This window comes from Mustelus asterias, chromosome 18 (assembly GCF_964213995.1).
Source record: "Mustelus asterias chromosome 18, sMusAst1.hap1.1, whole genome shotgun sequence".
Classification (NCBI taxonomy): Eukaryota; Metazoa; Chordata; class Chondrichthyes; order Carcharhiniformes; family Triakidae; genus Mustelus; species Mustelus asterias.
Genome location: NC_135818.1, coordinates 51593928 through 51882285, shown reverse-complemented (window position 1 = coordinate 51882285; position 288358 = coordinate 51593928). Strand labels below are relative to the sequence as shown.

Genomic DNA, 288358 nt, shown 5'->3' with positions numbered 1-288358 from the left:
CACTCCATCTGATGAAGGAGCAGTGCTCCGAAAGCTTATGGTATTTGCTACCAAATAAACCTGTTGGACTTTAACCTGGTGTTGTGAGACTTCTTACTGTGTTCTCTCCAGAAACACAGCCACATTTTTAGACCAGAGTTTCTGGCACATAGTGCACATATGATGCACAGAAAACCTGGGGGCATGGTTTACGTCACCTCTCTCACCCCCAGTACACATAAGGGGAACTCCACCCCACCCCATGGAGGAGGGTTTATTCCCCGTCCCCCACAGCCAACTTGCACTGCTGGGGCACTACCAGTAGGGCAGGAGGCAACACCCAGTCTTGGCCCTTAACCCCCCGGGGCTTCCAGGCACCTCCACAGCTCATTGTGGTTGGTTTTCGCTTTTGAAAATCAACAGTGATTCACGCCGGCCTGATGTTATATTACCTGGAGGGGATGCTGGAATCCATTGTAGGTCGATGCTATAGTGTAAAGCAGTTTAATTACATTTAAATGCATGGTCGCGTCACTGTCAGGGTGCAGGGAAGATCTCAAACTAAGATCTTGTGGTGCAAATCCTGTTTTGGTCCTCTCGTGAGATTTAGCAGCAATAACAGGATTTGTGCCTGCGACGAGTGGGGCCACTAGATCTCACTCACTGGTTTAACACACTGTTAGAGTACACCAATTTCATAGCAGTTCATTTGGAATGAAGTACAATAAGGTATTTGGGAGAAAATGTTTATTGTAGGTCGTGATGGAAGGCTGTGGACAATGGTGGCAATGGCAGCCAGGGCAGTTCAATGTGCAGAAGACTGTTGTGCATTAGATATACTGACATTTAACTGAGGATGTTTAGCTGATGTTTCTTGCAGGTGTTCTCCTAATTTATTGCCATAACTTTGGAAAATTGATGGAACCCTAAAAGAAGCAACATAAACGGCAAACAAATGAGTGTTTATCCAGCATCTCGAGGGATTACGCCGAAATTAGGAAATCAGGAGTACCCCACACATATCACTCTTCCTTGTCTTTTGCAACCTGTCTTAAAGTTCATCCTAAACAGTTAGTGGTTTAGATATTTCATTGAGCACCTGCCAAAAGTTATTTTTTGTCAAGTTGTTGAGGTTTGCTCTCTCCACCTTGTCCATGGCATAGTCACTTTTCAGGATAAGCAGATTATAATATTCTTGGATACCTTGTAACAAAAGGTTCCCCTGATCAACTAATACTGTAACATCCCAATGGTCTACGCCATTAAGACCTGGATCACTGTTTGCGCTTCCTTGTAATTTTCAGCAGGTTTTGTCTGTGTGTACCGTTGAAAGTTAATAAACCATGGTTCTGAGGGTAGGTAAGTCGGCCCTGCAATCATTCACTCCATTTTCTTGCAGCTTAAAATAATTAGAATATTATCCTCTTTTACAAACTTTATTGTTAATCTTTATCTGCACCCTCACCAGTCCCTCACCAGTCTGTTGGTACAGGCAGGATGGGCTGAAGGGCTTCTTTCCGTGCTGTAAAACTCTATCTATTTTGTTAAGCAGTGAACACAACTACACAGACAGAGGTCTTGTGGTGCAGTGGGTAACGTCCCAGCCTCTGAGCCAGAAGCTCTGGGCTCAAGTCCCACTCCGGGGCTTGGTGGCTTGAAGGAAGATGCATTTGTAAAGTGGCCAAAAAGGTCGAGTATCAAATTGTAAGTCTTTCCAACGACAGGCGATAAGAGGTAGAGAGATTCCTGGTCAGCCATGTAATGGAAAGAATGTTGTTGGAGGCTCGACCATCACTATCCAAAGCTCCAAACAACAACATGCATGTCTCCGCAGCATGTTGTCATTTCACCTTCCATGTTCCTGGCCGCATTCTGCAAGAACTACTCACCTAGGCCCACTTCCCCGTTCTTTCCCCATTGACCTCTAATTTTTTTCTCTTCAGATAATTATCCAACTCTTTTTTGAAGACTTAATTTGAGTCTGTCTCCACCGCATGTTAGCCACTCACTGCGGGAAAAAACCTTTGTCATGTTGTCATTACTTTTTGCCAATCACCTTAAATAAGTGTCCTCTAGTTCTCAATCATTGGGAACAATTTATCCCTATCTACAACCCTCCGGTATCCAAACACCTCTTAATCTTCTCTTCTTCAAGGAGAATAGCCCAAACTTCTCCAATCTATCCACATAACTAAAATCCCTCATGCCTGGGACCATTCCCTTGAAACTTTTCTCCACCCTGCTTAATGTCTTTACATCCTTCTTAAAGTGTGGTGCCCAGGCTTGGATGCAATACTCCTGTTGAGGCTGAATCAGTGTTTTATATTGGTTTATCATAACTTCCTTGCTTTTGTCTTCTATGTCCCAATTTATAAAGACAATGCCGGCAATTCTCCCAACCCGCTGCATGATCATGTAATGCAACGGGCCAGAAGACATCAGCGGAGGCCGTTTCGCCAGCTTCCTGCTGGACGTCCTGGTCTCCGTAAGCCTCCCACACTATGGGCCCGATTTTACCATTGCGTCGCACCCGAAAACGTGATAAAGTCGGGCGTGAGGCCATTAACGCGATCCGCGCCCGCGCAGATGCCCACTTTACCAAGGCCCGAAAATGGCCATGATCCGATTCGTGCCCGAAATGGATGCAATGGCGATTTAAATGCATAAGGAGGAGGGAGGCGGGTCAGATCATTCTCTGGTGATTGGGGGGGGGGGGGGGGGGGGGGGGCGGAGAAAGGAGGCCCAATCATTTCCTGGTGGGAGGGGAGGAGAGGGGGCAGGTCAGATGTATCTCTGATGGATGGGAGGGAGGCCCGATCGTTGTCTGGTGGAGGGAGGGGGGGCCTGAACTTTCTTTTGGGCGGGGTGGGGTGGGGGAGGCCCGAGCATTCTCTGGTGGGGGGAGGAGTTAATTCTATCCCATCACATTTTTAATTCTGATCATTCCTGTTATGAATGCTACTTAGATTATATTTCACTTGCCATGAATGTTGTTTTTTTCCTCTACACCAGCAAGTTCAGAAGAAGTAGAAATGATCTTATTACCATTTCCCAAATTATCTTCTAAACCTGGAAATACAGCTCTTAGAATTTACTGCAAGTTGGCTGTTGCTAAACACAATTCCAAAGGTTGTTGAATCAAGCAATGGTTATTTGTACACGCACCAATATGTTTCATTACACAGCCTCAATAAAGGCCTGGATATGTTCCTCGGTGGAATTTGCAAGTACAGGCAGCAGAGAGAAGGGATTCCACAGCTATAATAGTGCACGTGCACTTAATTAGTGAATCTGTCTGGGTAGCGGGGGGGTGGGGGTGGGGGCTGGGTGGATAAGGGGGAAAGTTATGTTGTAGGGGCGGGGGTGATGTCTGTGGGGGCCATCGCTCCCGGGCCGCTTTATCTGCTTTTTGCGGTCCGGGAGCGATGTGATAGCGGCGCGATTTTCAAATTTTTTCCTCACTGCGCATGCGCAGTTCAGAGCTCCGATCGTTTCAGGCGCGCTAAGCCCCGCCCACAGTGCGATTCAGACTCACGATTTTTTTTCAGGCTAAGTGCGTATGGGGGCGCCTGAGAGCAGATTTCCAAGTCGGATCTGAATTGCGCCCAGATTCAGCACTTAGAATTAAAATGGTAAAATCGGGCCCTATGACTCCCAGCGTAATCAGCTGCACGCCAGAAATCGGAGCTGACGAAGGGTTACCTAGACTCGAAACGTTGGCTCTATTCTCTCCCCACAGATGCTGTCAAACCTGCTGAGATTTCCCAGCATTTTGTTTGAGATTCCAGCATCTGCAGTATTTTGCTTTTATCAGAGGTCAAGTCTGGTTTTCTCTGCAATATTATATCTAATCCAAAGTTACCAAAGATCCCCACATCAGATGTTGCTCAATCAACAACACTCAAAGTAAATCTTCCCATTTTGTTTATTTTGTCAACCAGAGAAAAATCTCCCACGGTATGTCTAAATAGTAGCACTGAACAGTAACCATTTCCTTGCTTTCAGCAGATGATGTTTGTTTAGAAGGAACATGATACAATTTTGCAATACATTGTGGACGATGAATCATATGGAGTTGCTGAAAGGAGTTAATTTGCGGATTATAAGGTGCTACTATGAGAACAGAAAGAGTAGTTTGTGCTCTTAGCCGGAAGACAATATGACAAATTATTTGCTTAAGTTTAGAAATTCCAGAAAGATCTAGGGGCTAAACATTCCCCACCCCCCCTTCCCCCCACCCCGGAAGTGGGTTTAATGGCGGATGGGGGGGGGAAAACACAGCGGGAGTCAGAAAGTCCTTGTAAAATGATTAGGGGAACGTGCTCCCGCCTATCATTCCCACCACAGGCTGGTGTGAAAGCATTTTGCAACCCATTAACTGGATACCGATGAGGGCTCCAACAGAATCGGTGATCCGTACCCAATCATCCGCGCACCAGGCTGCTATGCACTCCAGTCCCCAACACATCTGGAACAACTTGGCGTGCAAGTACCAAACTTGCCTGCAAGAAAGTCTGGGCCAGTGCATGGAGATTGGAAGGGAAGACATAGGCCTGGAGCGACCAGAGCCTGGGGCAACACTGCAGCAGTGGGTGCAGCATCAAGCATATGGATCTCCACACTGCAGCAGCCACTTCTCGGAGGTGGGTGTCCTTGCGTCAGCCCCTTTCAGTGAACTGAGAGGTGGGTGCTTCAGGGGTTGCTAAGCAGTTGTGAATGGGCAGGGGGAGTGTGCAGGTGTGAATTGCTGTGGGGGAGTGTGTGCAGCTGCGGATAGGCATGGGGGAGTGTGTAGGTGTGTATGGACAGTGGGGACAGTGCAGGTGTGAATGGACAAGGCGAGTGTGCAGGTGTCATTTGGTGTGGGGGAGTGTGTGCAGGTGTGAATGGGCAAGAGGTGTGTGCAGTTGTGAATGGGCTGGGGGGAGCGTGCAGGTGTGAATTGTTGTGGGGGAGTGTGCAGGTGAGAATGGGCAGGGGGTGTGTGCAGATGTGAATGGGCAGGGGGTGTGTGTGTAGGTGTGAATGGACAGGGGGTGTGTGCAGGTGAGAATGGGCAGGGGGTGTGTGCAGATGTGAATGGGCAGGGGGGAGTGTGCAGGTGAGAATGGGCAGGGGGTGTGTGCAGATGTGAATGGGCAGGGGGGAGTGTGCAGGTGTGAGTTGGTGTGGGGGAGTGTGCAGGTTTGAATGGGCAGGGGGGAGTGTGCAGGTGTGAATGGGCTGGGGGGAGTGTGCAGGTGTGAATGGACAGGGGGTGTGTGTGGATGTGAATTGGTGTGGGGGAGTGTGTGCAGGTGTGAATGGGCAGGGGGGAGTGTGCAGGTGTGAATGGGCAGGGGGAGTGTGCAGGTGTGAATGGACAGGGGGAGTGTGCAGGTGTGTTTTGGTGTGAGGGAGTGTGTGTGCAGATGTGAATGGGCAGTGGGGAGTGGGCAGGTGTGAATTGTTGTGGGGGAGTGTGCAGGTGTGAATGGGCATGGGGGGATGTGTGCTGGTGTGAGGGAATGAGTGTGCAGGTGAGAATGGATAGGGGGCGTGTGCAGATGTGAATGGGCAGTGGGGAGTGTGTGGGTGTGAATGGGCAGGGGGAGTGTGCAGGTGTGAGTGGGCAAGGGGAGTGTGCAGGTGTGAATGGGTAGGGAGTGTGTGTGGGTGTGAGTGGGCAGGGGGTGTGTTCAGGTGTGAATGGGCAGGGGGAGTGTGCAGGTGTGAATGGGCAGGGAGTGTGTGTGGGTGTGAATGGGCAGGGAGTGTGTGTGGGTGTGAATGGGCAGGGGGAGTGTGGAGGTGTGAATGGGCAGGGGGAGTGTGCGGGTGTGAATGGGCAGGGGGAGTGTGCAGGTGTGAATGGGCAGGGGGGAGTGTGCAGGTGTGAATGGGCAGGGGGGAGTGTGTGGGTGTGAATGGGCAGGAGGGAGTGTGCGGGTGTGAATGGGCAGGGGGGAGTGTGCGGGTGTGAATAGGCAGGGGGGAGTGTGCGGGTGTGAATGGGCAGGGGGAGTGTGGAGGTGTGAATGGGCAGGGGGAGTGTGCGGGTGTGAATGGGCAGGGGGAGTGTGCGGGTGTGAATGGGCAGGGGGGAGTGTGCAGGTGTGAATGGGCAGGGGGGAGTGTGTGGGTGTGAATGGGCAGGGGGGAGTGTGTGGGTGTGAATGGGCAGGGGGGAGTGTGTGGGTGTGAATTGGTGTGGGGGTGTTTGCAGGTGTGAATGGGCAGGGGGGAGTGTGCGGGTGTGAATGGGCAGGGGGGAATGTGCGGGTGTGAATAGGCAGGGGGGAGTGTGCGGGTGTGAATGGGCAGGGGGAGTGTGCGGGTGTGAATGGGCAGGGGGGAGTGTGCGGGTGTGAATGGGCAGGGGGGAGTGTGCGGGTGTGAATGGGCAGGGGGGAGTGTGCGGGTGTGAATGGGCAGGGGGGAGTGTGCAAGTGTGAATCTGTATGGGGTAATGTCCAGCTGCTGGCTGTAACGTCCAAGCTCCCCAGCATCTGATTTGGGGGTACCCCAAAGCTGTGCCTGGGAATCCCTCTCAGAGGTTGCCAGGTAAGTGTTTGCCTCTCAATTGCCCAGAGGTATTTACTTTCTCTGGGCCACTGTTCTGCCCTGGGAACCATCCAAAAATGCAAATTAAATTGCAAACTTCAGATGTTTCCAGCTGGCTTACACCAACAACTGGCCAGAAAATGCTTGAATCAACACATCCTCTTATAACTTTTGTAAACTATTGTAAACACCAAGACCAACAGACAATGGACTCTCCCCACATCACCCACCCTCTCCACACAAAGTCACGCGTGCACATGCTCCCACGCAGTCACCCCATGTCTATTCACAACCTGAACACCCTCCATGTCCATTCATACCTGACCCATCCCCTCCCCATGTCCATTCACACCTGCATACGTCCCTGTGCCCATTCACATTGTACACTCCTCCATGCCCATTCACAACCGCATATTCCCCTGTGCCCACTCACACCTGCACACTGTCCCATGCCCAAACACCTTAAAGTTTCCTTTGAAATTCAAATTCAAGTAAGGACAGTATGAAACTATTTGTCCGCATTGTCTGAACAGGGTGCCGCCTCATTGAGGTAAAGAGGTATTATACAAGTTCTACAGTATCATCGCTTCTCTCCACTTTCTGCAGAGTTCTGCAGTGTTCCAGTAAGTACATATGCTGCTTTTCAATATGTTCCTGTAACTGAAGTTAATTGCTTTCTCATGAATTAAAGACTTTGTTCAATGATTTGCAACCTACTGGCAAGCCTTTAGTTCTGCAAGCCTGTGGTGATACGCATTGAAACTTTCACAATCCTCTTATTGGGAAATGTGATGAAGGCAGCCCTTCCTGTCCTGCATGTTTGAATACGCAATTCAATAGGCAAGTACCATCTTCACACTGAAATAGAAAGAGTCCTGAATAATCAGTAAAGATCAGTGCAATTCAGCCTGGTTGTAGATCGTTAATTATAATTTTCTCCTTGAAACATGGTATTATTCAGTCTGTACAAGTATAATGTATATACAATATAATCCTATACAGAATACAGCAGGAAATTAATTTGGTTCTGGTGCTAAGTAGGTTTTTTCTTTTTTCTCATTGAAGCGTAGGAAGTAATTTCTGAATCACCAGGAAACGAAATACTGAGTGGTTATAATCTGCTTTGAATTACTATTTATTTGAGGGGACAAGTTAAAACCTCAATTTCTGTTTGGAACATTAATGTAATTTCAGGCGAGACTGGTGGGACGGACGTCATGTATGCCTGCTTGCTAGAAGATTTCAGTTCAGACTTGGCAGGGACTGTTTTGGAAATGAAAAGACATCATACTGATGGAGCGGGGTGACATTTATGATGTTATCAGCGGGTTTCTTTTGGGTGAGGTGGAGTAGAGATGTCTTTACCTCTCACCACACTGTTCCATACCTCGAGCAGAAGTGCTTGATAGGGTAGTTGGTGTGTGTGGGTCATCTGAGAGTGGCTGGGGGATTGGCGGGGTGACTGGGTGTCAGGCTGGCGGAGGCGGTGGGGGGGGGGGGGGGTGGGGAATAGTCTGGCAGACCCTGGGGGTGTCAAGAGGGGAGTTCAGGGGTCGGGTGGTAGTCAGGTGCCGGCACAGTAGATTGGGGAGCATGGTCTGTGGGGGGGGGGGTCCCATGCAGGATTGACAGGGATGTCAGGGTGGGTGGGACGTAGTCGGATGTAAGGTGGGGGTTGTCCAGTAGGTCCTGTTGAGGGTGAGGGGATCGGGAGAATGCTCCGGAGGTTTGAGGGTAGTCGGGGGCTCGGAAGGTTGGGGAGGGGGGTGGGGTCCAGTCCTGGTGTTGGGGGTGGGTTTGTAGTTGAGTGTGTCTGGTGGGAGCTCAGTACTACCGTTACCCAGGAGTGAGAAGTGATTTTAATTCTTCTAACTTTTTCTGGTAACTATTCCTATAAGACAGTCAGAACCATCTGAAGTCTGCAATTGAAACCGGAATATCAGATGTTTCCCAGTGCAGGGTAATTGCCCAACGGAAGTTTGAACTTTAGGGACAATTTCCATGCAGTCCTTGCTTGGGTAATTCTGGGAGGCGGGGGAGGAATTCCCCATCACATCTTTGCAATACGGTCTGGTGGTAGCACACCCTGGTGATCTGAAGTTATGAGCCAACATTGCAAACTTGGTAAGTGAGGTTAGTGATGATGTTAAAAAGATTAGGTAACTTGGGGAGTCATTTTAAAGATGCAGAAACAACAGAAACTGTTCCCACCTGAAATACTTCACCAAAACAAGATCTCTGTGTTGTTCCTGCACAGTGAGTAGACTGAACACAGCGAGAAACTTCACTATCTTACCTGAATATCCATGAGTCTGTTTCTGTTTGAACCTATCTGGGGAAATGGCTTGATAATACCCTGAGGCAAACAACTTATTGCAATTTTATTGTTTGTTCCCATTCAGGTCACAAGATCAGCAGTGTTAGCAGCCACAGACAAGGAAGAAGGAATTATGCTACAAAGTGAATAAACATCAGTGCAATCACTTATCCATTCAAATAACCCCAGCTGAGGCAGACAGAACTGACACAAAACAAGCAGAACAATCCGACATGGTGCCAGTATAATTCAGACTGACAATCCAGGTCAGCACTGAGAGGTGCTGTCTCACCATGCTGCCTTCCATCACCTGTGTCTGCTCAGTTGGACATAAAAGACCCCTGGCACAATTTAAAGAGAGTAAGAAGTCTCACAGCATCAGGTTAAAGTCCAACAGGTTTATTTGGCAGCACAAGCTTTCAGAGTCTCAGGCTCCTTCTTCAGGTGAGTGAGGAGTTGTGTTCACAAACAGGGCATATACAGACACAAACTCAATTTACAAGATAATGGTTGGAATGCGAGTCTTTACAGGTAATCAAGCCTTAAAGGTGCAGACAATGTGAGTGGAGAGAGGGTTAAGCACAGGTTAAAGAGATGTGTATTGTCTCCAGCCAGGACAGTTAGTGTGATTTTGCAAGCGCAGGCAAGTCGTGGGGGTTACAGATAGTGTGACATGAACCCAAGATCCCGGTTGAGGATGTCTTCATGTGTGCAAAACATGGCTATCAGTTTCTGCTCAGCGATTCTGCATTGTCATGTGTCGTGAAGGCCACCTTGGAGAACGCTTACCCGAAGATCAGACGCTGAATGCCCGTGACTGCTGAAATGTTCCCCAACAGGAAGAGAACAGTCTTGCCTGGTGATTGTTGAGCGGTGTTCATTCATCCATTATCGTAGCGTCTGCATGATCTCGCCAATGTACCATGCCTCGGGACATCCTTTTCTGCAGCGCATCAGGTAGACAACATTGGTCGAGTCACAAGAGTATGTACCGTGTATCTGGTGGATGGTGTTCTCACGTGAGATGATGGCATCCATGTCGATGATCTGGCACACCTTGCAGAGGTTGCTGTGGCAGGGTTGTGTGGTGCTGTGGTCACTGTTCTCCTGAAGGCTGGGTAGTTTGCTGCGGACAATGGTCTGGTTGAGGTTGTGCGGTTGTTTGAAGGCAAGAAGTGGGAGTGTGGGGATGGCCTAGGCGAGATGTTCGTCTTCATCGATGTGCTGTATCGTCTTCAAGACGTGCCGGATCATCGACACGGATGCCATCATCTCACGTGAGAACACCATCCACCAGGTATACGGTACATACTCTTGCAACTCAGCCAACGTTGTCTACCTGATACGCTGCAGGAAAGGATGTCCCGAGACATGGTACATTGGGGAGACCATGCAGACACTACGACAACGGATGAATGAACACTGCTCAACAATCACCAGGCAGGAGTGTTCCCTTCCTGTCGGGGAACACTTCAGCAGTCGTGGGCATTCAGTGTCTGATCTTCAGGTAAGCGTTCTCCAAGGCAGCCTTCACGACACACGACAACGCACAATCGTTGAGCAGAAACTGATAGCTAAGTTCCACACACATGAGGATGGCCTTAACCAGGATCTTGGGTTCATGTCACACTATCTGTAACCTCTACGACTTGCCTGGGCTTGCAAAATCTCACTAACTGTCCTGGCTGGAGACAATACACATCTCTTTAACCTGTGCTTGGCCCTCTCTCCATTCACATTGTCTGTACCTTTAAGACTCGATTACCTGTAAGACTCGCATTCCAACCATTATCTTGTAAATTGAGTTTGTGTCTGTATATGCCCTGTTTGTGAACCCAACTCTTCACTCACCTGAAGCAGGGGCGAGACTCCGAAAGCTTGTGCTGCCAAGTAAACCTGTTGGACTTTAACCTGGTGTTGTGAGACTTCTTACTTTGCCCATCCCAGTCCAACGCCGGCATCTCCACATCACAATTTAAAGAGAGCAGGGGATTCTCAAGGGAATTGAGGAAAAGGTGGGGGGGTGGGGTGGGGGGGCAGGGAGGGGGGTCGATTGTTCATTTTTGTTGAGAGTCTAAATAGGCAAGGAGGGGGAAAGAGTGTGGGAGGGGGAGCGGGGGTAACCCATCTCACCATCAACTCTGTCATGTCTTCTTGCAAGCACCAGCCCAGAGATATGTAGCTCGAAAGGACTGGTTAGAATGGTAAAGCACTGAGTAGCAGTGAGAATACAGGATCTTAGACTGGAAGAAAAGGGAAGGCCACTTCTTCACGGGCCAATTAGAGATGACCACCTTTGGCTGAAGATCCGTGGAAGCCAATTTTGTTCTACTGCTCAACCTGATTTCAATGTTGATGACATTTATTGGCCTTCAGCTGGGTAGAAGAGGCCAGAACAGGGAGTTACCAGACTAGGGAAGGAAAAGGAATGGAAACACAACTTCTAACAGTCAGTTTAGTACCAGTTGGTGTGAGGGACACTAAATGAATTGGTGATTGACATATCAACTCTCCATAGTGCCTATTTCCAGTTGCATGAGTAGACCAGTGCTGGAGCTTCACCTATAGTGGCGCCTTCGTTCCATGTTCTTAGCTGCCTCCCACTAACCTCACAAACATCAATGCTGTCTTGTACAAGTGCTCATGATTCCTAAGTAACAGCTGGTACGCCAACCCACAGATTTTCAGGGCCAATATGTATAGGAACTTATGATAATTCTGGGGGTAGTATTTTCTGGCCTCTCTATGCCTGGTGACTGGACAGATTGTTCAATACTTGTCTAGGCTTCAATGCATGCACACTTAGTGCACCAATTTCATGGTCTAATTGTGGACCAAATACAGAAATGCTCCCGAACTCCCCCAGCAGGGCTTTGGGCTTGGAAGGGGGCAGGAAAGAAGGCTATAACCCATGGAATCTGACATTGGACAGCAGGTCCAATTTCTGGCCTGTAGAATTGTTAATTTCCACTCTCTGATCTTCCAACTTAAATGGGCCTGGGGTTAGGCTTCTTCTGGGAATTCCTCCAAGACATATATAACTGGTTAAATGATAGAGAAGCAAGATGTGGTGCAAATTCACCAGCTGTGTCGACACTCTATCCCATCCCAGGTGAAGCCCTGCAATCTGTAAAGATGCACTTTCACACGCTTCATTAGTGAACACAAAAGGTATTTATGAATAAGAACTGTTACAACCACCTCATGACTGCAGCTAGCTCCAAAATGTCTCTGCCTAGGAACTCTCTCACAATCGAGTAATTCCACACTCTGAGTCCTGATTGGTCACACAAGCCATGTGAAAGGGTTGAGAGCTTCTAGATTTTAGGTGTCCAGATCACCGACAACCTGTCCTGGTCCCCCCATGCCGACATATAGTTAAGAAAGCCCACCAACCCCTCTACTTTCTCAGAAGACTAAGGAAATTTGGCATGTCAGCTACAACTCTCACCAACTTTTATAGATGCACCATAGAAAGCATTCTTTCTGGTTGTATCACAGCTTGGTATGGCTCCTGCTCTGCCCAAGACCGCAAGAAACTACAAAAGGTCGTGAATGTAGCCCAATCCATCACGCAAACCAGCCTCCCATCCATTGACTGTGTCTACCCTTCCTGCTGCCTCGGAAAAGCAGCCAGCATAATTAAGGACCTCATGCACCCCGGACATTCTCTCTTCCATTTCATTCCGTCGGAAAAAACACACAAAAGTCTGAGGTCATGTACCAACTGACTCAAGAACAGCTTCCTCCCTGCTGTCATCAGACTTTTGAATGGACTTACCTTGCATTAAGTTGATCTTTCTCTATACTTTAGTTATAACTGTAACACTACATTCTGCACCCTTTCGTTTCCTTCTCTATCAACGGGATGCTTTGTGTGTATAGCGCACAAGAAACAATATTTTTCACTGTTGGCTAATACATGTGACAATAATAAATCAAATCAAATCAAAATCAAATCTTGCTGTGTTGCCGTTAAAGGGATAGTCACCACAATCCTGAGCCTTTATAAATGAGGGGGAGGGCTGGCATTCCATCTCCACTTCTGTCATGCAAGCCCAGCAACTAAGAGCTTCCAAATAATAATAACAGCAATATTGGCCCATAATCTTTGCTCTGTATTATAAAAGCCAAAACTTAATGGATATAGGAAAATTAATCCCAAATTCCAGACAGTTGAAAAAACAGACTGAGTCAGTGTTTGTTGAATGATGCAGAGGATGTGTTGGACTTGATGCAGTAACTTTTGAAATTAGTGAAATAGTAACTTATGGAGTAGCCCAAGTACAGGCAATCTTGATTAGCACTTAACCATCCTTCAAATCATTCCACTATTATGGAGCTCAGCTATTAAAAACTTCAAAATTCCCACTGGAATATAACAACGCTGCTGAGAGTTGGAACAAAATTGATTTTTACTCCTTACTTACGCGTTTGTTCCAAGACAGATAATATTGCTTGACAAAACTTATTGAATTGTTTGAGGAGATTCCAGAGCAAGTCGACGATGGTAATGCAAAAGATGTAACTTACCTGGATTTTCAAAAGACCTTTTGATCAGGTGCCCACAATAGAGGAACGACTAAAGACAGAGAATGTGGAATCGGGAGCAGAATGGATTGCTAGCTGGCTTCAAGGCAGAAAGCAGAGAGAGGGGGTAAAGGGTACTTATTCAGAGTGGCAGAAAGTGGGAAGTGGTGGTCCACAAGGATCAATGCTGGGATCAGTGCTGTTCACTATTGATGATTTGGACTTTGGAATCAAAAATACAATTTCTAAATTTGCAGATGACAGTAACTCGGGGAATAGTCAATACTGAATGGCACTGTAACAAATTACAGGAGGATATTAATAAACTGGCTGAATGGGGAAATAATCTGGTGAGCACCACACCACTGCTGATGCATATCAGGTGCAGGTGGGAATGTCCGAGGGATCAGACAGGCAGAGGTCTGCCGGATCCAAGGACACAGCTGGCCCCCAGCCAGATGCTGAACCGCTGGGAACAGTTCTCACACAGCTGCTGGGATAGCAGAGGCAGAGCCGGGGACTGCAGAAGCGGCTGTCGGAGACCTTCCAGCAGCTGTGAGGCTGTTTGGAGGAATCCTACAGCCTTCAGGTGAAGGAGATTGTGCCAGCATTGTGTGGCACCCAAGCCAACACTGCAAGGGTGGCGACCGCAGTTGGAAACCTGGGGTAGGAAATGGTAGTCAAGGGTAGCAGAGTCCAAGGCATGGCCGAGTCGCTGAGGGCCATGGCTGAGTGCCTCGGGAGCATGCTTGAAACACAGCGGGCAATTGCAGAGGGGCCCCAGAGCTTGGACCAGTCTCTGTCATGTTTGGGAGTGTGGACAAGGGTTCTGGAAGGGGGGGGCACCACGCCTCCTAAATGGTGAACCTAACGGTGATGAGGGCTTTCCTGGTCCTCAGCCCTGCCGGACCATTGTTGCCGGTCCTGCCTCCTTCGGGTCATCCTCAGCCTCGTCCTCCACACCCTCCTGGTCCACCTCATCCTCAGGGGCATGCGCCTGGTCCTCCTCCTGCAGGAAGTTTGCCCTGCTGCTGCACCAGGTTGTGGAGCGCACAGCAGACCACCACAGTGCAGGAGATACTCAGGGGGCTGTACTGCAGAGCACTGCCAGAGCGGTCCAGGCAGCAGAACCGCATCTTTAGCAGGCCGAAGCACTGCTCGAGGATGGACTGGGTGGTCGCCGCCTCTGCACTGGCGTCATCAGCCATGACTTCAGCGGGTAGACCTTATCCCCCATGAGATATCCCAGCAGCCTGGGTTGGTCTTTGAAGAGCCTGGGGATATCCAAGTGCCCCAGGATATAATTGTCCTGCACACTCCCCAGGAAGCGTGCGCACACCTCCAGGATATTGGCAAGATCCTGTTTATAAAGGGCACTCCCTGGTTCCATGGGGCCCACAGGACAATGTGCATGGCATCTATAGCCACCTGAATCTGCGGCATCCCAGCGATGTTGGCAAAACCTTCAGCCCAGGCATCCTGTTGGACATGACTTAAGTCAAAATGGGCGTACTTCCCTGCTCAGCTGTACAGGGCATCTGTGCCCACCTGGATGCACCCTTGGGCTGATGACTGTAAGGTACCGCTCAAGCCCTGGAGTGACCTGGTGGCATAGAAGTTAAGGACTTCCATCACCTTCACTGCCACCGGGAGCGGGTATCTTCCACCCCCATGAAGTGCCAGGTTCTCAAGGACCCGTCACATACAGGTCACACTGTCTCCGCACTCAGGTGAAGCCTTCGATGGCTCATGGCGTCTGGCAGATCACAGCAGGACACGAGTGTCCTGTACAGCCGGGATCTCTGCCGCTGTCTTCTGCCCTCCCCCTCAGGCTGTCCCTCATGCCATTACGCAGCCCCCTGATATCCTGATGCAAACCCTGGCCTTGGACTCTTTCTGGGCGCGAACTGGTTCACACCATTAGAAAGGGGCCGGGAGAATTGCAAACAGTTTGGCACTGGGCGCAAAAATGATTTTTAGGCTGACACGCTATTCTCTGGCATCAGTGCGATCTATTAATGGCGTGGCAAGGTTGGAGAATCACCCCCTATGTTTCCTGTTGTGGGGAAGAGCATAATTAGAGGTCATCAATCTAAAGCAGTCACCAAGAAATTCAATGGGGAATTCAGAAAAACTTTCTTTCCTCACAAGGTTTTGAGAATGTGGAACTTGCTACCATAGGAAGTGGTTGAAGCAAATAATATGGATAAGCATACGAGGGTGAAGGAAAGAGATAATCTTGATGGTAGATTTAGATAGAAAAGATGGAAGGAGGCTCAACTGGAACATAAACATTGGTATGGACTGTTTAGACCACACAGTCTGTTCCTGTGCCATTTATCCTACGTAATCCTAGTTTATATTAAGCACTATAAAAATTGAATGTAAATTTTTAGTCTTGTTCCTGAATGATAATGGTGAGTTTCAGCTGTGTTTAATATTTAGCTGAGGAGTTTCACAAGGAAATAGGAAACAGGCGATGAAATACGGTTGCGTAAGGGCCCACATTAGCTGGATCCGGACATGATATTTATGCTGTGCAGGCCAGCAGGGAGTGGCAGGGGCACTGCCACGCACATAGCAGGGGAAGGCCCAAAATCCCCTCATTGAGCCCAGTCAGGCATTCATGCTGCTCCAGCTCCCCAAAAAATAAACCGTTAGCAGAATCTTCTGGAAAACCTTGCTGGAACTCGACAGGCCCTTGATTTGTTTGTCCATAGCTTCCGCCAGCGTTGGGTCTGAGTTGCACAGCCTGGTACTAAAGTCACATTGGCGTCCAAAATTACATCATTAGATCACAACACAACTTCAGATGATTTATAAGATGTTCACTGGCTTCCGTGGGAAGGAAAATGGGGTGAAGTGTGCAATGTTCAGTCAGCACAATAAAAGTTAAAATTACACCAAAATTATCCCAAACTCTCATGACAATTTTGGATGTGGTAAAACAGGCCCTCAGGTTATTTCCTCCTCCTCCCCCCTACAAAACGGTAAAAAAAAAGCTGTGAAATCAGAATACTGGTCTGAACTGTTTTTCTACCAGTGACACCACCTGTGGGTATCAAAAAATGAATGAACCTCTTGTGCTTTTTCAGTTCCGCGGAAAACCTCCAACCTCGTCCACAGCTGGAATTCTCCAGTGCCGCTGCAGTGAATGGAGTTTTGGGCTAAGCCAATTTCTCCATTCTCGCTGGCAGTGGGTGGGTAAGGAAGAGATTGGAGAATCCTGCCCTTGATTTAGATAAAGTCACCTTCCTTTATTGGGCCCCCTATTTTCTGATATACATTAGTGAACTCTAATTAGTATCTTTACATTTTACGGAGAAGCTTATTGCCCACAGCACTTTCCAGGACGTTCTATGGAGCTGGAATTGTGTGGCTTTTAACATTTTTTCTAGTCCTAACTTCAATTGCTTTCATCTGTGGTTTACATGAATACCGGCTGCTATTGCAATACTGAGTGAGTCAGCTCCTTGAGAAAAGTCTACTCCCTCTTCCGGCATGGTTATTTTCTTTGGCATTTAGGAATGAAACAAATTGGACTCATGTCAGTCAAATGCTGGTTCTGTTACAGCTTTCTCTACTGCATTCAGGCTGTTCCTGGAATTACATCCATAAATTCCATTTCTGTTTGCTAATTTCTCATGAGAGGTCCGCCAGGAAAATGACAGAGAGACTCTGTTACACCATTTCTTCAACGTTCCCTGGGGGCAAAACTTTCATCCACATTTTACAAGGATAACGTTCCCACCACATGTGTTCATGTCCTCAGCAAAATAAAATCTGCCGCGGCGGGCACCAGAAGTGCATGCATCGCCATGGTCACCATTTTGGCAAGAAAACGCCAAAAACGATGCACACAATGGAGCCACAGATTCACCAGTGCGGTGCCACTCGATGTTGTTGTTGTATGTTTCCTCCTGAAGATGTCTCAAGGCTTGTATGGTTGAACATTAACTGTTTATTAATAACACAAAACTGTGTGTATATCTATAAGATACAGTCCCGGCTCGGTGCTATCTTCATGCCAACTTCTGCCAGACTCACTGTTGCCTCCACTGCTCCCATGTGACTCTCTATATAATAACGTGGACTGTTTCCCCAGTCCCTTTCAGTGCTGGACACCCTAATACTACATCAATGGATGAAACCCAGGACCCTGAATTAGCTGCTCTTGCTGTTGATGATGTCACTTTCTTTCATTGGTGAAATAAAGCATTGTCATTGGCATTCCTTTCGTACAATATTTTGGGAGCAGAAATGTGGAAAGTACAGTATTTGGATAAGTAAAACAATTTTTATGACTGTTTTTGATGCTTTACATTGCAGATATAAACATTCACTTTAGACATATAACAGTGTTTTCTGATTCACACACGTGTCATCGACTTCAGGAAGCATAAAGGAGAACATACCCCGGTCTACGTCAATTTAGAACAGAACAATCTCATTAGTGACAGACAGCATGGTTTTGTAAGAGGGAGGTCGTGCCTTACAAATTTGGTGGAGTTTTTTGAGGAAGTGACAAAAATGGTTGACGAAGGAAGGACCGTAGATGTCGTCTATATGGATTTCAGTAAGGCCATTTGACAAAGTCCCTCATGGCAGGTTGGTTAAGAAGGTTAAGGCTCATGGGATACAAGGAGAGGTGGCTAGATGGGTAGAAAACTGGCTTGGCCATAGGAGACAGATGGTAGCAGTCGAAGGGTCTTTTTCCAGCTGGAGGTCTGTGACCAGTGGTGTTCCGCAGGGCTCTGTACTGGGACCTCTGCTATTTGTGATATATATAAATGATTTGGAAGAAGGTGTAACTGGTGTTATCAGCAAGTTTGCGGATGACGCGAAGATGGCTGGACTTGCGGATAGCAATGAACATTGTCGGACAATACAGCAGGATATAGATAGGCTGGAAAATTGGGCGGAGAAATGGCAGATGGAATTTAATCCAGATAAATGCGAAGTGATGCATTTTGGAAGAACTAATGTAGGGGGGAGTTATACAATAAATGGCAGAGCCATCAAGAGTATAGAAACACAGAGGGACCTCGGTGTGCAAGTCCACAAATCCTTGAAGGTGGCAGCACAGGTGGAGAAGGTGGTGAAGAAGGCATATGGTATGTGATGCACTATCAATCGAGCCGAGACTAGTTGTGAGCAAGACAAATAGGCTTTTATTGGCAAGAACTTGGAGCCATCCCTGTCGGTGATCTGGTCTGAACTGATAGCAAGGGGGGAGGAGCCACCGCCGTTATACCCAGACCAGGGGGAGGAGACTTGGGCGGAACTGACCGGGATGTGCCACATATACAGGTAACAGATAGCAGATAACAGTGGTTTACCACAGTATGCTTGCCTTTATAGGACGGGGTATAGAGTATAAAAGCTGGAGTCTGATGATGCAGCTGTATAGAATGCTGGTTAGGCCACATTTGGAGTACTGCGTCCACTTCTGGTCGCTGCACTACCAGGAGGTCGTGGAGGCTTTAGAGAGAGTGCAGAGAAGGTTTACCAGGATGTTGCCTGGCATAGAGGGTCTTAGCTATGAGGAGAGATTGGGTAAACTGGGCTTGTTCTCCCTGAAAAGATGGAGAATGAGGGGAGACCTAATAGAGGTGTACAAAATTATGAAGGGTATAGATAGGGTGAATAGTGGGAAGCTTTTTCCCAGGTCGGAGGTGACGATCACGAGGGGTCACGGGCTCAAGGTGAGAGGGGTGAGGTATAACTCAGATATCAGAGGGACGTTTTTTACACAGAGATTGGTGGGGGCCTGGAATGCGCTGCCAAGTAGGGTGGTGGAGGCAGACATGCTGGCATCGTTTCAGACTTACCTGGATAGTCACATGAGCAGTCTGGGAATGGAGGGATACAAACGAATGGTCTAGTTGGACCAATGAGCGGCACAGGCTTGGAGGACCAAAGGGCCTGTTTCCTGTGCTGTACTGTTCTTTGTTCTTTGTTCAATGGGGACGAAGTAGAAAGGGTCGAGAGCTTCAAATTTTTAGGTGTCCAGATCACCAACAACCTGTCCTGTTCCCCCCATTCCGACACTATAGTTAAGAAAGCCCACCAATGCCTCTACTTTCTCAGAAGACTAAGGAAATTTGGCATGTCAGCTACGACTTTCACCAACTTTTACAGAAGCACCATAGAAAGCATTCTTTGTGTTTGTATCACAGCTTGGTATGGCTCCTGCTCTGCCCAAGACTGCAGGGAACTGCAAAAGGTCGTGAATGTAGCCCAATCCATCACGCAAACCAGCCTCCCATCCATTGACTCTACACTTCCCACTGCCTCGGAAAAGCAGCGAGCATAATTAAGGACCCCATGCACCCCGGACATTCTCTCTTCCACCGTCTTCCTTCGGGAAAAAGATACAATAGTCTGAGGTCATGTACCAACTGACTCAAGAACAGCTTCTTCCCTACTGCTGTCAGACTTTTGAATGGACTTACCTTGCATTAAGATGATCTTTCTTTACACCCTAGCTATGACTGGAACACTACATTCTGCACCCTCTCGTTTCCTTCTCTATGAACAATATGCTTTGTCTGTATAGCACGCAAGAAACAATACTTTTCACTGTATGTTAATACATGTGACAATAATAAATCAAATCAAATCAAAATCAAAAGTGGTTAGGCATTCGAATGTCATTCTATTATCTAAAAAATTCTAATATCCAGAAATGACTCAGTCCCAAACATTCTGGACTGGGGAGGTTATCGTACAATATGGCAAACTGTCAGGAGTCTCACAACACCAGGTTAAAGTCCAACAGGTTTATTTGGTAGCAAATACCATAAGCTTTCGGAGCACTGCTCCTTCGTCAGATGGGGTGGAGATGTGCTCTCAAACAGTGCAAATAGACAAAATCAAGTTGCAGAATACTGATTAGAATGCAAATCTCTACAGCCAGCCAGGTCTTAAAGGTACAGACAATGTGGGTGGAGGGAACATTAAACACAGGTTAAAGAGATGTGTATTGCCTCAGCCGAGGGCTCAACTTTTGTCCCACTACCAAAATAGACCCCATCAGTCTCGCAGTGGACACAGAGGAATTCATCAGGCGAATGAGGCTGCGGGAGTTCTTCCACAAACCCCAAGAGGCCAACAGTGAACACAATGAGACAGCCAATCTGTCTGGAGACAATACACATCTCTCTAACCTGTGTTTAATGTTCCCTCCACCCACATTGTCTGTACCTTTAAGACCTGGCTGGCTGTAGATTCGCATTCTAATCAGTATTCTGCAACTTGATTTTGTCTCTGTGCACTGTTTGAGAGCACATCTCCACTCCATCTGACGAAGGAGCAGTGGTCCGAAAGCTTATGGTATTTGCTACCAAATAAACCTGTTGGACTTTAACCTGGTGTTGTGAGACTTCTTACTGTGTTCACCCCAGTCCAACGCCAGCATCTCCACATCAAAACTGTCAGGAGGGCAGGGGTAGTCTTCACAAAGACAAACAGGCTGATGGCATGGCCAGACAGGTGGCAGATAAAATTTAAGGCAGAGAAGTGTGAAGTGATAAATTTTGGTAATAAGAATGGGGATACAAAATAAATAACACACAATAAGGGTCCAATTCTAAATGAGATACAGGAACAGCGAGACCAAACTGTTGAAGATGGCAGGGCAAGTTGAGAAAGTGGTTAAAAGGCAGACAAAATCTTGGGTTTAATAAATGGAAAAAAAGAGGGTAAATATTTTCAAGCTGGCCTACCAGACTCACTACTACCTCTACTACTCCCATGTGACTCTCCACATCATAATGGGTGCTATTTCCCCAATCCCACATTAACCCTTACATTTAACCCTTACAGTCCCAAACACTCGAGTACTATAGTTGTCACCAGACGTGTGGGACCAGTTTCTGATGATGTCACTGAGGAGCAAGCAGCATTGAGATGAGAAAGAGTAGGGGCTCAAGGATAGACCCTTGGGGAACTTCAGAGATAAGGTTGCAGGAATGGGAAGAATAGCCAGCATTCAACTCGATAGATAAGAATACAACCTGGAGAAGGCATTCCCACCCAGCCTGGATGATGGAAGAGATGGGTAAGAACTGGAAAGGGTGCAGTCGGCATAGTAACCAATTTTACTGTCCTCCATCTGTTGTTTTGCCCCTGTTAAGATGCCGAGATCATAAAATTCTGCTCAGTGTTTCCCTGTAGGTTCTTTAATATTTCTGATGGAATGGGACCAGTCTGTGGAATAACACCAACAGCATAGGTTCGGTCCTGTTCCAGTTGGGGTAGACTTGGGAACTGCCTGAGTGGAAAGGCCCTGGCAAGCCCCCCACTGGCAAAAGCTGCCAAGAGAACAGCTCAGAGTGAAACATCAGCAGAGGAGGAGCCAAGGACCTTCCTCCATGCAGAGCAACTATGATGATGATGATGATGATAACCAGCCTAAATAGAGGGACTTTGTTTCTAATACAACTGAGAATGAGCCTGGATCTGTTTTGAGAAAGCAATGCAACTCAGGAATGGAAACTCTGTATCATTCATCACTTGTAGTTTAACTATGTTTCACCGGTGACTAATTTACAAACCACTAGACATAGATATCGGTCATGAATTATCCAGTACAAACAAACCATTTGAAACGAGTTGTTTTCTTTCACACCTCCCTGTTCATCTAGGAGATCTGACCCTCCCTGATTTGTAATTGGAGAAACATACTGCAAAAAGCCCATGAGTCTCATATTTGCTTTGTAAAGGAGATTAGGTTAAAGATCCAAAGGTTCTCCCTGAGTTTCTGAATGACCCCGAGCTGCAATTATATCCTGCATATTTGCCAAGACAAATAGAGGTCAGACATTCTTTGGAATAAAGTTTTAATTTTGTCTCTTTCATATTCAAGGAAACACCGACATTTCTTTATTAAATCCAGACATTCACACTCAGAACAAGTTCCATTCACTAACTAGTGGAGGAATTCTTTGAGCAAACAGGGTTATTTTTAACACATAGGGCCCGATTTTACCATTTTTATTCTAAGTGCTGAATCTGAGCGCAATTCAGATCCGACTTGGAAATCTGTTCTCAGGCGCTCCCATACGCACTTAGCCTGAAAAAAAAGTCACGGGTCTGAATCACGCTGTGGGCGGGGCTTATCGCACCCGAACGATTGGAGCTCTGAGCTGTGCATGCTCCCGAGCTGCAAAAAGCGGATAAAGCGGCCCGGGAGAGAAAAACAGGAGCGATGGCCCCCACAGATATCACCCCCATCCCTACAACATAACTGTCCCCCTTATCCACCCACCTCCCCCCCCCCCAGCTACCCAGACCAATCACGACCCTCTGCCCTCCCCTCCCCCACACCGATCGCCCACAGAATGGCAGTGGACCCCCCTGTCCCCCCCCCAGTGAGCAATTGGGCCTCCCCCTTCCCTTCCCCCGAGAATGATTTGGCCTTCCCCCCAGAGAATGATCTGGCCTCCCCCCCCCCCGCAGAGAATGATCTGGCCTCCCTCCCCCACCCCCGGGAATGATCTGGCCTTACTCTCCCCCCCCTCCCCCAGAGAATGATTTGGCCTCCTTCTCCCCACGCCCCCTCCCCCCCCCAAGAGAATGATCTGGCCTCCCTCCTCCCCCCCACCCCCCCCAGTGAATGATCTAGCCTCCCTCCCCCCCACAGAGAATGATCTGGCCTCCCTCCCCACCCCCCCCAAGCCCCCAGCGAATGATCTAGCCTCCCTCCCCGCCCACCCCCAGAGAACGATCTGGCCTCCCTCCACCCCCCCCCCCCCCCCCCAGAGAATGATCTGGCCTCCCTTCCCCCCCCCCCCCCCCCCCCCCCCCACAGGTACATCCTCTTTCTCTCTCCCCACCCCTTCACCAGAGAATGATCTAGCCCGCCTACCTCCCAGCCCCCGCCACCACCCCTCCAACACCAAGCTAAGTCAGAGAGCTGTTGGAAGCTCTGAACTTACCAGTTCAGAAGCTGAAATGCCCAAAACAGACTTTTATTTAACATGTCCATTTTGGCCCGATTGTGGATTGGTGAACTCGATGGTAAAGGGGGAAATGCTGATAAAGTTGGGCGGGCAGTTCATTAATTCAATTGAAATGCACGCAAATACATTTAAATCGCCATTGTGCCCGTTTCGGGCGCGAATCGGATCCCGGCCATTCCCGGGCCTCGGTAAAGTGGTCATCTGCGCGGACGCGGGCACGGATCGCGTTAATGGCCTCATGCCCAACTTTACCATGTTTTCGCGCCCGAAAACGGGTGCGCCGCAATGGTAAAATTGGGCCCATAACATCATTTTTCATGTAGGCTGACAGTCCTCTGATCACATCTTTCAATATGTACATAAGAACATAAGAACTCGGAGCAGGAGTAGGCCATCTGGCCCCTCGAGCCTGCTCCGTTATTCAATAAGATCATGGCTGATTTTTTTGTGGACTCAGCTCCACTTACCCGCCCGCTCACCATAACCCTTAATATAGTGAGACAAGCCAGTGGCGGACTGACATTTTGTGAGGCCCCGCATTCACCTTCATTTCTCGGGGCCCCCCTAATGATGCCTTGCCTCCCCCTGTGATGTCAACCATCCCCACCCCTCCGGCATTACCCCACCTTCCACTCCCCCCCCCCCACTGCCCAAGGCTTATAACTGTGTAATGCAATCTGTTCTTAGTAAATTAATAGAATTCACATTTAGCTACAACATAGGCTTTCAGCTTAAATTTATACAGTGATCAATGATGTTGTCTCGGGTGTATACATTCACAGGAGATCAGAGAGAGAGAAAGACGGCTACTGCTGCAGTATTGGACTTTAAGAAGCTAACACCACTCAGACTCTACACAGGTGCTCGCTGACAGGAAAGGCCCTGCCACACAGGCCAGACTCCATCACATTCACACCAAAGCTCACAGGTAGAGCTGCAAGGATCCAGTCGGAAATTGGTTCACTCTGAAATTGTACCTCACTTTCCCCTTTGAAATTAACATATCTCATTTTATTTTTGACATTTGTTTACTTAAACGTTCATTTAGAAAAGATAGGACGCGCGCGAGAGTGAGAGAGAGAGATGGGTGCTGCTTGGGTTGAATGGATCTCCCCACCCCTCACGTACCCAACACCCACACCACCCCACCACCACATGTGCTCGCTGACAAGAAGAGGCCCCAGTCAAAGAGCCAATTCCTTCCACAGCCCACAACAACATGGACACACGGAATTGGAAGTAGAAAGAGGGAGATGGGGTCCAATCCTTCACCCATCTACCAGTACTTAAATTAACAGCCTATATCATTACAGTTTGTCACTCTATTTTAAATTCAACCTTTAAATGCAGAAACAAATAGGGAATCTGGAAGATAGCGATGGACAGAGTGGTGGAGAGAGAGAGAGATAATGGAAGACAGAAGCGAGAGAGAAAAAAACTGAAGTGAGAGGTAGCGATACTTCATTGTTCAATCAGTATCAGCTTACAAAAATATAGTCGAGAAAACATTTATAGGTTTATGGGGAAAGTGTGGAGAGTGGGGCTAATTGGTTAGTTCTTTCAAAGAGGCACAATGGGCCTGAATGGCCTCCTGTGTTGTAAGATTCGGCGTACATCAGATGTTGTGCTTTACAAAGCTACAGACCAATGGAACACTAAATGGTTAAATCTATCATATGTTCATGTTAATCCTTTTAACCTACCATTTTAGTGCAGTAATGCTATTTTACAGCTGCAATTGATGTCCTAAAATATAGCCGATCGCACCATTTGTAAAGCAAAGATTAGCAAAAATGTTTTGGTTTGATTGGATACTTCAAATTCAGTGGAAATAATGATGCTATTCACTGTGATGATCCCCAGTAACAACACACACTGAAGGGGGCACATTTCCTGACAATGACATACACTCTAATGTGTTAAAAATGTATTGCAGTCTGCCCTATTTCATTGGGATGCACTATGCTGATCCATAAATGAGGGCATGAAACTTTGGTGCTCATGACACTGTAATCGGTACCATACACATATACCTGCAATATATTGTACTCCCAGTTCATGCGGGGCACTGTATAAGTCACAGTGGAGAATACTGAATATTCAGTTAGCGAGGTTTGTATTTACATATTCCTGGGTAGCTCCCAGTGTGAGCTGACTTATTAAACTGAATCTTTTACTTTCCATTTGGAAGCTGAAATATTTATTTCTGAGAGTCTTTTCATTTAAAATAATTTAAATGTTGCGTGCAATGCGGTGCTACATATTGTCAACAACCGAAGGCACAATTTGTCAGGACAGCTTTAGACAAGAAATAAGTAGATCAATCTGGGTTAACTCGGTGCTCCCTACAACATAGCAGCTTTGAGGTGTTTTTACACGCATTGGGCCAGCCGCAACATGCTTCCCTTCTCGTCACTAAATTTGTGGAGTGCATGAAACAAATCAAAATCATTTCTCACTCGCATCGAACTGAGCTGCAACTAATTCCAGGCCGGATTAAAACAATGGCACCTCCTGCCTGACTGCTGGAGAACATTTGCCAACAACTCCCACCCAGGTTAATCCAAAAGGAGTTTAACTCTGATTAAGACTGAAGTCAATAGTAAACCAGTCAGTTAAAATGGACTGAGCTGAAAGGCAGTTGGACAATGGAAGACACACAGAGAAAGAGAGAGTGAGAAAAAGAGGAGGATTGTTGGGGGAACTGACAGAGAGAGGGAGAGAACTATTTCCAGGAAATCCAACCCGGAACTTCAAGATATTGCACTAACATGGAAAATGTGTGTCTCATTTAATCAACTCATATGTCATTATGCCCAGGAAAAGCTTTCCTTTTGATTGGTTTTTACAAGCATGTTCATTGCTGTATTTGAAACGCTGCAGGCAATTTATGCAACAAGTTCCCACACAGACTTTTGAAAATATCCACTTCATTTTATTCAGGGCTGTGGTCTGAAGGATATACCTGGACTAGATCAGACTATAAGAGGCTGATGTCACTCAGCCTCTACACAGGCACCTGCTCACAGGAAAACATACTATCCCATTACGGTGGCACATTGGTAAGCCTCACAGTGCCAGGGAGCTGGCTTTGATTCCCAGCTTGGGTCACTGTCACTCCAGAGTCTGCACGTTCTCCTCATGTCTGCGTGGAGCTGCTCCGGTTTCCTCCCACAAATCCGAAAAACATGCTGGTCAGGTGCATTGGCCATGCTAAATTCTCCCTCAATGTTCCTGAACAGGTGCCAGAGTGTGGCGACGACAGGATTTTCACAGTAGCTTCATTGCAGTGTTAATGTAAGCATACTTGTGACACTAATAAATAAACTTTAAACATTATGATCCCACAGCAGCTGTAATAATTCAGAAAGCCTAGACTGGAAAGGAACATAATTTATTATAGAATTCAAAGTAAGGGAATCAAAGATGACGCTGGTGCGAGAGGAAGCATGATCCACAGGTGGCAAGATCCTTCTTGAAATCCGGCATTTTGTTGAGGTCTGGAGAGAGGTTGATATACATCAAGCAAGCTTTAAACATACCTGGAGGGCAACTGCAAAGAGAAAACTTCGAAAGTCTAGCTGGAAAGGGTTATTTTTAGATTCCTTCCTGCCGATTGGAATTTACTGTGTGCGCTCAGCGGGGGCGGGTTTGTGGATTGCAGCGCAATCTTCAAACTCCCTGTTCTTTTTTCACCCAACCAAGGGTGAATTAAAGTGAGGGAAAAGAGTTGCAACTTGCAGCTCGGCTGGGAACCCTTTGTTGCTTTTGTTCGCCAGTTAAGGGTGAAGGAAGGTGAAAAGCAATCTATGAAAGAACTCTGGTAGATCAAACAGTGAGACAGCTTGATACATGGACCAAGCAATAGCGCTCCGGGCTGGAGGAAATGGGTAAGCCCACGGGCGCTGGCACTGGCAAAATGGCAGGAGTGGGACCACAGGGGCAGAGGGGGGGATCCCCACCACGCTCTCCTGGAGGGGCCCCTGAAGAGAGCATTCTGAGCGAAAGGACAGGAGAAGCTATTATGGAGGCCATGCAAAGATTAGACAGTAAGTTGGGCCGGTGGGCCTCTGAGTTGCAGACCAAGATAGACGAGCTGAGAGAGGAGCTTGGATCATCTGTCCAAGGTGTCACCGTCACCATGAGAACCACTGGAAGGAGCTTGAGGACTTGGAGGCATTTAGTGTAAACACTAAAACGAGCTGAAAAGCCAAGTTACTCATTTGACATCGGAGGTTAAATGTGATGAGATGGAAGGACGCCAAAGACAAAATAACATCTGTCTGATAGGCCTCGAGTGCTCCTGCTCCGCCTCCCGCCCCCCCTCTCCAAGCAGCACTGAAGCTGACTGTGAGAGGCAGCCTCGAGTGCTCCCGCTTCCCCTCCCCCCTCCACGCCACTTTGCAATGGCATTGTCTTGCCGTGGGGTGTGATCAAGGACTCCACTAAGGGTTGGTGTTCTGGGGTCGGGGTGGAGTGCACCATGTGCTGACTGAGGCCTAACCAGATGAAGCAGGTGTTGCTCCAGGCCAGGGTGCAGAGGTTCAGACATGGACTGCATGGAATCTGCTGTCACTGGGCACAGATCTGGTGCTGATTTGCAGTCTGTCCCTGCCCTGTGTCATGGACCAGCAACACACGCCTGTAATGGATGCTGCAGTTGCACACACAGCAATGGCTCAAGGGTGCGCATTGCCCATGGCTACACACCGACCTGCATAATCTGTGCCAGCATTTGTCATGATGGGAAACTCACACAATCCTAATCGGGTCACGCATGGCACCATGGATTGTGTGGGATTGCCAGCTCCCACAAGTGGGGATTCTGGCCCAAGTGAGGGATTGGAATGGTGCTGGATCTATGCAGCCAACGAGAATAATCCATCATTCTATGCTCTTTCCAAACCCCACTGTGCAGATGGATCTCGGTTTGCTCGATCTGGAGCTGGCCATGTTGGTGGCAGCAGGGGTGGAGGAGGAGGAGGAGGCGGTGGCTCAGGAGGTGGCAGGCATGGAGAGACCACCGCAGGAGCAGCCACTGCCAGTCCCTCAGGAAGAAGGGCAGGGGGCTGCCGCTGAGGGCCAGGAGGTGGGTGAGCAGGCTCCTGAGAGGGCGCAGAAGGCGGAGGGTGCCGAGGGCAAGGAGGTACAGGCCCCGCAATTCCTTCGAGGCCCTCTTGGAGGAGATGTGCAGTCATCGGCTGCGCTTGTCCAAGACCACAGTGCGTCACATTTGTGAGGTTCTCTCACACCTGGCCCCTTGGGGGAGAGGCGGCCGCCCACTCCCTGTGGACGTGAAGGTGACGGCAGCCCTGAATTTTTATGTCTCCAGCTCATTCCAGGCTCCCAGTGGTGACCTAGCTGGGATCTCCCAGGCCTCCGTGCACAGATCTGTGCGGCAGGTCACAGATGCCCTGTATGCCCGGGCAGGGCAGTTCATTAATTTCGATGTGGGCCGTGCATAGCAGGAGGCCCTGGGCTCTCGGCTTCGCTTCCATTGCTGGGATTCCCAATGTGCATAGGGTATCTGTTTAAGTGGGAGGCTCTGCTGACTGTCATTTATAATCCCCATGGAGATGGACCGAATTGTTAGGTTTTAAAACTGGGACTACTGGCGCAGCCCATTCAGCAATTGTACTGGGCGTATAATGCCAAGTTCCTCGAGACATTCCAATTCGGCCTCTATTTTTGACACGCACGGCATAGGGGACCAGTCGTTCCTTGAAGTATTTAAATCATTTGATTCGATTTTGATTTGATTCAATTTTGATTTGATTTGATTTGATTTATTATTGTCACATGTATTAGCATACAGTGAAAAGTATTGTTTCTTGCGCGCTATACAGAAGAGCATACCATTCATAGAGAAGGAAACAAGAGAGTGCAGAATGTAGTGTTACAGTCATAGTTAGGGTGATGAGAAAGATTAACTTAATATGAGGTAAGTCCATAGAATTAGAAGGTATGCTGGGCACAGCTTGCAAGAAGTCGCCTCACTCCAGCGCCATCTTGAATCAGGTCTCTGGGTCCACGTAGATTTTGGCCCTAACGCCTATAATCTTCCTGAGGTCTCCTTGGAACACTTCTGGATACTTCCCAATGACTTTGTATAAATTGCCAGTGCCCATTTTAAAGCTCTGTTTCCAATCCAGGCAGATTTTCTGTAACCACTCCCTTCCCAAAAGGACCCTGATCCTTGCACAACTATTAGGGGAGTTGGACTGTTTATTGCCCCTGCGTAATTGTGCTTATTGTGATCCCAACAATATGTAAGGGCTCCCCAATGTAAGTGGCCAATCTAACCTTGATGTCCTGCAAGCTTAAAGGCAAGATGCCCAATCAGAGTCACTTAAAGATTTGCTCCCCAATAATAGATACAGCGGCTCCTGTGTCTACCTCCATGTCTAGGAGGAGGCCATTTACCTGGAGCTTAATCTTGATTGGAGCCACTTTGGGTGCGGTAGTGCAACTTAGCTGCATTGTTCCTCATTCTCGGAGTGGTTTGTTTATAAAGTCCTGTCCTAAGGTGGCTTCACCCTTTGGCCTGGGTGGTACGCATTTTGCCTGTTTCAGTAGCCTTGTCTGGGGTGGACCCAATGACTACAAGTGCAGCATAGCTGTGCTCACTCCTCACTGTTCTGGAATCTCGCAGCCTTCGATTCCAATCGCCCTTTCTTGGCAGCAAATAGGAGAGCGTTATCTGCTGGGGACTTAGTTCTGTGGTATGGGGGTCATCCAAGGCTGAGGACAGCACCCTCTATTGGCTCCTAAAACTCCTCGGCCCCCTTTATCCACACTTTCACAGGAAAGGGCCAGTTCTATGGTTTTTTTGAGATCCAGTGTTGGTTCAGTCAGTAGCTTTATTTGGGTTTGCAATGTTATTAATTTCACATACTAAATGATCCCTTAACATTTCCGGAAGTGCTGACCCGTACTCAGTGTTCTGCTAATTTCCTCAGTCTCGCCAAGAATTCAGTGACTGGTTTCCCAGGGAGTCTATTTGCCATGTTAACCTGTAATGTTGCAATTTAACAGACAGTTTAGGGTCGTAGTGGTCTGATACTATATCTACCAATTCATCAAAAGATTTTAAATCCGGAGCTTCAGGGTAGGTTAAACTTTTTATGATGCTAAATGTCAGTGCCCCACAAGTAGTCAGGAGGATGACTTTTTGCTGGTCTTCCCCTTCTCTCCCCGTTGCCTGGAAGAAATGTCTCCTTCTTTCGGCATACTGGGGCCAATCCTCCACACCTACATCGTGAGTGGAATTCACCCAAAAAAGTTCTAAGTGTCGAATTTGCGGGAAAACTGTAGATCACGCTTTTTTTTCAGTGGGAGTTCACACTAGAATCCTCCACACTCTGTGCAACGCAGAGACCTCCAGCGTGAATTCACGCTATTCGCGCTGGAGAGGCTGAAATCAGCGGAAATCTGTGCATGCGCAGTGACCCCAAAGTGTCAGCCTCCCCGTTTGAGCTGGCCAGCCCAGGACCCCTGCAGTGCTGCCCTCCCAACCCTTCCAAGACCCAATTCTGGTCCCCCACGACCATTCCCTGGCCAGCCTTGACCCCTTACTGTCCAGACGGACCCGATCTCCAGCACCAACCCCCCAGCAGTGATGATTCTCCCCACCCCCCCTCTGGCAGACCCCCCCCCCCCCCCCCCCCCCCCCACCCCGGCAGGCACCCCCGCCTGCAGTCCCAACCACCTCCGCCTCCCCCCCCCGGCCCATCCCGATCACTGGCTTCCCTCCTGCCCCCATCAATCCCCATGCAGAGTAAGAAGTCTCATAGCACCCATGCAGAGTGGCAGTGGGACCACCCCCCCACTGATTGCCCCTAAATCCTGCTCCTCCAGGCCCTACCCCCTACAGGCCCCACCCCTTGGCTCTGCCTGATGCCCGGTGGGCAGTGCCAGGGTCACAGGCTGGCACTGCCAGCATGCCCATGCCCAGGGGACACCACCCCCCGGCCACCCGACCCCCTGGGGGTGGGGGGCCTGATTGCCCCTCCTTCAGCGGGGTCAGGCTGCTAGTTCCCCAAATGTGGGGAGCTAGTCTGAAGTGAAATACTCCTGGTGGGGTGGGAGATGATAGTGGGCTCAGAGGATTTAGTCCTGGGCCTGCTAATCACATTAAAATAACATTAAAATAAGATGTAAAGTAATTATCTGATGTTCCCATCCGTTTCCAGTGTGATTCAGACGGTGCCGGAAATCCGGCGGTGGGAGATGCGCGCGCAGCGGGATCGCATGCACGAATCCCGTGCATGCCCAGACGCGAGATTCTCCCACCACATTGCGCTAGAAAATTAGTGTGGTGGGGTGGGAGAATCACCCCCCCATAAGTTTCCAGTTTCCCAAACAGAGGCATTTTCAATATCTCCCCATCACTGTCTTCCCGGGTTCCTTGAAAGGCAAGACTGTCTGAAACTTTTCTTGTTCCTCGTCGCCAATGTAATGACTCACGAAGCCCAACTGGAGAGGAACATAGTTTATTACAGAATACAAAGTCAAACCACTACCGTGGTGTACCCACCCTAGTCCCTGCCTAGGGCTAGAGTTCTGGGCCTGCTTTATAAAAGGCTCAGGTAATGAGTTCCAGCTGGGCAGGCCACTGCCTGTTACCGGGGAAACTCATACTCCACGAGCCCCATGGGGAGATCAAGCAGTGATTTCCCATGGACCTTGTGTGGGTTATCACAACAGTGTTAATCTGTAGTCTGAGATGCTTAACAGGATTGAAATGATCAAGAACAGCATAATGGATACCTCTTCTGGCACACTTCATCACTATTTGCTTCCACAGAAACATCAATGATGTCGATAACAGGTTAATCAGGTACTTAGGTGCTTCCGGGTTCAAAAACATTTCTTGACGACAACACTGACTGCTAGAGCGTCTCTCTAATCCTCAAGTGATCCACGTGTTTACGAACAATCCGTCCCTCTCCCTCTATTCCAATTGGTATGAATCGGGTCTGGTCTTAGAGGCAATAATTCCAGGGATTCAACTTGATCCACTACCAATGTTTCTCCAGGTGCCGTGGCCACACCAGGGGGATCGGAGGCCACTGAAGCCCCAGGTGGTCGAGGGCATGGCCAGGCAGTGCCCTTCTGTCAGTGCCCACTTGACACCCTGACTAAGATGCTCTGTCAGAGAGTTGAGGCAGACTCAATGGGCTGAATGGCCTCCTTCTGCAATGTAGGAGTTATGTAATTCTATGACTTTGGGCAGGAATTTCTGGCCTCAGGGCAGATGTGATCAGAAAATCCTGCCCATTGTCTTTGGCCTTTTTCTCACTTGAAGAATTCACACGACATGCATCATATACCCTCTTTTCTGTCTTTCATCATAATGTCAATCACCCTCGCCTTCCAAGGAACCTTGGTTTTAATTCCCCGGCTTGTTAAAAGTAATCTAGGTTACCAAGACAATTTTTTTGCAACACCTAAGCTAAAAATAATTTCACATGACAAAGAATGACTCACTGTCCCATGGTATTGTTTTAATTTCCTTTTCTATTGCATGCATTTCTTTCTCCTTTGGAAACTATTCAGCATTTCAGAACAAAACTCCTCTCTGCTGCATTTCTTGCCATTTAATTTAACCCTTAATTTATGATTGACGATAATTTACAACAATTTTTTTTTCTTAAAGGCAACAAGTATTATGTATAATTAAGGCTTAATTTATTTTCATATGACATTGGCCAAGCTAAATATTGTAAAACACTTTTAAAATTGACTTCAATTAAACGTATTCTCGAAGCATTTCCTTTGTGGAAGGAAGAAAATACAGAAACACGTCCAAAGATAATTATATTTCTATCTGGATTATCTGGCTTCGTTTCTTATCACCATCATATCATTTCCTGCATTCATAGGTTTGTTGCATCAAAAATTCCCTTATGCTTTTGAAATGTTAACGCTTGTAAGCTCTCTTTGGACATTCAGAGGTTGCTGTCAAAGCACAGTTGCATGAGAATCATTACTAATTTGCAGGAAAATCAAGTGTCACACACCAAACTTGGCCCTGAGGGTGCTATTCACATTCCACTTGAACAATCTGAGAATGCGTGATGCTCCTGAACATGGGAAGAATGACTGTCTAGGGTACATACTGACCCCCCCAGCATAGCTCAGTGCCATTGTGCTGCTGTGGACCTGCCACATGCAGCTTCTTATGTCATTCAGTAATTGGCATTGGTCACAAAAGCCATCAGTGCCTTAACTCTCTCCTTTTTGTCCCGTAAAAGGCTCTTAATGTGCAGAGCAGAGGAGAGAGTTCCCCCTTCACATCATCAGCACCCTGGAGGAGGGAACAATGGAGATAGCCAGGTTGGCTGTGAAGAATTTGGGAAAGGTGAGTGGGTGACTAGAGACTGCAGCGCGGGGATGAAAAGGGTGCAGTGTACTCCTCCTCCACGTGAGTCAGCATACCAATGACATTCAGCTACATTAGGAAGCTTCAGCACTGAGGAGACTTCTGCTCTCCAATGCTAATTGTCATGATGTCTTCTTGTGTCTCCCACAGGTTCAAACATCTCAGGAAAAGGATGGGTTCCTGTGTCTGCACAGAGCAAGTGCAGTCAGCAGAGATATTAGAGCAAGCACCATCACATCTCATAATCACACCCTCCATTAGCTCAGAGCAGATAGAGTGGCACCGGATGTTGATATGACACAAATGAGCAGGACGAGGTGACAAAAGCAGCTGTGGGCAGTTGCCCTTAGAAGATTGATGACCAACACAGCCATGCGCAGTTGGACAAAGAGCAGGGCCTTGAGACTGACTGGAATGGAGGCTCTACCTAAACCAGCCACAACAGTGGAGTTCCCGCATGTCAAAGTACCCTGAGACAGTGAGAATGAAGGGATCCATTCAGCTCACATGCACCATAATAACTTACAGCTTTGAACACATGAACACGTCTACTGCGAGAGTGGCCAACCTCACACAGAGCCAAACACAACAATACTTGGAATGGATGAAAGAACTGTGCACTGACATTCGCAGAATGCATGTCACACTGTGTGGAGTTGATTGGTTAGTACCGCTGGTGGCACAGAGATGTTTGGAGGGGATGTCAGTTGCAGCACAGGTGGTGGTCCTTCCCAGACATCTAGAATCCCAGCCAAGGGCAGAGGCAGCCATTGATGATATCTCTTTGAGGGCTGAATGGATTTATTCTATGCCATATAAGTCCAGGATTTATATCTTTTAAATAAAGGATGTGTTTGGTACTGAAAGGAAATCTGAGGTCACTACACTTCAAATGTGACTGTAAAGCTTGGTTATTTTTTCTCCAAAACCACAGGGAGTAACACAGCCTTGCATACTCTAAAGGGGCATGCTCCCAATAATTTCCCTGCTTTCCGGCTGTGCAATAATCTTTTACAGCTAAAATTCAACTGCATGTGAAAAATGTGTATTGAAAAAACATTGTTACTACACATAAACATGTACAGAACAATATGACCACATATTGAGTCATTCAAACACAGGCAGGCCACAGTGTTCTTAAGAAAGTGAAGAGTAATCTTGCAATTTGCTCCAGTAAGTTGTCTGCAGAGACTGAAAAATAAACTGGGAAAGCCAAATTTAGGACTAATGTTCTGAAGTTTTTTTGTAGTTCAATGGGATACATTCTAATTACCACATCCTGAAATCTGTCCACTCAGGAAGAATATGAAGGAAACCCCCAAAAGACGTTTTGAATGAGAAAGTTCCCAAAACCACACAATTATTTTTTATAAATAGATCTGTAACTCTTGAACATTGAATATATCTTCCCCCACTCCAATTTTCTTCTCTTACCTTTTCTGAAGCTTGAGGAGGAAGATGGTGACACTGAAGCAATTTTTTGACGTCAATGCATTGTTATTTATAACTTACTTACTTTCAAATCTCATTTTCTGTTGCGTTGCTTAGCACTAATTGAACAATATTATTTTTTATAATGTGAGTCCACCTCTCAATGTGACAGTTTGAGAATTTGAATTCAGTTTAATGAAACGAATGAGCTCGCCCCACCAGTGGTGGCAGCCTTTAAGAGATCACGGCGCCATTTTTAGAGGGCACTCTGATCTAAACAAAATTCTGCCTCTGAGATCAGTAAAAGTGAAGTGAGCATGAAGCTGCCAGACTGTTGGTATAAAATCATCATGATCTCTCCTCTATAACATTCCAGTATCCCCACCCAAAAGTCTTTGCTTTTTCCAAAGGCTGAAATGCAGGACGAATCTTATTGTAGAATCTTACACTGGTACAGAACGGGAGTAGTCTATTTGGCAGACTGAGTGTGCCCCGGCTCTATTGGAGAGCCTTTCCCAGACTCCTGCCTCGTTCTATTTTAATTCTGCAATTTTTTCACGTTCATGTATCCAGTTGTCTTTGAAGACGATGACCTAATCAGTTTCCCACATCAGGCTGCACAGTCCAAATTTTAACCACTCATTGGGTAAACATACCCTTCCTCACATGGCCCCTGGTTCTTTTGCCAATCAGCCTAATTCCATATCCTTTGACTGTCAACCCTTCAGTTTCTTGTTACCTAATCTGTCTAAACCTTTCACCATTATTAACAATTCAATCAAATTTCCTCCCAGTCTTCTGTTCCACAGAGAACCCCACTTTTCCAGCCTATTGTTTTGTTTTTTTAGAAAATCCAATGCACAAATCCTTTGTGTGCTTTGGTTAGACTGGAAAATGAATTATTATAAATCAGTCTTTCCGTTTTTAGTCCAAGCTCGCTAAATCGACCTTGACTGGAAAGCCTCATAAAGCCAAAATACAACTTAACCAAGACTTTATTTTATTATTTCTACTGATAACATGGCTTTTCATAGAGAATTTAGAAACAGAAAGTTTCTATTTTGTGGTTAGAAAGACTGGGTGAGATTTTTTCCACTCCCTTCAGTGGTGGGAATTGTGGCAGATGGGGACACAAAATTTGGCAGGATGTCTGAGTGCCCTATAAATCTTGTGGAAGCACCACCGACCCCATGGGGAACCAATAGGGTAGGTGACTTCCGCCCCAGCCTCACCACAAGATTCATGAAGCTCCTCATTAATTAATGAGCTAAGAAGAAATGATTGCACGTGATCAGCTACCCCACTGTCTCCAGAATGGAAAATTCCACCCTGAGTCATTGAAGTCTTGGTTCCTTATTGTGGAAAGTTTCCAAATTATGTCAGGCTTCAATTCTAAGAACAATCCAGCAACAAAAGGCTATTTATGCTGACGCATCATCTCTGGTTCACAAGCCGTCCTCGAGTGTCCCAACTTAGCGAGAAAGTAAGGCTTTGATTTCCAATCACTGAGGGAGAAAAGTTAGCCTCTCGCCTAATATGCTAGATGACCTTTGATCCATTTCCTCATGGTAAAAATGTAGAAAAACCCGAGAAAAAATACTCCAAATCCAATAATTTTCTGAACTGTCACTATTGGACTGGGCTTAGGAAAAATGGACAATTCAAACTACACTGCAAGGAACATTAAAGGAGATTTTCCTCTTTGTTCCATCTGGGTGACATTCAGTGACGAGGAAATGGGTGAAGATGTGTTGAGTCAAGGTCTCTCCTCACAATGCTGCTCAGGATTTCCTGATATTTCTCAACAGAAGTAATGAAATCTGTGCTTGCAGTGTGTGTACGCCTAACATGAGCTTTCTAAAGCATAGGCAACTTGGAGCAGACCACAGCATTGAGCTATTCCCCCTTCCACTACCAGACTGATAGTGCACCCAGGTCATGCTAATAACCTAGGTTAGAACCATAGAGTTATAGGATGGTTACAGAACAGGGGGAGGCCATTCGGTTGGTCATATCCATGTCAGCTTTCTGCAAGTGGAACGTAGCTAGTCCTACTCTCCCACACTTTCCCTGGAGTCCTACACTTTTTTTCTCTTCAGGTAATTATCTAATTCCCTTTGCAAAGCAACAACCCACATCTGCCTCCACCACACTCACAAGCAATACATTTTAAATCGTAACCACTCACTGCATAAAAAGAGTTTCTCCTCAAGTTACCTCTGATTCTTTTATCATTCAGCTTAGATCAATGTCCCCTGGTTCTCAATCCTTCCACCAATGGGAACAATTTCTCCCTGTCCATTCTGTCCAGCCCCTTCATGACTCTGAACACCTCCTATTAAATCTCCTCTCAACCGCCAAGGAAAGCAACCAGTGCCGGATTTATGCAGAAGCTAAGTAAGCCACAACTTAGGGCATCAGCATTATGAGGGACCTCTAAATATGAAAATAAAAGACTACATTTCAGGTTTTACATTGGTGATTGAAAAATAAAGGAGATGGGACGTTGGATGTAGGATGCTTGGGCAGATGAGCACATAGCTGAGGAACTGGTGCAGGGGGCAGGGTTTCCAATTCTTGGATCATTGGGACCTCTTCTGGGGCAGGTTGGACCTGTACAAGAGAGACGGGTTACACCTAAACTACAAGGGGACCAATATACTTGCGGGGAGATTTGCTAGTGTTATTGGGGAGCGTTTAAACTAGATTTGCAGGGGGATGGGAACCAGAGTGCCAGAGCAGATAGTGGAGCAGGGGTAAAAAGACAGGTTAGTTCAAGCAAAATCACAAATGGAAGGGTAGAGTGTGGTGGAAATAATTTTTTGAGGTGTGTCTATTTCAATGCCAGGAGTATTGTGGGGAAGGCAGATGAGCTGAAGGCGTGGATAGACACATGGAAATATGACATTATAGCCATTAGTGAAACTTGGCTACAGGAGGGGCAGGACTGGCAGCTCAATGTTCCAGGGTTCCAATGTTTCAGGCGGGATAGAGGCAGAGGGATAAAAGGTGGGGGGTGGCATTGTTGGTCAGGGAAAATGTTACAGCGCTACTCAGGCAGGATAGATTAGGGAACTTGTCTACAGAGGCCCTATGGGTGGAGCTGAGAAACAGGAAAGGTATGACCACATTAATGGGCTTGTACTAGAGACCACCCAATAGTCAGCGAGAATTGAAGGAGCAAATCAGCGGAGAGATAGCTGACAACTGCAAGAAACACAAAGTTGTGATAGTAGGGGATTTTAATTTTCCACATATAGATTGGGACTCGCATACTGTTAAAGGTTTAGACGGGGTAGAGTTTGTAAAATGTGTTCAGGAGAATTTTCTACATCAGTATATAGAGGTGCCAACTAGAGAGGATGCGATATTGGATCTCCTATTGGGAAATGAGTTAGGGCAGGTGATGGATGTGAGTGTGAGGGAACACTTTGGATCCAGTGATCATAATGCCATTAGTTTCAACCTGATCGTGGATAAGGATAGATCTGGTCCTCGGGTTGAAGTTCTGAACTGGAAAAAGGCCAAATTTGATGAAATGAGAAGGGATCTGGGAAGTGTGGATTGGCACAGGCTGTTCTCTGGTAAGGATGTAAATGGAAAGTGGGAGGCCTTCAAAAGGAGAAATTTTGAGAGTGCAGAGTTTGTATGTTCCTGTCAGGATTAAGGGCAAAGTAAATCGGAATCAGGAACCTTGGTTCTCGAGGGAGATTGTAACACTGATTAAGAGGAAGAGAGAGTTGTATGAAATGTACAGGCTGCAAGGAACACATCAGATGCTCGAGGAGTATAAAAAGTGCAAGAAGCTACTTAAGAGGGAAATCAGGAGGGCTAAAAGAAGACATGAGGTTGCTTTGGCAGACCAAGTGAAGGAAAATCCAAAGAGCTTCTATAGGTATGTTAGGAGCAAAAGGATAGTGAGGGATAAAATTGGTCCTCTTGAAGATCAGAGTGGTAGACTGTGTATGGAACCAAAAGAGATGGGGGAGATACTAAATGGTTTTTTTGCATCCGTATTTACTGAGGAAATGGGCATGGAGTCTACGGAAATAGGGCAAACTGGTAGGGAGGCCATGGAACCTTTACAGATTAAAGGGGAGGAGGTGCTCACTGTCTTGAGGCAAATCAGAGTGGATAAATCCCCAGGACCAGACAGGGTATTCCCACGGACCTTGAGGGAAGCTAGTGTTGAACTTGCAGGGGCCCTGGCAGACATATTTAAAATGTCAGTATTCACGGGGGAGGTGCCGGATGATTGGAGGGTGGCTCATGTTGTTCCGTTGTTTAAAAAAAGTTCCAAAAGAAATCCGGGAAATTATCGGCCAGTAAGTTTGACGTCGGTGGTGGGCAAGTTATTGGAAGGTGTGATAAGGGATAGGATCTACAAATATTTGGATAGACAGGGACTTATTAGGGAGAGTCAACATGGCTTTGTGCGTGGTAGGTCATGTTTGACCAATCTATTAGAGTTTTTCGAGGAGGTTACCAGGAAAGTGGATGAAGGGAAGGCGGTGGATGTTGTCTATCTGGATTTCAGCAAGGCCTTTGACAAGGTCCCTCATGGGAGGTTAGTTAGGAAGGTTCAGTCGCTAGGTATACATGGGGAGGTAGTAAATTGGATTAGACACTGGCTCAATGGAAGAAGCCAGAGAGTGGTTGTGGAGGATTGCTTCTCTGAGTGGAGGCCTGTGACTAGTGGTGTGCCGCAGGGATCGGTGTTGGGTCCATTGTTGTTTGTCATCTATATCAATGATCTGGATGATAATGTGGTCAATTGGATCAGCAAGTTTGCTGATGATACAAAGATTGGAGGTGTAGTGGACAGTGAGGAAGGTTTTCAAAGCTTGCAGAGGGATTTGGACCAACGAGAAAAATGGGCTGAAAAATGGCAAATGGAATTTAACGCAGACAAGTGTGAGATATTGCACTTTGGAAGGACAAACCAAAGAAGAACGTACAGGGTAAATGGTAGGACTCTGAAGAGTGCAGTTGAACAGAGGGATCTGGGAATACAGGTACAGAATTCCCTAAAAGTGACGTCACAGGTGGATAGGGTCATAAAGAGTGCCTTTGGTACATTGGCCTTTATAAATCGGAGTATCGAGTATAAAAGTTGGAGTGTTATGGTAAGGTTATATAAGGCATTGGTGAGGCCGAATTTGGAGTATTGTGTACAGTTTTGGTCACCTAGTTACAGGAAGGATGTAAATAAGATTGAAAGAGTGCAAAGAAGGTTCACAAGGATGTTGCCGGGACTTGAGAAGCTGAGTTACAGAGAGAGATTGAATAGGTTGGGACTTGATTCCCTGGAGCGTAGAAGATTGAGGGGAGATTTGATAGAGGTGTATAAGATTTTGATGGGTATAGATAGAGTGAATGCAAGCAGGCTTTTTCCGCTGAGGCTAGGGGAGAAAAAAACCAGAGGGCATGGGTTAAGGGTGAAAGGAGAAAAATTTAAAGGGAATATTAGGGGGGGTTTCTTCACGAAGAGAGTGGTGGGAGTGTGGAATGAGCTGCCGGATAAAGTGGTAAATGCGGGGTCACTTTTAACATTTAAGAAAAACTTGGATGGATTCATGGATGAGAGGGGTGTGGAGGGATATGGTCCAAGTGCAGGTCAGTGGGACTAGGCATAAAATGGTTCGGCACAGACAAGAAGGGCCAAAAGGCCTGTTTCTGAGCTGTAATTTTCTATGGTTCTATGGGACGAAAAGACTCTAAACATTTTAGAAAAGACTCTCTAAAATGGACATTTTAGTGCTGACATGATTATTGTATATTATTGTATAATTATTTATTATATTATACAGAATTGTCCCTGAAATGCACTGAGGGCAGTAGCAGGCAGGGAAATTCATGCTGGTCGCAAGGGTGGATTTTGCGCCATTTTGTTCCTGTCCCGCCTCATTAATTATGCATTCCCATTAAACACACTTGATCACTGGCAGGAAGCCTCCAGTTCATGGCCTGAATGTGACCTCACTGCTTCTTCAATGCGGACACCATATCTAAAAAGCCAAAGCGAGCACACTTCTCAGGACCTGCAGTGCATGAGCGCTCCACTGAAGAGATTGCCCCAAAGGCAAAGAAAAATACTGCCCCCCCAGTTTGGTGGTGCCTCACTTGAGCACATGCTGGATGCCATGAAGCCCTGCCGTGATGTCCTCTAACCCTGCTCGGGCCTCAGGAAGGGAAGCAACTTGACTAATCCATCTTGAGATTCAGTTGTACCATCAACATGTTAGTGTATCAGCTACAGCATCATGTAGGTTGTCATGGAGAATGGAATACTGCAGAGATGCTTGCGAGTCAGTACCTTCGGCCTTTTACTGGCAAGATGCCTTCCTCCAGATAGTGCCTCATCTCAGTGACTGAAGCTTGCTCCTAAAGCTTCATCAACATTCAGAGGATATTACCAAGCGATGCCTGTTGATTAACTAAAACTCTGATTTTGAAGTGCAGAGTTGAAACAACAGGAATCACAATGCTCCTCTTGGCCTCCCATGCAGGTCACTTTTCCAACAGGATGTTCACTCCATCTCTTCATCCTCATCCTGGAATCTTGCAGCTATGAGGCTCTCCCATACACTCCTGCCTCATCTGCTCTGTGCTGTGGCCTCTTCATTGCAGCAGCAGCTTCCTTGAATTCATCGCTGTCATCTTCTGTGAGGTCCTCCTCATCAGAGGAGATGTGCAGTTAGCTCCTCTATCTTGTCCTTCCTTGGTTGTGCAGCATGCTGTGAGCCACAATAATCTGTGACACCCTCTGGGGAATGTACTGGAGTGCTCTGCCAGATCTGTCTAGACAGTGGATCACATCTTCAGCATCCCTGTGGTGTTCTCGGCTATTGCCTGGGAGCAGCACAAGCCTTGTTATACCTTCTCTCTGCATGAGTCTGAGGCCATCGCAGGGGCATCATCAACCACATCCTTTGCAGGTACCCTTTGTCCCCAAGGGGTCAGCCCTGTATGATCCCTTGTAGATCTCAAGAATCTGTGATCTACTCAAGATACTTGCATCATGGACGCTTCCTGGATATCTGCCAAAAACCTACAGGATTTGCTTCCTATGGTCGCACACCAGCTGTAGACTGAGGGAGTGGAAGCCTTTGTGGTTTCTGTATCATCATGCCTGCAGCCAGGGAGCTGTGACAACCACATGAGTGCAGTCGATGGCACTCTGCACCTGTGGAAACCCAAATATCTCAACAAAGGCTTGTGCTCTGATGTCCTGGCATACTTGATATCTGTCAAAGTTGATGTAATTATGGTCCTTGGCAAAAAGGACATCTATGACCTCACGTATGCATTTCCATGTAGATGCCCCCCACCCCCTCCCACCATCCTCCCCAGGTACCTATTGCAGTCAGCTGGCATCCAAGGCACCTGCAAAGCCCCCAGCAGCAGGGTTTGTTCTCATGACACTTTTCGTCCATGCAATCACAGCTGGTAGCAAGATGGTAGTGATGGTGGCGATAATGGTAGTGAGTTCACACTGTAGACAAGCTTGGGCCTTCCCTGTATGAGAACAGAAACCTTCTTCCCCACTCCATTCCATTAGCCCAGCTTGCAAAACCAATGCTCCCCACTACCATGGCTCTGAACTCACTCACTCTCCTAACCCTTCATTTTCTCTCTGAGCTCACATTGTCCATGACACCCACTTCCTGCCTCCTCCATCCCATTCTTACTAAACTTCAGTGCCTCCTGGTTTCCATGTTAGTTGATGCTCTTAATAGCATCAACGCATATTGTTCCTCTCTCCTTTAAATCACCTTTCTCAAAAAAACCAACCCCTCAGCCCACTGTTCTTGCAAACTACTGTCCCATTTCCAATACCCTTTTTCTCTCCAAAGTCCTTCAACATGTTATGACTTCCCAAATCCATTCCCATCTTTCCTTGAACTCCATGATTGAATCCCTCCAATCAGATTCCCACCCCCACCACAGTACCAAAGAGCTCTTATTAAAGTTACAAATTACATCCTATTTGACTGTGATAAAGGTAAACCTTTCCTCCTCATCCTCCTCAACCTATCTGCGGCCTTTGACACGGGTGACTGCACCATTTTCTTCCAACGCCATTCCACTGTTGTTCAGCTGAGTAGCACTGCTCTCACCATGTTCTATTCTTATTTATCTGATCATAACCAGAGTAACATTTGCAATAACTTCTCTTTCTGTTCCTACACTGTTACCTCTAATGCCTCCCAATCCCTGGTTCCCTCCAAAAATGAACCTATTGGACTTTAACCTGGTGTTGTTAAAACTCTTACTGTGTCCCTCCAAAAACACAGGGTTCGTTACTAGATAGGCAGAAAGTTACTCCAATTAAATATTGGGAAATTTGAAGCCATTGTTTTCAGTTCCCACTCCAAACTTCAGCTACTAACTCCATCCTTCTCCCTTGTAAATCTGAGAGTGAACCAACCTTGGTGTCACATTCAGCACCAGGATGAGTTTCCAGCCTCATATTCATGCCATCACTAAGGTCAACTATTTTCAACTCTGCAATATCGCCTGACTTTATCCCTCTGCTTGAACCCTCATTTATGCATTTGCTATCTTTAGATTTAACTATTCCAACCCGCTCCAAGCTGATCTCCCACATCCTACCCTCTGTAAACTTGAGGTCATCCAAATCTTTGCTGCCCATGTCTTAAGGCACAGCGGTCCCATTCCTGGATCATTCCTGTGCTCACTGAGTTACATCTGGAGTCTGCTCCCAAAGACATGTGGATGACTGCCTGATGGACATTTGATGTCCTCGAGGTTATATTAAAACCCATCCTTGATTTCAAATCCATGTGTGGCGTTATCCCTCTCTATCTCTGTAATCTTCCCCAGCTCCACAATACTCTGAGACATCTGCACTTCTCTAATTCTGGCCTTTTATGTATCTCTGATATCCATCGCTCCACTGTGCGTGACTGCACCTTCTGTTGATTAGACCCTAAGCTCTGGAACATGCTCACTTCTTTTCTTTCCCTCCTACCTCCTTCACCAAACTTTGGTCATTTGACTTTGTAACTCCTTACGTGGCTCTGTGTTATATTTTGTTTGAGAATACTCCTGTGAAGTGTCTTGGCATGTTTCATTACATTAAAGATGCTATAAAAAGCGGTGGTTGCTGCTAAAAGTCATTGTAACTTGGAGGGTCTATTAGATAGGAGTAACTTGCTGCTGCTTTACACAAGGCTATAAACTAATAAGCAGGAGCAAATATATCAATCGTTCCAACAGGCAGCAAACCTGGTGACCCAATCAAATTGGATATCATGTTCGTCACTGAAACTTTTACTTGTTAGGCAGTTTCCATTTTTCTGGCCTCATTTTGTCTCTGAAGATGTTTTTGTGCATGCGCCCTCACTGAGCTTTCCTCTGGGGGATGTGGGAGAAGAGTGCAGCTGGCTGATGTACAACATCTGCATTAGAGAGTCAAAGAATCATAGAATCCTTACAATGCAGAAGCAAGTCATTTGGCCCATCGAGTCTGCACCGACCACAATCCCACCCAGGCCCTATTCCCGTAACCTCACATATTTACCCTGCTAATCCCCCTGACATTAGGGTCAATTTAGCATGGCCAATCAACCTAACCTGCACATCTTTAGACAGTGGGAGGAAACCGGAGCATCCGGAGGAAAGCCACACAGACACGGGGTGAACGTGCAAACCGCACACAGACAGTGAACCGAGGTCAGAATTGAACCCGGGTCTCTGGCGCTGTGAGGCAGCAGTGCTAACCACTGCGCCATCGTGTCCAATGTTTGTCAAAGATTAAGCATGGGATTATGGTGCCCAATTTTGAAGATTTAAGTTATTAGGCAGATATTTGTGGTTTGAAATAAAATACCTCTAGTATGCATTCTGAGCTTTTATCTCTGGTGCTGAAATCTGAAATCAATCAATTAATTGCACCACACACACAGTGATATATCTGAGTTGCAGATTGGTGATGACTGATCTGCTTCATGTCAGACAGTCCAGAATTAAGCTAATTCACATCTCTGAGAAAATGTGTGCTCAATTTGTCCTTTTTTCTGATAATGTTGAAATATGTTGGGGTGGAGAGGGTTGATGTTATATCCTTTGCTTATTATCAATTAATTATCTTTTGCAAATTCAATTTTTCTTGCATACTTTATGAGAGTTAATGTTCCTTAATTTTATAACTGTATTTAAGTCTGTATTGCTTATTTCATTCACGTGATGCTTGAATTGTGTTTTTTTATCTAGAAATCAAGTATTGTTTTTCTCTGTTGCAATTTACAGTAATGTATCTTCAATATGGGAAAAAAATGTACAGCGGAGAATTTTCACTGAGAGTTATCATTTGGGCCATCAACTAACTTCCAGAAGATCTAGCACTTCAGTAAGTTATACACTTGTGGTAACCCCCATAATCTGCATGGGGAATCCCTAATTGACCTTTCTGTTGGGCTGATTGAATATAAGCTCCTAGAGGACTGGTAATTAGCCCACCAGGTGGAGCTTTATACCGAGTCTTATATAAAGCAAGACCATGTGAGGGTCCATTAACCTTTTAGTCCCAGTTGGGGCCTGTTGTGTCCATCACAGGCTTGCGGTTATTGTTTATTTTAATTTATTGCAACAAAAGCATGCTTCCATTACAGCTGACTCCTGGAGTTATTATAACACTATTACCTATGTACAAATTTCAGTTTGCTCTCCAACAGGTTCATCTTTATCCATTTTGTGCACAAAGGCCATGATTCGCCATTTGTTCTCATCCTATCCTGTTGAGGCAGGCAGCAAAAATAAAAATTGATGCTGCCAGTTCATTTGCTTGTTTGTAGTTTATGGTCAAACTTGACCTGTGCTGCTGGCTAGCCCCACTCAACAGGGGGCCTAACAGACTGCAAGGCTAGCAAGTGTTCCAGCTCATCTGCAGCTTTGAGAGGTTGTCAACCCCTCATAAAGGAGGGCTGCACTGATTGAAAGGAAGCTGTTGCTTGACTGCCAGTACGACAATTGGAAACAAGATAAATGGACATGAGGGCAGAGAGAGGGCACCCAGGTTCATGGATACAACACTGGATGCCATCGTCATGGGGGTTTTGACATGTAGAGATAGGCTATGGTTTCCATGGGAGACCACCAAAGAACACTCTTCAAAGGGAATAGGCGCAAGTGGGCAGGGAACACAAAATCTGGCCCCAAAGACATGTGAATGACTGCCTGATGGACATTCAATGTCCTCAAGGTTCTATAGGAAAGGAAAATGTGGATCCCGCTGACCAGACCACAGAGCAGAAAACATCATTTAGCAGCATGTTTCATTGCCAAGACTTTCAAATAAGCACCAAGATGTAACTTGACTGGTGGTGAGAAGGGCTCTCCCTTTCAGATCTTTCTTGCACACCCAGAGTCTCAGCACCATTGCACACTGCCCTACAGATATTAAGATAAACATCAACTGTTGATGGAAGACCATCACTTCAATGAAGGGTACTATTTGGTGTGCCCCAAACATGTTGGCCTTCCTTTGTAAAGAGCTTTCCATGACTGTTGCAGAATGGAACATAACATTCCAAGGTCCAGGACTGTTTGCTGAGAGATGCACTAAATATTGGGTCAGCCAGTGCAAAGATTCAATGGAGAAAGGCCACTGTCAAAGGCCCTCCTGCCATATTACTCCGACCCCTTGGGCTCCATACACCAGCGAATGTTTGGCATAAATGTATATTGTAAATATAACTTAGAAATGTAAGTGTAGTGAGGCGCTTCACATACTATATTGAAAGGAGTGAACTATATTGCACCTTATGTAAAGCCAAATTTGAAATGGTTGGATTGTGTCACAAACCACACTGATGTTACCTGTGAGGGTGTCCCAAATTGAAACAGCATTTTGTGGTGGTCAGTTTTTTTTTAGAATATTGTGGGGAGTCACGTAATATCCCAGTGAGGAACCAGTCCTGTCATCATATAAACAGTTATTAAAGAATATCTATTAACTTAAAAGAAAAGAAAAATACACAATGAAAAGGATTACAATACTCTAAGACACTTAAGTACATGAATAACTAAACACACACAGTTTATGTAGAAATTACCCCTTGTTCCAAAATATATCTACAATCCCTGAACTCCCTAATACTTCCCTTTCCCAAACAACATCGAAATTAAATAACTCTAAGTTAAATCCAGCTTATAGTTACCACACAATACAGGGTTGATAATCAAGTCTGGGAAACCTCTTTTCCTGGTCAAGCAAAGTTATTTAAACTGCCTTTATGAAGGTTTCCTGCAATGTATTGGCTCTAAGACTGAGATGCAATACTATAGCATTTCTGAGAAGTAAAAGGTGTTACAGGACCCCCTCGGCTGCGAAATGGGTTCCAGCCTCCTGGCTGTGAACTACAGACTGACTTCTGGCTGTGGGGTTTGGACTTCCCTGTCTGCTCCTGAGGGGGGTAACAGTTATACTGTTTACACTTTTGTTATTTCAACCTCGGGAGTTGGCTGTCTACATATCTTGAATTCTTTATTTTTGTGGACCATAGCATTTCCCAAGTCCTGAATCACCTGAATCATTTAGTTACATTGTTTCTGCTTGGGGAACTTAACATTTGTATAGCAGTCATCTAAGTAAGCTGTTTTTACTACTAGAGCCATTCACACCTGATCATCTTTAGATGCTCTCATGCCTTTGGAATGGCCTGCTCACTTTTAGAGGCTTGCCTGCCACTAGAAATGCTGGCTGTTACTGTTGCTCAGCAGATTTATATCTCTCAGGCCATTTTAAATGCTTGTAATTGTTGTTGGCCAGATTTCTACCTTTCAGACTTTGAACATTCTTGTTACTGTTACTGCCAGGAAAATCCTTGACAGCATGTTTGTAAAATTTTATGAATAAAATGTATTTTTGAGAAATAAAATGCTTTCAGTGAGGTGGAGGACTGCCTTCCTCTCTCTTCAAAATATTTTCCCTCTCTGAAATCTCTGTTCTCTTTGTTGGTTGTGTTGCAGACACAAAGACACTGCAATAACAGCTTTCATACCTCTTGCAGAGTCTGCTAAATGTACAGATGACTAAATCCATTGCTCCCCTGAATGGGCGCCCCAGCTCACTAAAAGACTTGCAAAACCAAGCCATGATACTTACACAAACACTGTCACAGCAAAAGTTAGAAACACCTGCAAGTTGGATAGCTAGCCCTTTAAATAGCAATACAAAGGGACGGATGTTCCTCATGTAGCTGATATGAGGTACAGCTGAGAAGTATTAGCAGATGTGAACACTGGACCTGCATGGTCCAAGATTTGGAAATTTCCTGATCTTTCCACCGCACACAGCACACACTGCGTTGGCACACTTCCCAGCATGGGGCGCCATGCCAGAATAACACTGTGTGCCATTTTCTTACTTCTTACATTTTTCTTACTTACTGGCATCAGTGGCGTTATGGAATGACATGGCCCATAGGTTGAGTTGTTTCGCTTTAAACACAATTTCAACTACTGGTAAAATAGCACAATTTTAAGTAAGCAATGTAAACGATGATAGTCATAATTCAACTTTAAAAGCAAAAGCTACAGAACTATTTATGTGAGTGTTAGATTTCTATGGATTTATTGTTCAATTTCATGTGTGTCCTTTAAATAATGGTACACAACTCTACCTATTAAAGTAAATGCAAATGTATGCAGCTTTTGACAATATACTCTAATGCAAATTGATCATTGTTTATCATGTGATTTTTGTTAGCAAACTTCAAGCAGCTGCACAGCCACAAACAAATCTAAGCTGACAGCTATGACTGCTAATCATTTAAATTACAACAGGAGTAAAACCTTTTAAATGTTCATGAACTGGGACTAGTCCCAAATTGCTGTTCTCCCAAGCAGTAAGCACAACTACACCTCATCATGACCTCTGAATTAAGGCATTGTGACAGCTGCCAGGAAATTGTGCGGAGACAGGCAGCAAGTTCTTCCTGTGGTCACACACCAGCTGCATGTTGAAGGAATGGTACGCCTTCCTATTGATAAACCTCTCAGGTCTGCCCACAGGAGTCTTGATGGCCACATGGGTGCAACCAATCACGCCTTGCACCTGAAGATAACCGGCTATTGCAGCAAAGCTGTTGCCTCCTGCACTTCTGAGGCTGTGGCTATTGCGAAACTGACGAATCCCACAACCTATACAAAGTGGGCAACCCATGACAGCGAGTGGCAGCCAGATGCCACAGAGGTCAGCAGCAGGATGATCCAACTGCAAATAAATTGAGGGCCAGCATGACTTTCACTGTTGACTAGTGGTACAAGAAGCCAGGTCTTCTTGGATGATGGCACAGAGAACTTCAGTCTGTGAACTTCTTCCTATGCATTCACAGCTTTCTCCTGCACTGGTGCTTGGACATGTCTAGATAAATGTTGCGATAGAACCTGTGCTCCAGATAGTAGTACATCCATCTCCATGGTGATGCCTTCTGCGGCTTGTCCACCTGCTGCCTGGGGACCCTTGCCCAACCTGCACGCTGAGAAGAAGGTACAAGCTGTTTACACTTGAATGACAGAAGCATCTTGCTAAAAGTGGATAGATTGTTAATCTCAAAATTCCAGGAAGATGTTAAGAATATCAGGTTGCAAATAGCTATATCAAAATGGCTATTTGATTCCAAGACAGAATAGAATTGGGGCAGGATTTCCCTTGCTCCCGTGGTGTATTTCAGGGCGGCGGAATCTCCTGTTGCTGTCAATGGGGATTCCGTTGTATGATCCACCCCTCCTGCTGCTGAGAAACCTACAGCAAAGGTTCACTGTTGGCAGGACCAGAAGATCCTATTGGCGGGAATGGCCAGAAAGTTCCAGCCTTGCTGTCTAAAGGAGAGCAAATCATCATATCTGCCTGGTTACAAGGCCCAGATGATTCAGGTTGCAGGAAGATGGGCTTTGAGGGGAAAAGTCTGTAAGAAGTCATTTGCAGTTCATAGGCTTTACAAATAGATATCCCTGAAGCTCATAGACAGGGCCGTCTACCAGGAAACCTGAGAGAAAGAGACAGCAACTAACTAGAGTCAGCTAGTCTCTATGCCAGGAACAGTAATGCAGGTGGGAGCTCATGTTTCCATTAAAAGGAACAAATTTGTGAGGATTCAGCTAGCTTCAACTAGAGGGAGGATCTCCAGGAAAACCCTCACCATGAAAGACAGTTCTAAGATTAAACGTTAGCAGACAGGGATGGGAAAAGAATGGAAGTAAACCCTCAGGAGTTAAGAATTACGTTGGGCTGGATCCTGCAGATTTGAATGTCTACTTAAGAGATAAAGTTAGGCATAACTGTAGTGAGGGATTTTTGGTTGTGGTAATAGGAAAAAAGGGAACGTTTTGTTTTGTAGTTTAAGGTGTTACAATCCTGTTGGGGGCCAACAACTTTTTAAAAAGAAAAGAATAAGATAAATGGACAAGATTTCACTTCTTAATACTTTTACTATAACAAGTCAACTAAGTTCAACATAACGCAAACATTAATTAATAGCTGAAGGATATTTCAAATTTAAAAAATAATTTTGCTTTAAGTTGATACAGCAAAGATACATCTCACGCAGTTACAAGCACTTGCATTACTTACCTTGCAATTGTTGTATCGCATGGAATCTCACAGTCCTTCCAACTCAACCTTCATCTTGTATTCACTTTCCATCCAATTGTGTTGGCTCTCGAATCACATTCACCAGTAGCTGTATTCCATCCGATGTCCATAGACATGGTTACCACTGACAAGGTGCATGTCAACCAACCCTGTCTTGCTGTGTTATTACAGTCCTAATTGGCCCTGGGGTTTTCACTCTGGGTTTTCGCCTCTCCCTGGAGATCACATGGTCTGGAATGGGGGGGGTAGGGGTGAGTAAATAGGTTGTGATGAACAAAGCATCGTAGCTGTGAGGGACAGCTCGGTGGATAGGATATTAGGATGTAGATAGGCTGGAAAATTGGGCGGGGATCCTGGATTCAGGATTCAATCCTGGACCGGGGAGCGGCGCGGGCTTGGAGGGCCGAAGGGCCTGTTCCTGCGCTGTATTGTTCTTTGTTCTTTGTTTGTTTGTTCTAATGGCACAGAATCCTTCCTCCAATCCCTTAAATGGCTGTGAGTTCGAGCACCACTTCAACAGCAGCAACGGGTATTGTCCAACCACAATATCTTGCTCTTCCTATCTTTAATGTTCTGTCATTTTTAGCTATATATTGCACACAGTAATATAGGGCGGGATTTTATGGCCTCACTGGTCCTGAAACAGTAAAATCCCACCTGAGGTCAACGGACCTTTCCATGGTCTGCCCCTCGTGCACTCCAATTCCCCTGGTGGGCGGGATTGTAAAATTCCAGTGGCAGTCTCTATTCTATCCTCAGAGACCTGCTTCAATACCAGATTCTGTTTGAAGACTGACAAACTGAAAACAGATCCATCTGGAGAAAACCTTGTTTATCTTCTCTTTGCTCAAATTCCCAGCCTTCTGAACTACCAAACAAGATAACAGGCTGACCTCTTCCACTGCAATTAACTTCTTATTTACCCATTGCTTCTTTGCCATTCATCTCCATCATCACCCCAGGTCACATCGGTATTCTTGGAATCTAATGATGTCATAATCAGGAAACCAATCAAAAATCTTCTAAAATACTCCCCAGGTCACTTTGTCCTTGAAGGGATAACGCACAGGAGAAAATACAGTTTTTTCCCAGCTAGTGTTTAGTCAAAGGTGCTTTTAGTTTATTTGTTACAGTAAAAGTTTTAAAGTATGAAATCTTGTCACCCTTTCAGCTATTGACCGGAGGTTCAAATTTATTTTTGAAGGTTAACTGCCTCTACAGGGATTGTAAAAAGTCTGTGAGGTAGGTATACCCACAGTGCTGTTAGGGAGGGAATGGCAGGATTTTGAGGCAGTTACAGTGAAGGAACAGCAATATAGTTCCACGTCAGTGTGACGTCTGGAGCTTGGTAGCTGGTGGTGTTCCCAGGTAACTGTTGCTTTTATTTTTCTAGACTGTAGAGGTCATGGATTCATAAAATCATAGAAATTTACAGCACAAAAGAAAGCCATTAGGTCTATTATGCCTGTGCCAGCTGACAAATAACGCCCCAGCCTAAACACACTTTTCATCTTTTGGGCCATAGCTCTGTGAGGATTTATTTATTCAGCGTGTGCATAGTCACAGAGCCAAATGATAACATTGCCAATGGATGGTTGGAGTCAGTCCACAGACACCCTTCAACAATGTGAGTCATTGTTTGGACTGCACCACAGTTGCAGCCTGAAGCTCTTTGTGACTCCACTGATGTTGGGTGGCTGCACAGAGGCCTTGATCAATCTGTAAACGGTTTACAAGGGCCCACTGTTGCCACGTTTGCACTATTGCAAAGCCAGATGGAGAAGCAGTCAGATGTAGGATGAGGAAGAGGTTTCTGTTCAGTTTTTCTCCCTCCAATCCACCTTCCATAGGTCCTTAGCTGTTAGTCCTTGGCATAGTGGGTTTAATTTTGATTTGATTTGATTTGATTTATTATTGTCACATGTACACAGTGAAAAGTATTGTTTCTTGCACGCTATACAGACAAAACATATCGTTCATAAAGAAGGAAACGAGAGGGTGCAGAATGTAGTGTTACAGCCATAGCTAGGGTGTAGAGAAAGATCAACTTAATGCAAGATAAGTCCATTCAAAAGTTTGACAGCAGCAGGGAAGAAGCTGTTCTTGGGTCAGTTGGTACGTGACCTCAGACTTTTGTGTCTTTTTCCCGACGGAAGAAGGTGGAAGAGAGAATGTGCAGGGTACATGGGGTCCTTAATTATGCTGGCTGCTTTTCCGAGGCAGTGGGAAGTGTAGACAGAACCAATGGATGGGAGGCTGGTTTGCATGATGGATTGGGCTATATTCATGACCTTTTGTAGCTCCTTGTGGTCTTGGGCAGAGAAGGAGCCATACCAAGCTGTGATACAACCAGAAAGAATGCTTTCTATGGTGCATCTATAAAAGCTGGTGACGGTCGTAGCTGACATGCCAAATTTCCTTAGTCTTCTGAGAAAGTAGAGGCGTTGGTGGGCTTTCTTAACTATAGTGTCGGCATGGGGGGGACCAGGACAGGTTGTTGGTGATCTGGGCACCTAAACATTTGAAGCTTTCAACTCTTTCTACTTCATCCCCGTTGATGTAGACAAGGACATGTTTTCTTTTATGCTTCCTGAAGTCGATGACAATCTCTTTCGTTTTGTTGACATTGAGGGAGAGATTATTGTTGCCGCACCAGTTCACCAGATTCTCGATCTCATTCCTGTACTCTGTCTCATCATTGTTTGAGATCCCACCTCAGTAGTGTCATCAGCAAACTTGAAAATCGAATTGGAGGGGAATTTGGCCGCACAGTCATAGGTAAATATGGGGGTGATGTGAAAGAAGAAGCCGTTCTGCTAGTGGGTTGAGGGAGGTTATTAAATACGGGATAGGCTTGGATTGGAACAAATCTTTTTCAGTAACCTGCCGGTTGCAATTACTCTCCTGATGGGGTGCGGAGGGAATGTAGTATGACACAGGACAGGAAGCCCGGGAGGTGAGCCGGTTGAGTTGAGTTGCACATTGGTAAGTTTGGTGTGGGCAGATCGGTACGATACTGAGATACAATATTCTGCAGTTCAGTATAAAATTACAAGTTTAGAGGTCCAAAGGGCCATGGCCTATGATCCTGATGAGGTAGTTTATTGTGGAGGTATTGCAGGTTTTATTTTTTTCTGCAGTCTTGATGCGGTGCTGTCTGCATATGAGGGGTTGTCAAGGGTTACACCCAGATAATTAGGGTGAGGGTCTGTGCTTCAGCTACTGGACATCCAGGGTAATGTTCATTTCTCTCCCGGTGTCAGACATGACCTCATCAAGGGGAGGTCACGTCTGACAAATCTGTTGGACTTCTTTGAGGAGGTAACAAGGAAGTTAGATAAAGGAGAACCAGTGGACATGATTTATTTAGATTTCCAGAAGGCCTTTGACAAGATGCCACATAGGAGACTGTTAAATAAGAGTCCATGGTGTTAAGGGTACGATTCTGGCATGGATAGAGGATTGGCTGCCAGGCAGAAGGCAGAGAGTGGGGATAAAGGAGTCTTTTTCAGGATGGCAGCTGGTGACTAGTGGTGTGCCTCAGGGATCAGTGCCGGGACCACAACTTTTCACAATATACATTAACAATTTGATACAAAGATATGTAGAGGGACAGGTAGTATTGAGGAAGCAAGGGGGCCGCAGAAGGACTTGGACAGGTTAAGAGGGTGGGCAAAGAAGTGGCAGATGGAATACAATGTGGAAAAGTGTGAGGTTATGCACTTTGGAAGGAGGAATGGAGGCATAGACTATTTTCTAAATGAGGACATGCTTAGGAAATCAGAAGCACAAAGAGACTTGGGAGTCCTTGTTCAAGATTCTCTTAAGGTTAACGTGCAGGTTCAGTCGGCAGTTTGGAAGACAAATGCAATGTTAGCATTCATGTCGAGAGGACTAGAATACAAGAGCAGGGATGTACTTCTGAGGCTGTATAAGGCTCTGGTCAGACCCCATTTGGAGTATTGTGAGAAATTTTGGGCTCCATATCTAAGGAAGGATGTGCTGGCCTTGGAAAGGGTCCAGAGGAGGTTCACAAGAATGATCCCTGGAATGAAGAGCTTGTCATATGAGGAACGGTTGAGGATTCTGGGTGTGTACTCATTGGAGTTTAGAAAGATGAGGGGGGTTCCTATTGAAACTTACAGGATACTGCGAGGCCTGGATAGAGTGGACGTGGAGAGGATGTTTCCACTAGTTGGAAAAACCAGAACTAGAGGGCACAACCTCAGACTAAAGGGTTTAAAACCGAGATGAGGAGGAATTTCTCCAGCCAGAGAGTGGTGAATCTGTGGAACTCTTTGCCGCAGGAGGCTGTGGAGGCCAGGTCATTGAGTATCTTTAAGACAGAGATAGATAGGTTCTTGTTTAATAATGGGATCAGGGAAAAGGCAGGAGAATAGGGACAAGAAAAATATCATGATTGAATGGCGGAGCAGACTCGATGGGCCGAGTGGCCTAATTCTGTTCCTTTGTCTTACAATCTTACGGTCTTATGGTGTTGGCATTGTGAAGGTCAAAATTTCTAGAGCCTGTTTTGCTAGTGCGCAGTTTTAGACATCAGGTCTTCCAGTAGTCGGCCAGTTCTGCAATATTGTCATTCAATGTGTCTTCAAGCTCAGGGAATGTCTGAGCCTATGTGTCACGGCAGATGTTATCTGTATAGACAAACTTACAGGGCTGGTTTGTGGGTAGGTCACCGGTGTACAGATTGAACAGGGTTATTGCTGAGACAAATCCCTGGGGTAGCCGATTCATCTGCTTCCTCCAGGCACTAGTCTTATCCCCATCCTGAATCATCTGTCCCGGAGCAGAAGTTCAATGGGTCAGTAATCCAGGGAGGGAGAACAATGCGCTATATCATAGACTGCAATGAGGTCAAGGAAAATTGTTTCTGATGTAAGGTTTCAGTGAAAGCGGTTCATCTAAGGACCTGATCACATGTGCTTTTCCCGTGCCAAAATCTTAATGTCACATCCCTGTGTAATTGCTCTACACCCAATTGTTCATGGGAGGAAAACAAATTCTGGTGACTTGCTTTGAGTGCCTTCCTCAATCTTAAAATATTATAACACCTCTTGTGCCAGGACACGGAGAGGTCTGGTTGCCTCCGTCGCTCAACGCTTCGAAACAACATTGCAAGCTCGACAGTTGTTGATGTTCCCTGAGTCAACACAGAAGAGATTTTCTGCTCCATTATCAAGGTTTGGGTCTTTTATCTCCTAGCTTATTGTAACTATCCAGCTGAATATATCTTTGCAAAAAAGGTTACCAGCAGCAAAATAAACCTGAGAATTGACTTGCATGCGACTAACAGGAAACAGCACAATGAGGGTAGTATATCACACACAGCAGCTGGGCATCAGTGATTCTCATCAAACTGAGGAAAGCTGCTTAATGTGATATGTTCCTCTGTAATCAGCTTTGTAAACCACCAGTGAATAGCCTACAATGTGACTAAAATTCAATGGAAAATATGCATTCTTTTCATTATGACCTGCACATTTTAATCCATTAAAATATTTTACTTTGGTTTATTAGACAGTGCCCAAAAACAGGCGTGTGAGGGGGGAGTGTGTGTGGTGGGGGGGGGGTTGTTGGTGAGGTTTGGGGGGGGTCACCTTGTTGGGGGGGGTTGGTGAGGTTTACGGGGGTTACCTTGCAGGATTACCCCAAGCCTGTGGCTTCTCATGCAGTGGAGATGCTGGCGTTGGACTGGGGTAAACACAGTAGGAAGTCTCACAGCACCAGGTTAAATTTAACCTGGTGTTGTGAGACTCCTTACTGTGCTTCTCATGCACGCAGCATGGAAACTTTATGCAGCCTCCTAATTTAAATGATCATAGCCTAGAGCTGGTGCTGAGCACGCAGTCCAATGACAGCACGCCTGAGCAAGGGTCAAAATCACAGACTGCCATGTGTTATAGCCTGTCTGCGCCTCTTCGAGGGAGAGTGGAGGGAATGGGAACACTGTGGCTGTAGCAGGTGCTGGGACTCACTTTCAGAGTCATTTTGACTTGGAGAACACTCGATAATGAAGATGCTGCACTGGAGACTTTGGTGGAGGTGGAGAGGAGGAAAAATGTGATCGAACCAGAGGGTGCCAGGAAGTCCCCCATATGAAGCATTTTGAAGCCACAGGAGTCAGATAGTCGTGCCAATCAATGTTCCAAGGACATTGAGACAATACCAAAAAAAAGTCCAATGATCTCATACAAGTGGTCATAGTTAGTGAATGTATCTTCAAATGGCATATCCCACCAACAGCGCCACTAGCCCCACATTATGCTCAATGAAACCACACCCTCATCATACCATGCGGGTGTCAACCATCTTTGTCAATCACAGTTCATATCTAAAAGTTGTATGCTTCATCTGACCCTCACACACTTGCCACTGCTGCAAGGCACACACCCACTTCTCAAAGCTTGCATGCGCTATTCTACCACAGCAATCTCTTCAGCCAAAGAGATTGAAGCATATTCACAGACACACTTCCCTCTCTTGCAGAACAAGGTGGCACTTAACCAGAGGCAGCAGCCCCTAACCAGCAGGGGACAGAGATGGCTACATGCCTTCATCCCATGGAGGAGGTGGTGCTTGCCATCATCGGATATAATTTATATGGACTTGCAAAAGACATTTATAAAGTCCCTCATAAGAGACAGTTCGCTAAAGTTGAAGCTTGTAGAATTTAGGACAATTATTGACCAATTAGGAAATTAGCTGTGTAGAAGACAGAGAAGTGATAATGGGCAAGTCCTCTAATTGGCAGGCTCGAGGATCTGTGTTGGGGCCTCAGCTATTTATCATATTCATTAACAACTTAGATGATGGGATAGAATCAAAATCCATATATCTAAATTTGTTGACGGCACAAAGATAGGTAATATTGTAAACAACATGACTGGAAGTATAAAATTGCAAAGCAAAGTTTGGAATTACTTAAGAAACAATTGGGTCACCCAGGAGGAGCTAAGATGGGCCAAAGGGCCTTTGACATCTGTATAACCTGGTCGTGCACATTTCTCACGGGTATTGCCAAATACCTTCGTCACCTGTATCTACGTTTATGGTCTTTCAAAATAGTTATGTTTGATGGTGACTTCTGTTGTTCTTTTTTAAAACATGAAGCATAAAAAGACTCATGCAGATGAAAATGTATTTTTCAGCTGGGTGCATTGACTAATCGTTTGTCAATGTTACCCAGGGGTATTACATCAGCCAGACTGATTAATGCATCAGGATGCAGCTTTGAGCTCTTGTGTCCTTAAAAATTTTGCAGATGCTTCTGGCGTTCTCACACACTGCAGCTCTCAACATCTATCAACACCAATTCTAGCTGCCAAATGTTTAAATGTCAAGTAGTCTTGCAGTTACAGTTGCGTAAATGATAAGTATTAACAAATTTTGGAAAGCATCATTGAATTTTTTTATTTTCATAGTATTCCCTGATTAAATTCAAGATTTTGAGGTCCTGGATTACTTTGCTAGAAAGTTTTTGAACTGAAGTTAACAATCCCTGCCAACCTGTGATCCACAATTTGTACTGCACTGTCGACCAACATTCCTTCACAATTTTTAATCACTTAAGCAGCTGGTTAAATAGCTGCGCTTTTCCCAAAGTGTTATTCATAACATAGCAACACAAAAAAGATGTTTCTGCTTTTGTTCCGGTTATTGCTTTGACCGAAAACCAACATTCTCAATGATGAATCCGCCTCAACATTTAGTAACAACACAGTCATTAGGAGTTTTACAATCCCTTCCTGGTGCATTTCAAGGCGGGAGACACATAAAATCCAGTGAGATGCTTTTACTGCTGTTTACCCTCCTGCCCCCAAACTGTCTGAAGTGAAGTGGGTAAGGAGGTGGGTGGCGTGGCTACCGTTGGGCCTTTGGAGCCCTTTAAATGACCAACTAGTAGCAACTTAAGGGCCTTGTTCACCCAGTTTTCGGTATTAGAGGTGGTGGGGGGCCAGGTTCAAAAGACCAGGGGGAGGGTTAAAAAGGGGAATGAACGTTGGGGGATATCTTAGGTGGGACGTTACAGAACTGACTTCATCAGACAATAGTGGTGACCAAATATTATCACAGATTGGAACACTTCCTCTTCCTCCTTCACAACTTCCCAACGTAATACAAATTAGTAATATTCCCCTGAGTTAGCCTGTCTCCTGCTTGCTCCCAAGACTCTCTGACAACTCAATCATCTCAGCATTGAAGTCTGGAGTGCCTGATAACTCAAGATAGGAATGAATGCAAGCGAGACAGACAGAAGACACAGGAAACATGATAGTGTAGTTCCTTTTAATTTTAATTTATGAAGCATGCCTACACACCCTACCAATTGTTTCCTCATTTCCTAATGACACAAATTGCAGAAATGTACAAGCAATGAGGAAGATATTAGTAGGGTTCAGGAAGATACAGAAGGCGTGTGAAATAGGTAGTTGCGTGGTTGCGTTTAACACAGAGAAGTGTGAGGCAGCACATTTTTATGTGTAAAATGAAATGAGGCAATATAAAATATAGTGCACAGTTAAAAGGAGGTGCAGGAATAGAGAAACTTGGGATGTACGCACATAAATCTTTGAAGGTGGCAAGACAAGAAGGCTATTAAAAAAAATATGGTTGAGTTTTATTAATTGCGGCACAGGATGGAACCTGTACTAAAACCTAATAAAACATTCGTTAGACCACAGCTGTGGTACTGTGCTCAACTTTTGGCACCATACTTTAGGAAGGATGTCAGTGCCTTCGAAGATAAAGCGCAGAAGAGATAGGCTAGAAAAGGGATGAGGAACTTCAGTTATGCGGAGAGACTGAAGAAAGCGGGGGTTGTCCTTGTTAGAACAGAAAAGGGTGTGAATAGAAAATGATGTGCAAAATCATGAATGGTCTTGATAGAGTGAAAATGGAGACACTTATTCCCAGCATCCGTAGTATTTTGCTTTCGACACAGATTTTAGGGGCTACATTTTACGCTCCCCTCAAGGTAGTTTCTGAGGCGTGGGGGAGAATAAAATTGAATGATCGGGATTCCCCCCCCCAGGAACCCAGCCACCCAAGCCCAGACACAATTTCATGTTCAGGTGGTCAGAGCCTCGGGGGAGAAACATGCTCATTCACCTTCTAAGGCCTTTGGTGGCCACTTCATGGCCTTAGCACACCCAGCCTAAATTGTTAGGCTGGCGGGAGCGGGGAATGTGGGAAAGTGACATTTAGACTTTTCCCCATCTCAGGTGGCCCCCTCAGAGTTAGGGCACTCTCTCCCACAAGGACATTGGAGCTCCGGGCCCCCTACCAACCAACCTTCCCCCTGACGCTGCAATCTATCCCTCCCAACCTCCCTGGGAGTCCTGGGCTTCAGGTACCCCAGAATGTACCTTATCGAAGGTCTCGGGACATAGTCCCAGACAGGGTGCTGCAGTACCACTTTTGGCCATTGCAGTGCTGTGCCTGGTTGTGTTAGAGAGCTGTCAACTGATCTGACAGGCGTTTGTGAATGTTAAATGGCAATGGGAGTTGGCGAGTTGACGGCTGCACGTTAGGCACTGACCCTTGGGATGGCGAGCATCAATCACTCGCTGTCCTTAAAATTCTACCCTAGGTGATCACAGATGATGTCGCAGGTAAAGATACCTCTGAGTCTATTCATAGGTCAAAATACTTTGGTTTATTTGCACAATTGTGGGAGACCGTCTGATGCCTAACATGGCCTCAGATGTCTCAGCAAATACAGGCTAAACGTATACATTTATACCCCACCTTGCACGTACGCAGTTTCCCAGGCTCACAGGTTCCCAGGCGTTGCACATCTTCCTGTGTGAACCTTGCTGCCTTGGCATTTTCTTCACGGTTATCCCAAGGCCGTGAGTGTTGTTGTTCTCTGTGAGCACAGGTGGGATATCTTACTAACGTACAAAGTTACAGTGTTCGCAGAAACAAGTTAATTGGCATACAAGAATTTATATACGTTTGTAGGTACTTGTATAATGTATAAGGTATCATTATACGTCAGAGAAGGCCTAGATATAGGCTCCCATTGTTACACAGCAATACATAATTAAAGAATACAAAATGGCGGATTAGCCACATTCTTGAACAGAAAAACATACAACAGCTGTGCTCTTATCTGTTCTGGAAACATGAGCATGAAAACACCCTAACGTAAACATGAGTTCTACAGTATTTCTAACACAAGCTCTAAATATCACAGAGGTCACTGTGACACTTCGAGTATTGAAGTTCATTAACCCATTCCCGACTTCAGATGACATGAAAGAAAAAGAAGTGTACACAACATGTTGTTGTGATCCAGAATGCACAGCCTGAAAGCGTGATAGAAGCAGAATCAATTGGAATATCCAAAGGATAATTGGATAAATATATGAAAGAAAGAAAATTATAGGTCTACATGGATAAAGCAAGGGAATGTGAAGAAAAGGATAGCTCTTTCAAGGAGCCAGCGCAAGCATTCAAATGACCTCCTTCTATGCTACATTCCAAGATGCTATGATATTAAGATTTGTAGCAACAGATGTAAAGCCACAAGGAATGGCTTGAGTCATGCTTTGTTAAGGTTGTAATGGTGTCAAAATCAATTCTACAATGGCAGTCATATTGGGAATTGCAGCAAAATCCAAAACTGAATCACCCTGTCACAATCATAACGGATTTCTGAGTGGTTGCTTTTGTCACAAATTGTGAAATTGGTGCTTTTTAAACAATCTAACTATAGACAATTATTGGTTAAATAGGCAAACTGCCTGGAGCTTCATTTTTATGCAATGGAATGGATTCATCTTATCTGTCCATAATTACTTATCTCTCTTTGAAAAGAAAGAACTGTTGCCAGCAATAGGAAATGGAGTATACTGTTACAGCTAACAATTTTGTCTATTGGAGCTTTATTTATAAGAAGATTCTTAGGTGGGTGCATGTTGGACATATGTTTGGCTTCATACAGGCTGAGTGAAGGTTTGAGAGAACAGGTGATATGAGACTGGTGTCCAGATGTGAGATTCCAAACAATCAAAGATGTGCTTTACCTGATCACAAGGAGTTATTCTTATTCTACAGGATGTGGGTGTTGCTGGCTAGGCTAGCATTTATTGCCCATCTGTAGTTGCCCTTGAGAGGCTGGTGGTAAGCTGCCTTCTTGAACCACTGAAACCATGCTGTGTAGGTGCACCCACAGTGTTATTACAAAGGGAATTATAGGATTTTGGCCCCACAACATTAAAAGAATGGCAATATAGTTTGAAGTCATAATGATGTGTGCTTGGCACCATGCCTGGGACAGCACAGTGGCAGTGGTTAGCACTGCTGCCTCACAGTGTCAGGGACCTGGGTTCGAATCCCAGCTTCGGTCACTGTCCTTGTGGAGTTTGCACGTTCTCCTCGTGTCTGTGGGGGTTTCCTCCAGGTGCTCCAGCTTCCCCCTATAATCCAAAAAACGTGCTGGTTAAGTGCATTGGCTGTACTAAATTTTCCTTCAGTGTCCGAACAGAGTGTGGTGACGAAGGGATTTTCACATAACTTCATTGCAGTATTAATGTAAGCCTACTTGCGACTAATAAATAAATAAACTTGGGGAGAACTTCCAGGTAGTGGCATTCCCATGCATCTGGTACCCTTGTCCTTAGGTCACAGGTTTGGAAGGTGCTGTGGAATGAGGTTAGATGATTTACTGAATTGCTTCTTGTCGATGGTGCACACTGATGTCACTGTACGACAGTGGTGGAGGGAATGAGTGTTTAAGGAAGTGTATAAGTGCTTTTCCTGAACGGGGTCAAGCTTCTTGAGTGTTAGGAGCTTTGCTCATCCAAGCAAGTGGAAAGTATTCCATCACACTCCAGATATGTGCCTTGTAGACGGTGGACAGGCTTTAGGCAGTCAGGAGGTGAACTACTTGCCACTCAACTCCCAGCCTCTAACCTGCTCTTGTAGTTATAGTATTTACATGGCTGGTCCAGTTCAGTTTCTGGTCAATGGTAACGCTCTAGGATGTTGATATTGGGAGATTCAATGATGGTAATGTCATTGAATGTCATGGGGAGATGGTTAGATTCTCAATTGGAGATGGCCATTGCTTGATATGTGTATGATGTGGTGATGCTGGTGTTGGACTGGGGTAAACACAGTAAGAAGTCTCACAACACCAGGTTAAAGTCCAACAGGTTTATTTGGTAACACAAGCTTTTGGAGTGTCGCTCCTTCTTTAGGTGAGTGAAGAGTTGGGTTCACAAACAGGGCATACGTAGACACAGACTCAATTTACAAGATAATGGTTGGAATGCGAGTCTTTACAGGTAATCAAGCCTTAAAGGTACAGACAATGTGAGTGGAGAGAGGGTTAAGCACAGGTAAAGAGGTGTGTATTGTCTCCAGCCAGGACAGTTAGTGTGATTTTGCAAGCCCAGGCAAGTCATGGGGGGTTACAGATAGTGTGACATGAACCCAAGATCCCGGTTGAGACCGTCCTCATGTATGCGGAACTTGGCTATCAGTTTCTGCTCAGCGATTTTGTGTTGTCGTGTAGGCCGCCTTGGAGAATGCTTACCCGAAGATCAGAGGCTGAACGCCCATAACTGCTGAAGCATTCCCCGACAGGAAGAGAACACCCCTGCCTGGTGATTGTCGAGCAGTGTTCATTCGTCCATTGTCGTAGCGTCTACATGGTCTTGCCAATGTACCATGCCTCGGGACATTCTTTTCTGCAGCGTATCAGGTAGTCAATGTTGGCCGAGTCGCAAGAGTATGTACCGTGTACCTGGTGGATGGTGTTCTCACGTGAGATGATGGCATGCATGTCGATGATCTGGCACGTCTTGCAGAGGGTTGTGTGGTGTCGTGGTCACTGTTCTCCTGAAGGCTGGTTAGTTTGCTGCGGACAATGGTCTGTTTGAAGGCAAGAAGTGGGGGTGTGGGGCTGGCCTTGGCGAGATGCTCCACTTCTCCAGCTTTCACCCAAAACACATTAAAGAAGCCATCCCCTATGGACAAGCCCTCCATCCTCCCTCCTCTGCCCAGATGAGACAAATCGCAACAGACACCTACAGACGCTGAAAGATGCCCTCAGAAGAACAGAATATGGCGCTCGACTCATCGATCGACAGTTCCGATGCGCCACAGCGAAAAACCGCACCGACCTCCTCAGAAGACAAACACAGGACATCCCCGGAGCGGAGAAGCTACGACATCTTCTCCGGAGCCTTCAACATGTCATCGATGAAGACGGACATCTCGCCAAGGCCATCCCCACACCCCTACTTCTTGCCTTCAAACAACTGCACAACTCCAAACAAATCATTGTCCGCAGCAAACTACCAGCCTTCAGGAGAACAGTGACCATGACACCACACAACCCTGCCACAGCAACCTCTGCAAGATGTGCCAGATCATCGACGTGGATGCCATCATCTCATGTGAGAACACCATCCACCAGGTACACGGTACATACTCTTGCAACTCGGCCAACGTTGTCTACCTGATACGCTGCAGGAAAGAACGTCCTGAGGCATGGTACATTGGCGAGACCATGCAGATGCTATGACAATGGATGAATGAACACCGCTCGACAATCACCAGGCAGTAGTGTTCTCTTTGTGTCGGGGAACACTTCAGCAGTTATGGGCATTCAGCCTCTGATCTTCAGGTAAGCATTCTCCAAGGCAGCCTTCATGACACACGACAACGCAGAATCGCTGAGCAGAAACTGATAGCCAAGTAACGAGGGGTCATAGGTTCAAGGTGAAGGGGGGGAGGTTTAACACAGATATCAGAAGGACATATTTCACACAGAGGGTCATGGGGGCCTGGAATGTGTTGCCGGGCAAGGTGGTGGAGGCGGACACACTGGGAACGTTTAAGACTTATCTAGACAGCTATATGAACGGAGTGGGAATGGAGGGATACAAAAGAGTGGTCTAGTTTGGACCAGGGAGCGGCGCGGGCTAATTGTTCCTTGTTTCTCGTTTCAAGGCTTCATTCTATGATCATCTTGCTGGTGCCAGTACAGAGCGAGACTGCGGATAGTTGGGAACCTGTCTCGGGGGCAGGGAATTCATATGGTGTTCGTGGAAGTGGAAATGACTATGGTTGGGAAGCGTTTTCCGATCGGGGCCATTGTGATCTCCTGGACTCGTTTCGATCGCCTCAGGGGGTCGGAGAGGAATTTCCCAGATTTTTTTTCCCCATATTGGCCCTGGGGTTTTTCACTCTGGGTTTTCGCCTCTCCCTGGAGATCACATGGTCTGGAATGGGGGGGTGGGGGTGAGTTAATAGGTTGTAATGAACAAAGCATCGTAGCTGTGAGGGACAGCTCGGTGGATAGGATATTGGTATGTAGATAGGCTGGAAAATTGGGCGGGGATCCTGGATTCAGGATTCAATCCTGGACCGGGGAGCGGCGCGGGCTTGGAGGGCCGAAGGGCCTGTTCCTGTGCTGTATTGTTCTTTGTTCTTGTTCTTTGTTTGTTCCGCACACAGGACAGCTTCAACTGGGATCTTGGGTTCATGTCACACTATCTGTAACCTCCACGACTTGCCTAGGCTTGCAAAATCTCACTAACTGTCCTGGCTGGAGACAATACACATCTCTTTAACCTGTGCTTAACCCTCTCTCCACTCACATTGTCTGTATCTTTAAGACTTGATTACCTGTAAAGACTTGCATTCCAACCATTATCTTGTAAATTGAGTCTGTGTTTATGTATGCTCTGTTTGTGAACACAACTCTTCACTCACCTGAAGAAGGAGCGACACCCTGAAAGCTTGTGCTACCAAATAAACCTGTTGGTCTTTAACCTGGTGTTGTGACTTCTTACTGTGATATTTGTGTGACACGAATGTTACTTGCCACTTGTCAGCCCAAGTTTGAATGTTGTCCCGATCTTGCTGCATATGAACACAGACTGCTTCAGTATCTGAGGAGTCGCAAATGGTACTGAACTTTGTGCAATAATCAGCGAATATCTTATGGAGGGAATGTCATTGATAAAGCAGTTGAAGGTGGTTGGGCCTTGGACACTACCCTGAGGAACTCCTGCAGCGATATCCTGGAACTGAGAGGAATGACCTCCAACAACCACAACCATCTTCTGAGGAGTTTTTTCAACCAGTGAAGAGTTTTCCCCCTGATTCCAATTAGCTTCAATTTTTCCAGGGTTCCTTGATGCTACGCTTGGTCAAATGTCACCTTGATGTCAAGGGCAGCCACTCTCACCTCACCTCTTGAGTCCAGCTCTTTGGTCCTTGTTTGGACCAAGACTGTAATGAGGTCAGGAGCAGAGTGGCCCTAATGGAATGCACACTGAGCATCAGTGGGCAGCTTATTGCAATGTAAGTGCTACTTGGTAGCACTGTCAATGACTCCTTCTGTTACTTTGCTGATGATCAAGAATCGACTGATGGGACGTTAACAGGCTGGGCTGGATTTGTCCTGCTTCTTGTGGACAGCAAGTGTGGTCTACTCATAGTTAAACTCGTACAATAGTAATAATGAAAAGAAAATGAAGCAAAAATGCTGGAAATACATAATAGGCCAGTCAGCAAGTGTGAAGAGGGATTAGACAACTTAACGCTAAATTAAAAATGGAAAAATCTAAAATGATAAGTGTTTAAATAGGACAAGAATAAATGGAAAGGAGAGGAATTATGGCTGAAATGACTTGACAGATATTTAAAAGAAAAGCAGGAGCAACAGCAGATGGTAAAGATGATTTTTACTTAAAACAATACATTTTAAAAATTAAAAAATTGAGACAAATAGAGGCATTTTAACCTCCTAAATCTGGTAACTTTGGGTAGGGCAGGAAATAAAAAACCTCGAAGTCGACTCCAACCCACCTGAAACTGGACCACTTCCAGTTTTAATAGTGGCAGGAAGGGGACAGGTGGCCAGCCTGTTTGCGGGGGGCCAGTTCCTTATTTAAATATTTTAATGAAGTTGCCTGCCCCAGACCTTACTTCTATTCATGTTTTAAACATTGGGTTTTCTGGGCCTTGGGAAGACCAGCAGCTAAAAGGTGAGGAATGCTGCATGGAAATGTTTGTGGGCCAGGACAAATTGCAGAGCTTCCTCTAATCCCTCAACAGTACCTAGAAACCTCTCCAAAAATTGAACTCTCTCTTACCTCCGTAGTCTTCTCTCTGATCTTTCTGGCCCTTCCCCCACAATCCCGCCAGGTCCCAAATGATATCTGTTCCTTCCCCAATCTCTCCCATTACCTCATCATTGTTCTTGATCTCTCCATTGATGTACCACCTGACGATGCTTATCATTCCACACATGGCATCAATGCTCCTGATCTCTCCATAGTTGACTCTCCCCCTGATTTTTACGACCCCCTCCACAAATGTTGTCTTCCTCTTCCCATTGATTTGTCCATGCAACACCACCTCCCCACACCCCCCACCACCGTCCCATCAAACCTCTTCAATAACCCTCCTCCCTGACTGCTCCTGCCCCACCTCCCAGTCGTTGCTCCTCCTTCTCCAGTCTCTTCAGGCATTCACTGAGGGGATTCTCCCAAACCCTAATCTCTCCCATTTCCCACTTCTAGTTGGTACTTTAATCTCAATCTCTTCTGCTGGATCACTATAATGTCGATGCCACCTTCTGTCACTTTGTTGATGATCAAGAGTCGACTGATGGGATGCTAACAGGTTGGGCTGGATTTTTTTTGATTTGATTTGATTTATTATTGTCACATGTATTAACATACAATGAAAAGTATTGTTTCTTGCGTGCTATACAGACAAAACATACTGTTCATAGAGAAGGAAACAAGAGAGTGCAGAATGTAGTGTTACAGTCATAGCTAGGGTGTAGAGAAAGATCAACTTAATGCAAGGTAAGTCCATTCAAAAGTCTGACAGCAGCAGGGAAGAAGCTGTTCTTGACAGCTGAGTTTGTAACCTCAGACTTTTGTATCTTTTTCCGAAGGAAGAAGGTGGAAGAGAGAATGTCCAAGGTGCCTGGGGTCCCTAATTATGCTGGCTGCTTTGTCGAGGCAGCGCAAGTGTAGACAGAGTCAATGGATGGGAGGCTGGTTTGCGTGATGGATTGGGCTACATTCATGACCTTTTGTAGTTCCTTGCAATCTTGGGCAGAGCAGGAGCCATACCAAGCTGTGATACAACCAGAAAGAATGCTTTCTATGGTGCATCTGTAAAAGTTGGTGAGAGTTGTAGCTGACATGCCAAATTTCCTTAGTCTTCTGAGAAAGTAGAGGCATTGGTGGGCTTTCTTAACTACAGTGTCGGCATAGGGGGACCAGGACAGGTTGTTGGTGATCTGGACACCTAAAAACTTGAAGCTCTCGACCCTTCTACTTTGTCTCCATTGATCTAGACAGGAGCATGTTCTTCTTTACGCTTCTGAAGTCGATGACAATCTCCTTCATTTTGTTGACATTGAGGGAAGAGATTACTGTTGCCACACCAGTTCACCTGATTTTCTATCTCATTCCTGTACTCTGTCTCGCCATTGTTTGAGATCTGACCCACTATGGTGGTGTCGTCAGCAAATTTGAAAATTGAATTGGAGGGGAATTTGGTCGCAGTCACAGGTGTCCTGCTTTTTGTGGACAGCAAGTGTGGTCTACTCATAGTTAAACTAGTACAATAATAATGTAAAGAAAAATTGAAGCAAAAATGCTGGAAATACATGACAGACCAGTCAGTAAGTGTCCCTGTTCACGTACAGATGGAAAAATGGAGACGCACCCAACTGTTGGCACATAACAATCCATTATATCACCATGGCAACTAGATACATGATCTGCTACTAGACTATCAAAGTCTGAAATCAGGTGCTTCACCAATACCATCATATAGTAGCAGATAGAGATAACTTTGCAAAAACATATTTTAACTCCCATTGTTGCTTTTGGCTGCAGCCACAAAGGAAGTAGTTTATCCATTAGCTGTCGCAATGATGGGACATTTATGATAAACAAAAGAAGACATGTTTGATGTGTGTCAACAACATTTTATATTTTAGTCCAAGTGCTTTGTAATTTTAAACACCAGGTCAACAGATACAAAAATGTATTCATACTGAGCACGGAGAATTTAGGTGTTGGAAAGTTAATTTGAAATGAGCCATTTTGGTTCTGGAATCAGATTCTGACCTCAGTCTTACCAATGAAGGAATGAGAAACAACAGGCCAGATTCTGATGCCAAAATAATGGTGCGGTTATGGCTGCCATGGTAACTTATGTGTAAATGGTACAACTTCTGCTAAGGAGCTGATCTATGGGGCCGTAGTTTTCGGGCTCCCCGGTGTCAGATTTAGGGGGTACCTCATAGATCCACTGGGGAATCCCTCTCGGAACTCTACAGGTAAGAATTTGCATAGCAATTGCCCAGAAGCGCTAACTTTTTCTGAACAATAACACTGCACTGTGAACCATGTGAAACTGCAATTTACATCGCTAACTTTGGATGGATCCGCTAGGGTTATGCTAATAGTTACTCAGAAAAAGGCAAAAGAATTAAAACCTCTTCTAACTTCTGGGTAACTATTTTAAACACGCAGACCAATCCCTGCATGGGGCTACCCCATCCTCCCACCGACTAACCACAGCCCACAGTATTCCCCACACCCCCAAGGAATTACCCCCACCTTCTGGCTGCCCTCATGTGAGGGCCTGTCCCCCCACTCCCCCACCTGTGGGCCTCTCATCCCCAACCCAACCCACCGTCCCAAACCTGCTGGAACCCTCCCAGCCAGACTGACCCCCAAACCAGTTGGACACCCCACTCCCTCGAGCCCTCCCAACCTAGCCAGACACAACCTGGCTCCCCCGACCCTCTCCAACCTGACTTGACCCCCTGACACAGTTGGACAATTCCCTCGACCTGACCCCCATCGATACGGCTGGACCCCCTGACATCACCCAACCAGGTTTGACCACCCTAACCTAACCCGATCCGCCTGACCAACCCACCCACCAATGTTTGACTCCCCACACCACCATATCCAATCCCCCATGTCCCCTTTATGTCCGCAACCCCACCGCTCCTTCTACGTTCAAACTCCCCACCTCCCCGATGTCTGACACCCCACCCCATTCTCGATGTCCGGCTCCCATGATGTCCTACCCCACTGCCCTCCCGATATCCGAATACCCAATCCCTCTAATGTTCAATCCTACCCCCGATGTTTGACCTACACTTCTAATATCCATGATCTATCCCACCCCCTGATGTCTGACCCCCATCTCCCTCCACCAGTGTCTCACACCCCTCCCCCCCCCCCTCCGACCTCCGATTCTCTTGACCCCCCAAATCCTATGCACTTACCTTAAGTCTCTTACTTTCTTCCTGGCCTGTCACTTTCAATCGGACTTTTAAATTTACCTACTTTGTGGCAGCTAGTGCAGTAAAAAAGGGGACATGGCTTTCTTCGCTCCAACTCTCAGTCTTCAACACTGGTCTTCGAAGACAACTGCACTTCCCGAACCTTCTCTGGCCTGAGTAGGAAGGTCCGGCTTGGCAAGCACAGAAGAAATTAGGCATATTGCCCAGAAGCGCTAACTTTTTCTGAACAATAACACTGCACTGTGAACCATGTGAAACTGCAATTTACATCACTAACTTCGGATGGATCCGCTAGGGTTATGCTAATAGTTACTCAGAAAAAGGCAAAAGAATTAAAACCTCTTCTAACTTCTGGGTAACTATTTTAAACACCCAGACCAATCCCTGCATGGGGCTACCCCATCCTCCCACCGACTAACCACAGCCCACAGTATTCCCCACACCTCCAAGGAATTAAGTGGGTACAGAGTGGCAATCCAATGCTCATTGCCATGCCAAGGAAGTTACGGCACATGGTTAATTGCCAATATCTAAAAGTAGCCATCCAAGATTTGGTGTCATTAACTTTGCAAAAGGGCATCTTGCTGTATGTCTCACCATTAACATTGAACGAATGTCCTGAAATTCCCTTATTTGAATGATTAAGCTCACCATAGAAAGTTTAATGTTGTCATGTCAAGTATAAGTACCCTTTTAATATTGGGATAACTGTTAACTATAGTCAATGAACTTCCCTGACACTAAAAATTGACTATTACACGTACAATCATTCAGATTTTAATTTTTGTTGGAGTTATAAAAATGCCAAAGTTTAAAATTATTAAAATGTCTTTAGTTTTTCTATTTATTGTTTTCTCTCTCTTTTAATCCAACCTGCTGTTCCGGTGGCGATGTGCTACATCTTCCACAACTTTATAATTATGAGAAGACAGCACTATTTTCTGAGCTCAGGAGGAAGAGGAGAAGCAATTAGAGGAACTGCATTGTGAGATTTTGCTTCTGGTGAAATGAAGTTCACACCCTAACATGGACCCACCATTACAGACAGTTCATCCATATTAGAAATTCCATCACAAAGACCCTTTGGGCCAAGGCCAACAGCAAATAGCTTCACTCAGCAAATTTTATTCAGCAACCTATTAACATTAACAATCACTTGGTCGTACAGAACCTGCATATTGCTGAAATGAGAGGCGTGTTGCCGAAACTTTTTATTTGGCACTCATCAGGACAAACACAAGAATGACCAATTTCAAATGATCGCACAAATTTATACTACAGGAGAAAAAAGTGCTGATTGGTTGGCATGTTGCCTCTCATTGGCTGAAGCTTTGTCATGAAGAGGGCAATGGGGAACTATAAGCTCCCCAAGATCTGGATATTTCAAAAAAGACATACGGCGTGAACATTTTTTTTTGTTTCCGGTAAACAGGTCCCTGTGTATGAATGAATGCAGCTTCTAGTAAGCTTAAATGAGCCACATTACAAGCTCAACTGATAATCTCATATTACTTGCTGGTGTCGGCATTAATGCACTCAGGATTGTTTGGCAAGTTCTGCACAATCACAGAATTACATGTAACAGCATGTCTTTGTTTTGTGTTTTGAAAGTATGGGCTGGTGAGTACAATCTGTACTTTACCTAATATGAACAATTTAAGAAAAGTGTGTCAGTGTGCTTGAGTGATGTGCCAGCCATTGCTGAACAGACACAGTTTTGCGTAGCTGAAGAGAGGCGAGTAGGTGACTGACATAATTGGAAGTTGCGTGTAGATGATGGTAGCATAAGGATGTTTGGGGTGACTTCTGATGTGCTTTTGGGTGTGTGATGGGGCTGGTAATGCATTAGGAAGTGTGAGAGGTAGTGATTCTGAGATGTGACGTGCTGATGCATTCACTCATTTTGACCATCCTAGTGAGCACTAAATCTTTCCCTACACTGCTGCCATGTCCTCGTGGAATGACACTCTGGGCATTAACCATCCTTGCTATCTGCTCCCATCCCTTTCTGAGGCTCAGTAAAGACTACATCCTGCCCACGACCTGAAACACAACCGCCTTCCTGGCCTTCACATGTCTGATCACTGCATCCAGGGTGGTGTCACTGAGGTGGAGCGCCCATTCTCTGGCACATTGTGACACCTCCTGGTCCCTCAGTGATCCAACTTGATTATTCAGCAGCCTGCAGTGCATTGCTGCAATTTCCCTTTTACAGGGAACCATGCCTTTAAAAAGTGAAGGCTGCCTGGAGCATGTGGTTCCTTCAGAATGTTACTTGGCTTCCTGAGGTGTGCAGAGACCACCGGCAGCAATATGAAGACAGGTACAGCATGGAGGCCACATCGGGAAAGTAGGTGGGTACAGAAACTTTTTTGTGTTGCCCACCTCATTTTCAACCACTGTGAGGACGTGGCAAAGGGTGGCTCCCACACACAAAAATCGGACAAACAAATTTCTAGCCTAAGCTTTTTAAAATGTACATCTAACTCACTGAAGAATTGGTGCAGTATAATTGGTCACTTACAGAGCCGAAGAGATATTTTCAGCTACAGTTCATTTATATTAAAACTAACGTTACTATTTGTATGGCAGTACATTTTAAAGGCTGCTATTATGAGACAACACTCCTTCATTAAAGTGTCAAGTGATTCAGAGTTGAATCAAACAATTTGTCTTCTGCTCGTGGTGGTGAGCAAAATGTTAGGAGGCAAAAAAAATCACAAAACACCACCATAAGTAAAATTCAGTCCAGAATAATCATACCACATTGCTTTGCTTGGCTTACAACCATGACATAAATTACAAAATATATTTTTTTCTGAATTTATCAACAACAATCAAAACTCTTCCTAATTACACACAGTGTGAGAACAGATGTTTCAAACTTCATCAAATCATCCTTCTATAAAACAAATATTTGAACTTTTGCTGGAACATTGGCCCTCATATTAACTTGGGGAAGCAATGGGAGTGGACTGATATTGTGTCAGAAACCCAATATGTCAGCGCATCTGTTAAAGTTTATTCATTAGTGTCACAAGTCGGCTTACATTAACACTGCAATGAAGTTACTGTGAAAATTCCCTAGTCACCACACTCCAACGCCTGTTCGGCTACACTGAGGGAGAATTTAGCATGGCCAACGCACCTAACCAGCACGTCTTTCGGACTGTGGGAGGAAACCTGAGCACCCAGAGGAAACCCACGCAGACACGGAGGGAACATGCAGACTCCGCACAGACAGTATCCCAAGCTGGGAATTGAACCCGGGTCCCTGGTGCTGTGAGGCAGCAGTGCTAACCACTGCGCCACCGTGCCGCCCATAGTTAGCTGGTGCCTTTTAACTCGGTCAGCACATTAGCATCTTGCTTCTGAGTTTGCTGTTTATTGTGTGATAGTGGGTGTTGTGGGAAATTCACCACTTCGGAGTCAGACTTGGAGGTTCAACAAACAGTTTTATTCGGACAAAGCTTTGGGAGAAGCGCTGGCACTCCGCAGTACAGGCAGTCACCTGGTAGTTGACTACACAATGGTAGTTGAGCATCTTTTATTCATTGTTAGATAACAGACAATATGGACATTAGCTGTTAGCACATCGTTACAAGTTGAGTAGACAAGTACGGACATCGACAGTTATCACATCATCGTACATAGAGTAGATACATTTATGCAGTTATGTCCTCTACCAATGGCTGATCTTGTTATATACATTTATGCATTTATGTCCCCCATCAGTGGCTGATCTTGTTATCAAACTCATTGTTTTGGGTCTGCTTTTATCTCAAGTTTAAGGTGCCTCAAGGTCTGACCTGTTTCCTGCAGTAATTTAAACACTACAGGTTTTAACACTTGTAATGTCTGTGCCCAAAGTCAGTGCCTCTTAATGTCCTTTCTCAGAGTCCATCGTGTGTGCCAGGTAACCATTTTGTGTCCTTTACTTCGATTTCATTCCAACATGGGTATGGTGTTGGCCAGCGTGGTCCCAACTCCAGTCTTTAAAGGGTCGATCTAAAGATGGAATTTGAAGGAATTTGGAGTTGGGAGAAGAGAAGAGGAACTGCAAGAATGGACTAAAAGGTTATGCTCCAGTTCAAAGTTTAAACTTTAAGTTTAAAGTTTATTTGTTAGTGTCAGATGTAGGCTTAAATTAACACTGCAATGAAGTTACTGAGAAAAAGACAACGTCCCAGGGTGTGCTGCTGAGGGTACTGAGGAACAGGAGAGAGAAACTCTTCCCCTACAATGGAAGAAGAAACGTACTGTTAACACAAAAAGGCGAGGCTGGAGATGACCCTGGAGGTCAGCAGCAGGAGCATTGTGCCATATTCTTGGATTCAGTGCATCCAACCTATAGCCATTATAGTCACTCATAGGCCTGTCCTCGCCCCCATTGCAAGAGAATAGACTGTGAAACACAAAGAGGGAGAAGATTGGTGGAGGACCTCCACAGATGTGGGAAATCATGCCTGCAGAGAAAAAAGTGCTGGTGATCAGCAGTGTTGCAGTGTCTCTGACCAACATATTGACTTTGATTCCCACAGTGAACAAAATCTTCATAATACTAGGTTCCAATTTTCTTACCTTGTCAGGACTAATTCATGTACATTACCTCCAACAAGACCTTCATGCAGCAGTCATTGTACATTGCAGATGACAGCTCCCATAGCACCTTATTTCTCAGAAAATGTTATTCCTTCTGAGGTTACACTGTCACAGGACCCGAGCACACCATCTGCCAAGTCAGCCAGTTGCACTTCAGTGGGATCAGTTACATAAATAGTCGAGTTTTCATCTGGTGACTCACACTTCACAAGTAAATAAGAAAAGACACTGATAGCTGGGCATAGCCCTGTCCGAGCTCTGCTCAGCTGGACACAGACGGCATACGTCAATGGCCCTTGAGGGAAAGGATAATTATTCTTCTGCGGTTAAAACAGCCAGCTCCAGGAACATTCACCGCAGCAACCAAATTAATCCGTGAACTCTTTGGATATAGCTGTGTTCACACTCGATACCAACATGTTCGCCACATGGCGAACATGGAATGGAATTACAGATACATGGGCTTCACTGAGCACTGATTTGTATCAAGCTGCTTGCCTCCAACAGAGAGGCAACAATGAAGGAAACTTGCTGGTTTCTAAATTTGGAAAGGTGTCAAAGGTTGCTGATATGAAACACCAAAATGTGATTACTTGTTCTACAACAATGACAATGGCTGACAATGGAATCAAATTCCTTTGGAATATACATCCACAGCAGAGCTTTAATATAGAAACATAGAAGATAGGAGCTGGAGAAGGCCATTTGGCCCTTTGAGCCTGCTACGCCATTCATCATGATCATGGCTGATCGTCCAACTCAATAGCCCAATCCTGCTTTCTCCCCATAACCTTTGATCCCATTCGCCCCAAGTGCTATACCTAGCCATCTCTTGAATACATTCAATGTTTTGGCATCAACTACTGTAATGAATTCCACAGGCTCACCACTCTGAGTGAAGAAATGTCTCTTCATCTCCGTCCCAAATGATCTACCCCGAATCCTCAGACTGAGCGCCTTGGTTCTGGACACTCCCACCATCAGGAATATCCTTCCTGCATCTACCCTGTCTAGTCCTGTTATAATTTTATAAGTCTCTATGAGATCCCCCCTCATTCATCTGAACCCAAGCGAAAACAATCCTAATCTAGTCAACCTCTCCTCATATATCAGTCCCGCCATCCCCGGAATCAGCCTGGTAAACCTTCGCTGCACTCCATCGAGAGCAAGAACATCCTTCCTCAGAAAAGGAGACCAAAACTGCACACAATATTCTAGGTGTGGCCTCACCAAGGCCCTGTATAACTGCAATAACAGTAAGAGTTTTAACAACACCGGGTAGTATTTGGTAGCAAATGCCATTAGCTACCAAATAAACTTGTTGGACTTTAACCTGGTGTTGTTAAAACTTTTACTGTGTTTACCCCAGTCCAACGCCGGCAATTGCAATAACACATCCCTGCTCCTGTACTCGAAACCTCTCGCAATGAAGGCCAACATACCATTTGCCTTCTTTACCGCCTGCTGCACCTGCATGCTTACCTTCAGCGACTGGTGCACAAGGACACCCAGGTCCTGCTGCACACTCCCTCTCTCAATTTAAGCCATTCAGGTAGTAATTTGCCGCCTTGTTTTTGCTTCCAAAGTGAATAACCTCACACTTATTCAAATTATACTGCATCTGCCATTGATTTGCCCACTCACCCAACCTGTCCAGATCATACTGAAGGATCTCTGCATCCTCATCAAAGTTCACCCTCCCACCCAACTTGGTGTCATCTGCAAACTTTGAGATGTTACACTTTGTTCCCTCATCCAAATCATTTAAAAACTGAGTTTGCCAAGCAGAAGTAAATGAAGTTGAGAAAGCTGTTATTGGGGTGGGAATCTCTCTCTCTTAAGTTAAGTAAAGCTCTATCCCTACAGTCCAAAAATCCAACACAGAGGTAGTGAATGTACATTGAAAGGAGCCTCAGGGGAAACTCATTTTCCACGGGTGCAAATGGCAATGTGTATCAAAATCCCGCCAGAGTCAAAAAACAAGAATCTTGCTGGCGTTTTCAGATTTCCCCCACACCCCCCCCACCATTCAGAAAGATCAGTGTGTGTCTGTGTGCGTGTGTGTCCCTCAGGTGTAGTAGCTACTAAACTTGCTCTTTCTTTGACTCAAGAAAACCTTTTGATTGGCTTCTTATTGTTCACTGTATAGATAATAAGGAGTTACATTTGGATCTGGAAAAGCCATCCACGTGGAAAAATAAATTTTAAAAATTTTGTTGAGACCAAGCGTAAAGGCTAAGTAGGGGATCCTGTTCAATCCTCCTCATGTGGTCATAAGCAAAAGAAAAATAAGGTTTGTAGTTGCGTAAATGAATGTTCATGGGTGTGTGAGAAAATTGTTGTTGTTGTGAAGTTTCTGTTCTTTAGCTCAATTAAATAAAGTTTGTTCTTTTGTGCCATGTTCCTGTCGTGCCCATTCCTGGTTGCTGGGTGGAACATCATCTTTTAACTTGTTTGTTGATGAAAGGGAAGACAGAAATTACAGGCGAGCAATTGGAGACAGTGCAAAGGGTTGTTTGCGGGACCATTTGTATCAGTGGCATTGGGGAACACAGGGGAAAGGGTGGCAGGAAGAGTTGTATTAGTGCACCAGTGAAACCTAAGGTAACCTTGCGGAGTTTGCACATTCTCCGTGTCTGCATGGGTTTCTCCGGGTGCTCTGGTTTCCTCCCACAGTCCAAAGATGTGCAGGTTAGATGCATTGGCCATGCTAAATTCTCCCTCAATGTACTCGACAGGTGGAGTGTGGCGACTAGGCGATTTACACAGTAATTTAATTGCCGTGTTAATGTAAGCCTACTTGTGACTAATAAATAAACTTTACTTTTTTCATTCTCGTTATATTTACCTTCCTGTTCAGCTTCTGAGTTCTGCAACTTGTTCCTCCTTCAGGTTCAAACTTCACTGCTGTGTAATGTTGTGCAGAGCACAGCACACCATGATCATTCTGGGCAACTATGCCAGTACCTTCTGAAGGACGCCTTCAGAGCTATCTAGATATCTATCACAGAGGGTAGTGAATCTGGGGAATTCTTTATCGTAGAGAGCTGTGGAAGCTAGGTCGTTAAGCATGTTCAAGGCTGAGATAGACAGATATTTAATCAGTAAGGAAATCGAGGGTTATGGGAATGAGGCAGGAAAGTGGAGTTGAGAATTATCACAGCAGATCAGTCATGATCTCATGGAATGGCAGAACAGACTTGATGGGCTGAATGGCCAACTTCTGCTCCTGCATCTTATGGTCTTCACAATAGAAAGTAATACAACTAACTACCCGTTTTCTTGACACTGACCTCACAAAGAAATGTTTGGACTTGGCTTTTATGGCTTCCCCAACAGGATTTATTAAACAGGGTGGTTGTGACAGGTGCCCCTCTCAGTCAGGGAGGTGGAAATGGCATCTTGATAGACTGGGATCCAATGACATCCGAGGACCCTGATTTACATGTATCGAGAGACTTGGTCACTCACAAAAGCATCGCAACTGTCCAAGAAAGTTCAGGTGGTAGGTTAAAATCACCCATAGTACAACATAAAAAGTAATTAATAACATCTAAGAAATTAAAAATGCCAGACTTTTATAATAATGAAATAAGATGAATGTTACTCACTCAGAGAAACAATCTGAACTGGACATTGTTTCCAATATCTGGTACTGGGACAATTGCTCTGTAGGGAAATAGTAAACTTTTTACATGCCTATTGAAATCCCTAATGTGATTCAAGGAACGATATTGTATGACTCACAAAGCCAAAAACAACAAACAATTCTTATCCAGCCATAAAGCAAAGCATAACTTCCCAGACTACAGATTGAGAAAATTAGAAGTTGACAAAACTATAATAGAATACAGATGCACAAGAAAGATTTGTGACTCTGTTTTAAAAGATCACGTTATATAACTGATTGAAAATGTGCTGGCCTGTAAAGCCATCCAGTAAATTGTAACTAACAATTTAGTATGGCTTAGACTCGATAAGTGCATTGTACTCTGCCAGATATGGCAGCAACATGGTCTCATCTTGGTTACCATTTTCCTTTGGACAATAATACTTGGGTACGAAAGGTGACCTCTCATTCTGGCACCAAGTGCATTTGAACAACAAGAAGTGTTACAGGAATAACATCCACAAGCAAACACAACAGAAAGCGATTATGTTGGTTCTGGAAGTAAAGGGCAGAATTTTCCACTTTCTTTTCAAAGTTCTGGCTCAGGCGAGAAAAGCGCTATGTAGTCAGTTGGCTGCACTGCTGGTTTTTCCCACCATATTTTCTAGCACTTTAAAAAAAAAAGTGCTGGTGGCGGGTGCAACGCCGTCACACAGCCCACCCTGCCAGTAACATCAGAGATGAGGGCACCCTAACAAAAATAAAAATAAGACCCAAGATCTCCTCATGGACACGGAGACTCCCCTCCCCCATATAAGCAGGGAACACTGCCCCATCCATGGACAAAGCGAACCCCTATGGACTTCTCCAGAGGAAGCCCAAAGATGATCGCATTGAGGTGCATGAGGTTACCAAGGATATTAAAAAATGTTCATGCAAAATATCAATTCAAAATAAACAGAGTAGAACAGGGATCATGTAAAAAGAAAAGAAATATCATGAACTTGTGTTTCGAAAAGGATCTCCGATTTTGGTAGCAGAAAAAAAGCCAACCTCTGCCGAGGGAGATCATTATGTGTTGGACGGATTGTGATTTGTGGGCAGTGTGTGTAAATGTGCAAGTTTAGTGATTGTTTGAAAAATGTTTAATTTTATATGTTCCTGGTGTTTATAAATTCCAGGGCAAATTCAGGGATCCTCTACTCTCACAGCAGGGAAGCAACACCGAAAAGGAATCTGAATTGGAGTATCGATCTGCAAAATTGTAACTATGTTTTTTCTGAACTGTGCTCCCTTTGAGTGAAATTCAGCTGGGATCACGAAAGTAAATCTAAATTATAAAACATTGCAGACAGCATACAATAGAGTGAGTGGAGAGTCAACATGATGCTCAACTCTATCCCAGGCATCAGCAAGAAATAATCCGCCGCCATCCACCTCATTTCCAGTTGTAGGACCACTGTCTTTTCAAAATACTTACAATCAGTGAAATCATCTCAAAATAGCTCTGAAGAGCAAGTGGAGATGTTTTTCAGGTGACAACAAACAGCAATATGCACATTTATAGCAGATTTTAAGCTGCTTTTCAGAAAGGAAAAAAATGAAAAAGAATAAAGGAGACAACTCAAAGCCAAAATGTGGAAGTTGACAGGATTTTTTAAGTTTAAGTTTAAAGTAGGCTTACATTCATACTGCAATGAAGTTACTGTGAAAATCCCCTAGTCGCCACAATTCGGCGCCTGTTTGCGTACACGGAGGGAGAATTTAGCATGGCCAATGGACCTTACCAGCACATCTTAAGGTTAAAGGTTAAATTACACGGGATCAAGGGTGAACTAGCTAGATGGATTCAGAACTGGCTTGGCTTAGAAGACATAGGGTAGCGGTGGAAGGGTGTTTTTCTGAATGGAGTTCTGTAACTAGTGATGTTCTGCTGGGATCAGTGCTGAATCCTCTGTTGTTTGAAATATGTATAAATGATTTGAAAGAAAAAGTAGGTGGTCTGATTAGCAAGTTTGCGGATGATACTAAGATTGCTGGAGTTGCGGATAGTGATGAAGGTTGTCAGAGAATACAGCAAGATATAGATAGGCTGGAAAATTGGGCAGAGAAATGGCAGATGGAATTTAAGCTGGACAAATGTGAGGTGATGCATTTTGGTAGATCCAATTCAGGTGGGATCTATAAAATAAATGGCAGAACCATCAGGAGCATAGACACACAGAGATCTGGGAGTACAGGTCCACAGATCCTTAAAAGTGGCAGCACAGGTGGAAAAAGGTGGTGAAGCAAGCATATGGTGTACTTGCCTTCATCGGTCGGGGCACCGAGTATAAAAGTTGGCAAATTATGTTAGTTATATAAAATGTTGGCTGGGCCACATTTGGAATAGTGTGTCCAATTCTGGTCGCCACGCAACCAGAAGGACGTGGAGGCTTTGGAGGGAGAACAGAAAAGGTTCACCAGGATGTTGCCTGGTATGGAGGGTATTGGCTATGAAGAGAGAATGAATAAACTGGGATTGTTCTCCCTGGAAAGACGGGGGCTGAGGGCCGACCTGATAGGAGTTTATAAAATTATAGATAGGGTGAACAGTTGGAAGCTTTTTTCCAGGGCAGAAATGACAATTACAAGGGGGCACAAGTCCAAGATATGGAGGGGAAAGGTTCAGTAGAAATGTGCAGAAGTTTTTTTTTTTACACAGAAGATGGTGGGGCCCTGCAATGCGCTACCAAGTGAGGTGGTTGAGGCAAACATGTTAGCGACATTTAAGACTTATCTGGATAGATCAGGCGAGGTATAGAAGGATATAGGCGGTTGGTCTAGAAAGGACAATGTGATCAGTGAAGGCTTGGTGGGCCAAAGGGCCTGTTCCTGTGCTGAATTGTTCTTTGTCTTGCCAGCTGTGGGAGGAAACCAGAGCACCTGGAGAAAACCCACTCAGACATGGAGAGAATGTGCAGACTCTGCACAGACAGTGACCCTAGCCAGGAATTGAACCCAGGCCCCTGGCGCTATGAGGCAGCAGTGCTTGGAAACCTCAAAACGATCAAGTAAAAGAGGTCGGTAACACTCAACAGAGTCAGGGGTAGGAGAGATGAGTGGGAAGTTGGTGGTTAAGTTATTCAAAATTCTTAAATAGAAAAATTCCAGTAATGTAGTTTCATCAATTCCCATACATGTTATGTTTATAAAAGACAATGAGGTTCATGCTATTTCAATACTTCAGTGTCTTTTTTAAAAGCTGGGATTTTAACTCTTTGCTCTCTGCTTTTTCTGCAGTTGATTTGAGGTGCCTTCACCCTGCCTGTATGACACACAATTTTGTTCGACCTTCTGGTTAACAAAAGAAATCGAAAAAAAAATTCAAAGATTAAACAAAGGTTTTAGAAATTTCATTGACTTATAGAAAGGGGAATAATGTGAGAGATTGGTTGTTTCTGCAAATTAACCCACTCATAGTGTCCATCAGTAGAGGTATTTGAGAGTCAGTTTAAGTTGAGGGCTTATGCATTTAATATGGACTGGCACTGTAGAATAGCACTCAGGGAATGTTATATTGTCTTTCAGATGAGGACCAAGCTGGATGGCCGTTTTACAACCCATCCATTAGACTCTCCATTGAAGTCAATGGAGTGTAAAAATGGGCCGGATGCAAAATGTGGGTTGACCTGAACAGGTTACATTCATTGGCTGGATTTAAAATGGATCTATGGTGTTAAGCTAAGGCACGGCATACCTTTAACAGTCGCGACGAAAGAGTCACCTGCAACAGCCTCTCTTCTCGCTCCCAGTTATCTCTGTGTTCAGCAAAGATCTATCCTTGGTCCCCTCCTTTTTCTCATCTACATACATGACCAGTAGAAAGTATATGGAGATCTGACGGAATATCCAGAGGATTTTCGTTGGTCTATATAATGGAGGAGCCCGTGTTTGAGCACTGCAGTCACCCTCTTCTCTGAAAACACAGCATTCTCCATTGAGAGATTAATGATGTTCATGAAGAGCCAGTGACAACAGCTCAGCCAACGAACAGCTCCTGGGGTTGTGTTCAGACCTGTAAAACCCACACAATGGCAGTGACCTCAGCAGGGCATTGCCTGTGTTAGAGATGGATGAAGTACCTGGTGTTTCTGTTAGCTTCTCATCCAACATGTGGCATGTGGTCTAAGCAAACCTCATGTTGGTGGATGAGCAGCAACCACCTGGAACTGGGAGCTCCTCTCAGTGCGCTCTGATGGTGATAGAAACTTCTCCATCCTTCTGCCAATGAAAGGATTGTCTCAGGATTCTGCCACAACTGAGGAGTGTCCTGACACCATACAGACATGTGGCTTGCTCCTGTGGGCGGACACATTGATGCTGTATCTGGCTTGCTGGCATTCTCTCCTCTGCATCTAAGAAAGAGCCTCCACCTGACAGAACAATCCCCATATTTAAATAGTTGAATTGCTGAAGTACAGACTTATTATAGTTATGGCCAGGCTGTTAGTGGGTCCCTAAAGGTAGAAGTCACCATACCTCAAAACATTTTAAACAAAATGGTTCAGAAAACAATCCAGAAAGTCAAAACTGGACAGATTGCTAAAAATTGCAGTGCATTGGCTCGTTGATTAGTTCAATTGTCCCTTTAATTGCTGTTGGGCAGGTTGACAACCTTCAGGCATCATGATGTTGGGATCCTCGCCCTATGTCATCAGTCTATTTTCAGTATGATGGGATTATTGTGCATCCGGCACCACGTCATAAAATTCAGGCCTACATCTTACCATTTGTTTAAAATTTTTTGTAACGGTTGTGGTTCTCTGCATTGTGCAATATGTTGGGAAGCATTGATCTGTCCCCGCACATGTGGGACTGTTATCACAGAATAACATGGAGTTTAACAAAGAACAAAAAAATCCAACTGTAATGTGTTTGTGGTACACACTGGTTGTTAGGCTCAATTTTGGTACAAAAATACTATTCTTCTAATATAATTTGTTAAATTTTATGTCGTTCATTTCTTTTTCTATCCTTAAAGTTTCATTTCATTACTTATTTCCTTGAACATTTTGTTCTCTGAAGAACTGTCACTATGGCATGGTTTCTGGCAGCCTTTCAGTTCAGTTTGAACACTGAAACAGGACACTTGCACTTGAACCCTCACTCCTATTTGACTTTCAAAAAAAGTCTATTTGGAGATGTTTAGTATGGAAAAAAAGAGAATTGAAGGGAAAAATTGTAACTTGTCAGAATCAGCAAGTAAATCTACTAGTGAATAAGCATATCTAGGTTATTTAGGCACTGAAAACATTTTGTTTAAATCACCATTGAAACTCAGGAACTTTCAGATGCTTTAATGCTAGCTTTTAGACATTGTTAATTTCTGAAGCTTGTATTTGGTTTTGCACTGTGCAATGCTTCCTGTGTTAAACTATTGACAACTAACTTGTTCTGTGTATTGGTACTAACGCTATATGAAAAATAGGACATAAGCTCATGCAGTTTAATGTTTTTCCAAAGTATTTGGATGACCTAATAGACATCATTAGAAGATTGGCAGGGTTCTAGACCAACAGGAAAGAGCAGGGGAGTTGGACTAATTGGATAGTTCTTTCAAAGAGCCAGCAGAAGCATGATGAGCTGAATGGTCTCCTTAGGTCCCGTATAATCCTATCATTGATCAGTGGATATACTGAGAGGATGTGCTCCAATACAATAATGCTCGCTCACCTTTGTGAATAATGATTTTGTGCCATCATGTATCTTGGTGTGTAAAATGGATCATTTTTGGATGACAGGCTGTGATCAATGTTTGGAGCTTGGCTATTTACAATCTATGTTAATAACTTAGATGAGGAGTATGGGTAACATTTCCAAGGTTTGCAGGTGACATAGCTAGAGTTAAAAGTAAGCTGTATAGAGGGTGTAATGAGGCTGGAAAAGGATACATATCAGTTCATTTATTGGGCAAGAGGTAACAAGTGGAGTATAATTAAATATTGATCCAAAAGGTATGCAGGATAGGTGCACTGGCCATGCTAAAATTGCCCCTTAGTGTCCAAAACATGTCCAGGTTAGGTGGATTAGCCATGGTAAATGCATGGAGTTACTGGGATAAGGTGGGGGGGGGGGGGGGGGGAGAGGAGAGAGAGAGAGAGAGAGAGAGAGAGAGATCTGAGTAAGATGCTCTTTCGGAGCATTGGTGCAGGCCTAATGGGCTGAATGACCCCCTTCTGCACTGTAGAGATTCTATGTAGTTCACTGCAAGTGATAATAAGATAATCTCCTTGACATTTATGCATGTCTAGGTTTATCACAGACATTGGGAGAGTGCCTTCCACTTTCTCTACTAGTGTTACCTACGATACCAAATGGAAGGGCTCATGTATTTGTTTCTCAGCGAAATAGAGACTATCTACTTAGCTGTCTCAGCCTTCTCCCTAGCTTCTAAACTTCTATTTGCCTCATCCCAGAACATAAAATTGTAAAGTCTTCTCTGTGCTCTTCTCAACCCTCATGAGATTCATCATTATTGAATCCCCTATCCAAATCTTCTTCCAATTTTGGTTCTGATTATTCAGATACTCTTCAATTAAATTTTTATCAATATATCAACAGCTCCTTCTCCTCCCTTTTGTTCAAAACTGTTATCATCTGCTGGCTTAATGACCTACTACCAGTTCTGTGCTCAATGATGAACATCCATTTTTAACCTCACCTTCCTCTCAGGGTCACAAATGAGCATCGTCACCTTGTTGTTAGGATCCCTTAAAACTGGTTCCAATCCCACTCACAACGACAAGGTTGTCTAGGCAGAAGTCACTTTCAATGCAATTGCAACAGTGCTACATGATCACTCTATAGTCACTCCATGGGCTTTGACTCAGTTAAGCAATCCATTCTCACCCACTGGCTTTTCTTTAATGTCCATCTTCATGACGCAATTCATATCGATCCCAACATAGCCATCATATCTGCTGCTTTACTTTTCATTCTAAAGGATCACCCATGACTAATACTAATATTCTATTATCAGCCCCCTTTTCATTCCTATACACATTGCTTCTTGGTTATATTACCTGTTTCATCTGTATGCTGATGACACCCAGCTTTGCTGCTCTGCCATGACTAGAACTACACTGTTATGTCCCTTGGTGAGAAAAAAGTCATGCGTGGTATTGAACTTCCTTCAATTCACCACTGATAAGACTAATAAAATTCAATTGGTCACCACAAGCGTTCCTCTTTTCCAGCTGCTCATTCTGGCAGAACTTGAGGGTGAGCAACCTCAATATCTTATTTGGACCAGAACACAACTTCAAACCATTTAATCAATCATCAAATACATCTACTGTTGCCTCCATAATATTGTTTGCCTCCAATTTCTTCAACGGAAAGCACTGAATGTCCCACTCACTGGGCTGAATTTTATGGCCCCCATCATGGAAAGGGTGGAGATGGAAAATGTGGTGCGCCATTCAAAAATCCATTGACTTCAGCGGAAGTGGAAAATCTCCTGGCGGAAAATTTCATCCACCATATTTTGCTCGTCCAAAAAAAAAAGTCTTTTTGCCCACAGCCTTGTGATTATTGGGAATTTGCCTTGAAAAGAAGGGCAATCGGGGCTGAAACAGGATGATCGGTCAGAAAAGCTCCTTTCTGCAATGTTATTTTTCACTTCATGCATCAAATTTGTAACATGAGAAATTAAATGCAGGGCCTGATCGTTAAAAATTCATTATCTTTATCATGTGATTCTACATAAATAAGTCTAAGAATGGATGAAGCAACTTTAACATTTGTACTGAGTAAATGAATCATGAGAAGATAACCTTATTAAATGTGCTGTGATGAATTGCAAACTGTGCTGATTCATTGCTTGTTACTGTATATACTGTTATATTATACGTACTATCACATTCATGCGCTGTTTATAAAATCGCATTTGTAAAAATCACCCATCTCAAAATTACACATTTCCCCAATTTTGATGTGTTGTGAATTACAATAAGAATTCAGCATTTTTCTGAGTTTTTGAAAAATGTGGGAAAACATAATGGATGGAATTTTACAGCTTCGCTCATCCTGAAACCGTAAAATCCCGTCCGATGACAACAGACCTTCCCACTGTCCGCTTCCTGCCCGCTCCGCTTCTCGTGGCGGGCGGAACAGTAAAATTCTGGCCAGCGAATGTAATTTCATTTCCCATATTGGACAATAAGTTATTTTTTAATATCCAACATTTGGTGAAATCCAGGGAATTTTCATGAACCATTTTTGTTGCGTTTGTATCCACTTGCTTTAAAACAGAATACTTTATTCACTGTAATTTAAATGTGTCAGGTCAAAACAAGTTTGACATAACCAGGGACTTTATTGAGCTGGCAAGAGTAGGAAACGTGGCTTCATTAGGCAAGTTGTAAAATCTTGATTTCCCAAAAGTGGGTTGAGATCCAGAAATAAAGTCAGTGACATGTCAAACCTCACATCAGCCTCTGTCAATTTCATACTTATAATACATTTGCATGCCATCAATACTCACTAGTGCAAAACCTTTCTAAATTATGCCCTACCTTCAAGATAAAGCCAGCAGCGCACAAGAATCTTATGGCACCTGGTTTACATTTGTTTAAAGGTGGCGTGCAGCTGTCAGTTTTGTGCAGTTGTGGGCAAGGTCAGCAATTTTTGTTGTTTAACTCAATGGCACAACAGAGAGTCTGTGTCTGTGTACTGTTGGAGAACAGATAACTACTCCATCTGACGAAGGGGCATCGCTCCGAAAGCTTATGGTATTTGCTACCAAATAAACCTGTTGGACTTTAACCTGGTGTTGTGAGACTTCTTACAACAGAGGGGAACAGGAGAACAGCAGCTTGCATGACTGCTTGGGATCAGCGAGGTGAGTCAGTGGAGGGGGTGGGGGGTAGGAGTGGGACCGGGGTCATGGAGGGGTGGAAAAGGGATCTGGGGAGGTTGAAACGTAGGGTCACGGGTATGGAGGAGTGAAGTGGGAAGGGCCTGACTTCCTGGGTGTGGTGGAGGTGGCTGATGGGAAGAGAATAAGGAGCCTAAAGAGATAGTACTGCCCACGTGTGTCCGTCTCAGGGTTTTGGCTGGTAGAGTGCACATTACTCTTTGCCTGCTGAGAGCAATCTCACAAGAACACAAAAATTAGGAATAGGCTATTCGACCCTTCGGGCCTGCTCCACCATTTTATAAAATCACGGCTGAACTGATTGTAGCCTCAACTCCTCTTGCCTGTCTATCCCCCCATAATCCTTGACTCCTTTGTTGATCAAAAATCTAACTCAGCCCTGAAAATATTCAATGACCCATCTTCCATTGTCTCTTGTGGGGAAAAGAATTTCACAGACTAATAGTCCTCTGAGAGAAATTATTTCTCATCAATCTTGAATAGAAGACCCCTAATTTTTAAACGGTGTTCACTAGTTCTAGACTCTCCCCATGAGGGGAATCATTCTCATTGCATCCACCATGTTAGGTCCCCTCAGAATTTTACATGTTTTGAGAAGATCATCTCTTGTTATTCTAAACTCCAGTAGATATAGACCCAACCTTTCCACATAAGATAACCCCTTCATTGCAGGAATCAGTCCAGTCAACCATCTCTGAACTGCTTATAACGCAATTATTTTTTTTTTGAGACCAAAAATTTACACAGTTCTCCAGATGTGGTCTATCTAAAGCCCTGTACAGCAGCATCAACACTTTCCTGGACTAACTTTTTGTGATTCATGTAACAGGACACCCAGATCCCTCTGTACTGCAGGGTTCTGCAATCTCTGTCCATTTAAATAATATTCTATTCTTTCTGCTGAAATTGATAAGTTTACATTTTCCGATATTATACTCTATCTGCCAAATATTTGCCCACTCACTTAACCTGTGTGTGCGCGCGAGAGGCGAGTGTGTACGAATGAGGGAGAGGTGAGAATGAATGTGTGAGTGAGAGCTAAGAGTGTGAATGTTTGTGAGAGGTGAGTGTGTATGTTTCTGAACGGTGAGGGAGAGTGGGTGCGATTTAATGGGTCGGTTAGCCGTGGTTGCAATTCCTGTAATGGCCACAAAATACCTCAAGAGGCCAAGTAGAGGGATGAACGTGTTCAGAGACACAACATTTGGTTGGGGCACAGCTGTGTGGATGGAATGGGGGGGTTCTGCTCATTGATGGCCGAGGCTCATCGGATTATGTTCTTTCAGGCAAACATGGTTTTAGTACATAGCCTGATCAGGGGTTTGAACAATAAATAACTCACTTGAAACTGGTCAAGTGGATGAAGGTGAAGTGGCTCTTCACTTCTCTGTCCCAGGTCAACCTCGCTCTGTGCAGACCCATTCCTGGTCCTCCCCTGCAAACTCCATGGGCTTTTCCTCAAAGCGTGTTGGGCATACCACTGTCCATTTTCTCTCTCATACATTTGTTATGGGCTATCTTCTCCTGCCAGGACAAAAAAGAGGATATTAAGAAATGGATGCATGGTGAGTTGGAGGTCAAGGACAACTGGCATGTGTGGGCACCGGGCCTAGACAGAGAGGGCTCTGATGAGGAGTGCCAGGGCATTTGAGGATGATGCTGGGAGGTTAAGTGCTGAGAACCAGCAAGGTGGTGGCATGTGGGCTCAAGGTGATATTCCGGGGTGACGGAAGAGTCAAATGCCAAGGGGAGACAGGGGCACCTACCCCTGAAGATCGCAGATCGTCATTCAACTTTTTCCGACATTGAACCCTCATTCTCTTTTTCATGCTGCTGGCACTGACCACTGCTGCCACTGCATCCCAGGCAGGATTCATCACCTTGCTGAGGGGGTCTCCTTCCAAGCAGAGGGTAGATTGTTACCCACCTTTTCTCCACCGCATCAGCTATCAATGGGATTTCCCATTAATTCCATCTCTGCTGCCTTGAAAACCGTGGCAAGGGGATCACCGTTAGTGGAACCAGAAGATCCCACCAACAGGAAGAGCCAGAAAATCACCCCTGGAGAGGTGAGTGTGTGTGTGATAAAGAGAGAGGGATGAGTGTATGCATGCATAGACCGTGCAAGAGTGAAAGAGGTGAGTGCGTGTGTTCGAGAAAGAGAGAGAAAAAAGAGTGCATGTGTGAGAGTGAGTGAGTGAGTGTCTGATACGAGAATCCAGCTCTCCAGCAACACTCCTAATATTAAACAAATTTGTGAACAAAAGGAGAAGCATTACTCCTCCCATTAAAAATGACAAAAAGGTACGGCTCAAGTACTTCATTGCATAAGAAAACTCTAATTATGAAAAAAATGTACAAAAGAAATAGAAGATTTATAAATTTGTTTTGTATGTTTGTACCTATGGCGCAAAAACATTTTTTCTGTGGTTTCAACTCTAATGTAATAAGAATGTTTCTCTAAGCATGTTTCTCAGGGGTTCCACTCTTGGGAGGTCAAAAATGTTCAGTTTAAGAAACCCTAGTTTATGAAATACAAAAGCATGCATGCATTTAGTAAAGCAGTATCGACATGCAAAAAATTGTATTACTGTTTAAAAGTACATAGACAACCTCATATTATTAATAAATGAGAATGGTTTATTAAAAATGCAAGAAGTGCAAAGTTCTGTGAACAGTTAAAATATTGACATCACATTGTTTGGGTGAATAAAGAATAAACTTCATCCTGCCAATGTACTGCAGATTACAGACCCCATTTAACTTTATATTGCACAGGGATCAGACTCTTGACATAATTAGTGAATGTTGAAAGGAGGTCTAATTGGAGTTTTTCACCAAAGCCTGGTACATATAGGAATTCACCCAGTCTGGACACCACAGTAAAAAATGTAAATTCATAATCTCATCAAGTTTACACCAACTCGGACTGGTGGCTTAGTGTAACATATGTTAAATCTTGCTGTAAAACCATACTCCATGACATATAGAAGACTGAAAATTTCAGCCAAGTCTGTCCTTTTAGTGACATATTCATTCCTAATTTTAAACTAAATAACAAAATGCCTGTATATTTTACAAAATTACTGAATCCTTTGATATCCAGGAATGTACTTTATTTCCCATGGAAATTAGCTGTTTCTTTGCCTAATTCATGCAGGAAATGTTAAGCTGCATCACAGGGTTAACTTACAAATGCTCAGTTTCTGTTGTGCAATCAGCTTTTGCTGACGAAGGCCATGTGACATTACATGTAATGTAATTACATAATATCCATGTAACAAGTTCAGTAATACCTCAGCTGCTAAAATCAGTATAGGTGGACAACACTCAGCAAGTGAGTTATTCAGGGTGACATAGTGGCACAGTGATTAGCACTGCTGCCTCACAGCGCCAAGGATCTGGGTTCGATTCTGGCCTTGGATGACTGTGTGGAGTTTGCGCGTTCTCTCCATGTCTGCGTGGGTTTCCTCTGGTATCCTCCCACAGTCCAAAGATGTGTAGGTTAGGTTGATTAGCCATGGTAAATGTACAGGATAGGGTGGAGGGGAGGGCCTGGATGGGATGTTCTTTCGGAGACTCGGTGCAGACTCGATGGGCCAGATGGCCTCTTTCTGCACAGTAGAGATTCTATGGTTTCTGATCACAACTCATTATGAAGCTCATGTTGTGTCTTCGTCTCATTTGAGGTTGTAGGAGTCGCGTGCACTTTTTCAGACTCTGCAACTAGTTTACTCTGATCCTCTTCCTTGTTACTCTCGCTCAAATGTTCAGTCTCATTTTCTCCCTCCTCATACAGATTTTCCTGTTTAGCAGAATTGGGTGTCCTCTGCTTTGCAAACCCAGGATGCATAATATCCATGATTGCCAGAAAGTCGTAAGCTGCTTGAGGGGGTGTCCATTCTTTACCTTGCAGGAGATCTGTGAAAGTAGGTTCATAAAACCTGTCAGCATTTCAAACATGCAGAGCCAAGTTGTGTACCATCAATAATCATACAGACGAAACTCTACAACACAACTTGTTTCCTTCTGGCCCTGACATGTGATCTCTAACAAAATACAGAAATGCCACACACAAAAAAAAACTTGCTGTGTTCAGTTCAGGAATTTCTATGAGAATAATAATCATAAAACAAGGCGATGATTCAATACCCAACCCCCATCTTTCAAGGCCTCTAACATCCCACCATGTGAAAGGACCAAAACAGGACTCAATATTCGAAATAAAGTCTAACCAAAGCACCATACAAAGAAAGAATAGTATTCCTAGTTTAAAGTACATTTATTCACTTTCACAAATAAATCTTGGCGCTCGGTCATAGATCTTCCCATGCTGTATTGCCCCATTCAGCAGTCTTGAACACAAGTCTACATGCTTTAACCTACTCCAATCTAAATGCAGTAAACATTTACTAACACTAAAGACACCTGGCAAATATGGGCCGACTCCCACACCGCATCTGGAGCAACTTCAAATTTATGGTTTGTCTAAAATCATGATACCTGTACAGATACTTATACTTTCCACAAACCTGCATCTCACTTTCCTGATGCTTTCAGCCAGATTATTGTTAAATATGAAGACCAACGGGCCTGACATTGATCCTTGCAGGTCTCCACTCGTGACTGAATCGCGACCATTAATAACTACTTAGTCATTGCAAATGCAGTTCATTCCATGTCCAAGCCCAAATCTGCATGCTAAAGACACAAGTGTCAGCTATTTGTTTTTTCCACCGGAATTATTTGGTTGATCAAATTTTCCATCAGTTGCAAGAGGTGAGACTGTGCTGCTTCTCCCCTTCCTTGTCATGGCTCTCAGTAAGTTAAGCAGTGATTGAATGCTCATCATCCTAATTTGATTAAATTTGTATAATTTTGAATTTGACTCAGCATACACGTTTATCAAAATTCAGAATGTTGATTAATTTTCTTATTTCTGATTTTGCCCATGGAATACTGCAATCTCAGGTAACGAAAACTTACCCTTCACCTAATTTCACACTATTCTGCAGAAGCCAAGAATTCCGATGAAAAATGTGTCATCGAACAAGCTCCAAGATGAGCTCACAGTTTGTAGTGGAAAAACCTTAAAACTAACAAAAACACCTTTCTAACCATTCAAATAGCTTTATTCCAAAACCACAAGGTTTATTGTAAAGTTAAGTTGGATTTGTGTCTACAAGATCATTCTTCCTGCTTGGAACCTTAAAGCAGAGTTATATTTTTTATTTATTTGTTCTCAGGATGTGGAAAACTCTGGCAAGGCTGTAGATAGTGGCTCAGATTTATTTTTAATGTATTCTTTCATGGGATGTGGGTGTCGCTGGCAAGGTCAGCATTTGTCGCCCATCTCTAATTGCCCTTGAACTGAGTGGCTTGCCACACCATTTCAGAGGGCAGTTAAGAGTCAATCACATTGCTGTGGTCTGGATCAGGTAAAGGTGGCAGATTTCCTTCCATAAAAGACATAAGTGAACCAAAGGTTTTTTTGACAGTCGACAATGGTTTCATGGTTACCATTAGTGAGACTAGCTTTTGCTCCCGGAGCAGGAGCGCATTTTCTAGCTCCACCAACCCAACCCAGGAAACAAGAGGCCCAGAGTGGGAATTTTGTTCTGAGGAAGGTGGCTGGATTAGAAGTCAGGCCTGCAGCCCAAGGAACAAGTGCAAAGACTGGGTGCAGTCTGTGGCAACCTGGGTGGAAAGCCTGCCTTTGTGCTCCAGCGCTTTGTTGACTTTATTTAAAAAATGAAGTAAAAAAGCCCTTTAACCCTCACCCCTCATTCACCACCCCCCACATGCTCCCAATCGCCCATCCATGCCACCCTCCCCAATGCCACTCTATGTCCCTCTACCCACTCCCTGCCCCTTCATATCCTCATTCCACCTGACATCTTTTTACCCACCCCGTCTGGCCACTTCTATGCCAATCTTTGCCCTAATTATTCTGATGGCCTTTTATAATCCCTCTGCCAACTCATATACACCCCGCTCACTAACCTTCACCCTTAACCCCTCCATGCCAACTCAGCTCAAATCCACCATGTGCAAACTCAGGAGCCATGCTGAAATAAAATAATGTAAAGTTTACTTATTAGTCACAAATAAGGCTTACATTAACACTGCAATAAAGTTACTGTGAAATTCCCCTAGTCGCCACACTCCAGCGCTTGTTCAGGTCAATGCACCTAATCAGCACGTCTTTCAGACTGTGGGAGGAAACTAGAGCACCCGGAGGAAACCCACACAGACACGGGGAAAACATGCAAACTCTGCATAGGCAGTGACCCAAGATGGGAATCAAACCGGGGTCCCTGGCCCTGTGAGACAGCAGTGCAGCTAATGATGACATCACTATTTTTTTAAAAACTCTGATAAAAAAATTTATATATGGAAATTCTTTCAATTAATCTCTTATGAAAACAAACATTTCAAGTCTAAAACCATTTCAAGTTGTAAATTAAACTGCTCACTATGGTATACTAGGTTGCAAAATCAGTCATGCAGCACAAATCCTATGATGATAACCTTCAGATATATGTCAACAGAAACATTATGTCCTGATTTTTTTCAAACACCACAATTTAAAAAAAAATTTAAAGCCCAACAGAGTTACATCCCTTAAGAGCTTTGGCAGTTCCAATGAGTTTTAACCGTTTCAGTGAGCTCCAGGAATCCCAGGACAGTTCTTTGACCACATGACAGTTCTTTCATAGCTTGATTGAGCCAACAAGTTTATTCAGTTTTTAATGTACAATCATGTCTAATTTTAAAAATCTTAAAGGGAATCCGACCTGTCCTAAATGATGCCTTACCTCTCCCAAAGATGTCCTAGGACCATATCCAAGGGGTACCTTACATCTCCAAAAGAATATAGGGTAACTTGAGTGGAGGCAGGTGCTGATTTATATGGACAGCTGTCCCTGTGAACCAGGAATGTGTTATTTATAATCCACCCCTATCTCAGCAAAAAATGGCGGAGGCAAGGTTCCGGGGCAGAACTTTCAGATTCAGGCCTCTGCATCTATCACTTACTACCAAATCTAAGATGATGCGGTTGAGGGACATCTTGCCCCGTAAAATAGTCTGGTCTAGTGGTATTGTCGCAAGACTATTAATCCAGAAACTCAGCTAATGTTCTGGGGACCCGGGTTTGAATCCCACCATGGCAGATGGAGGAGTTTGAATTCAATAAAAAATATCTAGAATTAGGAAATACTGATGACCATGAAACCATTGTTGTGTGTCAGAAGAAACCATCTGGCTCACTAATGTCCTTTAGGGAAGGAATCTGCCATCCTTACCTGGCCTGGCCTACACGTGACTCCAGAGCCACAACAACGTGGTTGACTCTCAACTGCCCTCTGAACAAGGGCAACAAGGGATGGGCAATAAATGCTGGCCAGCCAACGACGCCCATGTCCCACGAATGAAATTTTTTTTAAAAATCACCAAGACTGTCTGTTTCCACTTCTGTAATAGTGCCTAGTGAAAAGAGTCTTTTGTCTATGGGATTGGTTTGATTGGAACACATTAGATATATTTGTTAAGGGGTATACATTATAGTGGTTGTTCTGTTTCTTGTTTGTAATTGATAAAAGTTCTTGCTAATTTTCTTACTACACATGTTAACTATATTCTTAAATAAAGTTTGTTTGATAAAAGCTCCCTCGTGGGTCATTTGAATCATACCTGAACATCTCATGCTGATCCTAGCCAAATTCAAGGGGCAAAACTTATGATCCAGGTGGCTCCATAAAATACTTTGGAGTTTTTGACCTGAACCATAACACAGGGATTAATGTTAAGGGGACATAGGAAGGTGGCTTGGCCAGGGGCTAATGTGAGGGAACCATGTAGGTGGTGAATGTATATGTGACTGCGTGCTTCATCCTAATATATGCATAAACAAAGATAGAAAAGACTTGGGAAACTGAGGTAGTGGATGCAAGGAATCCTAGCATTGGCTGCTGCTGGAGAGATCGACATGGTGTTTGTAAAACCCTTGTGCAAATTTAAACTTTAATAACTTTGGGTCTGCACATGATAGAAATATGCTATAAATGATGACAGAATAATTCATAATGTTTCAGCACAATTCAAATTACTAGGCTTCAACGTAACTGCCATTTTTTTGATATGTCATTGAGTCCGATTTTCCAACAATTCACCTTTTCTTCTATTTCAACAATTGCATACAGTTTCAGCATTATTAACACATTAGAAACATCATTAAAACAAATTATGAATGATGATTCAAGTGGATTTTAAATCTTTATAGGTCCAGATAGGCCTGATCCATAAAGTCAGCTCCACTTACAAGTAGGATGGCAGATGTGAATCTTTTTCTTAGCATTTCAGTGGATTCTCCAGCTGTGAATGAGGGGAACTTCTGGCCTGGAAGCTGCCCTGCAGCCATATACCCTCCAGGTGGCCTTGGTTCAGGATGGGAAAGTTTTGGGCTCCATGGAAACCAGCAAGAATTCGCAAAACTCACCATACTCATGTCCTGGTCCTTTCCTTACATTCTCACCAGAAACACAGCTGAAATGAACTGCAAAGTCTGTGGATTTTCATCCATCTGGTAACCATTATGTCTATATTGGAAAGGCAGACTGCAGACACAGCTGTTTACATGAAGCTATTGGGAGACATTGATTGTACTTACTTTTGGGATCCTCCTGTCCTGTTTGTACCTTCTTTAACCAATGTAATATACTCGTTCTTGATATAAGCTGCTCTTCTGGAAATGCAAACACCTGCCCACTAGAACTGAGTTTCACTAAAATGAGTGCTGGCAGCTGTGGGAGGTAGTTCAAATATACTTGAAGAATCTCTTTTCCAACATGTGTATTTCGCCTTAATGGATTAAACATAGGAAAACATTATGATCAATAAACAGAATCACGGGTGTAGAAAGGAATTTGATTTATGTTATACATGGACTATTGTGAGTTGCACATTTGAAAGAAACCACTGCTTTTAATTTACCAGACAGCTGAAAAGATTCTTGAAATTATATTGCAGGAATAAAGGAAATGGGTTGCAAGGCGACCTAGTGTACAGTAAGTTCTGGACAAGTCAAATAACAAATCACCAAATTAAATTAATTAGAGGTTACTTCAAAATTTTAGCTGTTCAACTTTCTACCAAATAAAGTCAGAAGGAAGAAATTGCAATATGACAATCAACGGTGCAATGATACAAAAGATATGCAGTTATATACGCAATATGCAGAAAATTAGATCCATTGATTCCAGAAAAAGTTTAGTTAATTTCTAAGCTTATGTCTAAGCAAGGAAATATCGTAATGGTTTTTGCATTTTCGGTCGGATTAGAAAAGAATTGTTTGAGCACATTTTTGTTTTCATCTATATATTAAATATTACTTGGACGGGACATACTTGACAATATGTGATAAGGCTTCACAGGCAGTAATCAGATCAAAAAGTGTTTAACGTTGTTATGGAGATTATCTTATCAGAGTAAATGAAGGTGATGAATTTGTAATATAGGCACCCTATGTGTCAACTTCATTTAACAAGCAACCACACTTAAAACTTAATGTAGTGTAATTATATTTTTTGTTATAGCAATAATTATCTGCCATGATCTATTTTCAGCTGTGAATGACTCGGGTTCAATGATCAAAGATCAGAATTGAAATTTAGTTCAACAAAACCCATCTGATAAAAAGTTTAATCTCTGATACTTTTGATTTACATTACCAGCTGTTTAGAAAAATGTTGTACCCTATGAAAAGCAAGTAATATAACACTTTCAAAAATGCACCAGGAAAGCTGTTCCATGTTTGTTATCTTTTACAAAATTGACAAAACACAATGATCCTGTTTCTTGTAGTGGAGGTTCATGCTACAAGTTATAAAACAGAACTACAGCTGGTACAGTGAAGGAGCTATCATATTAGGAGGGGAAATAAACTGCCTGGAAATCCTTATGATATGAAGATATATCAAGTAAAATACTCTCATATATGCTGTTCAGTCATTAACAGTTTTTAAAGTATGTTAGCGGGGTTTGCGATGCGAGGTGACTGGGTATCGCCGAAACTTCAGCCAATACAAAGACTCATGAAAGCCAGTGTCCCAGTGTAAAGACGTATTTTTTATTTGACCAGCGAGTCGCAGGGAGAGATTATCAAAGAGTCCTGGACCCCTCCAAAGCCTTCCCACCCGCAAAATTGATAAAGGGTTGAGAAGGCAGAGGAAATTTGATTTTCCAACAAATAAAATTTTTTTTTTAGCATTTTGCAAACCAATTTATACCTCTATTGGGAGATGAAGATCCAGCCCCTACTGTCAGAACATGGTAATCATTCTTATGTCAGTTAACTTATTGACAGAATTTTTTTTTAAGTTTAAGAACTGGCATTTTACCAAAACCAATGAATGCTGATCCTGTTAGATTATTGCCAGAGAAATTGCGACTCACAGATCAATCCAGCACATGGTGTAAATCTGCAAGTTTAACTTGGTCAATTCTCCAAGCTCTTCTCTCGCTTTCAAGGTCTTGGTGTCATCATTATCAATAAACAGAATGAGTAATGGTTTCAGAGGATGGAAGTAAGATGGGAAATTTTCCACTGTGACTTCAGGCTAATGTTGAAAAACAGAAAATAGAAAGAATATTTAGTTTATTCAGTTGCCAAGAAATGGTGACATTTAGAAGTCAAAAAACAATTCATAAGTGCAATACAGCAGTCCATGACATGAAATTATTTTATTTTTTAATTTTCACATTGGTTTTCCATTTGCATAATAAAACACATTCAAGTTTAAAATCAACAGCAAAGCACAATAAACCTAATGTGTAAGTTTAGTACACATTCAACAAGATATGGTTTAATTCCCTCTGCTCAGCAGAAATACAGCAATAGCACAGTTAAAACGAAGGTGATGGAGTTAATTCCCCTTTCCCACTGTCATTGCTCCTGGGCCTTCTGCTACATGATCTATAGAGGTATCTGATGCTACGTTAACTACCCCCTGGAAGCCGCATTCATAATAAATGCTCCACCCAGTAAAACCAGGGCTAATGGTGTGGAAGCAGGAAGAGAAGACATTGCAGGTGATATTCTAATGGGAATGGGGCCAGGCAAGGTCCCACCCAACTTCAGGACACTGGAGAGGAGCTGGAGGAGGATTGTGTGGTAAACTATATCAAAGGCTGCAGAGTACTTTGTATTGTCAGCAAACGTTACAATCAATCCCTTCATTAAAGTCAATAACATACATCGTTAAATAGCTGATCCATGTGTTACATTGTTAGCTACAGTCTGCCAGGTAAAGACATTATAGTCCCAGATGACCAAAGACTGCTCTCTCCTTTGAGGAGGGGAGCTGACTGATGGTGATTTAACCTGAGGATCACCACACCCCTGGCGTGGTGCAAGGTTGAGAAGGTGGTGCCTTCATGAATAACCTCAGCCGGTACGGGAATTGTACCCGCACTGTTGGCATCACTCGGCATCACTAACCAGTCGTCCAGACAACTGAGCTAACCGACACCACAGGATGGCTTCTGTCCTCTCTCATGCAGGACAATGTGGTCCCCACTAGAAGGGAGTAGAACAGAATTGGTGAAGGACAAGGATGCCCGCATCTCCTCAGAGGGTGATAGTTCTCCACCACACAAGGCTGGCTGTGACAGAATGCCAAAACAGAAAATGCTGGATAATCTCAGCAGATCTGACAGCATCTGTGGAGAGAGAATAGAGCCAACATTTCCTGACCTGAAACATTGGCTCTATTCTCTCTCCACAGATGCTGACAGACCTGCTGAGATTTCCAACATTTTCTGTTTTTATTTCAAATTTTGCCTTTAATAGAATAAATGCCGTGCGGCATCACTGAACACACTAAGGATAATGGTATAATTCTGCCTTATGCCCCTTCTGACATGAACAGTTGCTGTTGATGTTGTGGCCATAGACTTCTTGCTTCTCACCGCGTCCCCTTACTCTGACCTTCCCTTTCTGAGTTGTTGTTTTCAGACATCAGAGAACTGCTCAATTCATGTTACTTGTTGAGTGACAAGCTAATACTTTGAGTGGACCTGAATGGACCAAGTTTTCAACTTGGACAGCAAATCAGCCGATGGACACTAGTTCAGAGGCTTTTGGCATATAAAAGAAAGTCTACATGACAGCACTTCTCAGCATGGGCCATTCTGCACACTGCATCAGAAGCAACTGAAGGTTGCTATGGATCTTAATTTCACACCCCAATTATTTTCAGGACTTGGTAATCCTAAAACACTTAACTGAGGTCAATTTAATAACACTTGCAAACGATGGACAAATGGCACATGATTATGCTTATGAATAATGTAGCGAGACTGAATGTCATTTTATAAAATGTCACACTGTGAGAATCTGAAACTACTGCCTGCTTCTCTGGGTCATGCTGTAGGAGAAACTGCAGACCACAGAGCGAAGCAGTTATGATACAGTGCTGGGAGATGGCCAGTGTGGATGCCGAGGGCTAAAACTCCTGACATGCTTAGCATTTCAGCGCAAATGCTCTGAGTGAGGCCGGGAACAGGTCACACGGGGAAGATGGCAAAAAGCAGTTTTCATATGTCTAGAAGCATCACATTCCGCATATACAAGTTACAGATAATACAAGCCAGCCTGCATGCCTCAAATGGAGTCCAAGCTCCTATAAACACTCCTAATCTCAACATTTGTCTTCTGTGATTTCTATGAAAAATTGTCTCAAAGTGCTCTGCTTCATTTTATTAGGATGGCAAAAAGAAGCTGCTATAACCTAAGGGCCAGGAATCTCTAAAGTTACAACTGAATGACTGTTAATGTGCCTATACTTTATACCACTGAGATAGACATGTGAGCAATGACATAATCTACATTAGATAACAATGAAAGTGCCATAGCAGCTCTATTCCATTACACCTTACAGAATAATAGCCTAAACTCCTTGCAACTTGCACTGAGGAGACAGCCTAGATTATGCACTCTGCTGGAGTGTGGTTTAAACCCGCAACCTTCAGACTCCTAGGCAAGTCCTGTCATGGAAATAAGACTGACACTTGTACAGTGCTGTGTTGTTGACAATGTATTTTCTCAGTTGGTTTGTTCAACTGAGGTCTTGTCTGAGTGCTCAAGGAGATATAAAAGTTCCTATGGCATTATTTCAGGATAGGACTGGAAGTTCTCTTTGTGCCTTAGCAAACTTTCCTCACTAAACCAACACCATCAGAACAGTTCATTGTCAGGAAGCAGAGGTAGGTTTAAGTGATCTATGATTGGACATTACAAAAATAAGGAATAGATTTTAAGTGAGTTTAATTTAGTGTTTTTGTGTAGGAAAGGGTACAACACTAGTTAGATTTATGTTAAACAAAGGTTTTTGCATGCATGGGGGTTTTTTGTTTCAGTTCAAATTGTGCTGAGAGAATTTACAATCAGAAAAATAAACATGAGCATGGACAAAAGAATGAGATGTTGCTTGGCAAACAAGAGCCACTTTTAGGGAAAAGACCTTTTTGAATTTAGCTCTAACTAGAAGCCAGAATTGAAGCAGTTTAGCTACGAGAGACAAAACATCTCTCACATATAATGAAGGGACAAAAAGGCAAGTGCCAGAAATCTAAAGTTAAGGAAACTAGAGAAATGAAGAGAAGTTTCCAGGAAGTCTGAAGTTAAATGAACAGAGGAAACTGCCACTGGGACAGGGTACTAGTCACTGAGGCTAAAGACAGAACTGGAAGTGCAGACCTGGGTGAAGTTGGCCAGGGAAAAGTCAGACAACCAAGCCATTGTAAGTTTGGTATCCTTATTTCCAACCTTTGGAAACAATTGTATTCAGTTGGAGGCTGAGTGCCAGAGTTTTGTGTAGAAGTTTGGATGCATGTGGAAATCCAAGATAAAAGAATACAGAAAGGAGAGTTGGAAAACCTGGAGGCAGATCATTGCTAAAAGAGATGAGAGAAAGGTTTGTTTGAAATGATAGCTAAAAAAACCTGGAGGTGGACCATTGATGAAAACAACTGATGTAAAGCATTGATTGAATGAAAGAAAATTTCAAAGTATGTCTTTTTGAGAGTGGAATTTGGAAACACTCGTGACAATCATCTGGGGGGAGTTTGAGAAGAAATCAACAGAAGATCGATTGAGTAGCATCTGTCACTTGGGTTTCAGAGTGGGGTGTTGCCACAGTAAAGCCTGTTAGGGACTGTGTGTTTTCTGAGAATATTATAGCATAAGAAATACTTTGTAACCTGTCTGATCTGTAAAATCTGTGTATGTTTGTGACGATAAGTGGGAGTGAAGGAGTTTTGCCTTATAGTCACACTTTGTGTTTAATAAATGCTTTCTATTGTTGATAAAAGCTCATTGGTAACCTTGTGATACTGCTCCTCCATTTCTTAAAAAAATGGAAAGTTAAGGTCTTTTGCGCCAGGATTCCATTCTGGGATCTTCCTGTCCAGTTGTAATGTTAACTGGGATCGTAATGTTATCATGTTATGGATCCATTTGCTGTTTGTGGATTCTGGTTGTCATTCCCTACATAACAATGACTGTACAACACAGTGATTATATGGCACTTTGAGATATCCTGAGGCATTAAATGATTATATTTTTATCCTCAAGATAAAAGCAAAATACTGTGGATGTTGGAATCTGAAATAAAAACAAAAAATGCTGGAAAATCTCAGCAGGTCTGACAATATCTGTGGAGAGAGAATAGAGTCAACGTTTCAAGTCTGGATGACCCTTCATCAGTGTAGATGAAGGGTCATCCAGACTCAAAAGGTTGGCTCTATTCTCTCTCCACAGATACTGTCAGACCTGCTGAGATTTTCCAGCATTTTCTATATTTTTATCCTTGTTCCACAACCTGTTGACCTGAAAGCAAGAATGTACCACTGAACCGAAGCAACATTTCAATTTAATGATAATTTTTAATCATAATTATATTATAAGGATATTATTAAATTAAAAGAGTGCAGAAAAAATTTACTAGGATGCTACCAGGACTTGATGGTTTGAGTTATAAGGAGAGGCTGGCTCGACTGGGACTTTTTCCTCTGGAGCGTTAAAGGCTTAGGGATGATCTTATAGAGGTCTATGAACTAATGAGGGGCTTAGATCAGCTAGATAGTCAATATCTTTTCCCAAAGGTAAGGGCATGTAAAACTAGAGGGCATAGGTTTAAGGTGAGAGGGGAGATACACAAAAGGGTCCAGAGGGGCAATTTTTTCACACAAAGGGTGGTGAGTGTCTGGTGCAAGCTGCCAGAGGTAATAGTAGGGGCGGGTACGATTTTGTCTTTTAAAAAGCATTTAGACAGTCACATGAGTAAGTTGGCTATTGAGGGATATGGGCCAAGCGTAGGCAATTGGAACTAGCTTAGTCGTTAAAAAAAAGGGCAACATGGACAAGTTGGACTGAAGGGCCTGTTTCCATGCTGCAAACCTCTGACTCTATAATCAAAAATTAATAATTCAATGTCAATATGAGTATACATTACAAACTATTTTAAGAAAGCATTAGTAATGAGAATATCAGAAGTGATGTTAATCTGTCTAAATGCCAGCAAGCTACTTACAAACTTTTCCAACATGGCACTCTTGACTGCAGATACAATGTCTTCTGTGCTCGAGCTATCAAGGTGAATACCTTCCACGTGAGATTCTTCCTTCCTAATGAACACCAGAGCTGGTAAAGCCACACCAAATTTTTGGGAGCTGAATGAAAATGCAACATTTGAAATGATGGATTAAAACAAAGAACTACTTGTTAAAACATGTAACAAATTGAAAAAATAACTTCTCCTACTTCAAAATAAAATTAAATCTTTCTGAAAGATTTCACATTCCAGTTTGCATTTAACAGCACAGAAACAGGCACATTTAATCGATACAACATTTTTTGAGAATGTATGTATTGCAGAAATTATACAATCATAAGAAACTTTACTGTAAACTATGGAACAAAAATGTGTTTTATGATACTGTTTAGACAGAATCCATAAAAACATTTTTTTGCAGAGCTTACTACGCTCCATTGGTAAATCATTGGCCAAGTTTCAGAAGAATCACATAACACTAACTTTATTTTGAATAACGTGACGTACTAATTCTTTAGAAGTGCAGGCTGGATAATAAACTGTCGAATTTGCATTTCAAGATGATATTTGCATATTTGATTTTCAAGGAGATATTTGCAGATTATAGCACACTATTCTGTGGTACTGCCATTCTGTGCCAAAGAGCAACAGCAACAGCTTCATTGCAACAAGCACTAAATTCCCTCTGTCTCCCATTCCATTCAGGCAAAGAGAAAAGAGAGTGGTGAGCTCCACCACTGCCTCCCTGCTGCAAGCTGGACTTTCCTCTGCCCAATCTTGTTGGGACTGTTGCTGGTTGCCCTTTCCCACCTGCCACATACAAGTATTAGCAGAAAAGCAGAGCTTGATTTTCCAAAAGATTTTAAGACCATCCCAACCCTGAGTCCACCTTGGATAAGATAAGAGGTCACACAAGTCCAACGGATTTATTTGAAATCACAAGCTTTCAGAGCGCTCCAAAAGCTTGTGATTTGAAATAAACCTGTTGGACTATAACCTGGTGTCGTATGACCTCTCACCTTGTCCATCCCTGTCCAACACCGGCATCTCCACCTCATAACCACTTTGGGTAAGGGAGATGTGCATGGAAAAGAGAGGCAACAGACTACCACAGAACTCAATGTATTCCATCTCTACAACACCAGTGTCAAAAAAGAACTACACATCTACATGGATGACCAGAGACTCAAGTATGATTCCAACCCAACATACTTGGGAGTGAGTCTAGATAGGATTCTGTCCTTTTGGAAACATCTGAAAAAAACAGCAGCAAAGGTAAATTCCAGAAAAAATCTAATTATTAAATTTGCTGGATCAATGTGGGGCGCTGCAATGTGGCAATGCTTTACAGTCCAACTTGTCCATGTTGCCATTGTGCTGGATTTTCAGAGTCAGGCTGACTCCAGAGGAAAAATAGCAGATGGAAACCAATTCCGAAATTCCCACCCCATTACCAGCCATATTTGGGAAAAGGATGCGAATAGCAAGCCTGCACTCCCAACCTGGGTGCCAAGTGACCTCCAGCATTTTCACAATTCATATACAATTCAGAACAGTGTTCCTCAACAGACTATGTGACAATCAAGCCTAATCCTTTACTCAATTGTTTACATGCACATGCATATTTCTAGTCAGGGCCATTGTAAAGTGAACCTTTATAGCCAATGGGTCCTCAGGCCAATGGTCACAAATCTACTACAATCTTGACTGAGATCAGACAGTTCAACAACACAAACCAGCGACTGAAACCTGGATCTTTGAGTCTGTACAGCTCAAATATGCAGTGGATAAATGTTTTAATTAGGCAGGGAGTTCTGTATTTTGTTTTACATGTACAAGAACAAAAAGCACTCAAGTTTAAAAAGGTAATTAAGTGAATCAAAGTTTATCTGTTTGGTACCCTTACTCTCCCATTGTATCAAATTTATATTTCAGCCAACAACTCAAACACTTCCGTCACCATCCTTGAGTACATCTTCACCAGCAGCACAAACCATCACAAGTGGCAGCACAGTGGCATACAGTTTGGTGTACATGTTGAACACCACTTGGAGGAAGCATTGAGGATGGCAAGAGCACAGAATGTACTCTGGGTGAGGGACTTCAATGCACATCACCAAGACGGGCTATGTAGCACCACCAAATCCTGAAGAATATTTCTACCAAACTGGATAGGTGATGAAAGAACCAAAGTAAGGGGAAAAAAGTTAATTTAACCTCATTCTCACCAATCTACATGTTGCAGATGCTTCTGTCTATGACAGTGGCTATTACACAGTCCTTGTGGAGACAAAGTTCTGTCTTCATACTGAGGACATCCTTCATCGTATTGTGTGTCACTACCATTGTGCTAGATGGGACAGATGTGGAACAGTTTAAGCCGTTTAAAACTGGACATCCATGAGGAACTGTGAACCATCAACAACTGTGGAATTATATTCAACCTCATTACCTGGCATATCCCTCACTCTACAATTATCATCAAGCTCAGGGGAGGAATCCTGGTTCAATGAGAAGTGCAGAAGGTCATGCCAGGAACAGCATCAGGCTGAAAAGAGGTACCAAACTGGCGAATCTACAACACAGCTGTACATGTCTACTAAACAGCAGAAGCAGCAGGCCATGGTAAGAGCTAAGCAATCACACAACTAATATTCCCGCTCACCACTTCCCATTCCTGAAACCACACTGCGAATGAGGGCTCTAGAGATGATCAGCGAGACTAGAGGAGCAGCTTTGACAGTTATTTTTTTTAAAATGGATTATAAATGCTCCAGCTAGAAACTTCTGCACAATCAGGACTCGCACTTTCATATCCAGAGCTCTGACACTGAATCCGATATGGATCTAAAACCGGTAAGCAGGTTCAGGAAGTGGTGAGACTGAGAGCCAGGAAGTGGGATGTTCGGTAAGAGGGAGAGTCGGGAACAGGGAGAGGCCGCAATTCAAAGAGTCAGAGAGAAGTCAGAGATCAGGCAGGCCAGGTTTGGGAAGCGGTTAGAGGTCGGGTATGGGGAGAGTTTGCAAGGAGGAGAGTTAGTGCGTGAGAGGCCGCTCCAAAATGGCGCCAATCAGGTCACGCAGAAAGTTACTTTAAAACGAATCTTGTGACACTCAATGAGATTACAGGCCCCGTTAACCTACTGCTGTTAAAGCAACAGTCCATGCCCACTTGCAGTAAGGTCTGGACAAAATTCAGGCTTGGGCTACTTTGTGCGAAGTAACAATCATGCAAATGTACAAAGCAAAGGTCATCTCCCCAAGGGGGAATCTAACCATCTCCCCATCACATTGAACGGCAATACCATCATTGAATTCTTCTCCATTGACATCCTGAGGGTCACCACTGTCCAGTGTTCAACTGTCCTCTTGCCCTTACTCACACTGTTAAGCCACATGCCCCATAATTTCCATTTATTTCAAGCTTCCTTCTGTCTATCTGCAATATTTTCCTCACAATATTCCCTACATCAATGAATGTAAGCTAAAGATGAAATTGACTGCATAGTTAAGCTCAATTCAGTGGTAATCAAGAGTATTGATATATAGTTTCAAGTGAATTGCGATTAATCATTTTCTGTACTAAAAACACAATCTGACTTAACTACAGGAACTAGGAGCCGGTGTCAGTCTTCATCCCTCAAGCCTGCTCTGCCATTCAATCAGATCAGGGTGTCCAGCCTTTTCATTGGTTGGGTGGGGTGGGGGGGGAGGGGGGGGGGGGGCGGCACCTTTCAATTTTTATTCTCACTCAGGAGCCAATGAGCAAATTTCAGAAAAATTAAAGTTTGGCATGACATGAGACATTAATTGCTCAGCAAAAAAAAGTCAAAACAATAAATCAATCATTTCAAAAAATAAGTAATAAATTATGGTGAGTACAAAAGATTGAGAGTGTGTGTCCAGCTCACTCCGAGTTTCGGGTGCTAAGTTACAGGAGAGTGGTTCAGAGTGCATGTTGATCTCACACACATTATAAGAATGGTCAGTCTTGTATTTGGATGGGCAATAACAGTAAACATTAGGTCGGTCAGGTATCTGGATTGAATGTTTTCAATAAAAGTGATTTTAGTAATCCATAGGGTTGAGTGCTCAACACCCCAGTTTTGCTAAGACAAATTGAACTGTGCAGTAACAGGTTCTTCATTGACAATCCACCTATTGTATAGTTTAGGACATTGTCCACGTGTAAACCCTTCCTCCCTCACTCTCCCACCCATAACCTTACACATTCACCATTACTCACCCATTTACTGACGCTCACTCACCCACCCATCTTCACTCACTCGCTAAATCGACAGGAGAGGGGGTGCGATGAGAGAAGAGAAACAGGAGTGGGGTCTGAGCCTTAACTCCGCCCAAACGTGGATGCACTCTAAGGGCCAAAGGATGGCTGTGGGAGCCTGGGGAATGAGGTGCAAGTTAGGGAAAAACAGATAGAAAATGCAGGAATGCAGCAAGAGCCTGGGAAAAATGGTGAGAGCCATGAGAAAGTGGGGAGAGTGTGTAGGGAAAGCAACCAGAGCCTGTGAGCAGCAAACACGGGAGAAAAACAAGCTGTGTTTGGAGAAACAGCCCCTTGCAAAAATCTTCAATTTCACTGACCGGCCTTACTGACATTTAGGTCAGTGGCTCTGGGAGCCACATAAAGGGGCTTCACAGTCCATAATGTGGCCAGTAGGTCACCATTTTGACACCCTGAATTAGATCATGGTTGATCTTCTGCTATTTTGCTGCACTATTCCCATATTCCACGATTGCTTCAACATCTGGAAATTTTGATCTCTATCTTGAATATGACTGTACTTCCACAGCCTCTGGAGTAGAGATTTCCAAGATTCACCATCCTCTGAATGAAGAAATTCTTCCTCATCTCAGTCCTAAATGGTCTTCCTCTTATTCTGAGACTGTCCCCTGGTCCTAGACCTCACCACAGCGAGGGGAAACATTCTCTGTACCTACCCTGTTTAGCCCTGTAAGAATTCTGTATGCTTCAATGAGATCACCCCTCATTCTTCTGAACTCTGGAGTGCATAGGCCCAGTCTCCTCATTGGACAATCAAATGCTACTAATAATGACTTTGATCATTATAAATACCATAAGATCTATTAATATTGTTAAAGGTTTTACGTATAGCACATAATTCCTGTAACATTCTTTTATAATGCCAGTTTCATTGGACTTTTGAATCAGACAGATGGACTGTAATCTCTTCCAACCACTCTATGCTATCTTATTCCTAAGCAATCAGTCATAAGAAAGAAAGACAAAAAGAGAAAATGCAGCCCCTGAAGGTCAGTCCCTCCATGAAACATACAAGTTGGCTTTATCCTGCTTACTCTATTTGCTGGAAAAGATACTTGGTCAATGAAACAAGCTCCAATAAAATAAACTCAATGAAATTTCTCCCTGCCCCCATCAAAACCAATTAACAAAACATGAACATTCCTGCTAGTCAGCGCAAGGACGAATGTGTTCCATAGAGAATGTAATAACATATCTTTATCCTTATCCTTTTAACATCTATATTATTCTTGGACAGATATCTAGCAGTTGTTTTTTTTAAATTCACACAGCGCTAACCACTTTTGCTGAAGTCACAGATCAACTAACTGGGGAAAAGATATTTCTAATATTTTTTGAAGCCTTTTAATCTTACAATCATTTTGTCTAGTTATGCAATCATAGTTCAAAGTTTGTAGAAACTGACTTTCATGTACATTTAACCATGTCTTTCATAATTCTACATATTTGGAGTAAGACCCTTCTCGATTTCCTTTTCTTCAACAAAAACCAGGTCAGTTCTACGAATTTTGCTCCATATTTTAAAGAGTTTTGCTTTGGATACAATTGGTAATTCAGATCAAATTGTACTCAAAATTGTGGTAGTTTTCAAAAATTAAAATTGTAATTCAAGTTTCCATTCAAGTTCATTTACATACAAAACAAAAGTGTTCCTGAACCCCGGAACAGTATTTTTCTTTAAAAACACCCTTGCTATATTAAAGAATGGTAACCTGGTACAGTTTTATTAATACAGCTGAAAATGAGTGATGCGCGATTAATTCACTCGGGAGGCTGGATCGTACCCGGGAAATAAAGGCTTTTATTAGTAACAAGAATGGAGTATACTGCTTAACAATACAATCCCAGACTAAAGGGTCACTAGGCAGTGCAGTGACCTTTATACTCCTACAGGTAGGCGGAGCCAACCGGAGTGTACCACAGAACAATACCAACAGGTAGAACACCCCAACCCTAACCCCAACAGTAACAACAGTAACATATGTACAAGTACCCATAGTGCTAACCATCTATGGTTCAGTATCCATAGTGGTAACCATCTATGGTTCACCACATTCACCCCTCCTTTAAAAACAAAGGCCGGTGGGGCAAAGAAACAGTACGAACTGTCCATATATTCACAAGTTCAGTCGTATCGGAGGGCCACACCATCTCTGCGACCTCCTCAACACTGGCGGTAGCGCCGGTTCTGGTGACCGTGATGACCCTCTCTCCAAGGCGGTGTCCAGTGACTCCTCCAGTTCCTCACGGACGGGTGGACCACGAGGTGGCGACAATTTCCTGGACTCAGGAACACCTCGAGGTGGCGACAATCTCCTGGACTCAGGCAAGCTGTACACGGGAGTAAGAGGATTAAGTGGTGGTCCCGATACTGCCCGCACCGTGTCAGGAGGGGAGATAAAGGGCAAGGGGTCCCTAACCAGGGGTGCGGGTTTCCAGGTCCCCTGCAGGTGCCAGATCTCGAATAGAGACCGTGTCCTCTCGCTCGTCAGGATATGCTACATAAGCATATTGAGGGTTGGCGTGGAGGAGATGGACCTGTTCAACCAAAGGGTCGGACTTGCGGGTCCTAACATGCCGCCGCAGGAGGACAGGTCCTGAGTTCGTCAACCAAGACGGCAGTGAGGTCCCAGAGGAAGACTTCCTAGGGAAGGTAAACATCCGCTCATGTGGGGTAGCGTTGGTTGCCGTACACAGGAGGGACCGGATTGAATGGAGCACATCAGAAAGTACCTCTTGCCAACGGGAGACTGGAAGACCCTTAGACCTCAACGCCAGTAAGACAGCCTTCCAGACTGTAGCGTTTTCTCTTTCGACCTGTCCGTTACCCCTGGGGTTGTAACTCGTAGTCCTAATGGAGGCAATCCCTTTTGAGAGCAGGTATTGCCTCAAGTCGTCACTCATAAACGACGAACCCCTATCACTGTGGATATAACTGGGGTAACCAAACAGGGTGAAAAGATCCCGCAATGCTTTGATAACCGTGGCAGCGGTCATGTCTGAACAGGGAATGGCAAAAGGGAATCGGGAGTACTCGTCAACCACGTTGAGGAAGTACACATTCCGATCTGTCGAAGGAAGGGGGCCCTTGAAATCAACACTCAGTCTTTCAAAAGGTCGAGTGGCTTTAATGAGGTGTGCCCTGTCAGGTCGGTAGAAGTGCGGCTTGCATTCAGCACATACCTGGCAGCTTCGAGTTATCGACCTGACATCCTCTACGGAGTAGGGGAGATTCCGGGCCTTTACAAAATGGAAGAGCCGAGTGATCCCGGATGGCAGAGATCATTGTGGAGGGCCTGTAGCCGGTCCTCCTGCACACTGGCACATGTTCCATGCGACAGGGGCATCTAAGGGCTCATTGAGCTTCCCCGGACGGTACATGATATCATAGTTGTAGGTGGAGAGTTCGATTCTCCACCTCAAGATTTTATCATTTTTGATCTTACCCCTTAACGTGTTGTTGAACATGAACGCCACGGACCGTTGGTCCGTGAGCAGGATGAATCGTTTTCCAGCCAAGTAATGGCGCCAATGCCGGACGGCCTCCACAATGGCCTGAGCCTCTTTTTCCACAGCGGAGTGCCGAATTTCAGGGCCTTGGAGGGTGCGAGAGAAAAAGGCGACGGACCTGCCCGCCTGGTTAAGTGTGGCGGCCAGGGCGAAATCAGATGCATCACTCTCCACCTGGAAGGGGATGGACTCATCGACAGCGTGCATCGTGGCTTTCGCGATGTCAGCTTTTATCCCTTCAAAGGCTAAGCGAGCCTCTGCTGCCAGGGGAAAAGAGATAGACTTTATGAGCGGACGGGCTTTGTCCGCATAATTGGGAACCCACTGTGCGTAATACGAAAAGAAGCCTAAGCATCTTCTCAGTGCTTTGATGCTAGTGGGTAGGGGAAGTTCAAGGAGGGGACGCATACGGTCTGGATCAGGGCCAAGGACCCCGTTTTCCACCACGTATCCGAGAATTGCTAGGCGGTGCTTGCCGAATACACACTTCTCCCTGTTATAGGTCAGATTCAGGCGAGATGCAGTGCGTAAAAACTTTAGGAGGTTGGCATCGTGGTCCTGCTGGTCATGGCCGCAGATAGTGACGTTGTCCAGGTACGGGAAGGTAGCCCGTAGCCCGTTTTGGTCCACCATTCGGTCCATTGCACACTGGAAGACCGAGACCCCATTCGTGACGCCAAAGGGGATCCTTAAGAAGTGGTAGAGACGACCATCCGCCTCAAAGGCCGTATATTTTCGGTCCTCTGGGCGAATGGGGAGCTGGTGATAGGCTGACTTCAAGTCGATGGTGGAGAACACCCGGTACTGTGCAATCTGGTTGACCATGTCAGATATGCGCGGGAGAGGGTACGCGTCCAGCTGCGTGTACCTATTAATGGTCTGACTATAGTCTATGACCATCCGGGGCTTGTCTCCAGTTTTAACCACCACGACTTGTGCTCTCCATGGGCTAGTGCTCGGTTGAATGATCCCTTCCCGGAGGAGCCGCTGAACCTCAGATCGAATAAAGATCCGATCCTCAGCGCTGTAACGCCTGCTCTTAGTTGCGATGGGCTTGCAGCCTGGCACGAGATTCTCAAATAAAGATGGCGGGGTGATTCTGAGTGTCGAGAGACTGCACGTGGAGCGCGCTGGGCAATTTGGAGGCTGCTGTTCTCCCACTGAAAGTGGAGGGAGTGGCCCATCGTACTGCAGAGTCACACTCCTCAGGTGGACCATAAAGTCTAGTCCCAGGAGTATCGGAGCGCAAAGGTGCGGTAACACGAGGAGCCTGAAGTTCTCATAAACTGTGCCCCGCACCGTTAGATTTACCACGCAGCGCCCAAGAACGGTAACAGATCGGGACCTCGACGCCATAGAAATTGTCTGTCTGACAGTCTGTACTCGGAGACCGCACCGCTTCATGGTGTCAGGATGAATGAAACTCTCCGTGCTCCCGCTGTCAAACAGACAATGTATCAGGCGTCCGTTTACCTTTATGTCCATCATGGACTTGTCGAGTCTGTGAGGCTTGGCCTGGTCCAGGATGATTGACGCCACTTGAGTGCAACTGCAGGCAGCTGAGATGGTCGATGATGATGACCCCTGCTGGTCGTTTGCGGTCGGTGTCGACCAAAATGGCTGCGCCCATGGATCGCACGTGGTCGATGGCGTTGAAAGTGGCGGCACTCGCAGGTCGCACGTGTCTTGCGTCGTCGTCCTCAGGAATGGCGGCGCTCGTGAATCGCACGTGGTAGAAGATCTCGACGAAGCCGGAGACAAGGAGACAGATCCTGGAGAGTCACACGCCGCACTGCTTGGCTTCAAAGGTGGTTTAGTTCGGCACACTTTAGCATAGTACCCTTTCTTCCCACACGCGGAGCAAAATACTGTTCTGGCCGGACATCGCTGACGAGGGTGCTTTGCCAATCCACAGAAATAGCACCGCGGGCCACCTGGAGCTTCCGCCGCCGTCAGGTCCGAGGTTGAAAGCACGATCGCGCAGTTCCTAGGAGCCGCTGGGTAGAGTTGAGTCGGTGGCTGTACTTGCCACGATGTTCCCACGTGGTCGGTGGGGTAAGTTTCAAGACTTCTGGAGGCCGTTTCCATCGCATCAGCCAATTCCACCGTCTTAGCTAGGTCTAGGTTACCTTGCTCTAGCAGCCGCAGGCGAATATAGGATGAGCCGATTCCCGCCACGAACGCATCTCGGATCAAATCGTTAATATACTGGGTCGCCGACACTGGCTTGCAATTGCAGGCTCTGGCTAGCTGCTGAAGTTTGCGCAGGTACTGTGCCGTCGTTTCGCCGGGCTGCCGCCGTCGAGTGGCTAGTAGGTGCCGAGCATGAATCTCGTTTGGCGGTTTGTTGTACAGTTTCTTAAGTAGTTCGATGGCCCCTTTGTAGTCTTGGGCATCGCGGATTGTTGTATACAGTGTCGCTTACCCTTGCGTGGAGGACCCGCAATCTATCGGCGTCGTTTTGAATGGCTGTTGAGGCGTCGATATAATCTTGGAAACACTTCAACCAATGGTCGAAAGTGTTCGACGCTCCAGCTGCACGCGGATCTAAGGTAAGCCGATCGGGTTTTAACATTTGCTCCATGGTTTTTTTTTCAACCAAAAATTGTTACTACTGAAATTGATGCGCAATTAATTCACTCGGGAGGCTGGATCGTACCCGGGAAATAAAGGCTTTTATTAGTAACAAGAATGGAGTATACTGCTTAACAATACAATCCCAGACTAAAGGGTCACTAGGCAGTGCAGTGACCTTTATACTCCTACAGGTAGGCGGAGCCAACCGGAGTGTACCACAGAACAATACCAACAGGTAGAACACCCCAACAGTAACAACAGTAACATATGTACAAGTACCCATAGTGCTAACCATCTATGGTTCAGTACCCATAGTGGTAACCATCTATGGTTCACCACAATGAGATCATCACAAAAAATTAGTAGTCTGAATGAGCGTCTAGTTCAGCATCTGTAAGAAGCCTGATTTTAGTAACTGAAAAGGACTTTGAAAGCTATACAGAATCAGTTACAAGTTTCATTGGTGTATAGTAATCAGTTTCTTGCATCAAAATGAAAACTGAATTTTAAGAGCTTGCGCAAAGTTTGCAGAAACGTGCCACAATAATTTATTTGATGGCGGTGTGGCCAGTTTTGTGGATGGGGCACAATGATTTTTGAATCAGTGCAAAACATTGCAGAAACTTGATTTGTACTTGAAGTACTGTAACTTTTTTGTGCTGCTTTGATTGATTTTGGATGAATTGCATTGGAAATATCAGCACAACCCAGTGGAAACTCTACACCCTCAAGTCACAGGATCATCCCTGCCTTGCATCTTTGAAATGGTTTGAAGGTAGGGTGCCCAAAACCTCACATGGTTTTAAATGTGACCTTATCAATGACAGGTACTGAGTTCAAATGATTTATTTTATCAAATACACCACAGGCATGTTCAACCTCATTAACAGATTCATACTGGCTGAGTGTTTAATCTAGCAATCACATTCAATTTTTTCTCCTTTTCATTGATTGCCAATGAATGCCCATCCATTAGGTGCCAAGTTTTCTGTTCTAATATGCAATATTCATTTTTAAACATCTTGTTACATCATTTGGAACCAACAGATTTCCATATTTATCCTTAAAAGAAGCCAGAATAACAGAGACTCAGAATAGATCACTGAGAAAGGTGATTCAGACACAGGTTTTGCCTCCACATCTAAGTCAATTCCCAATGTAGGTTGGTAATTGAAAATTAGTTCCATGAGCCCTAATCTTCAAAAGCCTCATAGAGCTTTATCAAATAACTTGTCAAATCCAGGTGAAGTATAGGGACTGAACACTCCTGATTTAATAATTTTGTTATATCCACAAATACTCTCAGTAAAAAGTGAGACTTTATTATGGTTTCTTAAACCATGTTAACTATTTATAACAAGTCTGCTATTTATATAAACATTGATAACACCCTGTATAATGTCATCTAACAATTTTCACAACACCTTTGTTATTAACTGAACCGTAACTTGCAGATTCAGCTTTAAAGTTTTGAACACAATAATAAATCCACTATCTGCCAGTCCTTATGCAAATCTAGTGAAAAGAAATATTGTAGTAAAGTAGACCTGGTACCCTGCTGCTTTCGCCATGGCAACACCTCAGCTAATCAGAGTTGATTTGCCAACCAATCAGCACTCCTCTTCTCCTTCTAGTACAAATTGTTATGATGAGCACAAGAGAAAATGCTTCAGCAACATGTTTCCCCTTTCAGCAATATTCAGGTTCTGTACTGCTAAACAACCATTCATTATGGTTACAGGACCATCTTTGAATGCCAAACAGTTTAGATTATGAGATAGCCAGTAATCACCCTATCCAAGGCCTCTAACTAAAAAGAGGAGCTGAAAGCTGTGAAATCCATCATCTCATTGCAGATGATCTAAAAGAACACATCACAGAAAATCTCTCTTCATTAGCTAATAAGCTTTAATGAGATTTTTTTTCAGATGAAAGATATAAAGTCTTGGGTGACAGATACAAGGAATTCAACCCACAGCATAAACAAAGCCTACAAAAACACTGTTACTTGGCACCAGTTAATACTGATATAAATATTGAAATCATAAATCCTAAAAGTTCAGTGTTAAAAACTGTGTTTCATCAAAAATCATGGTCACAGAAGGTTAAATAGGAAGTCTATACACACACACACTAAATCTTTTAATAGCAAATGCATACATAGATATAGATCTAACCGAAGACTGTGCAAGAACTGAGCCATGAAAGGCAAGAGGTGTGGCTGCAAGTTAGACTTAAAATATAATATTTGACAAGTTCTTAAAATGCAAAGATATAGGTAAAAAAAGCAAGAGTTTTAGAGAGGAATTTCAAAAGGACCTATAATAGTCGAGGGCCTGCAAAAAATGGTGTGGCAAAGCGATATGGGCAAGTACAAAAAGCCAAAGGATCAGAGGATCTGGCCGGGGAGATGGAGCTGAGGAAGACTGCAAACACATCATGGGACACATATGAATGGGGTTTACAATCACAAGGATAAAGATGTTAAACTTAATTCTTTGGGGGTAAGTGAAGGAAGTTTGTAGGCCAGCTAAAATGGAAAAATTGGCAAGTAGAAGAAGGCAAAACACGTGTGACAGAGTTTTGGACAAATTGTGAAGTTATGCAGGGTGGGAATGCCAGAACATAACACGTGGGATGAGTTGTGTCTGGCGATGACAAATACAACTATGAAGATTTCTGCAGTAATGGAGGTAGGGGTAAAGGTGGGAAATATTGTGGAGTCACTGAAGTCAGACTAATGTCAATAATACTCCTGAAAGAAAAGTCTAAGTATCAAACAGGCATAAGATACAAGGTAGTATTCTCTTAAGGGCTTTACCATAAAACTATAATCAAAGTTCATTGTATTGTGAATATCTCCACATTCTCGACAAATTAGTTTGCAACTGAAGATTATAATTTCATTTTCCTTCAGATTCTGCCTTTCTTTCCTAACAGTGAAACTACTTTACGGATAATTTATACATGTGCTCCAAACCACACTTGCAAAATCAATGAGTTATTTCTGAACTGGTCGAAAGATTTTACAGAGACAGGAGGAAAGAGTGCATAATTTATGTAGTGTGAACATGGGCCAATTTTAACTTTTATCATTAGGCCTGAATTTTCAATCCTGGGTTGTTAGCACAGAAACAGGATATTTCCCGACAACCCAACCTGGGAAAGGAGTCCCAGAAAGTCATATTTTCATTCCGGGGAGGCGACAGGCTCAATCAGAGGCCCCTGGAATGAGTGCTGAGGTTGCTCGGTGCAGAGGTGGGTTGGGCAGAAGGCCTGCCTCTGTGTCCTGGCACTTTGTTGAAGTTATTGATTTTTTTAAATAAAAAGATGCTCTCCAGTACTCACCCCACCCATTCACACTCCCCATGTTCCATCCATGCCAACCCATGCCACCCTATGCCCCACTACCTATCCCATGACCTGCATACACCCAATGCCAACCCTTGTCCATTTATCCTCACCCATAGCTCCTCATACTTACCAGCCACTCTCTACCTCTAGATGATGGGATAGCTACAAGATGAAGGCATGTAGAATCGCCGTTACCAATGCACCCCTCCCTGATGGGCTCAACGCATTCTATGCCTGTTTTGAGCAAGAGGTCAGAGGGAGCATGCTTTCTGCCCCGGAAGCCTTGGCCGAACAGGTATCTGAGGTCACCATCACAGACGTCAGATCAGCCTTCTCAAAAGTCACAGAAAACAACTGGCCTGGATGGGGTAAGCACAGTAAGAAGTCTCACAACACCAGGTTAAAATCCAACAGGTTTCTACAAAGTTCCTACAAAGATGCAAGAAAACCTGTTGGACTTTAACCTGGTGTTGTGAGACTTCTTACTGTATTTACCCCAGTCCAACACCGGCATCTCCACATCCTGGATGGGATACCCAGATCCTGCGCGGACCAGCTGGCAGGAGTTTTCGCAGACATCTTTAACCTCTCCTTACATCGATCTAAGGTTCCTATCTGCTTCAAGAAGATGACCATCATCACTGTACCAAAGAAAAGCCAGGCAGCATGCCTTAATGATTATTGCCTTGTGGCTCTGACATTCATCATTATGAAGTGCTTCGAAAGGTTAGTCATGGCACGAATCATGGCACCAATTCCAGCCTCCCAGATTGCCTGGATCCACTACAGTTTGCCTATCACTGCAACTGATCCACAGCAGACGCCATCTCCCTTGTCCTACACTCAACCCTGAAACACCTGGATAACAAAGACACTTATGTCAGACTCCTATTTATCGACTACAGCTCAGCCTTCAACACCATTATTCCTACAAAACTCATCTCCAAGCTCCGTGGCCTAGGGTTCAGCTCCTTCTTCTGCAGTTGGATCCTAGACTTCCTAATCCACAGACTGCAACCAGTGAGGATACGCAACAACACCTCCTCCATGAATATCCTCAACACTGTTGCCCCACAAGGCAGTGTCCTCAGCTCCTTACTATATTCCTTATACACCAATGACTGTGTGGCCAAATTCCCCTCCAACTCGATTTTCAAGTTTGCTGATGACATCATCGTAGTGGGTTGGATCTCAAACAATGATGAGACGGAGTACACGAAAGAGACAGAGAATCTGGTAAACTGATGCAATGACAATAATCTCTCCCTCAATGTCAGTAAAACGAAGGAGATAGTCATTCACTTCAAGAAATGTAGTGGAGGACATGTCTCTGTCTACGTCATTGGCGATGAAGTGGAAATGGTCGAGAGCTTCAAGTTTCTAGGTTGGACACCAACAACTTGTTCTGGTCCCTCTACACTATAGTTTAGAAACCCACCAACATCTCTACTTTCTTAGGGGGCTAAGGAAATTTAGCATGTCTGCTAGAACTTTCACCAACTTTTACAGATGCACCATAGAAAGCATTCTTTCTGGTTGAATCACTGCTTGGAATGGCTCTAGCTCTGTCTAAGGCCATAAGAAACTACAAAGAATCGTGAACAAAGTCCAGTCCATCATGCAAACCAGCCTCCCATCCACTGACTCTGTCGACACTTCCTGCTGCCTCAGAAAAGCAGCCAGCATAATCAAAGATCCCATGCATCCTGGACATACTCTCTTCCATTTTTTTTCCATCGGGAAAAAGGATGCAACAGTCTTAGGTCACATACCAACTGACTCAAGAACAGCTTCCTCCCTGTTGCCATCAGATTTTTGAATGGACCTACCTCATATTAAGTTGATCTTTCTCCACAACCTAGTTATGAGAGAAACACTACATTCTGCATCCCTCCTTTCTTTCTCTATCTACAGTATGCTTTGTCTGTATAGCACGCAAGGAACAATACTTTTCACTGTATACTAATAGGTGTGACAATAATAAATCAAATCAAAAATCAGAATACATGAGGATAGATGGTAGACCACACCTAGAGTAATTTGCACAGTTCTGGGTGTTATGCCTCAGAAGAGTTTAAAGTTGAAGTTTATTTATTTGTGTCACAAGTAGACTTTAACACTGCAGTGAAGTTACTGTGAAAATCCTCTAATGTCCCGCTCTGGCGCCTGTTCAGGTACACTGAGGGAGAATTTAACAATGCACCTTACAAGCACGTCCTGGGAGGACGTGGGAGGAAACCAGCGCAGCCGGAGGAAACCCATGCAGACATGGGGAGAATGTGCAGATTCCGCACAGACAGTAACCCAAGCCGGGAATCGAACCCAGGCCCCTGGAGCTGTGAGGCAGCAGTGCTAACCACTGTGCCACCATGATGCCCCATATACATATATATATATATTGGCCTTGATGGAGTGAATCTATGCTGCACTATCAAGGGTTAAATTAGGTGGTGAAATTATATAAAGTAGGCGTAGCATTCTCTGGAATTTAGAAGATTAAGGGAAGATTTAACTTAAGTTTTCCAGATATTAAAGGAAACCGATAAGGTAGATAGATAGTAACTATTTCTACTGGTTGAAGTGTTCAAGACTGGGGAACATAGCGTAAAAAATGGAGCTGGACCTTTCAGGAGTAAAATTAGAGAAACCTTTATACACCAGAGATGGCAGAAATTCAGAATGACCTTCCACAAATAGCAGTTGGTGCTGGATCAGTTCTTAACTTTAAATCTGAGATTAATAGTCTTTTATGAACCAAAGGTGCTGAAGGATATGGAATTCCTCTCTCTTCTCTTTTAAGGTACTCCTTAAAATCTATTGCTTTCATCAAGCTTTTGGTCATCTGACCTAATATTTTCTGAAATAAAAACAAAAAATGCTGGAAATGTTCAGCAGGTCTGGCAGCATCTCTAAAGGTTAACTCAGTTTCTCTCTCCACAGATGCTGCCTGACTGCTGAGATTTTTCCAGCATTTTCTATTTATACTTCAAGATTTCTAGCATCTTCAATATTTTGCTTTTATTTTAATATATCCTGATGCGGCTTGGTGCCATACTTTGTTTTATAATTCTGTGTTTTACTACATCGAAGGCACATATAAAAGTAAGTTATTGTTGTTGAAATGGTCTTAGGTTTGAGGGCTAAAGGTTTATCTTGTACCTATAGAAAGCAAAATGTAAGAGACAGTAAAATTCAAGCATCAGAATATTTTTAAGGATTATTAAATTGTAAAAATAGGTGTAGAATGTTCAGAAAACAAAGGATAAAAATGTCTACCAGCCACTAACCCTTACTTCACCTAAAGTGGCTGTAACTGCCTGCGTGCCAAGTCAAAGGAGATTGATTTGTTTTTTAAAAAATAATTGTCAAGGTTATTTGACTATTTGAATTGAACGAGCAACCACAAAAGTGGAACCATTCACCAATCATAATTTACTTCCAGTAACATGCAAATTATACTGACAGTTCAACTTGAGAGTAACACTACATTCTGCATCCCTCCTTTCTTTCTCTACCTACAGTATGCTTTGTCTGTATAGCACGCAAGAAACAATACTTTTCACTGTATACTAATAGGTGTGATAATAATAAATCACATTGCACCAGTAAATTAATCTATTAACTAAAAAGACTTCAACAATTCTTTGTAAAAGCAGATCATACTACCTTTATCAAACATTTGCAAAGTAGAATGAAAGGTCTCACTTCAATTCCAGTCGGTGCTGAATTAGCTAGTTTAGGCTGTGTTAATGGTATGGATGATAAAGTTGACCACCATCATGAGTAAGGGAGAGAAAAAGCCTCACAGGTTCCCGCTTGTCCTGATCAGTACACCCGTTGGAAATGCACGTAAATATCAAATGACAAGAGAATGAGGCTCAATTGGTGCAGCCCCTTCCACCCATATGAACCTTTCAGTCATTTTGTCAAAATTCAATACATTAGCAAGGTCCATACATTAGCAAGGTTTCAAAACCTTCAGTAAAGGAGGCTGGATGAACAGAAAGATTGAAAAAAGTATTGTTTTAAGTTTTTGTTAGATTAAAATAAGGATAGTACTTGAGAAAATAAGATAAAAAGGGCAGGTGTACCATGGTCAAAAAAGGTAAATAAGAGGGCTTGAGTCCATGTCCACAAAATCATTCTTCTACAGTCAGTTAGTATCTTTCCCAATTTAGTCTCATCATTGGCCAGTTGGTCAGTCATGGGTTTTCCACTAGTCTGTTAATTTCACAGTCTGCTCAGTCAGTTTCATGGCAAATCAACGAAAAGAGTTGAGTTGATCTGAGTTGAGCAGTGATCTGAAGTTGCCATTAACAAACTAGCAGTGCAAATTTCGAAGCTATGCAGCCTTACTTCTCAGATGCAGCTCTCTAATTGGTAGTTTAGGAGTGTGAACACAGCACTTCAGTATTCAATTTACATGATTAGATATACTGCTCTTCGCTAATAAACTAATGTCATCAATTTCCTTTACTTATCCCTATTTTCATAGTGCCTCGAGACATTTTTACAATAAGATGTTATAGGAAAGCAAGCTGCTGTCACACAAAATAATAATTATGCACGGTAATGCAAGGCAGACTCTACTGGTCTATGCTAGCACAAAATATGGCAAATAAAATGGAGTCCATGAATCTTCATGGGTTGTGACCCTTTATGAAACATTTGACTACAAAAGTTGAAGATTCAAAAACAAATTTTGAAGTTACATCTGGCTGAAAATTCCTGCTCTTCAGAATTATTTTCATGTAATCACAAAACATAGGCACAGGAAAAGAAGGGAAATATAATAACTTACAGATAGATAGCATCTTTGTGAGAATACAGTCCCAGTACCACTGTGCCCCTCAGGGAATTCACAGCTTCAATAAAAGAATCATTCACTGAAACAAAAGACAGGCATTATGGCACTGAATCTCTAAAGTATAACATATGCAAAAGCTGATTTCAAAATGAGGTCAAAAAGGTGAAAAGTTATAATGAATTAATTAAGCAACTTGACCACCAGAGATTGCTTATGTGTTATGATCCCACACGGACTCTGTATAGTAACAATGAAAACACTACATGGGATTTCCTAGGAGTGGACATTTATTTCTTTCACTGGAAATTTAAGAATGGAAGTAAAAGATTGGTGTTATCATCAGCATTAAATACAATGCACACAACAACAATTATTTATGCAGCATCTTTGACATAATAAAATGTTTTTTGACATTTCACAGGAGTGAAAGAAGTTAGAAGAAGCATGGCCTTTTCAGATACTGCTTTCTAATTGGTAGCTCTGGAAGCAGAGGAAGAATCTGAGAAGACTATCAAAGGGGAAAGAGAGCAACAGAGGGAGCATTTGAAGGCTCTGCCACCAAACGAAGAACAAACATATTTGGGTAACTAAATCAGAGAATCAGAGTGCTTGAACTTATAAGACCATAAGATATAGGAACAGAATTAGGCCACTCGGTCAGTCTACTCTGCCATTCGATCATGGCTATGTTTCTCAACCCCAATCTCCCGCCTTTTCTCCCGTAACCTTTGATCCCCATGCCATTCAAGAACCTACCTATCTTCATCTTAAATACACTCAATGACTTGGCCTCCACAGCCTTCTGTGGCAATGATTTCCACAGATTCACAACCCATTAGCTGAAGAAATTCCTCCTGATCTCGATTCTATAGGGTTGTCCCTTTATTCTGAGGCTGTGCCCTCAGATCCTAGTCTCTCTTACTAATGGAAAGGCCTTCTTCATATCCACTCTATCCAGGCCTTTCAGTATTCTGTAAGCTTCGATGAGAACCCCCTCATCTTTCTAAACTCCATCGAGTACAGACCCAGAGTCCTTAGATGCTCCTCATAGGTCAAGCCTTTCATTCCCAGGATCATTCTCATGAACCTGCTCTGGACTCTCTCTAAGGCCAGTACATCTTTCCTTAGATACAGGGCCCAAAATTGCTCACAATATTCCAAATGTGGGCTGAGCAGAGCCTTATAAAGCCTCAGCTTTTGTATTTGTGAGGAAAGCTCATGGCATGCCGGTCTTCATAGCAAGAGGATTTGAGTATAGGATGTCTTACTACAGTTATATAGGGCCTTTGTGAAGCCACACCTTTAATATTGCGTGCAGTTTTGGCCTCCTAGTCTGAGGAAGGACATTCTTGCCACAGAGAGTCCAGCGAAGGTTCACCAGACTGATTCCTGGAATGGCAGAACTGACACATGAAGAGAGACTGGATCCACTGGGCTTGTACTCACTGGAATTTAGAAGGATGAGAAAGGATCTCATAGAAACATTTAAAATCTTGATGGGACAGGACAGGCTAGATATGGGAAGAATGCTCCTGATGTTGGGGAAATCCAGAACTAGGAGTCACAATCTGAGAATAAGGGGTAAGCCATTCAGGACTGAGATGAGGAAGAACTTCTTCACACAGAGTTGTGAACCTGTGGATTTCTCTACCACAGGAAGCTGTTGGGGCCAGTTCGTTAAATATGTTCAAGAGGGAGCTGGATGTGGCCCTTGTGGCTAAAGGGATCAAGGGGTATGGAGAGAAAGCGGGAGTGGATACTGAAAGTGCATGATCAGCCATGATCATATTGAATGGTGGTGCAGGCTCGAAGGGCCGAATGGCCTGCTCCCGTACTTATTTTCTATGTATTCTAGTCCTCTCGAAATGAATGCTAACATTGCATTTGCCTTCCTAACTACCAACTCAACCTGCAAGTTAATCTTAAGAGAATCCTGAACTAGGACTCCCAAGTCCCTTTGCGATTCCAATTTCTGAATTCTCTCCCCACCCTACCAAAGTGATTAACCTCACACTTTCCCACATTGTATTCCATCTGCCATTTCTTTGCCCACTCTCCTAACCTGTCCAAGTCCTACTGCAGCCTCTCTGCTTCCTCAAAACAACCTGTCCCTCCACCTATCTGTGCATCATCTGCAAACTTCAGTTCCTTCATCTAGATCATTGACGCAGCATGGCTATGGAAGTGCAAGGCTATGAAGGGATTGGTAAACAAATGATAGGCATTTTAAACTCAGTGGGAAATGATGAGCCAAGTAGAGGCTGGCAGGAAATGGGGTTAATAAGAGAGTGGGACTCATTATGGGAGAGGATACAGGCCAGGTTTAGACAAGTTGAAGTATATGTAGGATGAGCACAATATAGGAGATGGTGAGATTTTTGGGGTCAGACAGAGAGGGGATGTGTCCCCTTTACTTCATGCTCTGCCACTTTTCTTTCGGCTCACGTCCAACCCTTGTTGCTCCCCGTGATGCCTTGGCTTGTTATGGTGAGAGTGTAGTTGAGGGTTTTAGCAATTGTGGAGAAACAGATGGAGACATACATGATGGAGAGATGGAAATAGTAAGCCAGATGATGGCTAGAATATGAGGTTTAAAGTTCAATGTCAAGCAGGACACAAATGTTGCACTTTGTTGGATTCAGCTGAGGGGAGTGGAATTTAGGATCAAGTCCATGTGGAATTGTTAAGAAAGATTTGACAGGAGTTATGTAGGATGATATCAGTCTTGTCAATATACCCTAAATCTCTCACATTTACGCTTAGGACTATGTTTCCTCATTCTGTTCCTCTCAGCCACTAGAAATATTTAGTTTTGAATTGGGGATTTGCAACATAGAATTTCTGGTCAATACTGAACTGATGGCTAGTTAACAAAACAATGGCAGTTGTGTAGTTGAAGAGATTAGTGAGAAGTAAAGTTGGTGTCATTGAGATATATCGAAGTTGATTCAGAACTTGCATCTTACAAAAGGAGGGGAAAGTGCAATATTCGTGTACTTCAAAATGTCAAATGCAATATCCATTAATATATCTTTCGGGATTGAGACCTTGCAGAAAGAGTGATCTGTCAGTGATAACAAGCCCCAACTAAGTTTGGAGTTGTTATTGTACCTTTTTTCATTTCTGGGCTGAATAATCCTACAATTGGAAAGCCCCACTGTGGTTCGAGATCACTGTGTAACTCTCCTTTTAGATAGGCTTCAACATCCTCTGTCGATGTTAACAGGAGAGGATTAGGTACTCTGCTCCTAAAATAAAGAACAAATGAGAATCAGCAACTCCCAAGGCAGGCAAAACAGTTACAAATTACGAATAACAGAACTCTTAAAGGGACATGGTGCAACTTAATTGCAAACTACATAGCCAATGTTGCTCAAATTTAGCAACTGCAATTAACCATTGTTAATTGCATTCCTGATTCAAGGAAGTTAGTGATTCTTGTATAGCATTTAGTCTCCAAATAGTTTGTCATCACAAATCAAAGCCCGATGATCATTTTGTTTAATTCAACAGTATACAAAATGCTGCAGTCTAAGCATATGGTGTGCACAGTCATCCTCTAGTGGATGTAATGGGTGTCACAGTGTCAAATATTCATCAGAATGCAGTTTTGCAGCATCCATTCAACAGCAATACCTTGTACTTATATACCATATTTAATACAAGGTGCTTCATAGGAGCACTATCAAGGCAATACTGACATCGAGGTACATAAGGAACTATTGGGGCGGATGTCAAAATGTTTGGTCAGATTTCAAGGAGACATCATAAAGGATGGAAAAAGATAGAAAGGTGGAGGGATTTAGGGTAGGAATTCCACAGCTTAAGACCTTGACAGCTGAGACCATAGACCATGAGACCAATGGTGGAGCAATTAAAATCCAGATTATTCCAAAGGCCATCAAATATCATAGAATCCCTACAGTGCAGAAGGAGGCTATTCAGCCCATCGAGTCTGCACTGACCACAATCCCCATAACCCTACTTATTTACCCAACAAACCACCTGACACGAGGTTCACAGTAACTTTATTGCAGTGTTAATGTAAGCCTACTTGTGTCACTAATAAATAAACTTAAACTTTAGCGTGGCCAATCAACGTATTCTGAGCATCTTTAGAGGGTGGGAGAAAACCAGAGCACTCAGAGGAAACCACCGCAGACACGGGGAGAATGTGCAAACTCCACACAGACAGTAACCGGGAATCGAACCCAGGTTCCTGGTACCGTGAGGCAGCAGTGCTAACCACTGTACCACCCCATGAATGGATGGTTGTAAGAGATTTTAGAGAGATGGGGAGAGATGAGGCCTTGAAGGAATCAGAAAACAAGGATAAAAATTTTATAATTGAGGCATTGTTCATCTCGGAGACAATGCTGGCCTGGGTTTACAGAGCTGATAGGTGAACAAGACTTGGGCAGAACTTACCGGCCCTTCCCAAAGGTGACCCGCCATATGGCAATTTCTCCAGTGGTGGGACAGGCAAACCACGCTAAATGGCATGTTCATCAGCAGAACTAGAAGATCCTATCGGCAGAAAATGGTGAACCGCCTCTGCCACCGGAAAAGGTGCCATGGGAGGATCGGAAAATTCCTCTCTTGGTCCGAGTTAGGGACACACCGCAGGAGGGCTGGAAAATTCCGCTCTTGGTCCAGGTTGGGGACATGCTGCGGGAGGGCCAGGAAATCCCACTCTTGGTTCAGGTTAGGAACACGCCGTGGGAGGGCTGAAAAATCCTGCTCCTGGTTAGGGACACACTGCCCGAGGGCCCAAAAATCCCTTTGTAGAGGGGGTATAAGGCACCTTGAGGTTGTTTGGGAAACAAATCTTGGCACAGGGAACATGAGGAGGACCTTTTGAATGGATTACCTCATGCAGATTATGGTTCATAACACATCTGGGGTACTGTGAATCATGACCCATTAAAAAAATTATGAAAATTGCAGAGGTCGAGGAAATGTCTATTCCCGCAATGGAGCCAGTCAGGTCCAGTTCGCAGGGTAAGTGTTTTTGACCCAAATCAGCCTGCACCCTTAAAAGTTACTCCAGAAAATTGGAAACATCAGGGACAGGGTCTGGAATCGGGTCTTGGATCCCCACTTTAAAGAGTTTCAAGTCACCCTGAATTGATGAAAAGCCAGGCTATTATTTCAAAAATTGATCTAGGTTATTGCCTCAACACATTGTCATGACTGTAATGCATCAGTTAATGATATCTCAAGATTAGTTATCATCTTCTCACAGCTTTCCTTTTTCATTTTAGGCAGGCAACGGGCCATACCATCTCAGAACCCATCTTTAAACCTCGACTGATTGTGTCCAAGATATTTAGAACATTCATTATTCTGGTCCTGCTCAGGCCCACCCCCTTCAACTCTTTTTCCAATGACTGTATGGGTGCTGCCTTCTGCTCTCATCATGAACTCAAAAACTTTATTGACTTTGTTTCCAATTTCCACTGGTTTTTTTTCTTCACATGATCCATCTCCGACTCTTTCCTTTCCTTCACAGTGTATATTAATGATTTAGATAAGGGAACTAAATGTAACGGCCAGAATTCTCTGACCTTGCCCGTGGCTGGAATTCTCCAGTCCCGCTGAAGTGAATGGAGTTTTGGCTGAGCGTCAAATTCTCTGTTTCACTGGCAGCAGTGGCATGGCGTATGACATCAGAGAATTGTGGCCAATATTTCCAAATTTGCAGGTGACACGAAGTTGGATGGGAGGGTGAGCTGTGAGGAGAATGCAGAGATGCTTCAGTGCAATTTGGAAAAGTTGAGTGAATTGGCAAATGAATAGGAGATGCGGTATAATGTGGATAAATGTGATGTTATCCGCTTTGGTAGCGGAAACACAGACAGGTTATTATTTGAATGGCTATAGGTTGAGAGGGGAAATGTGCAACAAAACCTGGGCGTCCTCCTACAACAGCCACTGAAGGTAACCATGCAGGTGTAACAGGCAGTGAAGGCAAATGGTATGTTGGCCTTCATTGTGTGAGGATTTGAGTACAGAAGCAAGGATGTCTCGTTGCAATTATACAAGGCCTTGGTGAGACCACACTTGGAATAGTGTGTGCAGTTTTGGTCTCATTATTTGAGGAAGAATGTTCTTGCTATGGAGGGAGTACAGCAAAGATTTACCAGACTGATTCCTGGGATGATGGGACTGATGTATAAGAGATTGAGTCAGGATTATATTTGCAGGAGATAGAAGAATGAGGGGGGGAATCTCATAGAAACCTATCAAATTCTAACAGACTAAACAGGGTAGATAGAGTCTTAGAGATTTACAGCATGGAAACAGGCCCTTCGGCCCAACTTGTCCATGCTGTCCGTTTTTTTTTAAACCCCTAAGCTAGTCTCAATTGCCTGCATTTGGCCCATATCCCTCTATACCCATCTTACCTACGTAACTGTCTGAACGCTTTTTAAAAGACAAAACTGTACCTACCTCTACTACTACCTCTGGCAGTTTATTCCAGACACTCACCACCCTCTGTGAAAAAATTGCCCCTCTGGACCCTTTTGTATTTCTTCCCTCTCACCTTAAACCTATGCCCTCTAGTTTTAGACTCCCCCACCTTTGGGAAAAGATATTGACTATCTAGCTGATCTATGCGCCTCATTATTGTATAGACCTCTATAAGATCACCCCTCAGCCGTCTATGCTCCAGAGAAAAAAGTCCCAGTCTATTCAGCCTCTCCTTATAACTCAAACCAGCAAGTTCCGGTAGCATCCTAGTAAATCTTTTCTGCACTCTTTCTAGTTTAATAATATCCTTTCTATAAGAGGGCGACCAGAACAGTACACAGTATTCCAAGTGTGGCCTTACTAATGTCTTGTATAACTTCAACAAGACGTCCCAACTCCTGTATTCAATATTCTGACCAATGAAACCAAGCATGCTAAATGCCTTCTTCACCACTCTGTCCACCTGTGACTCCATTTTCAAGGAGCTATGAACCTGTACCCCTAGATCTCTTTGTTCTATAACTGTCCCCAACGCCCTAGCATTAACTGAGTAAGTCCTACCAAAATGCATCACCTCGCATTTATCTAAATTAAACTCCATCTGCCATTCATCAGCCTACTGGCCCAATTGATTAAGATCCCATTGAAATCCAAGATAAACCTTCTTCACTGTCCACTATGCCACCAATCTTGATGTCATCTGCAAACTTACTAACCATGCCTCCTATATTCTCATCCAAATCATTAATATAAATGACAAATAACAGTGGGCCCAGCACTGATCCCTGAGGCACACTGCTGGTCACAGGCCTCCAGTTTGAAAAACAACCCTCTACAACCACCCTCTGACTTCTGTCATCAAGCCAATTTTGTATCCATTTAGCTACCTCACCCTGTATCCTGAGAGATTTAACCATATGCAACAACCTACCATGCGGTACCTTGTCAAAGGCCTTGCTAAAATCCATGTAGACAACATCAGCTGTACTGCCCTCATCTACCTTCTTGGTTACCCCTTGGAGTCCAAAACCTGGGGTCACAGTCAATGGGGTAGATCATTTAGGACTGAAATGAGGAGAAATTTCTTCATCCAGAGAGTTGTGAGCCTGTAGAATTGCTGCACATTCTTTAATTCCTTATAACAGCTTCAACCCTTAATCCAAATTCTTGCTTCCTCCCATGCACATTGTATGCCCAATTACCTCAACCTTGCGTTTCAGCAACTTTGGGGTCACCTCTTTCTAAGTGGTTCAAGAATGTACCTAGAACTTAGTAGATCTTGCCTACCATCTTACTGTGCACTCTGGTCATCCAAAAAATGTAAGAATAAATATTATACATAGGTACGGTAACATAGGTTTTTAAAAGTATATATTTTTATTGAAGATTTTCCCCTATTTTTACAAAAAATGCAACAAACCCTCAAGCCTTGGTTCAGTACAGCGTAACCATTTTTCCACATATACACACAGAAAAGACCAGCAAATATCATTACAATTGGTTTGGAATATGAATTACAAATTATAATTCATTATAAATCATTGAAATCGGTGTCTCCCTTTAGACAGATAATGAAAGGATGTTACACAGAGTGGGGGATAACAGAACGACACTGGTGCACACTCTCACCCACAGGACCGAGCTACATAGCATAAGGGAACTCCCATGAGGTCAAATGCAACCAATAAGAGCCTAAAACAGTGCCCCAAAACCTCCAAACAATGAAAGAATACCATGAAAAAAGGGGAATATCAAGATACAACCCTAAACCCAAGACAGGGCATTTCAGTATGCACTCTCACATACAGGATAAGAGGAGCAGAGCTATACAGTCTCAAAGCAAGACTGCAGATAAAACACGGCCCAGGTATCCAAACTTACCCCAGGACCCCACAAATAATAGGATACCTTCCATTTGGGAGACCATAACCTATCATATAATCTCAACACCTTCTCAGTACGAATTTTAAAAATAGCTGCTACCCTTGCCTTCACAACCAAAGAAAGTAGAGATATTGACACAGATAAAAGAGCCAATGAGCCAAGGATCCTCACATCACGCTTGGGCTCGCCACAAAATAAGCCAGCAAACCAGAGGTCCGGCTCAAGCCCCACCATCAGCTTGAAAACCAAATCAGGATTATAATAACAAGTGGAGTAGTGTAAGATTAATGACGAACTGCAGGATAACATAGCTATCCATGGAGTTTGAGAAGACCAAATCCTTGACAGGATTGTCAAGCAAATCATGGATCCTTTTGTTTCACCGAAGTCTCTGCATCTCTGTTGTATCATTGCCCAGAAGCCCCAGTAGAGAGAGATCTAAACCCTCTCTCCAGCTGCTACCAGCTCTCCTTGACAAATGCCAAGGTCAAGACAAAGTGAGTCCAGCAATCGGAACCTATAATTAATCCCAGATCTTGAAGACCAGATACTCTTTGAACTTGATATGCCCAGCCTTCAAATCAAGATTACGTTAAGTATGGCAGCCAATTCTCAAATTCAGCTGAGACGGTTTCCTTAGCTCCTCTCAGGAGATCGGGCATGCAGGCACACTCCTTCCGGCCCCTTTTCTCTGAATTAGCCAGGATGTCCGACATAACATGCAGCAGGATTTCCAAACACTGAAAGCGAGCCTCCGCTGAGGAAACTGTCCACTTGACTAACAGGGCTCTTTCTTCTGCTTCATCCATTTTTTCCCTAGATATTTTGCAGTTCATCAATAGGAGCGACAATGATTTGTGCCAGGGAGCCAAGACCGTCATCCACAACTTTACCCACAATAGCAGCCCTCATCTCAATGCCTACAACATCTCCAGAGCATGAGCCTGCTCACCACCACTACGAGCAAGTGCCCACCCCAATTGTCTCCAGCCGTTTTGAATAAGTGAGGATTTTCTTGGCTTTACTTGGCTCCCTGTCACCCAAACTTAACTAAGATCTTCCAGGAACATAGCGCATGGAACTTAACTAAGATCTTCCAGGAACATAGCAGAATATACTCCAGCATGAGATAATTAAGGGTTGTGCAACAGGATAAATAAAAGAATTAAAAGATCAGGAGTGCCAAGAGTTTGCAAAAACGCATCCCCCCCCCCCCCCCCCCGGAACATGGATTAATGAATCCGGTGATTTTGTTTTTACAGAAATTGCAAAATCCAATACCTATATAACAGTAAAACCCTTGAATAACATCATGAAAATGCATTTTTATTCAGTCACCTTAAAATTGGTGGCTGCAAAAATTAAATAAAAGCAGAAAATGCTGGAAAATACTTCAGCAGGTCAGACTTCACCTGTGCAAAGAGAATTGGAGTTAATGTTTCAGGTTGTTCTGAGTTCTGATGAAAAGGAAATATTAACTCTTGTTTTTCTGCACAGATGCTGCCTGATCTGCTGAGTACTTCCTGTATTTTATGTTTTTATTTCAGATTTAGACATTTACAATATTTTGCTTTTACTTTTGAAAATTGAACATTTTATGCTACATAATATAACATTCCCATGACCAAAAGAACATCTTAGACTAATGGGAAACAAAGTTATAAGGGATCTGCTAAAATATTGTCAGCTGGTAGCACTTCCACCCGAGTCAGATGGTTCTGGATTCAAATTTCACCCAGAAACTTGAGCTTAAAAACCATAGCTGACAATCAGTGCTGTACTGAGGGAGTGCCATCTTTTGGATTAGACATTAAATCAAGACCCATCTGTCTTGAGAGGAGACGTCAACGTTTGGGTGAGACATTTAATCGTGACCCCATCTGTCCTCTCAATTGGATATAAAATATCCCAGAACTAACAAATGCAGGGGAGTGACCCAGGGGCCTAGTCAGTAGAGATCCCTCAATCAATATCATAAATACAGATTATCAGGTCATTTTCACATTGCTGTTTGTGGAAGTTTGTTGTGTGCAAACTGGCTGCATCCTTTCCTAGTGATTGCACTTGAAAACTTTGACATGTGATAGACACATCCTAGCTGCAAGGCGTTTTCATATATAGAAAGAACCACTTGCATTTACATAGTATAATTCCTCTAGAACATGTGTATCACATCCAGCTTTATATTCAAAACCATTACAAGATGCAAAACAAACAACAACAAAACAACAGAGAAAACCAGTCGTTTCACATAAGGCTTTGTTGATCTGAAGGCTGAATCATTGAAGTAAATACAGCTGCTCTGTAATTGATCTCAGATGCTCAAATGTAACTGTATTGTACTATTTAGTCTATTTCCCTACAGGGACTATTTGAAAAATAGCTTTGAATGGGCAGGGTTGATTAAACACATCTTCACTATGGTACTGAGATATTACAAACGTGCTCCTGCCTCCAGATTACCAGTGAGCATCCGCTTATCTTTTAACACAGGAACTTTCTTCCTCTTTAAATTGTAGGCTAGAGAGGGGACAAGATCAAAATGGGAAATTGGTGGCAGCAATGCAAGCTATGAACTTGAATGGTAAATTGTTAAAAAGCTTGTACGTAAAAGAAAAAAAATCATAGTGCTTGACTTTAAGTCCCAGCTGGGCAGGCTGCAAATATAAAGGTGCGCCTGTGCAGCTGTGGTCGGCAGGCATGATTTTAACAGCTGGACCTCAATACCATGCTGCTCATCAACTTTGCCACTCAAACATCCAGAAAGTTGGAAGAAAGTAGCTGCCTGGTTATTAGAATCAGAGTTGAGGTGACAGTCATGGGGGCCCAGGGAAAGAGTTGCTAGTCCAAGTAAGTACATTGGTGAAGTTCAGCGGGAGAATGGAATTCCAGGGAGATGGTAGAGTGGGCGGGGAGGTGCAGGGTAGGAGTTGTAGGGACTGGGTATGAGAGGGAGGGATTGTCTGGGATGGGAAGCCAGCGACAGCTGGAGACACAAGGTCCCCTTATGACGATCAGAGGAGCACTCCTGCGACAAACAATGTGTTTAAAACTTAGCTTCTGGCCTTGACTGCTATTCCTGACTGGTTTGGCATGGAAGGGCAGGAAAATCATTACTACTCATCCACTCAGAACTCAGGTTAAATTAGCAGATTGTTATAGGAGTCTGATCTACATGTTTCAAGTAGGGCCCTGTCACCTTGGGATGTATATCTTTGCCACCTGCAATTTAAATCTGTCGTTGAAAAGATCATTATGGGAAAGGAATGATCAGACACTTTCCTCACTTAATCTGTTCCCCACTGGTTTCCAGAGTGGCAGGGAATTAAAAATTAATGGTAAAATATCACAATTGGAGCCTATTCTCACATTTGCTCACCACTTTTTGCTCATTTGATTTGCATTGTTATTTGAATATTCTCCAATTTCAGCTTTGCACTCATGCACATTTCTCTCCAAATGTTTGTGGACACACTGATTGGAAATGATTAACTGTACAAACAGATGTCAAAGGGAAATTCTCTCCAACAAAACTTAGATCAAAAACACATTTTCTGATCACAAAGTGCACACAACAAAATATATAACCTAGTTTATAAGAGAGAAGTTCAATCTCAGATCATTTCAATATCAAAAACGGTTGATGAAGGAAGGGCCGTGGATGTCGTCTATATGGATTTCAGTAAGGCATTTGACAAAGTCCCACATGGCAGGTTGGTTAAGAAGGTTAAGGCTCATGGGATACAAGGAGAAGTGACTAGATGGGTGGAGAACTGGCTTGGCCATAGGAGACAGAGGGTAGTGGTCGAAGGGTCTTTTTCCAGCTGGAGGTCTGTGACCAGTGGTGTTCCGCAGGGCTCTGTACTGGGACCTCTGCTATTTGTGATATATATAAATGATTTGGAAGAAGGTGTAACTGGTGTAATCAGCAAGTTTGCGGATGACACGAAGATGGCTGGAATTGCGGATAGCGAAGAGCATTGTCGGACAATACAGCAGGATATAGATAGGCTGGAAAATTGGGCGGAGAGGTGGCAGATGGAGTTTAATCCGGATAAATGCGAAGTGATGCATTTTGGAAGAAATAATGTAGGGAGGAGTTATACAATAAATGGCAGAGTCATCAGGAGTATAGAAACACAGAGGGACCTAGGTGTGCAAGTCCACAAATCCTTGAAGGTGGCAACACAGGTGGAGAAGGTGGTGAAGAAGGCATATGGTATGCTTGCCTTTATAGGACGGGGTATTGAGTATAAAAGCTGGAGTCTGATGATGCAGCTGTATAGAACGCTGGTTAGGCCACATTTGGAGTACTGCGTCCAGTTCTGGTCGCCGCACTACCAGAAGGACGTGGAGGCATTGGAGAGAGTGCAGAGAAGGCTTACCAGGATGTTGCCTGGTATGGAGGGTCTTAGCTATGAGGAGAGATTGGGTAGACTGGGGTTGTTTCTCCTTGGAAAGACGGAGAATGAGGGGAGATCTAATAGAGGTATACAAGATTATGAAGGGTATAGATAGGCTGAACAGTGGGAAGCTTTTTCCCAGGTCGGAGGTGACGATCACGAGGGGTCACGGGCTCAAGATGAGAGGGGCGAAGTATAACTCAGACATCAGAGGGACGTTTTTTTACACAGAGGGTGGTGGGGGCCTGGAATGCGCTGCCAAGTAGGGTGGTGGAGGCAGGCACGCTGACATCGTTTAAGACTTACCTGGATAGTCACATGAGCAACCTGGGAATGGAGGGATACAAACGATTGGTCTAGTTGGACCAAGGAGCGGCACAGGCTTGGAGGGCCGAAGGGCCTGTTTCCTGTGCTGTACTGTTCTTTGTAATAATTAATTGCAAGTCTGACATGCACATTTCAAGGAGTTCCCAAACAGTGCAACTTCCTTTGTTTTAAGATCCTTGAACATTCTTTCATCTACAGCAAGTAAAGTTAAAATTAAAATCATTGCTATCAAACTCAAGTTATACTGACTTGAATTTCTGTTGTTTATTTAATTTTGGTGACTTGGTGGTGCATTGCTGGCCTTGGTAAGAAAAGAACAGATGCTTTGGAGATGTTTACCTTCTGCTGAATATTGCCTTGATCTGAATGACTAAAGAATAAATCTTCAGGGTATAACATTACAAATTTAATTATATTTTGATTTGATTTATTGTCACATGTATTAATATACAGTGAAAAGTATTGTTTCTTGTGCACTATACAGACAAAGAGTACCATACATAGAGAAGGAGAGAATGCAGTTCACCAAATTATCTACCTCTTTCCTATAGTCCATCTCATCATTACATTTCCTGAAGTCATGACTATCTCCTTTGTTTTATTGACATTGAGGGAGCCTTTATTGAGGGAACATTATTGTCATCGCACCAGTTTACCAGATTCTCTCTTTCCTGTACTCCGTCTCATCATTGTTGGAGATTCGACCCCACTACGGTGGTGTCATCAGCAAACTTGAAAATCGAGTTGGAGGGGTATTTGGCCACACAGTCATAGGTGTATAAGGAGTATAGTAAGGGGCTGAGGACACAGCCTTCTGGGGCAACAGTGTCGAGGATAATCATGGAGGAGGTGTTGTTGCCTATCCTTACAGATTGCGGTCTGTGGGTTAGGAAGTTCAGGATCCAGTCGCAGAGGGAGGATGCGAGCCTCAGGCCACGGAGGTTGGAGATGAGTCTCGTAGGAATAATGATGTTGAAGGCTGAGCTGTAGTCAATAAATAGGAGCCTGGCATATTATTGGCTTTATTATCTAGGTGTTCCAGGGTTGAGTGCAGGGCCAGGGAGATGGCGTCTGCTGTGGACCTGTTGGGGCGGTGGGCAAACTGTAGTGGATCCAGGCAATCTGGGAGGCTGGAATTGATTCGTGCCATGACTAACCTTTCAAAGCACTTCATAATGATGGCTGTCAGAGCCATCAGACGACAATCATTAATGCATGGTGCTTGGCTTTTCTTTGGTATCGGGATGATGGTCATCTTCTTGAAGCAGATAGGGACCTCAGATTGTTGTGAAGAGAGATTGAGGATGTCTTTGAATACCCCCAAGCTAGTCTGCGCAGGGTCTGAGTGCTCGTCCGGGTACCTCATCCATGCCAGTTCGCTTTCCGTTATTCTGACAACTGAATGGTGACCTCGGATACAGGTTCATCTGAGGCTTCCGGGGTGGAGGGTGTGTTCTCGTTGACCTTTTGTTCAAAACGAGCATAGAATGTATTAAGCTCATCAGGGAGGGGTTTACATGCCTTCATCTTGTAGCCTGTTATGCCTTGCAGACCTTGCCATAGTTGGCGGGGGTCCATGTGGCTAGCCTGGGACTCTAGCTTGGTCCGGTACTGTCTTTGGCATCTTTGATGGATCTCTTTTGAGCAAATCTGGCTTTTTTGTATAGGTCAGGGTCGCCTGACTTGAACGCCTCAGATCTAGACTTCAGCAAGCAGTGGATATCCCTGTTCACCCATTGTTTCTGGTTGGGAAACACCCAGATTTGCTTCTTTGACACACAGTCTTCTACATACTTACTGATGAGGTCAGTTACTGTAGTGGTATACTCGTTCAGGCTGGTCGCAGAGTTCTCTGATTCTTTGTTCCCTTTTCCTTTTAAAAGTTCAAGAATTCCAAGGCATAACTGTGTGGGTTAAGTGGCGAGTATTATTTGTTCTAATAAATCTATGAGCAAAAGACTTTGCACTTGGATCTCTCATTTGTGGCACAGAGACAACAATTCCAAACTTATCTCTCTACCATACTTAACAGTCAGCAAGAACATATTTCCTTCAGGTTTAGTTGTTACCACTGCCAGTGAATCAGACAGATCTGTACTTAGTTCCAATGGAAGCTGTCATCCACCCATGTACTCTACCAATTCACCATCCTCTCACCCAGAAAATCAAAGCTACTTGGGAACAAAAGCTATTCTCATTACGCCTGACACAAGGCACCTTTACAAAACCCTTTCATCAGCCTATGCTGTGTTACATTTGGTTGAGATTTTATCACCCACTAAATAGATATAACGAGAACCATGGGATTACTATAGTCATTGTGTGCATGCTATTGTTCTGAATAAGCATCATGTTTGTTGTCTGGGGAGATCTGTAGTTTTATGGGGGAAACAGAAACTGGAAGATTGTATAGTTTGAAACTAGTGGAATAGTCTACAGTGATACCCACAGAAGTCTAATGAAAAATAAAGCAATCCGACGAATTAACCGAGAAGCTGGAAAAGTAACCAGGACAAAGGATAGAGGCCTCCATGGTCAATAGACTGTGAATGCAAGTTTTACCTCTGAGAATAGCTGGAGCTGAGAAGTATTCCCCAGAAGACTGTGGCAGACTTATGGTATAGAAATAAATAAGTAAGATTGACATGCTTTAAGAGAATTACTATGGTAAGTAAGAAGTAAACCCAAGTCTATAACATATGGAGTTTGAAGATATAGCATTAATTTAGTCATATTTGCTTCATTTAATTTGTTCTAGTGCAATAAACTTTGTGTTTTATTTTACAAAAGTGAAATCTTGTGACATAGTTCCGTTGGGTTAAAATGAGGAATTCAGATTTCTCTTTAAATGTTAATTGTCCCAAAACAGATCATAACAGTATGCACACTAAACAAGGATAAGAACACCATGTAGTTCTCTTCCCTGTTGGCTTTGCTGATGTTCAGTATATAAAGGATGGGATGTGAAGAACAAATCAAATTAAAATTAACGAACTGTTAGTTCTTTAGCACTGTATAAGTATTTTAGTGTAAATGGTCTAGTGATTATGGCACTGGATCTCAAAGGTACTGGTCTTAGGATTACTACTGGTGCCACATGCTAGTCAGAGTAGAAATGACAGGATATATCGGATAAATACGTGGCTGAAGAAATGGTATCAGGGAGAGGGTTTCAGATTCCTGGGGCATTGGGACCGGTTCTGGGGGAGGTGGAACCTGTACAAATTAGACGGGTTACACCTGGGCAGAACTGGGACTGATGTCCTAGGGGGAGTGTTTGCTAGAGCGGTTGGGGAAGGTTTAAACTAATATGCCAGGGGGATGGGAACCTATGTAAGGAGCCCAAGAAGGAGGGAGCAAGGACAAAATGTGGGGAGAATGTTCCAACTACATCAAAAATCAGGAAAAAAGTTAAAAGGAAGGAGAACTCAGGAGATGCTATTAATGGAAGTGTTAGAATTCAAAAAGAAGGTACAAAAACTAGCATAAGGGGACTTTATCTGAATGCTCGTAGCATTTGAAACAAGGTAAATGAGTTGATGGCACAAATCATTGCGAATGAGTATGATTTGGTGACCATTACAGAGACATGGTTGCAGGATGGTGATGAGTGGGAGTTAAATATCCAGGGGTATCAGACTGTTCGGAGGGACCGACAGGAAGGTAAGGGAGGTGGTGTAGCTCTGATATTTAAGGATGACATCAAGGCGGTAGTGAGAGATGATTTAGGTTCTATGGAAAAAAAGGGTCGAATCCATTTGGGTGGAAATTAGAAATAGTAAGGAGAAAAAGTCACTGATAGGCGTAGTCTATAGGCCACCAAATAATGAAATAATGGTGAGGTAAGAAATAAACAAAGAAATAACTGATGCATGTAAAAATGGTACAGCAATTATCATGGGGGATTTTAATCTACATATCAATTGGTCAAGCCAGGTCAGTCAAGGCAGCCTTGAGGAGGAGTTCATAGAATGTATCCGCAATAGCTTCCTTGAACAGTATGTAATGGAACCGACAAGGGAGCAAACTATCTTAGATCTGGTCCTGTGTAATGAGACAGGAATAATTAATGATCTTGCAGTTAGGGATCCTCTTGGAAGAAGCGATCACAGTATGATTGAATTTAAAATACAGATGGAGTGTGAGAAGGCAAAATCCAATACCAGTGTCGTGTGCTTAAACAAAGGAGACTACAAAGGGATGAGGGAGGCGTTGGCTAAGGTAGACTCGGAGCAAAAACTTTATGGTGGGGCAATTGAGGAACAGTGGAGGACTTTCAAAGCAATCTTTCACAGTGCTCAGCAAACTTATATACCAGTGAGAAGGAAGGACTGTAGAAAAAGAGATAATCAGCCATGGATATCTAAGGAAATAAAGGAAGGTATCAAATTGAAAGAAAATGCATACAAAGTGGCAAAGATTAGTGGAAACCTAGAGGATTGGGAAATCTTTAAAGGTCACCAGAAAGCCACGAAAAAAGCTATAAAGAAAAGTAAGATAGATTATGAGAGCAAACTAGCTCACAATATAAAAACAGATAGCAAAAATTTCTACAAATTTATAAAACAAAAAAGAGTGGCTAAAGTAAACATTGGTCTTTTAGAGGATGAGAAGGAGAATGTAATAACTGGAAATGAGAAAATGGCTGAGGCATTGAACAGGTATTTTGTGTTGGTCTTCACAGTGAAAGACACAAATAACATGCCAAAAATTGATGACAGGAAGGCAATGGAAGGTGAGGACCTGGAAACTATTATCACGAAAGAGGTAGTGTTGGGCAAGTTAATGGGGCTAAAGGTAGACAAGTCTCCTGGTCCTGATGGAATACATCCCAGGGTACTAAAAGAGATGGTGGGAGAAATAGCAAATGCACTAGTGGTAATTTACCAAAATTTGCTGGACTCTGGGATGGTTCCCGCAGATTGGAAAACAGCAAATGTAATGTGACTGTTTAAAAAAGGAGATAGACAAAAGGCAGGTAACTATAGGCCAGTTAGCTTAACTTCTGTAGTGGGGAAAATGCTTGAATTTATCAAGGAAGAAATAGTGAGACATCTGGGTATAAATTGTCCCATTGGCAAGACGCAGCATGGGTTCATGAAGGGAAGGTCATGTTTGACTAATTTGGTGGAATCCTTTGAGAACATTACATGTGCAGTGGACAATGGGAAACCTGTGGATGTGGTGTATCTGGATTTCCAGAAGGCATTTGACAAGGTGCCGCACCAAAGAAAGCTACATAAGATAAAAGTGCATAGTGTTACGGGTAATGTATTAGCATGGATAGAGGATTAATTAACTAACAGAAAGTAAAGAGTGGGGATAGATGGGTGTTTTTTGGTTGGCAATCAGTGACTAATGGTGTGCCTCAAGGATCAGTGTTGGGACCGCAATTGTTTACGATTTACATCGATGATTTGGAGTTGGGGACCAAGTGTAGTGAGTCAAAATTCGCAGATGACACTAAAATGAGTGGCAGAGCGAAGTGTGCAGAGGATGCTGAAAGTCTGCAAAGGGATAGAGATAGTCTAAGTGAGTGGGCGAGGGTCTGGCAGATGGAGTACAATGTTGGTAAATGTGAGGTCATCCATTTTGGTAGGAATAACAGCAAAATGGACTATTATTTAAATGACATGCTGCTGTGCAGAGGGACCTGGGTGTCCTTGTGCAAGAATCACAAGGAGTTGGTTTGCAGGTGCAGCAGGTAATTAAGAAGTCAAATGGAATTTTGTCCTTCATTGCTAGAGGGATGGAGTTTAACAACAGTGAGGTTATGTTGCAGCTGTATAAGGTGCTGGTGAGGCCACATCTGGAATACTGTGTACAGTTTTGGTCTCCTTACTTGAGAAAGGATATACTGGCACTGGAGGGGGTGCAGAGGAGATTCACTAGGTTGATTCAGGAGTTGAGAGGGTTGGCTTATGAGGACAGACTGAGTATACTGGGGCTATACTCATTGGAATTCAGAAGAATGAGGGAAGATCTTATAGAAACATATAAGATTATGAAGGGAATAGATAAGATAGAAACAGGGAAGTTGTTTCCACTGGCTGGTGAAACTAGAAGTAGGGGGTATGGCCTCAAAATAAGGAGAAGCAGATTTAGGACTGAATTGAGGAGGAACTTCTTCACACAAAGGGTTGTGAATCTGTGGAATTCCCTGCCCAATGAAGCAGTTGAGGCTACTTCAATGAATGTTTTTAAGACAAGGATAGATAAATTTTTGAACAGTAAAGGAATTAAGGGTTATGGTGAGCGGGCGGGTAAGTGGAGCTGAATCCACGGAAAGATCAGCCATGATCTTATTGAATGGTGGAGGGGGCCAGATGGCCTACTCCTGCTCCTAGTTCTTATGTTCTCATGTAAACCAGAGATCTGACAAATTGAATAATGAATTTAAAACTCTGATCATTTTCAGGCTTGTGCCTGAAACAAAAATTAGGATAAAACAGCTAGTTTGTTAAAAAATAGAAACCCCAATTTGTTCACTATTGATCTTCAGAATAGGATCCAGCTTACATGCATCTTCAGGGAAACACGATGTTGTTGACTTTCAGTAACATGAGGACAATGAGTCCTGCCTTAATAGAATCACCCACCAAACAAGAGTAAGTAAAAAACAGTATGACAATAAGGCGGCTTGTGTAGTTTACTCACAGCATAATGAACTTCAATAGACTTTGTGTTCCAAGCATCCCAGAGTAGGGTAAAGGATTCTCTCCTTGAATATAAATCTTGACAACAGGAAAATGTGTCACATTTTCTTTCAAGCAAACATCTGTCCAGTCTCCACAGTTAACCCGAGTCAGTACAAGGTCCTTCATATCTGTGTAGCAAAATTATTAGAAGAATTTTATTGCATTCAATTTAAAATTAAAAAAAAAACAGTAAGGCAAAATTTAAAAAGATATCCAACATAAATGGACTACTGGACTCCAATGTTTCTGTTGTGAAAGCAAATGTAGTTTAGGAATTCAGCAGCATTACATATATTTACCAAAAAAAATGAGATTTCTATGATTACCATTTTGAATTGTATACAATGGGCCCGATTTTACCAACAATTTGCGCCCGGTAATCGCGTTAATTTCGGGCGTGAGGCCTTTATCGCGATCTGCACCCGCATCCGAGCAAATCGCGACTTTACCGACACCCGATTCGGGCGCAGATCCGTTCCGCGCCCGAATCGGGCGGCCCAACCATTTAAATGCATTAGCCTCTTTCCACTCGATGACTTCAAACATTTTTCATTCCAAAGATTTTTAGGTCAAGCACTAAATGAGAACTGTGGTTTCCAATGTTTTTGCCAAATGACAGCAATTCTCACCATATTTTGAAATACACTGTGGGAACACAGACATTCTAAGAAGAGTCAACACTTTCAGAGGAACAGAAAAGTAATTGGCACCTACTTACAAATGCATAAAGAAATTGTTGCTTAAACAGGAAAATTAATCAGGATACGCATAAACATGTCAATGGCACAATTCAATACCATTATTCCCACGAAACTCATCTCCAAACTCTCTGGCCTGGGCCTTGGCACTTCCCTCTGCGACTGGATCCTGAATTTCCTAACTCACAGGCCACAATCAGTAAGGATAGGCAACAACACCTCCTCTACGATCATCCTCAACACTGGTGCCCCACAAGGCTGTGTTCTCAGCCCCCTACTATACTGCTTATACATATATGACTGTATGGCCAAATTCTCCTCCAATTCGATTGTCAAGTTTGCTGACTGGAGTGGGTCGAATCTCAAACAATGATGAGACAGAGTACAGGAATGAGATAGAAAATCTGGTGAACTGGCGCAGCAACAATAATCTCTCCCACAATGTCAACAAAATGAAGGAGATTGTCATTGACTTCAGGAAGCATAAAGGAGAACATGCCCCTGTCTACATCAACGGGGACAAAGTAGAAAGGGTCGAGAGCTTCAAGTTTTTAGGTGTCCAGATCGCCAACAACCTGCCCTGGTCCCCCCATGCCAACAGTATAGTTAAGAAAGCCCACCAACGCCTCTACTTTCTCAGAAGACTAAGGAAATTTGGCATGTCAGCTACAACTCTCACTAACTTTTACAGATGCACATTGAAAACATTCTTTCTGGTTGTATCACAACTTGGTATGGCTCCTGCTCTGCCCAAGACTGCAAGGATCTACAAAAGGTCGTAAACGTAGCCCAATCCATCACGTAAACCAGCCTCCCATCCATTGATTCTGGCTATACTTCCCACTATCTCGGCAAAGCAGCCAGAATAATTAAAAACCCCACACACCCCAAACATTCTCTCTTCCACCTTCTTCTGTCGGGAAAAAGATACAAAAGTCTGAGGTCATGTACCAACCAACTCAAGAACAGCTTCTTCCCTGCTGCTGTCAGACTTTTGAATGGACTTGCCTTGCATCAAGTTGATCTTTCTCTATACCCTAGCTATGATTGTAACACTACATTCTGCACTCTCTCGTTTCCTTCTCTATGAATGGTCTGTATAGCACACAAGAAACAATACTTTTCACTATATTAATACATGTGACAATAATAAATCAAATCAAAATCTATTTTCAAAACAATTATCCAATTTTGTTATTGGAAAGCTGGAACTATTGCAACCAGATCAATATAAAATGTCAAAACAATTTGATCGTTTCTCTTGGACAAGAATATCCAGAATTATGGAATCAAGGTGGTAGGTGTAATCAAGATATAGATTAACCATTTTCTAAATAAGTGGCGAAACAGGTTAAGATGCAGAATGATCCAGGAGAAATAAGTCGAGAAATTGTAAAGGAAATCCAGAACAAATGTCAGAATGAAAACAATAACCATCACAGCAATCAATAACTGAACATGTAACAGAAATACCAGCATAGTTTTGACATTTTATATTGATCTGGTTGCAATAGTTCCAGCTTTCCACAATCCTGTGTGCGAACAAATGCTTTCTGCTATCATCCCTGAACAATCTAGTTAATTTTAAGATTATGCCCTATCATTCTAAATTTCATCACCAGAGGAAATACTTTCTCTCTATCTACCATATCAACTCCTCAATTAGATCATCCTTAATTCTCCTATGTTTAAAGGACTGCAATCTCAGTCTATTCAACCCACTCTCACAATCAAACCCTTTTAGCCCTGGTATCATTCTTGTGAATCAGTGCCGCACTCTTCCAAGGCCAACATATCTTTCCTGAGGTACACTATTCTAACTGGATTCTGACCAAAGCTTTGTGCAAGGTCAGAGTTCCACAGTACTTACCCGAGTAGTTACCCAGGGAATGTTAGACAGATTAAATCCTAGTCTAACACCTAGGTAACTCCATAAATCACCCCCCACCCCGACTGCCTGACTACCCCCCACCAACTACCCAACTTCGCCCCCTGACCCTGACTATTCGCCAGATCAGAGCCGACTAATTATCCGACTACCCCCAACCCACCCGACTACCCTACCACTGACCACCCAACTACCCTCCATGACCACTCGACCAACCCAGAATCCCACCCTGACTATCCACTCACCTACTTACACACCTCATCCACATACCACCTCTCCCACTTACTATCCAACCCACTTACTTATCTATCCACCTACCCATACCTACATACCCAGTTCCACAAGCTTACCATCTCCAAATTCACTCACTCACCTGTTCATCATCCATTCACTAATGCTAAGATTGGACCTATAGACTTACCATATGACAGCTATTGCAATAAGAAAGGTAAGTATCCTATTCTCCCCTGATTCTATTGCGCTCCAACAGAGTTTTCTGAGGAACTCCACGCTGTACATTTCTGTGAAAGCCAGGCTCGGAAACCCCTGGAAGAAATGCACAGCAGTGTCGAGACCAAGGCAGGATAGGATTTATGTCTTAGCAGAGAGCAAGGCCAGAGGGGAGACTTAGGTGAAACACAGGAAGCAAAGGGAAATAGAAGGTGCAGACAGGGGCTAGAGGGAGGAAGGGCTGTAGAAAGAGAAGAATGGGAAAGAAGAGGGATGCCAATATCTGGTATACACCTTGATAGGATGTGTGAGCGTGTGGCAGGTTACTTCTCAACTCCATGTAGGGGGGGTGGGGGGGGAATAAATTTGTGCTTCATTGATGGCAGGCTCAGTGCAATTTCACTTCTTAGTTTTCTTTCTCCACTTTGTTTCTGTTTCTACTGTAATTTTTGTCTTTTGTCATGCGGCTTTCTATAGTGGTTTTTTGTTTTGTTTTTCCATTGCTTATTCAGTATTCTTTTTTTAAAACTATTTTGCTGTAAGGGTTTAATTATTTAAAATGCCATAACATTCCCCAATTTGCACTGTGCCGGGTAAAATTATGACTACTGCACCACCTACTGTAGTGCCTTTGGCATCACAATATCACTAGCATTGTCTTTAACGTATACCAGATAAAAAAGGATTGTATGACTAGGAGAAATAGAGAAATCAATCTGGAAACTGTGCAAATGCTGACTTGAAATGGCAATTGACAAGAGTTAATCTGTTCCTTGTTACTCTTATAGCCCGAAGAAATGCGTAAAATATTTGACAGGCCAGTGCCACCATGTTTTTCATTCATTAGTTTCTAATGTCAAGCATTACTCCTATAAATTATACAAGTAATAGCATTTAGAGATCATTCATTACCATTCACTAAACCTACCTTTAAAACTTACAAGTAAGAATAAGGTCAGAATTTTCTGGGCTCTTTCAAGATGGGCTGGGAGACAGGAGGGCTGGCAAAGTGGCAGGGAATGCCATCTAGAGGGTGCCTAACATCTTCCCACTGCTAGCAGCGGGAAAGGTGGCCGATGGGCTGCCCGCACAGTGGTCACTTAATCCATGGAAATAGCCAACTAAAGGCCACTTGCTGCCTCCATGGGCACTTTGCCAGCGACAAGACTATCCAGTGAAATCTGGTGACCTCTCAGAAAGGTTATGGGGTGGGGGTGTCCTATATGGGCACTTCATGACACACAGAGGGCCTCCCCAAAGAAATGGTTACTCCCTTGACACAGATGCTTCCTGCAACCTCCCTGGATTCTCTTTGAACCGACGAATAAGAATCAGGAGTAGACCATTCAACTCCTCGAGCCTGCTCTGCTATTTAATATACTTCTTTGGACACTAAAGGGCAACGTGGCATGGCCAATCCACCTAACCTGCACATCTCTGACCATGGGAAGAAACCGGAGCACCCACGCAGACACCGGGAGAATGTGAAATCTCCACACATTCAGTCAGCCAAGGTTGGAATTGAACCCAAATCCTTGGAGCTGTGAGGCAACAGTGCTAATCACTGTGCCACCACGATCTGAGAGTTACCTCAAATCTCCCTCAATAACATCAATGCCTAGCCTACCGCTGATAACCTATCACCCCCTTGTTTACCAAGAAAAATATACAAAGACTCTGCTTCCACCATCTTGCCAGGAAGAGAGTTCCAAAGATTCTCAGCCCTGAGTGAAACAAATCCATCTCTTCTCCTTTTTAAATGGGTGACCCCCTTATTTTTAAACAGTGACCCCTTCGTTTTAGATTCTCCCACAAGAGGAAACAAACTCTCCACATCCATCCTGTCAAAACCACTCAGGATCTTATATGTTTCGATCAAGTTACCGCTTACTCTTCTAAACTCCATCAGACGATGTAACAAAGGAAAAGAAATGAAAGGAATATGACGGAGGAACATGAGCCAGCATATATCAACCAGAAGTATCTTTTTAAAGACTGACCTCTCGTGTCCAAACATCCCCAGCATAAGATTTATACCAATGGATCCTCTTAAGGGTATGAAAATAAGTTGAACTAAAAAGTTCTGTAGGTATCGGTTCTGCATATCACCACTGGGAACAACACAGAGCTGAGAGATGAAGAGGGAAGAGTTAGGCAAATGAAACAAGATTGGAGGGGGGAAGTGGTGACAAGAGATGGGGTTTTGGGGGCGGGGGGTTGACAAAAGATGGGATGGAGGGGGATCCCTTCTGCGCAACACATACAAAACATTAAAAAAGACAAGGAACAAATCATAAAAAAAGACAAGGAAGAAACAAAAGTGGAAACAAAGATTATCCATTCCTCTCGGAGGAGGAAGATTTGAGAACGGGAACAGAGAAGCAATACAGAAAGAGACAAAGGAAAAAGTAGAACATGGCACGAAGACAGGAAAAGAGAGAAAGGAGTGGAAAGAATGAGAGAAAGACTAAGCAGTAGAGGGAGAGAGAGAGGAAGAACACGAGTATAAGAGAGTGGCCCATAACATAACAGAAAGTGGTGAGAGAGACAATGACGCAGCATTTGTGGTAAGGATAACATTGAGGCTGTCATTATAAATTGGTAAATTGGACAGAAATTTAGTGTGTCCACAAATGCATAATTAAACATGGAAATCAGAAGGCAATTGCTTGGGTTGTTTCTCTGCATGCACTGATTTTTCACCAAGAGATGCATGAAGTGTGTGAATTTGCAGCATTTACTCACAAGACCCACCAAACACAAAGTTAGGGCTGGAGCTTTCAAGTGTGAATGAACTTTAAACAGTATGATGGGTCTTAATGACTAATAGATAATCTTTCAGGTCATGGAAGGAAGAGGGTGGGGAGTTAGTGGGGGTAGGGCTGTCCAGTGCAGGGCTTGACCTGGGTCTTTAAAATAGTTACACTGAAATTAAAAGTACTTATATTTCTTTCCAAGTAACTGAGAGTATTAAACTGGCAGAAATATCTGAAGTTAGCATTTAATTCACTTCGTCGGATGGATCCCAGCGCAGCACAATTGTCCGGGGAAAGTTAGTCCTTCTGGACAATTGCTGGATAGACCCTTACCTGGGAACTTCCAAGAGGAATTACCCAGCACATCTATGGGTTATATTAAGCATTTTCTACTCCACTGGATTAAAAAGCAACTGGTTGTTAGGATGTCTGTTCGGCTTGTCAACTCAAGAACATTCTTTAGCTAATATTGTTCAATCACAAACGTTTGATCAAACATTGTCATTAGTGCTGGTAAATCATCATTCTCTTCCAGAAATCTTTTAATTTTCCCATTTAGTTCAGTGTTAGAAGCCTGTGTTGAACTGTTGGGGGAAATAAGGATAGCCTGGTACTAAACGATTAATAAAATCGGGGTAGACTAATTTAGAAATGAATATAGTACAAAAAAAGAATGACGTACCTGAAATTACAAAGGTACAGTTGCATAAAAACACATATAACCACTGTTAGAGATTTTAAATATGTATTTTTGAAAGTATTCTGTACTTTCAAGACTACCTCAAGGCATAATGGGATGAAAGCTAAGTAAGATGAATCACATTCTTCAAGAACAATACAGCAACAGGGCACAGTTTTTTATTAGTATAGGTATAAGTTCCCAGACACTAAATGAATGAGACAATTCAATTTCTACTGATAAGGAATGCTTAGCAGACAGTGAGAACGGGAATTCTTGAACTCTACAACCTACATAATTGAGAGATAGCGGGAAAGATACCTTTAAACTCTATTACCTACGTAATTGAAGCTGCTAAGAGACAAGTGGGTGGGAGCTTTTGGATTCTACGGAGCAATGAATTCTCATGCTGCCAGAGAGTAGGATGTAATTGGCCAAGGTAAATAATTCATATTAACATCCTATTAAGTTGGACAGAGTAAGTGGGCAGATGATTTATGAAGAAGGATAATTATAGAATATCTTGATAGTTTAGTAGAGTAATTCAAGCTGTCTCGGAATGCTCTCCCTCTATGGTGGAAAACAAGCCTGGGCAATAAAGTACGTCTTCATACCAGAATTACTGTCTCCGTGAGTTCTTTGTATTTGCTGAGCTATATTAATAAAGAGAAATCTCCTGCATGAAGCCAGCAAAATACATAGGTCTCTGGAAAAACTCCTACAGAAATCTTCAGTTAATTACCTCATGATATTCTGAAAACTACACTCCCTTATTTTGCTGTAAAACAGGGCACCCGTGATCAAAAATTGTTTTATAACCTGCACCATGCAAATGATTTCTCATGTCACCCACTATGTATCATTGGACTAGATATTTAACTCCTGGGTAGGAATGGGACTTAGCAAACACATCCAGGTGCAATAACAGAGACCCAGGTGATTTTTAAGAGTCTGGACTCATTTACAATTTATAGGAAGGACTCCTACTAAACTTAACAGAAATAAGGAGGAAACTGGTAGGTAGGAGGCTGTCATCAGAGGGCCTGAGATAACATTTCCAGTATATTGCAAGTGGTCAGGAGGAGCACTATGGGAGTTTAACATATTCATGGGAAACCTTGAGAAACCTCAGAGACCGAAGGTTTCCTTGAGACCCAGAGGCGCATGCCTGTTTCTTCAAATCTACAATGCAGAATTTAGTCTGTATTCATAAAAACACAAGAAATATGAGCAGGCGTAGACCACAAAGCCCACTGAGCCCACTCCGTCATTCAATATGATACTTAGAAACATAGAAACATAGAAAAACTACAGCACAAACAGGCCCTTCGGCCCACAAGTTGTGTCGAACACATCCCTACCTTCTAGACCTACCTATAACCCTCCATCCTATTAAGTCCCATGTACTCATCTAGGAATCTCTTAAAAGACCCTATTGAGTTCGCCTCCACCACCACTGACGGCAGCCGATTCCACTCGCCCACCACCCTCTGTGTGAAAAACTTCTCCCTAACATCTCCCCTGTACCTACCCCCCAGCACCTTAAACCTGTGTCCTCTCGTAGCAGACATTTCCACCCTGGGAAAAAGCCTCTGAGAGTCCACCCGATGTATGCCTCTCAACATCTTATACACCTCTATTAGGTCTCCTCTCATCCTTCGTCTCTCCAAGGAGAAAAGACCGAGCTCCCTCAGCCTACCCTCATAAGGCATGCCACTCAATCCAGGCAACATCCTTGTAAATCTCCTCTGCACCCTTTCAATCTTTTCCACATCCTTCCTACAGTGAGGTGACTAGAACTGAGCACAGTACTCCAAGTGGGGTCTGACGAGGGTCTTATATAGCTGCATCATTATCCCCGGACTCCTAAACTCAATCCCTCGATTGATAAAGGCCAGCACACCATACGTCTTCTTAACCACCTCCTCCACCTGCGGGGCCAATTTTAGAGTCCTATGGACCCAGACCCCAAGGTCCTTCTGATCCTCTACAGTACTAAGAGTCTTTCCCTTTGTATTGTACTCCTTCATCCCATTTGACCTACCAAAATGGACCATGATGCATTTATCTGGGTTGAAGTCCATCTGCCACTTGTCCGCCCAGTCTTGCATCCTATCTATGTCCCTCTGTAACTTCTGACATCCCTCCAGACTATCCACAGCCCCACCAACCTTCGTGTCGTCGGCAAACTTACCAACCCATCCCTCCGTTTCCTCATCCAGGTCATTTATGAAAATGACAAACAGCAAGGGTCCCAGAACAGATCCCTGGTGCACACCACTGGTGACCGACCTCCATTTTGAAAAAGACCCATCTATACCCACTCTCTGCCTCCTTTGGGAAAGCCAGTTTTGGATCCACCGGGCAGCAGCCCCTTGGATCCCATGCCCTCTCACTTTTTCTAGAAGCCTTGCATAGGGGACCTTATCGAACGCCTTGCTAAAATCCATATAAACCACGTCTACCACCTTCCCTTCGTCAATGTGTTTAGTCACATTTTCGAAGAACTCCACCAGGCTCGGAAGGCACGATCTGCCCTTGACAAAGCCGTGCTAAGTATTCTTGAGCATACTAAACCTCTCCAAATGCTCATATATCCTGTCCCTCAGGATCTTCTCCATCAGTTTACCAACCACTGAGGTTAGACTCACCGGTCGGTAATTACCTGGGCTATCCCTATTCCCCTTCTTGAAAATAGGAACCACATCCGCAATCCTCCAATATCTCTCCCGTCTCCATCGACGATGCAAAGATCATCGCCAGAGGCTCTGCAATCTCTTCCCTCGCCTCCCACAGTAACCTGGGGTACATCCCATCTGGACCCGGCGATTTATCTATCTTGATGCCATTCAGAGATTCCAGCACAACCTCTTTCTTAAAATCCACATACTCAATCCTTTCAGTCCACCGCACGCCCGCAGTACATCCAATCCACCCAGGTTCTTCTCCTCTGTGAAAACCGAGGCAAAATACTCATTGAGCACCTCTGCCATTTCTACTGGTTCCATACAGACTTTCCCGCCTTCACCTTTTATAGGCCCTATTCCGTCACGTCTCATCCTTTTACTCTTCACATATTTATAGAATGCCTTAGGGTTCTCCTTAATCCTATCTGCCAGGGCCTTCTCGTGACCCCTTCTGGCTCTCCTAATTTCCTTCTTTAGTCCCTTCCTACAAGCCGTATACTCTTCTAAATCCCTATCTTTGCCAAATTCTCTGAGCCTTTTGTACGCTTTCCTTTTCTTCTCGACTAGGTCCCGCACAGCTTTCGTGCACCACGGTTCCTTTAACCGACCAACACCTCCCTGTCTGCTCGGAACGTTGTCCTGTAGAACTCTAGACAGACATTCCTTGAAAAACTGCCACCTCTCTTCAGTACATTTCCCTGAGAATACCTCCTTCCAATTTACTCCTCTAATTTGCTGTCTACTGTCTTCATGTTTCCCCTTACTCCATATAAACACTTTCCTAGCTTGCTGATCTTGAGTTTTTAACTCCATTTTCCTGTCCACTGCCCATATTCCCCGACAGACCAAAACTCTGTCTACCCCAGCCTTAATTGTATTCAACGATGGGGTGTCTAAAACCCTCAAGATAAAAATTCCCAAGATTTACAACCCTTTGAGAGAAGCAATTTCTCCTCTTCTCATTCCTAAATGATCGGCCCTTATCCTGAAGCTGTGGCCTTGTGTTTTAGATTTCCCAAACAGCAGAAACAATCTCTCAACATCCAACCCATCAGCTCCTTCAGAATGTTGTAGTTTTCAATGAGATTGCCTCTCATTCTTCTAACCACCAGAGAATATAGCTCAATTTACTTGGCCTCTTGACACAGGACAACTCCCTCACCTCAGTGACCAATTTAGTGAACTTTGCTGTCCCGTCTCCAAAGTACATCTTTTCTTAGATGTGGGGGTCAAAACTGCACAAAGTACTCCAGAAGTGGTCTCAGCAAAACCCTGGTACAATAGCAGCAAGACCTCTTTATTCTTGTAGTCTAATCCCCTTGTAATAAAGGCCAATATATGATTTGCCTTCCTAATTGCTTGTTGCACTTGCTAACTAATTTTCTGCATTCCTTGTACAAACAAACCCAAGTCTCTTTGAACATCACCACTTTTAGAAAAAAGCTTTAAAAAAAAAACTGATTTTTATTCTTACAACCAAAGTAAATAACTACACGCATCCCTACATTATGTTCCATCTTGCCCGGATTTTGCAGTGGAACTCATGACAAAACCGTCAGTGTTTACTGCCTTTGTTCCCCCGAAATTGTCAGCAAATTCTGGAGTCTGCAGATGGGCAGAAGAATGTAGAGATCCAAAAAAGTGATTCTATGCTTCTTCAGGCGGTGATGCACTGTTGAAGCACCCTACTACAATCAAATGAGAAATGTGTGACTTGCCAAGAATTTCAACTACTGTGCAGCTGGGTCTTGCTGTAAAAATTCCTGAAAAAGTTACACCTTGCTAATAAATGCCCTCACTGTCCATGAAAAGCTAATTTTATATTTGTGGGCTATCAAACTATGATCATTACGATTAAAAAAAAACATGTTTAGTTTAAAAGTTTATCTTGAATCATAATCATTTATTTCACAATTTGAAAATTTAAATTACAAGTGAAGGCTATGAAATGCTTTTAACTTCCTGATTTGCTGTGCGTGAATACTTCAATGTAAACCCTGCTTACCTGCTGGCTGACATCACGGCTGCTTCATGCAAGAGATCCCCTAGATTTGGCACCGGATTTAAATGGAGAAAGTGGGAGACTACATCACAGAGATTGCTGGATCTTTCAGAACGGCTTTCTTCAAGATCAGCGGCAAGCATCGTTGCTTTACCGCCAACTGCAAAATCCAGTCTATCATGATTGAAGGTTTTCCTATCCTCAGCTGTATATGATAGTTATGTCTATTCTCTTAGAAACTGTTTACTCTGTCCTGTTAAAATATTTCTTCTTTAGTTTAATTCCACTTAGAAAATGAAGTTTACCATTTTGGCTTTATTTTAGCACATGCCCTTTCTTTTCATCTGAAGGGGACACACAGTTTTTTTCTGCATGAGAATGGTTCTAAAAATGTTAAATTATCCATTGGTGGATCAACAATCCTCACTTGGTATCCACCAAAACAACCTCCCAAACCTTCCAATTTAACCGTACTTAGTTCATCTATCCTCTGTAGATTAAGCACCCTATAATCAGATACCAGCACTGCATTTTCAGCATTTGGCTAATCAAGCTGAATTTTATATTATGGCTGCTGTTACAATTCTGCATTTGAGGTCATGACAAATAATTATATGCAGTATACAAATTCCCCATGTATCTTCTCAAACATGTTGCAGAAGTAAGCGATCATTTATAACATTGACAAATATTTCAACCCTCTGCTCTATAAACACCATTGTCTGTTTAGTCAGGGGAGGGTGAGGGACTCAAAATAGAAGTGATAATTCAGTGGTTTTATATGGGTACCATGGAAACGATGGGGGATTTGTACTCAACACTGAGATACATTAGACTTCAGCCATTCCGCTACTTAAATGACTATTAGGAGCATAATTGCTTATGATTAGCGCAAACAGAGCTGACTGCCTTTCTGTTTGATGAAAACCTTGCCTCAGCCTGACAGTACAAGAGCTTACTCTAAGGTAAATCAGAGATTCAAATGTTCAACCTATTTGAAGGGAATAAAATTAAAAGGTTATAGGAAAAGAGTGGGGGAATAGGGCTAGTTGAACTGCTGGCAGAGAACTAGCAAATATTCAATGGGCTGAATAACCTCCTTCTGTGCAATAATCATTCAATAATTCTATATGGTTCTATGCCTCTACAACACAACAAAGGAACGGGAAAGAGGGGGATTAGCTATCATGAAAATGTTTTAAAAAGAGAGCAGATGTTTGTAATCGCAACACTGTCATTTCGAAAATTAGCACCAGTAACTCAAACTATGTAGATTTTGAACAAGATATTCACAATAGCCCATCTACCAGCAACAATTTAATTGGAATAAAATTAATCATAGTACATTACCTGCAAGTCTGGTCGATACTTCCGCGTACGACTGCAAAAATGCCTTGGACACAGCATCCCCTATAATATCAACAATATAAATATTAACACTGCAAAAGTTCAGTGCACTAGACCAGGAGGCTCACCCCAAGTGTTGCTCCAGGTACCTGGACTTCAATACAAAGATTTAACTTAGGAGTAGGCGTTGCCTGTCTATTATCAATAAATTCCATCCTTATTCTTTTTGTAAACTTTTCTATTAAATTATCTTATATGCTATCAATCAAGTGTGCTGCTCGAGATACCCACATTCTCCTATGATACAATGGTCACAAGCAACATTAATTTAGTAATAAAACATTAAATTTAGTTCTTAGTTTGAGATGGGTTGACGTTATATTCTTCATACTTAAAAGTTAATTCAGAGATTTCATGCACCTGAGGTTTAACACGCTTGCACAAACAACTCAATTATTAAAAGGCCCAATGCTATGTAGTATTTGGGTTATCTAAATCCCCACCATGTGCGTTTAATTTTCGAGTACCAGTTAATCATCTGAAGCTTATTTTATGCCAATAAAAGTTGATACAAGCCAAATTCAAATGTCTTGCCCGCAAATGCTGGGGTCATCTGGATTCAGCAAGCAAGCTCTATTAAACTGATCAGAGAGTGGAGTTCCAGAAGACCAGTGACAGTTGTGACCATTATATCATAGGAGCCATGGGTATCTCGAGCAGCATATAAGATAATTTAATGGAAAAGTTTACAAATTCAAATGCGTTGCCCACAAATGCTGGAGTCATCTGGAATTAGCAAGCATTAGCTATGAGGAGAGATTGGGTAAACTGGGGTTGTTCTCCTTGGAAAGACGGAGAATGAGGGGAGATCTAATAGAGGTGTACAAGATTATGAAGGGGATGGATAGGGTGAACAGTGGGAAGCTTTTTCCCAGGTCGGAGGTGACGATCACGAGGGGTCACGGGCTCAAGGTGAGAGGGGCGAAGTATAACTCAGATATCAGAGGGATGTTTTTTACACAGAGGGTGGTGGGGGCCTGGAATGCGCTGCCAAGTAGGGTGGTGGAGGCAGGCACGCTGACATCGTTTAAGACTTACCTGGATAGTCACATGAGCAGCCTGGGAATGGAGGGATACAAACGATTGGTCTAGTTGGACCAAGGAGCGGCACAGGCTTGGAGGGCCGAAGGGCCTGTTTCCTGTGCTGTACTGTTCTTTGTTCTTTGTTCAAGCTCTATTAATCTGATCAGAGAGTGGAGTTCCAGAAGACCAGTGAGCATTTGCTCCCAGCTGACTGACAGATACAAAAGATTCAGTGATAACAAGTGCAACATTGACTCAAGGCATATGGAAAGTAGGACAGGTATATGACTTGCTCTGATAGTGATGCAAACTCTGGTTGAATCCGAGGGGTTTGATCATGCAATTTACAATCTTTACTCCTGTGGTTTTGTGGCAGCAGCTATTCAGATGTGGGTTGTGTAGGAGGGGTAAAGGTATTGGACTGTACTTCCGATGTAACACAAATTTGGTCGTTTGCAATTATGCAGAGCCTCAAGATGCTGGGTGGAAGTTGGCTCATCAGGTATTGACAAAGCAGCAGGTCATCTCAATTGAACAACTGAAAGGGAACTCCAGCATGTAGTACTTAGAATAACAGGACTTTGGAACGGATAAGCATGTGAAGGTCAAGGGCTTAGTGTGTGAGAGAGGCTTTTTACACATGCAAATACTTTGCCTCCCTGCACATGCATGAATCTGGGACATGAATCTCTTTGAAGATGGGGGAATGCACAGGCTTAATGAATAAGAATCGTAGTAAAACCACATCAGACCTGATTAAAGTGAAAGTGTCATATATTTACAAAAGTGTTTGAACATTGAACAATTATAGTGCACCCATGCAACTGCACAAGAAATCAGAATTTCTTAATTCTGCAAAACCTGCCTTGCATCTAGGTGCTGCTGATGTTCACAGCAGGAGTGGAGACAGCCTGTTGACCACTATATCTTGTTGGCCCTGATGACTTTGGTGGTCGTTATAGAATTGTAGAATCCCTAAAGTGCAGAAGGAGGCCATTCAGCTCAAGTCTGCACCGACTCTCCAAAAGAGCCTCCCACCCAGGCCCCCCCTCCGCTCTGCCCTATCCCCATAATCCCACGCATTTACCATGACTAATCTATCTAACCTGTACATCTTTGGACTGTGGGAGGAAACCAGAGCACCCTTTGGAAAACCCATGCAGACATGGGGAGAACGTGCAAACTCCATACAGTCACCCGAGTCCTCCTGGCCTAGCGGGGCCCAGCTTACTTTTAGTCTCCGACTTTGATGCAGCTGCACCCTCCGATTCAGGGGCCAAGGCTAATTGGGTCACAGAGGGGATGCTGAAAGGTCACATTGTCTGAGAGTTCAGAGAAGAGGACCTAGAGGTGTCTGCCTGCCACTCCTCTTTCCTTTAGGTGACTGAGGGTCCTGGATAGAGTTCAAGGGCCTGTTACCCTCTTGCGTAGCTACTAAGAAATCCCACCCGTGGATACAGCGATGGAGTGAAGGTCTGTGCACATCACTGACAGAAACTGGTCGTTCTGCTGGACAAGGGTCACCATGGCATTTGCTACCTTCCCCATGGAGATCTCAATGCACCTACGTGATGGTACTACTTCATCAGACAGCAGGCGGACAGACTCCTACACCTCAAGTGCTACTCCGTTGAGGGCCTTCGACACCTCTGCCTGATGTTCCCCCACTTCCTGCTGCACGTCAAGCATCTTGGATATGACTGCATCCACTGGCTTTTCATCTGACCTGAACTTCAGGGGCCTCTTCCTTAGCAGTCCTCCAAGTTCCAGTGAGCTTGGCTGCCTGTCCCTACCTCCTCCTGCTGCAGAAATATGTCAGTGAGATGACCACCTGAAAGCGAAACCCTGCCTGAGCTAGCTCTTGAACTCACTGAGGCACCTCTCTGGGCTGGTGGAGAGTGCTGTGATAGCTCTACAGGTCTTGTTCATCCTTATCTTCCTCACACCTTTGTGAACTGTTGGATATGGTGGACTTTGTCTCAGAGGTCTGGCTAACCCGCTGGCTACTGTATGTCATGTGAAAGCTCCACTGCACCTAGACCACTACAGTTCTCTGGCAGCACCCTCCAGAAATGTGAGATAATGTACATAGAAGGAATAGGCACAAGGAGGCATAACATCTGCTGTGCTTGCTGGTGTCCTCTATGCCAGAGCAACGCACGTGCAACACACACACAACACACGCCACACACACACGTCCTTGATATCAGTTCTCCATGTGGTAGGGTCAGTGACCCACAGTAGCCTCTGTACCTGCAGACTAGATTAACTTCAGCATGACTATGAGGTCTCAGCTCTTCACATTGAAAAGCTCTTTATGCATGGGCATCACCGATGGCAGCCTGTCCACTGAGGGCCATCACCCAGTTCCAACTCTGAGATAAGTTGGAGGAGTAGAGAGATCACCTGATAGCAGGGGTAAGGCCATTCATCCTTTTCCTGCACTGCAGGACTGTCCTCTGGTGTGTGCTGTTCACACTCACCACACTGGTGATTGCCTCCTAAGCAGGGCTGGTGAATTGGGTGGGCCTCCTCCTTCCACCCCTGGAGCACAGCACAATCCTCCTCTCCTGAGGCACACGACAACGCTTCCAGGGATGTGTCACTAAATCTGGGTGCCAGTGCAGCTGGCTGTATCTGGGCCATTTCCTTGACCATTGTTCAGATTTGGTACAACAGCATATAGCACTTGAACTTGACAGCAAGGCACATGACATCCTGCCTGCCCTGCCACATAAAATATCAGGAAACCCCCAGCTACACAATTAATGGGCCCAGCATCATGCAATTCAGCACGATTTCCAGCTGGGCTCCGTAAAGGGAAATACTCTCGCTTCCCATCCCCACCTTGGGACTTAGGCCAGGGCGGTAAATCCTAACCTCTGTTCTACACCTGTGAAGACTGATACGAAATCACCTGCAGAACCGTTAAATGGAAGAAAGTACAAGACAACTCTACTATGCAAGATACTCCAAATGATCAGGAAGCAGAAAACAACAACTCTCAAGCACGGTGAGAGGTGGTCAACTCTCCAACAAGCATGCTATATATCCCAATCTAAGCTGCTGAAAGAACAAACTGTACATGTACAGAATCCAACCAATCTGGAACCCCGCAAAATTTGTTGGTGAAGCTGAAATTCCAAGATCAACCACCATTAAGACCGAAACCGGTAAGCAGAGGGGAAGGAACAAAGTCAACATTCGACCAATACCTGAAAGGTTCATCAGCAACATCACCAACAAATGGAGCAACATCAACAATGTCATTAGCAATATCAACCACAACTCTGCAACACCAGAGGCAACACACAACATTGCATCTCGTGTGACAACTCATGGCTGAGTGAAGAAAGTCAAATCTAGAAAATGGAAACACAACATCCTATTATCTAAGGAATATGATGAACAATGTTCTGTGACAAGAAAGCTATAACAGACTCTAAAGGTGTTCAGTTTAATTATGAAAGTTGATTGTCAATCTTTAGCTTAGATAATACATTTATAAAGTTAATAATAGTAAGTTATATTGATAAAGAGGCATTTTTTCCAAGAAAGATGGATAGGCGGCACGGTGGCACAGTGGCTAGCACTGCTGCTTCACAGCGTCAGGGACCCGGGTTCGATTTCCGGCTTGGGTCAGTGTGTGTGTGGAGTTTGCACGTTCTCCCCGTGTCTGCTTGGGTTTCCTCTGGGTGCTCCGGTTTCCTCCCACAGTCCAAAGATATGCGGGTTAGTTAGATTGGCCATGCTAAATTGCCCCTTAATGTCGGGGGACTAGCTAGGGTAAATGCATGGGATTGTGGGGGTAGGGCCTGGTGGGATTGTGGTCGGTGCACACCAGATAGACCGAATGGCCTCCTGCTGCACTGTAGGATTCTATGGTTATGTTATTCTACTATTTGCAAATAAATAGGAACTAATTGTTATGTGGATGTACATTCAGACTGCTATATTTACTCCTGTGCTGCACTCAGGTGCTGAACAACAATGTATCAGTCCATCAGCAAGAAATGCACTTTTGAGTTTAAAAGTGTGATTATTTTAAACTTCTGGGAACCATGAACAGGAACACTCCCTATATCCATGGACCCTGCTCTGGACTTAGGTTTTGTATGAAGGTTATAACTCAAAACTAGGATTGATCTGTACTTGGACATCCCTTGTCCAAAGTGGCCGGTGAAGTCTGACCTGAACCAAACTGATATTTCACACAAAGGACAGTGGGTGTGATGTTTGGGGCACTTTTAATAGGGTACATTATCCAAAATGTAGCTCAGCAACAGTATTCCTAAACTAGCTGGGGCTGGCTTCAATAAAAGAGAATTATCAGGGAATAATAAAAAATACAACACAAGTGGATGCCCCCAACTCCTTCCTCCAGTGTCTGTAGTGGTTGCACCTACAACTCCATTCCCCCCAAGTTACTTTTATCTTCATCCTTTTCAAACATATATCTCTTTCCCTCTTAAATGATGTTCAGTCTCTGCCACAGTAGGCACTTGCGGTGAAGCATCCTTAGTACAAAATTATTTCTTTTTCATTCTCCATTGGTTCTTCCAGTGACAATCCTCAGTCTTGCCACCTTCTTCCCTATTCACTCACCATTGGAAACATTTGGCTATAACATCCGACAAGTGGTGGAAAGTCACATCCCGTTGGAATTACAAGAGTTTAAAACGCACTGACAAGCACTGGAATCTGGTGTTCAAACCTCCGCCGGTTGGAGATGCTTGGAGTCTATAGTGAAAGAGCCTTTGACGGCCCCAGCGTGGAGCAACTCCAGCGAACTCAGGGAGGCAATGCCCCCTTTTTTTGCTGCACTCGCTGCCAGAAAGCAAGTAGGTTTAAAGGCTATTCACATGTCATTCACAGGCCAGGGAGAAAAGGTAAATTAAACGAATTTGGCTGGCCAGGTGGATTGTATCAGTGGTGGGAGAAGGGATAAGGGAGTCACATAGGGAGAGGGGGAGTCAGACATCAGGGTGTGCGTGTCAGGTTGGGTCAGAGGAGTCAGTTCAGGGGGTGGTCAGGTCAGTGGCTAATCTGGTTAGGTAGGTGTCAGGGTGATGATTGGGGTGTACTGTGGGGACTGAGGTGCATAGTGTTGGGGGGGGGGGGGGGGCAGGGATGATGACTTGTGCAGTGCTGGGAATAGTTTCACTGAAGTTAGAAGTACTTTTATTTCTTCTGTTTCAGATAACTATTAACATATCGCTGGCAGAACAATCCATATGGTTAACGATTTAAACAACTTCGTTGGATGGTTCCAAGCACAGCTCAATTGTCCAGAAGTTAGCACATCTGGACAATTGCTGGGTAAACCCTTACCTGGGAACCTGAGAGAGGGATTCCCCTGCACATCTTTGGGGTACCCTCAAATCTGCAACTGGGGAGCCAGGAAGTTACAGGCCTATCTTTTACTGTTTGCCTTCAGGTTTCTTCTTGCTGCTGCTCTTTCAGCTGTGCTGAAAATACTGGTCCTGCATTCACCTCGTTCTCTATTCTGCCTTTCTCTCCTGGCTTCCATTTTCCAATCTCCCTCCATCGTCTCCTCAACTGCATGGGTGAGGTCACCAGGTTGGAGACTTCTTTGCGCTTGCTGCCACTGATGTCACAAAGCACTTGAGGTCCATGCAGCAGAGCAAATTTAAAGCATGAGTATCACCCGGGTCGTTAGCAGAGTGCAGTAGAGGTTTGTGACCCATTCCACCAGATGTCTGGGGAATTCAGGGAAGATAGTGACCAGACTTACAGAAATATAAGCCACAATTTTCCCAAAAAATGATTGTCATAATGGTGAGAAAACTGGACAGGAGCATAATCGTCCCACACTTTGTCATTTTTTGGGAGTGTGGTGATTTGTGTGCTGCTTCTGGGAGGGGCGGGCCCTAAACGCACGGTGAGCCTGGCTACAAAGTGATCGGGCACTGTTTTGAAAGGATGCTCTGATCTCAGTGCAATCAGTGCCCCCCCTCCACCCATAGATATTGGCACCCACCCCCCCAACCAAACCATCGGTGACATGTTACCCCCCCCCTCCCTGACGTGGTTCGCCGGCACTGACACCCTCCCAATGGGTCCCCCTTCATGACTCCTGACATGCTTCCCCTTCATAGGCACTCTTGCATAGTCCTCCACCCGTCAGCCCCTGTTCAGGCCCCATCCCCCACTTAAGGCCCACCACCTTGGCACTGCCAGGGTTCCAGGTGGGCATTGCCCAGCCATGTCCCCAACTACCTGGGGGCTTCGATGGCCTCTGAGCCTCCCGGCATGGCCATTACATCTGGTCTCCACTAATGGAGACCAGTGATGGTCCTCGCCAGGCTTGCGCCATGCCAGAGGGTCAGAAGATCCCGGGAACTGGGAGAATACAGCGTCAAATGGGCTAAGCATAATTAAATGCTACTTTAAATATGCTAATCAACCTCGTGCCCTTTCTGGGTGTGATCCGATTTGCGTCAGTACAAAGAGACTGGGACCAATGCAAACGATTCAGTGCCAGTGCGAAATCTGTTCTTAGACCTGCATGCTATTTTCTGGGATTGGCACGATCTGCGCAGCCAAGCCGGAAAATCGCCCCCATAATGTGCACACACAAAGAAACAGGATTAGTGACTTTGCAACTCTACATGGATGTGCAGTTTCAGCTACAAGTACACACAAGCCAATGAATAGCATAACTATGGGTTGACATTTTTGGCCTCAACATGAGCTGTTAAGTTGTATTATTCATCATATTTTTCCCCCCCAAGTCTAGGGTACGTTTACACTGTAGCTACTTCAATTCCAACGAAGCAAAACCTTGTTTACACTACATGAGTTCTGCCTGCAAGTCAAATCATTTGCCAGGGGGCATCTTGCCCAGAACATTCTGCCAAATAGAAGTGTAAACATTTAAATACAAGCATGGGAAGAATCCTGGCTTCCCATGTTTAAATCAGGGCACAGAAAAATTTAAAAATGTACTCAGAAAGTTCTATGGACCTTTCTGCAACTTGTGAACCTGGTTTGACACCACACTTTTGAACCTTGACTCCAGATTTACGCGATAAGTTTAGTAATTGTGTGAAGCAGAAATTACTTTTCGGTGACCTTAACATGGGTGGTGTAAATGTCAATGATGTAAAGAAGTCCAAAAACTACAAAGCTTTGAAAATACCTTAAACATTCACTCCCTGCATCAACACCATGCTGTGGCAGCAGATCAACAAAATGCACCACAGCAACTCGCCAAGGCTCCTTTGACAACATCTTTCAAACCTGTGATCTCTTACAAGATCAGGCATGCATGGGAACACCACCACATTCAAGTTCCTCCCCATATCACCTAAAACCTGACTTGGAAATATAGCACTGTTCCTGAGCAGCACTGGGTCAAAATCCTGGAACTGTCTCCCTAACAGCACCATATGTGTACCTACACCACATGATGCAGCAATACCGGAAGGAAGCTCACCATCACTTTCTCAAGGGCAATAAGGGGTTGGCAGTAAATGCTAGCTTTGCCAGCTTTACCACATCCCAATTTTTTTTTACATTACAGTTTTTGCATCAATAGTTTAGTTGAGAACGACAAAATCTGGTGTAGAGGCCACATAAGCATTTTCATACATCCTATAATGTTCTGTAAATCATGGCCCACCAGTAGTGGGTGCCTGACCAAAAGCAGATGGGAGTGGGGATGGTGGCATTGTATTAATGTTATTGGATTTATAACCCAGAGACTCAGGCTAATGCTTTGGGGAGAAGAGCAAAATACTGCGGATGCTGGAATCTGAAACAAAAACAGAAAATGCTGGAAAATCTCAGCAGGTCTGACAGCATCTATGGAGAGACAACAGAGCCAACACTTCTGAGTTCATCTCGAAGCATTGGCTCTGTTCTCTCTCCACAGATGCTGTCGGACCTGCTGAGATTTTCCAGTATTTTCTGTATATGTAATGCTTCGGGGACACGGGTTCAAATCCCACCATGTTAGCTGGTGGAAATTTGCAATCTATGAATTAATAAATCTGGAATTAAATGCTAGTTTCAGTAATGGGATTGTTTCCATTGTCCTGACTAATATTTATCCTTTAACCAACATGCGAAAACAGGTCATCACCTCACTGCAATTTGTAGGATCTTGTTCTATTGTGAATTGGTTTCCACATAAAACAGTGACTATATTTCTAAAGTACCTCACTGGCTGCAAATTGTTTTGAAACATGATATAATTGCAAGTTTTTGTAGTCTCTATACCCCACCTATGAATTTAAGATCTTCAGGACACTGCTTTCTTGCTGCTCTTTAAATGTGCTTCCTTTTCCACCACCGGGACTTGTTGCAAAGCTCTGTTGGGAGTGGGCCTACATCAGAAGGATATCAGCATGATGCAACTGGTTCTGAATACAAAAATCCAAGGTACGCTCTTCAGAGTTTCACTGTTCCTAGTATTGCACCTGCTGAATGTCTAAAGAGGAAAGTCTCTCCAAAATCTTGCTGGCGTTTATACCGGTGGGATCTTATGGTCCAGCTGACGGCGCACCCCCACCGTGGGTTTCCTGGTGATAAGGGGTGCATTCGACAAGAAACCCCTTTGACAATGGCGAGACCATAAGATTCCACTGCCAGTGAGTGGCACACTGCCTCCTGCTGCTGTGAAACACGTGCGGAGGGAGAGAAAAATCCTGCCCTCTATCCTGTGTAATACTTTTTTAAAAAATTCTAGTTGGTTCCCTCATGGCTTGAGAATTAAAGTCACACTTAATTAAATCAAACAATAAAAAAATTGTTACATAAACTCGAAGTTGCATGTTGAATTCTTGGGCTGTACTAAACACTGATCTCAGCTAGTGGTCAACTACAGCATTAGAACTAGTTACAGTGTCCTTGGGAGAAATCATACAGAATACCCCACCCTTAATTGCTGTTCAATGATTGATGCTGGAAAATGCATGTGTGATTACTGGGTGTTGTCAGGATTGAATTCAGTTATTATGTCCTCTGTGAGAAATAACATTCTGATGTGGAAAGTCTAGGCTGACTATTTGGCTGGGGTGGTGGAGGACTAATGCCAGCAATGGAAAATTAAGAGTTGTAAAGGGAATTAATCTTGTACAAAATAATTTATTAAGTCCTAAAGTTAAAATTCTAAAACTGTAAGTCAGCAAGTACACCATAAATGTAGCTAACAAGGTTTACATATTTGGTAAAATAGTACTGCTTCTGGGTTAGGTCACATATTGTTTATATCACAGACTGGGTTAGCTCTATTTAACCTTAATAACAGATTCTATATCATGTGAATCTTTAAACAGCAGTGTTTCCATAGGTAGGTGGTCGAGGAGATGAGAAGGTAGTCGTGTGGTCAGGGGCAGTTGGACATGAGAGGGTAGTCGGGAACAGGTTGATAGTATAGTTACCCAGGAATTAGAACTGGTTTTCATCTTTTTAACTTTTCCTGGCTAATTATTCTCAGAGGGTGTCAGAACTATCCAAAGTCTCTGACTTTAAATCAAACTTTCGGAGGGTTTCAGGTTCAGGGTAATTGCCCAAGTTGAAACTTTCCAGGAAATTCTCACGCAATCCTCCTGTGGGGACTTCAGAGAGGCCCCCGGAATATCTTCCGGGGTGCCTCCTGGGTACGATCCTTCGGGGAATAGGTGATCTGGGCCATTGTCCCATTCAAAAGTATTTTCATACACAGGAGTTAACTTGTCTAAAAAATAGCTTGTTTACTGTTTCATTTCAACATAGTTGATCATAACTTGAGTAAGTGTTCCATAAATTTGCATTTCCATTTTGTAAAACGACTGTTATTCCCAATTTACAAATGATATTATTGAACACGAGCAGTTTGATTAATTAGCTTCTTCCCACATCACCATAGCTAAAATATTTATCTAATTTCACAATTACAGCAACTTGCAGTGCAAAAATATTTGAGTTAAATGATGCAGGGGAAAAAAGGACCCCTTCAACAAAGTCCATCCCATTGCTCATCCCATTAACTCCTCAGTGGCTCCATGGATAAAAATATCAACTGAAGTGATAGTGATCTATAAAGCTCAGTAAGGTCCCAGGTCTGAGTTGACTCATAAGGACAGTAATGAGATATTACAATTGGCTTCAACGTCTTGGAAAAGTCAGTTAAGCCTCACACTACTGATTGCTACCCGGTACTCCTGCTGAAACACATAAACATATGGGCATGAGGAAGGACAGAATCAGGTTCCTCTGTGACGTCTCATGATTGAACAGCTTATCAAGATGCATTGTCCAGCCTCTCAAATTAAGAACAATGACTAGAGGGTTAATGGAGGGCTTCCAAAAACCTGGGGAACTGTATCTCAGCACGTCACCAACTTCAGGATGAGGGAGAAAATTAGAAATTGACCAAAAAAATGAAATGTCGCCTGTACATGTGCCAAAAACACAATCAAATTGCTTAAAAAAAAATCAAGAATGCGTGTGATACAAGTGACTGTACAGAAACATTAAAAGCATAAACTTCTACTACTTATTTGCTCCATCTGTTTAAATTAGCTCAGCATATTATCCTTTACAACATATCCATCAAAATCTGTTTACATGTTGAAAATTCAAAAATATCAGTTTATTTTCCATTTCATCTCTGCATATCGTACTCAATACCTTCTTATTCCTCTTGAAAAATGAGGCATTTTTTGTTCAAACATTGCCATTCAATACGTAGCTCCGTACTCCCTTCTAATTCATCTTTTCACAATGGTCCACATCTTCCATGCAGCAGCAATGAGATTCAGATTGCCACCCAGCTTGAAAATTCCCCCAACTCAAAGTTGCTGCCACAACTCTTCCGGGACCCTCCGAGACCAGCTTTCTGAGAAATCCACAGAGCATTCGTGAAATTCCTTCAAAGTGAGCAAGAGTCAGGGGAAGAGAGGACACGTCCCTTTTTACAGCCTAAGCTGTCGTATAGTATGTTTAAAGATCCAGTTTGAATGGATGATTGAATGGATAGCTAAGTCAGTAGGGTCGTGGGCGGGCGAGCGGCAGAGGGCGGGCGAGCGGTAGAGGGCGGGCGAGCGGCAGAGGGCGGGCGAGCGGCAGAGGGCGGGCGAGCGGCAGAGGGCGGGCGAGCGGCAGAGGGCGGGCGAGCGGCAGAGGGCGGGCGAGCGGCAGAGGGCGGGCGAGCGGCAGAGGGCGGGCGAGCGGCAGAGGGCGGGCGAGCGGGGTAATTTGGTGGGTTGGGGAGTTAGGTGTTTCAGTGACTAAGTAGGTAGTTGGGTGAGTGGGTAGATGAGTGAGGTTTAGGCGGGTAGTTTGGATAAGCTGGTAGATGGGTTGGGCGGTATGATATTTGGAGGGGTTGTCAGATCAGATTGGGCTGGTAGACAGATCAAAGGGTAGATGGGTTGAGTCGGGTAATGTATTGGGGTTGGCTCTGGAGGTAGTTAGGGGATTGGGGGTTAGCAAATAGGTCAGGAGGTCAATTGTGTAGTAACCCAGGTGAAAGATTCAGTTTTATTCTGTCTAACATTTCCTGGGTAACTACGGCAAAATCTGCCCAAAGTTTCCAACACTAATTCAGAGTCAGAGACATTCACGGAGGGCAATTCCCTAAGAGACCCGTGCATCAGGACTTCCATAGGGTCCTGACGCACATCCTGAGTTGCAAGACCAACCTTCAATGACCCCAAGACCTGAAATTCTGACCCATTTTAATTCCATTTATAAGCTCGTATCTATAAAACATCCCAGTACTTACAATTAGTGTAGAATAGCACCACCACCTGGGGAGTTGTTGCTAAACTTGTAGGAAAGCTGCTGTCTGTTAGTGCCTGAATGAAGTCTATGTTGCACTCTCTCCATTTGTCTCTATAGACAGTTTCTGCCACTTCATCATCTTGAATACCTAACGTATGGAAAAATAATCTTCAGATAAGCATTTCTCTTAATCATGCATTTACTCTGACTTTTTTGTAAAATGCATGCAGGAGTTACTTTTCAGAAAAATAGATAATCTCAGGAAACATAATAGTACAGTGAGGAGGAGGAGGCAGATATGGAGGCATCTGGCTATTTGCTCACAGGGGTACTCAATTCATCTGATGTGGGCATCACCGGCTTGGCCAACATTTATTACCCAATCCTAATTGCCCCCAAGAAGATGGTGGTGAGCTGCCTTCTTGACCCACTGCAGTCCACACTGTTAGGGAAGGAGGTACAGGATTTTGATCCAGGAACAGTAATATATTTACAAGTTAAGATGTTGAGTGACTTGGAAGAGAACTTCCAGCTAGTAGTGTTCCTATGTGTCTGTTGCCCTTGTTCTCTAGACGGTAGCAGCCATTGATTTGGAAGGTGCTGTCGAAGGAGCCCTGGTGAGTTGTTGCAATGCAAGTTGTAGATGGATCGCTGCCACTGTGTCGGTAGTGAAGGGAGTGAATGTTTGGGGATGGGGTGCCAATCAATTGGGCTTTGTCCTGCATGGTATCGAGCTTCTCGAGTGTTATTGGAGCTGCACTCATCCAGGTAAGTGGAGAGTATTCCATCACACTCCTGACTTCCACCTGATAGTGGAGGGGCTTTGGGGAGTCAGGTGTTTTACTTGCTGCAGGATTCCTAGCCTCTGGCCTGCTCTTGTAGCCACAGTATTTATGTGGCTAGTCCAGTTCAATTTCTGGTTAATGGTAGCTCCCAGGATGTTGATAATGGGGGATTCAGCGATGGAAATATCATTGCGCCAAGGGGTGATGGTTAGATTTTCTCTTGTTGGAGATGGTCATTGCCCATCACTTGTGCGGCACAAATGTTACTTGCCACTCGTCCAGATAGTGTCCAGATCTTGTGGCATTTGGACATTAACTGCTTCAGTATCTTAGGAGTCATAAATGGTGCTGAACATTGTGCAATCATTGGCGAACATCCCCACTTCTGACCTTATGATGGAAGGGAGACCACTGATGAAGCAGCTATTTATTCATTATTGGGACATGGGTATCGCTGGCTGGTCAGCATTTATTGCCCATCCCTAGTTGCCCTTGGAAGGCAGTTGAGAGTCAATCACGTCGCTGTGGGTCTAGAGTCACATGTAGGCCAGACCAGATAAGGGTGGCAGATTTCCTTCCCTAAAGGACATTAGTGAACCAGATGGGTTTTTCCAACAATCAATGGTTTCATAGTCATCAGCAGATTTTTAATTCCGGATTCTTTTATTCAAATTCAAATTCCATCATCTGCCATGGCAGGAATTGAACCTGGGTCCCCAGAACATTAGCTCAGTTTCTGGATTAATAGTCCAGCAATAATACCACGAGGCCATCGATGGTTGGGCCTAGGACATCAAGCTGAGAAACTTACTGGAACTGAGATGATTGACCTCCAACAACCACAGCCATTTTCCTTTGTGCCAGGAATGGTTCCAACCAGTGAAGAGTTTTACCTCCGATTCCCATTGACTTCAGTTCTGCTAGGGCTCCTTGATGCCACACTTGGTCGAATGCTGCCTTGATGTCAAGGGCAGTCACTCCCACCTCACCTCTGGAGTTCAGCTCTTTGTCCATGTTTGAACCAAGGCTGTAATGAGGTCAGGAGCCAAGTGGTTCTGATGGAACCCAAATTAGTGTCAGTGAGAAGGCCATTGATAAGCAAGTTCTGCTTGATAGTACTGTTGATAACTCCTACTGATGATGGAGAGTAGACTGATGGAACAGTAATAGGCTGGGTTGGATTTTTCATGCTTTTCATGTACAGGACATACTGGGCAATTTTCCACATTTCTGCATAGATACCAGTGTTGTAGCTGTGTTGGAACAACTTGGCTAGGAACATAGTTAGTCCTGGAGCATGTCTTCAGTACTACCGCGAGAATATTGTCAATGGCCATAGCCTTTGCAGCATCCAATGCCTTCAACCATTCCTTGATATCATGTGGAGTGAATCGAATTGGCTGAAGTCTGGCATCAGTGATGCTGGTGACCCTCTGGAAGAGGCCGAGAAGGATCATCATCCACCTGGAGCTTGTGGCTGAAAATTGTTGCAAATGCTTCAGCCTTATTTTTGCATTGATATGCTGGGCTCCCACATCATTGAGGATGAGGACATTTGTTGAGCCTCCTCCTCCATTGAGTTGTTCAATTGTCCAACATCATTCACGACTCGATGTTGCAGGACTGCAGAGCTTAAATCTGATCCATGTAATGAAGTATTCACAAATTTACTCCTGTGGTATGATACAAAATGCGAGATGGAAAAAGAAAAGGTTGTTCCTTCCACAGGAACATGCACAAGTCAACCTTTCTACCCGACTAATCCTGAAGAAAGATTCTGCAGAGCTTTTTCTTTCCCTAAACTTATAAAGTAAAATCTTAATGTACTTGTCTAACACTGCAAACTAAATTATACACTTTCACCTATTGCTTTCTGTGACATGGCACATCCATGGTCCTATAATTAGGAACCATCATATTTTGCAAGGTATTTGATCAATCTAACTATATGTAACTTTACAAATTTAAATCCTATTCCGAGCTCGATATTTTCCCAAAATGGGCATGAACAAACAACAATATTGTCAAATTTTCTGTTATACAGTAAGGTCACCAAGGCATCAGTTTTCAATTAATGCAATTAAACCAAAAGACATTGGCTCAAATAGTTAATGGATGTCCTTCACCTTTTGATTTCATTAGTACCTAGGAAGGAAATGTTGGCCCTGGAGACGGTCTAGACGAGGTTCACGAGAATGATCTCAGGAATGAAAAGCTTGGCTTTTGGAAGTGTTTGATCAATCAACAGCTTGTACATGTAAAAACATTTTTACATTGGAAGAAATGTCTTGATAACTTAGTCAACTCCCCCTGTATGCAGCTGCCATTAGATTTTGCTCCTTTGTGATCTAACCGCACCTCATACCTATGAAATCCATATCTTCATTCTCCTCTTCTTCATCTTTTTCCCTAGTTGATACATTTTTCACTTCACCTTTGACAAGATCAACAATTTCTTCAACAGATGTTGTAACCAAATAGTTGATGGAAAAATCCTAAAGAAACAGAACAGCGAATCAACAAACAAAAATATTTTAGCAGTATTAAAGTACATTAAGCACAGAAATAATTTAATTATTAACTTCCAAAAATTGACTTTTTAGAAAAGCATTCAGTTTCATTCATATAGGAAAATAAACAACCATACATTAATTATTAGTGAGCCAGATTAAAATTTTCCATTTGTGCACATCTTGGTTTTGAGATTTTTGTTAAATTCATTTATGGGATGTGAGTGTCACAGGCAATTATTGTGCGAATCTAATTGCTCTCGAGAAAGTAGTGATGAGCTGCCTTCTAGAACTGCTAGGCCCTATAGTGTAGGTACGTGCACAGTGCTGTAATAGACAAGAGTTTCAGGATTTTTACCCAGTGACGGTGAAGGAACGAAGATATATTTCCAAGTCAGGATGGCAAGTGACATGTAGGGGAACTTTCAGCTGATGGTGTTCCAATGTGTCTGCAGCTTTTGTCTTCTAGATGGTAGAGGTCATGGGTTTGAAAGGTGCTGCTCAAGGAGCCTTGGTGAATTCTTGCAATGCATCTTGTAGATAGTGCACACTACTGCCACTGTTTGTCAGTGGCAGAGGCTGTGAATGTTTGTGGAAGAGGTAGCAATCAAGTGGGCTGCTTTGTCCTGGATGGTGTCAAGCTTCTTGAGTGTTGCTGGAATTACTCTCATCCAGACAAGTGGAGAGTATCCCTTCACACTCCTGACTTGTGTTAGACGGTGGACAGGCTTCAGGGAGTCAGGAGGTTACTCACTACAAATTTTCTAGCTTGATCTGGATATTGTCACGGTCTTTCTGCATTTGGACATGGTCTACTTGAGTATCTGAGGAGTCGTGAATGGTACTGAACATTGTGTAATCATTGCCGAACAATCCCCAAGGTCATTGATGAAGTTGACTGGGCCGAGGACATTACCACAGGATTTCCTCAGGGCCGTGTCTGGCCAACCATGGTCAGCACCATCATTGACCTTCTTTCCATCATAAGATCAGACCTGTAATGTTCACTATCAATCGCACTGCATTTGATTAGCAACTCCTCAGATAATGAAGCAGTTCCTGCATGTATACAGCAAGACTGATTGGACTAATAAAGGACAAGTAACATTTGTGCTACATGAGTGCCAGATAATGACCATCTCCAACAAGAGAAAAGTATCTCCCCATGACATTCACCTGCACTACCATCACTAAATCCCCCACCATCAACATTCTGGGAGTTATCAGCCAGAAATTAGCTGGGCTAGTCATATAAATACTGTGGCTTTAAGAATAGGTGAGGTGTTGGAATTCTGTTTTGAGCAATTCACCTCCTGAATTCTTTGCAAAGCAATAAGAATGCATCAAATTCTCCCTGGAGGTTTCCAAACAAGAGAAATGAACCGTGGGATTTATCAGAACTGCTGGATTTCCACAGTGTAAGAAGTCATAGACTCACCCTCATCCCTCTGTGTATGTCCAACTATTAGCTATTGCTCCAAAGTTGGCTGCATGGTCTTGACGACATGCACCAAGACCCCAAATAAGTTAGAGCTGGAATTCTCCATACACAAATCCTCTACCAGGTACGCAGGTGCACTTTAGAAGGTATTGGGTGCATCACCTTCAGTCTCCATCTGTATTACCTGCAGCAGGACTAGGCATGGTCTGTCCCTCTGGAAAGCTATTTTCTGGACCATCCTACTTCTGTTCTACGCACTAACACCGGCAACATCATCACATATAGGCCCTCTAGTTTGCCCTCTGAACTATGCAAGGCGGCAAAACTTGAACTTGTGCTTGCAAGGGTAAAGCAATGTGATGCATTTTCCCCCTGCCTCCATGGCAGCTTGTCCTTCAAGAAAGAATGGAGTGTGTGTGTGTTGGGGATGTGCACATGAGGATCAAAACTGAGAGGTATGTGAAAGATGGCACAAGTTTGAGATGAGAGAAATAAAAGTAACGGCAGGTTCAGACTTGCAGTAGAAGCAGAAGGTGGGGTCAAATGTGTTGCAAGATTGGAGGAGAGTGAAGGGAAGAAGAGAAAACAAGGTTTCAACGTGCTGGGACATAGCTGGTACAGGATTAAGCAGGGAAAGATATGACTCAGGAGTCTTCCCTGAGCAATTGATATCACTTTATTAATCTTCTTTCTGCATTACAGTCAGGTCACTGTTGCATTATTCCTTGTGTTGACCCACTCTCTCATCTCCCACCTGTGGTGCTGAGAAGATATCTTCCTTTCCCCAGTTAGAAAAAGAATATCTCTCCAACTGCTGACCTCTTCAGTGACATCCTGTGTGTGCGTATGCATGTGTGCACATGTTGCTGTGGTTTGTCATTGTAGCTGATTGCACTTAAAGGTACACCTCCTCTTTAAGGAGTGCAACCTACTTGGTTGCACTCCTTAAAGAGGTTCTCCTTAATCGCCAGAAGGCCCTGGCAGGTAGGATTAAGGAGAACCCTAAGGCGTTCTATAAATATGTGAAGAGTAAAAGGATGAGACGTGAAGGAATAGGGCCTATAAAAGGTGAAGGCGGGAAAGTCTGTACGGAACCAGTAGAAATGGCAGAGGTGCTCAATGAGTATTTTGCCTCAGTTTTCACAGAGGAGAAGGACCTGGGTGGATGTACTGCGGGCGTGCGGTGGACTGAAAGGATTGAGTATGTGGACTTTAAGAAAGAGGTTGCGTTGGAATCTTTGAATGGCATCAAGATAGATAAGTCGCCGGGTCCGGATGGGATGTACCCCAGGTTACTGTGGGAGGCGAGGGAAGAGATTGCAGAGCCTCTGGCGATGATCTTTGCGTCATCGATGGAGACGGGAGAGGTGCTGGAGGATTGGAGGATTGCGGATGTGGTTCCTATTTTCAAGAAGGGGAATAGGGATAGCCCAGGAAATTACCGATCGGTGAGTCTAACCTCAGTGGTTGGTAAACTGATGGAGACGATCCTGAGGGACAGGATATATGAGCATTTAGAGAGGTTTAGTATGCTCAAGAATACTCAGCATGGCTTTGTCAAGGGCAGATCGTGCCTTCCGAGCCTGGTGGAGTTCTTCGAAAATGTGACTAAACACATTGACGAAGGGAAGGCGGTAGATGTTAGCAAGGATTTTAGCAAGGCGTTCGATAAGGTCCCCCATGCAAAGCTTCTAGAAAAAGTGAGAGGGCATGGGATCCAAGGGGCTGCTGCCCGGTGGATCCAGAACTGGCTTTCCCAAAGGAGGCAGAGAGTGGGTATAGATGGGTCTTTTTCTAAATGGTGGTCGGTCACCAGTGGTGTGCCCCAGGGATCTGTTCTGGGACCCTTGCTGTTTGTCATTTTCATAAATGACCTGGATGAGGAAGCGGAGGGATGGGTTGGTAAGTTTGCCAACGACACGAAGGTTGGTGGGGTTGTGGATAGTCTGGAGGGATGTCAGAAGTTACAGAGGGACATAGATAGGATGCAAGACTGGGCGGACAAGTGGCAGATGAATTCAACCCAGATAAATGCATCATGGTCCATTTTGGTAGGTCAAATGGGATGAAGGAGTACAATATAAAGGGAAAGACTCTTAGAACTGTAGAGGATCAGAAGGACCATGGGGTCCGGGTCCATAGGACTCTGAAATCGGCCCCACAGGTGGAGGAGGTGGTTAAGAAGGCGTATGGTGCGCTGGCCTTTATCAATCGAGGGATTGAGTTTAGGAGTCCGGGGATAATGATGCAGCTATATAAGACCCTCGTCAGACCCCACTTGGATAGAATCATAGAATCATAGAATCCCTACAGTGCAGAAGGAGGCCATTCGGCCCATCGAGTCTGCACCGACCACAATCCCACCCAGGCCCTACCCCCACATATTTTACCCGCTAATTCCTCTAACCTATGCATCCCAGGACTCTAAGGGGCAATTTTTTTTTTTGAACCTGGCCAATCAACCTAACCCGCACATCTTTGGACTGGAGTACTGTGCTCAGTTCTGGTCGCCTCACTATAGGAAGGATGTGGAAAAGATTGAAAGGGTGCAGAGGAGATTTACAAGGATGTTGCCTGGATTGAGTGGCATGCCTTATGAGGATAGGCTGAGGGAGCTCGGTCTTTTCTTCTTGGAGAGACGAAGGATGAGAGGAGACCTAATAGAGGTGTATAAGATGTTGAGAGGCATAGATCGAGTGGACTCTCAGAGGCTTTTTCCCAGGGTGGAAATGTCTGCTACAAGAGGACACAGGTTTAGGGTGCCGTGGGGTAGATACAGGGGAGAAGTTTTTCACACAGAGGGTGGTGGGCGAGTGGAATCGGCTGCCGTCAGTGGTAGTGGAGGCGAACTCAATAGGGTCTTTTAAGAGACTCCTGGATGAGTACATGGAGCTTAATAGGATGGAGGGTTATAGGTAGGTCTAGAAGGTAGGGATGTGTTCGGCACAACTTGTGGGCCGAAGGGCCTGTTTGTGCTGTAGTTTTTCTATGTTTCTATTTCCAAACAGAGACAGGGTCACCTGATGTTCTCAATGAACAGCGCTAGTAGAGCAGGAAGTTTGCCTATTCAAGGAAAGGGGACTGATCCCAAGCGAACACGGCAGGAGATCAACTCATTGCTTTCCTTAAACCCATGAACAGGCTCACACTCCAAGCAGACTGCCCAAATCATTCCAAAGAACATGCCTAAACAGAAAAATTAAAGATTTAATTTAGGAACAAGGCCACGTAGATGCCTGAGTTTGTTCTGTCATGCAATGAGAATTTGGCTGTTCTGTGACCTCACTGTAAACACCTGATTTTGCCATATATTCATTCCTTAATACCTTTGTTGAACAAAACTCTATCGCTTTATTAAAATTAAGAATTGATGTTGCACCAATTGCCATTTGCAGAAGATAATTCTAAACTTTTATCACCTTTTGTGTATAACAGTATTTCCTAACTTCAATCCTGAAAAGTCCTAGACTCACTAAGCAGCAGAAATAGTTTTGCTCTACCTACTCTATTAGTTCCAGTTACTATCTTAAAAACTTCAATCTCCTCTTCTAACCTTCTAAATTCCAGAAAATAAAACCATAATTTGTGTATTCTCTCCTTGTAATTTAACTCGGATTGCAGATGTCATTCTTGCAAATCTATGCTGCATTTCCTCAACATAGCTTAACATAAGTGTGGTGTTGAGAACTGAACATTACTCCAGGTGCAGGCTAACCAGGGTTTTGTAGCATAAACTTTTATTCCCTTGTGTTCTGGTCCCTTGGATATAAAAATCAGCATTCTATTAACATTTCTGATTTTTGTTTTACCTGTTCTGTCAGTGATCTCCATAAATGGGCCTAGGGCCTAAGATCCTTTGGACTTCCACTGTTCCTAACTCTTCACAATTTAGAAAGTATTCTGTCCTATTCTTTTTAGGTCCAAAGTGGATGAACTTCAAATGTACCTGCACTGAAATCCCTTTGGCACAGATTTGTCCATTCAATTAATCAATAAACATCTCTTTGTAATTTTATGCTTCCATCTATGTTGCATTACAATAGCCCTATCTTTTGTGTCATCAGTAAAATTTGAATATGTGGCTTTTTATCCTATCATCTAAGTTGTTCATAAATATGGTGAATCATTCAGTCCCTGTGGGATACACATTCTGTCATTTAAGTATCTGTCCATTAGCCCCACACTCTGTCTCCTTTCATTGAGCCAATTTCTGAACGAGGTCAGTAGCTTGCCTTCAATTTTATGAGTTTCAACTTTAGCTAAAAGTATATTTCAAAGAACGGTAAAAAATATCTTCTGGAAGTCCATGTAAAGAATCAGGCAGAATGTGTACAAGCACGCAAAGAGTAAAATCAATAACAACTTGATTTCCATAATTGGACAAAACTAAACCTCCAAAGATACTTCAAATAAGACAGTGCATGAGCACTCAAATATAAAATTGACCAAATGCACAACTGAAAGGAGGTTTTAAAGGTGAAGGAAGAAACAAGCTGAATAGGTTCCAAGAACAAGTTCCAAAGAGTAAGATCTAGCTGTTTGGAAGCTGTACCACTGATAGGTTGTTCATGGAGAGGTAGAACACGCAGGAGGTCAGATTCAGAGGCAGGGCAAGGTTGCGAAGGTTGTATGTGGTAAGGCCAGAGGGAAGGAAATCATTGCTTGTGTGTGTGCAGGGTGAGTGGGTAGAGTTTGCCAATGAAGATCGGCAAGGAAGGGGGGGGGGGGGGGGGGGGGGTGGTGGTGGTGGTGGTGGTGAAGGTAAATGAGCAAGATTTTGTGCAGCACAGAATGCAGACAACTGAGTTTCAAATCATCAAAATAAACATCATACCCCTCCAGCAGGTCTGTAGCCTACATTGACATCTGCTGGCACATTAGGATGTAGCTGAGTCCTGTGAAGTTGAGTGTAAATAGTTATCACTTATTAAAAGCAATTTTGATAAGAACACAATTAAAGCTCTATAAACCAAATTAGTATGGCTAGATAAGAACGATTGACATTCATTTAAACTAATCTCCACTCTACTGATTTAGCTGCAAATTTAAAGTGTTGTGCCTTTATTGATAATGATAAATACTTGGGTAAATTTAAGAAGTTTCTTAATCCTCAGGCAAAACATATACAATAGAAAGGACAATGTTGTATTGTTCAATAGCATCTCATAGCCATGGGAATGTCTATTTCTGGAGCAGACCAGCCTCCTGACTAAGAAGGATGGAATGGTTTGAAGATAAGAATAACTGTGCAATAAGCATCAAACTAGCTCAATGAAAGTGAGGGTCAACACAACTAAATCCAACTTAATTTAAGCTTCAAAATATGCAGCAGATAAACAATCTCAATGTTTGAAAAAAATTGTTATTCTTTTATCAAATTATTTATTTATCTTCTAAAATTAAAGTTATTGTGAACAATGTTACCTTGACACTAATACAACTCCTGCTCTTCCCAGCAGCTGCCAGGCTATAGATTCAGCAATTGTCCGGTCATGCTCATACGTCTCTCTTTGTGTAAAAAGAAACACAACAGGCATTTTTAACTGTACGTGTACCGTAGAGACTCTCTCTGGTGGAACAGTTGCCTCTGTCTAAAAAATTTAGAAAATTGGGAATATTAACACAGCACTACTCTCATAGACTTGGGATATACCTATTGTACATAAATATTTTTAAACACTTGGCAAGATTTTCCCAGAAATCAACAAAGGTCAGTGGGAAAAGCCCGCCAACTGCAATGACTGCTTTTCCTGCCATATTGTGTGGCATTTAGTGCCAAAATGTTTCATGCACAGCAATCACACCTTGGCTGGCGGGCAGACTCTGATTCGCTCACCATGCCATCACCTCAGCACTTCAATGATCCAGGTACCACATTTAAAGGCTAGCCCAGCACACACCAACCATTGATCGATGGCAAGTGATGGCTGCAAGGAAATTTGCCCCCAGGTTCTCAGACGCCTCCATGGAGAGACTTCTGGATGCAGTGGGGGTCCAAAGTGATACCCTCTATCCGCTCACAGGAAGAAAACTAGCCAGCAAGGACATCAACCCAGCAGTGGCAACTATGAAGGGAAGGACATAGAACATAGAACATAGAACATTACAGCGCAGAACAGGCCCTTCGGCCCACGATGTTGCACCGACCAGTTAAAAAAAAAACTGTGACCCTCCAACCTAAACCAATTTCTTTTCGTCCATGAACCTATCTACGGATCTCTTAAACGCCCCCAAACTAGGCGCATTTACAACTGATGCTGGCAGGGCATTCCAATCCCTCACCACCCTCTGGGTAAAGAACCTACCCCTGACATCGGTTCTATAACTACCCCCCCTCAATTTAAAGCCATGCCCCCTCGTGCTGGATTTCTCCATCAGAGGAAAAAGGCTATCACTATCCACCCTATCTAAACCTCTAATCATCTTATATGTTTCAATAAGATCCCCTCTTAGCCGCCGCCTTTCCAGCGAAAACAATCCCAAATCCCTCAGCCTCTCCTCATAGGATCTCCCCTCCATACCAGGCAACATCCTGGTAAACCTCCTCTGCACCCTCTCCAAAGCCTCCACATCCTTCCTGTAATGTGGGGACCAGAACTGCACACAGTACTCCAAGTGCGGCCGCACCAGAGTTGTGTACAGTTGCAACATAACGCCACGACTCCTAAATTCAATCCCCCTACCAATAAACGCCAAGACACCATATGCCTTCTTAACAACCTTATCTACTTGATTCCCAACTTTCAGGGATCTATGCACACATACACCTAGATCCCTCTGCTCCTCCACACTATTCAAAGTCCTCCCGTTAGCCCTATACTCAACACATCTGTTATTCCTACCAAAGTGAATTACCTCACACTTCTCCGCATTAAACTCCATCCGCCACCTCTCGGCCCAACTTTGCAACCTGTCTAAGTCTTCCTGCAAACTACGACACCCTTCCTCACTGTCTACCACACCACCGACTTTGGTGTCATCAGCAAATTTGCTAATCCACCCAACTATACCCTCATCCAGATCATTAATAAATATTACAAACAGCAGTCATCCAGTGCTGCAAATGGATGAATGATCTCCTCCCGTTCTACCAGGGTAAGTCACTCTTCTCATCACTCTCAATCATACACTCACACACCCATTACACATCCACAGGAAGCTCACTCACAGCCAGCTCAAGGGATACCACCACTCAGTCTACCACATACAGCTTCATCTTTCCTGCAGGTTGTGTCCTCATCACCATGCTGCTTCCACTCACGATCTACATATGCCAGGCATTCTTATCATCTGCTCTGGCTCGCATCCTGCTTACAATTTCTCCATCTGTTTCCATGCAGGACAAATTGGCTCACAATAAGAGGGAGAGATCCCAGACAGGCAGCTGGATATCTGGGCTGAAAGTCCTCACCGACTTCAGTAGAGAGCCCTGCAGCAGGCCGGGAGGACGTTAACCATTCCTGTGTTGATGCTGAGGTCAGCGGCGATAAATCAAGTGAGGATCCAGCACTGCATTGTCCATCAAACAACAATAATGTGAGTCATGTCTCCTGGTCCTAAAGGCCCCTGCCATGCACAAATGAACTCTCCTTTCTTTCACAGGCACATCTGGGAAGCAACGCAGGGCGTCCACCAGCCAGGTTCTTGACACCAGCTCTGGCGGCAGCATGGACCATGGCTTCTCAGAACCAGAGATTTAATAACCATCACAGTACTCACCCACACCCTCCACAAGGAAGTCTGTCCCCATGTTCTCAGACACCACCCCCACCCTGGAGAGACTCCTAGATACAGTGGAGGTCCGACATGATGTCCGCTATCCGCGCACAGCCAGAGCAGAGATTAGGTGGGACCTAGTTTCAGAGCAGCCTTGGGCTCACAATCTGATGAGCACATCACTCTTTCTGATCTACAGCAGGCGGAGGCAGGGACATACCACACAGAAAGCTGCCGGGGCCAGAAATCTGCTGAGTCCCAGTCAGATAATGTGCCTCTGGATGCAGTCATGCCCCAGTTGCAGGAGCTCCAAAGACAAACTCCAAAACATTAGGGAGGGATGTCAGCTACATTCCTCAGACTGAAAGACAGAATGAAGAAGTCCTTCCGCCTGAGGCGGTTGTGCCAACACTGCAACTCAACAAGGTCAACACAGCTAGGGTGATTGCCGCTGTGGAGGCCTTGGTGCAAGACTTTTGCCCTACACTGCTGCAGGACATCCACTTGATGGTGCAGGGATTTGTTGAGATCCACGAGTTCCGATGCCAGAAACAACAGGGTTCTCAAGCTCACTCCAGCTGCCACTCTATCCTATGGGGGAAGCCAGAGGCCTTGACCTTTGGGCAGTGCCAGGGGGCACTTTGGGGGGAGGGGGGGGGGAGGAGGAGAGATGGGGGGGAAGGGGGTGTGTGTTCGGGACTGGCCCGGGAATGCCGTGTTCGGGCCGTGGGGGGTTTGCGGGGGGGGGGGGGGGGGGGGGGGGGAGGCAACAGTGCGAGGGTCCTGGGCTGGTCAGCAAACGGGGCGACTGACAGATCGGAGCCACTGCACACGCGTAGAGGCCCGGAACTGTCAGACTCTGGCCTGAACAGCACCGCCCCCCACAAGTCAGTCCATGATGACTGCAATGCCCATCTACCTATGTCACTGCCCAGTACCCTCATATTAAGCCTGGTGACCCACACACCCCCTTAGCAAAGCCAGGTATCGCCTTTCCCCAAAATATGTGGAACCACTCCGAGTGCTGCACTTATCTCCAAACTTCCCTCAGAGGGGTGCTCACCAGGTGCACACCTTTTGAAGGCAGTCATGATTCATGCTGTTCTGACATCACACCATGGGTGGACTTTTTGACAGGGGGCATGATTCCGGCACAATAATGAAAATCAACAACATTGCACAATGGGAAACCTGGCCTGCCACTGATGGGGGAGAGGGAACGATCATGGCAAGCTTTCACGCCATCGTGATACGTGACTTTTGGCCTTTTTGCAATATTTCCCGCTTCTGTCGCTAAATCCACCCAATGCTAACAGGAGCGGAAAATCCTGGCTACTGTAATTCCTTTTGAAGTCTGATTTAGATGATGATAGAATCTGCACAACACTTGCCAGGATTCTACTTATCAGTATTTTCCATTTGGGCAACCAACCTTTGCAAAATGAATTACACAAACACTACAGATGTTGGTTTAAAAATCCTTCAAAATTCCCTATTAATGAATCCAATTCAATAAATATTTAACTCACCACAAGTGGGGCCTCCAAAACTTTAAGGTAGGAATGTATATTCACAGTCGTTAGTGGCTTTTCAAAATAGGACCTCTTACATGGCTGATTCCTATCCATGGCCATCTTGCAATGGCAGAACCAAAGTCTTGCTGAAAGTCTATCTGGATCTTCCAGGCTGCATGATTAGATGACAAGAATATCAAAACATTCCAACTAATGAAGCACAAGGATATTTTAGCAGAAACAGAAATCCTCTTAGTATACAAATTTCCATCCAACTGCCAACAGCAACCTAAAAATAAATAATGGCCCTTCCACAGCATTTCATACAGAGGTCATCAGGTGGCCTGCGAAGAAAGCTACAACCAGATATGTAAAGTAACAGTTCCACTTCTAATTTCAAAGAGGTCCTGTTCAGAGCAAAGGGCTTACCTACCAGCCTCTAAACTGGCAGAAATAGGGACCACCCAGGGTCCATACCCATGTATTGACCTGGTGCTCTCATAATCTGCAATTCCATTAAGCAGCTAATAAGCCCCAAGCAAATACCACTGGGCCAAGGGATGCCAGGACATTTGTGCAGTAGTGCTATGCAACAAAATCTGCCCTAACATCCCTGACCTGCCCACAGGGGACTCAAAATATTTAAAATACACATCCTCCTTCAGGCCTCACATACTCCGGCAGGGTCAGGGGTTTTCTGACAGGCAGACCATAGCACTTAGGTCAAACACATCTGTTCAGATCCATAGCCCAAATATATTGGAATCTTACTTTACTAACACAGATCATTGCTGATGGGTAGTTTGAGACCTGGAGCAGCATTTGATGTTGCTATCTAAATTGGACAGTTAGTTGCTCATTTGATGGAATACATCAAAATTTACTGAAACATTATGTAATAAAAGACAGCAGAAGATAAAGAAAACATTATACGCCTTACAGATAGTGAATATTATAGGTTTCAGATATATTTGCAATAACATCTAGCTGACTCTTTACAAAATGCTTCTAGCGTGCAAACAGGTTAACTCATTCTTGGCTCCCAAAGCCCAACTTCCATCTGATCACCTGTAACTTTATGCAAAGTAAGTTGGAGCACGAAGGCGTTATGAAAACTGGAGCTGATAAAGCACAAAACATCATTCTGCTAGGATGGATTTGTATCTCTTTGAAGCACAATATCTCAATATCACAATCAGGAGGAGCAATGGTAATGTCACTGGACGGATAATCCAGAGGGCCAGGCTAATGCCCTAGGGAAATGAGTTCAAAAATTTGGAATTCAAATTCAATTAATAAATCTCAAATATAAAATTAGTGTCAGTAATGGTGATCATCACAACTATCACTGATAATTGTAAAAACCCATCTGGTACACTAATGCCCTTCAGGGGAGAAAATCTGCCATCTTTACCTGGTCTGGCCTACACGTGACTTCAAACCCACTGCAATGCAGTCCACTGTTAACTTCCCTCTGAAACAGTTTAGCAGGCCACTCAGTACAAGGGCAATTAGAGATGGGCAACAAATGCTACACTAGCCAGCAATGCTCACATCCCATTAAAGAATTGTTTCAAAAATGATTCCAATTTAAGGCCAACACAGTCTCCAGGATCAGAACATAAAGCTTTCTTTCTCCCTTTTGAAAAAAAATGTAGTTTTGCTTCAGTAGCAAAATTACAACACTCTGAACTGTGGTGGGCTCAATATCATTTATTATCGGCTCTATCTTGCATGGTGAATTTGCAATATATGCTTTAGTTGCAAACACTTTATTTGTTGGGTTTTTTGGAAAAAATATTTTTGGGATTAAGGACAAGGCTTGCAAAGGTATATTTGTTGCCCATTCCCCAGTAGGTCCAAGAAGATGGTAATTGACCTTTTCCTTGAACCACTGCAGCTCGTGGTGATGGCACTCCTGCAGTGGTGCTAAATAAGAAACCCCAGGCTGTTGACCAAACAACAATGAAGGAACAATGTAGTTTTGCTTCAGTAGCAAAATTACAACACTCTGAACTGTGGTGGGCTCAATATCATTTATTATCGGCTCTATCTTGCATGGTGAATTTGCAATATATGCTTTAGTTGCAAACACTTTATTTGTTGGGTTTTTTGGAAAAAATATTTTTGGGATTAAGGACAAGGCTTGCAAAGGTATATTTGTTGCCCATTCCCCAGTAGGTCCAAGAAGATGGTAATTGACCTTTTCCTTGAACCACTGCAGCTCGTGGTGATGGCACTCCTGCAGTGGTGCTAAATAAGAAACCCCAGGCTGTTGACCAAACAACAATGAAGGAACAATCTGTCCAATTCAGAATCCTGGTGATTTGGAGAAGAATGTGGAAGCGACAGCATTCTAATGATATTGCTACTCTTGCCCTTCTCAGTGGGAGAGGTCACAGATCAGCTGCCTCTCCAAAATCTTTCAATTTTTTCTCAGTTATTCACACAATCACAGAGATATTTTCCTTCCTTTATTGGCAACATTAAATTTGTGGTTCTTACAAACTTTACTTTATATTTGCTCAATATTTTCTTAACACTAGTGAACTTTGCAACTTGACCTTAAGTAAAATAACTATATATTATTTTTATACAGTTTAAATAACTATATTATTTTTATACATATTCACTCCACATTCACCTGATCTTGCAGCAAAAATATCAGTGGGATTGTTGGCACTCACCATTATAAGAAACTACAAAAGGTTGTGAACGTAGCCCATCCACCATGCAAACCAGCCACCCCATCCATTGACTCCGTCTACACTTCCCACTGTCTCGGAAAAGCAGGCAGCATAATCAAGGACCCCATGCACCCCGGACATACCCTCTTCCACCTTCTTCTATCGGGAAAAAGATACAAAAGTCTGAGAGCACGTACCAACCAACTCAAGAACATCTTCCTCCCTGCTGCCAGACTCTTGAATGGACCCTCCTTATATTAAGCCGATCTTTCTCTACACCCTAGCTAAAACCATAACACTATATTTTGCACCCTATCCTATCCTTTCCTTCTCCCCAATGTACTCTATGAATGGAATGCTTGTCTGTATCGCGCACAAGAAACAATACTTTTCACTATATACCAGTACATGTGACAATAATAAATCAATTTTTTTTAAACTGTAAATTAAACAACTTCTGGCAATTACTCAGGCTCTGCTAAATGTGGAAATCAGGATGTTACAATCCAAATTGCCCTGTTCCCCAAGTATTGGTATTTCAATACACCGAAGGGCATGAAGTTGCATATATACTTGCACATGTTACTTGCACATGTTACCCACCAAATCTGCCAGAAAAAGCTTAGCCATGCCAATAGAAGTATTTTTTGAATGGGATAATAGGTCTTAATTACTCTCTGGCACCCAAGTTTACAAGTGTGGATTATCATTCTGTTAGATTTTAATTATTTTGGAAGTTTTTTGTGTTTCCTTTGTAGCATTTTGATACAATTGAGTGGCTTGCTGGGCCATTTCAGAGGGCTATTAAGAGTCAACATTGCTGTGGGTCTGGAGTCACATATAGACCAAACCAGGTATGGACAACAGGTTTCCTTCCCTAAAGGACATTGGTGAACAAATTGAGTTTTTACAACATTCCACAGTGGTTTCATGGTTATCATTCGACTTTTACTTCCAGACGTTTAATTATGTTTAAATTCCACCATCTGCCATAGTGGAATTCAAACTCATTCACCACTATCACACTTTTTACATACTTTATAAGGGCTTGCAGTGATTAGAATTCCATTTCAATCCGGCACTCTCTACAGGCCATCAGAATCTGTGTGAACGAGGCAAGCAATTGTGTATCCCTTTAACCAATCAGATCCAAAAATTGTTTAAGGTATGAAGAGCAGTAAGTGTCAGGAATATATCAAAATAATATGTAGTGTATTATTTTACTTAAGGTCTAGTCAGAAAATCCAACTGGTGTTAAGAAAACATTGAATGAGTTCATAAGAACCACGAATCCAGTGTTGCTAGTGTAGGGAAGAAAAAATCTTTATCATGATGTGAATAACTGAGAAAAAAAACTGAAAGATTTTGGAGTGACCTCTCTCACTGAGAAGGTCCCCAGAGGATTACCTTGGGTGTCTGGATTATTAATCCAGTGACAATACCATTGCGTCACTGCCTCCTCCTAAATACTTGTTCAAAAATTCTAACTTTTCTTTATCCCCATCTTCCTTTCCCTCTCTATTTTGCTTTCTGACAGAATATTGACAGATGATACTTTCTGGCACTTCCTGCTCTGCATATCTCAAACAATTTTTTGACCTGATTGGTTAGAGATAGACAATTGTTTGCCTCATTCACATAGATCCCAGATGGCCTGTAGAGGGTGCTGGATTGAAACAGAACTCTAATCACTGCAAGCCCTTGGAGAGTATGTTGAAAGTGTAATATAGTGAATAGTGTTGTTCATTTGCCACCAACTGCAAAATCCGGGGCCGATGTAATTTGAAACTCGAGTGGTAAGTTTATTATCACTGTTTTTTCAATTACTGTCATACTTACTCCATGCCTTCCAAAACACTTTGTTCTGTAGTCAGTACAAACTGATACTTGGCACCATAAACAAAAGCAGTTTCCATAATGGCTCTATGTTCTAAAACAAATCATAAATAATACATTACAATTGAAGCATACATAGGGTCACAATAATAATAATTCTAAAAAGAAAAAACAAATAGATTTTTAGATGCTAAAAAGTGTTGCATTATATGGTTAGCTAAATGCTACTGATGCAGCTTGGCAAATAGTGCATGGCACTTCTGTAGAATCTGTCTTCATTGCTTGAGTGCAAGAATCAATTCTGAGGCCAGAGTTTTGGAAATAATCAAGCAATATTTTTAAGGGATGCTTTAAGACATGAGAACAGAATTCAAAAGATAATAACCTTATTGTAAAATATATAATTTTAAAAATCTTCTATAAACTTTACTTATGAATAAAATTTTAGTTACTAATAAAAAGGCAGAAGTATCTTGTTCTTTCAAAAACATTTTTGAGTGTTTTATTTTGGAAAAGGAAATCAAACAGCACCCAGTTAATAGCATGACTAGTCATGGTTACAGGTCTGTGCCGTCATTCCATTAACACAACATTGGGTGACATGATAGATCACCGTTACAGACAGACATGGCAATGTTCATATCAGAATTGCCATAGGAAATGACATACAGGTTGATAGAGGGAGAGAGAGAAAAATGGGAGGGGGTGGATGAAAAGTTAAATATGGAGATGGAGATAGGTAACTGGAGCATATATGTATTTTTTACTGTTGATATTTAAGTGCTGCACCATCCTTCAAGTCAGGAATTCTCTCTTTTTTTTGAAATTTATTCTGGTTCTGAACTGATCTCCAATCCCCGAACATGCCTTCTAATTGTAATATCATGGGTCTCGCTTAACAGATGCATTAAACAGGCTCATATTTTATTCATAAATTCCTCCTGTTCAATGAAAATCTGATGACCAAAATCAGAAAATAACAGAAAAAAATCAAAATATCTTTAATACGGGAAACCTGACCCCAACCCAGCATCTACTTCCAGCTTAACGCAGTGGATACAGAGCTTCTGATAAACCCACCTCTGTAAAGCGGGCTAATGATTACAATATTTAAATAAGGCTCTCTTCCTCAGATTTTGGAAACCATTTAAATTTAACACTAGCAGCCATATTTTCCAATGCTTGGAAAATCCAGCAGTTAAAGGGTGCAGGGGCTGTCTGATTCTTCACGCAAATGCTTTTATAGGTCACTATTTGTGGGTCAAGCAATTCTTCTGCTAGGATCTTCCAATCATGTCTCCTTCATGATCTTGTGACCTCTCAACTGCCAGTTCAATGCTCTATAATCTTTTGCCTCCCTCATTGCAACTGGCCGACCATCCTCACTATGCCTCAGCCTTTTCCTCCATCCAGCCCTCCTCATTACCATGGTCCGAGCACCCCACCACACAACATCTTAGATAAAGAACACAAACAATACAAGCAGGAGTGGACAGTGTTGCCCACCAAATCTGCTCTGCATTTCAATATGATCATGGCTGATCTGAGGCTTCAAATCCCACCATCTTTGGACTATTCCCAGCAGTTCACAGCTGCTGCCTTATACATGACTTTCCGGTCATGCAGTCAGCCAGCCTTTCAATCTGGCTGACATCTCAATAGGGAATGGAGGAAAAATATGCCAATGAGGCAATTAAACTCATTCAGACCTTTGCCTTCCTGGCAAATCTGGATCTTGCCGCTGCTAACATACTTGCCCACAAATATTAGGACCATATAATTTGAAAATATATTTTCATGCAACTTAACTTTGCACAAACTGAAACATAACTGCAATTTTTTGGGGAGATTTGATGCTAACTTTGTACATTAGAAATTCAGTGGAACATATAACTGTAAACTGTCACTGGAGTCATGGGAAGAAAGAGTGCAAAATACATTCAAGAAGGCCATATAGGGAAAAGGCTGGGAATGCTTTATTAGTAAGCCCACTTCATTATTGGTATCCCCTCTCTTACTGACAGTATCTCAGAAACAGAAGGCTGACAGCAGGAAGAGAGGACACAATGTTCAAACTTCAGCCCCATCACTCAGGTTATATCAGTTTTTATGCTTCTGGGATAATGTGACAGGGGAATAGATAAACAATAAAATCATTGTTTGTGGACTGACAACTGATTAATCAGTAACTCAAAGCAGGAATATTAAAATTACACCAAATTTGTGCTTTCTGAATATAGACAGCAAACTTTCATCTGGACCTGGTGATTTATAGAAAAGCAACATAAACAGAATGGGACAAGAAAATTAGACCAAAAAACTCAGCCTCATGTTCAATACTGGTGATGAAAAAGTGAAGCTGAATATTATCACTGGAAACTAATATTATACTGGAAACTAACAAGTATCTATAGAGAATATCTAGCATGCAAAAAAAGGGGAAAAAAGAGGTCAAGGATACTCCAAAAGTGGCAGATGGATAGATAAAGGACCCATTGCTCGCTTTATTCTGACTCCACTGAGGCATAGCTTACCCACAGTGTTTGACCACAGAAGATTGACGGTGTGCAGGGTGATTGGCCATACTGAATATCATGGAGAATTCAAGGACAAGAAGATCATAGTCATGAAGGATGCCACTAATGATTCTGCTGAGGGTAATCTGTACTCTGGGACAGAGTGGAAAGTAAGCAATGAGAAGTGATATCAGATCATTTTCCGAGCACTGGTTGAAATTGGATTTTGTGTAGAATAGTATAATGAAATAAACCACTAATATGATTAGGTCTTACTTGGAATTAATCACTGTTACCAGGATCTGCGTGCTTCATGTCAGAGTGCTCATAAAGCAGCTCAAAAACACTAAACTTCAAGTTATCTTATTTGAACAATACCTGGCACTCCTATTGCTCGTACAAATGTAAAGATGACATCTCTTCGTCCTTTCATATTATCTTCAATGTCATGAAGATCCATTAATGAGGACACATATTTTATCTCATTGAACAGCAAGTTACTATAACAAAGCAATATATATTCAGTCATTCACAATAAAAATAAAGAGCTTTAACTCACTGAAGGAAATAATTCAAATTCTTTACCATTTGAAACTAAAGAGAAGTAATTGTAAACTTAATAGCAAATATTATTGCAGAATTCAGCCTGGAGGAAGGCAACTTAAATACACAAAACTCAGAAAATGACTGAAAATCCTCTGCAATGTATTTACTATGAGCAGTACAGAAAGTAACTGAGTTACTTTGCAATAAGATGATGCTTTTTTTTTAAAAGCAACATTCATGCTGATTTCAAGCTGGTTACTCTGCGTGATATCTGACACACAAACTGTTTTGGGCAATTCAGAAACATGAGATACAAACAGATTGTTTTCAAATAACAGTCTATTAGTATATTTGTTTAAAGTATTAGTTAAAAAGCCCCAGGTTCAATTTTATGACTTTGTTGAAATACCTCCACCTAGGGGTCTCTTCCAGGGCAGGTGGGACCTACACAAGAAGAATGGGCTGCATCTAAACTGGAAGGGCATAAATATTCCGGCAGGGAGGTTTGCTCGTGTCACACGGGAGGATTTAAACTAGTTTGGCAGAGGGGTGGGAACCAAAGCAAAGGTGAATTAACTGAAGGGGAAGCAGAGAGTAGAGCCAGTAAGACTCAGAGAAAGAGCAGGCAGAGTGTGATTGCTAATCAAAGAGGGTCTGGTGGACTGAAGTGCACTTGTTTCAATGCGAGAAATGTAACAGGTAAGGAAGATGAACTTAGAGCTTGGATTAGTACTTGGAACTATGATGTTGTTGTTGTTCTTACAGAGACTTGGTTAAGGGAAGGACAGGATTGGCAGCTTAACATTCCAGGATACAGATGTTTCAGGCAGGATAGAGGGGGATGTAAAAGGGATGGGGGAGTTGCACTACTAATTAAGGAGAATATCACAGCTGTTCGGCGGGAGGACACCTCGGAGGGATTATGGGGAGAGCTCAGGAATAGGAAGGGTGTAGTCACAATGTTGGCTGCCCAACTGCCAGTGGGAGATAAATGAACATGTATGTCGGCCGATTTTGGCAAAGTGTAAAAGTAACAGGGTTGTTGCGGTGGGAGATTTTAACTTCCCCCATATTGACTGGGACTCACTTAGTGCTAGGGGCGTGGGTGGGGTAGAGTTTGTAAGGAGCATCCAGGAGGGCTTTTTGAAACAGTATATAGATAGTTCAACTAGGGAAGGGGCCGTACTGGACCTGGTATTGGGGAATGAGCCCGGTGGTCAATGTTTCAGTAGAGGAGCAGTTCAGGAACAGTGACCACAATTCAGTAAGCCTGAAGGTACTGATGGATAAAGATAAGTGTAGTCCTCAAGTTAAGGGGCTAAACTGGGGGAAGGTTAATTACAACAATATTAGGCAGGAACTGAAGAATGTAGATTGGGGGCAGATGTTTGAGGGCAAATCAACATCTGGCATGTGGGAGGCTTTCAAGTGTAAATTGATAAGGATTCAGGGCCGGCACATTCCTGCAAGGATGAAGGCTAAGTATGGCAAGTTTTGGGAACCTTGGATAACGGGAGATATTGAGAGACTAATCAAAGAGAAAAAGGAAGCATTTGTCAAGGCTAGGAGGCTGGGAACACACGAAGCAAGTGTGGAATGCAAGGAAAGTAGAAAAAAATTTAAGCAAGGAGGGCTAAAAGGGGTCACGAAAAATCATTGGCCAGCAGGATTAAGGAAAATCCCAAGGCCTTTTGTACATATATAAATAGCAAGAGGGTAGCCAGGGAGAGGGTTGGCCCACTCAAGGACAGGGGAGGGAATCTATGCATGGAGCCAAAGGAAATGGGCGAGGTATTAAATGAGTACTTTGCGTCAGTATTCATCAAAGAGAAGGACTTGGTGGATGAGGAGTCTGGGGAAGGGTGTGTAGATAGTTTGAGTCATGTTGAGATCAAAAAGGAGAAGGTTTTGAGGTTCTTGAGAAACATTAAGGTAGACAAGTCTCCAAGGCCTGATGAGATAAACCCCAGAATACTGAGGGAGGCAAGGGAGGAAATTGCTGGGGCCTTGAGAGAAATCTTTGCATCCTCACTGGCTACAGGGGAGGTCATGATGTGGAGATGCCGGCGTTGGACTGTGGTAAGCACAGTAAGAAGTCTCACAACACCAGGTTAAAGTCCAACAGGTTTATTTGGTAGCAAATACCATAAGCTTTCGGAGCACAGCTCCTTCGTCAGATGGGGTGGAAATCTGCTCTCAAACAGTGCAAACAGACACAGAAATCAAATTACAGAATACTGATTAGAATGCAAATCTCTACAGCCAGCCAGGTCTTAAATGTACAGACAATGTAGGTCCCAGAGAATTGGAGAATAGCCAATATTGTTCCTTTGTTTAAGGGTAGCAAGAATAATCCAGGTAATTACAGGCTGGTGAGCCTTACATCAGTGGTAGGGAAATTATTGGAGAGGATTCTTCGAGACAGGATTTACTCCCACTTGGAAATAAGTGGACGTATTAGTGAGAGGCAACATGGTTTTGTGAAGGGGAGGTCGTGTCTCACCAACTTGATCGAGTTTTTCGAGGAAGTGACGAAGATGATTGATGAGGGTAGGGCAGTGGATGTTGTCTACATGGACTTCAGTAAGGCCTTTGAAAAGGTCCCTCATGGCAGACTGGGTGCAGAAGGTGAAGTCACATGGGATCAGAGGTGAGCTGGCCAGGTGGATACAGAACTGGTTCAGTCATAGAAGACAAAGGGTAGCAGTGGAAGGGTATGTTTCTGAATGGAGAGCTGTGACAAGTGACATTCCTCAGGGATCAGTGCTGGGACCTTTACTGTTTGTAATATACATATAAATGATTTGGAGGAAAATGTAACTGGTTTGATTAGTAAGTTTGCGGATGACACAAAGGTTGGTGGATTTGCAGATAGCGATGAGGACCATCAGAGGATACAGCAGGATACAGATCAGTTGGAGACTTGGGCGGAGAGATGGCAGATGGAGTTTAATCTGGACAAATGTGAGGTAATGCATTTTGGAAGGTCTAATACAGATACGAAATATACAGTAAATGGCAGAACCCTTAAGAGTATTGATAGGCAGAGGGATCTGGGTGTACAGGTTCACAGGTCACTGAAAGTGACAACGCAGGTGGAGAAGGTGGTCAAGAAGGCATATGGCATGCGTGCCTTCATCGGCCGGGGCACTGAGTTTAAAAATTGGCAAGTCATGTTGCAGTTTTATAGAACCTTAGGTAGGCCGCACTTGGAATATAGTGTTCAATTCTGGTCGTCACACTGCCAGAAGGATGTGGAGACTTAGGAGAGGGTACAGAAAAGATTTACCAGGATGTTGCCTGGTATGGAGGGCATCAGCTATGAGGAGAGGTTGGAGAAACTTGGTTTGTTCTCACTGGAACAAAGGAGGTTGAGGGGCAACCTGATAGAAGTCAACAAGATTATCAGGGGCATGGACAGAGTGGATAGTCAGAAGCTTTTCCCCAGGGTGGAAGAGTCAATTACTGGGGGGCATAGGTTTAAGGTGCGAGGAGCAAGGTTTAAAGGAGATATACGCGGCAAGTTTTTTTACACAGAGGGTGGTGGGTGCATGGAACTCGCTGCCCGGGGAGGTAGTGGAAGCAAAGACAGTAGTGATTTTTAAGGGGCGTCTTGACAAATACATGAATAGGATGGGAATGGAGGGATATGGTCCCCGGAAAGGTAGGGAGTTTTAGTTCAGTCGAGCAGCATGGTCGGTGCAGGCTTGGAGGGCCGAAGGATCTGTTCCTGTCCTGTAACTTTCTTTCCTCTTTGTAGGGTGGTGCCAAGGATACTATAATTTTATAAGATGTTTATATATGTTTATAAGATGATGAGGGGGATAGATAGAGTGGACATTGAGAGACTATTTCCTCGGGTGGATGTAGCTGTTACTAGGGGGCATAACTATAAGGTTCGTGGTGGAAGATATAGGAGGGATGTATGAGGTAGGTTCTTTACTCAGAGTGGCTGGGGTGTGGAATGGACTGCCTGCTGTGATAGTGGAGTCGGACACTTTAGGAACTTTCAAGCAGTTATTGGATAGGCACATGGAGCACATTAGAATGATAGGGAGTGGGATAGCTTGATCTTGGTTTCGGAAAAGGTTCAGCACAACATTGTGGGCCGAAGAGCCTGTACTGTGCTGTACTGTTCTATGTTCTATAATTGGGCTCAGCATGCAGCAAGTGAAAAAAGATAAAACACAACAAGTGTCCCCAGTCTTGATTACTACACAGGATTCCTGCTAGAAATCTTGCATTGCATGTATCAGGACAATAATAAGTTCAATTACTGTATTCCCACATAGAACTAGTACTCACTGCACTCATACTTCAAAGAGTGCTCTGAAAGGCATGCTGCCAGGGGTCATTGTTCCCACAGAACTCCAACCCAGAAAAAGTCTATCTACAGGGGAGAGGAGTAATTCTAGTTGTAAGAAACCATCTTACCATCATATTTTCTATTAAGATCCGCATATTACTGTAAAATATTTTAAATTAATATTCCCAATCTCATCATAATAACTTTCTTAAATGGAGAATTCAATCGCCATCTGAACACTGATCACACCAGCCAAGTAAAAATGCTTCTGACAACCTTTTACACATCACACATATATATGTGGAGCAGAATGCTGAATACATATGCATAAAATGAAAATAAAGTCAAATAATGGGATGGGGACAAGAACAGCAGAGGGCAATACCTTAAAGAACAATGTTTGGCAATGGACTCAAGACCTAGTCAAAGTCTAAACAAAGGAACAGAAGAACGGTGACTAGTTGAGAACAAAAAATAATCAAAATTGCATATTACATTTGCTACAGTTGCATCCACATCATTGGAAGGGTTTGGCTTACTCAGTTAAGTAGCCGTTAAACTTTATATTTTTGAGTAAATGATGAGTGTTAGAACCAAGCGCAAAGGAAAATAAATTGCTTTCACTGCTTACTATGATTTAATGGAATAGTTCAGCTTTTGAACATCCCGGTCATCTAACTTCCACTTCAATTGCTTGCCATAAGATGTGATCAATTTTGTGTAGGATTGTTATGCACTTTGATGAACAGGTGAGATTATCTCATCAGAAAAGTGACCCTCATCACCTTCACACCCCAAGGTATGTTGGTGTTGCCTGTATTTGTCAACACTATAAATCAGTCATGATTACAGTCCCTTATTTTTTCAAATATTAATTCACTCTCCCTCTGTCACTCAGTACTTCACAGCTGATGAATTACCTTTGAAAATTAAACACCAACAGTATTGTGTAAGTAAAGGCAGCAACTAATTTCTGCATAGCGTGGTGCCATAAACTGCAAAGTTAACCTCTTTTGGTGAATGTTGAGGGATACATGTTGGTCAGGTTAGGACAACTACTCTTGAAAAATAATGCCACTCTGGGTTAAGGTAGGCAAAGTGCCACTGTTGACCACTATTCCACAACATGTATGGGTGTTCGGGAAAGGGAAGTGAAAAAAAATACATATTTCTAGCGGTGGTAAAGTGCCAATTGAAAAGGTTGATGCTATCTGTATCAAATAATATGTAAGTTTAGATTCTGACCTTTCATTTGATACGTAGCAGTTATATGAAAGGTATCAAAAGAAAGCATGAAATATCATGATTCAATACAAGATGGTGTAACCCATTTCTCTGAATCACAGCAATCAATGGCAGCTCATTTCTATTAAGTTTTTATATTTCCAGTTAATAAACAAAAATAGCTTGCATGTTGACAACTAAGGAGTCTTAACTTTTGAAGCACGGAACATATCACACCAACTTCTACTGAAAAGTTAGAAACATTATTTACATGTATATGATGACTATTTGCTCCTGTCAATTTCACTTTTATTGCATTAACTCAGTTTAAAACAGAACAATAACATACTTACAATAATACATTTGCTACTATTGCATCCACATCAAATAATGTATCAGTTGCAAAACTCCGAAGCATTATATTACCCCTATTAAAAAGAAACAAATATGTTTCAATTAGCACTTTTCAATACACAGTTACATATTCCACCTGTTTTTATAATTGAAACTACATGAAACTTCAGAGTTAATTGTGACAGAGAACAGAACAACTAGGAGTAGGACATTTCAACAAATGGAGCCACAATCAACCATAGGTCTTGTTAACTGTTACTGTACATTTCCTCAGTCACATTTAGGGTTCCACTATAGGTTATCTTGCATAATAAGGAACAGAGAAAATGTGAGGTGTATTCAGAAACGGAGGCAAGCCGTTTTAGAGAAAAAAGAGATTTATTCTGGGTGTGCCAAATATTTGACCTATGTGAAAACTCATCACTACAATTAAAGGTCTCCAAATCAAGATACTGAGAAATACACAAATAAAGGCTCCATTTACCCAACATGGGGTGCAAGAGTAGTGGGGTGCATATTCTTGGAGGGCCACAAAAGGCCACTTATTAAATGCCAGAGAACGTACACAAAAGCCAAGGGTTAGGGATGGTTTATGTGTGCATGTGTGCACGTGTGCACTGCTGGTACTCATCCACACTGGAAATGATTTCTCTCCTTCTCCAGGTAAGACTACCCTACCTTTAAAAGAATTGACTTAGAGTTATCTGAGGCTAGTGGGTTCCATGGTGTAATGGTTAGCAGTTTGGACTCTGAATCCAGCGATCCAAGTTCAAATCTCGGTGGGACCTTGTTATGGCCGCACTGTTGCCTCACAGTCCAGGGAATGGACTGTTCTTTAAGTTCTAATTTAGCTTATTCAGACAATCTTAAATTGGCTAAGTGTAAATCTTATCATAATGAGGATTGTTTCATTGTTGTCCAATTGCTAAGTTGCACCCAATCACATGTTGTGCTAATTACACTGAAAATCAGTTTAAGATGATCAGTCAGACTCACCTGTGGTTCACTTATGTGTGCTAGAAGCCACATATATTCACACTCAGAGCCCTATCCTTTGCAGATAAAAGGAACATGCCTATACTTTGTACTTTTTTCAACTAAACAAAAACTGTTGAATGATTGTTCCCTGGTTCATTCTCCATGGTGATGCCTCCACCAGAGTCCACTTCCCAACCAATCGGACTCACTTCACATGCAGTAAAATTGTTATTCCCTTGTTACAGTTTGGTCATTTCTTGTGAGCAAACTGATAAGTGCACGATGAAAAGCTTTGATCGCATGTCTCAAATTTCAGCAAATTTCATAAACAGTTTATTGTGCGCACAATCACTATGAAATGGCTGCATTGCCACTAACTTCCTTATTACAGCATGGGCATATGTCCAATAAAACTGGATGCTGTAGGTACAACATATAGGGTGGAATGTTTCTGCCCCGCTGGTCGAGTAGCGTAGCAGGGCGGAAAGGGTGCAAGGCTGATTTAAATATTTATTAGCCTATTTTAATTAGTGAGCTCGGGACACAATAGTCCGGGCTCATTTAACTTTCCAACCTCACCGGTGGAGGTCCTCACCAGCAAGGATGACAGATGGTTCCCACCAACTGGGACCAGATGTGATGGCCTCGCCGGTGGGACCGGAGGTCATTGGAGCCCCTGGATGCTCGGCAGGGCATGGTAACTGGCACCTGGAACTGTCCATCGGGCACCACGCAGTGCCAAGGGGGTGGAGCCTGAGGGAACGGAGCCTAACCGGGAAGGGGGTGGGGGTAGGACTATGCAAATGGGGGGTGCCGGCTGGTCAGTATGGGACAGCGATCGAGGGTTGGGGGTGGAGATCAACAATTCTCCTGCGCAATGGCGCTCCTAGAAGTCTGCAGCTGGATTCCCAGTGTGAATCAGCTCTGCCCACCCCCCCTCTGGCAGGAATCACATTACAGCCTCTGCATTGCACAGACTGCCATAAATTACCACGACTTACCTCACTGGAAAAAACGGGCGAGAAAACTTCCCGTTTTCTTGCCCGTTCAACACTTAGAATTTTTCTGAGAAAATTCCACCCATTGTCTCTCCGCATTGTGGTAAACAATGAGACATGGCAAAATCACCACTTTCTTGTCTCCAACTTCCTAAGAGCAAGTGCCCATCCCCCAACAATCATCCTCCCCAAAAGCCCCAGCACAATCCCAGATGTTGTCTCAAGCCATTGTTTACAGAGCAGCCAAAATAAGATGCATCCATCTTGAGTGCCAAGAAAAACTTGTAAGTCATCTGCCAATATGCCTGCTATTTTGATGTCTTAGATATCTAAATTGATCGTGCCATTCCATTAGCAACTGCTCAATTCATGTTCTCATGTAAGCAGTTTTGAAAAAGATATGCCATTGTAAGATTAACACTCCTCTGAGGGTGCTGAGTCAACATTAGCTAAGAGCCTTCCTCTCCACCTGTTTTCACAAATGCACTTCACAGCTCAGTAATGGTCTTGCTCATGAACTTAATGGTTGAATGAAAACTCTTTTTATTGTTGCTTCATCAGCTCAAGTTTAACCAGCATCAGGACTTTGCAGTGACAGAAGAAAGATGAAAAAGATCACAGCCCTCTTCACTAGGATCTTGAACTATATTCATCAATCAGGACCCAATTTGAGACCAATAATCTTTCTACCTGCAAATCAATATCTTTGCCATCCCTCTTCAATCGTGGAAAGGCTATATATAGCACTGGAAATATGACAGCCGACCTTACCAATTAACCTGTTCAGGATGGTGAATTAAGAATAACAGCTTGAACCCAATCCAACTCTCCCAGCAACTGTCATGATCTGAAGATTACACCATGCAGCCTGCAACAGATAAACAATTACCCTTTTGCTACAATATTTCACAACTGAGTTTGCGGGAGTTGTCCATCACCAAGCCTGTTCACTTGACAAAAAGGAAGACACAAAGCTACGAGTTTATATAATTCAGGATAAAATTCATGTCCAAATTTAAAATGCTGAATTTACACAATACCTGAAAATGTCTCAAAAGTAATAAAGCATATAAAATCTTGTGTTTCAGAATCTTAATTTTGACAAATGTAACCTGGGCATTCTTCACTCAATAAAGAATCATAATAAAGCAGAGAAATTCCAGAATTGGGTGATCCAGCTAAATTTACACTGTTTCTAGCATCCTTCACACATCATTGTTGTAGCAATCTCTTCATATTAGACATTTAAATGTTATTTATCAATTTTAACTTTCAGACAGACTGTAATTCAGATTTTCCACGTTCAAATTCTTTTGACATCTGATATCTAACAAAAATATCTGTGATTCTCAAATAGCTTAGTATACAACAACGAGCACATATATCAACAGCTCAAAAACATGACTGAAATTATGCATGCAGAGACAATCAACAGCACAAGCCACTCCTCTCTAAACGAAGATTGATCCCCAGATTATGACAATTTCCCCAATTAAGATGGCAATAAGGATACCAAACCTGACCTCAGCATCCTTGATCTAAAGAAAATATATTTAGTAAAGTTTTATAGTCCTAGTCATTATGTCAAGGTGCCTACTGGAAAGTTTGCTTACTTACACATTTTAGGAGTAGAGATCATGCTCAAATAATCTGTTGTCGGTCATTAGGTTCACATATAAAGAAAGCTAGCAAGGAGAAAGTACTGGTAGATGGCTAGTGCTCATGAATCACATCCCAGAGTTATAGAATCGTAAGTCATAGAGTCATTAAGAGGCAGAAGAAGGCCAGTTGGTCTGTCAAGGTCATGCCAGCTTTCTTTGGAGCAATCCTGTCAGTCCTTGATTCTGGTCCCCAATTCTGATGAAAAGTCACAGAACTGAAATGTTAACATTGCTTTTCTCTCCACAGATGCTGTTGCGTATTTACAACATACTCTGTTTTTATTATAACCAGTCCTATTCCCCCATTCTATCCTCATAGCCCTGAAAGTTTATTTCCCTCAAGTGGCCATCCAATCTCAGTGAAATCAGTGATCATTTTGGCTTTCACCATCCTCATAGGATAGTACCAATGTCCATGAAAAAAAGTTCTTCACATTCGCCCCCAGCATCTTCCTAAATTGCAGTCACCATAATTGGATGTAATACGCCAGTTGTGGCCTAACCGAAAATGCATGGAGGCTCAAGTTAACTTTCCTGCTTTCATACTCAATATCTTAATTTACTAAGCCCAATATCCCACATGCTTTACTAACAATTCTCTCAATTTGTCCCATCACTTTCAAAGATCTATGTACATGAACCTCCAGGTTCTTGTGTCTCTGCACACTCTTTAGAACTATGTGACTGAGTTTATTCTGTATTACTCTGTATTCCAATATGCAAATTCTTTACAGGAAAAAAGCAGTGATCCTAGCACTGATCCTTAGGGAACACCACTGTCTACCATTCACCAGACTGAAAAAGAATCACATACACAACTCACTGTTGTTTTTACATAACTCATTATTTTTTTACCTTTCAACCAGTTTTTTATCCAAGCTGACACTGACCTCCCTATGCCATAAGCCTCAATTTTGTTAACCAGTCTTTTATATGCTACTCTGTAATTGTTTCCTAAAATCCTTATAGTCAACATCCATTACATTCCCTTCAAGAATCTTTTCTGTTACTTAATCAAAAAATTCAATTAGTCAAATATGATCTGCCTTTTAAAAATCCTTGCTGACTCTCGTTATATTAACTCCAACTTCCCTAAGTCCTGTTAATTTTTTTCATTGATCATTGTTTTTAAACTGACCAGCCTGTAGTTATTAGAAATGTCCTTACATCCTTCCTTGAACAAGGGTGTCCGATTTACCATTCTCCAATTCTTTGTCACCTCCCCCATCTCTGCAAAAGGTTAAATGATTAAAACAAGTCTTTCTGCTATCTCCACTCCAACTTCCTTTAGCAACCTGGGATGCAAGCCATCTGCGCCCAGCAACTTATCCACTCCAAGCATAGCCAGACTTTCTAGTAAATCCTGCCCATCAATTTTCACCTCATCCATTACCTCATCATTTCAGCTACTACTGATATTTTGTCAACATGCTCTTCCTTAGAGAACACTGATACAAAGTACTTACTACGTAATCTTGTCTTGTCCTGTGTGCTAGGCATCTATCATCTTTTTCTCTAATAGACCCCACCCTACCTCTTACTCCCACGTACTAGTAAAATATTTTCAGGTTCCCTTTTATGTTAACTGCCATTCTATTCTTATACTCTCTCATTGCCAGTCTTATTTTCCTCATTACTTCCCCTCAGCTTACTGTATTTGGCTCGATTCTCTCTTGAATAATTCACCTGAGCTGCAACATTCACCGTTTTATTGTTCATCATCAAAGGAGCCCTGGTTTTGGTTCCCCTTCTTCTCCCTCTTGTTGAAATGTACTGAGCCTATGTTTAAACATGTCTTCCTTAAACATCACTGTTACACCTTAAAAAGAACCAATATCAGCAACATTTCTCAAATAGCATCCTCCTTGCATTCTCAACAGATTTATCATATAAACTGCGAAAGAAATTTTTAAAAAGTTCGAGTCAAAGCAAATAATAGAAATAAAAACTTTGATAGTTGGTGTAAAGAAAATTATAAATAGATGTTAATTTACCTGAAAAGATAAGCTTTCTTCAGGACATCTTCATTTTCACAATATTTTGGTACTTTTTCTGTGGCACAGTTAACCTACAAAAAGGGGCAGAGCATTTTAATGGGATAATTAAACACAGAAAATGGTTATAAACCTATCACTGCCTTTGTTTAAACACTGTTTTATCAACAAAAATTGCTCTGCCAATTTTTCCTCCTCTCCTCTGTGGAGCAAGACCATACAGCTGATAGGTTTTTTTGTACAATTCTTAAGGATATTGGCATCATGGACAACTGTAGCATTTAGTGCCCAACCCCGACTGTGCTCGAGAAGGTGGAGGGCCTTCTTCTTGCATCACTGCAGTACATGTAGCAGACCTTCATTAGGAAAGTTATTTTCCTGGAGCCTCTTAATTTTTTAGCACCTTTTCTGCTTCAGCTTATTATTAGACGCAGCTGCACCCAAATCTCAGCAGCAGCATAATAAGATTGACATAAAAGCAACCCATCCAGCACTGCCACTGTTTATCATTCTCAGCAAGCATCCTCTAATCAGTACCTCCATGATGCTTGAGCTTTAAAACATGAGGGTGTACAGCATGGATGAATGAATGAATCAGTATCCAACAACCTTGTAGAACAGCCAACAGAGTTGCAAGTTAATGCACCACTGTAATAACAAGATAACTGTATTTCTACTTGCATTGTTTTATATTATTTCTATTAATATTTTGCTAAAAGAATTAAGATAGAACTGAGCTTTTCTTCCCATGGCCCTCATTCTTGCATATTGCGTCTCAAAATGGTATGCAAGCCATCCAAGACAGCTCTCAATGACAGGTCACGTTTTAAAAGTAAAAACAGTCGAGAGAAGAAATTTTAATTCACCTGAGCCACCGTAATGCCATACTCTTCAAGTGATTCTGAGGATTTTTCTAGTTGTTGAAGGAAATGTCTGATTGACGGGTTGGCTGAAACGTAGAAACAAATAATGCTTTTAGTGTTTTGACCTGAATGTTTATTTTTGTGAGCAATAGTGGGCAACCTGCTGTCTGGGGACAACATGCAACCCAACTGGGTTCTGAGTGCGACCCACAAAACATTTTGTTGACCATTGCCCGCACGCAGGGTTGCCACATTCTGCTGATTTCCATCCACATAGTTTTTTTCCCTACCAGTATGACTGAAGTGATACACATGTAAAGCAAGGGCAAGAGAAGTGAGGTGCATGCTGAATGCACACAACATTGGCTGTGAGAGCTGTGCACTCCACCTGTGTCCAAAGCATAAATATTTATTTTGCTTTTACCATTTGAAGTTGATGATAGTTCTATTAATATAAAAATGATTAAGCATTTTCTATAACTCACAGTTAGCGAACAAGCCCGATTACAATTTGCAGAACAATGAGATGAAGGAGTGTCACTAAGGCGGCCCACTCACTAGCCTAGTTCACGCGTCACTGTTCTAAAGCATTTGGTAGGCCAAAGATAAACCAAGAGTAACATTCTGCCTTGCTCTTAAACTAGCTTTTCTTGTCCTTACTGTTTTTAATAAGTGAGAAAGGGGATGACAAAAAAAATGGAGCCTTTCATGTTCTCAGAATATCCCGCAGCAAAGTGCTTTTTAGTAATAATCAGAGACAACGAATATATGCACAAAAAGCCACGTAAACTGCAATGAGATGAATGACCAGATAATCTCTTTAGGTGGGGCTGGTTCATGGACAAATAGTCCCAATGTGTTTCTCAGGAACAGTATCAAACAAAATTTGATACTGAGCATGAACAACAACCATTTGAATTTATTTAGGACCTTTAACATAATAATGAAGTTAGAAATAGGAAAGGTGCGGTCATGTTGTTAGGAGTTTACTATAGGCCCCCAAATAGTAATAGAGATGTGGAGGAAGAAGCAGATTATGGATAGGGGTGGGGGTCACAGGGTAGTTGTCATGGGGGACTTTAACTTTCCAAATATTGATTGGAACCTTTGTAGGTCGAATAGTTCGGATGGGGCAGTTTTTATGCAGTGTGTGCAGGAGGGTTTCCTGACACAATATGTGGATATGCCGACAAGAGGTGGGGCCACATTGGATTTGGTACTGGGAAATGAACCAGGCCAAGTGTTAGATTTGGTTGTGGGAGAGCACTTTGGAGATAGTGACCACAATTTGGTGTCTTTTGTTATTGCAATGGAGAGGGATAGGGCCGTACGGCAAGGCAAGGTTTATAATTGGGGGAGAGGTACTTATGATGCGATTAGGCAAGAATTAGAACATAGAACATTACAGCGCAGTACAGGCCCTTCGGCCCTCGATGTTAGGGGGCATAAGATGGGAACGGAAACTGTCAGGGAAAGGCACTAATGAAAAGTGGAACTTTTTCAAGGAACAAATACTGTGTGTCCTTGATAGGTATGTCCCTGTCAGGCAGGGAGGAAATGGCCAATTGAGGGAACCATGGTTCACAAAAGAGGTGGAATGTCTTGTAAAAAGGAAGAGGGAAGCTTATGTAGGGATGAGGAAACAAGGATCAGATGGCTCGATTGAGGGTTACAAGTTAGCAAGGAATGAGCTGAAAAAGGGGCTTAGGAGAGCTAGGAGGGGACATGAGAAGTCCTTGGTGTGTCGGATCAAGGAAAACCCAAAGGGTTTTTACTCTTATGTGAGGAATAAAAGAATGACCAGGGTGAGGTTAGGGCCGGTCAAGGACAGTAGTAGGAACTTGTGTATGGAGTCAGTAGAGATAGGAGAGGTGATGAATGAATACTTTTCTTCAGTGTTCACCAAGGAGAGGGGCCATGTTTTTGAGGAAGAGAAGGTGTTACAGGCTAATAGGCTGGAGGAAATAGATGTTCGGAGGGAGGATGTACTGGCAGTTTTGAATAAACTGAAGGTCGATAAGTCCCCTGGGCCTAATGAAATATATCCTAGGATTTTTTGGGAGGCAAGGGATGAGATTGCAGAGCCTTTGGCTTTGATCTTTGGGTCCTCACTGTCCACGGGATGGTGCCAGAGGACTGGAGAGTGGCGAATGTTGTTCCTCTGTTTAAGAAAGGGAAGAAAAATGACCCTGGTAATTATAGGTCCAAGTAAGACTAACGAAGTTAGTCTTACCTCGGTGGTTGGCAAGTTGATAGAAAAGGTCCTTAGGGATGGGATTTACGACCATTTAGAAAGATGCAGATTAATCCGGGATAGTCAGCACAGATTCGTGAAGGGCAAGTCGTGCCTCACAAATTTGATTGAATTTTTTGAGGTGGTAACTAAGTGTGTTGATGAAAGTAGGGCAGTTGATGTCATATACATGGATTTTAGTAAGGCGTTTGATAAGATCCCCCATGGTCGGCTTATGATGCAAGTAAGGAGGTGTGGGATAGAGGGAAAGTTGGTTGATTGGATAGGTAACTGGCTATCTGATCGAAGACAGAGGGTGGTGGTGGATGGAAAATTTTCGGACTGGAGGCAGGTTCCTAGCGGAGTGCCACAGGGATCAGTGCTTGGTCCTCTGCTATTTGTGATTTTTGTTAATGTCTTAGAGGAGGGGGCTGAAGGGTGGATCAGTAAATTTGCTGATGACACCAAGATTGGTGGAGTAGTGGACGAGGTGGAGGGCTGTTGTAGACTGCAAAGAGACATAGATAGGATGCAAAGCTGGGCTGAAAAATGGCAGATGGAGTTTAACCCTGATAAATGTGAGGTGATTCATTTTGGTAGGACTAATTTAAATGTGGATTACAGGGTCAAAGGTAGGGTTCTGAAGACTGTGGAGGAAGAGAGATATCTTGGGGTCCATATCCACAGATCTCTAAAGGTTGCCACTCAAGTGGATAGAGCTGTGAAGAAGGCCTATAGTGTGTTAGCTTTTATTAACAGGGGGTTGGAGTTTAAGAGCCGTGGGGTTATGCTGCAACTGTACAGGACCTTGGTGAGACCACATTTGGAATATTGTGTGCAGTTCTGGTCACCTCACTATAAGAAGGATGTGGAAGTGCTGGAAAGAGTGCAAAGGAGATTTACCAGGATGCTGCCTGGTTTGGAGGGTAGGTCTTATGAGAAAAGGTTGAGGGAGCTGGGGCTGTTCTCTCTGGAGCGGAGGAGGCTGAGGGGAGACTTAATAGAGGTTTATAAAATGATGAAGGGGATAGATAGAGTGAACGTTCAAAGACTATTTCCTCGGGTGGATGGAGCTATTACAAGGGGGCATAACTATAGGGTTCATAGTGGGAGATATAGGAAGGATGTCCGAGGTAGGTTCTTTACGCAGAGAGTGGTTGGGGTGTGGAATGGACTGCCTGCAGTGATAGTGGAGTCAGACACTTTAGGAACATTTAATCGGTTATTGGATAGGCACATGGAGCACACCAGCATGATAGGGAGTGGAATAGCTTGATCTTGGTTTCAGATAAAGCTCGGCACAACATCGTGGGCCGAAGGGCCTGTTCTGTGCTGTTCTATATTCTAAAATGTCCCAAGATGCTTCAAAGCAACATTAACAAAGCCTGACAGTGAGCCACAGAAGATAATCTTAGGATAGATGACCAAAAGCTTTGTCAAAAAGGTAGGCTTTAAGGGATGCCTTAAAGGAAGAAAATGAAGTAGAGACGTGAAGATGTTTAGGGAGAGAATTCCAGTGCTAAGCACTGTGGCAGCCGAAAACACAGCCACCATTAAAACAGTGATGTTCCAAGGGCCCAGAGTTGAAGGAGCAAAGATATTTTGGAAAGTGTAAGGCTGGAGAGATAACCAAGTTATGGAGGGACAAGGCCACAGAGGGATTTGAAAACAAGGATGAGAATTTTAAAATTGAGGTGCTTCGTACCAGGAGCCAGATGTGCACCTGAGGGCACAGGGTTGATGCATGAACCAGACTTGGTGTAAGTTAGGTTAAAAGAAGCAGAGTTTTGGTTGAGTTGAAGTTTATGGAGGGTGGAAAATGCAAGGCAGCCAGGAGTGCATAGGAATTGTCAGACACTGAAGAATGCCTTTATTCTTGTACAAATAGCGACATGGGAACTTACATGTTGCTTAAATGGGTACACAGGAACTCAATTTAATGTCTCATCAAAAGGCATCATCTCTGATAATGCAGCATACCCTCAGTCCTGTATCGAATGTCAGCCCAAAGTATGTACTCGTGATCATACAAAGAACAAAGAACAGTACAGCACAGGAAACAGGCCCTTTGGCCCTCCAAGCCTGTGCCGCTCCTTGGTCCAACTAGACCAATCGTTTGTATCCCTCCATTCCCAGGCTGCTCATGTGACTATCCAGCTAAGTCTTAAACGATGTCAGCGTGTCTGCCTCCACCACCCTACTTGGCAGTGCATTCCAGGCCCCCACCACCCTCTGTGTAAAAAACATCCCTCTAATATCTGAGTTATACTTCGCCCCTCTCACCTTGAGCCCGTGACCCCTCGTGATCGTCACTTCTGATCTGGGAAAAAGCTTCCCACCGTTCACCCTATCTATCCCCTTCATAATCTTGTACACCTCTATTAGATCTCCCCTCATTCTCCGTCTTTCCAGGGAGAACAAGCCCAGTTTACTCAATCTCTCCTCATAGCTAAGACCCTCCATACCAGGCAACATCCTGGTAAACCTTCTCTGCACTCTCTCTAACGCCTCCACGTCCTTCTGGTAGTGCGGCGACCAGAACTGGACGCAGTACTCCAAATGTGGCCTAACCAGCATTCTATACAGCTGCATCATCAGACTCCAGCTTTTATACTCTATACCCCATCCTATAAAGGCAAGCATACCATATGCCTTCTTCACCACCTTCTCCACCTGTGTTGCCACCTTCAAGGATTTGTGGACTTGCACACCTTGCACACACAGAGGTCCCTCTGTGTTTCTATACTCTTGATGACTCTGCCATTTATTGTATAACTCCTCCCTACATTATTTCTTCCAAAATGCATCACTTCGCATTTATCCGGATTAAATTCCATCTGCCACCTCTCCGCCCAATTTTCCAGCCTATCTATATCCTGCTGTATTGCCCGACAATGCTCATCGCTATCCGCAAGTCCAGCCATCTTCGTGTCATCCGCAAACTTGCTGATAACACCAGTTACACCTTCTTCCAAATCATTTATATATATCACAAATAGCAGAGGTCCCAGTACAGAGCCCTGCGGAACACCACTGGTCACAGACCTCCAGCCGGAAAAAGATCCTTCGACCGCTACCCTATCTCCTATGGCCAAGCCAGTTCTCCACCCATCTAGCCACTTCTTGTATCCCATGAGCCTTAACCTTCTTAACCAACCTGCCATGAGGGACTTTGTCAAATGCCTTACTGAAATCCATATAGACGACATCCACGGCCCTTCCTTCGTCAACCGTTTTTGTCACTTCCTCAAAAAACTCCACCAAATTTGTAAGGCACGACCTCCCTCTTACAAAACCATGCTGTCTGTCACTAATGAGATTGTTCCGTTCTAAATGCACATACATCCTGTCTCTAAGAATCCTCTCCAACAACTTCCCTACCACGGACGTCAAGCTCACCAGCCTATAATTTCCCGGGTTATCCCTGCTACCCTTCTTAAACAACGGAACCACATTCGCTATCCTCCAATCCTCAGGAACCTCACCTGTGTCCAAAGAAGCGACAAAGATTTCCGTCAGAGGCCCAGCAATTTCATCTCTCGTCTCCCTGAGCAGTCTAGGATAGATGCCATCAGGCCCTGGGGCTTTGTCAGTTTTAATGTTCCCTAAAAAACCTAACACTTCCTCCCTTGTAATGGAGATTCTCTCTAACGGGTCAACACCTCCCTCCGAGACACTCACGGTTAACACGTCCCTTTCCTTTGTGAATACCGATGCAAAGTATTCATTTAGGATCTCCCCTATTCCCTTGGGTTCTAAGCATAATTCCCCTCCTTTGTCCCTGAGAGGTCCGATTTTCTCCCTGACAACTCTTTTGTTCCTAACGTATGAATAGAATGCCTTAGGATTCTCCTTAATCCTGCCTGCCAAGAACATCTCGTGACCTCTATTTGCCCCGTTTGAGTTCTTTCCTACTCTCTCTGTATTCCTCCAGAGCTCCATCTGTTTTCTGTTGCCTGGACTTAACGTACGCCTCCCTTTTCATTTTAATCAGATCCTCAATTTCCCTGGTTACCCACGGCTCTTGAATCCTACCTTTCCCATCTTTCCTTTTTACAGGCACATGCCTATCCTGCATCCTTATCAATTGTTCCTCAAAAGACTTCCACATGCCAGACGCAGACTTACCCTCGAACATCCTCTCCCAATCAACGTCCACCAATTCCTGCCTAATCCGGCTATAGTTAGCCTTCCCCCAATTTAGCACCCTGCCCGTAGGACAGCACTCATCCTTGTCCATTACTATCCTAAAGTTAACAGAGTTGTGGTCACTATTTGCCACATGTTCCCCTACCGAAACTTTGATGACCTGATCGGGCTCATTTCCCAGAACTAGGTCCAGTATAGCCCCCTCTCTAGTCGGGCTATCTACACACTGTTCCAAAGAACCTTCCAGTATGCATTTTACAAATTCCTCCCCGTCCTGAACTCCAGCTCTAAGCACTTTCCAGTCTATACCAGGGAAATTAAAGTCCCCCACTACAACAACCCTATTTTTTCTGCACCCATCCAGAATCTCCTGACATATCCTTTCCTCCACTTCCCGTGGGCTGTTGGGTGGACTGTAGTACACCCCCAGCATAGTGACTGCACCCTTCCTGTTTCTGAGTTCCACCCACAGTGATTCAGTACATGACTCCTCTAACTTGTCTACCCTCTGCACCACGGTAATATGCTCCCTAATATCGCTACTCCCCCACCTTTTTTAGCCCCTCCTCTGTCTCGCCTAAAACACTTATACCCCGGAATATTCAGCTACCAGTCCTGTCCTTCTTTTAACCAAGTCTCCGTCACCGCAACCACATCCAAATTCCGCGTAAGCATTAAGGCCCTAAGTTCGTCTGTCTTACCAGTTACGCTCCTCGCATTGAAGCAGATGCACTCCAGACCTCCAGGCCCACTCAGGTCATCCTCCTCCAGAGTGCTCCTCTTCTTAGCTAGCCTTAGCCTGGCCCCCAGCTCAACCCCAGCCTCAGTACTCACTGACCTACTGTTTTGTTCCCCACCCCCCGCCACACTAGTTTAAATCCTGCCGAAACACCCTAGCAAAACTCCCAGCCAGGATATTTGCTCCCTTCCAGTTAAGGTGTAACCCATCCTTTCTGTACAGTCACCATCCTGACTTGAAGACTTCCCAGTTATCTATGAATTTAAAACCCTCCCTCTTGCACCAGTCCTTTAGCCATGCGTTCAACTGTAGAATCTCCCTGTTCCTAGCCTCACTTGCACTAGACACTAGTCTTATGACTCAGGCGAGAGTGCAACAACTGAGCCAATACAAAGCAAGGACAGGAACAGGGAAATGATAAAAATTATCATCGTCCACATAATGTGTTAGGTAACAAATGTGGTTTATTATGACAACATATATATCAACCACATTGTTTCAATTGCATTCAATTAATTGAAGTAAAACTGAAATGAGCATTACAATTAGGCTGGATAATTCTAAAACAAAACTCAAATTAGAAGCTACATTGATTCTTTTCAAGTGGTTATTACTGACCAGTCAAGAGGCAAAAAAAAATTGTACATTTTTTCTGGGACTCAAAATTCAATTTAAAGATAAAACGAAGAAAGAGTGAGTTATTTTTTGAATTTGATTTATGCTCTTCAAGATTAGGTATGTCAGTCCTAAACTTGAGCATTTTTCTGATTTATTATATTTATGTTTTAGAAACAAGCATCGCAAATCAGATACAATGCAATTTTGATGCAGAGTAAACCTCCTTATACATTATCTCAACAATGATCCTTAAAGTCAATCTTGGAAAAGTACCCATACCATACCAGTGACTGTGCCATTTTTTATTCCTCCAATAAGAAATGGCACACTGGCCTTTGTGAGAGATTTTTAATTTAGTAACAAATAGTTCAGAAACATGAGCAGCAAGATACCATATAATCTCAGTGACAATCAGCAAGGATATAACTTGGATCAAGCCAAGATGACTAGTGTTATCTTGTATGTCCAAAACAAGGAAAATGAGCTTCTAAACATACTATGATGGATACAAAAACAAATTTTTACTTTTATGCAGCATTCTGTTTCAAATATTTCCCAAGCTAGTGAATACTTACTTGTTTTTTTGAAGTATATTAAAGAAGCTTTTCCTGACTGTAGAATATTGATAAAATGTTGCTGATTTAATGTGCGTAATGTTTTCATACCATCAACAGCATTAAAATAACCAGCATATAATAAAATTAAACCAAGATAGGAATGCCATTCGGCCATTTTAGCAGAGAGATGAAGGTAGTTCTGATCCCAAAAATTGTTTAAATAGGTTGAATGAAATCTTCAACAGTTTTGTTATTTATTTCTGGAAAAAAGAAAAACAATCAGTAATAAGCAAGATATAGTCCACAAAACATGTTCAATTCCCCAGAATGCATCATGATGTTGACAGTCCCATATATTTTAAGTCTAACAGAACCCAAAATATGTTAAAGTAGCACCAATGCATTAGGAGTACAAAATTAACATGGAAAACTAGTCCTCTTACTGTAAAACATAGCACATCATGGGTCAACTTCCTAAATAATTACTCATTGGAATACATAAAAATCCAATTGATAAGAATTTTCCTCTGACTAGCTATTCTCTTTTTTAAAAGTCCCTAACTCCCTCAAAGTAAGAAGGGCAGATTTCATGAGTGAACCCGATGGGTTTTTACAACATTAATGGAAGCTTCGTGGTCATTATTATCAAGACTAGATTTATTAATTGGATTTTAAATTCCACCAATTGCCCTGGTGGGATTTGAAAATATACCCCCACATCATCAGCCTGGGTCACTCGATTATAAAACCAATAACATTACCACTATGTCACCATCAAAGGTACGCCAAGGAGCTTGCAGCAAGGAATGAAGACAATGTCAATGTTTTCAGTCTTCTCAATAAGTAACTGGGCAAATCTGTGCCTCAGCCAATTCTGGATCGAACACGGGAAGCCTGACGACAGAGAGATGGTGGAAGGGTCTGAGTAGAGGTGAGGCAAAGCTGGTCAGTCATGAATGTACATTTGGAAACTGATCCCACCTCTGAAAATCCTATTGTCAAGAAACAGCAGGAAGATGAGTTGGGGGTGGGGAGGGGGGGGGAAGGGGTGGGGAGGGGGGGGGGGGTGGAGGTGGGGAGACAATTATTTTTGGACAACTCCTGAGATAATAAGGCAGCCATAGGAAGTTAGGCTTGGATGCTAATACTACCAAGTGAGGAAGGCACTTCCACAGCTGAAGAACAAACATGTTGAAGAGAGATAACATAATCTGATAAAAAGGTTGCAAAATGGTCAAAAATGATAATGCTCGACAGTGATGATCACCCAGGACGTCAGTTGTAACTCTGATTAGCCATTTAAATGATGTGACACGTGATATGATAAACCCGATTAGAGACATTCTAACAGAGCTGCACAACAGATGAGCAAATATATGGAAGTATGAAAAAGAAAGTCGAAAGACGGTTTGCTTTTGGATGTAAATGAGAGAGATGAGACTTTCTGCATGAATAAAGGCAGCTGGAGCTTTGTGTTATGGGCGGGGAAACAAGCATTCCAGTTTGAACTCAATTCTGTTCACTTCTCGCACCTTTTCCCAGTGTCTGAGTGGGTTTCCTCCCACGTTCTGAAAGACGTGCTGGTTAGGCGCATCGGCCATGCTAAATTTCCCCTCAGTGTACCCGAACGGGCGCCGGAATGTGGCGACTGGGGGATTTTCACAGTAACTTCATTGCAGTGTTAATGTAAGCCTGCTGGTGACACTGATCAATAAACTTCTCAGCACCGCGCAAAATACTGTCAATTAATTCCGCAAGGAAGGGGGAAATCCTCGACAGATAGAGCAAGAGGACAACCATTCTCCTCACGGCCCTCTCACCTTCCGTCCCGATGTGCCTCTCCAGAATGTTCAGCGGCTCAACCCTCACCTCAGGCTCCTCGCGCCCGGGGATCGGGAGGGGGGCGGGGACACTGCCAACGGCCGTGGCGATGCGACGCCATTCGACTATTGGTTAATCGGGATGTCAATCATACCGACGCTTCCGGCGACAGTGGTGGGTGGGGGCCTGACCGCGCATGCGCCATCTTGCAGATCCGCCCTCTCCTCCCTCTCCATCCAATCCCCGTCTGCCCCCTCTCGATGATTGACAGGGTGGTGGGCTGAGGTGGGGGGGTTACGCCAATGAGCGGGCGGGTTGGGGGCGGGGCAGGCGGCGGCTGCTGATTGATTTGGGGATGGGTGGTAGGGGGAGGGAGGGTGTTTGTTGCTCCTGAAGCTGAGGAAGCGGCTGGGCTGGAGAAGAGATGGAGAGTGACTGACTGCAGTAACCAGCGCAGCTTTGGCTCAGGATCAGCTGTGGTGGTGGAGGAGAGAGGGTGGGGGAAGAAAAATACCCCAACAACAAGAATACAAAGCATGTCTGTGGCCATGACGGCGGCTCCGGACAAGCCCATCCAGGCTGCGGTGCCTCCCTCAGTGGAGCTGGGCTTGACTGTGGTCTACACCGCTCTGTACTCCCTGCTTTTCCTCTTCGTGTACCTGCAGCTCTGGCTGGTCTTGCACTACAAGCACAAGCGCTTCAGCTACCAGACGGTGTTTTTGTTTCTCTGTCTGTTCTGGGCAGGCCTGAGGACTACCCTCTTCTCTTTTTACTTTAAGAATTGTGTGCAGGCTAATCAGCTGGAGCCTCTGCCTTACTGGCTGTTGTATTGTTTCCCAGTGTGTTTGCAGTTCTTCACGTTGTGTCTACTAAACCTTTATTTTGCACAGGTATGTATTTGGGAGATGAGAGGGGGGGGTCAAAACAGAATCTTTTTCCTCTTTCTGCTGATTTCGTTATTGGAAAGGTAACGGGCATTGCGTTGGCAAGAGACCGCAGAAACACCGGGCAAAGTGCTGATATGTACGGAACTGTCTTTGTCCCATACATCCAAATTACAGCCCGTCTTCTGAGATGCAAGGCGCCTGTATTATGTTCCTCCTATTGTACCAATTTTGCAGAGTAATATGATTTGGCACTGAAATAGCGAATACCTTGACCTGAGCGAGGGAGTAATTAATATACGTTTTGAGAGACTTAGAATATCCATCCAGACAAGCTAAGTGAACCGTTGTTTTCTCAAAGAAACTAAGTGCAAACGGAGAACCATGTCATTCCGGTGTTGGATAATTACCAATTATGACGTTAACTGGCTTGACTGCCCCACTGCCTTTCAGAACTGCGTTCGGCTATTTATTGGGGGTGAAATGTTTTTCTGAAATCCTCTGGCCAGTTACAATAGATTTTTTTTTCCGTTGCTAGAGTTTTCTCGACAATTTCATCCATTTTCAGGGGATTTCAGTCTGTTAGTAATCTGGCATTGTTGTTGTTTTTGTTCTAGTCTTGTGTTTTTTTTTAATACAAGCAGGTAATCGATAAATAAATGGTCCCATTTCGCCACCAAAACGATTGCAATTTCCCAGTTGTTAAAACTTTTTTTTTCAATTATTTGGCGAAGCAATCCGCATTACCGAGCTGCTATTAATGAACCAGTCTTTCTGCGGTTATTTCTGTTGCGTACTGTCGATTGAGTTTTGAGAAGATGGTCAAGTTAAAACTCGCGTTTTTAATGCTTCACTGACTTTTAATTGTCAATGTTTGTGTAGAGGTTGTAGCGATTATTGCAATTCATTTAATTTGAAGTTTGTTCGGGATTATCTTTACAGTAAATATTCCATTTGTAAGAATCACAGCAGCTGGATACTGGAAATTTTAAAAAAAATTTAACGACGTAATCCACCTCGGGGTTAGGACGTTCACACCTGGCCACGGCCTCTTATTGATTTGGGTTCGAACTTCAAACTTCCACCCTAGCCAGTTGTGTACATCCTACTGTTTACATAAATAATTGCGCAAAATGTTAATGATTCATTGTAAATCTCTGTGCATTATTATCACTACATTATCCAGAATAACAAAGGCAAATTTTCCTATGCAAGTTAGAAGTACTCTATATAATTTATAAAGGACGAGTATAATACTTAGCCACTGTCTGAGTGCAACTGTTATGATCGTCTGTTATGATCGTCAGAGATAAATTTGAACTTATTTAATAGCTAAAGAATTACATGAAGTTTCACATTTTAAAACTTCTACTGTAACAAATGACTAGAACTCATTATTGACAAAGTACTTTTTTGCGGGTAGTGTATAATTCACAGTGACATTCCCATATATACTTGCCTATCAACCATCACGCTCCCCCAGAATTACAGTCCAGTTATTGTCAAGTTCCTATGGGTTCCCATATCTCTTCACCAGGTAGCAACTTTGTCACTAAGTGCTTTTGGAGAGTTTCTTAAATCCACCACGAGTAGTAAAGCCTATTCCAATGATTCTTCCCCTTAGCTGTGCCAGAACAAATCTCTGAAATCCCTGAAAACCTATAGAAGGCTGCAAGTTGCATCCTTTTGATTGGAGTGTTTCCCTCCTGTATCTAACTGTCAGCTTTCAAAGTCAAGGAGCCTTTTCTCTCTGGTCATCATGTTTGATTTCTGTTTTTCCATGGAAGCCTGTAACCTGATCTCAAAATGGCTTCCTCTGTCTTCCCCATGACAGTAGAAACACATTCGCATTTCTACTCAGATACAAAGTTAATTAACTACCCTTGGTCTCAAATGCCTTTCATTTTAGAAGTAAATTGCAGCACAACAATACCTGCAGCACCTTTCTGTGGCTTTAGCAGTATTTACTATGAGTAGATGCATTGTGTCCAAGCATAAATGCCTTGCATCATCTTCCCAGCAAAACTACCTAAGACTTACCCAAGGGCAGCACAGTGGTTAAGACTGCTGTCTCACAGTGCCACGAGCCAGGGTTTGATCCCAGCCTTGGATCACTGTGTGGAGTTTGCACAGTCTCCCTGTGTCTGCGGGTGCTTTTGTTTCTTAGTCCACAGATGTGTATGTTAGGTGGATTAGCCATGGTAAATGCGTGGAATTAAGGGGATAGGGCAGGAGGGAGGGCCTGGGCAGAATGCTCTTTTGGAGAGTTGGTGCAGACTCGATGGGCTGAATGGCCTCTTTCTGCTCCTTAAGGGTTCTATGGTTACTTTGATCTCTTACAATTAAGCCATCCAACCTTGCATCAGAACAGGTCACATGACCCATTCATTTACCCTAATAAAGCTACAGTTTCAAAATATAATCTGGAATACCTCAATTGTATCTGCTGTAATTGACAAACTGCCTTCAAATTGAGAATAATTGAAATATAAAGGGTACTGTTATCATAACTGAAATCAATCAATGCAAACTGTATTGGTATTCATGTTGTTCAGTTGATCTAAAGTTATTTTCTGAATTAATTTAATGTGTGGTGGCCAACTATGCTCTCTGAAGCTTCCTTCCAAAACTTTAACACTCCATTCCTTTCTCAATAAAAATCAGTCGATTTAAAGCTTTCAGTCACCAATACATTAGCTTCCCCACAGTCTCCCTAATCGTCTCGTACTTGGGGCACCTTGATCCTTAACACAAAGAACAGCACAGGAACAGGCCCTTCGGCCCTTCAAGCCTGCGCCGCTCCCTGGTCCAAACTCGACCATTCTTTTGTATCCCTCCATTCCCACTCCATTCATGTGGCTATCTAGATAAGTCTTAAACATTCCCAGTGTGTCCGCCTCCACCACCTTGCCCAGCAGCACATTCCAGGCCCCCACCACCCTCTGCGTAAAATACGTCCTTCTGATATCAGTGTTTAAACCGCCCCCCCCCCCCTCACCTTGAACCTATGACCCCTCGTGAATGTCACCATCGATCTAGGAAAAAGCTTCCCACCGTTCACCCTATCTATGCCTTTCATAATTTTATACACCTCTATTAGGTCACCCCCTCATCCTCCGTCTTTCCAGTGAGAACAACCCCAATCTCTCCTCATAACTAAGCCCTTCCATACCAGGCAACATCCTGGTAAACCTCCTCTGCTCTCTCTCTAAAGCCTCCACGTCCTTCGGGTAGTGTGGTGACCAGAACTGGGCACAGTATTCCAAATGCAGCCGAACCAACATTCTATACAACTGCAACATCAGACCCCAACATTTATACTCTGTGCCCCGTCCTATAAAGGCAAGCATGCCATATGCCTTATTCACTACCTTCTCCACCTGTGATGTCACCTTCAAGGATCTGTGGACTTGCACACCCAGGTCCCTCTGTGTATCTACACCCTTTATGGTTCTGCCATTTATCGTATAGCTCCCCCCTATGTTAGTTCTACCAAAATGCATCACTTCGCATTTATCTGGATTGAACTCCATCTGCCATTTCTTTGCCCAAATTTCCAGCCTATCTATATCCTTCTGTAGCCTCTGACAATGTTCCTCACTATCTGCAAGTCCAGCCATTTTCGTGTCATCTGCAAACTTGCTGATCACCCCAGTTACACCTTCCAGATCGTTTATATAAATCACAAACAGCAACTAAACACAACTTGTAATGTCACTTATTGGGGACCTGATATCTATGTTTGACATAAAATTCTGTGAATTCAAAGGACTTCCGGTAGATCCATAAGTCATCTGTTTTTATATTAGATTGAAGTATTTGTTCTGTTAGGTGATAAGTGATTGAAGCAGTCTTCAAGATGATGGAGAATGAGGCTGTTGTATGTCTAGCTTGTAGGTTCTCTTAAGTGAAAATTCTATGGTCTTTGCTTTTATGCTAAAATTGCCAGATCAAAAGTTCAAGTTTTGATGGATAATATCGTTGCATTTATTGTGTGGTTTTAAGGGAAAAAACAGAAATTTCCAGTAGGTCTGAGACCTTTTACAGAAGCCTCAGGCACTCCTTGCTTTGACTTTCATTCAGATACAGCGATAAATAAAACTGGCTCTTTTACAAACTCTTACTCATCAAACTTTTGGCTCTGTTATTGCGACAAGGCATTAACTGTTGAATCCTGAAAGTAAACATGTTTACTGGGTGAAAGCTGGCCAACAGCTTCAAAAATGATACTAAAACAAACAATGCTAGTAACATTCGGTAGGTCAAACAGTATCTGTGAGGAGATAGAGTTGATGTTTTTTGATCACAACTACAAAAATTGCCCTGAGTAAGGTCTAAACAAAATGTCACACTGCTTCATTTAAGCTGTTAGCTATGGCAAACATTCCTTTGTCTGTATTAGAGGAGGAAATAACAAAATTGCAAGAAAATCAGAAAGAAATACACATTTTGAAAGCACAAAAGTTACTTTTTTGGGCGGTAATCTCATCTTAAATTGCTTGTTTCAGCATTTGCTGGAATTGAGGTACCGGCTCCAATTGAAGTGAATGATTAGATAGGCATGAGGGGCTGAATGGTCTTATTGTTTGTCACAGCGGGACATAATCTAGTAATGGTAGGTGGGGGGGGTGGGGGCAAGAGGAGGTTAGGGATTTTCTTCACTAAGAAAATTTTAGTGGTGTGGGCTGTTTACATCTGTCTTGTTAACTATGAGATTGTTTCCAGTTTGGGCAGTGGTTCTCATGTGTGGTGATCCATGCACTGGTACAAAATGCAAGTCACTAATGTGCAACACTTCAGTTGAGGCCATATCAGAGAATAGGCCAGAATCCTTATCTACATTCCTTGTGTGATGTTTCACAACTGTACTGTGAACAATATTGGTTAACTTATTTAAGGAAAGATGTCAATGTGTTGAAAGCGGTTCAGAGAAGGTTTGCCAGACTAATACTTGGAATGGGCGAGTTATCTTATGAGCAAAGGTTGAACAGGCTAGGCTTGTATCTAGTGAAGTTTAGACACATAAGAGATGACTTGATTGAAATGCACAAGGTCCTGATGGGGTGGATGTGGAGATGTTTCCTCTTGTGGGAGAATCTAGAATCAAGGGTCATTGTTTTTGCCAAAAAAAAAATGGGTCGCCCGTTTAAAACAGATGAGGCAATTTATTTTCTTCACGGGTCATGTGTCTTTGGAATGCTCTTCCTGACAAGGTGGTGGAAGCAGAGTCTTCGAATATTTTTAAGGCAGAGATAGATAGTTTCTTGGTAAGCAAGGGGGTGATAGGTTTCAGGGGTAGGCAGGATACAGCTTTTGAGATTACTATTAGATCAACCATGATCATAAATGATGGAGCAAGCTCAAGGGGCTGAATGCCTGCTCCTTGTTCATATGTTCATAACTATACTGGCTCCCAGATGTGTGGCACAAGTTATCATAAGTGCAAGCAACAGCTTGTTTTGTAAGCAAGATTATTGTTGTTTTTGTTTGATTAATACAGATGGAATGTAGGTATTAGTTTCTCATTGTGATTTTATAGCATATATTAGAATATTTCATTATTTGTGTAAATATCTATCCTTTTTCTGGTATGCATTAGTAATTTAGTTGAGATATTTAATACACAAAAAATACATTTTGTTGTTTTAAAGTCAGATATTTGCATAAGTTCCCATTTATTCTGAGAGCATTTTACAGTGGCAAACAGAAGTAAGTTGGGTAAGACCAGTAGGTAGTCCACAGCATGTTTTGCCCTACCGCTTCTCGGCCTTTTGGCTAAGATCAAGTGTAGTATGGTCGGCAGCCCATGGTCGGCCGCACTTGGTCGAGGTCATTAGGTTACACTGAAGCTTCATGTGAAGCAATTTTTAAAAGCGGCATCTCGGCCTTTTGGCTAAGATGCAAATGAGCTCAAGTCTTGGAGGAGGAACCTCCCCCTTCTCCAATCAGCTTAGCTCATGTAGATCAGGCCCAGGACAGGGTGGTTTGGTCGCTCGCCCTGTCTTGTCAGCCTGGATCTGAAATGTCTCAACTTGTTGAGACTCTGAATTGGATTTGATTTGATTGAATTGGAAAAGTATTTTTAAAAAGTGATCTGTGGATGAGGAGGTATGAGAACCACTGAATTAGGATTGTAAACAATAGAATGCGCACCCTTTCAAATGTTGCCCCTCACCCTTGCCGAAGGCTGTAGTGTAGGAGTTGAGAGGAGTCCAGGGCTTGCGTCCCTGAAAAACCTTTAGAACTATTTGATTTGGACCCCAATGCAATTTTACTTTATAAACAACAAAATTAAAATCAAATTCAATTTTCAGCAGTCAATCACTTCCAAAAAAGCCGCTTAACGCTGACCGCTACAGTTGAAAGTATCTGCTCTGGACCCAAACTCTACGGTATCAAACTCTTCTAGTTTTGACTTATTTCCTCCTCCCAATATCCATGTTTATGCTGGTCACATAACCAGCTATTGTCGATCTAACATATGCAATACTGTACATGTATTTAATACAAAGGTAAATTTGAATTCAACTTTCAAAAGTTGCTGAGTAACTGCAAGCGTTTTGAGAAATTGAAGTACTATAGCTTCTTGATCTTCAAAAATTACATGGGTTCAGGACACATTGTTTATCCTCGCCACCGGCATAAAATAAATCCTAGTCTTAATTTCATTGGGGAATTAGTATATAATGCAAAACAGTGTGTAATTAAGCACTAGGATAATTACTTAAGGATAACTATTAGAAATAAACAACAGGCTACAGTAAAGAAGTTGTTCTCTGGCATTGGATAGATGTTCCACTTATTCTGTCATTTGCAAATAGAATGGTTACTACTTCTTGCCAAGTGCAGCTTGCAAAATCAAGCGTTACTCGTTACACTTCCAATGGAAGTGAATTAATGGGGGGAGATGGGGGCAAATTTGCATTTATAGCGCAGTTTTTTTTCAAACCATTCTTAAGAATCTCGCGCATTCAATTATTTTGAAATGCAATGTCAGTTGTAACATTTATGCCCCTCCAATGCCGCAAACAAAAGTGAAATGATTGGCCATTTTAAAATATGATTTTTATGCTTCTAATTAAAGAATGTTTTAACTAAAGGATGATGACTGTGGTCGCAGGGTCAGATTTACAGACAAGATGGTTGTTAAAGCGACGGTTTCATGCCATCGGAGCATAGTTTATTGCAAGTTGATGGTTTCATGTAATGAACCACACCTCCAGCTTTAATCCTTTGAGATCACTCTTACCAGTACTACTGTCCTTGGGAGTGCTACAGAAACCTGTGGTGAGAACAAATGGGTAATTTGGAGCTGTAATGTTTACAGCACTGCTGGCATCAACTAATATTAGACGCCCTTTTTATTCAAGGGGAAGCAGAGGAAATAGGTCTGGTAGTCTGATCCTCACTACTTGCCTTTTCTCTCTCTGATACCCAAGTAATTCATATCAGAAGGGTTATATTGGTTTTGACTCAACGGAATTGCAGTGCAAATTTATTTTTGAGTTTGCAATATATAAATGCAAATTTCCCCTCAACTCCCCTCCTGAATTCACTCAATAGTTGGCACTTGATGACTAATGTTTTAGTGTTTAGTGACCAAAATCTAGACATTGCAAATAAAACATAATATAAATCCAATTGTGCAGTGAGTGATGGAATTGAGGTTCATATGAGTTTATCGCTCCCTACTGAATTGGCTAGGGTATCCAATTTGTGCGCCATCATAGAGATAGAGACACATTGCAGTAGATCCTACATCTATTCCCCTCCTTTCTCTTCAACATTCTCATCTCAAAATGGTGAAGTACTGTTTTGTTTGTCATAGAATCCCTATAGTACAGAAGGGGGCCATTTGGCCTATTAAGTATTCACTGACTCTCCAACAGAACATCTTTTCCAGGCTCAAGCCCCTGCCTGATCCCTGTAATCCCCCTAACCTACACATCTTGGGAGGCTAAGGGACAATTTAGCATAGCCAATCCACCAAACCCGCATATCTTTAGACTGTTGGAGGAAATGTATGCAGACATAGAATGTGCCTGTGGTCTGCCTCTTGCCCAATGACTGGTGTTTGTATGTAAGCTAAACATTTGTGTCGGTAGGTTATTTGTGGTGAGTAACCTAATTGAACCTGGTCCTGCCCTCACCAGAGCATTTAAAGTTTAATCGGGGCTCAAGGTTTTTATCAGAACTCTAGAGAAGTTTCATTATGTTTTCACCCCCCTACCTAAGGTAGAGATCAATAGTGACTAAAAAAATCCAGATGTGGGATTAAGTAGCAGATTTCGGTGTTCACAATATCTATGTGAACCAAATGTATTTAATGTATTAAAAACCAAAAGAGAGAAGGCTGGAAAATCTCAGCAGGTCTGGCAGCATCTACAATGAGAGAGCTGACATTTTGAGTCCAGATGACCCTTTGTTGAAGCTCTGACACCGCTTTGACAAAGGATCATGTGGACTTGAAACATCAGCTCTTTTCTCTCCTTGCAGATGCTGCCAGACCTTGCTGAGATTTTCCAGCATTTTCTCTTTTGTTTTCAGATTTCAGCATCCGCAGTAATTTGCTTTTATCCAATATTTAATAGATTAGTTGATCTGTGACATAGATGGAGTCTGAAGCATGGTGGTGAAGGCTATGTTTGACTTGCCTCTCCTTTTGGCCACTTCATGTGGTGACAGTAGCTGTAAAATTTTCAGACACCTTCTGAAGTCAACTTGAGACTAATTTGAAGGTCATTTCAGTGGATTGGCTTCTATTTATAAATTGCTAACTCATCTCCAAGCGCAGGCATAATTCAGTCCTCACTTTGTCATTTTTTAACCTATTTTCCAATAATACGTGATGTTTATCGTTAAATCTCAAAACATACAATGTCTTAAAGCAGAATAGGTTCAGTCAGAGCACAGAATCATCTTTGTTTCTCAATCCTTCAGCTCATACTACAATGCATTACAGCACTACCACAGATGTGATGGTACAATTACAATGTGTCAAGTTAAGAGCCAGTTCTATTATACTGTGTCTTGGGAATTTATAATGGAAACAGTTGATACAGAAGTGTGACAAAAATATAACTATAGGAAATGAGGCTCTACATTTCTGAATCATGCCTCAACCCATTCCCTTTATCCCTCTTGTACCTTAATTCCACTTCCCTTTGATCTGCTCCTGTGCGTTTCTTTACCAAGTCATTTGTTTCCTCCCTCAGCTTCTGCCACTGAACAAGTCATCTTCCTGATTTATTTTTCCCCTCGTTCTCTCAATGTGGATGTGACTGTTTATCCCTAGTTACTCTGAGAATTGGCAGCAGACCTCCTGCTTGAAACACTGATGCATTATTGATACAACTGAATAGTTTACTGATCACTTCAGGGACAATTAATAGTCAATCATGTTGGTGTGGATCTAGAGTCACGTACAGGCTAGTGCTTAACCAGAGGACTTGTGAATCATTTGGTTTCTTACAATAACCTGACAAATTTATGATCTCTTTTACTGTGTCATGGGCAGAATGTGTTAGGGACCAGTTCAGAAACTTCAAGGTGCACTATGAAGTTAGCCTAGACCCGAAATATGTTTGATTTTGGCATTAGTGGGAGCATAGAAAGAACCATAGAAACCCTACAGTGCAGAAAGAGGCCATTCGGCCCATCGAGTCTGCACCGACAACAATCCCACCCAGGCCCTATCCCCGTATCCCTACGTATTTACCTGCTAATCCCTCTAACCCTCATATTTACCCCCTAATCCCTCTACGCATCCCGGGATACTAATGGGCAATTTAGCTTGGCCAGTCAACCTAACCCGCACATCTTTGGACTGTGGGAGGAAACCGGAGCACCCGGAGGAAACCCACACAGACACTGGGAGAATGTGCAAACTCCACAGAGACAGTGACCCGAGCCGGGAATCAAACCCAGGTCCCTGGAGCTGTGAAGCAGCAGTGCTAACCACTGTGCTACCATGCCGCCCCATAAGGTGTTTCACTCTAGGTGTGATTCTATTGACCCACTAGGAAGCATTTATCAAAACAAACTTTACAGTTTAACTATAACAGAAAATTGGCATAACTTTTACCAATTGAAATACTTAAACATGATGATAGACTTCTTGACTGCTAGCTTCTCTCTATTAGTTCCATTTTAAATAATATTCCCCATAGACCTAAACTTCTCTTCATAATCAGTTAGCAAAAACGTACAGGCTTGCTTGGGTTGCCAGTCATCAAGTCTTTTAACATCTCTGGAGAGAGAGACACCTATTTTCTAACCGGTCCTGAACTTCAGACTGCAGAGAAAAGAGCTGTTGCTGTTTGCAAATGCAAAAAGACTTCTTTTCCCCCATGTAAGCTTATCTCCTCCCATTAACACGCAACGTGTTCTTGTCAATCAACCTAATCGAACACTACTCTGAAACCCCAGGGGACTGCCCAAAAAATAACAAAACTGCATTAACTCAGATTAAAACAAACACCTCAATAACTGAGCAATTATTCTTCTGCATTCTCAGCAGGTGGGCTGAATCAGGGCTGAAGTTTAAAACCATTCCCTTAACAAGAAACAGTATAATCACAATACTACCCTTGATCTAAGTGTTTTTGAGAGATGTGTATGTTTTCCCATCTTCCTCAGTGGTTGTCCCAATTTTAATTCCAGCAGCAACCATTTTGTGCATTTTAAAAGAAAACATTATCCCACATATGGTATGGAAGCTGATTCAATAAATGTCAAAAGGGTATTGGATAAATATTTGCAGGGGGAAAATTGTAGGGCTATGGAAAGGACAGGGGAACACAATTTAATGGGTTCTTACAAAATCTGGCATGGGTATCATGGGCCAAATGCCCATTCCAATTAATCTGAAACAAAAACAAACAATGCTTGAAAATCTTAGCAGGTCTGACAGCATCTGTGGAGGAAGAACAGAGCTAATGTTTTGAGTCTGGATGACCCTTCGTCAGAGCTGAAGACAATTGAAAATAGGATGAGATTTATACTGCTGTGGGGGATGGATAGAGGGTCAGCAAAAGGTGTAGACATAGGAGAGATCAAAGATGTCATGGACAAAAAACCAAAGGGAATGTAAATGGTGATGATCATGGCTAAGGAGGATGCTGCTAGTGGCTTGTTAAGAGATCAGAATGTGCAAATGTAAGCAGTGTGACAAAAGACAACCTGAAACAGGTAATAGATGGCTCTAGTGGGTGGGGAGACGAGGGGAGAGAGTGGTAAAGGAAAAAAGATGGAAAGGATGGGGGAATTGAAAAAAATGAATCAAAGGAAGAAAAAAATGAAAATGCATAAAATAAAATTTTAAAGTAATCTTTTTAAATAATGGAAATGGGATGAAAAAGGTGGACAAGAGAGTTTATGGTCTGAAGTTGTTGAACTCAGTGTTAAGTCTAGAAATTGAAATTACCCTATTCAAAGTCATAAATGGCATTGTCTGTGATTATAGTCATTGTATTTATTTCTCCTCCATCTCTGATACCTTTCATTCAGTTGACCACAACATCCTTCTCCAGTGCCTTTCCTTTCTTGTCCTGCTCAGTGGGACTTGCCTTTAGTTCCATCCATGCTAAGCTATCAAATGGTAGCCAGGCAATCTCCAATTGTGGCTTCTACAGCTACTTAGTTTATATTTGAAATGAATGCCTCAAAGTGCAAATTCTGGCCCTCTTCCCTTCCTCATCGAACATGTTGCCTGTTAGCAGCATCATCCACAACTTTCATATATACGCTAAACAAACCAGCTTTTTGTCACCACCTTTAATTGCCTCTGCTCTGTCAACTTGCTTGCCCGATATCCAGTGTCCCACCATGTCTCCCTCTATCTCTGTAGCCTTATCCAGTCCTATAATTTGCCATTTCCCCAGGCCCCTACCTTTGTCAAGCCTTTTTATACTCTTTCATGGGACATGGGTGTCGCTGACTAGGCCAGCATTCTTTATTGCCCATCTATAATTGTTCTTAAGGTGGTGGTGAGCTACCGTCTTGAATTGCTACAGCCCATGTGATGTAGGTACACACATTTATGACTGCCTAGGCATCAAGTGAAATTCCCTCCATAAACTCCCCTCTCCTTTAAAACCAATTTCCCCAATTAAATATTGGGAAGACCACAGCCATTGTCTCCGGACCCCTATCTTAAACTCTGTACTCTTACTATTGATTCCATCCCTTTTCCCTAGCCATTCTCTGGCTGCACCTGACTTTGGTACCTTGGTACCCCTGGTGGCCCCGAGCTAACCTAATCCTATATCTTGCATCATCAAAAGCTGCTTCTTCTGTCTCAGTCCATCAGCTTCTGCAACTGTTGTCCATGGCTTTGTTAATGCCATTTGACTGTGGCAATATCCTCCTGACAAGTCTCTCATTCCCTGTACTCTCAACTTCAACTCATCCAAATCGCATGTACCCTATTTCATACCAAAGTTTCGTGCATTAGGCAGTCCTTTCCTTGTTGTACCTTGAAACAATTATCCTGTGTTTAAGTCTCTCCATGGCCTTGTACTAATCTCTGTAGTCTCTTCCAGCTCTTTAATTCCTGAGGTTGCATCCCCTCCACTCCCTATCAAAACTCTCTTCCTCCAATTTGTGTTTTCCCTCACTCCTTCACCTGATTATTGGTAGCTGTGCCATCCCAGTTGCCTAGGCCAATTGTATGAAATTCCTCCTTAATCCCTTCAGCCTCTCAATCTCCCTTCTGACTTTAAGACTGACCTTGTAAGTCATTTCCTCTGACCAAGTTTTGCAAGTCCTCCTGATATCTATTCTTTTCGCTTGATATCAGTTTTTGTCTGATTTCACCTTTTGTGAAGTGCCCTGGATTATGTTTTTACATTGAAGGCACAATGTAAGTGCAAGTTTTTGTAGATAAGTGCAGATACTGTCTTTCTGGAAATTTATTTGCTTGAAGTCCTTTTAGCTTTTCCAGGACTCTTCATATAAAAGTAATTGATTTTCTTCCTTTGTGAATTCTTTGTGAAGTGTTTACAATTCCTCGTTCTCGAGCCTTTTTTAATGGTGTTTCATTGGCTGCCCTCCAACGATGGCAATCCTGAGTTTAGAAACTAAAATAAGTAAATGTTGTGCATCTGCCTCGATTGTTATCTCGATCACTTTGAAACCTTGATTTATCTCTCCTTTTTTAAACATGTTTCTGTATTTTCAGCTCCGGCCCTCTTTCCTTTCTGCCCAAAGCATTTGTTGAAGTTGTTTTTCCCTTTCACGTTTAATTAAGTTAGGGTTGCGTTTATTTAGTCCAAACTTTTTTTTGTTTTGGGAATTTACCCTGTATATTCAATATTGTTCCATTCATCCTTTGCAAAAGTGTTAATTAATCTGCATCTCTTCTCTCTTTCCACCCCCTCCCCCACTTGCATATATCTGAATCCCATATGTATAATTTGATCATTTCTCTCAACACCATCCCAGAGGATTTCCATTTCCTGTATCCTGTCTCATTTACTAACTAGATGAGGTTTCTTGCTGCTTTGGTTCATGAAACAGTCATGCAAAGCATTACCCAACTCTTGACTCTAAACCACTTTATACTTGGTTTATTGAAGTCTTTCCTGTTCTCTTCTAGCATTTCTCTTTGTAGAGTAAATTAACCTCCTTTCATTGACCTGAAAATCTGTAGCACATCTGTGATCAAACTTGGATGCTGTCTAAACAGGATCGTTTATTTTATCGCACATGATGTACCGCAGAATCCGTTTCATTGAACTCTGATGTCCGTTTTGTTAGTGCTGAAAGCTGTAGCTTTTGAATGTTAAATTGTTCTCAACCCCTGGATTTAGTGCATTTCTGCTATATCCACAACATCCTACTGCTGCCAAAATTTCCAGTTTTGCTATCTTATTTTTGATTCTTATTGTTTACACAAGTAATTGTGTAATATAAGCTGCTGATATATAGTTTTCACAAATCTAGACTGGATCATGTAATTTGAACCTGTAAATAACTCTTGTTTTTATTCAAAAGAACTTGTCTATATTGTGGGTGGGGTTTTCAGGTCGTGCCCACCCCATAACTGGAAATTCCCACCTGAGGTAAAGATTCACGAAACTTTCCGTTCCGCCTGTGACAATTCCTGCGGCCAATGGGACCATAAATTTTACCCCAGTGTGTTTCAAGACCATCAGATGTCTCATCGCTTTCCAGCTAGTGAAATGCTTGTGAAGTGTAGTCACTGTTGTAATGTAGGAAGTATGGGGGCCAATTTGCGCACACCAGGTTCTCATTGACAGCAGTGTAATAGTGACCAAGTGGTTTTTTTTTTTTTGTTGTGTTCATTTCAGGGATAAATTTGGCGAGGGCATGAGGGACAACTCCCCTGCTCTCTTGAAATTGGGCCATAGGATCTTTTACAACCCTCTGAGGGAGTTGACAGGACCTCTGTTTGATGCCTCGCCTGAAAGCTGGCACTTCTGACAGTGTAGCACTCCCTTGGTACTACACTTGAGTGTCAGCATTGGTTTTAGTTCTGAAGTCTGTGGAGTGGAGCTAGTGTGCTAGCTACCAAGTAATGCCTGACATACTTCTATTCATTTGTAATAACCAATGCTCCTGATGTTAGCATGTACATTGTAGTCTGCAGCAAAATGCCTCCATAACTCCAGAATTATCTGGAGAGTAAGGATAACCCATGGTGACTAACTGTACTCTCCAATATAATCCCATGTTGAAGTATGAGCACTTAAGAATTTCTAACAAAGATCTGTGCCTTTCTCTCTCTCTCTTTCTCTCTTTCTCCCCCCCCCCCCCCCCCCCCCCCCCGACCTCAATTCCCCACACACTCTAGGCCTGAAGCACTGTTTTGCCGTGTCCTATCCAAGCTCATCTCATCAGTGACTCTCTTCCTGACCTTTCACCTATTCCTGCTCCATGCCACCCAATGTTAGCTGACATTGTTAATGTTTCCCTCTCCTCAAACACCTTCTGACTTCACGCCACAGTGGTTGATATTGCCACAGTGGTTGATATTGCCTCAGTGGTAGGGACCCGGGTTCGGTTCCAGCCTTGGGTGACTGTTCTCCGTGTCTGCATGGGTTTCCTCGGGGTGCTCCAGTTTCCTCCAACAGTCCAAAGATATACAAGTTAGTTGGATTGGCCATGCTAAATTGCCCCTTTGTGTCCAAAGATATGTAGTTTAGGAGGATCAGCGGGGTTATGGGGATGGGGTGGGTCTGGGTAAGGTGTTCTGTTGGAGAGTCAGTGCCGACTCAATGGGCCAAATGGCTTCCTTCTGCACTGCAGGGATTCTATGACTTCAGAAATTACCATTTTAGAAAACTGCTCTTGAGCCTTACAACTTCGCCAATCATCATCCGATTTTCAACTTGCCTCAGCTTGGCTGCAGCATTTAACAGCACCAAATGTCTTCAAACAACAACTAGTTGGCTGCATTAACTGAAATAACCCATTTTACAGTTAATCACTCCTTGTACTTCATGATCTCTCCATAGCGTTCAGCATGGTTAGCCATGCCATCCTCCTCTGGTTCCATTCCTACCTAATTGGACCAGAGCAGCAGTGACTACCCCCTCCATTTTCAGGCCAGGATTACCCCAGTGATTGTATTTCTTCCTTCTGTTTCTCATCTACATGATGGTAGTGATAATACCATCTGTAGAAACCAAGTCGCTTTCTGGCTGCATGTTTCCCCTCTCTCTCAACTGATTATCTCATCTTTAAGCCTTCCTCCACATCCAACAATGGGGAAGATCAAGGTCTTTGTTTCAGCCCATGGTATAATTTCCACTCTGTCACTGATGCTTCCAGCTGTATTCCTAGTTCCCCGACAAGCCAGATACTATTTACAGGCCCCACATCTTGTTTGACCCTGCTTTACATCTTAAATCTTCACTGTATCGAAAGCATTGTCTAGTTTGGCCACTTCTCCCAAATGTTTGCAGTCAAAAGTATTATTTTAATACTGTTTTAGGAGTGTTAACTAGTGCATCATTGGATTTTTTTTTGTGAAACATTTGTATATTCCTAACTATATGATGCATTTGATGGCTTTTGCTTTTCTTTCAATATAATAATGTATGTCTTTGCAGGTTATTTTTAAGGCCAAAGCTAAATATTCTCCAGAACTTAACAAATACAAGTGAGTACCATGCACACCATCTTTGTTTTCGCTAAATCCAGCAAAAAAAATGCACAAGCACATATTTTTAAAATGAGCCTTTTGTCACACTTTGGGAAAGCTTAATTACTTAAAATTTTAATTTAGTTGCAACTGTAGGTGAATAAACACTAAAAAGAATTTTTGCTGGGTTTCTTTTGGCCACATATCAAAGCAGTCTGCCCCAAATTTTCCAATGTGGGTGGTAACAAAAAAAGCTTTATTCATTCCGCACCCTTGTGAACTTGTTTACGAAATCAAGTTTCTGAAATAGAATCTGCATGAAGCAACATGTAACTAACACACTGTTTCTTGGAGCTCATTCAAACTCCAGATAAACATCCCCCTAACTACTTTTCCTTGGTGTTTTCAGGATTCCATTGCGGCTAGCGTTCTTATTTGCTAGCATTCTGTTTCTGGTGGTGAACTTCACGTGTGCAGTGCTTGTCCAAGGAAATGTGCCGGAAAGCCAATTGAAATGGACTGTGTTTGTTCGAGTACTCATCAATGACAGCCTCTTTGTGCTTTGTGCTGTTTCATTAGCAGTATGCATCTTCAAAATTGCAAAAATGTCATCTGCGAATGTATATCTTGAGTCAAAGGTAAAAGTTGGATTGCTTTCCCTGTGTGCACTTGGGTTTTTAAAAATGTCGATGTGAATGAAGAATCTGGATTCATTAATTTTGAGTAAATTATTCCTTACTAGCATCTAACGCCGTTGGTATGCCTTAAGTGAGTCATTTGAAAAATTTTCATATAAAGGATCCCACTTCACGTTGAAGTGCCAATTAATCTGCTTGCATCTTTCAAACATTGATTTGGAGTTTTTGCAGTTTTAGTGACACTTGTACTCTCGGGATCAATAAAGCAGCAGAAACTTTGAATCCAGTTTGCAATTATTCCAGCTATGTATTTCAAATAAAGGCTTTACTGTGGGGCAAAAAAAAACCAAAGTCAATTTAATAATGAACCCATACAATGAGCAGATGAAACAACTATCCGCTGAGTCAAGGGTAGGCATGTTTCCAGATCACAAGTGAACTTTGTCACTCTTCTTGCAATAATCAGGGTATTAATTGTACCATAGTGTTCACAATGTCAGGTATTTATATTGTCTATTCTTAATAGAAATTATACTGTGGCTGCAGTATCTAGTTTATTACTCTGGCTACTTGAAAGTTGTTGCGGCTCAACTTTATTTTAATCCATTCAGATAACATTTGTCTTTTTTTTTTCCCAGGGAACTTCTGTTTGTCAGGCCACTCTTGTGGGTGCGGCAGTAATACTGCTTTATATATCGAGGGCCTCCTATAACCTGGTGGTGGTTTTCATGGCTCCAGAAGATAGGCCCAGTTCATTCAACTATGGCTGGTACAATGTGTCTGATCAGGTAGCTGTATGTATATGAAGGTTTTTAAAATTTAATTTAATGAGGCAGTTTTGTGGCACATTGTGTTAAGCAGTGATGTCACTGTTAAAATATATTGGAATTTTCAGTGATGAATAACTGAAATTTAAGCTTTTAAGACTTCATTGGGAATATGTTGTATCTTTGCACTTATCAACCATTTAACATTTGATTCAAGCCATTAGTATTAATAACAGCTAATGTACCATTTGGCAAATACACAAACTGGGGTCACATTGCAAGATTTTCTGAATTAGGATTAAATAATTCTAAACAGGGCAGTGGTTTCAACAATATAGTACACATTTCAAAGGCTTTTTAATGCACTGATCAAATTTCAGATTCAAGTAATATATTCAAGTTCTTAAATTTACTGGAATTTGCTACTTTAGAATAAAGTCATATTTTTAATTGGCCTTTTCTAGTTGTCTTTCTCATAAATATGCTCCATTTTAGTTGATTTGCAAATGTATTAAGCTGCATTAATGTTTGATTTTCCAGGCAGACGTTGAAAAAGTCAGTGACCAAGCTTATGTGGCATTTGGAATAATTCTTTTCCTTTGGGAACTATTGCCTACAAGTTTGGTGGTATTTTTTTTCAGGGTGCAGAGACCAAATCAAAATCTGGTAAGAAATTGTTTGTATATGTCATCAGAATTTTCTCAATGACTTACCTACTCACTGCCCAAAGGCAGGTCCCCCCCACAGCACCATGACTTTCACCATGGGTGGGGCAAGCAGCAGGTCCTGAGTCCTCGCCTGCCAGAGCAGGAATGAAACCCTGTGCTGTTGGCACCAATCTGATTCACACACTTTTGAATGTATGTTTTAGCCTGGAGCTATGGATAGTGATAGTAGAGGCTCTAATTTCTTTCCATCACATGCCTCACCAGGAATCTTTCCTGCTCTTACCACCTGCCGTTGGAAGGATTTACAAGTTCATACTCAACCTGTTTGTTCTTGTTATGAATGCATCTTCCTTAGCCATAAAGTCCTGTGGTGGGATTTGAATGTAGCTTCTGGCTGAGGGGCACTGATCCTACCTACTTAGTTACAAAACCTCTTTTGCCACAAATATTAATTTTTTTAAGTGCTTTCATATCTCGTGCCAAAAATATTTAATACACTTCCTGTTCTACTGAAGGATAAATTAAGAACAGGAACATATAAACAAAATTTGGCCATTTAGTGCCTCATGCCTATTCTGCCATTTAGCTGTTTTGTGCCTCAAGTCTGTTTAAGCACTGTGGTTCCGTATTCCTTGGTGCCCTTCCTCAACAGGAATGTATCTACTTGCATCTAGAAAGCTCCATTTGACCCAATAATCCCTTCGTAATCCATGCTGACTTTCTTGATCACCTGATACTTGTCTAACTGCTCAGTCATGGTTTCTTTAACAATTAGTTCAAGTAAATTATTTGTATGTGCCATCAGAATTTTGTCAAATGACCTACCTTCCCCCTGCTACCCAAAGACAGGTCCCACCTGCAACACTATAATCTCCACCATTGGTAGCTTTTTGGTAAACTGGCGGTGTAACGATAAAGTACATAAATCTCTTGTACTCAAAAATCAAATTTATTTTTGCTATTAAGATTTTTATTTTCACATTTAAATCTACTAAGTTCCTTCCCTTGACTATTTTTACATTCACTTGATACTTTTCCACCATTGTGCAGATGTGAAGTATTCATTTAACAATTTGCTGTTTCCTTATTATCCATTGTAGCCTCATTTGTGTCTATCTCAATATATTTTTGCCTTGAGTCTTGGTATTTTAGTTTTAATACTGTACTCTTTACTTCATTGCTTTCTTTGTATTTTGTTTTGCTTTTTCTTGTTTAGTCTGCAGTATTTCCATTCTTTGCATTTTTGAAAGTTTTTTTTAGTTTGACACTGACATATAATTCATTTCTAATTATACAGGTGCCTTTGAGGGGCATGTTAGTTTGGTACTGTATCAAAAATTACTTTGTTTTCTGCTGTTCATAGATTTAGTTTAGTTGAGTAATAGTCAATATGTTTTTTGTTGATTTGAAGCTTGGCTTACCATAAAATCTGTGACCCTTCCTCCTTTTTCTCTCAAATCCGAAGTCTAGTTCGAATATAATAATGGTCCTTACTTGCAAGACTTGGGTGTGAATTTTCTCACTCCAGACTCCTAACTTCTTCCTCATTTTATGAGACTGTGTGTCTTTCAGGTTTAGATAATGATCGCCCCATCTGTTCGGCATTCTTTGGTTCCAAAATTGAACCTTAATCTGGCGAATGTTGCTTTGGACAAAATTTGGAAACCTCAACTTTTGTTACTGTGTGCATGGGTACTCTTGGCAAAGAAAGGTTGTGTATACATTATTTTTAAGAGTAATTTAAAATTCATTGTCTTGTGCTAATTGCACATAACTGCATTTTTGTCTCTGAAGTCCTGAATGTTGCTGTTGGTAACTGTTTGAGGAAATGTTGGACAAGTCACTTGTAAATTCTATCTTAAAATAGCCTCACTTATTTGCTAGTCGGAGACCAAATCAACACTGTTGTTCACTTGTCTTATAGCACAGTATGGCCGGAATTCTCTTGACCTCGCCTGCAGCTGGGACACTCCAGCCCCGCTGAAGTGAATAGAGTTTTGACTGAGTGCCAAATTCTCCAATCTCTCTGGCAGCAGTGGAGGGGGCATACGAGATCAGAGAATTCAGGCCTATATTTTATTCGTCATAAGATAATGCCCAATGAAAAAAGCAAGTATCCTGGTAGGTATTAATGTATAAGATTTTTAAAGCTGGCAGTGTACCATAAAATGTAATCATTATGAATTTTAATACAATTTTTAAAAATCATTCTTCGCATTCTGGTGGCAAACTTCATTAATCATGCCTTGTGAATTATGTTAATTTGAGCCTTTATAGCTGAAATGCTTCTTTAGCAATTCAGTATTTGCAATGGCATTGGAGCTTAAAACAAAAGGTAAATAAGATTTTTCAATATAAGAATGGCATGCTATTAACGTTTGACTTTGTGAAACCCAGTCACTCATGTACAAGACTGTTTGTACTCTGTTAGCATTGCTTTTGTTGTGGGCATTCAATCCTTTTTCTGTAAAAATTTAATTGACAATTAATCGTGTTTAAACTTTATGAAAATCTTTTACAGGGATCAGGTGGAATGATCAACAGCCACAGTTTCAGTTCCAGGGCGTACTTTTTTGATAATCCAAGACGGTATGACAGTGATGATGATTTAAGTAGAAGCAGTGGCTCTAGAGGAGAGAGAGGAAGGTGGGTGAAATTGCTTTCCAGAGATGGAGATCTCCACATTCTTAGCCATTTGACACTGCTGAAAGTAGTAGCCTTTTAAAGGAGCATTGCGGATGAGGTTTTGCCAATTATAACTGTTGGTAAAGTATTTCATAGCTAATAACTTCTCTCTGTTTTTATAGAAGGAAATATTTTTTTTAAGCAGTGTGGCCTTGGAGCCATGTGGCCTCAGATAATTGTCACTACATTTCGGTATATCCTCCTTTACTCCATTTTGCAGATTGTCGTACTGCGGAAGACTTACTTGATTTTTGTTGTGCAGTAGACTGGCTAGACCCTGGCAGAACTATCTTAAATGTGCTGTGCAAAACATTTTTCCTTTTTTGTTTTCCTTCCATGAGTCATTTTTAAAGAAATGATGATGCCTTTTTTACTTTAAGATGTATTATGTTGCTTTGATAATTCCCATTCAGAAATTAGTTTGAGGCAATATAGAGATGCCTTCCCTATGTATCAGTTGGCAAAAGTGACTTCAGTCACAATGAACCTAAATAGGTCCCAGCTCTGAACTTCGAGACAATTCCTGAACTACATCATATTGAGCTGACTCTTTTCCAGCCGCAACTTGTTGGCTGGGTGCCACGCTTAAAATTTGAAACTCCTTAGTCAGGAATGAAAAAAGCAGAAATGTAATATTAACAAATTTCAATCCACAAAAGTTAAATGTAAACTAAATGCTGAAAGGAATACATTTTCCCGGGCTCACCATATTGCTTATGATGTGGCTTCAGGAGCTCTGTGATGCTATAACATAAGGGCATCTGCTGACTATCACCAAGTTGATCAGGTGATGAGGTGTGACTATCAATCTTCAATAACATTCTATAAAACTTAAACTGGAACAAAGGCCACTGATGGTGTATTTTGACATGTGGGAGGGAAGTCCCACAAAGGAACTATAGTAACTCCTTTCTTGAAAGTTGCAGTTTCGTTCCTGAAAAACACAACTTTAAATAACAACGTTAAGCAAATCTGATTTTTCTCATTACAGCCAATACAATTCTGTAGAGCCTTTCCCATCAAAAAAAACCATTATATCTTGTAAGTTTGATCACTGTACATCCCTAAATTCCTACATTTGTAAATTAAATATAAATTTAAAAATATGAAATAAATGTTTCCCCCTCACTCGCTGCTTCCGCCCCCAAACCTGCACTATGAGCAAGGACTCAGGAGTGAGAGGGAACAAGAGGAGCTGCAAGTGAAAGGGTCAAGGAGGAAAATGGTGAGTGGGAGGAGAGTCCATCCTAACATGAAACAGCACTAAAGCAAGAGCCCTGACGCTCTGCCAGCCCAATTATATCCACAGCACTAAAATGAGACTTGCTGAATGAGGCAAGAGTGACAGAAAAGTTAAAGCACAGAAGGAGACTGGCCCTCCAAAGGAGAAATTCACCTAATGCTTCTCCATTGCCATTTCCCCTTGGCCTTCAAACGTTTCCTTTTTTCAGATAATCCAATTCCATGTTGAAAACCTCAGTTGACCCAGCCTCCATCATACTCTGGCAGTGCATTCCAGATTCCAACCACTTGCTGCATTTTAACAAGGCTTTTTTTTCATGTCACCATTTCTTCTTTTGCCAATTACCTTTAATCTGTGCCACCTTATTCTCGATCCTTCTACCAATGGGAACACTTCTACTCTGTCCAGATCCTTCGTGACTTTGAATACCCCACTCCCAATCTTTTCTTTCCCAAAGAGAGCAGTGCCAACTCCAATCTATCCATTTAGCTGAAGTTCCTCATGCTTGGAATCATTCTCATGAATCTTTTCTGCACCCCCTCTAATGCTTTCACGTCCTTCCTTAAATGAACATATGTACCATCATTTAATGTTATAACTCTGCTCCTGAGATCTGCTAACTAACAGACTATTGGCAGTCACATCACATCTAGTTACGAGGTGGTGCCTGTGTTATTCCAGCTGATACTGTTGGACTGGTCAGATCCCAGGATGGAACCTGGCTTGATAGACCCAACTTTTATTTATTTTTTGTTTAGAGAGGTGGAGAGTGACTACTGAACAAAGCTATAGGAGTCAGCTGATTAACTTTTTAATAAGAGTCATAAAACCTTATTGGAATGCAGGCATCTTTTAAAGTGAAACCAACACTCGGGCTTCCCCATTCTTGCCATCCAAATGCAGAAATATAAATTATACTTAAAGCTATACCTTATTCCTGATGAACACAAAATACAAACATAATTTACTTAAAACTATCTGTATTTCCTAACACTTGCACTAGTTTAAAAAGAGAACAGGTTTTCAGCAAATTAACTTTAATTGAACTTTTATAAAGAGCGATTTAGGTTCCATCTGAGCTACATTAACAATTGACATAAAGAATAAACTGACCTCTACCATTATTCAAACTGCATGTTGAGAAGATCAGTAAATTGAAAAAGGGATATGGTCATCCTAGTGATCTCACTGCAATTTGGACTTGCTCTCCATGCACCATTGCATTTCAGTCCTCCGTGCCACAGTAAATGAACAAACGATACTTGTATTACACTGCTTGGGAGAATCAAAGGGAGGGTTCTTTATTATGCTTGGCCTGAAAAAAACTCTGATTTTTGGAACCTGTTGTATTGACAGAAATTAGGATGGAGTGATCTAGTAAATCCTTGTTTGTGTTGAGAACCGGAGTGTTGCATCTGGACTATCCTGGAGAAAATATCACCTTGCATCACCAATTGCTTTTGTCCCACTGGCTTGCATAACTTATGATGTGTGCACCAAGCTAATGGTTATCTTTGGGGTTGATGTTGCCAGTATTTGTTTAGCTCTGACGCTAACAGAAAATGAATTGCAATGAGTCAGCAATAGCAGCCACTTGCAGTAGAATTGTTTATGATTTGCAGCTGTATGTGAAAGGCTGAAAATTGCAGGCAGGAGTGGTTATGGCACAGTAGGAGGCCATTCAACCAGTCTTATCTATGCTGATTTTCTGCAACTGCCTCGTCCCACTCCCCCATCTTTTCTTAATAGCTTTGTGAATGTTTTCAAAGAATTATCCAATTCTCTTTTGAAGACCTCAATTGAATCTGCCTCCACCACACTCTCAGGCAGAGTATTCCACATTCTAACCCAGTGCTACATTTAAAAAATATATATACATAGTTTAGCTTATGCCATTACTACTTTTACCAATCACCTTAAATCAGTGTCCTATGGTTCTCAACCGTCACCGTTTCTCCCTACTTACTCTGTTCAAGCATCCCATTAATTTGATCACCTCTATCAAATGTCCTCTTATGGTCTTAACCTTTTTCTCCCAAGGGAATAACTCTTGAATCTCCAATCCATACCGTTCCTCATCCCTGAAACTATCCTTTGAATCTTTTCAGCACCCTCTAACATCTTCACAAAGGGTTGCCCGGAAGTGGACACAATACTAGGGTGGAGGTCAAAGCAGGGATTTCTCCAGGTTCACCGTGACTTCCTTGCTTTTGAACCCTTTTATCTCTGCTTATTAAGCCCACGATTCCATATGCTTTATTAATTGCTTTCTTAACATGCCTTGCCAATGATTTGTGCACATGTACCCAATCCCTGCATATCATCCATCACTTATCTGCCCATTCCACCATCCTGACTTTGTTTCTTGAAGTTTATCCCTATCTTCCTCGCAATTCACAATATTTCTAAATTTTGTATCATCTGCAAATTTTCCAATTGTGACTTGTACACATGTCTAGATCATTAATATTGATCAAGGAAAGCAATGGTTCAAACACTGACCACTGGGGAACCATGTTCTATCCCTTCCTCCAGTCCAAAAAAGCAAGCATTTCACCTTTCCTGTCACTTGGCAGTTCTATCCTGTTGTGTTCCATGTCTATTGTGGCTCTTTTGGTATCTAACTGGTTCAATTTCTCGGCCCTATCCCCATGCCACCCTGTCAGACAGTGCATTCCAGATCAGAATTCACTGTATTAAAGTCAATTCTCTGCCTTTCACCCCGACTCTTTTGCTAATTACCTTTAAATCTGTGGCCTCAGGCAAGGGTTGCTGACTTTTCTGTCCCTGGGAACAGTTTCTCGTTTATCAAAATCCTTCATGATTCTGAACATTTCTATTAAAATTTCTGTGAACATGTTCTATTAGTAAGGAGAATAATTAATCCCTGAAGCAAAGAAGCTGACAAATTCCAGAAAGTAAAAAATTAACTAATAAAATTCCATATCTATAGATAAGATGTCATTAAAACAGTTTACAGAGGATGTGAAATAATTAAATTCATCTAAAAGTCACAAATTTGCATTGTTTCCATTCCTGTAAACTGTACAGTTTGGAGATTTGTGAGCCCTGTTGTGTTTGGATGAATATTCAATATGCTAACTTTTATTTTCCTATGTTCCTCTTCATTACGTTTGAATGGCAATGACTCATGTTTGGCTTTTACTCCACAACTGACTGCTCTCTCAAACCTTGTTTAAAATGACTGTTGATCATCTGTAAACTTCAACAGCAAGTGTTGCTGGACAAATCTAGACACCATCTCGTCATTTCCCATCACCCTTGTTTCTATGAGGAGCCCCTAATGCTAACTATTGCAGCAGTTTGCTTTGTTTTGCCCCCAGTGCCTCGTCCAATATCCCATTTGCACTGCCCAGCCATAATGCAGCACAAAATGAGTATCATAACAGCAAATGCAGGCCATTGTGTCTGTACCAGTACTAGCTGCTCACAAAGCAAGCTAATCTAATGCTATTCCTCCCATCCCTCACTCTTAGCCTCTGATACTTTTAATTATTTGTGTAGTATCATTAAATATTGTGATTCAACACGAGCAAAATACCATGGATGCTAGAAATCGGAAATCAAAGCTGCAAATGCTGAAAGTGCTCTGCAGATCTGATAGCATCTGTGGAGAGAGAACAAGATTTATCAGTTCCAATGAAAGGTTATTAGCATTAATTCTGTTTGTCTCTCCTCAGATGCTGCCTGGCCATCTGGGTATTTGTAGCATTTTCTGCTTTTATTACAGATTAGGTATGACAATATCTTCTGAGCTCTGGAGCATTATAACTGGGGGGGTACCCCAAAGATGTGCTGGGGCACCCTCAGGAAGTACCCATGCAGGAAGCACGAACCTCCAATGGACAATTGCCCTGCAATGGGAACCATCCAAAGATGTGCAGGTTAGGTGGATTGGCCATGCTAAATTGCCCCTTAATGTCCCAAGATTAGGGGGATTATCGAAATTTAGCAGGGTAAATATGTGGGGTCACGGGGTAAGCCAAGTTAGTGCAGATTCCTTCTGCACTGTAGGAATTCTATGATCCAAAAGTCCAATTTAAATCTCTTGCTTTCCAACTGTTTTACAGCAATTAATTACCCAGGAAAAGTTAGAATTAAAGCCATTTCTAACTTCTGGATAAATATAGTACTGACCCACTCTGCCCCTAGTCCTACCCACCTGCCTTGTACACATCTCCATGGCTTCCCTAAATGGCTGGACCTTTAAATCTACTTGCTTTAAGGCAGCTAGTGTCATTAAAAAAGGGGGCATACCTTCCTGCTTGGGTGTCTGGAGAGACAAGGCCTTGGGAACCTGCTGCTCGAGTCCGAAGGTCAGGTGAGAAAGGTATGCTACATTTCAGGGTAAGTAACTAGGAACAAAGTGACAATGCTGATTGCCAGTCCAAGGAAGTTACAGCCAGAGCTGGGAATGTTTAATGGTGTGACAGTTCTTAAGCAAGGCAAGGAGTAGGTGGAGGAAAGAAATGGTTGCGGAGACATTAGGCGGCAGAGATGTGAACTAAGATTCAAAATCTCCCCTATGTGACATTTAGAGAGGCATATTGCTGCCTGCTTCAAATGATTAATATTTTCATGACTCTAAATTACCTGCCAAGCTGCTTTTAAAAAGAAATTAATCCAGCAGAATAAACTATTTTTGAAGGCTGTAAAAGTTTACCTTTCAGTTGAGAGATTTTTTTTTTAATTGTAAATGGATGTTAAGTGGTCAATGCTGCTGATAAGATTTGGACTTTGAGATAAATTTACTTCCAAATCCAGATTTAGTAAATGTTGCCCAGAAAAATTTAAGGATTTATCCTTTCATTATGGAGCTGGAGGGTTGCATCCTACAGTGTAGTGGGTGAAGAATCTAGAACAATTGATGGGGGGAAAAAAGTTTGCAATGAGAATTATTTGGCAATTGTATTCAGAATAATTCACTTAGTTCCTCCAGTCCACATGTGGGAAATGGGCAGTAAGACTCCATTGCAATCTCTCTTGCTCCAGCCCAAGTGATGTCCCACTCTTGGAGGTCGTCCTCAAATGTGCTTCACCAGGTTGTCTTTGGCTGGTCCATTGACGACATCTGCCTGAACCGGGGCAGTGGGACATATTTGTATTCAAAGTCTCTGTTCCTTTTCCCCCTTATTACAACTTGGCAATGTTTCAGAAACCCCAGAAAGATTATCCCCATATTATTATCCTAAATGTCTTCTCATTGTATCTGTACCCCATCTGGTTTTGAAAGCCATAGAATCTTCATTTTAGCTAGCGGAAATAACTCGGTGTGCAAGAGCTCTTGAGTCATACTATATGAAGGAGCTAACATTCACTTGCCAAATTGTCCTCCACCACCTCTTGAGCCATGAGATCAGAGAAAGCAGGAATGTGTGTATTTTCACTTTGACATTGACCTTACTCGCACTCCCAAGTTGATTACGATCCCTCGTGCAGAGCCCTAAGGAAAATGAGTGATTAGGCTGAAACAGCACTGGTAGATGCTTGGGAACAAGTCAGCTGTCTGCCTGCCAGAGTAATTTGGGAAGGATTGAAGCTGGAGGTAAAAATGTTAGCTGCTAACATTAAGTTTTTCTTTTAATTAAAACTTAAAATCCCTTTTGCTTTTTTCCCCCCCCCCCCACTGTTTTTAAAGCATCCTATCCACAACACCACAAGGCACTGGTTGGTATGGAGCCATCCATAGGAATAGCAATTACAATGTAGTGTCTCACTTGCTGAATGGACCTCCAGCAGCTACAGCACCACTTCTCTTCGCTTATGGTAACATTCAAAACAACCACCATCATAACTATTACTCAACACCACAAAACTATTATTCAACGCCACAGAACTAATGGGAATCTGCAGTTTCAGTTCTGTGGAAAATGTTTACATGCCAATTTTCATGGGCTGACCACTTGGCTCGCTATGAAAGAATGATTGAAAGAATTTCATTTGTGGCACTCTGAAAGAAAAAGTTATCAATGAAGTAATCTTCAGAACTGCATCAATGACTATAAAAAGAGGATAGAGACGTCCTGTAGCGTTGCAGCTTGTCTTGACTGTAGTAAGTGAGACTGCATATTGCACTTTTACCTGCACTTGCAATCGGAACACAATTCCAGAACGAATCTTGATTTATAATCAAAGTTTTTTGGAAGGTTTTTAGAATTAATCTGGGCCGAGCAGAAGGAACTATTTTCTTCATAACTTGATCATTCTAAAGCCTGTTTTAATGTGTGATAGGTTTATGGAAGGCAGAGCTAATATGCAAATCTGCCCTTTTTAATCTAGCTGAAAAAGAGTTTGGCTGTTTTAAATACACTAATGCTGTGACGCATGAATTTCAGATATTCTTATAGACAACTGCACATGGTCTTGTCATGGGAAAACAATATTGGCAAGTTTGGTCATATTGTTTCCAAGACTAGATTTAAGGCCTAACTTGGAAATCTGTTATAAGTGATCAACCAAGCATCTGAATGTAATGTATGGTGCAATGTTTTACTATTTGCCATTTGAAATCTTGTAAATGGGCTAATGTTCTGTTTAACAGAACTTAACATCTGTACATGTATTAATATTGCCAATACTACTGTAGCCTAAAGCTGACAGCATTATCTTAGCCTATTCTGCTATAGTAGAGTTGCATGTTTAAATTTAATGAAGAATAATCTCATTGCCCACATGATATTTTGGGTGTCTGGGGTTTGAATTCTTGAGGGCTGGTTTCTTCAAACAAGGATAGAACAATTATTGGATTTCCTTGTCTGTAATGTAATTTAAACATGTTATGTGTACACCAGCATGTTCGTTTTTGTACACACTTGAACATTCCATGAAACAGCTGGATATTTAAGTACACTACACAACAATTGTAGGGCACGGATTAAACATATGGTACAACATGAAACAATTTTGCACGTTTTCCTTTGCACTGGTATTCATGAAGGCAGTAGAGCTATTAATTTCAGGAGATGAATGTGAATTATTGACTAAATTGTTTGAATGTACTGTATTTTTATATCTGATTATTGAGATGGAAGCTGTACAATATGTATGACTCAGGATCTTAATGGAATACTTCAGTAAAAATAAGACTAGTCTCTACTAAATGTCTTTAAATCTGAGGGGTGCCAAATTTGCGCACTCAGTTGCAAAAATAGTATTTCTGACATTGGTAGAGGTTATTGCATATCACTTTTGAAGTCGTAAAGTGGTACAAATTAATGAGATTAAATGATTTCCAATGTGAGCAAAATTAATTTTGCCTCAAAGTTGATATTTGTAGCATTGGATAAGTGTATTAGGTTGTGCTGCTCAGTTTTACTGAAAGGCAAAGATCACTTAAAGGCCAAAAAATGTTTTGACCTTTGTATATTTGGTACATTAAGAATGAACCCAAGTTTGGGATCATGCCGTTGCAGAAGTGCAGATATTTCTATCATTACCAATAATACTTACTGCTGTCATCTGAAGCTCCGACGTTTCTCAGGAGAAAGATTGAGACTTGGGTTGTGTTATTTGGTAGGTAGGGGGAGAGGCACTGAGGGAGCTGATAATCTTCACCTATGTTTCACAATCTATAAAATGTCTTTCTAAATGTTTTGCTCATGTTAACCTTATTCAATTCACACATCTACCCTCCAGTTTTTTATAGAAACTGTTCATGTGTATTACTTTTTAAATCCGCGCTTTTCTTTTGGAGAATGTGTACGAATTAGTCATTACATTGAGTGTGTAGTAAAGACGGACCTCTTGAAAAAGTATTCACTGCTGAAAATCACATCTGTTTCTGAAGTATTTATTGTTTTCCCCCTCAACATATACCAACTGAAAACATTCTTAGACTGCAATTAGATTGAGTTAGTCTTTGTTTGGCAATGCATGGTTTCTTCAGGTGCTCCAAGAGTAGCTTTGTGACCAATAAATCACATTTGGGGAAGGAATGGTGGCATTACAGAGAAGAAGGAAAGGGAGAGAAGAGAGCCACAGTTTAGGATTGCAAACAATTAAATGTGGATTGTTTCTGTCTCTAGCTAAAATTGGACTTTGATCCATGTACATCCTGATGAAAAAAAATAGCAGAATTGGCCATGCAGGACTGCTTTAAAAATATAATGTGCCTGTCTGGAATCATTAATCATACTAGTGATTTAATTTTTAATGCATGCTATTACTGATGTACAGCAGCCATTTATATTTGTAGTAAGATGTATATCTTGGCAGACTTACTAATCTTCGGGCAATGCATCTGTACCTTTTTTTTAATTGTGTAGAATCTAATCCAAAAGGATAAAAAGTCTTGTCATTTTTTTCAAAACTCAGAAGTACAGTATCTTTGAAGTCTAGATCCCTCATGTTCATGTTGAAATGTTAAAACTAAAGAATTTTGAGCCACTAGTTACAAATGTGTTTATTTAGCAAATCATTTCAGATATGTATGTGCCAGCATTTGCTAATGTATATTTGTTCCTGTTCTTTCATGGGATGTGGGCATCGCTGGCAAGGCCAACATTTGTTGTCCATCCCTATTTGCACTTCAACTGAGGTGGCTTACTAGGCCATTTCAGAATAAGAGTCAACCACATTGTTGTGGATCTGGAGTCACATGTAGGCCAGGCCAAGTAGGATGGTAGGTTTCTTTCCCTAAATGACATTAGTGAACCAGATGGCTTTTCTCAATGGTAATTTTATGGTCTGAATTGGTGAGACTAGCTTTCAATTCCAGATTTTATTAATTGAATTTAAACTCCACCAGTTTCCATGGTGGGATTTGAACCTGTATCTCCCTGCGCATTAGCCTTGGCCTCTGGATTGCTGGTCTGGTAACATTACCATCTTCCCACAATTTTAAATTCTGCAGCTCTTTAAATTAATTCATAGTTTTTGTATTTTTCACAATAGCAAACTTAGCTTGCTTAATGAACCAAGAGCTCATTTCTAATTGTATTTTCCATCCAGTCCATGAGTGAATTGTCTAGCTGGCAATCAGTCTGAGGATCAAATACTTATCACATTGCTGTGTGAAGTCTTCTGTGGACCAGGATCTGAACAAGCAAACAAATACTACCCCTACTGTTGACTTGACTTGATGTGTGATTGTAAATGGTCAGCTTAGCTCAGTTGTGAAGTTTCGATTTCTGTATGACCTGAACCTCTGTTTTGAAGGGTAAAATTTGTTTGTCCTTGTAAAATCTCCAACTTTAACCTGATTCATTTTGTCTTTTATTGTTGGTGTCAGGACAGAAATATTGATAAACGGTTCAACATTTTGGTTCATTTATTCCCTTCATTTCTTTGAAAATATTTATGAATTATTTTTCTTGTTTTCAGTAACTTTTCAATTTGTCACTTTTCAAGATTGAATATTTGTAAAACTTTACCAGTAATCTTTAAACCTAAAAGTCTGTCTTTTTGTGGGAGTATCTAAGTGTACCTGTGCTGTTAATTTGTTTATCCGTAAAGTTAACCACTACACTTGTACTGTTAACTGTAAAGCTGCTCTGAAGGCTTTATTTTATTGTGGCCAATGAATGTAAATGGATTTACCATGTAATAAGTTGTAACAAGCACTACCATATTTAAATAACCATTTTATGGCATTTGTAAACGGAAGATGTAAGTATTAAAAATTAAAGTTTTAAACCTCAAAGATTGGAAAATCTGTCTTAATTTCTGTGCAATGAGATGGAGGTGATAGCAAAATAAATGACCAAATGATCACCTCAAATATTATCATTGGGATAAGATATTTAGGTGGGGGAAGGGATCGGAGGAGACCGCAATACCAATGACCTTTTTTGTATTCATTCTGAAAACTCTGCTTCACTAGGGTTCAGTTTAGAATAGACATTGAATTTGTGGAAAAGTGCCCAAACAGTCTGCTGCCCTCTATGGAATTTCTTTGGTTAAGGTGCTAGCTAGTTTTGATGCAAGAAATTCAAGTACAGATCGCACTGACTGAGCCCCCGTCCCCTGTTCCATGTTGGCACAACTCGTACAAATAGGAGCAGGTGTAGGCTGCTTAGCCCTTCGAGCCTGCTCTGTCATTGAATAAGGTAATTGCTGACATGAGTATGGCCTCAACTCCAGTTTCCTGTCCACTCCTTATACCCTTTGGCTCTTTCGTCAGTCAAAAATCTATCTAACTCAAAATGTTCAATGACCTTGTCTCCACTGCTTTTCTGGGGGAAGAGAATTCCAGAGACCACCTGGGGGGGGGGGGGGGGGGGGTGGAGGGAGAGGCGGAAAGAAAATCTCATCTGTGTTAAATGGGAAACCACTTATTTTTAAACTGTTCCCTAGTTCTGTCACTTCCACAAAGGGAGACATTCTTTCAAGTCCCCATCAGGATCTTTTATGTTTCAAGATCTCTCGTTGTTCTAAACTCTGGCTGCAGGCCCAACCTTTCTCTGAACTACTAATGCAAATATATCCCTCTTTATGTAAGGAAACCAAAACTGTGCATCATGCACCAGATATGATATCTCAGTTGTAGGATAACATTCCTACTTTTATATTATAATACCAGCATTCAATTTGTCTTGATCACTAGCAGTACTTATAGAATCGCCACAGTACAGCAGGAAATCTGCAGTCCTATACCTGGTCTGGCCTACATATGGCTCCAGCAATGTGGTTGACTCTCAACTGCCCTCTGAAATGGCCTAACAAGCCTTGGCAACTAGGGATGGACAATAAATGCTGGCCAGCCAGTGACATCCATGTTCCATGACTAAATAAAAAGTTATGCTCCATCTGCCATTTTTTCCTCCACTCACTATCCCTTTGCAGATTCTACATCCTCACAATTTACTTTCCTTCCTAACTTTGTCATCAGCAAATGTGCTGTAAAACTCTCATGACTTTAAGACCCACCTTTCTCCCAATGTCGGGGCTACGTTGGATGCTTTGGGGATTCCCCACCGCTTTGAGGAGGTGCTGCGGACCTTGTTTCAACATTTTGCACCATACATTTGGTCCCTTTATCCATGTCATTTGTAGAATTGTAGGTTTGCAACATGAGACCACTTAGCCCATTGTCTGTGCCGCTGAAAAACCAGCCACAAAGCCCTAATCCCCTCCCAGCTGTGACCACCCTTTCAGGCAGTGGGTTCCAGATCCCCACAACTATCTGGATGAAAGATCTTTTCCTCATCTCGTCCTAATCTTTCCACTAATCATTTTAAATCTATGCTTCCTCGCCCTTTCTGCTAAAGTAAATAGGCTCTTTCCAACTACTCTCTCCAGGCCCCTCAATTTTAAACATCTCATAGTCTCCCCTCCGGCTTCCTCTGTTCCAGAGTGACTCCAGCCTATCTAATCTTTCCTCATTTCTGTGATTTCCCAGTCCTGGCACCATCCTTGTAAATCTCCTCTGAACCCTCTCTAAAGCAATTACATCAGTACTCAAGTTGTGGCCTGACTAGTGGGTTGTATAGCTCTGGCGTAACCTTCATTGGTCTTATATTTTATGCCTTGACATTCACTCCAAGATCCTCTAGGACTCACCGTATTCTCCCATTTTTATTATGTAATTTTTTGCCTTGTTTGACCTTCCCAATGCCTCAGCACCAGGGACCTGGATTCAATTCCAGCCTTGGATGACTCTGTGGAGTTTGCACATTCTCTCAATCTGTGTGGGTTTCCTCTAGGTGCTCTGGTTTCCTCCCACGGTCCAAAGATGTGCAGGATAGGTAGATTGGCCATGCTAAATTGTCTCTCGGTGTCCCAAGGTGTGTAGGTTAGGGCAATTAGTGGGGTAAATGCATGCGGTTATGGAGATAGGGGCTGGGTGGGATTGTTGTTGGTGCAGGCTTGATGGGCCAAATGGCCTCTTTCTGCACTGTCGAGATTCTATGGTTCTATGAATCTGTTCTAGATAGTAAATAGCTGAGGCCACAGCACTGATCCCTGTGACACTCCATTCATTACAGCATAAGTCCAAAGCAAATTCCAAGGAGATGCGGAAAATAAGCTTCTGCTTATCAAAGGGAGGGGAGGGGTGGGGGGGGAGCCTGCTCATTTTTAGCAATGCAAGGGACCTCTGGCTGTAGTTATTGGGTGAATATCAGCAGGTCATAGGATTACTATAGACAGGATATCAGGGTATTGTACTTACAATTTAGTCTTATGTTGACATTGTGGGCGATTGGCGGGAATTTTGACACTAATGTCACTATTGGGGCAATTTCAGTTTGTTGGTATTAGTTATTGAAGAAATCAAAGTTTCTCCACCTATAGTTTCCTCAGATTCTTGTCCTGGAGAGGATAGAGGTCAGATGGCAGATGTTTCCTCCTTGGCTGTCTGACTAGTTTCTCAACTTTCACAACAGCTACTGCCTCAAAAACAAGAAGCAAGATATTGCATTATAAGGAACCCAATTTGTGAAATTGATTTAAAAAATGTCCCATGATCAACCCTCAAGTAACATTTCCAGTCTGGGTTGCCAATCCTACCCTCCAATGATGTCAAAAAAAATTGTCTCTGGCCAAACCCCAGAACTACATTCAAATATTAGAACCAATATTCAACACAGCTATAAACCCTTGCCCTCCTATTGCTGAATGCAACTTGTTTATCACAAACTTGTACACTATGTATTCTCAGCTTTGAAACCTGCAAGTAGTTGGCACTAGATACATGAGTTCTCTATTGCATACTCCCAACAATTTGTCGTCAGCCCATTTCTTACCCGAGACTGAGACTTGTTCAATTAATCCGGCCAATTGGTGAACTAAAAGAACTCCAATTTTCTTAGTTCTGTCTTTCTTTACTTTTTCCAACCATTTTCGTTGTTGGTCTAGTAGGTGGGATGAATTCCTCCCCCCTTTTATCATCTGTTTAATGAGCCTGTCCTTCTTAGTCATATATTCGCCTATCAGGGATTCTGGGGGCCCCCACTGTCTTTGTGATCCCGCCATAATACAGATAAGTTTTATACTCACCACCTGGAGTCTTCTATTCTCCCTTCTCACTCTCCCACTCCTAGGCTGCTCTTATCGGAATCTGGTGTTACCTGTCAGGGGTGATCAAATCCCTCCGTACCACCGCTTACACTATTAAGCTTACACTATTAAGCTTACACCATTAAGCCGGCTTCTACTCCAGTGATCACTCAGTCTCTCTCACTCACGTCTGAACATCACACCTCAGGCAACTTTTCTCCAGTCTTTATACCCACTTCAAAATCCTGGCCTCAGCGTGGGGCATTTCCCCTCTTAACATTTGGTCTCAGGCTGAGTATAAAAGACAAATGCCTCCTTGTCCGTATATGTTCAGTTCAAACGTCTTTCTCTCTCACGCTCTCTCATCACATATGAATCTGTCCCTCTGTAGTTTGACTCACCCTATTAGGTTCAGAATTCTATTCCAGTGCCCAGGTTGTGGCCATTCAACCTGAGCCCGCAAACAGATTCCCGGGTTTCGGTACCAATTGTTGTAGGTAAAAAATACCTCTGAGACTAGTCTGAGCCAAAATACAGTAAGGCTTTATTCTTACAAGCTTGTGGGAGAACCTGACCCCTGAAAGCGGAGAGCCAAAGTTCTCCCTGAACACAAGAAAGTGGGGATATTTATACAGAATGGCTTCTTATACTAGTCACGAAGCAAACTCCAGACCAGTCACGAATCAAAAGTACATTTTACAGCCTCTGGTCATGAAGCATGGTGCATCTGGCAGCCTCTGACCATAAACCAGAGTTTATCTGGTATTTTCAGGTCACGAAGCAGTCTTCGGTTTCCTGCTCTTCCGCGGCTTTCCTTTGAAGTTACCGACGCAATTGCAGCTGACCCAGCGGGAGTCCTCCTTCAAACGGCTGTTATCGCTCTCCACATCTTGTAGCTGCTCTCGTTGTTCAAACCACACACAAGCTTGTAGGAAAGGTAAGACTTTACAAATAACATTTACATCTGACTGTCTATCGTTATAAGAATAAAAGTTAAAGAATAAATAACTTGTATTGATGTCAGAAGCAGTATAAACCTGGGGAGATTAGCCACAATGAAGGGTTATGTTTGTGATACATTCTAGGTACAAAATCCATTAACCCTTTAGGTACAAAATACATTTGAGTACAAAAAACATTAACCCTTTCCCTTCTTCAGCTGTCAGATTATGGGCCAGATACCAATGAAAGGCAATGCCATATGGAGGAAGAGCAACAGAAGGGTATAAGAGAGGAAGGAGTGACAGGAAGGCAAAATAATCCATACACTGAACACAATCAACCACCGAAGACGGATCTGCCTGGAGATGACCGGGAGTCAATGCTGGCGCAGACTGCACTCTCAGACATGTGGTCACTGACATCTGTGCCATCATTGATGAAAACCTTGCACCTCCTAGAATTGGTTGTTATGCCCTGCCAGTGATTGTCAAGGTCACCAAGGCCTTTAACTTCTTTGCTTCTGGCTCCTTCCAGGGATCAGCTGTGGATCTTAATGTCATCTTGCAAGTGGCTGCACATCATTGCATCTCGTAGATCACTGATTCCCTTCTTGTCAAAGCTAGACAGCATATTCATGGTGTCAGGGACAGTGGGCATTGGGTCTCACCTCCATCACTGGCTTCTCCCCAGGTGAAGGGCATCATTGATTATATCCATGTGGCACCCAGCGACATACTAGGAATCCATCAATAGGTAAGGTTTCCACTCCCTAAATGTCCAACTGGTCTGCAACCATAACAAGAGCATGTGTGTGCCTGCTTTCTTCACAGCTGCTATGACTTTTTCATCTCCCACCAATTCAGGCTGCCTCACTCCAACCCCGAAAATGTGTCAATGGTTCCTCGGGGACAAGGGAAATCCCCTAAATAGATAGAAGGCTACTGGCCTCTTTATGAGAACTCCAGACAGAAGAATGAGGTGATACAACCAATGACCTGCTCAGCAGGACAAAGCTATTGAGCAGGCCACTATTCCTGGGCCAGTTAGTACCAGGATCTCAGTCACTGTGGTAGTCCTTTGTGCTCTTCATGACATAGCCCTCCAGAGATCTGGGGATCTTGAGGATCCTGAGGCTCTGAAAAGGGACAGTTCATCTAGGGAGGAACAATTGGAGGCAGAGGGAGATTATGCAAAATGCAGAGGTGCTCCTTCTGCACTTAACAAAGGCCTCTCCTGCCACCCTCCGGGAAGTGGACCTCCCTCAGTCTCCAGCTTTAGGTCCAGGTTGGTTTTAATGAAGCAAAAATCTGCCTTGCCCCAAGTACCAAGCCTCAGGTTTTCCTGTAACATCTCACTTCCCTCGGGTGAAGTGAAATATTAATAAATTATACTTGAAGTGTAGTATCTGTAATGTGGAGGTGCCAGATATCTCAGTTTACTGGATGGATAACAGTTAATCTAATTAATGCCGATAAGCTTCTAGAAAAAATTATTTGGAGTAGAATTATTAGTCTCATGGATAAATATGGGTTGATTTGGAAGACATGATGTGGAGATGCCAGCATTGGACTGGGGTAAGCACAGTAAGAAGTCTCACAACACCAGGTGAAAGTCCAACAGATTCATTTGGTAGCAAAAGCCACTAGCTTTCAGAGAGCTCAGCAGTGAGCGCTCAGAAAGCTAGTGGCTTTTGCTACCAAATAAACCTGTTAGACTTTAACCTGGTGTTGTGAGACTTCTTACTTGATTAGGAAGAGTCAGAATGGATTTCTAAAGGGGAATCTGTGTTTAACTAACTTACTGGAGTTTTTTGAAGAGGCAACAGAAAGGGTCGATGAGGGTAATGTGGTTGATGTAGTGTACATGGACTTTCAAAAGACGTTTGATAGAGTACCACACGACAGACTTGTGAGAAAAGTTATAGCTCATGGAATAAAAGGGATAATAACAATGTGGATACAAAATTGGCTGAATAATAGAATAAACAACACCAGGTTAAAGTCCAACAGGTTTATTTGGTAGCAAAAGCCACACAAGTCCAACGCCGGCATCTCCACATCATGAATAATAGAAAGCAGAGAATAATGGTCAATGGATATTTTGGCTAGAGGAAGATTTGTAGTGGTTCCCCAGGGATCAGTATTGGGACACTTGCTTTTCCTGATATATATTAATGATCTAAATATTGGTGTGCAATAGGACAATTCCAAGTTTGCAGATGATACAAAACTTGGAAGTAATGTAAATTGTGAGGACAGTGTAGAACTTCATAAGGACAGAGACAAGTTGGTGGAGTGGGCAGGTAGGTGGCAGGTGAAATTCAATACGGAGAAGTGAGGTGATGCATTTTGGTAGGAAGAACATGGACAATATAAAATAAGGGGTAAAATTCTAAAAGGGGTGCAGGAGCAGAAGAACCTGGTGTATATGTGCATAGATATTTGAAGGTGGCAGGACAGTTGGTCTGGGCTTTATTAATAGGGGCATAGAGTACAAGAGCAAGGAGGTTATGCTGAATTTATGCAAGACACTAGTTAGATCTTTGCTAGAATATTGTGTACAGTTCTGAGTGCCACACTATAGAAAGGATGTGACCGCACTGGAGAGTGCAGAAGAGGTTTACAAGATTGGTTCCAGGGATGAGAAACTTCAGTTATGAGCCTAGATCAGAGAGGTTGGGACTGTTCTCCTCAGAGAAGGCGGCTAAGAGATTTTATAGAGATGTTCGAAATCATGAGGGGGCTGGACAGAATAGAAAGGGAGAAACTGCTCCCTCTTGTAAAAGGAGAGGGCACAGATTTAAAGTGATTTGCAAAAGAGCAAATGTACTGTGAGAAGGAACTTTTTCCACACAGAGTGGTCTGGAATGCACTGCCTAGATTTGTGGTGGACGCAGGTTCAATCAAGACATTGAAGTGGACATTAGATGATTATTTGAAGAGCAATAATATGCAGGGTTAGGGGGAAAAGGCAGGGGAATGGCACTCGGTCATGATACTTGTTTGGAGAACTGATGCAAAAGGGCTGAACGGCCTCCTTCTGCATCATAACAATTCTGTGATTGTGAACATCGTGAGGTTGATCACTGTTCTCGTTGAGACAGACCTGGGCTCTGCTCTACCCATAGTAAAATCTAGTACTTTGTTGTGGTTTGGTGAATAATCACCAAGGACCTGCCTTCGGGCAGAGAACTATAGAAGATGATGTATTATTTAAACAAAGAAGAGTAAATTTGTGCATAGCATGATCCCAGAAACTGATGAATGACCAGGTAATCTGTTTTCATAATGTTAGTTAAGGAATAAATATGGGTAGGACACTAGGAAAATTTCCTTACTCTTCTTCAAATAGTGCTGTGCAATCTCCTACATGCACCAGAACAGGCAGGCAAGGCTTTAGTTTAATATTCTAATCTGAAAAATGAAATGCAGCATTCCCTCAGTTCTACCCTGAAACGTTAGTCTAGATTGTCTGCTCAAGTCTTCAAAACTTGAACCCACAACCTCCAGCAGTAAGGGTAAAGGGTAAAGTAAGCAGTAAAGGTAATGATAAAATCATTAGTTGAGAAATCTAGACCTATTTTGAATTTTTAAAGTAACTAAATTGAATCCCTGACTTGTGTGTGTGTTTTCTAAGTAGTAAGTTCACTCTAGACTGGGATTAATTATCTAATGAAGCCTAACTGGAACGGAATGGTTAAATTTACTGTACCGAAAGTATATTCTTAAAAAATACTTAATTACATTTAAACAAAATCTAAGAGATGCAGATACCATGCAAACTCTTCCCTGTACTGTCAAAAATGTACCAATAGTATGCATAACAGAGTTCTTGTGTTAAAACATTCAACATTTTAGTTTAGTCTTCCTTAATCCTTTTTGCTTCAGATGTGTTCCCCTTGTCTGAAAGAAAATTCCACACAATTGTTTAGCAATCTATTACAGGAAAGAGATATTTTCCTGGTTGGTTTTATTTCAAGCTTTGAGTCACGTTTAAGTGAATGTTTTTGCTTGTACATAAGCAAGCTGTAAAATGTTCAATCTTTGTTATTGCAGCCTTACAGAATCAGATCCTGAATTCCCATCCTCTGCAGGTCACAGGAATAGCAGTTGGCTAGTATCTGTCTAAGTGGGCTATAAATTTAATTTAATAAATTTCAGTTCAGAGTAACCTACCAAATCCACATTCCTGGATAAAGCAGCAAGAATGATATACAGTCAAACACTAGCTTTTGCATTCATTTCTTATAAGTGTCACAGACATGTGGGAGTGTTTGGATAATACCAGGAAAAACATCTGGAAAAGGTGCACAAGGAAGACCCAAGATGATATGGATGGACATGAACTCACTTCTTTATGAGCTAGGCAGTGAGGGAACATAGTGCACCCCACGCTCAGAACAAGGCTGGACAAAAGATAGACAGATGTGATATCAATAACATTCGCCGGGTTACAAAAGCCTTCTTGAACCAGCACATGAAACTTCAGGTGCAGACTTTGTAAGAAAAATAATTGAGATGTGATTCAGCACCAAATATTACAGAAAATATAGACTACTAAACAAACCTGGGGGAAGCTAGATCCTATTTTTAGAAACACTCTCACACCGTGCAATTTAGTCAGAGTTTTACAGCACAGAAAGAGGCCCTTCAGCCCATCATGACTGCACTGACCATCAAGCTACCTATCTATTCTAATCCCATTTTCCAGTACTTGATCTATAGCCTTCTATGCTATGCCATTTCAAGTGTTCATCTAAATGCTTCTTAAATGTTGCGAGGGTTCCCATCTCCACCACCTTTTCAGGAGGTGAGTTCCAGATTCCCACCACCCTATGGGAGAAAAGGTTTTTCCCTCAAATCCCCTGCCGCTTATCTTAAATCTATGCCACCTGGTTATTGACCACTCTATTAAGGGAAAAGGTTCCTTCCTATCTACCCTATGCCCCTCATAATATTGTACACCTCAATCAGGTCCCCCCTCGCCTTTCTCTGCTCCAAGAAAACAAGATGTGGAGATGCCGGCGTTGAACTGGGGTAAACACAGTAAGTCTAACAACACCAGGTTAAAGTCCAACAGGTTCCTGACGAAGGAACAGCCTGTTCCGAAAGCTAGTGGCTTTTGCTACCAAATAAACCTGTTGGACTTTAACCTGGTGTTGTTAGACTTCTTACCAAGAAAACAACCCCAGCCAATCTAGTCTCTCTTGATTACTGAAACGCTGCAGCCCAGGCAGCATCCTTGTGAATCGCCTCTGCACCCTTTCCAGTGCAATCACATCCTTCCTATACTAGCACGAGGGGACATAGCTTTAAATTGAGGGGCGAGAGATATAGGACAGATGTTAGAGGTAGGTTCTTTACTCAGAGAGTAGTAAGGGCGTGGAATGCCCTGCCTGCAGCAGTAGTGGACTTGTCAACATTAAGAGCATTCAAATGGTTATTGGATAAACATATGGATGATATGGAATAGTGTAGATTAGAGGGGCTTTAGATTGGTTCCACTGGTCGACGCAACATCGAGGGCCGAAGGGCCTGTACTGCACTGTAATGTTCTATACTGTGGTGAGCAGATTAATTATATTTCAAATTATAAATCTTCTCCCTGCAACCATTCAAAAGCCATAGAAGGCTTAAAGCTTTTAAATTAAAAACATTTTCATTTGCAATGACTTGCAACACCGAGTGATTTCTTGGGTGGGATTTTACAGCCTCTCTCGAGCGAGACCGGAAATTCCCACCCGAGGTCAACGGACGTTTCCATTGTCCACATCTCGCCCACTCCAATTCCGTGGCGGGCAAGGTGGCAGAATTCCGGTGATTGAGTACAATGAAGTCATACTTTTCTTTATAGTTTTGCCTATCTTTACAACCTTCCACAAAAATGATATTTCCATACTTAGCATTCTAAAGTTTCCATGGAGTTTGATAATTGTATTAGAATGATTCATAGCCCTTTCATCTGTGGCAGCTGGGTTTGAATCCACAAATGTAGTCAAGATCAGCAAGTTCCTTCTGAATGCAAGAATCCTAAATAAAATGCGGTTTGGTTAACAGAGCCTAATAGGGTGCACGGCACAAACTCAAGCTGAAAGAATGGCTGTTGTGAAAATTGGAAATGCCATGTTATTGAGCTAAAGCATGGAGAGCTTCACCCCACCACTTTCATAATGCACAAAACGCTGAGATTAGCAAAGTTACAATATTTTCCGATCGTATTTCAGCAACAGATTGAAAGTAATTAATAACCAAGTTACATTTTCAACAATTACAAAAAACAAGAATCAAACTCAAAGAACTGTACGGACGGCAACAGTGCATTTTTGTAAACTCAACATGAGTTTTAAATTCAGTAACATTTCACCAGTGTAAACTCAATCAAAAATATGCAACATATCATCAATAGCGAGATTAGAATATTTAGCAATAGACAGATACAGAACAATCATTGATAATACCCCTATATAACAAACTACTTGACAGCAACATTTGGCTCAATTTCTTTTCCTTTTCACATTCAGTGACGTTTAGGCAGGTTGACCATCCATGGATTTATTTTTTAAAAAAGGATGGCTTTAAGCTGTAAAAATCTATTATAAAAACGTCCTTTGTCTCATCAAAGAATAGGCAGTTTGGCGTCATTATTGTACAGATTCCAGTAGTTCTATAAAGTTCTGAAGCTCCCGGATACTGGTAGAAATCCTGTAACAAAAGAAAGTGATCACTGTTACGCATCAGTAATAAAGTGACCTTGTTGCTCAACATTTACTGGTTAAGTGTTTGAGCAGCATTCAAATAAATAGCAATCATTGAAAGCTGAGCAGATGCTGGCATCAGAACTCCCTTCTTAAATTTAATTGGAAAACCATTGATAGCCCCAGACTGCTAGTGGAAATGAAGAATGGAATTTCTACCCCAGTTCTGATCCCACCTTAAATCTCAGGGTTGAGGTAGTTAACATAAAAAGGGAGTGGGTGGCGAGATCAGTTGCAGCACTCCCTGGCAATCTGTCCCTGGGTCAGGGCAGAATTTCAAAGCAACACCTTGCCATTCTGCTCAAAGAGCAATTCTTTTCTGCGCTTGTCATACAGCATTAACCCCACTTTTATTTATGGTTTGTTCATTCCCACAATGCTTGGCAGGTCCAAAGATCTCAATTATACAAATACAACAGCTTGTAATGATATACTTTACACTGGGGACAAAGGAGACAGAGCAGGCAGTAACTGTGGGTAGGTCACAGTACTCTGCCACCTCCTTCTGACATCTGCACAGGTCCAAGAAGCAGCCGTTTACCTTCTCCATTTTCATGCTCCACTCAACAATCTACCCTCCACCATGCCCCTCTCCCCGCCATCAAAAAAGTGGCACTGTTCAATAGCTGTAAAAGGGTGCAGCCTAACGTTTAACTTAATTTCAACATAAATATATAAACCAAGTTGTAAAAACTCTCACCTTCCAAAAGCATTAAGGAGTGCAACAATATCTTGGCGCTTCAGGTGGAATCCTTGACCTGGACCTGAATCTGGTAAACTGTTTATTTGCTTCTCAGAGAACAGGATTTTCAGAGCGGTACCCAGTCCTTGTGTCTGTTGAAATGATTATAGCGTACATTAACATCTCCATTGATAGGAGAGAGATTTCAAATAGCTTTTTGTTTGGAGTTACTTAATACTGACCTGAAGCTTGCCCCAGAGTCTACACTTAAAGCAACCAACACAATCCATTATCCTTGAAATGTTTTTGAAATGCAGCCGGAATTCTTCCTTTAACAGGAGAGAAACACGGATTATATTTCTTGCTATACCATTAAATTCACGGACCAGATTTACAAAAATACATTTTAAGCCACAATCCATTCTTTTGAGCGTGGTCAGTCTTTTGCCATTGCTGCTGTGAAGGCAGTAGGTACATGGCAAGTGACAGAATGAACTGTCCTCCAGATTCAACTCCCCACCCCCTGTCATTCTTTAGTAAAGCAGTTTGATGACTGCATTTCCGTCTCAGCAGAATTAGTTTAATTGAGGCTGTACAGGGCTCTGAACTTTAAAACAGTTGCTTCTGAATTTGGACATAGTACCAGACCTAATCTGCAAATATTTTCTCTATTTTCCCATTATTTTAATGTGATGCAGAGGTCATTTGTGATACTATAAGAATCCAAATGAAAATACTGTTGTGAAAGTTCAGCAGAAAGTTCGGCATTGTCATTAGCAGTCTCTCGCTTGAAGAGAAAATCCAGACATAAACAATTCATTCTTCAATTTTATTTCTTGAATTCGAAAAATTCCCTACCTCCTACTCACATGAATAGGAAAATTCATACATTCTTGTGTTGCATTTTCCAATATTAAAATAATTAGTGGAGTTAGATATTTTAATCCAGTGTTGCTCTATCCTGCTAAGAATTAGAGATGGACTCATGTTTTGTGGATTTCTCCTAACTCCCTTAGACCTCAGTGGCATGAAATTCTAATGCATTTATCGTGCTTTCTTCATTATCAATAAGGAAGATGCCAAAAACGCTCACTATTCTTAAAGTGCAAACTGCACATCAACCTCCAGTGACTACACATGTAATTAATTGCAGAAATCCTATACTCCCAGAACCTTGCTGTACTGCAAAGATTCTCAACATGAAAATAGATAGAATGACGTGAATTTGTCATACATACTCACTAATCATGCCAGAAAAAAATAGGATTGTCCAGTCTAATGCAAGTAAATCTTTAATGGTGTGACAGTCATAATGAATTAACTGGCTTTCTTGTGTAGCCATATGCTAGGGTACAGCAATCTATATGTTAAATTAGTTAAAATGATCTGAGGTATGGATTTGTGAATAAATGTTAGATTAACTTATTTGTTATTATAAATTTGCTATAAGCTAGTCATTCATAAATAGACAACGCACATCTTATGAGCAAAATGTGCCATTATACAATGAAATCTTTGTACCAGAGGATTCCTTCTGGCTGGGTATTCAAGGCAGGGTCAAGTCGAAGTCATAAATGTAGCATTGAAACCTACATTAAATATTACCAAGGAATGTATGCAGTTAGTGCATTACCTGGAATTTTTCATCTTCAATAGCTATGTAGCTGTGATCAGAAAACGTATCTGCATCAAATGAACCTTTGCTCACTATGGATCCTTAGTCCCAATAAGTACAAATAACAGTTTTAATGTATTGTTACCTTGAGATTTTCAGCTTCCTTTTTTTCTCCAGCAAACAAGGACCGTTCATCAAAGGGGAAAGGGAATGATCTAGAATAGAACACTTCGTTATTATTGGATAATCTGTTATTGAATAACAACAGAATGGGATTCAGAACATGTTGTTGATCATCAGTTTACTCTGAATTTACTTTGTCACAGAGAATGTGGATACAAAGACTAAGAACCGTACACATACAGTATCTAATTTAATAGTGTGCTACAGCAGAGATTCATTACAATGATTCAGGAACGCAATAATGGAAGGATATATAGCCCATATAGATAGGGAAATGGCAGAGACACAAAAGACAAGTAAATAGATTTTGAGGTTTTTCAGGATATGGATAATGTTGTGCCCAGGGATCTGTGCTAAGATTTAAGTTATGATCAGTATGAAGGTTTTGGACAGAAGCAAAAAGATGGTTTTCTTGAAATTTCTTGATACCAAAGAGTGCAGGAGATTACAGGAAGACAAGCAGATCAGCGAAACGGGAAAACGTGTGACAGGTACAGTTAAATGTAAAGAAATGTGAAGAAGGAAGTGCAATAGTGACTGGAAATCTATTCAATGCACATTTATTCTATGAGGGAAATTAGATAGCGGGAGTTAGTGAAAAGAAAGCAACGCAGACTTAAGGATATTGGGGTAGTTCTGCTGCTAATGTTTTATTTGCTTTTCCTGATGTCGCACAAGCAAATAAGAAAAACATGTATATCACAGATAAATGTGCTGTGAAAAGGAGGGAAATGTTTAAATGCCATTTTTATATTATGCTGCTGGTATCAAGTACATTTATAGAATTTGCAGATGGGTGCCGAGTATTTACTACTTGCCTGAATTGTTACGATATTAGGAAAGCACGAGCTGGGTTCAAAACCTAGTTTGTGCAGCATACTCTTAGCAGGTTAAATTATTTCATTAACAATACTGAAGAAAGCTAGTGGCCATGAGAGCAAAGTTGGATTAAAAATGGGAAGGCTATCTGCTACAACCCATGTGGCAGGTGCTGCTTTTAATAACTCGTTGGCATTAGACAGCCCCTTGTGTCCAACTGACCTACAACTGAAAACATCACATCTCGGACTCTTTTTATGTCGTCAGCTCTGCATGGAATAGTGAATCTCTAGGAATAATGGGAGTTGTAGGATGATTAATGGGTTTAGCCCTTTAAAGTAAACTTGCAAAGTCATTAGTGGGATTACTAACTAGAAAACAGGGCTGATTTGGTGCAGTTTCTTGCTATAAGAGTAAACCATTCTCTTTGACAAAGCTTGCAGAAGACTGCATTGAAGCCTATACAATTAGAAGCTTACTGATATCAAAAACTTTATCAAATGGTAACTTACTTGGCCAAATTGAGAACTTCCAGCAGGAGTTTTTTATTTTTTGCATCCACTGCACTGTTGCCCGTGTAAAGTTGGAAGGTAGAACGCTCAAAGAAAGGTAACACCTTAGATAAAGCTCTCAACTCTATGAGGTACAAGAAAAAAAGGTTTCGGAGCCTGCGCGGGCCTTCTCCACTGGTAATCCCTGTGTCAAACCGCAGCTTGAATTCTGTAATATTGTGTCCCCATTTTTTTTCAAACCAGGTATCTGTGGAAAGAAAGTTTACCCTACATCAGGCCTGATTAGTTTGGATCTAAGAATAATGCATAGCGCACACATTTGATCCTCTGGCATTAGTTTCTTAGCAAAATACTGAAGAAAGACAATTTTAAATAAATCACTAGAACAGTGATTTCAATGCCAAATTTTGCATCAATAACAAGAAATAATATTAAACATTTAAATATACTTAGCTTGCCCAGGATACGATAAGCTACTTGTTTCAATGTACATTAACTGATAATCAAAATGAGATCAATGTGATAATTGCTTCTGTTGACTGTTGCATTGTAATATCCTGCCTGTTCTTACACTGTCAATTAATGTGAAACTCCTTACTGTTAATGTGGAAAATGCTCAGGGGAAGAAAGAAGAAATAAAGTTTGGCTCTGAGCCCCACACCATGACAATCAAACTGCCTGTGGCGTACCATACCAAGACTGAAAATTTGGATGTTACCAACTCCAGTTATAAATGTTCTTTCACTTGAATTACACACAAGCAATTATCCACAATGAGCTGCTGAGGAGTTTACTTGTCCTGATACAAAGTAAACATAGAAAATAGAAACAGTAGGCCATTCTGCCCTTTTAGCCTGCTTCACCATTCATTTTGATCATGGCTGATCATCAAATTCAATATCCTGATTATGCCTTCCCCCATATCCCTTGATCCCTTTAGCCCCAAGAGTTATATCTAATTTCTTCTCGAAATCACACAATGTTTTGGCGTCAACTACTTTCTGTGGTAGTGAATCTCACACATTCACCACCCTCTGGGTCAAGAAATTTCTCCTCACCTCAGTCCTAAAAGGTTTACCCCTTATCCTCAAACTAAGATCCCCCCCCCCCTCACCATTGGGAACATTCTTTCTCAATCTACCCTGTCTAACCCTATTAGAATTTTATAAGTTTCTATGAGATCCCCAGTATGAGTATGATAATTCACTGGCCAAGAGAACGTATCAGCAAAGTTTGTGGAGCCCTTTTATTCTCCATGCTCCAGAGTTACCTGCTCACTTCCTTTTTCAATCTTCAGTCTTCTAGTTTTCAATTAGCCAAAACCGATTCAAGTTTTCAGCTAACAGGCTTTTTTATTGCTCTCCCTTCCAAAATGGATAATGTTGGAGAAGGAAGTTGAAATAAAAGCTGATTTTGTTATAAATATCTTTCTAGAAATAAATATGAGTCAGAAGAATAGATAAAACGTTAGGCAAAGTGGGAGAGATGAAAAGACTGCAGGACAATTAGTGCGTTAAAGCTAAAGTTCTAGGTTAGGACAGTGGCTTGATTAGCGTTGTTGTAGCAATACACCAAAAGCTTGCATTTATAAAGCATTTTAAACATAGCAAAACACCTCACTTCACAAGAACAAAATTCACATGAAACGAAATTTGACATTAATAAGGGAGCAAGACGACAGCTGGCCAAAAGCTTGGTTGAAAAGGCAAGTTTGAAGGTGATTTCTAGCAGATGAGTTTAGAAAGAGGGAGGCTAGAGATATGGCTACCAATGGTGGAGTGGTTAAAATCAAGGATGTACAACAAGTCAAAATTGAAGGAACACAGAGATCTCAGTGAAGGCGATTAAAGAAATGGAAAAGAGTGAGACCACGGAGGGATTTGAATACAATGACGAGAATTTTAAAATCAAGGCATTACCCGACTGTGAGCTAATGCAAGTCACAAAAACACCGGTGATGGTGAACTGGACTTAAGGCAGCAGAGTTCTGGATGAGCTCAAGTTTATGTACAGTGGAAGATGGAAAGTCAGCCAGCAGAGCACTGGAATAATTAAGTGCAGAGATAACAAGGGCGTGGATGAGGGTTTCAGCAGATGAACTCCACTGAGGAAGGCGGCAGTTTTGGTAGTGGAGCAGATTTGTGGTAGGAATCTCACTTCGGGGTGAAAGAGAACATTTGGTTCAGCCTCAGAACATTGCCAGGAAGAGAGATTGAGTCTGTGGCTAGAGAAAGGAATTTTTGATGGGGACCAAGGACAGTGAGTTTAAGGTTCCCAATATTTAGTTTGAGGGTATGTCTGTTCATCCAGTACTGGATGTTGGATCAGCAGTGGGACAAATCAGAGATAGTGGAGGGGTTGGGAGGTGGTCGTGCAGGAGAGCTGGGTGTTGCCAGGGTATACGTGGAACCTGAAAATTTGTTTTCAGATGCTGTCACCAAGTAGATGAGAAATTGGAGTGGCCAAAATACACCGACTTAAGTGGTAACAGTACAAAAGTAGGAAGAGAAGTTATTCTAGGTGATTCTCTGGTTCTGACTGGCCAATTCAGATGAGGCAGTGAGCTGGACAGGAAAGGAGAATAATGTGGTGAACCATGTCAAAGGCCACAAACAAAGTAAAGTAAAAGTTTATTTATTAACACGAGTAAGGCTCACATTAACACTGCAATGAAGTTACTGTGAAATTCCCAGGGCAAGGAGGAAGAGGAGGAGAGTTAGGTTAGCACAGTACCAGTCTAATAGGATGATTCAAGGTGGTTTTGTACTATAGGCAATGTCAAATATATTTATTTCAGCATCATAATGCAAGACCTGAAAAACTTATAAAACCAACTGGCTGATGAGGATCTGCCATTTCACCCACACCAGAGGATAACACAAGGTTAATTAGGCACTTCCAATGGAACATTCAGCATTTAGCAAATTGTGATCCATGGGTGTTGGAAGGGAACGGTAAAAGCTTTTGCACATACCTCGTAATAGATATCGTGCACTAAGATGTATGCTGATGCTTGCATGTAGACCTGAAATTGCTCGATAGAATGATCTCTTCTCTAGACACAATCCTGAAATAGAAAGTTGGTTTCATTCTTTTATAATAATTGGCATACAGTTTTATTTTTGATCATGTATTTTATAGTTAAGACAATTAAACGCCAATAAATTTTTAAAAATTGATACAACTTAAAACGTATTTTTGTTTGACAAGTGCTTTAACACAGGCTCCAGAGAAATTAAATAGGTGCAGTTTTATCAGTTAATATAAAAGCATTATTGTACAGAAAGGCATCAAATAAGTTGAAAATATGAATATGCAATTACCTTGCAGCCAGCTATAGAAGATTCCCCCTGATTGGAAAAGAAAAATCAAATCTTGAGTGAAATATTTAAATGTGGTCCTGATTTGTACAATATAAGTAAAAGAGAGGGCATTTAAGTTAAAGCGCCACTTAAGATCTGACTTATATTCTGATGATATGTTAGGCTAAATCTAGAGAGATAGAAAAGTGATACAACTTCCCTTCTTCTTCTCCACCCCAGCAAAGAAATTCTTCCCTGGAAATAAGATTCTAAAATGGCGTAGCATAGCCTTTGTTGGCAACTATACTAAACATTTAAAGTGCACAGCAAATCCAGTGGAGTACTAATCGAGTACACTGATTGTAAAGGGACAACCACTCTGTACACCTGTTGGAATAAGGCCTTCTGACTCACAAATGTTGTGGATTGCGCAACATGTCTTAAAAAGTTTTCATGAGTAAACTGTATTGGATTTGCAGCTTGTATAATTAGAGATTATGAGGCAGTTGAAAGACGTTGCTAATATGTCAAAACCTTTGATGTAACAAGTCTGCAATTTTATTCCCTGTGGGCAACAGATTTACTTCATTGATGTTGCAATTAAATCACCTCCTGCCTTCACCATTCTCCTTCTGTGCTGCTTTCTTGTTGAGTACAATATGTATTTAAAGCTACAACAGTCAATGCTAAAAACAGCTGAAAAGTCATTGATCATAAGCAAGGACTAGTGTCACTGTAAATCCACATAATGAGACGCATGTATTTCAGTTTTAAAGTAAATTGTCATTCTTGTTTGGAGATGCAAAAGGTGTTGTTGCCGTCCTCAGAGTAACCGTTTACAGTCCTGAACTGCAGATTTAAGCCAACATCCAATACTGAGCAACAGATATTACCTTCATTACCTGCAAAAGAAAAATATACAACTCAAATGACTATCAAACCTTCTTCAATTCCCTTACAAAATACAAATAGGGTTGCCAACTGCAATTAAATGTATTCCTGGAGGTTTCATCTGAAGACTTGCCCCACACTCCTGCCATTAGTCAGCCAACACATCCAACTTTGTGGTACACTGCCTTCCTAGGCCAATCAGAAAGCAAAAAGACCCATTACCCAATTGGATGACTTTTGATCATTCGCCTTTTCCCTACGTTTTCAATTTTTTTTTAATATCTAAAGAGAAATGTTCAAAGAAAATGAAAAATGTTTTAATATCCCTATGTTTTTGTCTCCAGGGTTGTACAGAGCCATGTCCTGGAGAGAGCCATGTCCTCTTCAATTCCTGCAGACTCCAGGCTAACCCTCGAGAGTTGGCAACCCTAAATACGAAAAGTAACCGTTCCCCCCCTCCCCCCCCCATCTACATATTTACTTGTAGAATAATAGATATTGGTATGCAATTAAAATACAGCCATCTATTTCAGACAATAAAGCAAATTAGCAGTACAAAAGGAACACGTTTAACTCATTGGGCCTGTGCCAGAGAAATCTACACTAATGACGTTACTCAGTTTAAATTATTTAGCCATATTTTATTCAGTTTGCTACTGAATAGCAGCAAACTTCATTGTCACTCTTCTTAGGTCTATGTTCAAATTCTTTAGATTACAAAGTAAACAGAAAGAGATCTCAGCACAAATTGGTGGGGGAAAACGTGTTCATCTACATTCTACCAACCTGAAAAACATTTGTTTACTCTATTGTGTGCTCTCTGTCCTGACCATCCCTCTATGCAAGCATTACATTCCCTTTATAATGAGTTTTCATTTTCACAACAAATCTCCTTTTACTTTTAACAAATGCCTTCTGAAAATCTATATGTACCTTCACTGTATTCCTCATATCTTGATTATGGAACCCAGAACTGAAAGTTACATAATTATCCAGCACCTTTGAAGTGCTCAACCCAACATTTTTTAATTTGTTTCTTCTATTTCGGTTTGTAGAGGGTTTTCAAAATTCCGGCTTAAATGTTACTAATTTATTGGTTTATTTTTTTCCCCATTTTGAAATCTGTCACACTCCAGCCTTCCAGACAGTTTGGGAAAGTTGTGGTCATTCCCTCTTTAACCCCCTTTGAGCCTGATTACTTTTCAATATTAGGCCCATCACCTTAAATATGCAAAAAAGATTATTAATCTCCAGTCACATCTCTTCCACTATTTTTTTTGGGCAGCTCAGTGACAGATTAACCTTGGGCGCCTGTTTGTGTGAGGTTTGCACATTCTCCCTATGTCTGCTTGGCTTTCCTCCGAATGCTCCGGTTTCCTCCCACAGTCCAAAGATGTGCAGGATAGGTGGATTGGCCATGCTAAATTGCCCCTTAATATCCAAAGATGGGGATTAGTGGGATAAATGTATGAGGTTATAGGGATAGGGCAAGGGGTGGGCCAGGTTAAGATGCTCTATCGGAGAGTCGTTGCAGACCCGATGGGTTGAATGGTCTCCTTGTGCACTGTCGGGATTCTATGACCTTCCTCAGGTATTGCTGCAGTTATCTTTTATACTCCTCCACAAAAAATGGTGCGAAATACGAAAGCGTCTCTGCCTTCTCTCATTCTAGTTCCACTAAAAACTGAACATAGGAGCAGGAGTTGGCATTCGGCTCCTCGAGCCTATTCGGACATTCAATTACATCATGGCTAATCCTCATCTAAATTTAATTTATTCCATGTCCCTCAATCAACCCAACAAAAGTTCATCAATCTCACCTTAAAACTCCAATTGACTCTGCAGCCACAGGATTTTGGGTGAAACCAATCCAAATGTCCTCTACCTTTTTGTCTAAGAACACATTTCCCCATTTACTTCTAACTCTAATTTTCCACATTATGCTCTATTATTCTGGATTCCCTCACCAGAGGATATAGTTTTGCTGTCTCTATCCTACTGTATCCTTTAATCATTTTAAGTACTTTTATTGGATCACACCTCAACCTTCAAAACTTAAGGAATTAATTACAAGCCGAGTTCACATAGCCTGCCCCCATAATTTAACCACTTAAACCCTGGTATCATTCCGCTGAATCAGAAATGCACCCTGTCCAAGCCCAGAATATCTTTCCTGAAGTCTGTGCTCAAAATTGAATGTAGTTCATATGGAGTCATTACTTCCTCATTTTAGATTCTACCCCCCTACCCTTGAAATAAACCCCAACATTCCAAAATATCTTTTGTACGTGTGCACCAACTGGAGGGATTCGAGTACACGGATACCCAAATCCATTTGCTCCTACATATTTTCTGGACTCTCACCACTAAGAACATGTATTTCTCAGATGTAAAGTGGGAAAATCTCACACTAACCCAGAATAGTTAAAGTTTATTCATTAGTCACAAGTAGGCTTACATTAACACTGCAATGAAGTTACTGTGAAAATCTGAGTAGATTATTTTGTAATTTCTCCTAGTTAAAAGCACAAGTTTTAAAATGTATTTGTTTGTGTAACAAGTAGGCTTACACCAACACTGCAATGAAGTTACTGTGAAAATCCCATAGTTGCCACACTCCGGCGTCTGTTCGGGTACATGGAGGGAGAATTTAGCATGGCCAATATACCTAACCAACATGTCTTCCGGAGGAAACCCACGCAGATACGGGGAGAGCATGCAGACTCTGCACAGAAGTGACCCAAGCTGGGTAGCACAGTGGTTAGCACTGCTGCTTCACAGCTCCAGGGACCTGGGTTCGATTCCCGGCTTGGGTCACTGTCTGTGTGGAGTTTGCACATTCTCCTTGTGTCTGCATGGGTTTCCTCCGGGTGCTCCGGTTTCCTCCCACAGTCCGAAGATGTGCGGGTTAGGTTGACTGGCTATGCTAAAATTGCCCCTTAGTGTCCTGAGATGCGTAGGTTAGTGGGATTAGCGGGTAAATGTGTAGGGATATGGGGGTAGGGCCTGGGTGGGATTGTGGTTGGTGCAGACCCGATGGGCCAGATGGCCTCTTTCTGCACTGTAGGGTTTCTATGAATTGAACCCGGCGCTGTGAGGCAGCAGTGCTAACCACTATGCCACCATGCTGCATAATCAACATAATTGAATAAATTGCATTCAGTTTTGTCCTGTGACAATGAATCCTATGCTCTATGATCTCCTCACTGGCATTTGTGGCATTGCGAATGTAAATTTAGTAATAATCAGTTTTCAGTTGCTTGCTAAGAAATTCTATTGCCAGTAAGTTACTCAAATTGTCAAAAACAAATTGTTCTAAAAACAAAGCAAAAATCACACTGTTAACTCACCTCTGCCAGGAAACATCGGGTTGAACGGTCTTTTAATGGAGTTTGGCCTACAGTGAAGCAGACAGAAATAATTGCACTCTTAACAATAATATACAGATGTTATGACTGAGTATAGTCTGTACATGAACCAAGTGCACTTTGTTCTATTGATGAATTACATACTTAAAACAGTTTTCTTCATAGATAGTATTCCAGATTTTCCAAGCTTCTAGACCTTTGTAGCCTGTGTAACGCTCAGGGTTGAGAAGCAAGTCTACATATTCAGCATCTGGACAGTGTTCATCTGAGGGACAAAGTTAGATTTCATTCAGAAATTGATTTTTCTTCAATTTTAGAATGGTTTCCTCTAACAGCTAATTGGCATCATGCAACTCTATTCAACCCCCAAAGCCAGTACATTTCTTGAAAAATACCATCAATGCCAATCAACAAAAATGCAATTTGCATGCTGGACCATATGGCAGGACTATAATTTACTCTTATCTCAGGAGAATGTTCTCTATTTTCCTTCATTCCTGTTGGGCTTTGCTACATAATATGGTGCCTCCACTGCCAAATGATGCAAGCATACAAAGCAGTCAGTCATCCGTTTTTGTGCTTCCATAATGTCGTCCGTTTTCTTCAAGTCCACACAGCAACCAGAGGAAGAACTGCGTGTCAGCAGTCAGCTGTGTTTCTCCACTTGGAAAACTGTCTAAAGTCAATTTTGCACTCTCTTAAACCGAATGAAACTTCAGACTTTTATCAGCGTCATGAGGTCCAGCTTAGGGACTCATAGGGAATGAACAGCTATCAGTGATGGGTAACCCCAGAACCGAAGTCTGCAGCTATCACTGGACACTTCCACTCCATCTGACAAAGGAGCAGCGCTCCGAAAGCTTATGGTATTTGCTACCAAATAAACCTGTTGGACTTTAACCTGGTGTTGTGAGACTTCTTACTGTGTTCACCCCAGTCCAACGCCGGCATCTCCACATCATAGAATGGTTACAGCCAGAATGAGGCCATATGACCTGTGTCCATGCGAGCTCTCTAGTGCAACAAATCACCCAGTCCCAATCCCCCATCTTTCTCCTGTAGATTCAATGGCCAATGCTCTCTGCTAGTCAACTACATTAGAAACTCTGCTGTGGTTATTACATAACCGGCAAATATTTGTTGATGGTGTCAGTACATGACAAAACCCAGCTGTATCAGACACGCCCGTGTAAACACAGAATGAATGCAATCATTTATTTCAACTACTATTGATTAGGTCTCACCTTCGACTTCACAGAAATTGTCTGTAGAGTCATCATGTCTGTTCCAGTCAAGCACTGCTTGTTTTGTCGCTTCACTGAAAGATTATTGAAATAAAATCATTGGTCAGTGTTGTTTGAGTTAGTAAAAATCACTCAGATGAAGAAGCTAATTGCCAAAATTTGCCAGTCTTGTTCGCAGCTGGGATATTCCGGTGTTGCTGAAAGTGTTTTGGCTGGAATGTCAAATTTTCTGTTCTCGCTCGCAACGGGTCCTGACACGGATGAGACCATAGAGATAGAACCATAGAAAATTACAGCTCAGAAACAGGCCTTTTGGCCCTTCTTGTCTGTGCCGAACCATTTTATGCCTAGTCCCACTGACCTGCACTTGGGACCATATCCCTCCACACCCCTCTCATCCATGAACCCGTCCAAGTTTTTCGTAAATGTTAAAAGTGACCCCGCATTTACCACTTTATCCGGCAGCTCATTCCACACTCCCACCACTCTCTGCGTGAAGAAGCCCCCCCTAATATTCCCTTTAAACTTTTCTCCTTTCACCCTCAACCCATGCCCTCTGGTTTTTTTCTCCCCTAGCCTCAGCGGAAAAAGCCTGCTTGCATTCACTCTATCTATACCCATCAAAATCTTATACACCTCTATCAAATCTCCCCTCAATCTTCTACGCTCCAGGGAATCAAGTCCCAACCTATTCAATCTCTCTCTGTAACTCAGCTTCTCAAGTCCCGGCAATATCCTTGTGAACCTTCTCTGCACTCTTTCAATCTTATTTACATCCTTCCTGTAACTAGGTGACCAAAACTGTACATAATACTCCAAATTCGGCCTCACCAATGCCTTATATAACCTTACCATAACACTCCAACTTTTATACTCGATACTCCGATTTATAAAGGCCAATGTACCAAAGGCACTCTTTACGACCCTATCCACCTGTGACGTCACTTTTAGGGAATTCTGTACCTGTATTCCCAGATCCCTCTGTTCAACTGCACTCTTCAGAGTCCTACCATTTACCCTGTACGTTCTTCTTTGGTTTGTCCTTCCAATGTGCAATATCTCACACTTGTCTGCGTTAAATTCCATTTGCCATTTTTCAGCCCATTTTTCTAGTTGGTCCAAATCCCTCTGCAAGCTTTGAAAACCTTCCTCACTGTCCACTACACCTCCAATCTTTGTATCATCAGCAAACTTGCTGATCCAATTGACCACATTATCATCCAGATCATTGATATAGATGACAAACAACAATGGACCCAACACCGATCCCTGCGGCACACCACTAGTCACAGGCCTCCACTCAGAGAAGCAATCCTCCACAACCACTCTCTGGCTTCTTCCATTGAGCCAGTATCTTATCCAATTTACTACCTCCCCATGTATACCTAGTGACTGAACCTTCCTAACTAACCTCCCATGAGGGACCTTGTCAAAGGCCTTGCTGAAATCCAGGTAGACAACATCTACCGCCTTCCCTTCATCCACTTTTCTGGTAACCTCCTCGAAAAACTCTAATAGATTGGTCAAACATGACCTACCACTCACAAAGCCATGTTGACTCTCCCTAATAAGCCCCTGTCTATCCAAATATTTGTAGATCCTATCCCTTATCACACCTTCCAATAACTTGCCCACCACCGACGTCAAACTTACTGGCCGATAATTTCCCGGATTTCTTTTGGAACCTTTTTTAAACAACGGAACAACATGAGCCACCCTCCAATCATCCGGCACCTCCCCCGTGAATACTGACATGTTAAATATGTCTGCCTGGGCCCCTGCAAGTTCAACACTAGCTTCCCTCAAGGTCCGTGGGAATACCCTGTCCGGTCCTGGGGATTTATCCACTCTGATTTGCCTCAAGACAGCGAGCACCTCCTCCCCTTTAATCTGTAAAGGTTCCATGGCCTCCCTACCAGTTTTGGAGACTTGGAGAATCCCACTCAATAGTTCCAATTTTCACTCCCTAGACATGCAGGCATGGATTGAAACAGATGGCAACTTCTCTAGCCCTAGAAATGTTAACATTTGGCCTTGCCAGCATAGATCTCCATATGCGCTGCCTGAACCTAGTCGGGAATCTCAGCTGGTGGACAAGAACAGGATTTTTCAGAAGGCATGGGAGTCTACTTGGAACTCAAAAGACGGTTCCCTGGTGCTCAGATATGAGACTGAGAAGGTCAAAGGGGGGCACTGTAGTAAAGGGAGGGACACAGTAAGAAGTCTCACAACACCAGGTTAAAGTCCAACAGGTTTATTTGATAGCAAATACCTTATGGTATTTGCTATCAAATAAACCTGTTGGACTTTAACCTGGTGTTGTGAGACTTCTTACTGTGTTCACCCCAGTCCAATGCCGGCATCTCTACGTCGTAAAGGGAGGGGACAGATGGATGGGGCAGGAAATCTCCAAGGTCTTCTGGGGCCTGGAACCAGCTAAAGAAATAATCTAGGCTTCTGCTGGCCCCTGTTCCTCTGTAAGAAGTTTAACAACACCAGGTTAAAGTCCAACAGGTTTATTTGGTAGCAAAAGCCACACAAGCTTTCGAGGCTCTAAGCCCCTTCTTCAGGTGAGTGGGAATTCTGTTCACAAACAGAACTTATAAAGACACAGACTCAATTTACATGAATAATGGTTGGAATGCGAATACTTACAACTAATCCAGTCTTTAAGAAACAAAACAATGGGAGTGGAGAGAGCATCAAGACAGGCTAAAAAGGTGTGTATTGTCTCCAGACAAGACAGCCAGTGAAACTCTGCAGGTCCACGCAACTGTGGGAGTTACAAATAGTGTGACATAAACCCAATATCCCGGTTGAGGCCGTCCTTGTGTGTGGGCGGCCTTCGCGACACACGACAGCGCAGAGTCGCTGAGCAGAAACTGATAGCCAAGTTCCGCACACACAAGGACGGCCTCAACCGGGATATTGGGTTTATGTCACACTATTTGTAACTCCCACAGTTGCGTGGACCTGCAGAGTTTCACTGGCTGTCTTGTCTGGAGACAATACACATCTTTTTAGCCTGTCTTGATGCTCTCTCCACTCCCATTGTTTTGTTTCTTAAAGACTGGATTAGTTGTAAGTATTCGCATTCCAACCATTATTCATGTAAATTGAGTCTGTGTCTTTATAAGTTCTGTTTGTGAACAGAATTCCCACTCACCTGAAGAAGGGGCTTAGAGCCTCGAAAGCTTGTGTGGCTTTTGCTACCAAATAAACCTGTTGGACTTTAACCTGGTGTTGTTAAACTTCTTACTGTGTTTACCCCAGTCCAACGCCGGCATCTCCACATCATGACTACCTGTTCCTCTTGCCAGAGTGGTCATGCGGTGAGGCCTCATGTGAAAAACTGCAGCCAAGCTCCAACAACCTAACTGGAGTTTGAGCTGCATATTTAAGACATTCTGCTGCTTTCTAGTAGATGTTCCCTCTCTAGGGCTCAAAACAGAAGATCAAAATTGCAACCCATAGGCTAGCCAGGTTGGTGGAATAAAGTTGCTGCAACCACTTTAACTGGTCTCTCCCAGTTCCCTCCTAATGGTCAGAATTTGAAACGTCCCCAAATATGTCACAGCCAGATCATTCAAGATCAGGCTGCACAGGTTTTCAGCATGAAACAGTTCTGAAGTAGTGAGAGAAATTGAATTTAAGGACACTCAAGTCATGTGTGTCATTCAAATTACCTCAAAGAGTTGTTAACAGCACCAAGCTTCTCAGCCTTTTCACATTCGGGGTCATGCTGGGAAATGACATTTGCTTCCTCGGTGTACTGGAAAGGCAGAGTTACACTCAGTTAATTTTTATACATGCACCATAGAATCAGAAACTGTAATACTAAACACTTTCTTCCAAATTTTCACATGCACATCACCTGTACGAGGTATAGGGACATTGCTTGTACTAGCCTGTAGGGAGTGATTTGTATTTTTAGTGGTAGTGGGATGATCCAGAAATCTTACTGCTGAGGCAGGGGAGAGTGTGTAGGAATATGGGAATTCAAGAGTGGGCTGTGACCTGGGTCTCATTGGTGGGAAATAATATGCAAGTGATAAGGAGATAGTGCGAAAGTTGTAGGAGCACAGGATGGGGCCAGGTGGTGTTGCTGGTGTCACAAAATGTTAGGATACTGTTAAAATGATTTTTTTTTGCACAAGTAAAATCAAACTGCTATGTATTTTGTAATCCATATCTGGGCAGCACCGAAGAGAAAGGAAATAATAGGGAACAGGGTGCTCTTTGCAATTGATAGTCGAAGTGTTGAGAGCCAGGAAGCAGTTTAGACACAGATGAGGTGCTGAAGCAGCAGCAGCAGGAAAGAGAGAAAGAGAGAGGCAGCCAGTTTAGCCAGAGAATAGAGGCTGAAGGCAGCAGAAGAGCAGGGGTAATGGGCAGCCATCCTCAGGACACCGCTCAGCAAGGGATGAAGTGCCAAAGAGTAGCAAGTTTCTGCAAAAGATCTTTTTTTTTTGCTGAAACAAAGACCATTCCCAACTCCTGGTTACTTAAGCTGTACAACGTGGTAATCACTTTGACCAATGAGTTTATGGTTGTTGTTTGGAAATGGGGGTCTCTGCAAGGTTTAGGGGCAGGGGAAACAAATACTTTTGGGAATTTGTCTTTGAGAGACAAAGATACTTATTGTAAATTTACCAAAGTATAAGGTTGTTCTTTGCAGTGTTGTAATATCTGTCCGTCACTTTAATAAATACTTTTCTTTATTTGATTATAGAAAGAGAGGTCCGAGTTCTCACTGTTTTTGCAAATGTTTCTCATTAATATCCAAATAAAATACGCTATATGAAACCAGTGTTTCAGGTTGGAACACTTCTGCACATATCAGTGGGGTTTCGTAACACTGGATATAGGGCAGAGACTGGAGGGCAGGAAAGTGGGAGATGGGATCATGGTGTGTCAGGTGGAATGGATGGATAGGATAGGAAAGTTAATAGTAAGAGGATGAATCACATGTGAGAATGATCATGTATGTGAACTTCTGGCATTTGGAAAAGGAGTGGGGTTTTCCAGCCCTTCCCACCAGCAGGATATTCTGGTCCCAAAGATGACCCCCTGCAGTGGGTTCTCCTGCCAAGGGATGGGTGAGACATACAAACGACATGAACATTAGCAAGACTGGAAGATCCTGCTGGCAGTCAGTAGTAAGCCACCTCCGCCTCCGGAAAATATGCTGTGGGGGGCCCAGAAAATCTCGCCCAAAGTCAACCACACATGATGTGCATTTTAATTATTATTCTATACAAGAACCCAAATTCCAATCTCAATACCAATGAGCAACTCTAGGATATCCCTGTGTGTGTCTGATCATCAATATCATACAGTTACTTGTCTAAAACAGTCACGGCCATTTGTGGCAGTTCTGAATACAGACATTTGTTGCCAAGGATTTACAATTCTGAAAACTAGTGAAAATGGTGCAGTATATAACAATGGAGAGGAATGTGGCATTGTGATAACTCCCACAAGATCCATGGGGAAATCACTGATTGATTTCCCTGTGGGGCGCGTTGAGCATAAGTTCCTCTGGTAATAGGCAGTGGTCCACCCAGTTGGAACTCATTATCTGAAACTTTGATAACGGGCCCAGGACCGGGCCTGTCCCAGTCAGGGACGAGTATGTGTACATTACAGTAGTGGTTTACTCTACATTCTGTAATAAACTATGTTCTTTTCCAGTCAGACTTCCCGAGTCATTACAAACATATAACAAAATATTCAAATTTTAACCTTGCGACCCGAGGTCCCATCCAGATCCGTGGATAATGCTCCTGCCCTGTTGATTTTTCCTGACAACTAATAGGACAAATCTATTCCTGGCAGATTCTTTGATAATCTGATAGTCATAGGAATGAATTTTCCCATCCATCACGGGAGTCGTAGCAGGTGGGACATGGTCCATGCAAAGGTCCATTGACCCTGGATGGGATTTTCTGGCCTTGGGGTGAGCATGGCCAGGAAATCCCACCCATAATCTTTTACAAAAAAATGCATTTAACCCTTAGATTGGGTATTCAATTATGCACAATCAAGTGTTACTGCATAGTTTTTAATGTAAAAATAAACTTTGACAGAAAACAAATCTTTTACATTATGCAGCAGTTCATTTATACATTTTAACTACAATTGAATGTGGCATGAAATAAAATTGAACTTATTGCAATTATCATACCTTAAAACTTTCTGATCTAATTCCTGCTGGTACTTCATCCTGCGGAAAAATATACAATGCACTTTGAGAAATAAATGTTAATGGAAAAAGGTGTCATTTAAATGCCCCAAGAGAAACTCTTACAGATTTGTTTAATTAGTTCCTATTTTAGGAATTAGGATTCTTTTTCTATAAAGTACCAAAATCTTTAGTGAATAGATAATTGCACAGAATATTCCTGATATTGTGTCTCCCTGTCTTTTTTTTAAAAATTTACCTTTATTCTCATACCCTCTTCTCTGTAATTCTTACTTGGTTTATAAACTTTAAGAAATTATGATCTTACTGGCTCACAAGGTTGAACAGCGCAATCCTTCAGACCACAGTAGCTAATATCTGACCAGAAAGGACAAGGCTTCTTTAAATTCACCTGGAAAGATTATAGGAACAGTTAAAACAAATGTGTCAATCACATTAAATAATCAAACTTATGAATGTTGAAGATATAGTAGAGCATACCTTGTAATATCTGAAGTAGTCACTTTCAAGGAGTTTTTGTACTTTAGGGAATAGCTTCTTATTATTAAAGTCTTGAATAGTTTCAACGTCACAAGTGCAGTCATCAAGGTATCCCGTTATCTATATTTAAAAGTTTTAAATGTAACTTGCAAAACGTCTGAAATTCAGTCAATGTATAGCAAATGGACCATTTTTATCACTTTGCTTTCTGCAACAGAATTGATAGTATATCTGCTACGACATAGAACTCATCTCCAGGCAATCAGAATTGCCTTGGGTATGGTCCTAAATCTCTGTTGTGCTCATGCAATTGTTCTGAGGTTTGCAATGTAATCCACAGACCTTGCTCAACATCCGACGAAGATCCCTAAAGCCCAACAGTGAAGACTACATTGCTGGAGTAATGGACTGATGGCTCAGGCTGCACACAGCCAGAGCAAAGTGACATTTCCATTGTCAACCAATAATAGTTTCAGTGCTGCCATATAAAATTGAGAAAGAAGAGAACATGAGGAGGCTATTTAGTGCTTTGAGCACTGTGGCGCAGTGGTTAGCACTGCTGCCTCACAGCGCCAGGGACCTGGGTATTCGATTCCCAACTTGGATCACTGTGCAAACTCCACATTCTCTTCGTGTCTGCGTGGGTTTCCTCCGGGTGCTCCAGTTTCCTCCCACAGTCCAAAGATGTGCAGGTTAGGCTGGTTGGCCATGCTAAATTGCCACTTAGTGTCAGGGGGATAAGCAGGGTAAATATGTGGGGTTACAGGGACAGGGGCTGGGTGGGATTGTGGTCGGTGCAGACTTGATGGGCCAAATGGCCTCCTTCTGCACTGTAGGGATTCTATGAGCCTGTTCCACCAAGTCTTCTGCCTCTCCATTCCTCAACACATTTAGTTAACAAAAACATATTGATCACAGATTTAAAACAAAAAATAAATGCAACAACTACTGCTATTTGTGGGAGAGAGTGCCTATCTTCACCCTCCCTTTGGTTGTAGGATAACTTCCTAACTTCAGTCGTGAACAATTTGGCTCCAAATTTTAGGCTGTTCCTTAGTCCCAAGCACCCCAATCAGGGGAAATAGTTTCCCCTAACATCTTGAAAACTTTGATCAACTAACTTTTAAATATCTAAATTGCAGGGAATACAATCCTAGGGCTTTTATTAAAAGGGAAACTGTTTCAACACAGAAGCTTAGTCAAATGACTAAAGCGTGAATGATAAGGATTTGCATACTGGCTGTAGGTTGCTGCTTCAAACAAAGACTATTTGAACTTCAAGCTTGACCTTTACATTTTTTTAATAAAAGTGAACTGGCAATACTTCGCAATAGTACGTTGCTAAATTTCTCTCGGGATAAGAGAACAAAAATGTCAAATATTTCAGTAGTGAAAAGGAAAGTGTTGCATCTGTAATCCAGTGGTCACATCCCCATCGCCACGGAGTTTGTATTTCTATTAGCAAGCAAGCCCTGCTGTGGAGGGCAAGAGATATTTCCTCAAACAGATCATCATGTGCTGACTTGCTGCAGTTCTATATGGCAACACGGAAGTGGGGAATTTGCATCTATCCATCCGCAACAAAAATGCAAAAGAAGAATAATGAAAGGTGAATTCTGATCCACTTTAATGACAGAAAACTATTTTTCCTATCAAAGTCCAGCTGAAATGTCCAATAAAGGGATGTTTTTACAGCACAACTGTTTTCAAATTTACTTACTGACACCAGGGGCCGCAGCTTTAACTCCACTTAAGTGAATGGACTTTGAGTGGGTTTAGAAATAAACAGAAGGATTTTTTAAAAAATTTAAAAACAAAAGCGATGTCCAGTTTTGATTTAGAAAATTCCAAATGCACTATTGAAAAATTGCCTTGGCCAAGACCTAACAAGTTTCAGCCCAAAGCCATGATGCATTTTCTGAGTTCAGCCACATGGGGTATTGACAGTCTGACAACCCACCAATATGCGAACAACAGGCTTTGCAATTCTCAATTTCATCTAAACTGTCAGAGGAAGAATAAAAATAGCAAATCAACCCAGGCTTTGTTATCAGAAGCTAGGCTCAATCTTGGAATCAGAAAGAGTCCAGAAAGTGGATTGCCCAATACCTGGCATGGCATGTTGCCTTTTTCTTTATAGATGGTGCATAGAAATGATTCAACATAAAGGCCTCTCTGCAAAACAGGCAGTCGCAAACATCCTAAATAAATGGGGATCTGGGAATGACTCATCGGTTTTCAGAACGCACATTTAACAGCAATACTGAATTATGTTTGTGCTTTTCTCTACAGAAGTTAAACAGATTTCTAAAGGCAATTTTAGAGATTTTCAAATTTCTTCGGTAGGCAAATGATACTGAGAGCAATGAAACGGCAAACTAATTAAACTGTGAGTTCAGTATACTTCCAGCTTCAGTCCCCAGTTTAAATTGGGTTAGCTGACCTCAATAAAAGCATACATTACAAAAAAAAGGTTGATACATTACGATTGGCAAGGGCTCTCGAGGAAGGAGAGAAATATTATTTATCAATGCATATCCCCAACAACATACAAATAATGTAGAAAACAAGTGCACTCACATCCATTGAATCTAGTTTTCCCATTAAATACACTCATTTGAATTTTTTAGTGCCTGAATAAATGTATCCCTCTCAAACAACTGGAAAACATTTTGAGCTCTGTATCCTAGTGCTAGTATGAAAAATTGAATGTTAGAAACAGAACATCACAGATTCATAGATTCACAGCACAGGAGATGGCCATATGGCCTGTATGTCCATACTGGCTCTCTGCAGGAGCTACTCAACGAATCTCACTCCCTCCAACAAAAGGGCACAAGAGCTGAAATATTCTCTCTGCCAGACCTGCTGAGTGTTCCCAGCATTTTCTGTTCTTATTGTAATCCTGCACCCGGTTGCTCAGCAAGTGACGACACTGCATGCTGTGGCACCAAAGCATAGCACAGGCAGTAGATTAAGTTAGCTCATCTCAGTTGATGCAACGGAAGGTTCTCAAACTTGCCATGTCATTTGGGAGGAGGAGAGAAGACGGTGTGTGCATTTTACAATACAGCTTTGGTGCTGTGAAGTAAGTCTGCTTTCCACTATATCGTAATGTGAATCTGGAATCAAGGCTCCACCTGAAAAACTACTCGTGCTTATCTTACGCTCTAATCCGGTAAAACATCCAAAGCACATCACAGGAGTAAATATCATACAAAATGTGGCACCGGGTCACATCAAAAAAATATTAGGACAGGTTTGGTCGGAGGTGGATCTTAAAGGAGAAGAGGATAGTGGAGAGGTAAAGCTTGAGACTTAAGCAGATCGTAGAATCATAGAATCCCTACAGTACAGAAGGAGGGCATTCGGCCCATCGAGTCAATACTGACCACACCCCACACAGGCTCTATTCCTGTAACCCCACACATTTACCCCATCAATCCCCTGACACTAGAGTCAATTTAGCATGGCCAATCAACCTAACCCACATATCTTTGGAGTGTGGGAGGAAACCGGAGCACCCAGAGAAAACCCATGCAGACAGAGAGAAAAAGTGCAAACTCCACACAGACAGTAACCCAAGGCCAAAATTGAACCTGGGTCTCTGGCGCTGTGAAGCAGCAGTGCTCACCACTGTGCCACCGTACCACCAAAGTACCATTTTCTCAGGTGACAAAAAGAGAGACTCTTTGGGTAAGGAAAGGAAAATGTTTTCATAAAGCCACAGTTGGACATTGCACGAAATGTATTTTCAATCCAATATCAGATGGAGTTAGACATCTCACAACACCAGGTTAAAGACCAATAGGTTTATTTGGAATCACGAGCTTTCAGAGCACTGCTCCTTCCTCAGGTGAGTGGAGTCCTGATGAAAGAGCAGCACTCTGAAAGCTCGTGATTCCAAATAAACCTGTTGGACTTTAACCTGGTGTTGTGAGACTTCTTACTGTGCCCACTCCAGTCCAACGCTGGCATCTCCACAAAGTAGAAACCTGCCAGAGGTCCTTCAGATTTTTATAGACTCTCCCCATCAGTACTGAAGTTAATTAATTCAGAATTCGGGTTTCAACAGACCATGCCCAGCTAGAACCCAGTAGCTGGAAAGGGCAGTTTAACTCGAGTTCTGGTTAATGATCAGAATCCAGTGTGCCTTACTAAAGATGTCGATCAAAGATGGAATTGGATATTGCTGTGATATCCGCTGGCCTCTCCCCAGCCAAGTGCTGCTAACACTCACCGTCTAAGTTCACCTTACCCAAGCAGTTGGCAGCTTCAGAAAAAGGGGACATAGAAAAAGGAAAGTATTCAGCAACAAATTCTAACTGCATTTTAGTTTAATTGCTGCATCCTGTCAGTGGGCATAACCTTTTCTAGATTGATTTGGAACATGTATCAGATATTTTATCAAGCTTAAAGAAATGCAGTTTCACCCATCCTGGTTGGAAGACGTTTAACAAGTTGTAAATATTCTCATACACGCACCCTTGAGTTGTGATTATAGTCATGATGTGGAGATGCCGGCGTTGGACTGGGGTAAGCACAGTAAGAAGTCTCACAACACCAGGTTAAAGTCCAACAGGTTTATTTGGTAGCAAATAAAAAAATAAAAATTAGCAAATGGCGTTTGCTACCAAACAAACCTGTTGGACTTTAACCTGGTGTTGTGAGACTTCTTACTGTGATTATAGGCCAGTGGCCCATGACCAGTTGCTTGGGTCTTTATTCTCCATTCGCCTTGACTGTGACCCCGGAGATGGGGTTGTTCAGATCACACTGTCTACGTGCTCAGTCAAGCGTTCACGTCGCGGGAAGAGGCGAGCCCGCATCCCACACCGTGGCAACATCGGCGCGGTACCCACCAGGTCCAAAATAAAACACCAGCACCGAGCTGCACCCAACATTTACCAACTATTAGGGAGACATGTCTATAAGCAACCCTAACGCAATGCTCTACATTGTTCTGACAAATCCCACCACATTCAAAGCGCTGTATATTAAAAAATAAAAGATTCACCGGCTCTTACCTGCAGGGAGCTTTCCTGGACATCCAACTGTTTCTTTACAGATGTGTGCTCTTTACTCCAAGTTGGAGCTATACAGAACAGCAACAAAAAGAACGGAGTAGACATGATAAGAATAACTTATTTCTTTGGCTTAAAAGGGTCTCCCAATCCAAATTCTGCAAAAATGCAACTGCTGAAGTCGAGCAAAGCACTGGGACGAAGGAACTCAACTCATTGAAGGGTTGGTACTAAACTGAAGCCACTCCTTCTCGTTAATTTCATGTTACTTCCTGGTGTGTAACACTAAACTCGCACATCCCAGCAATCTTCACTCACAACATGCCTCAAGAACCTCCGCTGGCGTCACAGTTTGTCTTCGAATAATACGTGTCGACTTACATTGTAATTGTTGAACTTGGCGTATGTTGCTACCATGTGCCTATATGGTATGACACAATAGATCACTGGGAAAGGCAGAAGGGGCAACTTCCTCTCAATATTACCAGAGCGTGGAATACGGGTTTTGTTTGACTCCAGATATCAGTCTCTGAGCTGGCAGGAGTGGGATTTTTTTTTAAATATTTGTTTGACCAAATATGGTATACAGTCTGGTGCATCATAAGGCAAATTGGCATTCACGCCCAAATGATGTTGCAGTTACTCATACTGTTTTGCATGTAGAGCTGCCCTTTTTCCTGACGCATTGAAATCGAGAATTTTAGCACATCTGTAACCCTGATTGACTCACTTCCAGCAAATGATGTTGAAAGATACTTAACTAACAGGGATTGCAACATTTGTGGTCAAATTCGTAGAACTGTATTTCCTCAAACACAGGAATTGTGGTTCTTTGTTCACCACTTTCATATAATCAAAACGTTGCACTTGGAAAAGCTTGTTCATGTGTCAAAATGGGCCGAGAAACAGAATTCCAAATTTTGTCAGGAATCTGGCCTTACTACTTGTCTAGTCTTAAGTGGGAACTATTTTCTCCGGAGTTAAAGCAGGTTTATATTCAACCGACTCAATATCCAGGAAGTTTCCGGGTTACGGTTGACAATTGCCTGGGAAGTGTAAACTTCCAATCGGCAATTGCCCTGCACTGGGGACCTTCTGAAAATTGAGATTTTAATCCGGCACTTTGGATGGTTCTGACTAGGTTTCCACTGCAGGGACTGGGGTATATTATCACAGTAAGGAGTCTAACAACACCAGGTTAAAGTCCAACAGGTTTATTTGGTAGCAAACGCCATTAGCCTTTGGAGCGCTGCTCCTTCGTCAGATGGAGTGGAAATCTGCTCTCAAACAGGGCACAGAGACACAAAATCAAGTTACAGAATACTGATTAGAATGCGAATTTCTACAGCCAACCAGGTCTTAAAAATACAGACAATGTGAGTGGAGGGAGCATTAAGCACAGGTTAAAGAGATGTGTATTGTCTCCAGACAGGACAGCCAGTGAGATTCTGCAAGTCCAGCAGGCAAGCTGTGGGGGTTACTGATAGTGTGACATAAACCCAACATCCCGGTTGAGGCCATCCTCATATGTGCGGAACTTGGCTATCAGTTTCTGCTCAGCGACTCTGCGCTGCCGTGTGTCGTGAAGGCCGCCTTGGAGAACGCTTACCCGAAGATCAGAGGCTGAATGCCCGTAACCGCTGAAGTGCTCCCCCACAGGAAGAGAACAGTCTTGCCTGGTGATTGTCGAGCGTATGTTATCATAGTCAAGAGTATATTATCAACCCCTTTAATCACATTTTAGTTTGATGTTTAAGTTTCCTTTGTTTTTAGTTTCGGGCGGTTCCTTTCTTTTTGGCTGCTGCCCCTTTTAATTTGTCGCTCCGTTAATCTGATTTTTTTAATTTCAGAAATATACTTTATTCATAAATACTCTGAAATAAACCATTGCAGAAACAACATTTCCAATAATTACAAACAGTGCAAAAAAAAGTAATATTTACAATACTTTACGGTGCTCTGTTCCAAGACACTACATTTATTACAGTTCAGTTCTTCAACAAACAATATACATTTGTCACATTTCACCGTGTGCTGTTTTTACAGATTAGCACACAGTTACGCAGTCCAGGGGCTTTTTACACTTACTGGCCCCTCAGTCTGCGTTGGTTGAAAGGCTTTAAACGGTGGCCTTTCCTCATTGTGCCTTTGCAACGACTGCCCCAAGATTGAAAGCATCCCTCAGCACATAGTCCTGGACCTTGGGATGTGCCAGTCTGCAACACTCGGTCGAGGACAAATCTTTGCACTGGAAGATCAGCAAGTTTCGGAAGGACCAAAGTGCGTCCTTCACCAAGTTGATGACCGTCCAGCAGCAGTTGATATTTGTCTCGGTGTGAGTCCCTGGAAACAGCCCGTAGAGCACAGAGTCCTACGTCACAGAGCTGCTCGGGATGAACCTCGACAAATACCACTGCATCTCACTCCAGACCTTCTTTGCAAAGGCACATTCCACAAGGAGGTATGCGACTGTCTCATCACCCCCGCAGCTGCTTTGAGGGTAGCGTGCGGTGGTGTTAAGACCTCGAGCATGCATGAAGGATCTGACAGGAAGTACCTTTCTCGCCACCAACACCGGGTCTTGGTGCTTGTTTGTGAGTTCTGGTGATGAGGCATTCTGCCAGATGACACTGACAGCCTGCTCAGGGAACCATCCGACAGGATCCACCATCTCCTTTTCCCTCAGGGCCTCGAGGACATTACGTGCTGACCACTGCTTGATCACCATGTGGTCAAAGGTGTGTTTCTGGAAAGATTTCTCCACAAAGGACAGGTGCTGCGGTACGGTCCAACTAATTGGAACCTTACACGGCAGAGTGGCCAGACCCACTCTCCGCAACACTTGGGATAGGTAGAACTTTAAAAAGTAGTGGCACTTGGTGTTAGCGTACCGAGGATCTACACACAGCTTGATGCAGCCGCACACAAAGGTGGCCATCAGGATGAGGGCGGCATTGGGAACATTTTTCCTTCCATTCTCCAGAGATTTATGCATCGTTTCCCTCCGGACACGATCCATCTTAGATCTCCAGATAAATTTGAAGATGGCCTGGGTGACTGCTGCTGCGCAGGATTTGGGGATAGGCCAGACCTGAGCTAGATACAATAAAACGGACAGTACCTCACACCAGATGACCAGGTTTTTGCCGGTGATAGAGAGGGAGCATTGCTCCCACAAGCCCAATTTCTGCCTTACTTTGGCGATGCGCTCTTCCCAGTTTTTGGCGCACATCCCCACCACTCCAAACCATATCCCCAGCAACTTAAGGTAGTCTGCCCTGACGGTGAAGGGGACAAAGGATCGGTCAGTCCAATTCCCAAAGAAACTTGCCCCGGTTGACTTTGGCTCCCGAGACCAGCTCGAACTGCCCACGGATTTGGAGGAGTCTGCCAACGGATCTGAGCAGAAGACAGCTACGTCTTCCATGTTCAGGGAGGTTTTGACCTGCATGCCGTTAATCTGATTTAGTTTAACTGTTTAGTCAAAAAGATTGACTATGTTACAGCAATAGCTAACCGGATAAAAGATTAATTGAAACCGCTTCTGGGTAATTATTGCATAGACTCACCTCCCCCAGTGGACTCCCTTGGCTACCACCCTGCCCCCTTTATATTCTCCACCAACATGCCGCACCCTGCTGCTACTACCATAACAGTCAGCAGCCACACAGCTGAGATGCCTCAGGCACTGCCATCAAATAAATGACCAACATAGGTGGCCCTTCAACTGACCAATCAAAACAGTCTGGACAGATTGTAGGAAATAGATTCACTCTTTGTTCAGGTGAGGCTGAATCTGAGCAGCAATAATTCATAATAATTTTATTCCTAAATTCAATCATATCATTTGATTATTACAGCTGGATACACTTTCCTTTCACCCCTGCGATGGAACACAGTTCAGGATGATGAATTACAAATTTCATCTACTTCACATGGGACCATGGCAGAAGAATTGTTCCTGATTTAACAATCTCACTGAGAAGGACTATTAGAATGCCAGTATAAAAATTGTAACCTCGTGTTGGTTCAGCAGAGAGGACGTTTATTAATTTGGAATTAACGCACATTGTTGGGCACATTGAGAGGAGACCTAATAGAGGTGTATAAGATGTTGAGAGGCATAGATCAGGTGGACTCTCAGAGGCTTTTTCTCAGGGTGGAAATGGCTGCTACGAGAGGACACAGGTTTAAGGTGCTGGGATGTAGGTACAGGGGAAATGTTAGGGGGAAGTTTTTCACACAGAGGGTGGTGGGCGAGTGGAATCGGCTGCCATCAGTGGTGGTGGAGGCAAACTCAATAGGGTCTTTTAAGAGACTCCTGGATGAGTACATGGGACTTAATAGGATGGAGGGTTATAGACAGGCCTAAAAGGTAGGGATATGTTCGGCACAATTTGTGGGGCCGAAGGGCCTGTTTTGTGCTGTAGTTTTCTATGTTTCTATGTAACTACATTGCCAATTTGCATTTATATAGAACCTCTAATACAGCACAATTTCCCAAAATGCTTCTTAGGAATTTTATCAAACAAGACATAGCACTGAGCCATGTAAGGAGAGGGGGCTTAAGAAATTACTTAAAAGAAGAGAGAGGTAAAGGGGTGGCAGGGTAGCACAGTGGTTAACACTGCTGCCTCACAGCGACAGGGACCCAGGTTCAATTCCAGCCTTGGGTCACTGTCTGTGTGGAGTTTTCACATTCTCCTCATGTCTGTGTGAGTTTCTTCCAGGTGCTCCCATTTCCTCTCACAGTCTAAAGATGTGCAGGTTAGGTTGATTGGCCACGCTAGATCACCCCTTGGTGTCACGGGGAAGAGCAGGGTAAATATGTGGGGATAGGGCCTGGGTGGGATTGTTGTCGGTGCAGTCTTGAAGAGCTGAATGGGCCTCCTTCTGCACTGTAGGGGTTCTATGATTCTATGAGATAGAGAGTGTTGCAGAGGGAATTGCAAAGCTTGCGTTCCATGAAGCTGAATGCACAGCCACCAAAAGTGGAGCAATTAATTTGAAGATATGCCATTTGCCAGAATTGGAGGAACGCAGAGGTCTTGGGTTCTGGAGCTGGAAGAGTTTACAGAGATGGAGAGGAATGAGGTATTGGAGGGATTTGTAAACCATGATGAGAACTTTAAAGTTGAGACATTGATGGGCTGGCAGCCAATGGTTGTCAGTGAACACAGGAGTGATAGGTGAATGGGACTTGGTGCCAGTTCGGATACAGTTAGCAGAGTTTTGGATAAGCTAAATTTTATATAGAATAGAAAATGAAAGCTTTGAATAATCACATCCAGAGGTTACAACAGCAATGAAGAGGATTTCAACAGCAAGTGAGCTGAAGAAGGGATAAAGTCAGATAATGTCATCAAGGTGGAAATAAGCAGTTTTTTGATGGAGGGTCTCAGTGGCTGGAACTCATTTTGGGGTCAAAAATGACACTAAGGTTGTGAACAGACTGGTTCCACCTCAGACAGTTGCAGAGAGATGGATTTGGTGGCTAGGGAACAGAGCTTGCGACAGGGAGCAAATACTTCAGTCTTCCCAATATTTGCTTCGAGGAAATTTCTGCTCCTCTGGTGCTGGACGTTGGACAAATGTGTGAAAAAGCAGAGACAATCGAGGGGTCAGGAGGGATGGTGATGAGGTAAGAACTAATGTCTCAAAAGTGCTTCACTGATGCATAGGGAAAGATGGACATCAATCCATGGAATATGTTTGGAGCTGAAACCAAAAGCTTGTTCATAATATTTGGGCTTTAAGCAAAGTGTTAAAAGGGGAGAGGGATCTTTGGAAGGCTAGGCTGCTGAAGGCATAACTGCTGATGGTGAGGTGAGGGGAGGGTAGAAAGTACATGGGGCCAGAGTTAAAGCAACAACGATTTAGGGTGTGGGTTGAAGGGAAGTTATAAAGATAGGGAGCGAGATGAGTTATTTAATCATAAGGTTGATCATTTTAAATTTGAGGCATTGCAGGACAATAGTGACAAGTGAGTGGGATTGGTGTGGGAGAGGATGCAATCAGCAGAGTTCGAGATGAAGCTTACAGAGGGTGGAGAATAGCCAGTTGGCCGATAGTCCAACTGGAGTTGACAAAAGTACAAATGAGAGTTCAGCAGTAGATGGGCTGAGGCAGGGCCAGAGGTTATAGAGGTGAAAATGGTCTCTGGGATGAACAACATATTGGGCTGAATTTACACTATGAATGGCAGGTAGCTCCAACAGTGCCAGAACCCAGTGGTGGGCACTACCGGGACTGCAAGCATCTCTGTGAAGAAGAGTGATCACTCTGTGTTTACCCCAGTCCAGTGCCGGCACCTCCACATCAAGAAGAGTGATGGCCATTGGAGTGAGGTAAATCCAGGGATTTTAGGTTGGGAAGTGATTGGGTATCCTCAGGAGTGGAGAGGGGTGGGTGGACTTTGGGGGGTGGTGGCGGGGTGACATCCCGGGGGAGGTTGCCTCTGATGCACACAGGGCACCCTGAACGATGTGGTTCCCCTTCCTTGCTGTCTTTTCAAAAAACCAGTTTTAAAAATGGCCTTTGCAATCTGTCCCACTTGCCACTCGTGTTTTCTGGTAGTGGAGGCAGATTGAGGCTATTAATTGGTTAGTTAAGGGCCTCAATGGGCCTAAGGGAGTGCAGACTAGTGGGCGTATTATGCACTCCCTCCCAATTAAGAGGAATGTCTTTGGGTGGGTGAGGAGAAGGTCGGCTGGCCACCCAACACATTTTATATGCCTTTCCTGCTAAAAACTCATCTGCTACTGGGGTTGGTAAAAATCCAGCCCATGGGGTTGGAAACTCAGCATAAAAGTGCAGTAGGAAGCTAAAATTGCAAACAATTTGTTTCAGCCTGTGCTCAGGGTGGGGCATAAGTGTGCAGAATTTGTGGTTTGGGCTAAAAGTATGGCTTTGATCCTCTCAAAGTTAAGTTGCAGGGAATTGTGTTATATCCAAGAGTGGAGATTGAACACAGAGGCAGTTGAGAGTTTTAGGCAGATGGTGGAGAATTAAATCTGGGTGTCATCAGTATATTGATTTGATTTATTATTGTCACATGTATTAGTATACAGTGAAAAGTATTGTTTCTTGCACACTATACAAAGCATACCGTTCATAGAGAAGGAAAGGAGCGAGTGTAGTGTTACAGTCATAGCTAGGGTGTAGAGAAAGATCAACTTAATGTGAGGTAGGTCCATTCAAAGGTCTTATGACAGCAGGGAAGAAGCTGTTTTTGAGTCGGTTGGTACATGATCTCAGACTTTTATGTCTTTTTTCTGATGGAAGAAGGTGGAAGAGAGTATGTCCGGGGTGCGTGGGGTCCTTGATTATGCTGGCTGCTTTTCCGAGGTAGCGGGACACTTAATTATACCGTCCGCATGGAGAGACTAGGATAGGTTGTTGGTGATCTGGACACCTAAAAACTTGAAGTTCTCGATTATTTCTACTTCATCCCCATTGATGTAGATGGGGACATGCCCTCCACTACGCTTCTTGGAGTCGATGACTATCTCCTTCATTTTGTTGACGTTGAGGGAGAGATTATTATCGCCGCACCAGTTTCTCTATCCCTTTCGTGTACTGTGTCTTTTCGTTGTTTGAGATCTATCCACAACGGTGGTGTCATCAACAAATTTGAAAAATCGAATAAGGGGAATTTGGCCATACGGTCAGAGGTGTATAAGGAGTATAGGAAGGGGCTGAGGACACAGCCTTGCAGAGGACCGGTATTGAGGATGGTCATGGGGGAGGTGTTGTTGCCTATCCTTACTGATGGTGGTCTGGGGGTTAGGAAGTCTAGGATCCATTGCAGAGAGAGAAGCCGAGCCCCAGGTCACGGAGATTGGAGAGGAGTCTCCTAGGAATAATGGTGTTAAAGACTGAGCTGTAGTCTATGAATAGGAGTCTGACATGGGTGTCTCTGTTATCTCGGTGTTCCAGGGTTGAGGGTAGGGCCAGGGAGATGGTGTCTGATGTGTAGCTGTAACGGCGATAGGGAAATTGTAGTGGATCCAGGCAGTCTGGGAGGCAGCAATTGATTCTGTTCTTCAAAACTCCAATATTTATTCTTTGAGACTAGCTGGAACACCTGCAGTTCTGCACGTATGCAGTTACCATAGGCATTTCATCCAAATTGATTTATTGTAGGCTGCCTGACCTTAGGGCAGCATCCTTAGCCTTTTTAATACTTAAAATCAATCTTCTGGTTCCTATCCATTTGATTGATTAGAATGACTTTATTCCCCATTGTAAAACCACAGCCATTTGTTACAAGTAAACAGCAGTCTACATACTCAGCCTGGAGTTAAACCTTCTTTCCTGAAGTTAGCTAGATTTTCTATCAGGCCATAAGTAATGTCCTTTTCTTTGCTTGGTCATTTTTGTATTGGACAATAGCTAGTTGGCTACAACACACTGGGCTCGATTTCACCACCAAGTTGCGCCCGTTTTCGGGCGCAAGAACTTGGTAAAGTCAGGCATGAGGCCAATAGCGCGAACCGTGCCCGCCTCCATGCCGGTTCCCCCTTTACCAAGGCCCGAAAATGGCCGCGATCGGGACTGCGCCCAAAATGGACGTGACGGCCATTTAAAGCATTTGCACGCATTTAAATTGATTTAATGGGCTGCACGCCTAACCTTACCGGCACTTCCCCCTTTACTACCACGTTAGCCCATCCAGAATCGGCGCAAAACAGACATGCTCTACAAAAGTCCGATTTGGGCACTCCAGTTGGTGAGAAGGTAAGTGCCAAGCTTCCGATGGCTCTCTGCTTGAGATCGGTTTGGGGCGGGGGGAGGTGTGTCCGACATTTCTCTGCTTCAGATCGGTGGGGGGGCGGGAGGGGGTCTGCTGCCACTCTGCCTGTGATCAGTAAGGGGAAAGGGGAGGTCCACTGCCACTCTGCCTGAGATCAGTGGGGGGGGGGGGCCACTGCCACTCTGCCTGAGATCGGTGGGAGGGGAAGGGGCCTGCGATCAGTCTGGGTGGCGGGGTGTGGAGGGATAAGGGGGCCAGTAATGTTGTTGGAGTGGGGCAATGTCTGTGGGGGCCAGGGGGAGGCATTATCCAGCCCGGGAGGGATGTGACAGGGGAACTGCATTCTATAATTTTCTTTTCTGCGCATGTGCAGTTGGAGGCGCCAACCGGAGCTCGGGCGCGTTAAGCCCTGCCCACAAGCTTGTGCAGCGTGATTCAGATTTGCTGATATTTTTTCAGGCAGAGTGTGTATGGGGGCCTGAGAACGGGTCTAAAAGTCAAATCTGAAACACTCCCAGTTTCAAGTCTGCCCAGCACTTAGAATCAAAATGGTAAAATAGGGCCCATTGAGTCTGCAGAAAATGTTGTCAATTAGATAAGGAAAAGGCTCCAGAATAGGCCTTTGAAGGATTCTACATGTAACGCTGTAGGGTGGCCATTGCTGAAGATGATCAGATAGATAAGAGTCAAATTTAGTAAAGGTAATCCCGTAGAAATGAGCAACCAATCAAAATGAAAGAGGCTTATGTGGTTCATTGTATAGAGAAGAGGTAGCGTTACAGTTGGCCCTACTAAACCTGATACAAAGGTGCTCCACATTGACATAATTTGGAGAATTTTCATTCACCAAAAAGATAAATTAACTTTAAAATGGCAGCACACCACATTTAAGAATATTTTTCATCTGTGTGTACTTCAAGGATACATGAGGCAAAAAGCTTCAAGGCAACAATGTAAAATGGTGCTCTTGTCAATATCATTTATAGATGTTGTGTTAGATCTACAGGAAGATGACCACCCATGTTACTTGTAAGGCAGTAATCTCATTTGAGCGGTTCAGCTATTATGCAATC

The 288358-nt window shown here is 42.9% G+C and overlaps 3 protein-coding genes across 9 annotated transcripts; 1 reads left to right on the top strand and 2 right to left on the bottom strand.

Moving 5' to 3' along the window:
• Window positions 1–89860: 89860 nt before the first annotated feature.
• Window positions 89861–210632, bottom strand: txndc16 (thioredoxin domain containing 16). 5 transcript variants are annotated; one of them, XM_078233928.1, is made up of 21 exons: window positions 210559–210627; window positions 209500–209659; window positions 208757–208998; window positions 200446–200528; window positions 199580–199653; window positions 193948–194022; window positions 187897–188018; window positions 185006–185096; window positions 180495–180651; window positions 176674–176840; window positions 176084–176144; window positions 169664–169793; window positions 166515–166661; window positions 153701–153760; window positions 141150–141318; window positions 124516–124652; window positions 121399–121483; window positions 102830–102968; window positions 97692–97855; window positions 95908–96098; window positions 89861–91157 (listed from the first exon to the last, which is right to left on the bottom strand). In XM_078233928.1, exons 3-21 carry the CDS (start codon window positions 208911–208913, stop codon window positions 90880–90882), a joined length of 2487 nt encoding a protein of 828 aa, XP_078090054.1. In that variant the 5' UTR covers window positions 208914–208998; window positions 209500–209659; window positions 210559–210627; the 3' UTR covers window positions 89861–90879. The 5 variants fall into 5 exon arrangements, with proteins under 5 accessions (XP_078090054.1, XP_078090057.1, XP_078090056.1 ...); XM_078233931.1 differs by having other exon boundaries at window positions 209500–209632; window positions 210559–210625; XM_078233930.1 differs by lacking the exon at window positions 209500–209659 and having other exon boundaries at window positions 210559–210632.
• A 305-nt stretch (window positions 210633–210937) lies between these two features.
• On the top strand, window positions 210938–243210 carry gpr137c (G protein-coupled receptor 137c). 3 transcript variants are annotated; one of them, XM_078233925.1, is made up of 7 exons: window positions 210938–211449; window positions 227520–227569; window positions 227961–228189; window positions 228828–228977; window positions 229497–229622; window positions 232146–232270; window positions 239212–242286. In XM_078233925.1, exons 1-7 carry the CDS (start codon window positions 211096–211098, stop codon window positions 239411–239413), a joined length of 1236 nt encoding a protein of 411 aa, XP_078090051.1. In that variant the 5' UTR covers window positions 210938–211095; the 3' UTR covers window positions 239414–242286. The 3 variants fall into 3 exon arrangements, with proteins under 3 accessions (XP_078090051.1, XP_078090052.1, XP_078090053.1); XM_078233926.1 differs by lacking the exon at window positions 239212–242286 and adding an exon at window positions 242523–243210 and having other exon boundaries at window positions 210969–211449; XM_078233927.1 differs by lacking the exons at window positions 232146–232270; window positions 239212–242286 and adding an exon at window positions 231549–231732 and having other exon boundaries at window positions 210979–211449.
• Window positions 243211–251380: 8170 nt separating this feature from the next.
• Window positions 251381–278751, bottom strand: ero1a (endoplasmic reticulum oxidoreductase 1 alpha). The gene is made up of 16 exons (XM_078233924.1): window positions 278534–278751; window positions 273507–273626; window positions 273334–273417; window positions 273009–273047; window positions 270508–270593; window positions 266822–266895; window positions 265722–265842; window positions 265560–265606; window positions 261340–261366; window positions 260991–261083; window positions 258017–258263; window positions 256648–256717; window positions 255130–255216; window positions 254906–255039; window positions 252626–254152; window positions 251381–252502 (listed from the first exon to the last, which is right to left on the bottom strand). Exons 1-15 carry the CDS (start codon window positions 278636–278638, stop codon window positions 254092–254094), a joined length of 1395 nt encoding a protein of 464 aa, XP_078090050.1. The 5' UTR covers window positions 278639–278751; the 3' UTR covers window positions 251381–252502; window positions 252626–254091.
• Window positions 278752–288358: the final 9607 nt, after the last annotated feature.

Coding starts and splice junctions, on each gene's coding strand:
- txndc16 (XM_078233930.1), bottom strand. CDS start 208,913: ATGGCCGAATGGCATTCCTATCTTGGTTTAATTTTATTATATGCTGGT. Junction 169,794..176,083: donor GCTACAGACCTGCTGGAGGG/GTATGATGTTTA, acceptor CTGTTTCTTTAG/GATTTTTCCATCAACTATTT. Junction 96,099..97,691: donor ACCATGTGCTGGATTGATCT/GTGAGTCGCAAT, acceptor TAATCCATTAAG/GCGAAATACACATGTTGGAA.
- gpr137c (XM_078233925.1), top strand. CDS start 211,096: ATGTCTGTGGCCATGACGGCGGCTCCGGACAAGCCCATCCAGGCTGCG. Junction 227,570..227,960: donor CCAGAACTTAACAAATACAA/GTGAGTACCATG, acceptor TGGTGTTTTCAG/GATTCCATTGCGGCTAGCGT. Junction 229,623..232,145: donor AGAGACCAAATCAAAATCTG/GTAAGAAATTGT, acceptor AATCTTTTACAG/GGATCAGGTGGAATGATCAA.
- ero1a (XM_078233924.1), bottom strand. CDS start 278,638: ATGTCTACTCCGTTCTTTTTGTTGCTGTTCTGTATAGCTCCAACTTGG. Junction 255,040..255,129: donor GACTCTGGGGCAAGCTTCAG/GTCAGTATTAAG, acceptor TCATTTCAACAG/ACACAAGGACTGGGTACCGC. Junction 254,153..254,905: donor CTCCTTAATGCTTTTGGAAG/GTGAGAGTTTTT, acceptor CTTTTGTTACAG/GATTTCTACCAGTATCCGGG.